Below are 288358 nucleotides of genomic sequence, written 5' to 3'. Positions count from 1 at the left end.
ATCCCGCCTCAGTCCAATTTATTCTGTCTGATAAAGCAGAGACGCAGTAAAAAATTTACATTTCTGAATAATGACTCCTCCAATCTAGGCCCCTCATATCTTTCCCATCTGTCTCTACTTTCCTTTGCCCATCTTCCCACAGTGGATTGGCTTGGGCGCTCTCCTCTGATCGCATCTTTTTCTCCCTCTTCCGACCTGATTCTCCCCGTTATGCAGCAGTCGCCCGCTGCCGCTTCCCCAAATCTTCTTTTTGAAAAGCTGTATTGTTGCCATCTGTCTCCGGCACTCAAATGCACATTCATGTACACACACACGCACACTCTGGCTTAACAGCAGATTCTGGTCTTATCTGGTCAAGTGTGTTTACCACCACAATACACCTTGAGCTTACGCGGCAGGTGGCCAATATTTTGCTGTGAGATTATTTGATGGATTTTGTGCCTCAGGTGTACTGTTTTCCCATTTGGAGGAGCACATTGGAGATAAGTGCCTTATGTGTTATCCATGATTGTCTACTCATTTTATTTTCATCATTTATTATTTATCAGTTAATCATTCAAACACGTAATCGATACAGCACAGCCTGATATAGGAGCAAAAAGATAATAATGTGAAATCAAGCTGTGACTGTATAGCCAGTGTAGGGAAAGTGCTGACCATCCCGTTAGACACCTTGGTGACTTTGTTGGTCCATTTGTCCTTTCATTTCCTTTTGTCTCATCTGATTTTAAAGTTAAAGTCAGTCTATAGTCTTGAAATGCATCATTGTCCAACTGAAATCAGCAAAACAATATTTAATCACTTTAATGCAGGAGCTGTAATTTACGTATAATCACTCAAACCACCCCAGATACTGTATATCGTAATGCAGGAGTATGAATAGTTTTAGAGGTGGAGGAGGTTATTATAGGAGCCCAACATGCCTGACAGCCTGATGAGAACTGGTGATTAAGGCCTACGCTGTATCTCACCACATGTTGATGTGTGCTCTTGTGCAGGACCTGCCAGCCGGGCTCAGACATGATGACTCTGCTGTGGTAAGGAGCTGTCAGTGCTATAGAGGCAATGCTATAAAAAGATCTATCACTGCCAGACCAACCAAAGATTGGCCGCTTCTCACAGAAGGTTCATCGACAAATAGGCTCAAGTCTGTGTGACACCTGTTAAGAAAATGAATGAATAATGAATGGAACTTAAAATAAGATATTTTCACTCATCATGTGTGCAAAAGAAATGTCTAAATCGTCTAAATAAGCATCTAAAATGTTTTCTACTTCCATTTTAAATTCTTCATACTGTCTATGTGTGAGTTTAGCTGCTCACAAAATATATAAAAATAACATTTCAACTATTTCAACTAAATGAAAAAGAAAATTGTTGATCCAATTAAAAGATTATTGAAGTTCAACCTCTCAAAATGTCTGTTTTGGCAAATGTGCACTGTGGAAAGTCAGGCTGCGTTAGCTATTAGCAGCTCCTGTTCGATACATTGGATTACCTTTGATAGAGACTAAAAGCGATGACGTCTAAAGTTTTAAGGAGTACCCTTTGTTAATGAACAGAAGGGTGGACAAATGTTACAGACTTGGACATTCTTCTCTATTTTGAGCTCTCTGTAACTTGAAAAGCTAAGAGATTTGTATTTGTGCAACAAGTGTCTACATCTATGTAAAAATAAATTATTTTTGTAGCTGAAAATTGTTTTAAAAAATGCACGGAAGGGACTTGAGGGGTCTCAGCTATATACATACACCATTAAAACAACTTTAAAAGGTAAATGTTCAAATCCACTAATACCATCAGCACTCAAAGAACTGAAAGAATTGCATCTTGACTCCTCCTTTGTGTCTAAAGACCTGAGATCTGACATTGCCGTGCCCTCAAGGACTCCTGTGATATAATGGCCAATGAACAGAGTGATACCCTTATTGGGGACACCTGAGCTTAATCAGGCCCACGTCTCATTTCATTACGAGTGATTGCACCTACACTTTGGTAAGATGCTGATGACAAAGGAAAGGAGGGGTGAGCCGCACACAGACACACTCATAACTCTGGTGCAATCTTTTTTTATCTTAAATTCTTTCAGCACATTGTCTGCTCCAGCCTTTCAGGACACTGATGATACACTGATGACTGCAGTGTCTTGCCTCAGCCTTTTGAATGTATATTTATATGCATTGTCAGCAGTGTGTGAATTGTATTACCGCTATAAAGTAGTACAATTGCAAACGTTTAATCATAAATGATAAATATACTTTAGACTAAAAAGCATTACAAAAGAGGGTCTTCTATCAGTTTCTCATCACTGCATGTTGCCTGTGACTGGGAGACAGAATAGAAAGTCTTTATTAGATACTTTGACAGACAGATATTTTTCTATCTGCTGATAGAGTTTTTAATAGCACTGCCATGGAAGAAAAAAAAAACAATTTGAGATGATGGATGAAACTTATTGCTCAGGAAATGAAGAAGAAATAAACTGAGCGTTTCATCAAGGTGTTTGTGTTTATGGACTACTTTGCAAATGAATCAGAGGGTGAAAGTGACAACTTTAGGATCAGGAGCTGTAACCAACATATGCCACAAAAGAAAAAAAATGATTAGAGCTCAAATGTTCTGTAGATGTCAGTGTGTGGGTGTGTGTGCTGGAACTGTTAATTGTTTTTGGGTTTTTTTTTACTGGCAATGGAGTATTTGTACATTCTGTTAATGCTACTTTTATTTAATTAGAAGCTTTCAATACTTCATCTACCACTTGTTGCACTGAATGCATTTTGAGACTGTGACCAGCCTATAATTCAGCATTTATGTGTGGGACAGTGGGTAGAGATATTTTTAAGTGATTTGGGTTAGGTTTAGCTTAAAATATATGTTGTAGCTGTGTCTGGGCCAGGTTAAGATCTGAATGAACCAGACAGGTTTGCACTGAAAGTTCAGGCATGTGCAGGACTCTGGGAAGTGGTCTCCTCTGTTTTCCACAAAGTGGAGGGAGGGGTGTTGATTGTTACTAACTTATTGTCACACATGCAATGTGTTTTTTCTGATTATTGGTCTGTAGTACTAGGACAGCACTCCTTTCCCTCAATGTATGACCTCATTCTAAATATAGCTTTACACACTGGAAGTGCAAGCACCCTGCCCAATAACCTGTTTTCCATTTATCTGTGCCATCCGTTTGAATGTGTGTTCAAGTTTTGGGAGTCTGCACATTTAAATAAGAGCAATCCCAACAAGAAATAACACTATATTTGCTTTCAATTGAGCTCCAGCAGAGATCTGCCCAGATGGCCCAATCAGAATAAAGTCTGGCAGTTGCATCTGGAGCCAGCAGGCCAGATGGAGAGTGGTGCAGATATGGGTTGAGTCATAAGAAGAAGAAGAAAAAAAACATCCAAGAGTGAAGGACAGACGCACCACCTTTTGTGATATGGTTGCTTATGTTTCCTCTTTGCCATATTGGTTGATGGTGAAACCGGGCCAGATGGGAGAGTCTTAGTATCTGTTCATCAAATAATAATGAGACCGAAATCTGGTCTATCTCAACATACAATGGAGGGTTATCCCTATGAGCCTGGACACTTTTACTTCAATTTCAGTTTTACTGTACTTTCAAGCAGTTATGTTGCAGTTTACAGTGCACAGATTACACCAGTAGCACACAACTCAGAGTTTGCATGAAAACCCTAGGGGAGAAATGTCACCACCCACACTACTAAAACTAAGCTGGGATTTGTCACAATAACTCAAAAAGTGTTCATATGTAAAGCAAGTTTCTCTACAATGAGTGAAGGTCGCAATCCTTGTTGTGATCATCGCACCGTGTTGTCAGCTTGAACGTACAGAAGCCAAGAGCTGTGGTAGGACTCAGAGTGGGAGGCTTGCTGAGGGCTGTATGCAGACTCGAACTTGAGAGCAATTCAGTTGGAAAGATTCTGAACTTTCTCGCTCAGCGCTGTTGGAATTTTAGTTCCTATCTTTCCAAAGTGCAGTGGCCAACAGCATTTAAAAGGTCCCAGATCTGAATGATGAACATGAGTTTAAGTCCCCAGCAAAGGGTTAAAGGCACAGCAAACATTTCTTCCATATCTATACATAGGTATACATGCTATATACTGTACTTGTATCTTCACTAGCTACAGTTTCATAATAGCTTCCCCAACTATATGAATGACTGCATGAAGTAAATCACTAGATACATTGTCTGCAACAGCTAATGCCAAAATTTACTCTTCTGCTAGTGCTGCAGTATAATGTAGTATGTAATTTCATCTCTGTAACACAGAGAAAAATGCTTCTTTCAACAACACTATTAGCTTTGCTAAAACCTAAAGACAAGTGAGGAGCAGTTAGCACATTAGAAATGCATGTAATAAAGAACTGCTGGAAACCCTTCAGTCAGGACATATTCTGCCACTTAAAAAACTGCACAGGTCCATGTTCTGTCAATCTCCATCCCCTCTGTATCCAACAGAGCAAAGATTACTATCAAACTCTCAGCATCACCCGGAGAGAATGCAACACAGCAAAACAGCTCATTTGTGTCGGTGCGGGGAGATAAGGGGTCACAACTCACCTGTCCCGACTTTCTGGCTGACTGTGACAACTGGCCAGGCCTGGACCTGAGGAGCATGTGAATTTAACAGAGGACATAAACTGGTACAGAGAGAAGACATTTGAATATGAAGACATTTGACAGCTTTTGTATTACTATAGAAAGATCATAAACATGACGGATCATATCAGGCTTTGTCTAAAAAAGCTGTGGACAGGAGACTTTACAACACCTTTGCTTCACTAATAAACTAATTTTTTTTACTATGCGTCTGGTCAAGACTTGACCACCTAATTCTGCAGCTATCAAAGACATAGTAGAAGTAGTTTAACTAAAATCTGAAGATCAGGAGAAGAGAATGCCCAAATTCAATACAGTTGACATTAATAATATGAATTACACCTGTGCTTTACCAGAATCGACATGTCACCTGCCATAAAAAGGTCTGTTGTAAACAAATCATGGTAACGTTGGATCACATCAACTTTTCTTTAACAGCATCGGCAGTTGATGAGAGTGTGTCTTCTTCTCTGAGCATTAACACTTTTTTTTAAACTACCACGAAGTGCCTTTGTATTCAGCAGTTATATAGAAATTCAAAGTGTCTGTAATCAATTTTTCTATAGTAACAATTGGAACCCGACCGATGCTGGATTTTTGGGGCCGATGCCGTACACATTATTAGGGAGTAAAAAAATATTTATATACAAAATATACACATAATTATATATTTGAGCTGGAACTAGTTTACATTGCATGTTCTATTCTATATTCTATTCTAAATGTTCTATATGTAGGTTTATCAAAAAAAAACAGTGAGTGAAATCACTGGCAAAACATGTGATGTCCTCTGAGATTCATACAGCTACAGCTTTGTTCTGAACCATTAATTCAGTGGATTGAACTCCAACCAGAAACGCCTTTTGCTCATCAAAACATGACATCTTTAGCAATATTTTGCTGTAAGTGTATAACGATTACAAACATTAGCTACATGGTTAGCTAGCTGGCTAATGTAGCAAACGAGTATGATAAGCATGACTGACATGACAGCTGTCACAGGAGAGTAAAATATGGGACGTTTGTTTATTTACTGTCCAGCATTGCATCTCACCAACTAGGTAACAACGTAGCATCAAGTCAACTCTAAACAGACTCAAACCACCACGCACCGTCGTCTGCTGAGCTGCAGAGTGAATGGGAAGAGATGATGTTTATCTTAATACAAATAAGTGTATTTCCCAAAACGTTGAACTATTCTTTTATAGGAATAGTTTTTACCAGCCAAATATGTCACGTGTCTATTTTCAGAGCTATTTTGTGTGTATAACCAGCATCCCTCTGATTCAGACTTGTGTTTTCTGTGGCTGTTTCTTTGGTAATATTTACATCTCATAACACAAGACATTATAGAACATAACAAGACAGCTCCCAATTCCCCTGAGAGAACCATTTTGAAAGGCGGACATGTATAGTGAAGCCCCCCCGCCCCCCCCCCCCGTGGGAACAAGTAGCGCGTTCTTATTCTGCAGGGATCTCTCCATGATAACTGATGTTTTTCTTTACCCAAGCCTAAAAAGGTCAGGACTCGATGCTTTACACGCCCACAGTAAGACTTCCTGGAGCGTGGCACAACACCAGCTAGCCCACAAGCTAATTAATCCAACCTGCCTTACAACCACCCGTCAAGCACTTCATCAGCTCCGGTCAGTAGCTGCGGTAAAGGGTCAGTGCTTCTCAAACGGCCAAGGTGCCGAAGCGTGAACGGAGCGCGGGGGAAACAATTCCAAGCAAAGACGGAGGTGTGCGTCATGGCAGGGCTTGTGCACACAGTCTTGTAGACACACTCCCCTAGTTACAGAGTAGATGGCACTTCTTTTTGATTTCAATGTATTTTACCTAGTTAAACATCTTTTTATTCCTCTATTCTTCACAAATATTTTCTGTCTTGTCTTGTCCAAATAAATATATACTTACACTGTAAATAATTTAGCTTTTTTCTTATGTGTCAAATGTCTTTACTTACTTACATTGTAAATTCCCAGGACACTGACTCTGACGCTGATTTACCGTGTTAAACAATGTGCTGCTCAGGGTCAATTTTACATTGAACCCTGAGCGGTCAAAACAATTGAATAGATTAGCGCTCTCATTTCTACAGGCTTAGTGGATACAGCCTTCAATGATCAGTCACGGATCATCCATATCCATCTGGATCACACGCTGTATCTTGGCTCATACTCGGCCAGAGGGGAATCAATTAAACACTTATAATTAATTGATTTGGTCTTAAATGTGGTGAAAAGTTCAAGCCCATGCTTAATTAAATATGTGAAGCTCACTGTAGTGTATCTCTTTATGAAACATTACAAATACCATGAAAGTGAAATTAAAAATGCGAGCTGAAAATATCAATAAATAATGAGACACAGCAGCAGCCATAATAGAACAGAATTAGTTAAAATCATCTCTGTTTAAATGTGAATGTAACATTCTTTTAAAGCCTGCTTCTGTAGCACAAGATACTAATAAATACAGGTGTGTTTGGTTGAAAGAGCTATTTAGGCTATAGCAGGGTGCGCTGATGCACCATGCTGAGGATAGACAACCCTGCTAAACAAACAAGTGGATTATTGCAGGTGGTACTTTTCTGTGTCTTGCTTTTTGCGGCCTCATCGATTGTTGTCTCATTCCAGCACTTGTGAGAGCTCTATCAGGTAATTTAGTAAGAGTTTACCAGAGTTACAATGGATTGTTACAATTGATTGTTGCGCTTTAAATTCTTTATTGAGCCCTCGAATCATTTAATGTGTGATTTTGCTTCATCTACTGAAGAGTCACATATGTATCCGATAGAAAAATACATTAAATGTCCATTTGGAATCTTTAATGTTTTCTTAAGTGTTTCTAAAGTTTTTAAGGATTGTTTGTTCAATTAAATGTTTTTAGCTGTCAGATGAATACTTGTCTTCCAAAAATATAACTTTTTTCAGTGTATTTCAGAAGGTAATTTGAAATGAACACTTTTTAAATATGTTAGATGTGACAAAATTTTATTCCTAAAATGTAAGACCTTTCAGATATTCAAAATGTATATTTTACAGATCATCTTGACCATAATAAATGTTGCTACAAATGTACAGATTTTGTCGTATTTCAGGTAATGTCGAATGTTTTGGAGCACAGGAGCCACAGTAACGCCTCGGAGGACTGTTTCATTCTGCTCTAGAGTAGTGAATCCAGTAATGACAAGACGCACGCATGCACGCTGACACGGCATTATGCAGCCCGGGGTACCTGGCCTTCTATGTGAAACCATTATGCAGGATTTCTGCCTCCTGCAGAATGCAGGTGGGATACGGGACCTACTTATTACAGCCCAGATGTGCCTGTAATCCATCACTGTCTCCCCTGCCCCTATCGTACTCTGGAGGATGTCTGGGGCACGGCCCCCAAGTGTGTGCGTGTCTGTGTATGTGTGTGCATGCTTGTATGTTCATCTGTCTGTATTTTCTTTTTGTTTTTTATTAATTGTCAGTCCTTTTTTTCTGCACATGTATTTATGCATGTCTGTGTTGTTTCATTATTCTTCAGTCTGTCTCTCTCTCTGTTCCTCATCTTCTTTTTTGCCTCCAAGCCGGTGGTTTATACAATATTAATTAACGTAATTAAGGGTCTCTCAGAAGTATTGTACATATTAATGATAGCCGTTCATATTGAGCATCTTCAGTCCACCTATTTTTGCCAGGCTCTCTAAAACTAGGTGAATCATTCATGTGTGAGTTGTAGATGCAAGTGTTACACCCCTGCCTCAGCTGTGGTACAGATGGTGTGGTTGTGGTGGCGCATTCATTATTCCTGCTGCTCATTATATACTCATTATATCTGTCACTCTTCTTCCCCTACAACAAAATTAATGATTTGTTGTGGTTCATGCGTTTGGATTCTTGTTGCCAAAACAAGCGATTTATCTGAACTGCTATGAATGCTGACCAACCAAATCCCTGTATAAATACTATAACAATTTAAGATGACCTTGTTAAGCTACACCCACAGAGATAAATTTGGTAGCATTTGAGACCCATTGCAGAGACAGTTTTGCATCAATATTATCAGGTTTCACTGTACATGAGAGGACTTACTTCCTGCTCTCTTATCGATTCAGTCTCTAAAAGCCATAATCCTTCAAATGCTGCTCATTCAGCTCAAGTGTTACTGAAGCACAACAGGCAATTAGAGCGTCGAGTTAAGAGTGCTTTTATACGCCGTTGCAGTCCCTTCACTGAAGGCCTCTGGAGAGTTGATAGTGAGGAAGGCAGTTGCGTGATGGTTGTCTGAGTGTTTGTGTGTCTGCTGCCCACACACGAGCGCCTCACTCTGACACACTGACAACACGGGCTGATTTAAGAGACCATTTACTGCAATCTTTGTCCCTAGCCGGTGACCAACTTGCCTCGGATCTTGTGTCACACAAGATAGGTAAAGGACCAGTCTGTTTTGATGGAGCTGGAGGTGCTCCGACATCAGTGAAACCACATGAATGCTGAACAGCTTGGCAGACTATTGAGCTTGGTGAGGCCAAACTATTTTCTCTGAACACAAAGCAATTAAGCCCTCAGTAGATTCCTCTCTTAAAAAGAGCTTTGCTTTTCTTTGTCAGTTTACATTGTCCTTTACTCTACTAAGCAAGGCTCTACATACTCCAGATCCAGATCAATACTTAGATGTACCAATAGATTGCCTACTGCTGCCACCCACACTAATGAACAAGTAGTTGAGGTGAGGAGAAGCAGGGATCAATTTCATCATGTTCCCAGTTAACCCTTTAGTTTTCTGATATTCCTGTGTTATCCTGGGGAGGGCGTGTGTTCCCCATCTGATTAAGCCTCTGTGCAAAAGGTGTAGCTGTGCTCCGTCGATACAAAATGATTTTTCGCGCTGCTATAACACCACATGTACACATGTTCTCCCTACTGCAACCCCTCTGACCCTAGCTGTCTCAAGTGTTGCAATAATTGCCCAATCAATACACCCTATGTCAATTGCATCATGCCAAGAAAGCAGGAAGCAGAAACAAGCAACAGACCCAATCTGCCCTTGCTTCTCCCCCTGGGGCCAATCTGTCTCCGAATCAATAGAAACGATGACACCAGATGACAACGGACCGGGTGATATCATCTTTCATCTAGAGCCACCAAAGGAGCCTCGGTCTGTGATATGTGGCGGCTATAGTGGACTACTGTTACTGTTTCTGCTACAATTCTTCAATGTGTCCAGCTAACGGTAGGGAGAGCAGAGTGCGAGACCTCTGAGGGATCTCTTGTTCATTCAGAAAGCGCTGTGAGCAGCACATTGGGTCTCCGGTGTGAAGGGTTAAACGAAACAGTGCTGATGTTGGACAAAATCCCAGCATCTCCAAAAAGACACTTTCTCACAAAGTATTAGAGGAAAACAAGCCAAGATGTGCTCATTGAAGGTATCATCAATATCAAACACAGATCCAGCAGCTTTAATGTCAAATAAAGGACAAGATCTCAATGCTTGCTTGATAAAAAGTAGCGTGTTTTGTGTAACACTTACACATGTGGGTGAGCAGGACAGATAATGTTAAACAACATTGGTGCTGCAGAGTCTATCTTCCTCACCCTCAGTTTTTGTTCACCTACCTGCCTGACAGCTCCTAAACTGACAGCACAGTTAATTGTGGCACCTAGTTAGTTTTTGACAGCAACATACTGTGAATTTTAGTAATTTAAGACATTTTACTCTTTTGGATCTGTTATCTGATTTAGATAAAAAAATGAAGAAAGAAGAAAATGTAGTCAATGAAAATCACAATTTATATATGATATAAGCTTTAGCGTTAGATTCTCTTCTAAGGAATTTCCAAAAATAGCCTCAACTTGATGATGCATTCAATAATACAGTAATATCCATGAAGGCTAAATAATTTACATGAAGGCTCATGAAGAAAATCATTCTTACTGAAACACATCCCTCAGATAATTTATGTCACTGTGGTTGGTTTGTAACACTGTGATGAAGAAAAGTACACATTTGGTTGTTTGACATAGTGGTAAAAACATGCCAAGACTACTACAGTTGCCATATGTGGGGTGTAACTGTTGCTTCTTGGCCATAAAACGATTCACAATGGGATGTACCTCGGTTTACCACTTCATTTGACTGTTCTGGTAATATGTGCAGTCAAGACTGCACTCAAGAATTTCCTTAAAGCTGTCAATCCTAAACTCAGGCTATATAAATGCAGCCATGCAGTCAATCAATGCTGTTCTTGGATCCTTGGTATTACAGCTGAATCCGATTCGCTTGTTAACTCAATGGTGTCTGAATGTTGCTTGAGGCAAGATAGAAGGCTGGTAATGCTGGTGAATGCTGCTAATATTTATGCTAAAATATGTATGTATGGAGAACATCTATGGAGGATTTTCAGTGTAATCAGAAAGTACTAGATCAGTCACTGCACTTTAAATTAAACAATTAACTGAGGTTAATGTGTTTACTTTTAGCTTGAGAGTTGTTCACGTCCATTCTGGGTGAACAGGACTCTTAGCCCTTTTTTATATGGTCCCCAGATTTTAAGATAATGAGGCAGGATAATGATCTTTATACCATGGCTTATTGGCTGGAAGTTGTGGACACTTATGAGGCAAGTGTGTGTTTGTCATTCTAAATGAATGTGCCTGTATTGTCTGTTCTTGAGATTGAGAGCAATCTCTTTCTCTCGATTTTAAAACTCCTTGACCAGCCTCGTGAACTCCTTCCTGTTTAACTAGACGTTGGTTAGCACAGCAAATGGCAGGAATACTGAGGAATAATACTGAGTAATGATATTTTATGATATTTAAAACAGAAAAGCGAAGCAAAATTAGTTACATGTATAAATGAACAACTGATATTTTTAATTTTGTAGGCAAGTGGCCATTGTATAAGCGGGATAATACTTGTTCATAACTGGGTGAGTCAGTCATGTGACACCGGTCCAACTAAGCATGTGGTGTCCGACCTGGCAGAAGGTCAGCAGGAAAGACACCAAGCGTATGCTGTTGTCTATGTTTCGGGGACTACAGACTCAGTCAGTTAGTTAAGGCCATGCAAGGTAAGACCTTACCTCTCAGGACATTATACCACCATAGATCAGATAGTGCAGAGGGAATCCTTTGCCCACCTTAATCTTCACTGTCTTGCACAGTCAGCACATGTAGCAGATCAGAGGGATCAGGGATATCACTGAAAAGGAGCAAATGCAAAGAGGAAAAAGGAGAAGAGTTAGAGTGACAGAGAAAGAGAGACTTTCCCTTTCATCATTCTCAAATTACCTTCTCATCCACTGATGCCTCATTTAGCTAAAACGCTACTTGTGTGCATACACTGTGAATGCAACACCAGCTGCAAATTGTTAAGTTATCTGGATGACAAAGGAAATCACATCAGCGACTCTGCTTTGCCTTTAGCACAGCCTTAGAGAGAGTGAGAAAGAGAGAAAGAAGTAAGGCTGAGCGGGCTCGATTATTCTTGAATGAGTTGAATGGATAATGGGTACAGAGAGACATTCAATTTGTCATACACTGGTTGGTCGACTGACTGGCTGCCTGACGGATTGATTGACTGACCGACTGGTTGGTTGGCTGGCTGGTTTACTTACAGTGTTGGAATGACTTATAACTTCTCGTATTTGACTGATATTCCCACAGTAAGGCTCCCAGCATTACAACAAGAGTGTCCTGAATAGCACGGCTTCATCTCTGCTCATCACAGTGCATCATGTCAGCCGCATTGTGTAACACTTACATTTAGTTTTCTGAAGTCAGCTTTACGCTTTATTTATTGAGTTGCTTTATGCATACATCGCTAGTGTCTTGAGACTATCTTTATTTTAATTTGTACGACTCGTAAAAAAATGTCAAAATCTCACTCCATCATTCTAATTTCAGATCTTTTCAGAAGTTACTTAAAATGCTTCTGCTGTCAAACTTTCATCATCTTGACCAGAGAAGATCACAATGGTAATCAAAACAATAGTGAGAGTAAATATCTGTGGTGAAAATCTGAAAGACAGAGAGATCCACTGCAGCTGCAGACATCTTATACTATAGCATTTTACAAGTTGGTATGAATTATTTTGGGTACTTTGGCAATGTGAACATTTCAGTTAAGAAGATGTGCACCAGCCTCAATCAGTAGCCGTGATTAAAGGGAAAATTTCAATCAACTATCTTATAATGTATCGAAGGTCATTCCAATCCATTAAATGCATCTGAGAGGAAATGAGGAGAGAGGAGGCTTATAGAGAAGCTTGGAGCGAGGACACACAGGTGCATGCTATGTTTTTGTCAAACGGGAACACCCGCTCAGTTTATCGATTGGTCGTTGTAGCTGGTGATACATTTTATCAGTATGTTCCTTTTTTCATTATAAAGTCACAATTATTGAATGTGTGTTCAGTATAATCTGAATAACGTATAAAACACCTTTTACCTTTCTTTTTTACTGTACACCATTAAGGCTATCTTCCATTTTCTGTTAACTCTTTTTTATTTTTCCAAATGCATCTTGGCTCAGTTGAAGAGTAGAATTACTATTATATTATTTTGACTGTTTTGGCTAGACTTCAAAAGAATAGACTTGGACTCTCTATAAACTACAGCCTATCACATATTAAATCTACACTTAATACTTAACGTTTACTGTAAGCTGTCCATCCTATTTCTGTCCCATGTCTTCATATTCTTTAAACAGATTTTAATTGTCCATCAGTGTAATTTCTAGTCAGTCAGTCATTCTGTGAAACTGGTGGTAGATTTATTGACTAATAGGTCTTAGAGCTGCACTCTTAATCAAAAACTGACATAAATGACACTGGACTGACAAGAATGTCCCATTTGACAAATACATGCTAGAAATTATGATCCCTCCATCCTGACATCTTCTCCTTGTACCTCTACCTTGTGTCCTGAATGGGGTGAGCCAACTGGAAAGAACACTAGTAATATAAATCTCATCATGAAGGAATTAATGTTTTGATAAAAAGTTAAAAATCGGGATGTGAGTGGGTGTTCAAAAATGTGATGCTATGTTGGTTGGATTTTCATGGAACATTGATATTTGTAAATTACAGAAAATAAAACTGTTATTGACATTTGCAGAATTTGTATATACTGTAGGCGTCTATTGTTGAATTACTAAAAAGGAAAAAACTTTTGAAGTACCCACTCGATTTGGCTAACTTAGACTGCTGAAGCCTCATAGTAGCTGAACTTTGCAATCAATTTTTACACAGATCAAGGACTGCAGATTTTACCCCCCATTGCTTACAGTGTGGCTTTTTCTCCTATCTTGCTTGAGCTTTGCCTCTTGTGTGTTTGTGTAATCTGTCCTCTTTAGAGGTTCCACATCTACTGTATTGCATGTCTGTCCGTCCTGGGAGAGGGAGCTCTCTGTTGCTTTTCCTGAAGTTTTTTCCCCTTCCTTCTTAAAGCTTTTTTGGGGGAAGTTTTTCCTTATCTAAATTGTGAGAGTACAGATTTTAAAACCCCTTGAGGCAAATTTGGGAGAGTTGTGAAATTGACTTGACTTGAATTGACTAGCTACTCTATAGAAATATCAAATCACGACTAGTAAAGAGAGGAGGAATGATTACAGTGGCCAGTAACATGAGTACTGTATTAAGAAAGACTTGAAAAAGTCTGAATGTATCCTTTGATAATTAAAAAATATATAGTTTGTTTTCAGTTACATAGTTATTTCTCAGGTACCCCTTTTTACAATGTGTTTGTGGCCAGATCACAACTAAATGTATTCTCCAGCAAATGAAAAATGCCACAGCTCCTGTTGTGTCTCTTGTCATGTTTCCAGCAGGTAGTCTACACAAAGATGTCCAATTTAAAATTGGGCTCCAGTTACAAGTTACACAGTTCTGTCCAAACAAAACCTACCACATTACCAAACATCTCAAACATCAACGCAAAAGTAATAATAAAAGCATAATAAAAATGCAGCATTAGTAAAATCAATGAAAACACCAAACATGTGTAACTTGCTGTCAAGGGGAGTACTAGTAAACTTGTTCAGCGTCCCGTCATTAATGCTCTGTGACATCTTCTCTCCTCGCCTCCCTACTGAAGGCGACTTGAAAGCACCGGCATATCAGGGGAAAATGGTGGCGTAATTACTAAGTAATAAAAAAGAAACGCCGTCATTAGAAGGGTGTCTTTCGTCTTCTGTTGTCTTCTCTCATCCAGTTCCTCCTGCTGCAGAAAACACTTTTCAAAGCTGTTACATACATTTTTGCCAACTCAGCTACTGAGCTCGAGACTGATTCCTACTAAACTCTCTGCTCTAAAGCTCCTTTAGTTCAGGTGGAGAACATAGATGGACATGTCTAAATGTGTGTTGTCATGGGATAAATAACATGTCCCAACCACACATACATACACATGCACACATACTGTACCGGTGTACACCATCTGATTACTTCTGGTTTTACAGTACTTCATTGCTCTTATTCCTTACTTGGAGAGTTGCTGTTTGATGTGTGTGTGTGTGTGTGTGTGTTACACTGGGCCCAAGCTTCCCAATAACAGTGTGGTTCATACAGAAGAGCACTGGCTGTTTGATCCCATTGATCTCCTCTTGCTGGGTCTGAGATGTGGCGCCAGCAAGACACTGGATGGGTAGCCTGCACACACACACACACGCAAGACTTTGCCGGATATATCAGTTTTCTCAAATACTAAGCTGATTTTATATAATCGATATAGGTCATTTAGTGTGTCATCCTAATAATAATTATGTCGACTCATCTGAAATAATTTAATTGGATGTCCTTCTTCCCAGCTGTGTCCTCCAGCTCCTCCTCTGGAATAACCTGAACGAGTTGGGATATGTAGTGCCTCAATTGTGTTCTGGATCGGCCCTAGGGTCTCCTCCTGGCAAAACGTGCCCAGAATACCTCCACAGGGAGGCGTCCAGAAGGCATCCTGATCAGATGCTTGAAGCATCTGAACTAGTTCCTTGCAATGTGAAAGAGCTGTGGGTCCCCTTCCAGCTCCCCGCCCTGCCCCTGAGGGTGAGCCCAGAGACACTGCCAAGAAGGCTAATTTTGGCCACTTGTATTTCTTATGTTAACGTTCTTTCAGTCTCTACCCAGAGCTCATGACCACAGGTGAGGGTCGAACACTACAACATAGACTAGCTGGTAAATTGAGAGTTTTGCCTTCAGGCTCACCTCCCTCTTCACCATGGCAGTCCTGAACGATACATGCATGACCACAGAAACCGCACTGACCCCCTCACATGTGACCAAGATCCTGATGCACTTGAACTAGACCACTTGCAGCAACAACTCACTCCCAACCCAAAAGGGGCAATCCACCGTCTTGCAGCAGAGTACAATAGCATACCTTTCATTTTCAGCCATTGCCTTATTATATATAGTCTATAAAAACTACTTTCAATGCAGAGTCACCTTATATTGAGCTGCAGTGATGGAATATATTGGTAAACTGGGCTCCATTAAAACGACTGTCAGGAACCCTGTCAGGAGTTAAAGAATTTCAGGAGCATTAATATGCAGCTCAATATTGATGATAAAGGTCAGCCAGCTCCTTGCTAGCAGGCTAATCCACAGATCTTCACAGGTCCAGATTCAATGTGATAAGGGTTAATCTGAGTTACAGTATGTTGCTGGCCAATTATGGACCCATCCCATTCTCGTAACTGGGCCCAAAGGGAGTAAGGCTTCAAAATCTAATCTATGTTTTAACAAGCAAAACTTTAAATCTGTGAAGTATTTAGTCATAATTGAGCAGCTCTTAACTAAAGTTGTTGACTAAAATTTAACTGACAACTGGCCAAGTCCTGTTTGTGGTATTGTCACATTTTCTCTCTCATATTGCTAGATCATAATGTGCACACACACCCATGCAAACGCAGCTACAGCAGCCACATTGCACACAGAAATGGCTCTCAGGGAAAGCAAACACAACTCGCTGAAGCCACGCAGTCTTGTTAGGCAAACACACACACGGCTAACAGTTGATACAACCACTTGTCCCGCTCTCCGTCTCTGTCAACACTCCGCGAAACTTAATCAAACTCAAACAGTGTTAAGCCCTTGTCACCCTTTCATGCTCAGACAGCGAAGATGACAGACATTAAATTCCAATTCATTTATCGTCCTGACTGCATAATAATAGAGAATAAATATCTTGTATTCTATCCTATCCTATTGTAGTGGCAGTGTAGAGGCCCCTTTTCAGTATTATTTTCACATTTTGGCGAAGCAGGTAAAATATAGGAATTAGAAACATGTGGAGGAAGACAGAAGCAAAATGAGGAAGGAGACACATTAGCCAAAGCTGATAATACAGTAAATGTCACACCTGAGGTGACGAAAAAGAGAGGAAAAGGTACGGAGAAAAGCCTAGCCTAAGAAGTGTGAAGAGAGAGAGAGTAAGTAGGGTTGAGAAGCAAAGAGTAAAAGAGGGAGAAGATTTAAGAAAGTGGGAGATGGGAAAAGGATGGGAGGGTGACAGTAGCTGAAATGATGGCCACCCATGCGCTCCTTTAATATGAGGCACAAATGGATCTGCCTTTTATCCCAGCAATCCACACACCATCCATAAAGCCCTGTCAAACCGAAGAGGGTAGCTCATTTATGCTGCAAACATACGCACCCAGACACAACCACACGCACACACACACACACACACACACACACACACGGGTGGCAAGCTCATTTATGCAGCTCTTTATTACCATTATCACCAGACGAGAGAAAGCAAGCAAGAGCCAGGCTGCATTTCGCCCCTTGATGCCCATCATCATCGTCTGAGTCTCAGGTGTTTATCGAGCTGTCACTTCGCAGGAGGCCCAGCAGGCGTCCCGACACTCCGTCCCTCATTGTCGCCCCTCTTTTGCTCACTCTATCTGTGGCACTCTTCTGTTGTTTCTCTTCTCTGTTGTCTAATGTTTCTCTTTTCCTTCATATCTTTTAGTGTCACTTTTATGGACCTCTCCTCGTACCCCTCGTGTTTTTAATTTCTTCATCTTCCCATTTGGTCACCTTGGTGATGTCTCACTTTGCTACTATTTTTTGTTTACAGATCTGTCTATTTTCTGGGCTTACTCGTGCGGTTTCAAAGGGGAAACTGTGTCATTTAAGCATTTAATGATCTCAGAAACTGTTTTTCCTGTGGTTCAATCACTCCCTGGTGCATTTTTCACTCAGGTAAAACATCATGGGTCTAATTTAGGTGTTGCGCTTATCAAAATTCAACTACTGGGCCATTGCGGTGCCCATTATTTTGAGAGGCAATTACTGCGTGTGGTAATTACGTTAATGGACAACTAACTTTATCATGGTATAATTGGGGATCAACTGAGCTTTCTGCATCGGCAGCTATTAGGGGAAAAGCTTGTGCTTGAGGCGATACACTGTGGCTTCACTTCATTTGAAACTCTGCTTCAAAGGGTTTGACTGTTTTAAATTACTGATATATCCACATAGACATATGAGGATTAAATATATAAAAAAAGTTTTTGTTTTTGTGTAACTTTCACAAGTCAGTTTAGGAAAAATCAGTACATCCAGTATACATAACTACTCGTAGCATAAATAATAATTAGAGCTTAAGATCATAAAAATCTGCAGAGAACTGCCAAGTCTATCTTCTCCATTTAAACTGGAGCTTCTCTTTAGTTTCCGTTTGGATTGTGGTGTAGGCCTTCAAAGGACTGTCAATTGGATCCTTCATTATTTTATTATACATCTGACAATATATATTGGATTGCTTTTAGGGGAAAATCAGACCCCATTTACATGTGTATCTGTATCTAGATATCTCATCTGGAAAAGGAAAATCACATGTTAAAGTCAGTGTAAATGCACGCTGTGGATTGTGATTGGAACATTTGGAGGTGGTCTTGCTGGCAATGTGATCTCCACTTGTAACTCTACTTCTTCCTGCTAGCTTGAGTGAGCCCGGAAACAGCTACAAGTAGTGGCATTAAAGAGCAAGCCAGGGACCTGCTATGTTTTTGACACATTTGAATAGGGGCAATCATACTTTTTGGTAGTTTCATGTAGTTTCATTAGATATTAAATTGACATAAAGTATTGCCAGGTTGATAGAAACAAGTCTTTTCCTCTTGGGCCTTGTTGTTTCTCCTGCTTTCTTATTGTTGCCTTCTGGTTATTTATGTTCATTAAATGTACCTGCTGGTCTATATTTCTTTGTTTCTGACTCCCCCTGACTCTCTCTCTTTACCTTAAAATCACCTTTCCTTCGATTGTGCCACCATTAAACTCCCTCTTCTCAAGCCATCAAATCGTCATCTCCACCTTTTTAATTTTAATGCCTCAACCTCTCCCTCCTCTTTCATTTTCATCCTCTCATCCTCACCTTTTGCTGGTCCTTCGTTGTTCTTTATTTCTCCTTCTCTTCCTTTGCTCTCTGTCTTGAGCTGCAGGGTTTCAGGTGAAGTTAAGTCTCTCCTCCTTCTTCCTTTCTTTCACCTGTTCCTTTCTCTCTTATCTTCTGTTTTACCCTTTCTACATCCTGCAATCCATCTCCCATCCTCTAATCCTCTTTCTTTACGTCTCCCTCTGTCTCCATCTGTTCTCTCTCCTTGTTTCCTGTCTCGCTTCCGTCTCTGTGGGTCCCAAGGAGCCCACGTGGGGAAGAAGTATTTGCTGCCTCTCTCTTTTGCGTATCCCTCAACTCTTCCCTTCACACTCTCCCAGTCCCCAAGGTTTCAGATTCTCGTCTCCCTCTTTCCTTCTCTGTCCCACTGTCTCTAGCCCTCCCCTAACCGTCCTCTCCCCCTCCTCTTCCCCTCTACTCTCCTTCCCCCTTCGTTCCCGTGCTCCCATGGGTGCAGGTGGTAGAGGATGACGCTTTGCTTTGATTGCTGCATGGCTGCAGGCATTCCCGGGGCAGAGTAGCTGTGGAGCTTCAGTCTGCTGGATGTAGTGGTAAATAATCCCGACTGGGGAGAGAGGAACAGAGAGACACTCTGGAGGGGAAGAAGGAAGGAAGGGAGTGGATGTGTGTGCATGGGTGGGAATTTTGTGTGTGTGTTTGTGTATGTGTGTGTGTGTGGATGGTTAGTTTGGCTTGGAAGGGTTTTTTGGATGGATGATAGAGCATCTTTGGCGACATGTTAAAAAAAGAAATATAGAGACACTCACACAAAACTTACTGTATACCCCTAATGAATATATTCACAATTACATTTTTTAGTTGACTACATTATGTAAGTGACAGCCTTGACTTTCATTTACTTTGACTGTAATGATAATGGTTGCCTAAAGCACATGTGTGAGTATCATTCTATATGACAGACTTCAAACCTTTAGTACGTACACAGTATATAGCCTATATACTGTGTATAGGCTGAGGAATATGGGCTCAGAAATGGTAATGAATTTTTCCTCAAACTGTGACATTGTTTCGCTCATTTACATTCACGCCGCTGCTGTTTGGGACCTGCAAACAAATGTTTTATTCATCACTGACTCGCAAGCAAAGTCATCTTAACACTAATCAAATGGCAGAGAAGAAAAGACGTTAAGGTGACAAAATATCTACTATTTTAATAGAATATTCTCTGGGTGGACTTTTGAGGTTTTTTAATGAGACACAATGTTTGGAGTTTAGAAGTATAAGTGAATGTCCTTTCATTTGTGGGGTTACCTTTATGGTCTAAATTAAGTGAGAATATGAGATGTTCAGAATATATCAGCATCAACACAACTCTCAGTCATTTCTTTGTTACAAATTTATGGATAAAGGTTGCCAAGCTATCACACTTTGCGGAGAGATACAGTAACACAGACTTTCAATTCCCTTTCAGATCCTATATTGGTACAACTTTAAATTACACTTTCTCACAAGTATGCTCTCATGCAGTCACAGTCCACGTGCATGCACACACACAAATATGCACACACTTGTCTCTGTCAAATTGATTTGACTTACATTCTTTCCAGGGAGACCAGTGTTGGCCATGTCACTTGAAAAATGGAATCAATTACTCACATTGAAAAAGTAACATTACAATACTGATTACTCAACAGCAAAAGTAATTAGTTACATTACTTATTACATGAAAGGCTCCTTTGCTATATCCAACTTCAGAGCCTTCACACTCACATGTCTCAGCTTCTGTATTTAACACTTGTCAAAATAGAAAATGAGACACTGTGGTATGACAGACAGTCACCCTGTGGATTGAGGTATTTACTAACCAACAGCAGCTAGCTTAACATAAACCCTGGTGACTGCACACAGCATCCAAAGGTCCCATCCTCATAGTGAAGGTGCAGGGTTCACACACCCTGCAATTCTGAGCTAAACCACATGGTTTCTGAATGTACTCAGCCTTATTGTAAAGGATAGGTTCAGATTTTTTGTCAAGTATATCTTAATGCTATTATGAGTAGCTAACTGTAATAAAACCCTCCTGCCCATACTGACTGTGAAGTGATACCTTCATAGATCAAATATACTGTAAGTAATTGGGGACAAAATACACAGTCCACATTCTGAGTAAAAAAAAGCATAGTATTCAGTATCCTCCAAAGTTACAGTCTTTTTAGTACAAAATTCCCTCTTTCAATAAACCCAGTGGCTAACTGATACTGCTGAAGCCTCATAACTCTCCGATAGCTCTCTCAACATACATATGGCATGTGAGTATTGTGTTGGGATAGACCGGGAAGAAAAAGCCTACTCTATCTTTTAACCAAAAACACTAGATGCCCAACCCCAAACCAGCTTTTTGTTCCCATAATATAACCGTGTGAACAGATTTTTGTCACCACATGATACAAGTAGACACACACACAAACACACACACACACACACACACACACACACACACACACACACACACACACACACTTTCCCTCTTCTCAAAATGAAATCCAAACACACACAAACAAATAACACAAAAGAGCTGAAGATTAAAAATAAATAATCCAGGCAGCATTCACAAGTATAAAACATATTAATATTTCAAATGTTATCTTTGTCTTTAGCTTTTCCATTCTTAAATACTTAATACTGTGATCCCCTTCATTTGGCAAGTAGCTTTCAGAGAGTAATATATTTTATTATGCATCATTTTAAACCCCAGAAGTGTAATACAAAAGTTGTTATGTGAGTACAATTAGGGATAATATGTGCAATTACATCTCAAACATTAAAAAGATGTTGTGAAAAATGGGAACATCTTGGTTGTGCTTTAGAGAAAGTATTCACTAAAATAGCCTTGACATTATATTATTGGCCAGTAATAACTGCAAAACTGAACCAAATCTCTTTTAAAGTCCACAGTCTTGAGGAGGTTGGATTTATTAGAATATAGACATATCCCAAAACTCTTGGCCAGGATCAGGCAACGTGACAGACTGAGACCAGGAGATATGAATTTAATTTTCATGGCTGGAAAAATATGACATCAAATCATAAAGTTCAATAACCCACACCAACCACACAGATGAGGCACTCTGCAGGGCACAAGCTCGCAAGGGGCAACAAAGTGCAAACCATACCGATGCCTTTATAAAGTACGGTATACCTGAGGTGTCATGGTGGCTGAGAAAGCTTAACTCTCAGAAAGCAGGAATGTACTTTTAGGAGAACAAAAGCCTGTGGTTCAAGCAGTATTCTTCCAAATACGTGAACACTAATGTACACTTTCTTTCAATTCAATTTTGGGTCGTGACCCACCAGTACTCAGTAGTCATTACTACATTGTTACATGAGTACTCAGTACTCAAAGGTTGGACTACACCCACATACTCAAGACTTGTGGGTCAGAGGCGTAACCTTCCTTACTTCATAACCCCTACTCTTGGCCCTCTTGCTCAGAGCAAATCCATCTTCGAACTCTGCCTTCATTTTGATCTCAACTACACACCTGTAAAGCTTTGTGATATCTGTCCAAAGACAGACATGTAAACACCTGGCAAAGTACTCAAAACCGTTTCTGTGGTAGTTCCCGCAACAGTAGGTGTCTCCAGGACCACATTTTTCCATGATCACACACACAGACTCACAAGGTGAAAACAATACCAGCCACAGGCTGTCGCAGCTGGCAAAGACAGAATCCATAATAACAGAAACGACTATCTTGATCATTATGTCTGTATCATGTATATCTGTTCATAGAAGTAGTAGTTCATAGTGGCTTAAATGTCAGAGTACAAGAAAGTCAATGTTATATTCCTGGTGAAATAAATGATACAGCTCACAGTTCAAATCAGCCAAGGGTTTTTCAAGAGGATTTTCAAGAGCAAAACAAACTGCCAACTCAATCTTCTTTGTAAGAATTTGTAGAAGCTGTTTAGGTGAAAAGGGAGTTCACTGGTCCCTCTCAATCTAAAAAATAAGAGATTACAATACTCAAAGAATTTGTCTTGTTGGTTTTTGTTGAATGAGAGTGAATTCTTCAGCTGTTGAATGGCAACTGGGAGCAGGGTCACTAAAAATTATAAAAATATCGCTTCAAGTGATGCCTTGACATTTTGAAGTATTGTCACAACATGGGAGAGAAGTGTCTGTTTAAGCACTTCTGGTCACTAGACTTCAAGTTTTTGAAGGTCAGTCTTATTAGGGCATCTGACTTTTCTTTCAGTCTGCAAACTGCAGGATTCTTGCATGCATGTTGATCTGAGGTTTTGGGGTAGTTTGTTAGCCAGTAGCAAGGTAGAGAGTGAGTTTTCACAGAGAATTTACGTCAGCACAAATACGAATCTATCCAAGCTAAAGGTTTCTATGTGAAGGTGGCACACTTGCACATGTTATCCTGGCACCAACTCTCCATTTGATCAAATCTCAGCACACCTGGGATCTATCCACTATAAAATCAAGCTGGATAAAATGCATCTAAATGCCAGTATAAACTACAGTAGGCTTCCTGGCACTAAGCTTAAGCACAAGTAAACAACCCATCGTCTTTGAAAGACTTATTTTGTATTTTTGAGGTGAAAACATCAATAATGCTTCCACTACATTGCATAGCATATATTAAAATGGTCAGGTGAATCATGCACAGGGTTGATTAATGAGAAGAACTACTCTGTAATCGCACATTAGCTGAGTGATGATGATGCAACCACTTTCTCTCTTTCCTCTCTCTTTTCTCTTTTTTGCTCAAAGTGGCCATTTAATTGAGCTTTTCTCCAGAAAGAAAATAATCTGCCTCCTCTTTGCTCCTTGAGAGCCCTGAACACAGTGATTCATACAGTATGTGGGCCAGTTGAGAGGAGTCCTGAAATAACCCATTTGTACTTCCAAACAAATACCATGTATAGGTTTTATAGGATAAACACACATCATTCTCTTTCCGCTCAGATGCAGCATTTTTGTAAGACTTGTAGGTAATGATTATTTTCTGTCAATTATCTATTTTTTCTCCACAAATCCCAAAGATATTCACTGTACTATTATAACAAGGAAAAGCATCAAATTATCACATTGAAGAAGCCATGTTAACTACTAATTATCAATTATCACATTGTTGCAGATTCATTCTCTGTTGTTTGTCTACTCAATTAATCGACTGATTGTTGCAGCTCTAGTAAGGGCAGTTTAGGTTTGTGGTCCTGAACCTGTTTTTGACTTTTGATTGATTGAAATGAAGCAATGCCTATTTGTGACCCGTCATTGCAGGTGAACCAATGAGGGCATAATGACAACATAATTTCATGCAATAGTGTTTTTCCATCCATTTCTCCTTACGGCTTAGCACTCAGAGATCAAGAGAAGTAATTTAGTGTTAATATGACCAAATAGATGCCCAAGAGTCTCTAAAACTTTCAATTGAAACTTCCCTGAAAACGATCAAAACAATAATCAAACACCGCTGTTCACTCCAGGAAAAACACAAACGTTCATTAAAGAGGCAAAGTGTCACTCTTACTTTTAGTTCATTACGACCATGATGCTTCAAATCTCTTGCCGTGGCAATGATTGGCACTACACAGCATCCTCATCTCCTCTGCACCACCAGCACTGCATCTCCACAGACTGAGATAGAAACCAGAGCCACAAATGGAAAGAAGGGTCATCATATGAGCCGCAGCTGCCATCTCATCAGCTCACACAAACATCAACTCTGCTTCGTCAGAGGCAGAAAAGGTCACTGCAAACAACACCACAGGCTTCTCTAGGTAACACTTTCCCTCCCATGTTTCTTCCACCGCTTTCTTTTGACTTTGACAGAGAAAGACCTCCATGGCTACCTTGTGACTCTTTGGAGCCATCTGCCTACTACAGACTCACCCAAGGATTTCCCCAGGCTGGTTTTTCCACCTCTTCCCCTCTCTACACTCAGTATTACAACTTTTCTCTTGTTCATAGTTTAGTGCTTCTCAGTACCCTATGAGTTTTTTTTTTTCATTATGGGTTTCTTCTTGATCTGCCCGTTGGCATGTATGAACAGTATGAATATGAACATATGAACATATGAATATGAGAGATGCAAGTGGTCGACAAATCGACAACAGGAATACTTACAAATAATTATATTTATGCATTAAGTTGAGGTGTGAAGGTTAGATATTAAATTGGTTACACACTTTGATTACAAATGATTATGTTTAGGTATTGATATGGTTAAGTTTAGGTTATTTCTCACTTAGGATATGTCTGTAACCCCCCCCCACGTCTTTCTGTAACTTTCCAGAAAAACTGAAAATCCAACATTCACAACCACTTCACGTCATGGTTGGCCAGCTGTGTGGAGCCAGGGTTCATCCCTCTCAAGCTCTTTATTTTCATTTCTTGGCACTTTTCGTGTGAACAACAAAGTGCAACACTATCAATGCCTCCCAGGAGAGACTGTCTGAAAATGTGTGCCATCTCCATATTAAAACAATATCATGTGTGCCCCTCACTCTGCCTTCAAGTGAGGCAAAAGTAATGATATATATATATATTTAGGGTTTCGGGTGTTGTAACACAGTAATGTCATTCGCTCTCCATGCAGAACTTCTACTCCTTGTTGACACTGTGTATAGGAAGCTTCATAAGTAAATCTCCAGTCCAACTTGATTCTGAGTGGTTCTGAGTCACTTGATAAATATGGACCAGGCTATGCATTCATTCTCATGGCATATGCATATTTCACTACATTACTGCATATTATCTGCATATTTTGGGTTATATTCTGCATGTATTTATCTTCCACCTCATGATTTGAACAGATCAAACTGCACTTGTGCACACATCTACACATACACCATGTTCTTCAATCTCGAAACCAACTCACATCTGTGAGGTAGTTCGTCCGCCTTACTGATAAAACGTTCCTTTGTTGTAAGTACTTGCTCTCTTAGTCCTTATTAGTGCTGTTCTGTATTCTGTACCTGCACTCTCTCCTCCACTGCTGTCACAAGCCATGTTCCCCATAGGAACTATTAATGTGTGAATGTTATTGTCCTGGCTTCTGTTCAGCTCATCCACTCACAGCTGTCTGTGCCACCTGATGATCAAGAAATCTGCAAACAGTGGTTTTACAGGTATCTGTAAAAGTAGTACATTTAGCATGCCTAAGGCAGTGCTAATCTAGGATAGATGTGATCGGTGCTGTATAAAGTCACTGCTGTGTAATCTGGTGTGGACTACTTGCATGCTCCTTCTTTCTTGATTGTAGTAGAGCTAAACATGACTTCCTTATATCTCACTACTACATAGCTCAATGTAATAGACAGCATGCAGAAAAGTAGCTTCTAAGGGACAACACAGTGTACAAATTGCTCATTCATGCTGTAAAATTTGTTTCCTATAGAGTAAGAGTAAAATTACTGTACAATTATTGTGCAAAAACTGAAGCGTGGGTCTTTTCTCAAGCCTTTTAATCAGGAGGCAGAGGAACGCGTATACATTAGGTGTAAAAACTGATTTCTCAAATCGGCTAATTATGTTAGCAGTGCCAACATTTTCAGAATATATCCAAATATATCAAATAAACCAGAGGATGCAAGAGGCCTAACTAAATTATATTCATTTCTCAAGAAAAAACAGAGAATGACCAATTATTATCATGTATGAGGACTTGTACCTGAATACATGTTCCTTCTAGTGCTCTTAAACTATGTGGTCAATGGCGACATTTACATTTACAATACATTTGCCATTCTAAACCACAAACTCAAGTTTCACCAAACAAAATGAGCAACTTCTTCATTTGCAATGTTTGACAAGTTCCACTTCACATGGTAAGATGAGGGCATTTCAGCTTAGTGGTGCAATTACACTAAAGAGCTATGCTATATTGTATCACACTATCATCCATGTTAATCAGCAATTAACCTTGTGCACTGTCGGCTGCAGGAATTCAGCCTAGAATTTCAGCCCTTTTTTTGGTCCATTATCATTCATAAATTGAATGAGAGAATGGGCTTCCTTAGCTATAATATTTATATAATTTAAATGATACATTTAATTTACAGAGTCTCCATGTTACTAAAAATATCTTTATTGTATGTTACAGAACACTACATAATTAATGATGAACCTCTTTTCAAGCAATTAGCAATGAAACTGAGGATGTCTGTTGTCTGTGTGAGGCCAGTATGGGTTATAACCGTATCGCTTGATCCATTAGCTTTACAACATAATACAAAAAGCACAGATACCCTTCAAGATAGGTTCATTCTTTGCATTTAATATCAGAATGTCATTTCAGGTCTTTTTAAAAAATGTTCTTGAATTAGTTTTTTGCAGGTTTTATCAGATGGGCAGCATCAGGACAAAATGGTTTAATAAAAGGAACTTTTTAGGACTTCTGTGCCATTGTCTAAGCTCTCAGGGTCTCAGTGTATTATCGAACTCCATTCATGTGGCCAACCTCATTCATCTGACACAATTACAGAAAAAATAAGAAAAGTATGTCAAAATCCTCAGACTACATATTGAAAATGTCCACTTTCTGTGCAGTAAAAGCTTTTCAAAAATAAACACACATACACAATTAAATTTGAATTGGATTGGATTAGAACATATGAGAATGCATACACACTCATACACACTCACTCTGCTGGCTGGTCTGCTCTTCTTCCTTGTAAAAATATCAAACAGTTTGTCTGAAACAAGCCACCGAGGAGAATGAAACGTGATGATATTCGATTTTTACTTTCTATAATGACCAGCTCAACGTCATAATAGCTGCTCAGATTCTGACCAGGACACAAACCCAAACATAAAATTACATAAAAACTGGGCCCTGAAGGTAATGTGAATCCAAAATGGAGTTTTTACGGTGTAATGCTGCTTCACTGTCGTGGGCTGCCATTAATTTTCATTGCCAACAACCATTTGAAGGCACTTTAGTTTTCGAATTTTACATGCCAGTGGCCTGGTTGGGCTTGGTGAGCAGGGTGTGTGCAACTCATGAGAGATTTGACCATTTTGAGCAGCTCAGTCATTAATTCAGTGGAGTGACTTGCTCTGGTGAATTGTGAACGAGAGATTTAACAAATCATATGAAGGAAATTGTCTTGTCATGCCAGAGCACTGTTACCGTGAGCATGCAATCAAATTAATGTGTAAACCTGGTGGTAACTCTGGAGGTACTCTGCATTTGTGCATTTTAAGAAACTCATACATTTAGACATTTAGAAGTTTTACAAAGCAAATTCAAGAGAGCCAAATCTGAAAAATTAGTCAAACTTTCAAACATGTATATCTTGTGCATAGTGAGACCAGTCGCTGTAAAGCCTACAGCAGGAGACAGAAGGATTTATGAGGCAGCAGCGAGCTGTAGAGTCGCTTTATTAGCTGGCAGCCGCCTTTTGTGGGCAGGTGCTCAGCCATGTTTTTACTGCCATTGCTCTCCTCCTCCTGCTCCTCCTGCTCCTCCTCCTCCTCCATCCCTCATCATTCTGGCAAACCCTTGAGTCCTCATCAAGGACAATGTTAAGTCCCTCTTATTTGTGTTTACACTTGCACATACACATGCAGGGATGTAAAAGATGCTTTCTGATACATGTTGACTGTCTTCAAAGCTTGATTCTGCAAAACTGTCAGTGACAATGTTCTTCAGTTGACTATTTCTGGCTGTGACAAACAAAGTATGGCAAAGGTATGATTCAATTTAAGTAACACGAGTTAGATGAAAAGTTTGATACCACCCTCAAGTCCATACTTGTGTAAATAAATATGTAGCTGGAGCAAGCAGCCGGTTGGCTTAGCTTAGCATAAAGACTGGAAACAAGGGGAAACCGCTAGCCTGGCTCTGTCAAAGGTAACAACACCTGCCACCTCCACTTCTAAAGTTCTTTAATTAAAACATGTCCCATTTGTTTGTGGTCAAGTGACCACTATGGTTGCCTGGAAACATCAGTCCATTTCCACCTTGTAGACTGGGTGATGTGATGCTGATTCACAATGGGGATGTAATAATACTGTCATAACTAAATCTTAAATGACTCATCATTGGCATTGTGTAATTCAAATCATGCATTTTATTAAATTATGAAAAAAAGGGTGTACATAAAGTTGTCTTTCAGCAATGTTCACTTAATTAAGGGGACATTTTAAAAAGGAAATTAACATGAGATAAACTGTAAATAGTAAATCATGGAGCTAAAACTTTATACCCGAGGAAGGAGTAAGGACACTCATCACCCTATTAGTTTATTGCCTTATCTGTAGGGTAATTTAAACCAATTGCTTCAGGTCCATCGTTGTCACCCTCTGTGAGAAGGTTGTGCTTGCCAAATGAGGTGGTAGGTGTTTCTGCGCACTCTCAATTGTCTGTGGACAAGCAGCAATATAAGAGTTATGGCTCCCCTCTGTGGGTCAGCTTCTCAGTCGAAGTTAGTTGAAATGTTTATGGTCCCGAAGAGGGTTTGCCTTGCACACTTAATGAGCGCATATAATAATGAACACAGCTCAATAATAAGTAGCAAGAAGAAAGAAACTCACCATTTTTAATGATGCTATGATCACAGTTGACATATTTTCATTGCTGTCTACTTAAACTAATTGATGCATGACATCGTATATCACTAGTGAGGAGTGAGAGAGAGGACGGGTGTGATAGACGTTGGTGTTTGATATTCTTTAATGAACAGCATCGCAAATGCACCACATACACTAACAGCATTACAGTGTTTACAGCGTTGGCAGACCTCTCAGGTGCATTCCATACTTAAATACTATATAGTCAAACCTTCTTCTCCCCCCCAGCCTGGCACACAAGGCAGTGAGCAATTATGATGACTCAAAGATGATTTCTATAAACAGTAGCCTCTGTTTGAGGTGCAACAAGAGGAGATATTTTTCAAAAAAAGGTCAGAATGATTGTGTAAACATAGCAATGTTTGTATTACCCAGCTAGTCCACTGGTGAAATGTGTGAAAGAGAAGATTCAAATCCAGCAAACTTCCCTCCTTTATCTACCTGAAAGTATCCTTCTGAGCCAGTATAAGAACCCAGTAAGACATGACAAGACACGACTTCTTGTGTTACCTTCCCCTGTCTGGTCCTTGTAAGCCATGCGAGTATGTGTTAGCCAAATGGGCCCCATCAGCCGTCTCTGGGGGGTCAGTTTGCTAAGTAGTAAACCTGTGTTCTGTCAGGTGTCATTAAGGTCCAGCGGGACTCTGAGGGGACCTGTCACGACTAGGAGTAATGGATGTCTTCTTCACTGATTGCTAGCAGGGATGGAGTCAGCACAACCAGCAAATTAGAAGTGACATCTTGATGGAGGCAAAGCAGGAGGCACAGCTGGTCACATAAGTTAGATGGAGGAAGGGGAAGCTCAGAAAGCAGGAGAAAATAAAAGGAGAAGAGAGATGGATCCAAACACGGGAAAAGTACACCAGAAACTCTTTCAAAAGGGTTGATAGTGTATATACCATGCCATTTTTAATATTTGCTCTTTGAAAGGAAATTACATCTTGAACATTGATACCAGAGGGCTGCTTAGTACAGTCTCCTACTGATTAGCTCTCCTTGAGCAGCTGGGGGCCGAGTGCTTTGCTCTGGGTTGCCTTGAAAGTAGTTTGTGAGGAAGAGAAGAGCATTACTCATTCACTTTTGCACAGATTTTTACAGATGATATTAAAATGGATGATCAGCAAACACAATGAAACTGTGACAGAATTTATATCATCCTTGAAATGTTTTTTGTGTGATGCTTTTGTGAGAACCTACAGACATGAGAAATAGCTTTATTCTCTCAGGTTCATTACACATCATCATCATCGTGTTGGAGGGCGTTAACAGTGCTGCAGTGGGCAAAGGACTACTGTACCGCATCAACAACAAAAACCAACCAAGTAACAATCCCCACTCACTTCAGGCTATGTAATAACACACAGAGCTACAAACATCAAGGGAATCACTGTGTGTCACTCAGCAGCCTCGGGGCGAGATGAGTACAGGAGCTGACATTATGAAATGGATTAGATTTGAGACCAATTAAAAATGAATTGCTCGAAATGAGCGCTGACCCTCACTGAATTGGATGCCAGTGAACTCATTAGGCCGGTCTCTCACTCAGTGCAAGCCAGCAGCTGGAGAACAGGCCTGCCTTACACACTGTCAGAGAGGGAGAAAACCCAAAGGGCTGCTGCCTGCAATGGGCCGAGAATTATGTCTTCTCAAGATATGTGGCACATGTGCTACACACTGTATGTGTTTGAGTGTGTGTACGTGTGGATGGACCTTGTGTGACTTTGCATGAGTGTGTGTATGAGTGTGTGTTAGTGTGCTATCTGCATTTTCTCTGTGTGTACAATATGGTACCACATGGATGCACATGCATCTGTGTGAATTTACATATTTGTGTCTGTGAACACATGTCTGGAAAATGGTAAAAACATAGGTAGAAAATCGTTTTTTTGATGATGATGATGATGATGATGATAATGATGGTGGTGTGTGTGTGTGTGTATATGTGTGTATTTCACAACAATATTGTTAGAAATGTGTTTGTGTTCTACTGTCATTTATACTCTTCATTTGCATATGTTTAGCTGTCCATAAAATATACATTTATATAAAATGAATAACATTTATCAATAAATGATAATGCATGATTTGCATTTGAATTAACCCTACCTAAAAAAATGAAAAAGTCAAAAGTGAATCTAAATAAAAGCTGTGTGACTGTTGGGAAATAGTCGGCCATATTGCATGATTTCTTTTTTAATTGGAGATTGTATTTAATGGGAGAAGGCTGAATGTATAGGCTAGTTGGTCTGAAGTGTCTATGATTAAAAATGGGCCAAATTGCACGTTTTTCTTTTTTTCTAATGTTGGTAGAGCCACCAATAGGAGATGGTTCAGATAAAAATAAAGTTGGGTTTGAAGTGTGAATGAAATAAAAAAGAAAAAACTATTGATAAAAATCTGAAAAGTTCTCTCTACCTTTTGGCATGAACTTCAGAGACGCTCCTTAAAATAAATACTACTTAACGTAAATATTCAGATGCTGTTCGTATCTGTTCAGAGTGCATTATGTACGCATATCGGAATTATGTATTAATATAATAATATAATAATATAGTATATTTGTTTACTTTCCTAGTGTGTATCTATGTGCATTGAATGCATATTGAAATATGTTTAAAAACAGATTTCAAAAACATTTCTAACTAACTGTATTTATATGCATTATCAATTTGCTCAACCTGAATACCATAAATAAAACAATAAAACACAAGCATTTCTAACAATAAAAGCATAGCCATTTACGTAATAGAGCACATTTTCCCAGTTCTGCTCAGTAAAGTCCATGTCCCTCATTTGTGTCATCATCTCCATCAGCCGATCCCTTCGCCATATCCTCGTCGTCCGAGTCGTGAGCAATTAGCTGCTTGCCATCTCGGCAGACTGTGTTTTGATTGGCCATTAAGCGTCTGAAGCCTTCATTAGTGACAGTGCCTTTATCACAGGAAGGAAATTAGCTGATGTACAGAGAGAAGAGAAGAAACAAAAAAGAGGCTCAGAGGATGAGGACAGTCTAGACTGTACAGATGGTAATGGATCTGTAACAAAAAAGTCAAATGAGTGATGGATGAATCATACAGTATGTCTGGTATTCAGCCAGCCTCTCTTCTTATGCTCTTATGACACTCTGTGATCTCCGGGTCTTGGGTGCACTGCATGGCTCCCTTCTTTATTGGTTCCCTCGCTTAGAGAGAAGACGCTGTGAAAGTTTGATTAGTCTCTGAACTGAGTGGCAGTATGTCTGTGAAAAATCCACCCAAAATCGAAAAGAAACTCAAATATTCACAAGCAATTTAATCAAAACTTGAGAGGAATGATGGAAAGGTTGTATGATTCATTCAGACAAAACACTGAATACCTTGAAGCGATATTCAATGCTTATAGTAAAAATGTAGTAACATTGAAACTGTACACTTGTTGTAGTAAAGGTTTCTCTGGACTGGCTACCTGCAATCATTACAGATAACAATATGCTAATTGTTTTTGGGTGGATTTTATCCCTAAAGATTTGTCTAGTAAAGACCATACAGGGGTCTCTGTGGATATTTCATGTGGGACCAGGGACTGATGGACATGTCCATGTCCCCTGGGAATGCTCTTAATGCACTTCCAAGGTCGTCTGCTCTCGCTCTAAGTAGCACAGAGTGGCAACAAGCCCTGACAGCATCACTGGCCCAATGGAACCTGCACAAGATGTCTCCTGCTCTGGGAAGCACGGGTCCATTAAAAATGTATAGATCAATATATAAGAATACACGCACCTCCGGCTGTCTATGTTAATTCAGAGAGCAAGGGGAGCAGCAAATGATAACTGAGAGGAGACGAGACGAAGGGACAAGGCAGTGACAGAGCAGTTGAAGAGTTTACAAGGGGAGACTTAAAGGAGGAGAAAGGAGCAGGGAAATCATGAAGAAAAGAAGAGGCAGCAATTGAGTTTAAAGAGGTAAACACATCTACAACTTCAGCTATGTACAAAGGTAGTCGAAAATCTTATTTTGTCATCCCACTCTTCTGCCTCCTTTGCAGGATCTCCCTTGGGAACACCGTCACTCTTTCTTTCAGGGACAGTAAGATAAAACGTTATTAATTCCCACAAAGAAAATGGGCTGTCTTTGATTTGCAACAGCAACTGATTTTATTTGAATTAATATTCAACAGAAGTGAACAAACAATTTTAGAGTGCTGAAGCATGAAACATCTAATCACTGAACTAAAGTCTGCTTCTTGTTGAGTTAATAGTGGGGTAAAGTTAGAGGTTAAACTTTGTAGAACCCCTTTAGTTTTGGATTTAGAATCAAATTCTGCAATTATGTTTTGTATATGATTGGACAGACAAAGCACCAGATTTGCTAAACTTCTTATGATGTTTAGCCTGCTAATGTCTAGGTCTTATGGGACATGGTGTCAGTGGTGTCATGGTGTTAAAGGCCACTAAAAAAAATGCTGCCACCGTAGAAATTTCCATGAAAACAGTATGAAAAATGTGCAGTAACTACAAGACCATTTGGTTACCAAGGCGCTCTGACTGTCACTTACAGAACACAGTAACATCAAACTATGCAGCTAAAACAAGACAGCCATATCAAGCAACATCTAGCTGTTGAGGAAGCCATAGCTAGCGTTACTTAAAGTTAAAGCTTAATTTACATACAGATTTCCCCTGTTATCTGTATTACAGTAGTATTTATTTTGGAATTCATTTTGTTATTTGAAATAATGAAGCAGTAGCCAAATTCAGTCATGAAAGGAAAAAAAACAGATAAACTATTGCGGTAGCTTAACAGGGTAGCTGTAAATGTCTGATTAGCTTTTGACTTTGATGTAGTTAAACTACCTAAATCAGATAAACACATAGCAAAACAGAGACACATTTAATCACTACAAATAAATGTGTTGAAATTGACAATAAAGATACAAGAAAACTTCTCTTACGCACATAGGCTCCATGGTAAAATAATTAGCCTATGAGACATGACAAGATGGGATTGTAAAATTTGTGTTGCACAGTTTTTCAGCCAAGCACATTTTCTCAACCTCACTGCTCTGTGCCTTTGTAAGTCGTTACAGTTTGCAGCTAATTAGTGAAACTGCAAGCAACATTTGTAGTATAAAGAACAGCTTAAAGAATGACTAAATATTTAAATGTTCTTTGTATACCCTAATGAAAACCACAATGTGTTAGTCTCACATTGGTCTTTATGCTACAAGTAATGCCTTACTTTCAACCCTTTAAGACTATTTCCCTTCTCCAGTTCTCCAACTTCTCCAAGTTGTGCCAGAAATCTGTACTGCAGTTTACAGGAAAACAGAATGATGATATTTTATCTGTAACCTTGGAAACATGACATGGTAAAGGTTAAAAATAGTTTAACACAATACTGTTATCAAGATGGCCCTATGTACAGCATCCTCACTTACTATTCCTCTAAGTTGGGAAAATGTTTTTGTCCTTCTGTAATTATATAATGTGTTTTAAACTCTAAACAAGCATATAAAATTAATAATTTCACTGTTATTTCTTTTGCTTTGGACTGATCCCAGTTCATTTCCTGAGGCTTTTGTGTGAATGACTTGTTGATGTTTTAACTTGTTTTTAACTTACAAAGATATTGTACACTTATGAGAGATGTTCATGATTTGAGTTACAAGGTTTAAAATGTTTAACAAAAGTGACCAGGAATGGGTGTAACAGCTCTGATAGTGATTACTTTACTGTGTGTGTTTAAAGAGTGATAAATAGTGAAAAGCAAAAGCCACAATTTGGATTCTGTGTGAGTGAGTGGTTGTATGCAGTGTGTGACCTCTGTCTTTTTCCTTGTCGTGAAAAAAGAGCAATTAGGCAGCCTAAAGCTTTCTTAAACCCTTGTTGCTGTTTTGTCAAACCTGACCATTAAACAGATCAATTTCCATTCATTGGCTTGTTCCATTGGGGTGTAACCTATAAACACACACACTCTCACAAAAGACACAAATAACTGGAGACCTTCCAGATCACACCAGCTACGACAGTCATCAACATGTTGACGTTCCGACCCATGAGTACTCAGTAGTCATTACTACATCATTACATGAGTACTTGAGGCCCAAAATCTGACCACAGACAGACATTCAAACACCTGGCAAAGTACTCAAAACCACCTCTGTGGTAGTTACCGGTACAGAAGGTTTCTCCAGGACTACATTTTGCCATGATGACACAAACACAGACTCACAAGATGAAAAACAAAGATGCTTTCCTATACACCTTAATTTGGCCCTGGGTGTGTGTGGTGTGTGTGTGAGTTTGTGTGTATTTATAGACAAAGGCATATAATATATATGTATGCTTACAAACAAAATGTAACTAAAAGAGCATTTGAATAACCAGTCATGACAGACCGGACTCAAAGCCCCACTAGCTGCTTGAAGAGGCTGCAAATTTCACAACGTAATAACAAAAGTGTTGGACAGAACAAACTGTACACTGGAAACACATCTGTTCTTAAAGTATCTGGGCTGCAACGATTGTGTTTTTTGGAGAAAGACATCAAAGGGCTATCCTCTTGGGAGCAGGAATGTGCAGGGTGAATTTGATGGAAATCAGATTATAACATATCTTGTGTGTCAAGTTGACATTTCAAGCCTGAAGACGGTGGTAAAGGAAAACTCAAGGTCAAGTTCAAAGCTGCAGCATGTGAAAGTGTCCAAAATGGAAAAGGGTTGATCCTCTGGGGAGTGTGTGCTCAGTAGATTTCATGGCAATCTGCCCATTAAATTGTATTTCTCTCCCATATCCACAGAGATATCCTCTTCTGAACCAAAGTGTTGAACCAGTCGGCATCGTTTTACTAAAGCTCTGCAGCTGACATGGTAAACGCATTAAACAAAGCAAAATAAAACAAAATGAACAGAGAACAAAGCAATCAAAAGCATACTGATGCTGTCACATATCCAGAACATGGAGAGACACACTGATAACATCAGATGAAGCTTCCTATTGTGGCACTTTCATCACAGAGATGTCAGCTGTATTCATTATATCTTTATTTTTTGTCTTCATAAATCTACATATTTTGACCCTGGCTTTAGAGATGCCGCTCCTCTGCTGACTCCTCTTTGTCTCATCAGGACTAAAGAAAACACTTCCACTTTTGTTAAACAATAAAGTTGTACTCTAATGTTACCCCATTAATTATTGGGGTTATTCATGTCTTTTTAAATGTTTGAAAAAATTAAGTAAGAAAAGCTCAATAGAACTAACCTATTATCATATGATTTGTAGCAAATATTGAGACTATGCAATCTGGAGGCTCCCAAACTAGTCATAGGAAGTGCAAAATAGTCATTTTACATTTTTATTGCCTCATAAATATTACTTTCACAGTTCATGAATAGCTTGCCCTGTATTAATAGTCAGTAAAAGATCAATTAACATATCAGTCAGAAGGCCCAGTGAGAATTTTGACCAGCAAGTGTGGCGGGCGAAAAAAAAATCTTCTTCTGCTCTTTTCCCTCAGTCATACTCTTCTCTTAATGATCTTGTCAAAATCTGTATTAGCTTGCCTGGTCTGAACTTTGACCGGTTGAGTCAATTTGCATGTGAATTATTAAATATATTCCAAAGTGATTATAATTCTGTGACAAAGGCCAAGTGGTATTAAGCTAAATCACGAACTGTCCTTATCAGGCACACATTTGGTTGGTTCATCAGACAGAAAGACAAAGATGGACACAAATAATACCTTGAAAATATACCCAAAGGACTCCATGTGACACTTCACAGCCTTAATTACAACCCACCGCTTGTTTTTTGGAGAAATCCAGACCTCCCAGTCCAGTTAAGTGTATGGTGAACAAATTGTGATTACTTGATAGTAGACACATTTAAGTCAGCCACATTAACCATCTCACTAATTGTTTAGTTGCGACAGAGAAACAACAATCTGCTCAAGGCAAAATCCAAGATTCAAGGCCAAGGTCAAGTTAGTCTGCGCAAAATCCATATTGGCACTGTACCTATCAACTAGAAGTCTTCAAAAGACAATTTCATTGTATTGCTTTTAGTTTACAACCAAAAGACCATAATGAAAAGGGTCTGCCGCTTCTTTAATGATACACTATTTATGATTTTGACAATAAATTGTCTTTTTTATACAGAGCTCAGGGTTCTGCACTGTGCCACAGAAGTTTTATGTTTACCTGCAATGCAAAAATTGTTACAAAAATACAGTCATCACTCAGGGACAGAGGGACAAAAGGACACAATTTACTATAGATACCAATAAGTCATCTTTTAAAGAGTTCAGTTGTAAAAACAGCGCAGTATAGTAGTGAAATAGTACATCCTTTAACCCCAGACAGAGATAGAGGAGATGGACAGGTAAGTGACATTAAGTCAGCCTAACACTCCTATAATGATTACATATGAAGACAACTTACACCAATCAATTTCAAACTGTGACAGGTGTCTTGCTGACATATCTGTTACCCCTGAGCATAGTAGCAGAAGCATCATGTTTCATCATGTTCTGCCTTTGACTGTATTCTGTTTGTTTTACAAGTCATCTGCCTCCCTGCAGAACAAGAATGAAGGCGTACATTGTCTAATCTAAATCCTCTGAGTAATAGAGTTATTGCTAAACTGCTGCAACCCTCTCATATAATATTGCCTGAGCCTGGAAAATCAATGGTATTGCAGCGAATAGTTTAGATTGATTTCGCCTGGTCAACAAGGGTGCATAAAACATTTTTAAAAGACATACAGTGACAGCAGAAAATACAGTAAAAGAAGAGCCATTATGTGAATGCATGGTGCCTAGTTTGAGCTGTGTTGTTCATGGCACTGTTTAAAAGTAGGACATATAGTAAGCGACATGACTTCACACCCACAGCTCTCTGGAGATGTTTCAAATAAAGTTGCTTGGTTAGCTTCAAATGCAGAGAGGGGATAAGGGAAAATGTGAATAATTAATAGTCAGTATGAGGGTTGTATTTTCTTTCTACATAAAAAAAATCTAGAATTAACAGGTTGAAGACACGGCATGAGGTTTTATGAAATTACCGAAGTGTACATACAGTAAGTCAGAAAAGCAAATAGTAGCACTGCATGTGGGAAACAGTAAAATATGTTTCTCACCAAGACAAAGATTGGATGGAGGAGGCACAGACTAAAGCAACTACTGTAATGACAGTAATAACACAGGGAAGTAACAATGCTACAGATGGGTCTGTCCATGTGCCTTCAGATCTCATAACCTTCAATATCTGAGACAAGAAAGTTTCTACTGCAGTAGAAGGTTTTAGTTTTCAATTCTTTTCGGCTTATGACCTCTTTTAAAAAAACATGCTTCATTGGGGCCTCTCGTCACCTTTCAGAGCTATGAAATTTCACAGTCTATGAACAGTTTCATCAAAGAGACAAAAAAAGCAAAGATTAGAGGAAAGGGTCCAAAAAAGAATACACATTTGTGTATATGTTCAATTAATTAACTTGTGGAGTATTTACACCATTGTACTGGTGCTTTTACTTAAGTAAAGTATCTGTACTTCTTCCTCCTGTTAGTTTCTCATATTTAACCATAATAAATAAATCCTAAACTTAAAGCATAGCTTAAACTTTAACCAAACCAAATTATTTAAGTTGCCTAACCTTAACCAAAACAGTTTTAAATGCATGTGACAACAAAGGAAATTGGAGTTGCGACAGTCATGTCCAATTCATGGCTGAGGACAAAAAGGTTTTTGTGATGTGTATGGACAAAGCGTAATCTACAATTAGAAATGAATGTCACAAGATGCCAGTGAGGATGTTCTCACCTGTACCTATTGCATCACAATCACACTCCCAGTAAAGAATTAAAGAAGATTGTGATATCCCTGCGGGTTGAAAAACTGGCTTTTGAAAAATCTCTTGCTTTCCACCTCACCTACTGTGTTTTTTACAAACAGTCAGTAATTCCCTTTGATGATGCCAACACAAAGGCCTTTCTGTCAAAGTACTTACTCTGATTTCTCTGCGGTTTAGAATAACTCATGTTTGACATCCTGTTGTTGCGTAAGGGTGATGATGATGGTGATTGTGGCTGTGACTGTATGATACACCACACACTAACAACCTTGGCAAGGGGAAAGCCACCATCACCATCATCCTGACCTTCGCAGGGCTAAAATGAGATACAATAGCCTTGATTCTGAGCACACGCGCGCTTTCAAAGCCCATGATCTACTTTGAGTGACATATCATTCATATGGGAGTGTCAATGTGCAGATTGTGGGTGATGCAAGCAGCCTGCAAGAAATGCTTCCAGTCTTCTGCTGCAGCTGAAGATGTATAAACAAGATAGTGCTCCATTGTGCTTCACTGTTTGTGTCCATGGTAAGATGTTCCCCAAAATTCAATGAGGCTTAAATGCATGTTTGGTGAGCGCCTTAGTGAAACCATTGAAGAAAATGCAAGCTAGTTTAGTCAGTTTATCAGCTCAGACACTGAGTTTAGAGTTGCGCTGTTGTAACATGATTTCTACTTTTATTGGCACCAGAGGGTTTTGGAAGTATAGCTGTTTTGATCACATCTTTTGGGATTAACTGTGCATCCAACATTTTGATTACAAAAATAATCTAACCACAATAAACATCATAATCTATTTGGTTACACTGACACATGAGTGAGGACTGTAGCATTCAAATACTGTTTTGGATTTATTTGGGGCTCATGAATATTAACTAAAGAAGATTATTTGAAATGCAAGTCTTGTTGGGGTTCTTTCTAAAGAACGTGCATCAATCACAATGCAGATTTTTGGGGAAAATATCTGCATGTGCTGATTTAATGACCTTCTCCCAAATGTTTTGTGTTATGACTGACTGATACGTAAAAACTGAGTCTGAATCAACTCTAGAGGACAGCAACATTAGCTGTTGTAATCAGCCATCACATCAAGCCACTTTTAACAATATGTGCTGTTTGCTAGACCATCCCAATGTCCCGGGGCAGTGCCTGGGGCAGAAACCTGAATGATTCAGAGGGCCCAGAACTCAAAAGAAGCTGTGGGAATATACATATTTATAGTGTCGGAGTGATTGAGCTGTTTTCAGGGCACCCAAACATTTCTAGCGGCTCACCTGCCAATGCTGGAAAGTATTATTCATGTGTCCCTCCTCCTGGGCCTTTTTCAGGGCATTAGTTTTCTCCTAATTAAAAAGTACCTGTTCCTTTGAGCTCATTTACATTTTCTACTTATGATTTAATGACAGTCAGCCTTTCCTGTTACTGTTTCAGGTTTTCTTTTGTTTTACTTCAACTTTCCTTTAATCAAACAAAAGGTTTTCATTGATTTAACTGGGATGCCATCTAAGTATCTTGTTCACCTTGTCTTTATTTTTGTGAATCATTGCCATGCACTGTGACTGACCTGCCCATGGAGTGGTGGTGGCTTGTACCACTCATCACATCTTTCTTCCATCGTGCCTGTGCTATAGCGCAAGTTCATTATGAATATTTTTGTGAAAATGTAACAGAAAACCTGGCTTGTTCTGCTGTACTTACACTTAATTACCAATAAGAACAGGTATGTATTTTCTATGTATTGATTCATACGATGAAATGACACCTTACATTGCGGGAAGTTACATCATAACTTGCGGGAAGTTACATCATAACTTGCGGGAAGTTACATCATAACTTGCGGGATGTTACACAGTAAATTGCAGGGTGTATTACAAAGTGTTACCAAAAAGCCATTATTCAAAATAGCTGTATTCTGCTCAAACTGGGCTGGGATTTTGCTCTCCATTCACAGAACCACAGTATGTACACAAACAACAAAGATGAACAAACAGAAAACTCAAAATTTAAGTAGGGTAAAATCCTCCAAACACATGATATTCAGTAACTACATTCAGAAGGTCTTTGCAGTACCCTACATCTGACTGCTTAGGAGATGCAGTACACGTGGAGCACAAAAGACGTTCTCATTTACAATAAGCAGTTCAGCGAAAACCATTGTGATTTATGGTCAGCCAAACTCCTGTTTATGCTAATGGTGCATGGTTAATGTGGCTGACTTAAATGTGTCTATTATCAAGTAATCACAATTTGTTCCCCCAACACTTAACTGGACTGGGAGGTCTGGATTTCTTCAAAAAACAGGCGGTGGGTTGTAATTAAGGCTGTGAAGTGTCACATGGAAGAGTGAACAGGCTAATGGCTGTTATGGCAGCACTCCATTTACAGATGAAGGAGTCTGAACGTCATCATCTTTTGCTGCTGTGGGCATTTACTGTAAAAGCAGAAACGTGCTTGATGAGGGGCTGAAAGAGAATGGCATCCTATTGTTTAGCTCAAATTAGACCATGCATTACCTGCACTTTAAGGAAAGATGAAACTGGATGCAAGCTTCAGCCACAGGTCATGCCACCACCACGACAGATCGGTGCTAATCATCATTCAAGCACAATCTATGAGTTAGGTGCTGAATGTGTGATGGCTAATTATTTATTTGAATAACACATGCTCACATAACAGCGGACAACAACAAAAAAAGTGAGGGGAAGTGAGGCTTGGCTTCAGCAATGTCATCATACCTGCCTTCATGTGCCCTTTTGTTCTTTGTGGTTTATTCTGTTCATTCTGGGATTTTAGTTAATTACATACTGACTGATGAGAATGAGGAAGATAGGTACATTAAAAAAGTAAGCTAAACTTACTGCACAATCTCCCAGGTGTTTTCAATTAAGATGGCTGATTAGAGCACTTTGTAGGTTGAAGCTGGGTGGAGTAATACTGGGAGGTTGCCCACACAATCAGCCACACTCCGCCATAAGAATCATAATGGCGCAAGTTTAGTTTTTCCATCCTAACAGGCGCAACAAAACTGACAAGAGTGAGTGTGGGGGCTTTAACTTTCTTTAATAACAAATATAGAGTTGCAAAGTGGGAAGAGCCGCCGGTTCGAGTGTGTTTTTCCCAATTCGTCATTCCCATTTCAAAATTTACTTTTTAACAATATCCTCAGTGTTACTTAATATAGAAACACAAAATTCTCCTGGATAATGTAAAGATTATATCAATTCATGTTACGATCAACACTAATTATTTCTTCGTTCCTGAGAAATTTTATGTTTTGTCCAACAGGTCTAAATACTACAATATCCATGAGTCTGGGCCTCCGTTGCTTTGGAGAAGAAGGCAGTCAGAGACGTGAGAGCGGTAGCGAATTCAAAACGCTTGTTGAATTTGTGAACAAAGCACTGAACCATAGTTGCTGAATTCATCCAAAACTGACATAGAATCCTATAAGTCAACCGATTTAAGCTGCAACTTTAGCTTTTACTCGCCATTAGCAGCATGTCACATAATTTTAAGCTCTATGATTGGATATTTCTTTCCGTAATGCACCTTGGGAGTCGTAGTTAACATCTAACTCCTCTATGCTACTATGGGAAAAAAGTGTTCATGCTGAATGGAAAAAAAATTATAATGCATATTTAATTTACCTGGATGAAACATCACAGAGTCTAAAAAGGTAAATTCCTTCTCTTCTTGCTGTCTGTCCTCTACTTTCCCTTCCTCTCATCCTCTTTCCTGTTGGGTTTTTCATGTGAAACAAGTTGCTCAACAGCTGTTCTTCTTTGTCTGCAGTCACTTGTGTGCAGCCTCAGTGGGATTCCTTAGTTCATCCCTTGATCTGTCATGTTATCCTCATCCCAACCCGCTTGATATTCCCACTATATCCCACTGTTAGACAAGCCCCACTTCACTTCTGTTCTCTTTTCCTTTCATTTCTCTTCTCCTTTTCTCTCATGTCTCCTTTCTTTTTCATTTTTCAACTTCTTGCCCCTCCTCTCCTCCTTCATCGTATTGCTTTTCACTCCTCATCTCTATCTCCTCTTCCTGACCCATGCCTTCATTTAAATCCCCCCTCCCAACCCTCACACTCTAATAACTCAGTAATGGTAGAGTTGGTCTGCAGAGCCCAAAGCTATCAGCTTTTATGGCTCTAATTGTTTCTTCTGTGCTGTTACTTGTAAGACTGCTGTCGAGTGAATACAATACAGCCACAGAAGGGAGCAACGTTGAGCACCGATCCATGGACTAATCTCAGACGTTCTCAGCGGACGCAGAGTAAAAAGAGAAAGCTAATAACATGATACTTGAGATGGTGTGGATGAGCTCAAGGAGAAAAAAGAGAACTGTGGAATAAATCATCATTCATTATTATCTCAGAATTCAGTCATATATTGTGAAATACTTCTTCTCATTCTCCAGCTTTTATTCTCCTCTTCTCCAGCCCCCCTTTCTCGTATTGTCACCATTTCTAATAGTGAGGGATTAACATTTAATATACTCTCCTGTCAAGGATTATAGAACAGGTGACACATTTTCATTTCAAGCTCACTCCATCAAACAGGAAGCATACAAACACAGCACGCATCAATATTTGATCTGGGATTACTGTAAAAATAAAAATCATAAATGATACAAACAATTGTGTTTGATGTAAGCTGCTTTTCTTTCTTTTTTGTGCCACAACTGGATTAAAGTGATAAACCATTTTCCCACTGATTCATCTGAACATGTTTAACTGTCAAAATGTAGCCTCACCCTCTCTTTCAAAATGCAGGCAGACAGTACATACTCGCCAGATGTGACAAAACATGTCAATCCATACTGCTTGAAAGATTTCCAGAGAGTGATTTAACAATTCTGTACGCTGTATACCATAAATCTGACTGACAGGAGGCCTAACTGAATGACAAAGCATATTATCATCCTGTTTGCTCTGTGTTTGTAATAATAACTCTGCCGCAGTCATAGCTCATCAGCAGTGTCACGCCATATAAAAGAACCAAACAGCCTCTTGACACCATAAGTGGGGGTTTCACTGCAAGCTATCATAGATAACCACACCACAACAAAACCAGCCCAAGCATTGCTTTCTGCAGGCCAAAGGCTAATTGGTTGGCCTTCAGCCTGTGTCAGTGAATGGCAGGGCGTGAGGATAATCACAGGCTATCAAAAAAAGCCTCCAGCCATAGAAACTGAGCTTGTAGCTGCCAGTGCAATCAGGCGGGATTAGGAATACTTATTTCTTTCCTTCCTTGATTTGTTTGTTTGTTTTTTCTTCTGTCTTTTGTTTGTTCTTATCACCCGACATTACTTGCCATAGCCATCAAAAAGTACTTGAACTGAATTGAGGAAGTCACACTTGTAACACCACAAATTAAAACGACCTGCTCAACAGCCTGGTGTACATTGCTTCATTGTGTTTGTATTGTTTTAGCGTATTGGACCGTAGAGGACCAGGATTTTTTTTTCTTTTTCCAACACCTGTTGTTGGAAAAGACTATTTGAAGATACTTGAAGAAAACTAGACCTGCTTGGAAAGTTTCCCTGATATTGACATCATGCGGCCCATCCATTTTAAGTCTTTTACCTTCTGGTCACTATTGCCGGCCATTGTAAACTCGAGTCAAAAGCCTTGGTTCACACAGCCCTCAATAAATTGCAGATTTCGGATTAAAAAAAACAAACTTTGGCACAAGGTTACCTACAACATTAAGTAGCTCAACTAGCTTATTATGTGTTGCAGCAGTACATTAGCCTGATGTTTCTATGGTGAAAAATTGCAAGAGCACTGATGCCACTAAACCTGCTGATTTGTTACACAATAATAATAGTGTAACTACCCAGATGAGGCTCCACTGTGACTGTGTTTTGGAGGAAGAACTATTGTATTAGCACCCGTTTTGAACGCCCACACTCAACAGACAACTTCTGTTGTTATATCATAATGTTCTTAAAATGATCCAGAACTGTGCAGGAGAACTTATCTAATTAGCGGCTCTTAGTGCTTGATGTTTGTCAGACTGCTGTTGAAGAACGTCTCTCATTTTCATCCAGCTGTGTCAGTCCGTCATGCTGTATGTTATATTATAAAATGGGGTAGATATTTGCTAAAATGTAGGTGCAAACCATTTTTTTCCCAAATTTCACTGTGGTTTTCGGAGGAGTCCTATTTTTCGAGGGTGGGATGATACTGTACACATGCATGCATGCACATGAATGCCTACATAAACTATCAATCTATTTCAAGCCTGGGACAACAAAGAAACAGAAACATAATTCATTGTCCCATTTTTTCTTTAATTGCTCTCCGCTTAGAAACAATAAAAATTCCTATGCACAGTGAACAGGCAATGGTTTGTGTTACTTTGTTAAACAAACCAGACCTCAGTTGCATCTTACGGAAAACATAGTTGAGTGTTCCCCCACACATGGATGGCCACAGCAGGAGTAGACAGGAATTGTGTTTATCAGACACAAATTATCTGTGTTATGCGCAAACATACAGGCACGTTGACAAGTGCTTACTATTAACGTATTATTCATTTCAGGATCCTAAATATTCAGGAAAGTATAAATTTATACAGAAAAAAACACCACAAATTACGATTTTAGAGCTCCCAGTAAATTTCAAATTCAAATGAGGCTTTAAGGGGTTCTCATGTCTCTTTCAGGGGAGCTGAGCTCCCCGTAGCTCCCCCGTTTTTCAAGCGCTCATCACAAGCAACAGATATCAATCTACGCAATGTGACACATTCCCTCATTCCCCTCAATACTATTAGCGCAATGATAAGATGGTCCTCATCCTTGAAGCCTTTTCTCTAAAAGTGAGCCATGAAATACCTCCATTAAATTAGATCATAAATCCTGTGTAAATAGTGTTATAAACCATTTATTAAATATTCATATAGTGCATATAAATCCTAAAAAGGGCTACTTAAAGTAAATTGTAACTCAAATGCCTAATTATGGAAGCATATTGCTGCCACACCAAAAAAAAAAAGTATCATGTTTTAACGTGATAAGTTTGTTATAACGATATTTTCACATTTTAACACGTTATTTCGACATGCAAACTTATCACGTTATAACGTGATAAGTTTATTGTTATACAATATGATATAATACAATTTAAGTTATAATGTGAAGCGTTTCACGTTATAACGTGATAAATGTCACGTTATGAGGTGATACTGATCTTTTTTTTTTCTGGAGTGGCAGCAATATGCTTCCGTACTTATTGGAGAATTCAACTACGACATAATTACAAGTCAGAAAGGAAACAAACAAACAAAAAATAGCACTCAGAAATGATTGTCTGTTCCTAGTTATACATTTTCCATCTATCAGGCAACGAGTTGCACAAAAAAGAAGGTATCACATAAAGCCTTCCTCACATCTCTTTTGACTTGATCTGAATGCGAGAGACCAATATGAAATGGGATAAAGGAAAAAATAATGTGCCAGCATTTCTCTAAAAGATAAAGGGCTAATGTGTCCTTCTAAGAGATGAGAGTGTTGGAACAAAGGCCTACAAAAACAGTTTTCCTCTAGTCAAAGAGCCCCTCTTTTCAATGAAAAAGCAATATAGAAGATGAGGTGTGGCAGCAGCTGAAATGCATTTCAATTAGGAGCCAACCTCCTTGGCCTCAAAATGTGTCTTCTGCTGCGCTTTTAGGCTTTTGTGTGCGCATGTGAGAGAGACAGAGAGAGAGAGAGAGAGAGAGAAGGAAAAAAAAGTTTATCTTTATATGTGAGATATGTGAGAAAGGACACAGATACACGGCGCTTGTGTTACCTCTTAGATGCTGTGCTGGTGTGTTTAATCCTAAAATCCACACTCAGGTTCATTTTTTGAACTCATTCCCCACCTGTAACACCCCCCCCCCCCCCCCCCGGATAACAGGATTTGCCTCCATCAGAGCTGTTTTATCATGACTCAAGCTGTATTACTGGGAGATTAGAGAAAGACTTGGGGATGGAGCCATGAACCTTCCTGCTGGGCGGACCGGTGAGTTGGCTTGCGTAGCTTTGGGTCAGCCTTTTCCAAAACAACAGAAGTGGGTGTCTGTGTAGATTCATCTCTGTGGGGGATTGAGTTTCTTGTTCCAAAAGAGAAAAAAAAAAACTTTTCTATCAAAATCCAAGTGTTGTGATGCCAATCAATTGCTCCTGATTCACAAAGTGCTGAATTGACCTCATTATCAGGGTTTACAAGCCCATAAGCTACATAAGTACATACTGTACATTTAGCTTGCTTATAATAAAGTACTGGGATAATAAGAGAGAAGAGAAAGAAAATCAGCCTCCTGTTACATTTCTAAAACGAGTACTTATATTGAAAACAAATACTATTATTTCTCTCTGAATCTTTAATCAGAAACTCCTATCTTGTTTTTGCAACATTTGGCACCCTCTTCTCAACACACACCTTTACTCTTTTATCACCTTCAACCTATTGAGGTAATAAATTAGTTAGATTAGTTAACCACAGTTTTTTTTCCACTATAGAGAAAAACTGCACACGACAGTGGAAAAAAAACGGAAAGTAAAAAACCCTCTGCTCCATGAAATCAGTTTTACTTTCATCTCCATTAAATCCTCATGTTTCGATGTCACATTCTGAGCTGCATGTCAACAAAGGACCAACCAGGAACCCGCTAAAGACTGAGTAGTCTGCCTTCAAGGGGCAGATGATGAGAAAATAAAAAATAGCTAAAATAATGAAAATAAGCTAAAACAGGAAGTACTTCCTGCTGGCTTCCATTATTTTTATGTTAGCTATGTTAACGTTACCTCATACCGCACTTTCACATCCACACTGTGGAGGTCTGACAGAGGCGTTACAGTGATGTGAGTTTTTCCTGTGTCATAACCATTTTCAGACTAGTGTTTTGAGACTGAATCGGTTACACATTCACACAGACTATTTTCATCTGTGAGAGACTGTGACCGTGATTAAGCCAAACACCTCTGCTTCCACTGTCAGTGTGTGTGTGTGTGTGTGTGTGTGTGTTTAGCTCTTTGTTTTGAAGAAACAGGTAGATTATAATAAATATGGGAGTGGTCTGAAAGGAGCTTTTCTGTGAAAACTTGTGAAATACACAAACATTTGTGTTTGTATTATTTGAGTAAACATGTGATTTGATGGAGTTTAATTGGAGATCTAAACCTTGTCAGGTCAGTGCAGTCTCTTTTATTATTTTATTTTGATAGTGCCTCCTTGTTGATGTTCTTCACTTAGTCACTGCATATGATTTACAGCAGAATTATTCAGTGTGGAATCACTTTACCAACCATGGACACTTATTGCTGCCGTCTTTAGGGATATAACCCTTCATCATTTTTACATTTCCACACCTTTGGGAAAACCCCAACAAGTGTTTGGCATACAGATGTCTGTGTCATTTTAACCTCACTGACTTCTATGTGATGAAAATAAAGCATCTAACTTTGTCTCCTTCATGATACTGTGAGTAAAGTGGATGATGGGCCATCTGTTGAGTCTAAGCTGATAATCCTTTTCAGTAACGTAATTATTAAAATGGTTATTCCTTAATTTAAACTGCCGAGCTTGCCTGCAAATTGTGTAAAATTTCACTCAAAACATCTCTTGAAACCTGATTGCTTTTCCCAAATCTGTGTCTCTGGGTATTTGGATATCTGCAACTTTTATGACAACAGTTAAGCAGTAATAAAAATAAATAGTCACGTTTGTTTGCCAAATATCAGCCAAACAAAAACTGAAATGAGTAAGAACCCATCCATCCAGCAAGGAGATGTAGGAAACAGAAAGGTGTAACTGACCTATCAATTACTCCCACCCAGTTGACTTTGTATTTTGGTTTGTTTAGTGATGGTTAGTTTATTTAGTCTATTTTCATGCATTAAGCATGAAAGGTGGGGAGGATGCACATTATGCCTTTGGTCTTTGAGACTCTGCATGTCCCTGACAAGAACAGTTTCCTTGTAGGAGTGGCCAGCCCGGGCCTCTTGTACCTCCTCTTACATCTCTTCATTGCTTTTTTTTCTCATCCAATGAAAGAGAGGGATTAAAGAGATTTGAGGATGGAGGAGTCAGGCCAACAAACAATGACCAGATAGAAGATTTGCACAGTGTCATTTTGAAGTACAGTCAATTTCTGTATCACCTCTGACTGACTGGACTGAAGATTTGGCCTGTTACAAGCCAAATCTTCTTCATAAATGAAACCAGGTTTTTGTTTCTTGCAGAACGCTAACATAACCAGGGACGCTTTCTTAGCTATTGAATCAGTGCAACCATGGGTTACAGTACTTTATACATTTACAGTTGAATGCAGATGAAGCACCACCTCTTGGCCTAATCAATATAAAAAAGAGAAAATGCTGCACTTTGTAAGTCAGTATTTATGAGAGCATCATCAGCATAAAAGCCTGAAATTTAAATGATGAGTAAAAAGGTCCCTTTTAACTTGATGGTCAAGACATGGAAATAATCAAACAAAATGGAAATAACACAAAAAATGCTACTGATAATAGTATCTGTCTCACTCAGGGAATAGTGAAGGAATATGATGCTCAGTCTCTCTATTCTCTCTCCCCATGTGTCCTGATGATCTGATAAAGGCAAAAAATGGAGAAAAAAAACATGCACACATGCAAGCATTGTATCATCTAGTAGCAAAACAAAACGATTTAATTTCACATCTGGGAGGTAAATTATAACTACACTCCTACACTTCTGTTTAGTTGGCCATGCAGCTCTCGGCTTCACCTTGCCCTCCGGAACAATCCTGAGAAAAGCTTAGAGTGGCTTATTTGAACACATTTGGCGCCATCTTTTATTTCCTATCCCCTTGTGTCCTGCATGTGAGGCAAAATAACACTCCTGGAAATCTTAATACCCAGGCAAATGCAATAGACTGTAGCCACAGGTACCGTGTGTGGTGTTAGTAAGTTGACTGTGAAATAGTGGTTCACCCTAAACCCGGTACATGAGTTCAAGATTTTACTCTCTCCCTGGGAAACAAAATCTTCTGCAACAAAGGAATAGACGGATTTTAAACAACAGCGGTTTGTTTTAAATAAATCTAACAGAACTGGGTGTTTTCCATTGTTTATTGCATTTGCAGGCTTGTATATTTATCAAAAGCTTCAGCAGCGGTGTGTTTAGGACCCTAGTTCTGTCCATAGAAGATATTAATATCTGGTACACACTTTTCCTCTGTCTCCTGTTCTCACCCCTTCAGTTCACCTGGGCCTTCCTACATCTGCCTTTTAATTGGCTGTGTTTCAATCCCCGCAGTGAAATTCAGCACCTCATTAAAGCCTTTCGGCGAAACCTGAATCATTCAGTGAAGAACAGGCAATTAAAGCGATGTTGGCATGGAGTTCCTGTTGGCTGATTTATTGATTGGCTGACTGTGGTTGGTTACTTGTCTGTCTCACATCCATCCTCTTTTTTTTTGGAGGCGTATTTACATGTGATGTCTCTCCATACTGTCATTTTTGGAAGCAAAGTGACATCTGGTCCGGTCATGTGGTTGTAAAATATTGTGGGTTGTTTTACAGAACACTGGTATATTCATTTAGCACACTAATAAACATTTAAACAAGAACACCAAACACCTCTCTGATGAAAATCGCATGAAAGTACATCTCTACGTAACCAATGAGCACAGTGGACATAAATAAGATTTCCTGGATTATGCAGAGTAATTTAAAGAGAAATGACTTTACAGATTGAGCTCTAGATACACATTAGAGAATGGACTATATTACCAGCTGCAAGGTGAAGCTTAACAGAATTTGTTCCAACTATACCACACTGTTTCCCCCCAGCATTTGGTTTCAAATCACTTCCTTCCCCTATTGGGACGTGTTTTCGTCACCATGGAGTCTGAAATAGTGACAGTCATGGGTTTTAATGTTTTCATTACATAGTTGAAACAAAAATTGTATGTTTGAGAATGAAAAACATGGGCACCTGCTGAAAGTGGAAAGTACTTTTTCCTAGTAGCTTGTTTGCTGTGCCTCTGAGAACAAGGCTCGATCTTTAATTTGAGCTGCACCCTGGCAAAGATGATTAATGGAATTCCTATGCACTTGGATCGGTTCTCACAGGTGATTTAAAGGTATAATAATCCTTTACAATATTGCTCTGTGGTTTCCAACCCATTAAAATAACACCAAATGTGTCAGAGGAACACAAGCAGTTCATTTAAAACAGATTGCTGGCCTAGCGCAGGACTGGGACCCAGACACTGGGGAGCTATTGCTAAGGTGTCGCTTCTCTGGCTGTTTGCATGGAAGAAAAATTGAAAACATTTAATGTGGTTCATATCTCAAATTTCCTGGATAACCCACACACTTAAGGATGAAATATTGCCCATCTAGTGTAGCTGACTGATCTGGCCCGTGTGTGCTTACCCGTGTGAGTTTTATAAAACACGTTGCTCTCTTTAACTGTTCAGTGTTTAACATAACAAATGATTATTTTTCTCATTTCATTGTTATGGAGCTAAAAAACTGACCTAGAATCTTGCCACGTGAAGAAAAATATCTTATACTACCAGATTTATCTCTTCGTAGGAAAACTCTTCAGCTCTGGCTGAACATAGTGAGCTGTCTCTGCCCCTTTTTGCTGTTGGCCATATTGGACTGGCTTAGCAACACAACACAGGGCTCTAATTCTGTGTCATGCATCATAAGTGATATCCTTGTATTAGTTTAAACACATAAAATCCTGTGTCTTCATTTATAAACATCGCCTATACATACTAAATGGGCATTGAAACATGCATGTACCACTTACCATACTTCAATTGGGATTTATGAAAAACATACAATAGCAAAAGGCTTTTGCCTTAAAAAGTAAAGTAAAAGTGTTTTTACTTGTCCTTCAAGCCTACCTGTAAAGTAGTTATGATATTTTAAAGTATTTATTGGATTTTACCTATTAGGGTATTGAGCACTAATGAATATTTAGTCTTGATTCGATTAGCTTCTTTTATTTAGCTCTGCTGGTGCCTCCTGATGCTGTAGCGATTGCAGTAATACACTCTCACACATCAGATCTGTGGACACTAGAAAAGAGTGAGCAAAGCGCCACCTCTGCCTTGTTGTCACCCAGTAAATCATAATGTTGCAATCAAGCGTGTATCCCTCCAGGTACCCTGCTCTTGCATGTCATGTGGCATTGAAGAGGAACATGTCTCACAGTTTGGATCCCCACTCAATTTAAGCAATCAAGATACTGTATATCCTAATTAAAGCACTTGCCACTGGTCACAAGATTTTTCCCAGTCATCATTCTTCTGCCATGCCTTCTTTTCCCTGCTGGGAATTATAGTGATGTTTAGCAGTAGATATCTGTATGTCTGTACATCTGTAATTCTTGTGTCAGACTGCTGAATTTCTTCCAGGCCTAGTTTCTGTTTGATCTATAAAAAGAGGATGGAAAGGTCAAGTTTCTTCCCCGAAGAGCTCGAGAGTGTCCCACTGAGCTTCATTTCAGCCACACATGATACTTTGCAGTAATTAGGCATCTTTGTTGGAGACAAAATACATTTTAGCTGAACATGCCACTCACATGTTCAGGAGTTCCATATACCTTTCTTCAGGATTAGCAGACCCAGGTGTGTAATGAACTTGGATCTAATGATAGTAACCAGGATAATCCAGTTCAACATAATACAATTGCCTCTGTGGCTGGACAGATAAATAAATGAAATATATAATATCTTATTTAGAGTGTTGTATAACAATTAACATTAACTTCATCCCTTCAGAAAGAAATTCTGACATCATGACATTTTCACTATATACAAAAAGCTTCACAAGACAATTCCGGCCCTCTTTGCTGTTGATGGAAGGTGCAGAAAATCACAGATTTCAGCTTTAACAACTTTCTCTCTGCAAAATATGATAACATTTTTGCCATCAATTTAACACAAATAAGTTTCTTTTTTGCAAATAATTGCTGTAATGTATGTTTACATTGTTTAACTTTTAGTGATTTCAGTCTCAGACTGGATGCAAGACATTCACATAACATATGACCCCCCCCACCACACTACAGAACTCAAAAAAAAACCCAAACCTAATTTCAGCCAAGGAAGCGCCACACGTTGATGTCAGTATTTACCAAGCGGCAAAAGCTGCAGCTAAAAGTCATTTCACAATTCGAGTGGACACCAAATCACAGCAAAAGTGGGGGACTGGTTGTGCTGCTTGCTCCAGTGGTTGCATGTTACTGGTTAAGCTTTACTGCTGCTTGCTAAATGCTGATCTATTTTGCCTGTGATATGTAACCTCTAATCATAGAGATCTAATCATAAATGAATAATCATTATCATCCCAATGTCCTCACTCAACAATACTTCCTCAATCCCAAGTAAAAGACATTAATATTTGAAACACAAATAAGGCAATATTTACCTCTGTCTGACCTTTACTCTATAGTACTATGTGGGAAAACTGCCAAAAAGCAAAGTAGTTAAAATCCCTCTGTAAAGCAGTGGTGTAGAGGGGAAAAGCCACAGGTAGTGTACTTCTGGCTGTCAGGCACTTAAAACACTAGACACAGCCCTTAGAGAGCAGGGAGAGACAAAGGGGCTAAGCCAAAACAAAGATGCTCTGCTAAGCCATTGTCAGACTGGAAATCCTGCTAGTAAACTCTCTCAAACACACACACACACACACACAGTTTTCGTTGGTTTACTTTTAAATTCTTGTAACTTGTAAATTCAGAGTTAGTCAATATAGGTATAAGGTATAATTAAATGTCACCATGACAGAACTCCCACCAATGCTTATCTTCTGAAGATATCTTCACTCATATCTGACCGTTAAATAGGAAGCTGCAATACAGCTACAACCTGTTAGGTTCGCTTGCCACAAAGACTGGAAACAGGGATACAGCTTGCCTCGTTCTGATTGTAAAGCTCACTAAGTAACATACAAAAAACGGTGGGCCATATGATGTACTATTTTTTTTCTTAATTAGTGAGCTTTAGAGGTACTGGTAGTTACTGATGGGGAGAGCTAGGCTAGCTGTTATCCCCCATTTCCAGTCTTTGTGCTAAGCTAAGCTAACAGACTTCTGGCTGTAGCTTTATATTTACCGTACAAATATGAGAGTGGTACCAATCTCCTCATCAAAACCTTCACCACAAAACAAATAAGCATCCTTTTTTGTTATGGTGATGTCAGGTAGGTGGATTTATGAAGCTTAGTTCAATCAAGAACACTGACTATCTCCACTGCATTCACCTGTGGTTTTCATCAGAACCAGTCTTCCCAGTTGGTCTTTCCAGTGAACTCATCAGAAGTCTTGTTCCATATCTCATCCATCCAGATCTTAAGTCGTGATAATGTAAATAAATGTTATTATTCATTAAGCATCTATTCAATTAAGTCTTTCCTGATTGAAATATTTGTTGGCTTTACCTGAGTTTTTTTGCAGCTGAATCATGATTTTCAGTCTCTCCTTCAAGTGTCTTTTGACGGTGAGACAGACAGACAGATAGACAGACAGACAGGTTAAACAGATGCAAGATGTTTTAAAGTGACTCAGGAGTGTCTTTGTGTGTGTGCATTTTTCAATTGGAAGCCCAATTCCAAAACTTGCAATGCAAGCAAGCATGTCCAAACTGAACAGAATATCAATAACCCACCTTTTAAAGAAGTAATGGCCACCTCTGCTCGCTCTGAAGGTGACTTTGTTTTAGTAATGGCTGTCACAAGGACCTATGTTGAAACTTGAATTGATTTGCAGTTATATTTTCTCCCTCTTGCGCTTAAAACCCATGCATCAGATATTGCTGTATATGCTGATACCAAGGTCATTTTGAACGTAAGAATGATAGAGGCTGACATTAGCCCCATTGCCTCTGAATGGGCAGATGCTTCGCTTCGGAAAGTAGGTTGCCAAGTGTCTGCTTTGATAACCCATTGGGGCTGGCTGAGAGGAGTTGGCAGGCTTCTGGAGGGAAACTCCCTGTGCGTTTACTCAATGTAGATAGACTCTGCTGCATTACCATTTAGAGCACAATGAACACACAACACCGTACGGCTGTATTTCACAAACACACACACACACACACACACACACACACACACAGGCACACATGAATGCTTGGAAGTGCAAACACAGACGCACAGAGCTCCTTGAACATTTAACCTTAATACAGCTACTTGGAGAATACAGTGGCCTATACATGTGAATGTGGACATATGTGTTGTTTTAACAACTTCTAAATGTAGTAAATTTAAGTGAATGTATTACTGAGGCCTGATCTCTGGGCTGAACCATTACGCTTGCTTTTTATATTGGACTCCCTCCTTCTTAGTAATCCACTCCAAGGCCATCAAAAAGTAAAAAAAAGAATCAAGCAATGAAAAATAATAATAATAAAAAAAGATTTTTGCCCAGCATTATGGCCAGTTGGGATTTTTCACTACCTTTTGTTCATTATGACCCTCTTGCTAATCCACTGTAGTTTTATTCCATCTGCCACCTCTAATAAAAGCTGAAAGGCCTTTCTCCGCTTCACCTTTGGAGGTCTCACAGTCAAGATGGTTCATATCGGCTCACTTGAACGGTATAAAAACCGAGGGTGTTTGGCATTTAAGGCATCCATCCTTTCCAGTAATCCTGATGCGCTCATTCAGAGTTGTTCATCATTCATTTCATACACTGCACAGTCTCTACTCATTCTTGGGAGTTGAATCCATTAACTGTTTACACTATAGGGCCAGATATTTATAATTTTACCCTTTTTTCCTCTTGCTTTAGCAGCTTCTTTTTGTCTGTGTCTCTTTAATTTTCTCTTCTACCATGTACCATTGCTCTACCCACTTTCCCCTCTCTTTACCTTCTTTACTCTCACATGATTTAAAATCTTCTTCCTGCCTCTTCCATCTCTGCTCTGTCCTCCTGTGTGTGCTGACCTCCTTTGTCTTAGTGGTGGCAGTAGGTAGCAGCATAGACAGGACGTAGACGCTGAGATAATGAGAGCTGACTGTTAGAGGGCAGGCCTGAGCCTCTATGTTGCCTGCCGGTCCTGCTGCAGCCTCTGTTATTAAACGCTTTCTATCCCTACAGTCAAATTCACAAATTATTATTACTAACACTCCCGGGGTCATCTAAGGTATAGTTTGCAAAAATATGAATTTCTTTAACCCAGGGCCCTAGTCGTCATCATATTTTGAAATCAGATAACTGCTATGACACGTGATCAATTTCAATACACATTAAGTATACTTCTGATCATGTGAAGGCAAATATGGTGTGTTCTGTGGTTATATTATTTTAGTATTCAATTGAGAAGATAATTGTCATCGTCAGTATTTTAGGGTGACTTTCTGTTTGGATGACTTTCACAGTTTTGACAGTGAGTTATGATATGACACAACAAGGACGGAAAAGTTGAACAACGAAGGAGGAATGCAAAATCCATCCCTCTAGAAATTATGTGCATAGTATGTTTCGAAATTAAGGTAATGCTGCCCCAAGTTCGTTAATTGTAAAGTGCCGAATATATCTGCTAAACACTTACTGACAATCTATTTCATTTCATGTTTTCCCAACAATATCCGCTCGAGCAACTCAAGCATGAGTAATGTTTAATGCTTTTAAGGCTTAGGGAACTCTAAGCAGGAGTCGGTGGCACAAGATAGGATCTACTTTCTCAATATAACCAACCACAACCACATGCAGGATACACGCCTCATTCTCTTTTGTCAAAATTTTGTGGTTTGTACTCCGACCATCCATCCTGACCCCCTCCACAAGAACAAAAGAAAAAAAAACATTCATGTCACCTCTCTACTATAAATTTTCAAATACAGGTAAAATGGCCCCCAAAAAATGTTTGTACATTAACAGTACTGACACGACATATTAAAGGAGATTTAAATATGTTACTGTCTCCTTTCAACATTATTCCTACCTAAACCTTTTTAAAACATCATTTCTGGGCTGGTTGAGTCTTGCAGGCTGTGACATTGAGATACAGATCTTTTGTTTTGTCAAATTAATTAGCTGGGCAGCCTGCCTGTTTCACTCAGTTTGACCCTGGCTGTGTGTGTGTGTGTGTGTGTGTGTGTGTGTGTGTGAGTGTGAGTGTGTGTACATGTGAGCAAAACCTTGTTTTAAAACGTTGAGGTCCTTATCTTTTGTGTTCTTTGAGTTTGTTTACATAGTATTCTCCATTTGATTGCACAATTTCTTCTTACGTTTCAGCTCTCATGGTCTGGCAGCTTTTACTGCTACATTCTGCCAATCAGTTTTCTCTTACTGGCCATTCCCGATCTGTGACCATCAAACAGCACGTCAGGCCTTAACCACTGCAACAACCTCTATTCCACTTTAACACTCACACATAAAGGTTCTCCATTTCAGACTTGACGTAATTTTTCCCAAACCAAAGAATGTACGATATGCTAATTTATAGGCACATCAGTATTCTCAGCAGATAATCAGTAAAAATGTTTTAACAATTTGTATTCAATTTTGGGAGCTAACAGAGATGTGTGTGAGGCTTGCGTATATTTGCTCTCCCCATAGACTTGCAAAGCACGAGTTTGTTTATTTTAATTCATTTGTATTTAAATTATTGCTAACAAAACACACAGTTCCTGTAATATCCTAGTGTAAATTAACCTTTACATTTCCAATCAAATCTAAAGTAATGTCACTGAGTTATTTTAACAAAGACTCTTGAGGTCAAAAATAAAAAAGGGGCCAGAAAAAAAGGTGAATTAAATTTCTATAAAGGTTGTCTTGTAAATGCCAGGCCACCATTATAAAAATGAGTTTGCTTAGGGCATTATTTTTATTCAAAGCTCTCCTTGTCTTTCATATTTCCTCCTCACCAGAGAGTCTTAAGTCTGTTTAACACATCTCCCATTTCCATTCTCTCTTCCAGATCTCTTACTTTGACAGGAACTGACTTGCAGGAAAAATGCTAAGATAACAGACAGGTAAGAGGGACCAGAGGTGTTGTAATTCTTGAGAACCTCGGAGATGCGAGTTGCAGAGCGTCAGGTGAACATGTTAACACAGGGTGCATGTTAACATACATGTGAGACTGGCTTCTCTGAGCAGGAGATATACAAATGACATCAAAATTGTTACAGCTTAGGCAGACAGCACAGACTGTCAGCACAGACTTGATATCCACATAATCAGTCAACTGCCAAGCTAATGGCTCTGTGAAGCTGCACAGCAATGCTTTTTAGCAGTTTAGTTTAGAAAGTATCATGTTTATGTTCACCATTTTAATGTTTGGTGTTATCATGCTAACATTTGCTAAGTAGCACTAAACACAAAGTACAGCTGAGGCTGATGGGAATGGCCTTGGTACTGGACAAATTAAAATCTTCACTTGATGGTGCCAAAGTGATTAAAATTCATCCTTAGGGGAATATGAATGTCTGAAGCAATCTATCCAAAAGTTGTTGGGATATTTCATTCAAAACCACAAATGAAAACCGAGAGGAAAAGTCCAGGGATCACCTCTGGGGACCATGAATGTCATAGTTATTAAAAAGGTTCAGTCTGGACCAAAGTGGACCACTAGGCTGATATTAAAACAACAAACTATTATTTTCAGAAGCATTGCACCAACTTCAGTAGGAGAGGATGTGGGCTTTAGCTATGGCTGGAACAGCAGCCTAACTTCAACTTCTGACTGGCCTGTGGTGCCCCATCCATATCCAGTTAATCCTTATGTGTGGCTCATTTTGTGGTGACCCTCCAGTGACTAGTAGTGAGCAATAACGATAAAGGCTATAGCAGAGAGGAATGAAAACAACGCCATAGATGAGGTGGAGGTTGTCTTTTATTTGCTGCAAAGACCCGAGTGCTCTCAATAAGGTTCAGGTAAGACCGACATTATTAGAAAAGCTCAAAAAGGAGGCAGGCTATTGTCACTTGGATTTAAAAGGGGCAAAGCCAATCATAACCAATTTCATCATTCTTGTGTGTGAATGCATGTGGTTGTTTAGTGTGCGTGGGAGATAGGTAGGTGTGTGTTTTCTCCCGTGTGTGCTTGTATGTTTCGTGCTTATGCATGCTTGCCTTTGTAATCGTATGCATGCTGAGTAATGCATCAATTCCTCCAGGACCAACATTTAAATCTTTGGTCTGACCCATCCATCTGTCTCTCGCTCTCTGAGCTGGCTGAGTGGGGTGCTGGCTCATAATTCATGCTGGATAATATAATACAAGAGAAGACAGAACTCCCTAGATTTACACCTGCTTTCTGAGGCTATGATATGGGCGCAAAACAATGCCAGACAAACAGCTGAGCATTCACACAAATAACTCCCGTTTCTGATGAAATGGTCATTATTTTAGAAACACATTTTAACAAACACATGGTGAAGTAGTTGCAAGTATATTTTTGGTCACACACACACATATACACACTCATTCACTAATATGCAGTCACGATGCTGATCAGTGACCTGTCCCACTGGAGCATTTGGGAGTTAAGTACAGTACATTGCACATCAGCACATTATCATTGCTAGGAAATGAAACCACTTTCTCATTCAAGGCCCCACTTAAATTTACAAAGAAGATCAGGGATTCCAACTGGCAACCTTACCACCCATGATTATAAATGTGTACAACACTAGGTCTTTGATTATTCCCCTTTTCTCTTCTCTCTCCTAACACTCTTTGTCTGATTGGACAATTAAATCTGCCCCCATATCCTGCTTATACCCCTGCTGTTGTCCATTTTTTTGTTTATCTTTTTCCTCCATCATGTTTGTTTTCTCTCACTCCCCCTCTGTTTCTCCCCCCTCATCTCTTCCCACAACATTTCTGCCAAAGGAATCTGGCATGGCTGCTAATTTCTGATTCAGCCCAGAACAACAGAATATCAAAGAGTCATTGTCACCAGGACGTCGGCACTACACGGAAACCATCTCACAGGGAGACACCAATGCTAGGATTTCTAAGAGATTGGTAAAAAAAGATTTTTGAAGGAGGAGTACATTTTTCAAAGATTCTTTCTCAAGGTGTGATTGTGATTGTGTGAAGAGCAGCAGTAGGGGATGTATCTGCCCCTGCCACTGATAAGAAATGACTTTTAGTGACACCTTGCATGCTGACCAGTAGAGTTGTTACTCAGACACACAAACATATGCACTCGTAGAAAAGCACACACATAGAAGCCGATTGGAGCCGTTCTGCTGTGAGATTACATCTCCCTCTGATCTGTGAGAAAAGTGCCGTCCCCTCCCACGGGCCAAACAGTAAACAAAAATCACAAAATGCTCTGCTGATGACACGTCTGAGAGACCAAACAAGCATCTACAAATTATTCATGCTCTCTGTTTTAGATCAGTGATTTTTTTTCTCTCTCATTATCAGTCATTGTTGAAGTGATTATAAAGCAGGGATGGATGGGAGAGAGGGATGAGGGCACAAAAATAAAAGATTGGAGGGCAGGACAGAGATTTGAGAGGAGAGAGAGATGATGATGATAAGAGAAAGAAAAAGAGAAAAAGATGACAGAGTTCAGTGAAAGTGTGTGCGTTGATAATGAATGTAATCTGCATTTAGATGATGTTAGGCTATGTGGTCATCCCTGATGTGAATTTACTAGCTCTGGTTACAGCTAGTATTGTTTGGAGAGGGGAGTTAGTTCTTTGAGTACTGATACAGTATAATTAAACAGTTAAAATTAGATTATAAAATCATTTAATCCTAATATTTAGCCATGAAGCATTTTAGATACTTAATGGATCACTGCCAGTTACGACACTTGCATTCATCTTATGGTCTCAGTGTCTTATGGACCTAATAAAATACCCCCTATTTGCCCAATCACTGCATCAGTTCGAAATCCCCATCATACAGCAGAGTAGCATCGACCTCAGTTATAGAGGTGTAAAGTGTCCCTATCAATAAATGCTGAAGGCTGCCAGCTATTTAATCAAAAGACGTTGCTTCATCAAAAAAATGGAGAGGCGGACAACCGAAAATGTGTCGGCTGTGCTGAAGGTAGCAACCTGAGGGGAACCACTTAAAATAATGAAAATACACTCTTCTGAGTTATAAGCTATTTATTCTAATGAAACCATCAGATGCATCATATTGACTATCAAGTCGTTCCATTCACACAGAGACAATTAGAGGTGGATCTCATTCTCTGCCTCCAACGCTCACTAGCTTACCGTTTAGAGTAATGCTTCGAAAAAGAAATCCATCTGGCTTCAGAAAAAAGGCACACAAATGATATACCAACTGTACTTTGGTGCAATATCTGTATTGTATTTTTCCCTTTTTCTACCTTGTAGATAATGTTTTTTCCTTTTATAATCTTAAAAAAAATCCTAAATCCCTTCTGAATAGCTCCCAACCCAGTATTGAGTGACAGTCCTCCGTACTAAAGCAACTGTAGCTTTGGGATGTGGACACTTCTTTTCTTTCTTATCTTCTTTCCTTTGGTAAAAAAGGGCAGGATGGCTTTATCAGGATCCATGCTACTGCGGTCTGATGCGACGCTTGATATTTAGGAAGTTCGCACATTTATGATACATATTCTGCCACAGCTAGATCGTCATCTTGAAGTATGATTGTTTTTAGATAGTGTGTATGGGAACCAGGTAATATTATTTTGCTACAAACAGAAGCAGAATAGTAGCATTGCACAATAGCTTAGCATGAAGGAAGTAATGGCCACATCTACAGGGAAATAGTAGTGCAAGAGTGTCTTTATGGCTCTTTTGTTTAAAATTCATGAATATGTCAATCAGCCAGTAATTTCTCCCCAAACAATGAATTCATCTGGTAAGTGGCTTAATTTGACTTTCTTAGTAACAAAGGACAAAAAAAATAAGCATTGATTCTGCTTTTCTTGTTTCATTAGTTATTGCAAATGACTGCCTAATTGGCTCTAATAATATTAAAACCACTTACAATGAATAATGTCAAATCCAGAGCGGAGGTATTATTTCCGTGCTTATAATTAGTAATTTACATTTGTGATACTCTAATTTGCTAAAATAATAATGATCATTTATTTAACAATAAAGGATAAATAAATGAAACAAGTTGTTTTTTTCTGCAGTGCCACGCCATAGTTGAATCGGCCTATGCTTGTGAAAAAAAGAAAGAAGAACTGGGCAAAAATTAGGACAAATATGTGGTGGTCCTAATTTTCAAAAAACAAACAAACAAAACTGCAAATGTAAGACAAAACATGCAGGAAAATCCAATGAAATTTCAGAGAATAAACTTCAGTTAATGAAAACAGAAAATATAGTCACAATTTGGAAACATTTAAGAACACACAACAATCTTTCAGAAGAACTAGAAAGGTATTTATTAATCTTTGGGTGTCATCTATGTTGCTCTCAGATAACTGGAGGAAGTACCACAAGGCACAATCTTTCACTGCACTTAGAATAAAACAGCATTATTTCTCTGAAAAAGCTATTCTATTATACTACTTTAGCCCTAAAGGTAGTTTCACACATTTCACATTAATGTAAACACAACGGCAGCCATACAGTAAGCATGATAGGCATGATAGGGCCTCACTATTTTGTAAAACCCCAGCCTCCTACATACATACAATAGTCATTTTCAGGTTTGTCAGACTTTTAACCCATAAGAACCCATGGTGACACCAGTGTAACACACACACCAGAATCTTCATTATACAGCTTTGTGCTTGATCTTAACTCATTAAGTCCTTAAGCGACATATACGAAACATCCTGGTGTGGTGGTCATGTCACAGTCATGTGACTGTGACAGGTCTGGACCTTTTCAAAATGGTGGTGTGACATGTAAACACAAGTGAAGGAAGCAACTAATTTCAAAAAGCCTGTATTTTGATACTAAAGGTAAGTTAAAACCCATTTAACGATTCTAATGCTTTAATAGTGTGTCCTGTATACAGTCAACCTGTTTTGACCATATTTCTTGAACAAATTAATATAAAACAATAAAACAAGTAAATTTACCATAAACATCCAATGTAACGTATATGTACCATCGCAGATCTTTGACATTAAGGGGTAGTATAAAAAAACCCATCAGAAATGTCTTCAATGTGGTCCACTTGGTCTGTGGTGTATTCCCCATAATTTTCCTTTGAGGGGAAATGGGTCTGGGTTCTTATGGGTTAATAATGTTAACCTAAATTTTGTTGTTCTTTTGTTCAAATGTTGGACATTTACAAGAACCAATTAAAAAGTATATTTTCCTTCCTGTATTAATTATTAGGGTCACAGTGATGTTTGATGAGGGGAGGAAGCAGCCAATCAAAACAGTCTGGAGATGATTCTGCCACTCTTAGAGTGCACCAGAAAAGTAAATTACATTTTTGTGACCAGAATCCACTAAACCTTGATTTGTATGTACTCAAATACTCTTCTTTTTTCATTTTTTATTTAGTTTTTAGCCAAGAAATGGTTTACATATTATAGTACATGCACTTCATGAGTTGAAGGAAATCAAGGTTGGATATCAGGATTGCAACAGTCATCCAACAGCAGCTTTTTTGGCTTTGGGACCTTTTTGACAAGTCTGCTCATGAACTGCTTCTCCCAGTCCAGAATCAGTCAACAACGTGGCATATAATCCAGTTATTATCAGATTCTTCTACAGTGATTTTTTTTAATGGGACTCTGTAGCACTGCGTCACAGCTGATGGTTCTTATTTTTCACCAGATGTCACCTCAAAATAAAGTCTCATCTCAGAAACACGTTTTGAGTGAAGGCGATGGTCTTGAACAACACTTTCACTTAGATTCCTGATTTGGTAGAGATCTACTTTAGTGCCTATTTCCAGCAAAGAAGGCCTTTATATTTCTTGAGGCTTCTTTGCAGTGGCATGTTTTACTCATTATTGCCCATACAGCTGATATAGGATATTTGATAAGATTTTTACTTTAGTTAATGAAATGCATGTCTTTGTCTCTTTTCTACTGCCCAGTGCTCTTGCTCAGTCTTTCTCCCTCATTCTTTAAAGACACACACTTTCTTTACCAGTGACTCAGTCTTTCTTACTGTCTCCACCTACCCTCTTTCTCATAGACATCCACAATCTCTCTCTCCCTCTTTTCTTCTCACTTTCTCACATTATCTCTCTCTCTCTGCGGTTGTCAATCAGTGAGAGGAGCAGGCCAGACACACAGCCGTCCTCAGAGGGTCACACAGAGCGGTCACTGCCAGCAGGGCCTGTTGACAGCTTGCCGCTCGTTATCCAGAGCTGATACTGGAGACAAATTATATCCCTGCAGTGGAGGGAGTTGGTCAGAGGCTCCAGGTGTGGCTGTGTAGACAGAGAGGGTGGTCATCAAATCTACAAAACCAGACACAACGTTGATGTTGGGCGATTCTGCAAAAACCAACAATCTTCACCATCCTCTGGTTGCCATGCACAGACATTGTAACGTTAAAAACATTTAAGCCAGAATATAAATGCTGTATTTTTTTCCTGCGTTTAGGGGCCCAAAGTGGTATTTCTCTCTACAGTGCCTTTATGTACATCTGTAGGTCCACGAGATGCTAGACCAGTGAGTGAGGTTAAGTAGGAAAATATGACTGTAATAAAACATTCTTCAAAATAACTACCGTCTAAAAAATACTGCCCTGTGCTTTCATATTGTGTTGTGTACTCCATGTAATGGACTTTACTTTAAGCTATTGACTATTCATTTGGTATAATTAATCATCAATCACAGGAATAGTCTAAAATGTGCATCCCCGACACCATTACTGATATAGTCTAATAAAAAAAATCAACTTGAGATTTCACAAAAACAAATTAAACTTGAAACAATCTTCTCCTACTAATTTGGGAATAAAAGCTTCACAGTTTTTAACTTTGTTGTCATTCAATCTTTCCTACTGGAAGACGAGATTAATCAAATGTCATCATCTCCTTATAAAATTGACATAAAACAACGCAATATGAATCCTAATTTATACACTTTGTTTTTAAAAGTGGTTTTATTGAGACAAACTAACACTTTCATCTTGTGTCCTTGTTTCATATATTAAAAACTAGATGATAAACTGGGCAGATTCCAGGTGATGCTGGATATGGATTCAACAGTAGCTCACAAAGTGAGACGATGGTCAAAATGTATTGAGTTGTTCCTTCGTAAGAAGATGTTTCCGTATGATTTAAACAAAAATGTGGCGAGTGATCCATTGGTGCTGCTGCCCATCAAAGTTGTTTGGATGTCATACTGTGAATCTCTGCCTTTGCCGTGATTTACCTTCCCTTCTTTCTTACAACCAAGCTTGTTTTGACAGCACTTAACATCCTTGTAGCTGCCTTGAAGTACCTGAGGAAAACATTTCTCTTCCCAGAAGGAGGACATGGTGCTATCCAATAAGGAATGGAGCGACTTGAAGAGAAAAAAACGGGACAGAAAGCAATGGGTGCACCATTAAGAAATAGCCCCTAAACTACATCTGACAATAGCCAAGATTGCACTTGAACCCAATTCATCGAGGTAAAGTGGCCATTTGAGTAGGTGTGGTGGGGAATTGGTGTTCCTGGATTGAGATAGAGGAATACAGAGAGTGTGAGTTGTTTTCTGTATCCATATTTCACTGCTGTTCACTGCTACACACTAACGCTGTAGCTTAGAAAGTGAAACACACTAACACTGTAAATCCATATATATGCACCTGCACATATAGTAAAAGAGGTATGCAGACTTGTGTGCACATACATGTACATAGGAGGATGCCATTGAAGGGATGTGAAGAGAGGTCAGATAACAGAGTATAGCAGTATACTTAATCTCATGTTTACTTCCTGAGATGCTTAGGCCCGCTGGCGAGTATGCCAATTCAGACTGGCTTTGCCTTCAACATTGATGCCCATCTCAAGTTGCTGACACTAACTTTACTAGTGGTGTACAGAGAAGTCATTACACAGATACACTGTATCTGTATCTGTTCAACCAACAAAATTATCTGTCTCTGTATCTGTAATCGGATAGAAGTGGTGGGCGTGGTTTATAATGGAAGGCAAGTTAAATTGGGCAAATCATGCATTTTCTAACCTAATATTCACTGGCAATACAATTGATGTGCTTTCAAAGCATCAAATGTATTTAATATTGGCGTATAATTAATTATGAAATATATTTCCACATCCTCATACCATACTGTACTCCATCTCTCTCTCTCTCTCTCTCTCTCTCTCTCTCTCTCTTTTCCTAATAATAACGAGCAAGTTCGGGTAGAAGCATTATTGGTGCTTTCCCAAATAATGTATTCAGATTCGGGTACATCCCTAAATTACACATTTCTCCGATACAAATTGAAGCTAAATGCATGTTTAGTAGGTTTAATGTTGACCACGTTAATCTTAGTGTAGCGTGTTAGCATGCAAATATTTGCTTACAACAGTTGTTTCAACTACAGTCAACTACATGAAAAATCAGAGGATCCCCAAAATCATTAGAATTCATCATATGGGAACCATGAATGTTTGTACAACATGATGTGCCAATCCATGTAGAAGATTTGTTTCTTTGTAAGCCCTGAAGAAGCGAAACATCTGCTCACAGAAGTCTACACTGCACACGCTCCATTCTCAAGTGCTCCTGCTTTCTTTGCTACTTGTCACTATGCTTGTTTTCTACCTAAAGTTGTTTAGATATTTCAGTCTGGATCAAAGTGGTGGAATAAACAACAGACAGGTCGACAAACATCTTGACATGGCCATCCCTTGAGCCACATAGCTTGCATGGTTAAATGATCACTTAATTACTCAAGTTTAAGTGATTACACATCAATTAATGAACTAATATTAAAATGGTTACGCAGATTTGTAGATGTGTGTGTGTGACTCTCTCTGACTAATTGGGGACTTCTGCTTCAAGTGTATATGCTCATGCATGCATTTACATTTGCCAGCACACAAATTGCTGCCATGACACGAGCGTCACTACTTCTTTTCTGTGTGAGTGCATTCCCTTTCATTTCACAGGCTCTGAGGCATAACAAAGACCACTGGTGCTAGTATATTGGCAATCACACAAATCTGCCTTCACCTCAATATTTAATGAGCTGAGCAAATTAGCCATACAAAGCAATCTATTGAGCCTTTCCTCCCCACTTTGCTGATACACACACGTACACACACACACACACACACACAGAAAAGCACCTCACAGAAAGCTTATTACAGCTGAGCCAACACTTCTAACACTGGATTTGTGAGAAGTATATGGTACACACAAATATAGAGAACCTCATGCACACACACACACACACACGCACACACACGCACACACACACACACACACACACACAGGCCAGCTTTTCAGAACAAAACATTGCATTTCACACATTGCATTACACCACGTCCTTGTCATCAAATGTCAGTCTACATTAAACTACCACAGAAACATTGACTTAATAACTATTGTAGCACTTCTTATTTTCAGCTGTGTGAAATGGAGTCATTTCAAGAGATAATGATTATGGCTCCTTCAGTCAATCAAACAACACAAACCCTGATCAGTGATCTGTGTGTGATGATGGAGCCGTGTGTTCCTTGACTGTTAATTAAAATGTAGCCTGAACCTTGACAAGCCTCTGACTCATAGAGTAAGTTAATTAGCTTGTTAAAAACCTGGTTAAGGAAACATTTAATGGTGCTCTACACAGCAAGAGGAAATGGGATTGTGTCGTGCTTGAGGTTTATTAGGCAGTTGGTGGCCATCACATATACATACTGAATCTAAAGTACCAAAGGTTTTTCAGATATCTTGCACAGAGTCTGTTGGGCTGACCGACCCATTCTTTGCCCCCCTTTTTTGGTTTATACAGCAAAACTGACTTGCATACTTAACAAAATGAGCACTGACAAAAGCTGTGCTCTTAATTTGATGACTGAGCTACCCACAATATTTAGCACAATGTAATCTACAGCAGTGGTCCCCAACCTTTTTATCACCGCGGACCGGTCAACGCTTGACAATTTTACTGCGGCCCGGGAGGGGGGGGGGGGGTGTACGTAGATTGTTTATATTGTAAATATAATAATAAACGTGAATCCGGGTTAAATTTTAGCGCTCAAGTGACCGAGATGTAACCGAGAGAATCCGGTCATTTTTCAAAATTAAAGATTGTTCAGACTCAGATAATAAATAAAACGGAAATAATTAATTATTTCTTGTGCGGCCCGGTAGCAATTGATCCACGGACCGGTACCGGTCCGCGGCCCGGGGGTTGGGGACCACTGATCTACAGTACCTATGAAATCAGGAAAATCCTTTATAATGATAACTAATTTTTAAAAAGAACACTGGATAGGAGAACTGAAATAAACCTTAATTGACAACTTTTTAAAGTTGTTCTGAAAAAGGTGACAGGAGAAAAATGTCAATGCCAATTCATGTACCATGGTGTTATCTCCATACTGTTCCTCCGTGTGCGCCTGTGTTTATGCAGAAATGTGAACGACTGTGTGCTTAAGTAAGACACGGAGGTCTGGCAGAGAAATCCCTCTGTTTAAATACTATATCCCTGTCTAAACAACTACTCCATTTCAGCCTGCAGCGTAATCCCTGCACTCACTCAGCTAAAGCTAATTCACGATGCCCAGGGGAGGTTTCTCTCACCCTCCACACCACCCATTCTCTTGCTTTCACTCACCTTTTATGTCATTATCATTGGATAGATAGATAGATAGATAGATAGATAGATAGATAGATAGATAGATAGATAAATACTGTAGAAAATCTCTTAAGCCAAAATATTACCAAAAATGTTCTTACTTTATCTGTTGTTCTGGTCTTAAATTAAACAACAAAATACGTTTTTAGTTCATGCCCTCTAGACACATAGAAGTGTCTTCTGATCTGACGGCCCCTATATGACCTTTGTTGTCATGGCTACAGTAATAAACTCTGTTGGTTGGAAACAGGAAACGAACAGCGGCCTCCGATGTTCTCTTGATAACTGGTGATTACAATCAAGAACGCTTTTTTTCACTGGAAACAAATATAATTATTTCACTCTTTGGAAAAAAAATAATGAAGTGCTGTGTTGCTTGTGGTTTGTCACCCTCTCCCTTTCCCCTCTCGTCCACCTGGGATTGATGGACCCCTCAGTAACATTTAACTCCAGGGCTGAAAATGACTGAATGTAGACATTCAATAGACAATGCCTCCCTTTGAGAAAATTACACATTCAACACATGGAAAATTGTATGTCAGTTTAAAACTTTGGCCTTGTCCCCGATTCTTTCTTTTCTCTCCACCCCTTCATCATTCTTCCCATTTTCCTCATCTCTATCTGGCATTCTCTTCTCTCCCTGGCACCCTGTTTCCCTCTGTGCCACCCCAGTTCTTGGCGGTAGCCCTGCTCGCTGTCTCATCCATCTGTTTCCATTCATTAGGACAGGATTCGCTTCTCTGCTCTTCTGACACCTTTTCACATCGGGCTGCACAATGTAATTAAACAGGGCTGGGGGGGAATGATTTCTGAGCTGCAGCTAGCTCCTTCCTCTTCCATCTACTTTAACTCTGCCTCCTTTGTTCTCATTGGGTGGAGACAGCCCAGTGCTACTTTGTTGAGGTACTATGAGATGTGGCACACTTTTTTGTGTCATCGGACACATGGACCCGTTCTCCAGCCACTGCTTTTTTAAGTGTATTTGCGCTAGTCACATAGAAGAAGACTCCCTATATTATTACTTGTGTACAGGTAAACACGAGTATGCTGTTGTGAATGGGGCAACTTACAGGTAGCAAGATTTATTTTTGAAAAGTTACAGGCTACAATAATTAACCCCAATACAATGGGGCAAATATTAACTGTTTTTTGTAAAACATTTCGTAACAGCTTGATATATCTTTTGCCATTGCATACATGATTGGACTGCTCTTAATTCCAAAGAAGTGTGGTGACAGCACTTCATCAATGCGTCATACTGATACAGTAAAATCAGCAGAATTCACACAAAAGTAAATAAAGAAATATGGGTTCATTGATTTTTGGCTCAGTAAATGAGTTGATCCATTGTATAGTTTGCCTCATATCTACTGTATTTAGATTGTGTTATTGTTGTTGTAAATTACAATGTGACTTACAAACCAATTAATGAATTGGTGTAGGGGGTAACTGGAGCAGCAATTAACTACTTTTGCAAAATGGAAACAACAGTTCATTATAACACCTACACATCCATGGTCCACCCACAAAGGTGTTTTCAGTTATTTTGCCTCATCAGAACTCTTCTCATTACTGAGTGGGCGGGAATAATCTCCCTCACTGTTTTGTTTTGTTGCAGGTGTTAGGGCATGACAACTTACACCTTGATTATTAGTATTTAGTAATTATTTGTACGAGGAGTTTGGTGACCACAGACAAATCCTAGTAAAACTTGACGCAACTTCAACCTGAGCAGAGGTTTAATCAACCAATAACTGAAAACACTGAAAACAGAGTGCAGGGCTGTTCTAATGTTCCTGTTTTCTTTCTGTTGTATTTTCATATCCATGTCTGTTTGTTTTACTTTGTATTGCAAATTGATGTGACCAAGGCTGGAATATCAACTGAGTGGACAAGGGCCCCAAGAGCCACAAGTTCACTGTGCTGCTCTTTTTTTGTGGTCATTTTATTAATTGGAGCTTTGTTTGAGAACATGGGAATATGCACTACATTATGTACATTATCAAGAGTCATGATATGGTGGTGGGTCCTACTTCATTACTGGATCTTGAGGCCTTGTCATGAAGAGGGGCCTTTTGTCAAAATCTAGTTTCAAGACTTTAATTATTTCAGCTGATGATGTGCTTATATGGTGCGTGTATCATGCAACTCTACATACATTTATAAAAAAATATAGTATTCTTCAATAACTTTAAGTGTGATGCTAAAACATTGGCTGGGCTTTGATGCCATCGTAGAAATTGGAAAGAGAGAAATGTAGTTTATGCTATTTGTTTTTGTACAGCATGCTGTGTTGGGAAAAAACAACAAACAAACAAAAATCACGATTGTGATTTTGGAGGGGAGTAAATGAAATTGTTTGTCTGACACATTATGAGACACCCAACCAACCCACACAACTATACACTAAACACTAACACCCTCACACCTTGTGGGAAAGACAAATGTATAGGAAAAACAGCAGAGCAAAGGAAACAGAGAAAGAGAGTGTGAGTGACACAGACAGACAAACACAGAGAGAAGCATATTTCTAATCAGACTGTGGGCACTGAGCGGTGACCACCAGCCAATATGACAGACTGGTGAGAACGACTCCTGGGGTAGAAGGGCAGCTTGTGACCGCGGGAGGACTCTGACTTGATTTCTTCATCAGCAGGTGCCAGAGTCCCCTGACACATGGACACATGCAGCCAGCATACACACATAATGACACATATGCATGCCTAGGCACATAAACACACACATTTAATCCCATCCAAGTGAGGGTCTGGGACCTCGTATCTAGGTTACACGCTGAGGCAACCCCTGACTGTCCATATGATCACTTGGATATACACCTGACCTCTTTAGTATTTTCTGCCCTTATTTTATATCAAAATCAAAATTGTCCCAAATGGTGACTGTAATTTAAAACACATCCTGTGTTGTGTATGTTTCTTGCCCTTGTACACTTTACATTTATGTCATAGATAAGAACAAAAATGAGTAATGTTTGTATTTGACTTGCTGCTTAATAATTCAGTAGCTCATGAGGAAGGCAATTCATCCATTGATATTCTACATATGAGGTCAAAGTTCATTCTTAAGAGGAAACTAATTTGCAATCAGAGCATGAACCCAAACATGAGGGAGATTCTTATATCTACCCCTGAAGTGTCTCTCTTTTCCTCTTGTGGTCTCACGGAGCTGTGTGTGTGTGTGTGTGTGTTTGTGTGTGTGTGTGCACTTATATGTATGCATAGAGTTATCCCAAGGACTGACCTGACACTTGGTTATCTCCTCTCTCCTTTGGCCTCCCTGTCACATACAGAATAGGGAGTGATGAGTGGCACAGGGAGTCCCTCAAGTAAACGATACAAAGCATGCATTATGGATCCTCACGTAAGTAAACAGGACCCAATGACCTTTTGGACCAATGGAGAGGGCAGCAGAGAAAAACTCCCACAGCAAAAAGAAAAAAAAAAAAAAAAAAGGAAACCAGCTTTTATTCTTTTATTACACCAGGAGGTGATAAGTGCACCAGCAGGAAGGATTGAGAGTACACATCTGGACCTGAAACTCTTCCCTCTAAAAGAAGTATTTTTTTTTCTCTCAAAGGCAAGTGAAGAGGTGCAATAGACATGTATTATGGATATGTGATTAAATGAAGTGACTGATATGTGATCCAGAAAAATTATCTTAGTTTTATACACAAGTATTTCAACTAAACTACAATATCCAAAGCAAGTTGTGACTGTAACTGTCACAAATTTGACTATTTTTGACTGACAGTTAACAGACTACTTATACCACATGTGATTGGTCCATTGGTGATTGAGTTTCTTTTTAAAACATATTCTGATGATGCATAGTTTCTAATAATTTAAGCCCAAGTGAATCTAAATGTGTATCAATAACCATTCAGTTTGACTTGTTTTAAAACTGGTCTGTGTACTGTATGTAGCAGTGATTGTATGAAGAGACCAAAGTCAGTCACGTTTCTGACCACTAAGGACAAACTTCTGCATATTCCAGCCAAACACCCGCCTCCGGGTGTGAAAATGAAGCCAATATGGAAGTGCTTTAAACCTGCATTCTTTCTAATGACCAGCAGGGTGGCGACTCCACCGGTTGCAAATAGAAGTCTGAATATATAGAAGTCTATGAGAAAATGTCCCTACTTTTCACTTGATGTATAACCTCAGTAAACATTTTCCCAATGAGTTTATGGTCTCGATCACTAGTTTCAAGTCTTTTTCAATATAGCATGATGTTCATTTTGTAAATTTTGGTCCCATTTAGAGTAAAATAGACAATAAAGCAGGGTTTGCTTTAGTGAGTGGCTACCTTGTGAATGACAAGTCACTACCATGGCGGCTTGTCAATCAGGATAGAGGAGTTTAGAGGAGATGAGGTTGTACTAAAAGACACTCTAAGGAGTTGGCTGTTTATTTTTTCTGGTAAGTACATTTACAAGCAAACCTTGTGTGACTTGTGACTTTGCACAGGGTATAGGTAGGCGTGTATAGTGTCCTCGGGTTCCCCAGCTACACCCTCCGTCCAAATATGGTCACTCGTGGTTCCAAAAAACCAAGATGGTGATGGCCAAAATGCCAAACTCGAGGCTTCAAAACAGTAGTCCCCAAACCAATGGGTGACATTACGGTGGCTACGTCCACTTCTTTTATACAGTCTTTGATTCCAGCTGAGAGAAAGGAGATAAAGTTGTACTACATACATATGAACAATAAAGCTAGGCTGACCATCAAATAATTTTAATTGTGTACTCTAGAGGCGAGCATCACAAATCATTTTGCTAATTCAAATAATTTTGCTCAGTTCAGTTCAAAGATTCGTAGTCACTGAGTAGTTCGATCACTTATTTTCCTAAGCTAAGCAGTCACATTAGTATGTACATTGGAAAGCCAACATAAGCTTAACAGCTCAGCCGCCGCACATGTACTGGACACCTACATTCCTTGTATGTGTGTACAAAATGAGAGTTTAGTCTCTCAGTCACTGTGTGATTGATCAGTCATATATATTTCTGTGAGTTTGTGTGTGTAATGATAAAGTACATGTATGTACTAAGTCAGAGTGACAGCATTTACAAATTCACTTTGCACTTAGAGTAATAGTATTTATTCTTCTTATACATTTATTCGGGAACAATGGAGTTGGATAATGAATGTGGTAACAGAAAAGTCATATACTCTGGTATCCAGAGATGTTCAGAGGGGGGAGGTGAGCTTTGGGGAAGCCAGACAAAGGATTGGTGTCAAACTTTAATGGGACCATGAGCACAGGAATGACATTTTGATTGGATTAGCGTTGAAGTTCATTTAATCAGGTTTTAAGTGCAATCAGTTTCTGTATGACTGATGTGAAATCGCAGATGGTGTGTGTTTCAGTTAGGTAAGTAAGTCAGTTCTTTTTAGTTGTTTTTTTGGTAATATATGATTAATATATGCATCCCTATCTATCATCCACAGCAACAGCTGGATGTCAGTTGTCAGTCTCTGAGCCCCCGCCAGATTACCACCCATTAACACTTGGGTGTTAATTAACACGTCAGTTGGACTTGTACTACTGAGATGGGTGAATGTTTCACCTCTATGGTAACATGATGCTCAGACCTTGAACTTAAAGCATTATTTCATATTAATGGGGTTTTTTTTCTCTTGCACACACACCATACCCTCCTGAGACCCGGCAATTCAAATTTGTCCTCTGTGAGGGACATGACACTGAGACCATGCGTGCAGTCTATTTGAGTCCTAATGTACTGTGAAAAGCACATCCTGGGCTTTCTAGTGATGTAACACACATGGGAGTGCAGCCAACAAAACAAATCATGTGTTTTATCAAAATGGCAGTTAAGGAGGTAAGTGATCAAATTTTTGAGATATATTGTTTCTGTTCTTCATAAGACTGCAGGGACATGACAAAAAATAATAAATAAAATATTTTTAAACGTTTTTGTGATATTTTTCTTACATCCCAATCGCTTAAATCGTGTAAAAATCGTGTCAAAATATTAAAACCTTTTTGTTCAGTTGTCAGTATTGCTATCTAGAGATGTCACTTAAACTCACATTCTCAGTTTTTTTGCTGTCTTGGTGTAAGTTTGAAAGTGTTATTATTTCTGAAATGTGACCCTGCCTGATTTATGAACCCATGTTGAGTTAAACAGAATGTCAGTTGTAAATACTGTTTAAAAACAGTTTGAGACACAAGGAGTGTGATGGTCACCTGCAGAATAATTAAATGCATTTAGAGCTGTTGCACAAAGGCTTTAAAAACTGCTGCATGAGAACTTGACAGCATATTAACAGCCAATGCCTCCTTTATAAATAAGGTGGTTTGGGAACACAGAGAAGCTGTTGATCCAACGAATAGCACAGCACCTGTTCACAAAGTTGATTTTCCTGGGATGCCAATAGAAACCATCCATAGACACATACTAAACACATTACCTCAGTGTGCCCCTTACAGTTGGCTTCACTGTGAACAACATTGCCCCTAGCAATGTCATGTTTGCTCAAAAATATAGACCCATTTCTTAACTTATTATTATCCAAATTATTCAAAACATATGTATATATAATGAGGGTGACAGCTCATAAATCACCTATAAACCTTTGTGTTGATAAGAGATTTCCAGGCTTACCAGCAGATATTTGATGGCCCTTTACTGAGACTGATTATTTTCAATGTTGTCTTTAAATGTAATAAACTGTAACATCAAATACAGGTGCAACTGATCTGAGGCTTTAAAATGGACCTGGGCAAAATATGGACAACTAACCTAGTTCTTGAAGACATACTAGTTTCTGAGGTAAATTTAGAACAATAGGCCCCAGATTAGACTTATGGAAGAAAAGAAAAAGAAACTAGTTGCAGGTATTTGTCATTGTCATATGTGAGGAAACCCCAGATCCTGGGGATTCATCATTGTTAGGACGGACTCCAGTGAATACATTTCCTGTACCTTTATCTAAAAGAAACAACCCACAGCAGCCTGATTTCACAAGACAAGTTCTCCTCACATTAACTATCACTCTAGGGTTTAGTGGAGGGTAAACCCACCTCTCAAATATAGAAATAGCATTTTTCTAAAGAGAGTTTACATTCGGGTAATGTTCTTTGTCTTTGGTAAATTCTGAAAACACATATATAGTCCTCCACTCCTCTGTGAGCATGAAGCAGCTACAATGCACCACCCACTCATGCTAGTTGGAGATACAGTGTATAAAGGCCAACCACCTAGCGATGTGGACGGCAATGTTGATCTGTCGGTCGGTCGATCTACCACTTTTGTCCATACTCTGGTTTATGACCAAACCCCTTCAAAACCTCAGCTTTTCTTTAAATATTTGCATGCTAACATGTTTAACTATGGTGCTAAACATCAGCAAGTCAACATCAAGATGGCACCACACTCATCAAGACGCACTAGTGGCAGCCTGTTGCAGGGTTAGGGAAATTGTGCTGGAGGCAAGCGCCGCGCTAGGAGGAGATGCTTTAAACCCGTCCTTCCATCGATCATCATGGGGAATGTGAGATCTCTCCCCAGTAAGATGGACGAGTTAGCGGCACTGACCCGGCACCAGAGGGAATACCGGGAGTGTAGCATCATGGTGTTTACGGAGACATGGCTAACACCGCTAACCCCGGATACCAACGGCATGCTGGACAGGTTCCAGCTGATGCGGGCGGACAGGACTAAGGAGAGTGGTAAGAGGAAAGGAAGAGGACTGGCAGAGTTAATGATAGATGGTGTAACTCTGGGCACATCACTATTAAAGAACAGGGAAGTACTTTGTGATCCTCATGGGGAAGACACAGACAGTCTGACATAACGGCATAACAGACTATATTAACTTCTGTGTGGAGAATACCGTACCCACCAGGACTGTACAGTGTTTTTCCAACAACAAACCCTGGATTACCCCGGACTTAAAGGCTCTCCTCAAGGAAAAGAAGAGGGCCTTTAAGTCAGGAAACAAGGAGGAGCTGAAGAATATGCAGAAGGAGATGAAGTGGAGGCTCAGGGACGGTAAAAACAGCTACAGGAGGAAGATGGAGGATCTGCTGCAGCAGAACAACAACAGTGGAGTCTGGAAGGACCTTAAAACCATCTCTGGTTATAGGGAACCCAACTCCCAGCCTGTGGGGGACAGAAAGTGGGTGAATGATCTGAACGTCTTCTTCAATAGATTTGATCAGGCATCTGCCCTCCCCCTGGCCCAGTTCACTCTGCTGCAACCCCCATCGTCTTCAGCCCCTGCATACTGCCCCCCCCCCCCCCCCCCCCTTCCCACAACAGTCAGCTCACAGCCACCCTTCACATCCACTGCACTTCCTGCCCGATGCCCCACCCCCCTGCTCCAATCTGTCCCTCACAACAAACCAGGTGAGGAATGAACTCAGGAGGATCAAGGCAAGGAAGGCTGCAGGTCCGGATGGCATCAGCTCAAGGCTCCTCAAGTCCTGTGCAGACCAACTGTGCGGGATAGTTGAGCACATTTTCAACCTGAGCCTGAGGCTGGAGAGAGTACCACAGCTTTGGAAAACATCCTGCGAGGTATCAGTGCCAAAGACTCAGTACTCCGAGGACTTCAACAGCTACACTTGATGACTACCTCATCAACCGACCACAGTACGTGAGGATACGGGACTGTGAGTCTGATATGGTTGTCTGCAGCACGGGGGGGGGGGGGCAGGGAATGGTACTAGCTCCCTTCCTCTTCACCCTCTACACTGTAGACTTCACACACAATTCAGCCAACTGCTACCTGCAAAAGTTCTCTGATGACTCTGCAATTGTCGGCCTCATCACAGATGGGGACGACGGGGAATACAGAGAACTCACCCAGGACTTTGTGGAGTGGTGCTGGTGGAACTGCCTACACATCTACGCAGGGAAAACCAAAGAGATGGTGGGGACTTCCGCCAGTGCAAACACACCCCTCCCACACCAGTGAACATCCAGGAAATGGACATTGAGATGGTGAAATCTTACAAGTACCTGGGTGTTCACCTGAACAATAAACTGGATTGACAACACAATTGCACAGTAGAAGAAGGGCCAGAGCAGACTCTACCTGCTCAGGAGATTCAGGTCTTTTGGAGTGCAGGGGGCACTCCTGAAGACCTTCTTTGACTCTGTGGTGGCATCAGCCCTCTTTTATGGAGTGGTCTGCTGGGGCAGCAGCATCTCAGCTGCTGACAGGAAGAAACTGGACAGACTGATTAGGAAGGCCAGCTCTGTTCTGGGATGCCCCCTAGACTCAGTGGAAGTGGTGGGAGAAAGGCAAATGATGGCTAAGCTATCATCCCTGAGAAAGAACATGTCCCACCCCATGCAGGACACTCTGGCAGCACTGGGTAGCTCCATCAGTGACAGACTGCTTCACCCGCGGTGTGTGAAGGAGAGATACCGCAGGTCTTTCCTCCCTGCTGCTGTCAGGCTCCACAATCAGCAGTGCTCCCAGTTGACCACACACACCGGAATGGACAATCCACTTTCATGCAATATGTCTGATTGTATAATAAATGGTGCATTATCTACATCTCTCTATGTGCAATACAGAATAACTCCTTTACCTCTTCTTTCTTTTGTTCTGTGAGTTTGTAAATTTGTAAATTATAGTTGTTTTTTAGTTTTAGTAGCTTTTCTATAATGGTCTTAATTGTTTTTCCAAGGTAGAGCATCAAAGAGGTAGAGCATCAATCAGCTAGCAATTAGCCGCTAACGTGGAGGAGTCTTGTTGTCCACTATTGGGCTAAAATACTCTCAGCAACACAGCCCATATGTACAGTATTATCAGTTTATAAAGTTCTAATGGTCAATATGTTAGGGACATTTTTACACATCCAGCATTCCATTGGAGGAATGTGTCATGCTACTTAACAAATATATTCACTTACTTTTTAGCTCTTATTTACTCTGCAACAGACTCTACTTTCTTCACTAGTGACTTAATATTGGCTCTGCTGTTTTCAGGCTGGACAGGTACAGGCTGCTGTACTTCCTTGTTAGGTGCAACTGAAGGTATGGAGGAATGTTAGTATAACAGATATTGCTATGCAAACATGCTACATTAGTCTTTTTCATTCCTGTACAGTACTGTATGTTCAAGACATGAAAATATAAAAAAATTTGACAACGAGTACATAATAGAGATTTAATATTTTTTTCTGATAGATGAACTCTCAGGTTTGACTCACGGGAATGGAGAGCAAAGTTTTGTTCTGACTTTAATAGAGAAGACAATGAAATCTGACAACTTGAACTCAACAAGCACTTTTGTCTTGCAAAGTATTCTGCCAGTTTCCTTCATCCCTCCTTCCTTCAGCTTTGCTTTTCATTCCAGAATGACCTTTATGAATAATGAGCTGCTCCAAAGGTAACCGTGACAACGGGTCTACCTTGGAGGCGGCAAATAGGCACTGAGATAAAGTAATTCAACACCTGACAAGGAAGTGCAGTGTGTTCGCTTCATCCTCTGAACAGAGGGACGGAAGTCTGCTGATTAACGCTGACAGTCTGAAGAGCACATTGTGCCAGCACATTAATAATAAACTCTTAAAATGCCTGTGTATGCTTTTAGAGAAGGTTATACAGCCATGAAAGGAAGGTAAGATGTAGGAATGACGGATGAGCGAGGGATGACAGCAGGGTTAAAAGATAACTTGGCTTGGTTTCACACACTTTATTTGCAGTGCTTGTCCTATTTAAAGGCCTTAAGAAGAAAAATTACTAATTTTTGGGGGGTACTAATTAGCCCGTTTTCTCAGAATAGGAGGATATTTTAGTATGTACAAAGTGCATAATTAATAAGCCGAGAAACTTAAATGGCTTCCGGGGTGTTCAGCATTAATTGCCTCTGCAAATTAACATATCCGCCCCATCATATTCTCCCACTGTGACTTTAACACTAACAGCATACTCAGTACTCATAGAAAGAGGCTTGCTCAGAGGAGTACCAGAGAGGTCATGAACCTGAACATTTTAAAACACGTGGTATATTTATGCAGTATATAATATAATATAATATATAATTTTATGCTTGTCCATCAAAAGTCAGTGTCATTTCCTATTTCCTGTTCAAAATGAAAAAAAATGTCTGCGTACATGTATGGATGTTTGCATGAAGGATTTGCATTCAGTTCACATATGAATACCTATGAAAAACAAATGGAAATAATGAGCCTAATGGCTATGGTTGCCCACTGCATATCTCAGGTGATGTGAGGCCATCCTTTTAACCAAGAAGCACTGAAATGGCTTGATGTGACTAAGGTATTTTATAACCACTAAACCATAGGTCACTAACAGGCGGACCGCGGTCCGAGTCCGGACCCAGACCTATATGAATTATTAAGGGATTTAAAATTTTGACGGGCGCTTCTATTTTAACCGGCGCAGCTTTTCTAGTCTTTGCGGCACTGGTTTAGCGGATCAGGAAACTCACAGACCAATTCCATACGAGTTAAACCAGCCCACGTGATGCTACTCGGCCAATCAAATCTGTGCATTCCAGGCGCTAAACATTGCAACTCTGAATACAGACAGACAAGAGAGGTGAGAGGCGAGTGACAGATGATAAGATGAGTGAACGATACAGGGAGAGAAGACAATTCAGTTCTCTCACTGAACAACAGAAAGTGGGACATAAGAGGGAAAGAAAGAGAAACTATAAAACTGTTCAATTGTTATGATGTGTTGAGATTTATTTATTGAGAAATTGGTTGAGACTGTGAAGTCAAGATGCAAAACAGTTAACAGAGAAAAAGGGAAACTCAAGCTGCTGGTACACTTTATTTTGTTTTTCTAAAATTAAGCACTTTATTTTAAGATGCACAATTTTTCAAAAGCTATTTTATTTATTTTCTCTATTTTATTTTTAAATGCAGCCCTTCTTTTACTTAATGAGAGAAGAACATTATACATATCTAAAGTATTATATATCTGTATAGTTCAATGTTAAGTGACAATAAATATTGTCAAAATGTTTTTGAATTGTACTTTCTTTATTTGATTTGACAGTCAGTTGTTGATTACATGCAGACGTTGATACAACTACTAGGCTACTTCAATATCACACTAAATCACAACGCAAGTTAGACATTATGATGTTCCGGACCTTTGCTTGAGGACATTTTCTCTAACTGGACCTCTTCGAATTTTAGTTGAATACCCCTGCACTAAACCATTGCTTACTCATATAGTACTTTGTACATATGTGCATTATAATACTTGCTTCTGCATGAGCCATTGTTTCTGAAACCAAATTGACAGAATAATTGACAATAATTTGCCTTAATAGTATCTGCAGGGGATTCTTTGCATGCTTCACAGTCTGATTTGTTTAAAGAAAGCAACATAATTATGACATGAGGGCAATATAAAAGCTATTCAAAGGGCTTTAAGAATATTTACAGAAATGACAGTTTGGGTTAAAACTTAGATGACTTGTACCCTGCATTGATGCAGTGATGTGTGCCCAATGTGCCAAGCCAATGTGCCAACTCAGTGGGTGCAACTCCCCCAGTGTCAGATGACCAGGTTGTGAATCATTGATCTGAGCAAATCAATAGTCAGCACGTCCATCTCTCGGCCACTCTCAGTGGGTCGCCATCTGTGTGTGTCCATATCCTGTTCGAAGCCATCGCAGGAACCCATCAGCACACACCAGGTGGCTGCCATCTGGGTCCCGCCGCTTAACACACAGCATGGTTCCTTGTGTAGGAGAGTGTTGGATGTATGCATGAGTTTGTGAGATAAAGAGTGACCATCAAATGTCACATTTGTGGGTGTGTATCCTCAGTGACCGTGCTGTGTATAAGTGTTGCTGAATTGAGTCAGTGTGTGCTTGTGAGAACATGAGGGTGTCTGTGTGGAAAGGTGAACCTCTCTGTAAAATGTGTGTAGATGGAGATTCAAAGTGACAGTGGAGCTGTTGGCCAGCACTGAAGACGGTGGGGCGATAATAAAGTGGTAACAAGGTGCTTGGTGTTTTGGCATGCCACTATCATGACGGTTGGCTGTGAAATATTTTGGAGGAAGGACTCAGCTTGTGTGCATGTTTCGCACTAAGTGTACAAACATGGAAGTGTGGTGCGTTGGTGTGAGTTTCTGACACTTCTTGACTAGCTCCTCTTCTCACTCTTCAGACTCACAGGGTTCTCTGTATGTGTGGGCTTTAGTCATGATACTCTTGACAATTACTGCACATGAGCTCATATTTTGCTGTTGAAATGGGGACAAACTAATCTCGAAGTTGGTCCTTCAGTGTTAATTTAATATTTTCATACCTTAACTAACTTGAGTTTGAAAAGGGACTGTGACTTGAAATTCACACACTGCAGTTCTGGACTTCTCAGTCTGTTTAGTGGCACATCTGAAAGATCCCCCACTTAAAGCATCATATGGTGCATATACAGTTTTTGGAAATTGTTGCGTTAAAAGTACGTTTTATATTTCACGTTGTTGTGGACTGCAGATAAGATCTGTGGAGGATTCTGTGATTTATTTCTCCCCAGTGCTTCTCCACATAAATCCTGCCTCCTTGGCTTGAACTGATAGACACAACCTACAGCCATAACTCCCAACTCTAACCTCAAAGAGTCTGGCAACCAAATTTTATATATAATAGTGGTCCGGCCATTAATGTAAGTGGAGTAGATTCTACGTACTATGAATATGCGCCCCACAGGTTCTTCTTTAATGATGCAGTCTTGGTGCATAGGTGCACTCAAAAGAACACTTCACCAACCTACAGCAAGAAGCAGACTTGAGGAACAAATGAGCCACAGCACTACTAAATCAAACAACACAAACTATATTTAAGTGCAATACATTTTGCCGTTTAGTTTAGTTTGGTTACATCTACACTGGTATAATGTGTGTGTGTGTGTGTGTGTGTGTGTGAGAGAGAGTGGTATGAACGTATGTAGTTACATGCACAAGGCCATATGTTGTGTTGTCAGTGAAAATCCAGCTCCTGGCTATAGTTTGATTTACGCACATGTTGTAGGCAACCGAAGAACCATCGTACACACCCTTTCTATATGATTTTCCTCTCTGCAGCATCTATCACTGCCACAAACAATAAGCACGATGCACCACACACACACACCCCTGCTCCCATGTGTGTATGTGTCTGTGACGATGTGAACATGTCTCTATGTGGGTTTGTGAGTATGTATGTGAGGGCATTAACATGCACGTACATTGAGCTTGCAGAGGTTTTGTCCCAAATCCCCCAACAGTACTACTTGCTATCAGAGTTACAGTTACACAGGCTGTGCTGTGGCGCAGAAAAGTAAACACACTGTGAAACACTCTGAGTCCCTTGGTGAAACAAGCAGTGGCCATACATCACAAGAGAAAAAGAAAAAAGACAGATTTGGGTTCATAGGCAAGGGTTGTTTCACCACTAAGTGAAAGGAGATGAACTGTGATTACAGTCAAAAAGTAAGCAATTTCTTCGGGTCACATTGGAATTAAAGACAAAGAAAACACACAATGTTGTGTCATGCAAGTCCAGTTATACACTGACAAGGGTTTTCCTACAAAATGAAAGGCTCTTACATCAAGACACAATAACATAATGACAATAACGCATGGCCTCCTCATGGTACCAAGCCTTTGTATTTTCACTCATTTAATGTTTGTTTAGAAGGAGTTTTTACCCGGGATAGCAGCATCACTCTAAAGTCTGCAATGCTGGTCGGTTGGTTGGTCTGTCAAAACTGGAATGTCTCAACAACTATTGGATTGATTGCCATGAAATTTGGTACAGACATTTATGTACCTCCTAGGATGAATTGTAATAACTTTCGGTGATCCCTTAACTTTTCATCTTGAGGATTGCACACTGCAAAATGAAAATAATTCCTCAAATAGTAGGTGGATGATTCACATGAATGTGTGCATTTGTGTGTGTGTCTGTGTATGTGCCTCTGTCAGTGGATACTTTGGTTCAATTCTCCCAGTTTCACAAAGCGTTCTACCCTATGAAGCTGAGATGACAGGGTCGTATGTCATCTCTCCTCTCTCCCTTCTTCAGGTGTCAAACTTGGACAGGAAGTCAGAGGATTTAAGCCCTGTGCTTCCTGCCATAGTATGACTCAGTTATCGTTCAAGCACAGCTGTTTCAGCTGAGAAGCGTTGTCATCCCCCTTGTTGCCAGGATCATTTCGATTTAGGTATCTGTCACACAAGCTGATGCATTTTTAAAATAAAGACAGCAGAGTTCAGAAAGGTGCTGTTGTTCTGACCTTCAAAGTACACCATACAGGTTTAACACTTAATCAAGCAATATTTTGACAATGCACACAAATCTTACACTATTTTTTTTAACTGGAAAGAGATTAATCCAATGTTTCATCATTGCTTGTGTTTGGTCTATTATAAAAATGATGTAGCATATAGGCATATTTATTTATTGTGCTTCTGAACATAGACAGTTGAAAAGGTACAACTGTCAGGTACAATCAACTTTCTTCATCCCAATATGTCCACACTCAATCTGAGGGTATCACACTCAATGGTGACCCATGGAAATGGTCCCACTCTAAAGTAAACACTATAGTGGCAAAATATTACACTACACGAACAAAAGAAGCACAGGGAGATATACAACAATAAAAGTTATACCAGAGACATTTCTGGAGGCTCAAACAGTCCTGAAAGGAAGCTTACATGCTAAAAGTATCAAGGAATAAAGGACAGTAACAACAAAGTAAAAGACTGTAACATACATTTTACCCATTTACAGGTTCAACTTGGAGAACATGTTTTGTTAACTTGCACATGGCCATATTGCAAAGTCAGGTTGCACAGCCAAACACTATTCATCTGCACACTTGGTTTTAAATGCTACTGTAGTTCGGAGCATGATGTTTCCATGGAAACAGAATACAGAATACAGAAACAGAAAAATAGAGTTTTTGATTATCAGGCATTTTGTAATTTTCGGTTAAAATGCTTGACCCTAAAGAAATAAACTGGAAATGAACTTACGTTCATACATGGTTTTTCAAAGTAAAAGTTTTCAGTGCCTTAAATTCAGTGGTATATCAACCCCCCCCCCCCCCCCCCCCCCCCCCCCCCCATAAGCATTCTTTTTCTGACTAAACTAATAATACAACTTTTGGCAGTTTTGTATTTTACGTGGTACCATCTAAATAGAGGCACACAGCTCATGCCTTGAATGGGGCATATGTAGCTAAATTGCAAGTGCCTTTGTCACCTCCGCCTCCAGCTAAGATCAAACAGTTTCTTCGGGTGTTGCCAGCAGCCCTCTTAAGGCACAGTTTGTTTCTTTGCTTTAAGTGAATGGGTTATCATTATCACTGTGTTCTTCTCAGGCAGGTCATTTAAAACCAGCACAAGGTTAATTAATTAATCAAGTTTAATGGAGGACCTTGAAGTAGCTCATGAAGAAATATGTGTTTTATAAAGGCCTTAATGAATGTGAATGCACTGTTTGCCAGGAGTTTATTGATCGGAAAACCTCATTCTTTTTAAAGGTCTTAGTAAGTCACGTATTTTTTGGGAAAATGTACTTGTCCTCAGTTTTACACCTCAGTCGATGACATTTAATTGTAGGAGTTGCATATTTTGAAAATGATGCGTTTGGAAATGAATCAGTGAATTTTATGAAAATAAATACATTTGTTCTGTGCATAGCTGTACAGTTAAAGCAATAAATCAGAACTAATCATTGTAACTGTTGTGACAGATCAACTACTATAGATCTGTATATCACATAATAGCCCATAATAAGGACTGTACTATCATTCTTTAACCAAAGCAAAGCTTTAACTCTATTTGGATTAGTTGTTATAGAACTTGGAAGAGTGCTCTGGGTTAAGTGGGGTAATTTAGTAGTCTTAATCAATTTAACAGCATCAATTAATCCTCAGACCTCAGGATGCTGTATTAGACAAACACCATTTCTACTGAATTTCTGTAGTTATATCAAGTAAAACATCAGTAAAGGTTGAAGCATTATTCTTTTCAAGAATTAATGATTTCAGGTGTCCTGCTTCTAGGTTTATGTCTCCCTCTTTATGCGCCAACATAAACAAGACAGACAAACAAGTTAATTCACACCTCTACACAGGCTTCAATCACTATTCTGCCACATACATTATGTACAAGACACTAGGAAGGAAGGAAGGAAGCTAAAGGGCCTGATGCGGCCTCTGTACTTCTTTTGGACATGCCCAGCATCTGTGGAAGAAATTTAAACCCACAAAGCCATGTCACATTGTAGATGAACAGTTCAGGACTGTGGCATTCTCAATGTCTCTTCTTATAAAGTCTTTGTGGAGGACTGTGGTAAAACAGAGGTTATGTCATTATTACACTGTGATCAGTTTGCTTATCAGCAGGGGAGAAGTACAGATGATGCATTACACAAACACAAAGCATCGCAAATACTCCTGCGTTAATTCCTGCATTTTTTAACACTCTGCAGGCTCATAGCTTCATTCAGTAACTGCAGAAGGTGTTTTTTTGCTTTAAAGGGGCTTACATCAATGTTTTTTCGAAACATTGGTATGCAGTATTAACAATTGTCTGTCATGATCAGTCAGTTTTAGATATATTGTTTACATTGTTTACCAATGACTGCGCCACTATCTACCCAAAAAACTGCTTCCTGTTATCAGATTCTCCGATGTCACTGACACTCACAAAAACAGTGGTCCCTCATATTATCTTCTTGAAATATGTTTCTGCAATAGTGTGAAGATAACAGTGTGATTCAAAACATCAAGAAGATGCAGAAGATGGTGTTTGATCCCAGAGCAGTGAGCGAATGCGGGCCAGTTATCATCTGCAGCCAATCTCTCACTCAGGTCAGCTCTTATAAACATCAAGAGAGGACATCATCTGCTGGAGAACATATTGTGACATTTTTTTGGTCAAAGCTGAATCAGCAGATGCATTGTTTTTACACAGACTTACATTTTTTGACATCAACCAGAAGCTCATGTAACTTTTTATCATGCAATCCTGCAAGCACAGACGTGGGATAGTTGCATAGCAGGGCTATCATTAAAACAAGGCACATCATAAGCCATTATATTATAAGGGATGCCTCAAGGTAAGCTAAATTATAGAAACATAATTTGTAAATTTGGCAATTAAACTACCGAACAGCACGAGGTCAGGAGCTGTGGATGAGTGGCTTAGATGAGATGTTTCAGGTGTCGTGTGGACACATGTGTTATTTATTGTGTGTAGAACATGTCACACACCTGATGACAGGATGCTCTATACTGTGTCTTGGTTTGATTTCATGGTTTAAGGTGGATCAGCCCTGCTGTGAGTCCAAGATACGTCTCCCCACAGGGACAATAAAGTATATTATATCTAATCATAACATGCAATTTAATTTTTACAGGCACAGTTTTTGTTTTCCAGTCACTTATACTGTGACTGTGTTTGCCACGACACTATAAATAGTCTGATTTAATACATTTTTACATCACAATCATTTATATATCTGAGGCAGAGCTTGAAGACAGTATGAATCTTGTTTTTACCACATGATCACGCATATGATGTCCAATGCCACTCTTTCTTTTAACAATATATGGTAACTATGATATCATTAAGGTTAAGGGGAAAAAAGGCAACATTAAATGCAGGTCTGTGATGGAACATAAGCTGTCGTCTCACTCTGCAGTTTTCATTCACCACCCCGACCTCCACACCATAGCTTTTTGCTATGTAAGGGCTGTGTTCTGCATTGGCAGATTCATCAAATATGAAAATTCCTGGAATTACTGCAACCTGTCCACTCAAAACTTTTAAAACGAGTAAAATAACTGTACAGTCCCAACATCATTATACTGTGCCAATCTTGTTTGAGTTAGACAAATTGGTTCTCACTTCTTCTGCAAAGGCATCATCAGTTAGCAGATATTTTGTAGATTTGGTAAATAGCTAATTAAGCTCGCATGGCAAGGAGACACACATCATCCTTGTTTAATGCACTGGCAGACACAGTCACTTGTTTCATAAACACAAGAGACCATCCCAGCGTGAAATGAAAAGGTGTCCCTACTGGTAAATGTTTGGTTTATATTCCACATTAGCATGCAAAGTGTAATTAAAAATGGAAGCAAACTACCTGCACGTGGGCTGTGAAATGGAGTGTGCTGATGAAGCTGCATTAAAGCATTGATTTTTAATTAACAATTCCCAGGTGTGACATGAGCTGAAACGTGAGACTGATTGAATATGGTTTCTGATTTCAACTTCTTTTTTATGTTCCATGCATTTTCTGTTTATATTTAAAACAATTATTATTTGTGTTAGTAAACATGCAGTTTATGTTAATATTACTGTTAATGTTACTTTAACTTTCTTCTTTATTTCAACAGCTCATCCAACATAAGCATAATGCATTCTTGCCGGCAGTTTATTAAATATGTAATAGTGACAGCGTAATACAGTACATTATTCTTCCTGCTTTCTTTATAGCTATTACCTTAATATGACTGTTGAACTGTTGTGATAAAAAGGGGATCTTGGTAATGAGAAAATCATACGATGCAGCAAATACCCATTGAGCAAATACTATACGTCACTCTAATCCACTTTCTGCATTATTCATACCCTTATAGCTTTGGCGACAGTGTAGTGCTACTGCTATTAACCTACAGTCATTTCAGAAGAATTGGCTCACTGGTTTGTTAAGCCAACATGTCGTTTCTCTTCCACATCACCCCCCCCCCAATCCCCCCAGTCTTTTTAACATCTTTGTCTGGTCCTGTCAAATGCTCAGCTGGCTTGTATTTTCAAAGTTGTTCGACGGCCATAAATTCATACTTCTCTCAGAATGAGCCGAGCTGTAACTCAAACAAATGCTTTAGATTATGGCTGACTATGAATTAACCGGTTCCACTTGATAGGTTTACTTGTAGAGGACAAGGAAAGGGTGCTATACTGTGATGTTTAGAACATAATAATACTTCATTTTTCTCTGTTTTAAAGGTGGTAAGATTTGTATCATCCATGTTATGAACTGTTATGAACAGGATGATTATAACATGGATGATTATTGCACGGACAAGAAGATGACTACTCGGTCTCAAGTCAACAATACGCATTATGATACAAAAAATTACTCCACATATTAGAGTAATATACAGTGTTACAGACTAATTTTCTCTGATACACCTGCACACACCTAGACTCACACACATACACACACATCCATTTTCTCCACACTACAGCTTTAGTTGGACAGGTTAGGGTACCAGGATGCTGATTGATTGAACAGCCTTATGTATTTAGTGCATTGTTTACCGGTGTCAAATAAATCATGCTAATCTGCGCTTTCCAGTCACAGTGCAACTGAGGCAGAGAGCAAAAGGTCTTTTCTCTGATCTCCACACAACACAACTCATGTCCATCACATACAAACACATGTGCACACATAAGCACATGCACATGAGCAGTCGGTTGGACAATTGTTTGGTGGTGATGTGCCCTGTGTGTGTGAGCAGAGACAGATTGGTAGAGAGACAGTGAGAGAAAGCAGGGGCTGCCTGTTGAAATGCTGACAAATCCCTGACACTTAGACAGTCTGTTATCTTTCCCCTCTCCCGTGCAGTTTGCTTTCACATATTATAATGTAATATTTTTTTGTGGACGGATTATGAAGGTGTGGGCTTGATTTGATTCACAGTGGTTTAACTATGCCAAATCAAATCTCCAAGAAGAACTATTTTTAAATGTGGTCTGCATCCTTTTGTTGAAGTCACAATGAAATGGAAGTTGGAGCATCTTTATCTCCTGTAGTGTGAAGTAGTTCTGCGAGAATGTGTGAGTGGGGTTTAATTACTACAGATATTTAAATCAAACCATTTACATGTGATTGGCGTTTCATGATGGGCAGGGTTAGCAAGGTCCCAAAGTCACATTTGATTGGATGCATTTATGTGACCGACCCTGAGGTCAAGATGAGTCATCATCACTAAATTTACTGTGTTTGTAATGACCAAAAAATCATCCCAATTGGTGGGTACAGTATAAATCCCAAAAACAGTCAAAACAAGGCTTTGATAGCGTCTCCCCTTTGTATGCTCTCTCAGAAATTTCCTGCTGGAGTTAGTGTTTCAGAAGGCATGAAGCTGAATGGTGATTTTGTGATTTTTAATTAAGGCCGTAGGTTATATCTTTGGTTTGATTATAACAGTGTGGCACAGCTCTGTTTGCAATGGAAGAAAGAAGCAGCTCCCTCACATCGCTTCTCATTAGAGACACTCCCGGGGCCTCATCAAAGATCTCCCTCCCTCCCCCCTTTCTGCCACTTCCCTCCCTCCCTTCTTCCATAATGCGCCGTTTTCCCAGTACACTGCTCCCTACAGCTCCAGGACATGCTTAACAAACACACCAGCAAAACACTCCTCCTGATGCTAACTTTTTGCCGTTTTGCTCCACCACGGAAAGAAAATCACAGCAACTCTCTGCGACTGCAAAGTTCACTCTTGCATCTTTACAAACAAATGAGGTTTTCAGTGACGGATGTTTGATCTGTACAGCATGAAGTGAAAGATCCAGAGTTCCCTATGCTTATGTTGTTCTAGAAAAATGGGCTCGGGGGAGAGACACATAAACTCCACGGGTGAAAAAGCATAAAACAAGCCACTTTCAGGCTGTATTACCTCAGTGTCACCAATGTGTGAAAGGTATTTTTTTCCCAGTGATGTACTGAAAAATGTCATAAAGCTATAGCATTTTATGATAGTGAAACAAATGATAATTCAGTGTAATTCACTGGCTTTATTACACAACATCCAATGATTCTTCCTGAGTCCTTCTCTCATTAGCTGTTCAATGAAGAGAATTGACAAAAGCTAGGAGATACTGAATGAGAGGAATTGATTTTTTTTTTTCTTGAATTGCTCACTTCTCTGGTTTCACTGAGACTTGAAAGTTCTGGGAGGCATCAAGTAATGCCTGGTCTATCTATTATTCACCACCTCAGTACCACTGTAGCATTACAACAGCTTCATGCAGGGTTAATTGGCCTTGAAAACAGTTAACCCATTTAGTGACTAAATCCAAATCTGGGATGGCATTTTATGAGTACAGCCAAGATGCAACATTGAGTGATCTACAAAAAATGTGTGATAAATAATCAGGTTTGTGTCTTTAAATTAAAGCAATGAGCTGTAGGACCAATTACATGTATTTTATGTTTGTGTTTTCTACACGCACACATACACAAACTCACACACAAACATAAACTCTTTCATTAACCAGCCACACAAACAGTGGATGGGGAACCAGCCCAGTTGCCAGCTCATGAATCATGAAATGACAGAAAGCCAGAAAGCTTGTGTTTTCACTGAAAGCTGTTTAAGAAAAATCAGAAATGGTGAAGCAGGTAGAAAAGAGCAGGGACAAAGAAATCGGAGTGGAATGGAGAAGAGAGCTTTTTAAATAATTGTTTAATAAATGCTTCTTTGAATGTCATGAAGGCGAGAAGGAGACATGTGAACCTGCATCACCAAGGCAAGTTTAGCACCATTTAACAACAAGGCAATTCAAAGTGCTGTACATGAGACATGAAAAAGGCATTAAAACAAGGTATACAACACACACAGAGCAATATAAAAAGACACATACAAATAAGACTTGCCAGAGTATAGACAGCTCACTTTTTTTTGAAGGAATTTTGATTTGTGAGGACGTATAAACTTGTTCTCATGGTGATATCTATTGGTTGAAAATCCCTGACCTAAATGTAAAAAAAAAAGAAAAAAACTGAATGAAAACAAAACAAACAGTAGCCCTACCACCAAAACAATCCCAAATGAATGAACAGGTACTGTAATGCACCTGACAATAACTAAGTCAAGAATTCAAGTTTTGAATATGTTATGACTCTGTAATTAGTTTGGTTGCACTTAATTATGATTTTCGTCCTGATATAATAATATAATCCACAAAATGAAGACTTAATATAATTATATGAATATATATAAATACTGTAAGCAATGTAACATTTATCATTTTTTCTTGATTGCTGGTATGAACATGAACTGTGCCGATTATTATATTATGATATATATTATATTGCCGTTATTGAAGGACTGACAAAGCTGTGAAAGCCAGAACCATTTCTTATTAAAGTGATAGTTTAATTATCCATTGTGCTAATTATTATGACAAATATAAGATGAAAATGGCTGTTTAAACCCAAGACATGCTATTACTGAGGTATCCGAGCCACAGTTCTTCAGTGGCCAGCAGTGGACTGAAACAGTTCAGTCAAAATCATTATTTATTTTTCAGCTACTGAAACTGACAAAGTGGGAACTCAGTTCTTTTCATTTTTTACATTACAGAGGGACAAACTAGGTACACTGTCATGATGGGAAAAGGTAGTTCAAGTAATATTATTTATTATTATTCATGACTTCAGAGAGGAACATTATTTACAGTGAAACATGGCTCATGGAGTAGCACCAAAGGGCTTAAGAACTGGTGGTGCTTCATACTTCATTCTGCTGGATATATGTTCCCTCCTCCACCAAAAAGCTGGAAAAGGGGAAAAATCGCAACCAGGACAGATTTTTTCTCTAGATCAATACATAATAATACAATTCTACATAAGTCTCCTCTGCCAAGGGCAAGCCCTTGTACCAATATATTTCTGTAGTGTGAAACACCTTGCTGCCACCCAGCGTTCAAATTTGATGTATTGTTTGGGTTCATGAATCTTGCAAAAAAAAACTGAAAACAACAAAACATAGCTAAAGGGGCAGCTGAGGGGGATTAAAACAGTGAAGCTAATAGGAGCACTATCGGTCAGTCCACCACTGTAGTACAGGCTGAAATATTTCAACAACTTTTAATGGATTGCCATGAAACGTACACGTGCATGGTCCTACAGCCTTTGGTGATCCCTTGACCTTTTTCTCTAGCCCCTCTAGCAGCTTGCCATTTTTTGCCAACTGTCAGATGGATTGGCTTGAAATTTAGTACAGATATTCATGGTACCCAGAGGATGAATCCTAATGACTTTGGTAATTCCCTGACTTTTCCTCTAATGCCATCAGCAGGTCAAATCTTTCACTTATTCTATGAATTATTACCTATAAACTTTGGTGATTCTCTGACTTTTTCTTCTAGCTCCACTGTGAGGTTGACACTTCTGAATGAAATGTCTTAACAACTGTTGGATGGATTGCCATGAAATTTGCTTCACACATTCAAGTCCCCCTCAGGATGAATCCTAATGACTTTGGTGATCCTTTGACTTTCAATCTTGCATGACCAAATACCTGCAAAAATAATGACACAGCCTCATTGTAGTGGTTTTCATAAAGCAATTAAACCAACAACCAATTTCACAGTACTTATCCATTCATTAAACCTTTGTTTGTCTAGGGTGGTTCAATGAGCAGTTCCTAAGACAATAAAAGCAAAAGCTAATTTAGACAATGATTAAAACTTAAGAAACTGCAAGAAAAGATAAAAAGGGCGTCAAATCAGTATTAAATTAATCATAGCAATGTATGTCACTTAACACTAATCCTGACCAGAACTAAGTGTATACCATCAAGTGTTTCTAGAGCATTTGTGTCAACTTTCCCCCATATCTAGACATACGAGGCAATTTACTGAGGACATTTAACAACTTATTCATGAGCAAGCATTTAAACCTCTGTGGGTCATTCACACAGTGATGACACATGGGAATTGTTGAGGTCACATGTGAGTTGTAAGGCCGAACTGTAGTCATGTGAAAGCAGTTTGAATCAGATGATTTAAGGTGTGAAGTGTTGTTCAACCACCTGGGAAGGGATGTTGAATGGCATTGTAAGCAGCCATGCTATTTCAGATTTAGACAAAAACAACACATCAAAACTCAAAGAACGAAAGAAAGGAAGAAAAGGGGAATGTCCAAGACTACACTGAGTTTGCAGTACTTGGTGTTCTGGGAATTGTCTCACACAATGTGCCCTAATTATCTGGTGCGATAGAACAGGAAAAATTATTTGAAGAAGTAGGGAAGTTGTGAGCAAATAGATGACAGAAAACATGGTAAGCCATTTCTCTCTCTCTCTCTCTCTCTCTCTCTCTCTCTCTCTCTCCCACTTTGTATTCCTCTCTCCATTCAGGGCAAATTGCTTTGAGACTTATAAAGCTCCTCCAGCAGAGCTCTCACCTGGGAACTGGCCCGGGTCTACGATCTATGCCTCATGCACTTCTAACTTTAAGTGCGTTGCCATCAGCTTGGCCAATTAAGTCTCTTGTTCGCCTGAAGCCCTGCCTTCCTCCTCTAACATTAGACATTGGAAATGAAAATAAGGTAGAAGGTTTCCCCCAGACAGCAGAGGGGGATCCTGCTGTTGGACAAATCAAGCTGATGTGTGCCTAATCTGGAGTTTAAAGAGTAAAAATAATCCAAACCCGCAGGAAAGTCAGTTTTTCATCATATGAGGTTAATAAATATCTTGTCAGCTAGGCTTGTCACCGAACTGTCTGCAGCTATCAGAATTCTAATTATGTACAATCCCAGGCTTTGCATGGAGATGGGAATATTACAGGATACTGGTGTTAACCCCTTGAATACTAAAACCTTTACTAGTAAATTGCAGTCAAGTGCTGAGGGAAGGATGAGGAGCAGCAAACGTATTAGGCTCTAGATTTTTAATGGACTCCTCTGAGACTAAATTTGAATTCCATTATTCCAGAATGGGCCATTGCTACTTCAGCTTTATTGTAAATATACATAAAGAAACATAAATACGTATGGCCAGATGTGTTGTATGGCTAAATAAAATATGTATCTTTTATTGAGCTCCAACGTGCCTCTATAGAACTGTTGACTCAGCTGAAGAAAAGTAAGTTAGAAATATGGAAAATAGACCCCTCTGAGGGCTAAACATGGTAGTCTCCTTCTTTCTCTGTCCACGGCTGTGAGTATGTTACCTATACTCTCCTGCTTATGTGAGTATGGAGAATTAAAGGTCCCTCTGATATAAAAATCTCATCTACACTCACGGTCAATGTTCTGTATGTCTATACATATACAGCCTTCAAATCAAAATGGTATTTGTCCTTATGCGCCCATTTCACCCCATATGATCACATGTGCACAGAAATATTTCATATGCTCATAAAATACAATGCAATCTTAATATAAAGTAGGTTGAAACTTGTTCTACCTGGATCAGAAACAAAATACTACTAATGCTTCTATGATTTAATACTCGGAAAGGATGCTGCTACTGCATGCTACTTTGAATATATTATAGTTATTATATAGTATTTAGTATTTTATAGTATTGTTGTACTGCTCCACTAAAGGGTCTTGATATTTCCTCCACTAATACTACAACCAACAAAACATTTCTTCTGTCCAACTAACCCTAAACACATATTTACCAAATGGGACATCCTTGCGCTTATCTGTGATATTGACAACTTTTCTGGACTGCTTTACTGTTATGACTTGCAACATATCCGCTGTTGTAAATCTGTTTTATTTCTCTGTAAAATTATTAATGCACTCGTATTATATTAATCTCTCCCTACATACCTGATGTTAAAAATATGTGAAATATTATGCACATTGTGAAATTTAACATACAATGTGAAATATGATACAAGATGAATATAATCATGTTGTATTATTAAAGTACAAGCACATGTCATTGACCATCATTACAGATGTGATGGTTTTGATCACAGCAGTTGTGCAGAGCTCAGTGATGCATAACATAAAGGCAAGTCATTCATTTCTCATACAAAATGCATGGACCTACATCAGAATTCCCAGGTAAAAAACATGGATTGTCTGGAGGTGAAAATATGAGCCATATTAGTTGAGACCAAGCGTGTGCCTTGCAGCTATATATTTGTGTCTACATTTATTTATTCTTTTCACTTTGGATGAAAAGTTGGCCAGCTCACTCTCATTTGTTACTCAGTTGAAGATTACCATAAGCATTACCTTTAGAGAGATACCTTTGTATCAATCTCGGAACCCATCGGCTATCTTCTGACGATGATTTGAATGCAGATGAATGTTAAAAAAGCGAATAAAAAGTTAATCTCTAGGACTCCGAGATTGATAAAAAGCTAAACCATTGTCAGACAATAGCCAATGGGTTCCGAGATTGCATTTGGCTTTTGCTCTCCTCACGGACTGTTTACCTGCATGCAACCACAGCCCGCTCAAATGTGATTGGTCAATGCTACTCAGACTACAGACGGAAAGCAGAATGCTTCCGATACAAAAATCTTGTCCCTATCTGTTGAGACTTCTGAAGATATAAAGATTACCTTTGTATAAACATCTTTGACTATTTAGTATTTCAGTTGTTGATAATATTACTTATATACATATTTACATCCAAGCTGCATTATGAAAAAATCACCTAAGGCCAAGGAAAAGTAAATTTGTGTAGAAAGTGCATCTAATATGGAAACAAGTCAAGCCCTTTATGTTTTCAAACCAAATTAGAAGATTATAGAAAACAATACATGGATTTATGGAAATAAACAAGCCTCTGCTTCCTTTGAGGTATCGGAGTTACAGGTGTGAAAAACAGTGTTATTCAGACACCTTCACTCTACTTCATGAGCAAAGACTGCATGTAACTATAAGTATAAAGAACTAACATCTCAGGTAAACATGTTCTTGTTTGATTGTTATGAGTCTTCAATCAATCAACTAGTACAACAGAAGCTCCCTGCACAAGAGGTTCAACTATCGCAGACCTCTGCAAAGTTATATATTTTCATTATATAGTATATTCTCAGTCATAACAAACCTTGACTACATTCATCATATCAGTACTTATCTTGAAAGAGGAGACTCAGCTAGCTCCCTCTGTATTTCATCCCTAATAGGACTGATAGGCAAGACAGTAATAACAAAGAAGCAAGAGCACAACATTCACCAAAAAGTCAAGTCTACAGTTAGTTTTTATCTTGCTCGTCTGCAGGAGGCCCTGATATGTGTATATGAAGTTCCATTACCATTTTTTTAAAATCAAAGTATTCACGTTTGAAATGGTATACCAGACATAGACATTTACCTTGATGATACAGAATGCAATTTAAACCATTTGGACTCATGTAAAATATATTTACATGGAAGTATTTGACCTGCTGATGACGAACACTTTCAACAAAATATACATTTTGAGTCTCAACATGGCCATGAACACAATACATTCAAAACTGAAGTTTTCCTTAAGTTTTAAGAGTAAAGAGGCTTTAGCACAGACTTGGGCCCTGTTTTAGCAAATTAAGGTGAAGCGTGCAAAGCACAGTCAAGTGATCGTGTGCAGAGGATGTGGTGGTTTGGTGTTTTTGTGGACAAATGTGCGCAATGCAGGTGTGACTCACATGATTTTAGACTACCTGATGTACCTGATGTATGCAAACTAACTGTTGACTTTATTCACTTGTTATTCACGACATCTGACTGTTGTCCGTTTTCTACCTTTGTGAACATTCAAAAGAGGGAACTGAAAGCTAAATTATATTGCCATTCAGTAAGTGTAGTAGAGTGTAGTGAAGTTATTGAAGCCTACATTCTCCTCCCAACCCACCTGGCCCTACAACACAGTCACAACAAAAGCTTAATGCCAAAATATATCTGACAAAGATTTACAAAAAAACATTGAAACTCTCTTTTAAGAATGCAATGGGTTGATGTTTGTGCAGCATTTGTGGGATAAATGATTTAGAAACCAAAGCAATTATAGATGTATCATTTATAAAACATGTGTTTATTAAAATGTTGGACTTTCATCTTTTGTTAGAATGAACACTGGTTCAACAAGAAAAATATAGAAAAGAAAACAGAAAATGGAATTTAACTTAAATTGATATTATGTGGATCTGTTGCTTATGGTGAACATTGGCCCAAATTATCCTTGATTTTGATAAAAGAAGACAAATTGGTTCCAATACTGGTATTATCTGGGGAAAACAACAACACAATATTATATTAGTTGGCAATGTGAGCTTTCAGAGCTTGTGTAACTCTACATGCAATATCCATTCATTCCGTCCCCTCTCCTCTTCCCTTTGCCGTGACGTTCATTTGCGCCCTGTAATTAACTCAGCATATCTCTGTCATGATGTGGAAATAAACCGCAATTTAGCTCAGAAGGCAAATTAAGCATGTGTGTGCGTGTGGAGGGGTAATGGTAAAACAAACGATAGCAAGAGGTTAATAGGAAGAGAACTAAGACTGAGATTAGACACTGATTAGCTTGTATAGAGCGGCTAGAGCCAGAAGAAGGGGAGAGAGAAGTAAAGGAAAGGAGAGCCTGGTAGAAGCATAGAAAGAAGGGAAGGATAGACATTTAACTGACGGAGGGACAGGAGATGAAAGGAGACGTGGAGCAAAGAGAAGAGTCTACATGAAAGCAAAGAGATTTGTAAATTGTGCAAAGGGAATAGTTGTAGGCAATAAAACCAAGTTCAGTTGTGTCACATTTGTCAGGCCAGCAGAAATGCTTGCTTTCAGGTAGTGGACAAGATAAGGAGCTTACACTTACAGCCAAATAAACATGCCATTAATGTGCAATGCAAACTGTAGGCATCTGTTCCCTGTCTGTATAAATGGCACACTTCCCATTTTTTGAAGTCAAAATTCAAACATGCACATCCATACAGATGTGGAAGTCATTTACACACATTTGTGCAAATGTTTTCATCTGCTTTGCAAAGAGTACACACACGCTTGCAAGCTTACAGTGCTCACACACAAACACACTTTTTTCAAACTGCCCCCCCCCATACCTCTGTGTGTGTGCTTACTGACAGAGCATGGTGCAAGTGTGAGTTCCCTTCATTTTCTGCTTCATCCTAATAGAGACCACTTTCTCCTCCTCATGTCCATCAGTGAGATGCAGAGTGAGATCAAATGAATCCCACAGAGCATTGGACTGGCTGAGGCTCTCTCAGGTTGACTTGAGTTCAGATTTGTCAGCATGAGCTCTAATGACGTATGTATTAGCTGTGGATGAGTAGCCAAGACTATTAGTGAGAGACTGGAGGTAACTGGCAAAATAAAGGTAATAAAACAGATAAGGGGCTCTTTTTTCATGCTTGCAAAAGAGCGGTAGAAGATTATCATTGGTTTGTTAGCCTGTGCCTATTTGGTAAGTTTGACGCTCTGAACAAACCTGTGGTGGAGATATGAATTTTGGTATAAATTTTGGTCTGCACTTCCACCTGTAAAGCCCATATCGAAAACGAAGGTGGTCTGTTCTATTTTCATGGTTTAGTTGTTTTCGTTATCAGTTGCTTTTATTTAAGCAACTGAGAACAAAAACAACTTTTACTTAAGGGGTGAACTGTGAAGTTACTGAACTCCACCTCCACACCTGCTAATACAACCCTTATATAGGGTTAGGGTTATATATATCTGCTAATTTTCAACAGCAAACATGTTTTGAAAGAAACATGATGCTTCCCTAAACATGTCTTACATGGGGAAACATGATGAATGTATCTGATAAGTCGCAGAAAGTTCAAGCTGAACGCGTCTGTAAAACATTCACTGACAACATATTTCATTAGTTTTCCCTCATATCTTGTATCTGCTGTTAAAATACAATATCAGCTCCTCAAATACAATATCTGCTCATAGCAACTAAAACATGAATAAACTTTTTTATGATTATACTGAGGCACTCAGAGAAAGGTTGTGGTCTTTATTTAATATTGAAAAAGTCAACATGACTTGAAGCAAGAGAGAGGACTTTTTAACTTTTAGCTGAAACCATGATATACGTTATATTAACGTACATCACCCCTGTCCCCACTGCGTTACATTAACGCACCCACCCCCTACTGGACACTTTATCTGGACACTTTACTTTACTTTATTCTGGTCACTGCACTGTTGTTATTTATCTTATCTTATTTTTATTTTTATTCTTATTGTTATTTTAGCTTTTATATTCTACTTATTTGTTATCAAAACAATAGCACCTTCAGACCACAGCAAATTCCTTGTAATGTATGTTACTTGGCAATAAACAGTTTCTGATTCTGATTCTGATTCTGATTCTGATCTTTCCTGCAGCTGCAGGAATATATTTTGAGTGACTGTAAGTCATCATATGACATTATGTCAGCCAAACAATATGACTCTATGAAAATGGTATTGTTAGGAAATGTACTTAAGTCATGGGGATGTAGTCAGCACTTACAGCAATGCCACAATTTCAGAATGCTGATGTTGGTTGAAAACTCAATTTGAACTTTAATATTTTGTTCATGTCGGAGAGGCTGTCTGACTCTGGGCCAAACCCTCCTGCTACAACAGTTCAATACAAAACAAAAAGGAGAAAACACTAAATATTATAGGAAACATCTGGAAAGTAAAAAGAAATGTATTTCTAATAATGTAGTGTTCTCCTACAGTTTTATGTGAATCCTGGCCACCCTGGGCCGGGATTGTGTTTGAGCCACTAGTCATCAAAACTGCAAAGGTTTGTTGACCACAACGATGTGCGCTGCAAACCTGCACTTGAATTTGTACTTGTGCCCATATTCATGATCACATAGGTCAAACTTGACCCAACCTGAAGGTGCTGCATAACCATAGAGTGTGACAAAGTTCAGTAGATTGTCTGAAGAATATATCTCTTTTTATTATACCCCTGTGCCAGCGATAGCCGTGGCCGGAGGTATTATGTTTTCGGGTAATCCATCCATCCATCTGTCCTGTTCTCGTGAACGCGATATCTCAGAAAGCCTTGAGGGAATTTCTTCAGATCTGGCTCAAATGTCTACTTGGACTCAAGAATGAACCAACTAGAATTTGGTGGTCAAAGGTCATTTTGAGGTCAAAATGACCGGTATCTCAAGAATTGATGCGGTAATTACAACAAAGTTTTTCCTTGTTTAATGGGATACAACAACAACAACAACATTTTTTTACCCAAAAGGTCAAAGGTCAACTTCACTGTGTCATCATAATGTCCTGGAAAAACACTTTTGTTGCCATTATTCAACACAATAACTCAGGGACAAAAGGGAAGATTGTGACCATATTTCACAGTTGATCGGACACTGAATGGGTGACACTATTGACTCAATGGTCAAAGGTCACTGTGACCTCAAAATAGGTAGCTATAATTTAAGAATTTAAGAATGAATTGGACGATTCCAGATTTCACACATATGGTGACTGGGACGGCACAATGAGTAAACAGTAACTAGCACAGCACAGGTTTGTCACATCTCGTCTATTCTGCCTTTCAGTTCCTGCCTCACTCTGAATCATGTGACTGCAGACAACGTATTGGAGTGCGCCTAGCTAATCGTGATCCTGTGAGTGAGTGAGTTATCTATAAGAATCCATCCAAACATAGTAATGACGTACATGTGTACCTGTTTAGCCAATACATCTATGATAATCCTTTATTAATCAGCTCAACAACGTATACTTACTGGAATCATACACATGTATCATCAATATGGTGATAACGTCCATTTAGCCAACAAATACACTTTATATTTTTTATTCAATTCCTTCCAATTACTTCCAAGTAAGTCTCAAAACCTGTTAGAGTTTTGATGATTGAGTTAGCAATGTCATACAGCTGAGACAAGCATTCATTTTGTGCCTTGTGAATAGGATAATTTTGGTAAAAAACTCCCTCCTACTTGCAAAGATTTGTTTTACAATAGGTAATGATTGCTGAGTGTGGTTTTTACTAATAAAGAATTGGACGCTAACCTGAGGAAAATGCACCAAATTACACCAAGCTACTGGTGCCTCGAACAAACTTTAAATCTTCAGTTTGTACTCTCTCTCTCTCTCTCTCTAACAACTTTATCTATATTTCCACCCTCGTGTTGAATGAACATGACAGCAAGTTGTAGAAAAAACATAACCATCTTGTATCAAACCTCTTTATTTACTAATTTTCAGCATGCAAAGTTGTTTTTTTATCAAGCACATCTGAACACAATCAGCCCCAAAGCAGGTTTGTTCGTCTTGTTTTGTGCATGCACCCCTCTTGTTTGTTTTGCTGTTATTTGTTGATGTGCTTTTGTATTACCAGAACAAATTTAATTAGAGCTGAAGGAATACAAATCAGTGTTCACCCACCAAATACTATTTGGTCGCCTAATAAAGGACTCGGAGAGAGGAAGGAAAGAATTACAAATGTGTTTTCAAGAGCTGCTAAGAGAATTGCTTGAGGAATGTGAGTCTTTTAACAAATGAATGTAATTTAACAAACTGGCCCTATAGGCTGAAGTGAATGGACCCACTGAAGAATAAAGGACAGTGTTGTCTCTTGTTATTCAGAAAACAGTTAAACTAAAATACATAGAGGCTACCGTTGATTTTTAGACAAATGTCAAGGCAAAGCATTATATGTGGTACTTTCAAAGTGTAGGTATAATGCATGAAACAGCAGTGCAGACAATGAAAGACAGACTGAACTTCCATCCCAGAATGAGCGATGAATTACACTTGTCAATTCTGAGTTTGAAAATTAAGACTTGCCATCACAGAACTCCCACAAAGTGTAAAACACACTCAAGCCACAGATGGTATTAATTGATTAACTAATGGTGACTGATTACTTCATCCATGTCAGTTTCTCTCCAGACATCCCTGGTTTACAGTGTAAAGTAACCAAATGCTTCTTCACTAGCTTCATCTCCTCTTCCTTCTTTCGTTTATTTCCTGTACCTCTTGTTCTCCTTCTAACTTGTTTCGCTTCATTTTCCTCCCTTCATCTTTCCTGGCTTCCTTTCTACTCCCTCGCTTTATTTTGTATTCACTCTTTTTACTGTGTCCCTCCACTTTGCCTTCTCGGCCTCTTACCTCTTTTATTATCCCTTCTCTCCTTTTGCTCTTCCTCCCCTCTCTCTTCCCCTCTTTTGCTGCACTTCCTTCCACCCACACAAACACACACCTTGACCCCCCACCCGCCCCATTCTCCCACGGGCCAGTTTTGTTTCTCAGTATTAATTGGCCCAGTCTTCCTTCTGCTTCATGGGTCCATTAATAAATTATTTCACAGTTGAGAGGTTAGAGGAGCTGCAGGTCTGGGCCATCAGGAAACTGCAGTACACAAACATGTAAGCAAGCATAACATCTCAAATCCAAATACACTGCACACACAAATGACCTGCAAAACAATCTGTTTAAAAGTAGAATGCTAAATGGGAAAGACCAGTTAATTTCAACCTTTAACTTTAATATACACCATTTCCGACTGAAAGTACAGAAATAAAGTAACTGTAGCTTTACTTATTTAAAGCTGCATTAAGCAATTTAACATCAAGGTAAACTGACAGAAACAAAACCCTGACATGCTCTTGGCCCATCCAGTTGTAACAGCTAAGCTGTTATAGTTACCTGGCAAAAAAAACGGCCTACTTCCAGCAGACACAGAGCAACATCAGGAATCTATTGGGGTCGTGCTTCTTGCCTCTTTACAAATGGAAATATTCACTTGCATTTTAGTTGTGGTTTGGGCCAAAAATCAACCAAACTGCTTCAGCAGTCACTAGTTTATTCTGTGCCATGCTCTGAAGGTAGTGTACAGCCTTTGGAGAGATTTCATGTAAGTGGCTGCTGTGGGTTTATATGGGGGGTTGATAAGAGCAGTGAGACTCAACCATACAGCACAGAACCAAAACAATGAACTAACACTGGACATTTTTCCACAGCTTTCAATGTTGACATCAAAAATATTACTTTAGTTTTCCTCACTGGCATCTGATAACCAGTCTGTCACTGTTGATCGCTGCATTACACTCTGCACCAACATCCTGTCCCAACAGGAAATACATTAAGGATGAAAGTCATGGTGCCTTTAACTCATCTACTCAGTGTGATTGCCCTGAAGGGACACAGCTCACTGTTCAAAGTATTAGTTAAGTTATTATTCAGTTCATGATGTTTAATTAATGTAAAAAGTTCATGTTGTCAATGATGTCATAACTTTACAGTATATTGTAGCAGTGCTACATCCTCATACATAAATATGTGTTGTGCTTGAATCCAGTCCTGATGAACAAGTGTTTATGAAATGTGAAGCTTTACTTCAAAACCAGCCTTTGACCGCTTCACATTATTCTATTTATCAAGACATGCCATCAGATAATATTTGTTTGTTTACAAAGTGTGGCAGAAATCACGGTTGAAGAAAGAAAGAGTAAAATGTGAAATTCTACATACAAAACAATGTAAATTTGCTGAATACTAGAATCTCATTGTGATTGAAAAATAACTGATCCAAGTGAAATCATTTAGATGCAGGGTGAGAGTTTTTTCCAAGAGGCTAAATTGACTTTGTATCAAGCTTTAGAGAAATTCTACACTATGTGCTGCTTTTCTCAGCAGACTCTTTGCACTACCTCAACCAACAGGTTTATTCTGCAGACCTGACCTATACTCTCCTCTGACTCTCTGAGATGGTAGGCAAGCCTTTGATACCAGACAAACATATTGATTGATTACAGCTGTCTTGGCATTTTGCCTGAAAAGACTGAATGAAACAATAAGTGTTGAGTAAATACAGAGCCACTGGGTATCGTTGCTGCTCAATTATTAGTCAAAATGGGGCTTGATGATGGCCAACGCCAGCAGGCAGTAGTATGATGATGGAAGGACTTTTTGATTATTTAGGTTAAAAAATGCTAAATAAGTCCTTTTGTACAGTACACCACTGTGAAAGACATGTTTTTAGTGTAAGAGAAAAAATTAAGATAGCATGTCATACCAAAACACCTACAAATCTCATGAAGCAAAGCAGACATGCAGCTACGCATACAGTACTCGAGTACTTTCTTAATGTTTCTCTCGTTTTTGTCTTGTTTTGAAAGATTTCAAATAATACAGATTCCACATCTCATTTGTTATTTCAGCACTGGCATGCTGGTCCAGGCTATGTTGTGCAGAGATGGCTTTGCTCCATGTGCTTACCTCAAGCCTCTGCTGTATTTGCGGCCATGTTCCTCTATGGATGATACCATTTCCAATTTATTAAGCCACGCTTTGTTTGAGGGGGCCTGCAAATTTAAGCGCCGGATGTTGTTTTCCCCCCCTCTTTCCACCCTCCATCTCTGTCTTTCTCTACTCTTACACAGCAGAGTGTTGCAGCGAGCATGACTTTGTCTCTGAACCTCTAATATACAGCCTGGGTCCTCTGTGCTCTCCACTGTGAGTGTGTGTTTGTGTGTGTGTCAGTGTTCTGTTGGAGTCCTCTCTAGTCTGCCAAAGAAACTCAGCCCAACTGAGTTCTTTCAATTCATTAGCTCCCCACCAACGTAGCCTGCTAAAACAAGCAGAAGCTGTGCTTGTTTACTGTGTGACAATACACAACAGACTTAATAAACAATCTGATTCTGCAAATAAGCATTCTATCTTTGCTATTCTGTTTATGCTCTTAGTCCACACCTTATGAATTGGTTGTTGAACCAATGGAGCCAATTAGGCAAATTTCTGCCTATTACTACTTCAGTACAGCTTCAGTACAGTTGTCTTGCTACTACTGTATAAAATTTGTACATTTAAAACATAGTATTTAGGATATTGGTTATTTGTGTGTGTTCAGACCAAATGCAAAGTGACTACATGGTATGTTTTAGAACGTCCTTTGGTTTTGCTCACTTCACTTTTTGATCTGTCTCTGTAAAGCGGCATTGGATCAAAGAGCTCTGGGTGCCCACTTTTTATTGATAACAGTGAAACTCAAACAAGGCAACAATAAGTTTGTCCTCCATTTTTGATTTACGGTGACGTCAGGAGAATCTCATCCAATGTGCATCTATTTGGTTTGAACACACCTTAAGAATCTCCAGCCATGCTAGTGGCTGTGGTGCTGTATGTAGGCACAGCAGTGCTTGGAGCGAAATGCTAAAATGTTCATGCTAACATGCTCACAAGTTCACCACGCTTGTTAACATGCTAGCATCAGGGTCTGATGGGAATATTATTTGGTTTTGCATGCATTTGGTAAACCAAAATTTTAGATATTCCAATCCATCTAGAGGTGTATGCCTGACAGACGTGCATTGCTTCCCTAGAGCCACACCACAAACATATTCTGGAGGTTGTGCTGTTCTAACAACAGAGGCTTACCTTAATTGACTAAACGCATTCATGTTGGTACCAAATATATTTTGACTAATGTGACTGGGAAGTCCAAAAGAAATAATCTTGTTTCCCCTTTTCAGGCAGAGATCTGGAGTACATTGAACGATTTATTGCTTTCTTCCACATATTATACAGCATGCCCCTGTGCTTCTGGTAAGAATAATCTTTTTAATATCACCTACAGCTCTCTTTCGCCTCCCCACCATTTCCCTCAATAAATTTGTACAAACCAACCAATTCAGTAACCCAAACAATCTGGTTCAAAGTTCCACAGAGAAAGGGTAGGCAATATATTGAGAACATTAACTCAGCTATGTTTTTTTTTCTTGCTCTTTGTCTACAAAACCTTCTTCGTCTCCATCCAAGAAGAGCCGCACAAAGCCTTGCTAAGCACTGTGTATGTAACAAACAGAGCATTTTAATCTTCGCATTTCCATCCTCTAACCCAAACTCTGGGGCCTTGTTAGATACTCAATGCCTTCGTCAGAGTGGGGCTTTCAGCATCTTAACCACAGGAGTCCCCCTCACCCTTTGGCACTGATGGAATTTTGTTGCTGCAGGTCAACAGCAGAGGCGGTAGCAGACAGGCATTTTAGTAAAGTGGACAGAGAGGAGAAGGAGGATGCTGGTGGTACCACAATGCCTCTCTATGAAATGCAAGTCAGGTCTAGTCAGCGCCATGCTCTGGCAGAGGACATCTCACCTAATAAAGTTCTGAGAAAAGAGGACACGAAAGACAGAGAGAGAGAGAGAGAAACAGAGAAAGCATGAGGCCAAGAGAGAGCCAACACTCTGGGAAAGAGACCGACAGACCAGAACATGCAAGGAGGCAGGGCTGAGACAGAAAGAGAAAGAGCCCACAGGGAAAGAGAGAGAGAGACAGAGAAAATAAAGAGTTCATGTTTAATCCAGCAAAGCTTTTCTGTATTTTGAATGATGCTGCTTTTATGAAATTTGATGATTTGTTGACAATCTAGCTTTTTACTGGATCAATGTTGTCTTTCCCCTGTGGTTGACTTTGTGGGAATCACAAATGCTATAGTTTAGCTGTCGAACTTTTCCAACAACTTTTCAATAACAGAGCTGAAAGATAAGCCAGTCACATTGGTGATTGTATTAAGTGTTATCTAGCTGTTAGCACCATAGGAGAGCAAACAGACTTAGTCCAATGTTCTCTATCTGGTCCATGCTGATGCGGACTAAACAGTTTATACTGATTGTGCCTGTTTGTGTGCGCGCATGTGTGTGTGTGTGTGTATGAGCACATTTATGCAGAGAGTGTGCAAACACAGGAACAGATAAGCAGGCGATTCAGTCAGAGTGGGACTATGACACTAATTGGCCGGTAATAAAACCACTGGCTTAATTACTCACACAGATATTTAGCTTGTCTGAAGCAGAAATCAGAATACTGGAAAAATCCACGCAAGGTCAACAAAATACTGTAGCAACTCTGCCGTTAGACCACAGTACATTACATATATGTGCATCGATCTATCCTGAGGACGTAATTGAGGACTGTTCGCACCTATTTATTTTGAAAGCAACCGCCAATAGGGAAACTCCAACACCGACCAGTGGTGTTACAAAGTAAAGTGTTACAGTTACTTTTGGCAGTAGTACTCAAACACATTATTTTTAAACTAAGTAACTAAATTACTAAATTTAGTAATTTATTGAATTGCAATTGAAATTTACTGAAAGGCTTGCTCGTTATTTTTTATGTAGCTAACAGTTCAATTGATTCATTTTGGAGAGATGCATAGTCTACACTTCCTGTTTACACAACATGCCTGCACAAAGCCAGTTGATCGAGACCCTGGCACATCTGAAGTCATTCAAGCCACTCTACCCAAGCAACCATAGAAAATATGGAGCCTCTCTGTACTGGCGAGTCACCCGCTTTAAGGCAGCTGGTTAGCAAGATTACTTTTTGGTGGAAATAATGAGTAAAGTAATTTAGTTACTTTTAAATGAGGTAACTAGTAACTGTAAGTAATTACTATTTTTCAGTAAGGGTAAACTGTATATAGATATGGAATATATATTCATCCTTCTCATAAATGCCAAGAGCACAGTGATGTTACATGTTGAATAAAATAAATCATATATATAGACATTCAAAAAGAAAGAATTAGTGTTGCTCAGAGTTCAGACATATAAGAAGGTTCCTATTTATTTTTAGACCCGTAGTCATCCATTACCAGAAGTATATTTCATTTTAAGTTTTTGCTAATTAAGATGACTACAGTGTAATGGAAGAATTATTCTTAGATAAATTAAGGCAGAGCCTAACACTATAGACCATTTTGTACTTGAATCTGGCCTCTGTCCCAGTTCCACTGGTATGACTACAACAGTCTACTTGGTGATTTATGTAAGAGCCTCTTGTACAGCACTGTCAGTGCATCTGCATGTGAACTTGGTGGTGGAAAATATTCTAAAAAGCATTTGGTATGAGTTTGATGTCTTCATGTTTTCAAAAAACAATTTCTGGCAGAGGATACTCCAGATGACAAATGTCTGACTATGTGTATCTGGGCACTGGGCTAAACACAACATAGAAGGAACAAATTAGAATTGTCTACAGGATTACATGCCCCTTTACTGAATTTGAAAAAATAAAAATACATAATTGCCTACACATCCATGTGGCTTGGTGAGAGTCTGTGAACTAGAAAACATTGCTATAGGATCAAAGTCCTGCCTTTTCTGCAACTTAAAATTAGCAATAGGCCAAGTAACTTTGTATCACTTATTTCTTCCTTCTAAGCATATCTGAAGAAAGGACCTAAAATGTAATAAATATGAGCCCAAATTACACACTGCATATTTTTAAAAAGCTGTAAGAGTAGTTATTTTTCAGAGTATTTGCTCCGTGACCACGGGTAAACCCCTCTGGTGTCACTTGGTAAGTCAAAAGCCTGTAAATGATCCTTCCTCCCACAGCATCATTTTCACTAATGCTAATGAAGAATGTATTTTTGGACAATTTGCCAAATTAACTAAAGGTTAAAAAGAAAAAAACATGTTGCTAATGTAGCCTCTGAGTAGTACTCCATTTTAAATAAAGCACTTCACAGTGAATTGACACAGCATGTAATCATGATCTTAGGATAGGAAATTCAGTGTCCTGCCTGCTGAGAGTACGTACTGATATCTAGAAACTTGCTCTTCTAGTGCATCCCAGAGAATCTGTACTAGTTTTTAGATCTCTTTTAAAAATTAATTTCTAATAGCTGATATTCTCTCATGTCTGAAGTTGCTACAGGCAACAGAACAAGTGACGAGTGGATAAAAGAGAATGCCCTGCCCTGGTTTTCTAAAGCTTTATTTAAGAAGGAAAATGTAGTTTTGTGAAAGGATGAGCCAATAAAGGCCCCTCTGGGAATGGATGCGCTCCACGTCCTCTCCTACTAACCTCTGGCTCTCTCTGTCTCACCCCATTCTCTTATACACACACACACACCGAAACACAACAGCTCCTACTGCTCTAGCTCAGTAAGTCCTGATCACAATGATTAATGGACCATTTAAAGATAATGTGTTATTAGAAAATGATAATTGTTAATTACAACAGTAACACACAGTGATGACTTAAAACAACTGGGTGATATCAAAGTAACGACATGAACAGAAATAATTTTCGACACATAAACATATGAATGAATATAATATAATAACATTTTAAAATGTATTTTATTATATTATTTATTATATTATAGCTATCTTGAACAATATAAGCGCTTAAGAATGGTGTGAATGCTGAATGCTGCAAAACTTTGAAAGATATTATTACCACCAGTAATTGATCTATCCCATTTAAACGTGTGGTGATTTCTGTGAGTTTTAGGATGATAATGTACACTGACTGCAGCACTCAGGGATGTATTTAAAATATCTATAACTTACTCATTCCGATTAAACTGGGATAACACTGAACTAAATGTAAAATTGATTTGCATTGTCTTGTAAATCCAAATGTGATTAAACCTGCTTCCTGTACGGCACCTGTTTTTGTCTCTGTTGTTCTTAGTCGGAGAGTTCCTGCTTGACCTTGCCTATGCGGCACAGACCAATCGATAGCTGTGATTATTACAGCAATGTGAGTCACTTTAATTCCAGCTAGATGCCAAGGAACATCAGTATTCATGAGGACAGGTCATACTCCTTGGTATTTTCCAATCAAAAATAAAATTGTGCTGATTATCGAACCCTCTCTCGTTCTTCCACCTACCTCCTTTCCCATGTCATTCAACAACAACTGGCGTACAGAACGGTGAACACACACAAGCAGTTATCACATAATAAGACTAAGAGTCTACAGCCATGCTAGCAGCAGAGCCTCACAGAGCTGGGCTGTTTAGCAGGTATAATATTTACCATGTTCACCATCTCAGTTCTGCATATTAGCATGCTTATATTTGCTAATTAACACTAAACAAAGTGCAGCAGAGGCTGATGGGAATGCCATTCGTTTTTAAAGCAACATTATGCAAAATTTGGTATTTTATGCAACTTGGTGCCGCCACAGTTTTCAGAGTGCAATTCACCTTCAAGGACAGCTGTACACGAGCATTTGTGGACAAGCTGAAGGATTTGGATTTGGTTGGCTGCCTTGGCTTATGATCAAAAACTACAGAATTGTCACACTGCCAAACATCAAGCAAGTGCAACAACACAAGACAGAGCAAGCCAGCTAATATTACTTACTAGTCCAAGAAGGCCAGCTCAGCGCTTGTCTTTTTTTTCGCAAAGCTCCCACCAACGACGATTTACTCTTGTCTGACCTCTATCTCAGTCACTCTCTCTATTTCTCTTCTTAGCTTCCTCCGTCAACGTCCTCTTCTGTCTTTTTGCCTCGGCCATGATGTCCTTCTGAGAATATCGAGCTTGACCCATGTGTGACGTAGAACTGTAAAGCGCTAGACGCATTTCTCGCAGGAGATAGTACCCCCTCAACCAAGTTACATACAAGAAAAGGCGTTTGGGGCACAGAGTGGGAATGAAACAAGTATTATCCTCCTTATTACAAGTCAGTGTGCCATGACTTATTTTAAGGTAAAATAGTTACATAATGTTGTTTTAAGATATCCGGCCATATTGGAAAATGTAAAAATTTTGATCTGATAATGGCACTAGATGAAAAATTTAGAGATCACTAAAGTTATTACAATTCATCCTGAGGGAGACATGAATGTCTATAGAATACAAGTGAGTCACCAAAACCATTAGCGTTCATTTGCTGGAAAGCAGGAATGTTTTTACGAAATTTCATAGCAATCCATCCAGTAGCATAAATATTTTAGACCAAAGTGGCTGACAACCCAATCATTCAATATAGACTGACATTGCCATCCCTAAAAACATGCACATCTGCCATTGAACAACCTAAAGACAGATGAGCATAAAGTTGCTCAAAACTTACCAGTAGGACTTCAATGAACATGACAAATCTTGGTGAGACATTTCTGTCTCTCAAAGTGAACTTTCCAAACTGAAGGTAGCTATGGCACAGCTCATGGACTCTGAGTGGATGAATGCCTACAGTGGATAACACACTCATTGACACAGTGCTCTGAAGGCTTATACTCTAGCAACAAGTCCAGGCTGCTGAACAAGCAGTTTCTGTCCTTGACCTCACAGCTCAAGAAGGCCTTTAACGGGTCAGGAAATTGCCGCTTAAACTGAGAATAGCCACTATCCTGGCAGATACCTGCTGCTGGATGCTGCAGACATCATCCCATCAGAACCTTTTGTCTTGTGTTCAGGGGTTTGTAGGATTCTAATCGTTCTCCTCCTAATTAAGATTCAGACACGTTGGACAACGAGATTATATCAGTTCTGTTTAATAGTTGAACTGATATTGGACCAATCTGACCATGACCCTCAATCTGTAATTTGAAATCAGAAATCAGTGGTTAAATGTGTGATTCTGGGACTTTCCAAGGTCATTTAGGAGTTTTTAGTCTGGTACATTGTTTCCAGATTTTAGATACATATAGTGTACAACCGTTGAGACACTCAGATGTTGTTGTAATCATTATCAATCCTGCCAATAAGCCATTTCACCCCCCTGACTCACCAATGGTGGAATGAACTTCCCAGTTTAGTTAGAATAGCACAGGCAGTCCTTTCAAGGACTACCTCACATCCCCTCTACACTGAATTACGTACCCTCTGTTTCACTGTAATTTCTCTCAGAAAATCCCAAACACAAAAAACTATCTCTCTCTTTAGCGATACAATCATTTGTCTCATAATCATTCTAAGGTCATACACTTGCACTATAATTCTACCTCCTCCAATCATTGATTAGACGCAAATAATAAATACATGCATGGGGATATTTATGAATGGGATATAAAGGAGATCTTACACATTATACATATATATTCTCATTATATATTATACTATATGCAAGCAAACACAGAAAACAGTTGTGTGAAAGGAAGAATAGGAAGATGTGACCTTTGTTGGATATTCAGGTAATTTGGAGTCCTTTATAGTAAATCGTTCTCATGAGACCCTGAAATATTTATCAGAACAATTCAACATTTTACCTTAGGATTTCTGCCACTGAGGAAGCATTTAAAGAAGCTGCAGAAGAGCAGCGTTTGATGAATAATGTAAAGAGGACAGTTGTAACGATGTAGAGTTTTTTCTCTCTCTATACTCAGAACGTGTGGAATAAAGCACAAAAGATCTCCAGTGGCTGAATATCAAACAAATGGGATTCACTCTTCAAGCATAACAGAAGGTTTTCTCAGTAAGTTTGTCACTCCTTTGAGAGCAGTGCACATGTTAAGGTGTGTGTTTAACACAAAGCTCTCATCTGTGAGATGCCTTGACTTTCTCTGCAGGAAAGAAATGATGGAGTTAGGAAAGAGAAAGAGGAAGGAAGTAAATACCTTAAATGTTGTGTATGTACACACCTTGACACATGAGCACATTTTATTATGATGACTTTTGTAATCACATTCTTCCCTGTGTTTTAAATCCCATATTGAACAGCTAAGACTTTTTTTAATATAGATTTCAACTGACCCCATAATTACAAAAATGTTCAAGCAGGACATTTTGGGACATCTATATGTTTCCATTTGATGTACTGTGCAGCTTCAAGAATATTTAATCTTTGGTTTGAATGTTTTACTTTCAACAAGCTTTAGTGAAGTGCTGGAAAAGAATAAATGTGAGATATTGTCATCAGTATGGAAAATATGTTTCTTTTATAGTTTAATTACCTTTAGGGCACGTTTGTTCAAATAGTTGTTGATTATAATAAAGCGTACGGTCTAGACCTGCTCTATATATAAAGTGTAATGAGATAACTTTTGTTGCGATTTGGCGCTATATAAATAAAATTGAGTTGAACTGAGTTGATTGCAGCTTAGCCCTCTTGAAATGGAAAGGTCCTAACAAGATATAACTTGTTAGGACTAGATTTAACTTAACCAAAACTATTTTGCATACAATACGTGTATATAATAATACAAAACCATAAGTACAAGGAGAGAAATCAATAGAATTTAATGGGAAATTCCAAGTTTTAGTAATTATTTTCTGATCAGGAAACTGGATTGTTCTATGTATAGGTCTGATATGACATGACGATATATATATACAACTCCTCCAAATGAAATGACAAAATAAATCTAGAACAACACAAGTGTTTTTTTGGTCCTCACAAAATGTTGAAAAACAACTTAGTTAAGGTAAGGTTAGGGAAACATTGTAATTTGTGTTTTAATGTCTTTGTGTCCTTTGTTGCCGTCATGTTGTTGTTGTATTGCAAGATCCGATAGTTTGGCAGAAAACAATGAATTACGCTGTCAATGAACATTCAGCATTATTATTTTGTGACTTGCCAGATATGTTGCACACAAATTAGTTGTATATAAACTTTACTTCTAGGAGACAGGGTTGATGTGAACATATGTTGTTTTGGGGCACTACTCATATAATTGGGTTATCCAAAGAAACAGGAACTCAACTCTAACTTGGCTAGTTAGAGTCAAACTAACTGGGGCATGGCTGGTTGTCCACATGAATGTACATTGATTCTGGGTAAGCATCCAAACGTCATACAGATTTCTCAGGAGCAAAGCTGGGACCTGTCAATAATTAACCCGAGGTCATCTTTAAATCAACAGGCGCAGCAGCAAAGCCCTTCACCCCTCTTCGTACAAGCGCCAGACAACTGGAGTCACAGGCTCAGTAAGGAATCTCACCTCCCCAGTGTCACACAACAAATGAAGAACAGTGCAGCTCTGCACCATTCAGCCCAAACCCCTCCACCCTGCACTCCACTAAGAGGCGGCTCAGAGTAGAAAGCACACGTTAATTAGACTTCTATCTGTACATCTCTGCTTTGCTCGATTGAGAGAGAGGAGGTAGAGAGGAGAGAGAGTGAAAAGAGAAGAGATGAGAAGGGTGAAACAGGAGAAGAGCTGTGTAACAGCGCATGTCTCTCATGTCTGATATTGGGCAGGTGAGCCGACAGCAGTTATTCCTTTTTCTTCATGTGGTTACGTTGTTTTTGCTTTAATTTAACTATACCTTATGACAAAGACCTGTGAGAAGAGAACATAAAGCATACAATTGAATATAAATGTGAGTGAGCAAATAAATTATACCAGAGCTTGTGTGTATCTGTGTTTGTGTGTGTGAGAGAGAGAGCAGCCATGTCTCAGCTGGACCTTGCAGTTTATTCTGAGAGGAGAAAGCTCTCTTGCCATGAGGTCAAAGGTCAAAACTTGCAGCAAACGACTTGGGCAAAAATAGCTGAAAACCTCAGCTATATGACACCTATCACTTTCCTCAGCTCTCCAGACTCTACAGCCGGTTACAAGAAGGTCGAAACCAGACACATTCTTTATACCTGCTGTATATTTTTGGTCTGTGTCTATTTTAGTTGTCTTAAAACAGAAATGGGAGACAGTGAGAGAAGAAGAAGGACAAAAGGCAGAGGAAAAAGGCAAAAACAAAATTGGGAGAAATGGAAAGCAACTGCAAAACACATTTACAGACAGTGATAATGTCAGTGCAAGTGAGAAGATAATCACGCACCCTCGGAGTGTAAATGAGAGCTGATGACTGCATTCGTTGTGATGGTATGACTTTGTGGTGACATACTATGCTGAAGTGGTGAAAGATGGGTGAAAGCCACGTGTGTGAGTTCATTACACTTTTACACATATCTCACAAATTAGGCATGCATGAGATGGCAGCCTTGGCAGTAAAGTCATTAGTGAGAAAGTGCTTAAATTTGTTAAGCAATTTATTAATTCCTGAGAATTCTCATTAATTGCTGCATATGTTGCAATCTCTCATGTCCACTCAGAACGCAAAACATGAGGGTCATATGGAGACAAAATACATGAAAACAAAGCTATTAAAGAAAACCCTTCATTCAAAAATGTAATTCTATTATTAATTATATAATATATTATTATTATCTAAGTCAAAACACCGGTGAGGTTTGTACGTCTGCTTTGATGGAGCAGATTTGATGGAAAATACATGGTTCTGTGCTCTGTAGTAGTCCAAATATGTTGGTCTATTAATCACACTTAATGAGTGATACAGTGTGTATAGTAATTAGTACCTTTAGGCACCTATAACACTTGTGTAATTACCCCCCCTCCCAGCATCTCAAGCAGTCTGCCTGAGCATGAGTGCGGATTTGAAACACTTTGCCAGCAGTGCAGTAAGTCACACACGTCCTACAGCTATTTAATCTCTCTATTTGTGATTCAACCTTAATGAATGTGTTGTTTTATCACATTAAGTTTATGGTCTTTCTGGCTAAAAGACTACTTGAACTCCATTTCAAAGCCAATACTTGAACTCACCATGGAACCTTGTGACTCAATTGGATGACATTAAGATGTGGTAATAGGATCACAGGTTTTAGTTTTTGAACTTGAGGATAGCTGGACATATCGGCAAATGTTGATTGTACATCATTTACAGTCATTCTTAAAACAACAAAAAACAAAATGCATTAGATGAGAAGACTGATAATATTGTCATAGCTGCCTGGTAAACATATGGCTTCAGCCAATAGCCAGTTACCTTAGTTTAGCCTACAAACAGAGGGATACCCTTGCCTTGCAGTTAATTTCAGTTTTACTGGGATTAATGTGACTATTTCTTGGCTGGGAGAAGTAACTTTCTGAAGTCTCCGCTGGCTGCCTGGCAACCTCTCCGTGACAATAAGGTTACAGGAAGTTATTGTGCCCAGCCAAGAAATAGTATGGCACATAACCCTCTGCAAAAATGCAACTTAATTTTTACAGTTTGGTTTTTGAACAGATTCATTAAAAATAACATGTTTTTTAGGGAGCTTTAGAGGTGGGCAGATTTTAGTGCCTGTTTCCAATTGTCTCTAGCCTCTTATCAGAAAAATTAACAATTTAACAAACATCAGTGTGATGAGAACTACATAAAATGATGTTAAAAAATTATTTGACGTGTATGGATTTTTTGGTGTGGCCCATGTCCCATCCGCTAACATGGAGGGGGTGAGGTTTATTACCTATGCTGCAGCCAGTCACCAGGGAGGTAATCGAGATGTTTTGGCTTCAGTTTTGGGAAGCTGTCATGTTGTCCATCTTTACATACAGTCTATGGCCTCTAGCACTTATGCTAATTTAAGCTAAATGGCTGCTGGCTGTAGATTCATATTTAGCGTACAGACATCGTGGTATTGATCTTCTCATTTAACTCTCTGCCAGAAAGGGAATACATGTATTTCCCAAAAGTATATTGCCTTTTCATACAAGAGCAACTGCAGCAACAAACAATAATAACTAAACCTTTTTGTTTCATGAATGTTTATTTATACCTTTCAGAGTCATATTTCAAATATAATTTCCTCTAAAATACTTCAGTACATGACAGAGATATACAACACCCAGCACTGTTTGACACCCATCTCTCTTTTCTTCCCATTAAAGGTGCATTTCATGTCCTTTGTTCCAAAATGGATTAATACCATAAAACCTGACAGTCCGCATATGTACTATTGCTGTGACCGATGCACTGTTTCCCCAAAACGTACTTAATGCGAAGACAATGCTTGTCACAGTGAGTTACAATAGTCAGGTGAGTCCTAAAAAAGTAATTTATAAGGTTTTAAGGCTTATCACTTTGAAGCTGCTTGATGAAACATTTGATGCCGCACAAAACTGCACAGAGACATTGTTATGTGTGTTGGTCAACACTGGGATTCAGTTACTTGTGGTCTTGCAAGGTGTGTGGGTCAGCCAGACATTTTTTGGAGGGGGGGGGGGGGGGGGGGGGGGATTTGAAGACAATATACTGAATCAAACATCATATTCAAACAATATTTTCCCAAAAAACAAAATAAATGTATGTTTTAAACCTGTTTTGGGGAAACCAGGGCAAGGGTCACAGCGTTTCGTCGTCATTCCAGTCTGTAAACCAAGGCAGTAATACCCTAATAATGTTATGCAACATTACTGGGAAGCATTACCCAGGACTGTTACCAGCACTCAGACACTGATTGTTTCACATTATCTTATGTCTTAAAAAAAAAAGAAAATAACTTTTGAACATGTACCTCACTTTATTACTGTTGCCGGGAGGAATACTCAATCTATTGCCACGCAGTTGCTCAGTGTATTGGCAGCTTTTACAGTTAGGGAAGGGGCAGAGGCTGCGTAATTCCAGACAGTCTCTGGCAGTTCAATTCCAGTCAATTCAAGACAGTACAGACAGTATACAGAAGATGACAGATTAACAGTCAGTTTGTCATTCCAGTTATTTACCTGCATGATGGCAGAAATCTATTTGTAGGTATGTGTGTGTGTGCAGCTCTACAGGGGCTCAGTAAACAGATGAATGAGCATGTTGCTAGCAGGAAGTGGAAATGGCTAGGTTGCTCCCATTTAATGGACACCAACGAGATCCTAAAATTATGTCTTTTTTGGGGAACACTACACTGAGCACTGATGTTTAATTGACTTAACCTACATTAGAGGACTGCAGCTGAAATAAATATACCTTTTAAAGGTAACATGTTGGATTAGACTGGTCTTGCTAAGTAGACACTAATACTAAGTAGATTTACTCTGTCATCTAACTGCAAATCAAACTATTTAGGTCATTTTCATCATTAAAATATTCAAATAGTTGTCTTGTCTTTGGTTTGTCTTTATCAAAATAATTAAAAACAGGATTTAAAATCATCTAAGTTAAATCTGGAGGTGCCTTCCGTCACCCAATGTCCAGTAAGTGTTTTTTACTTTTGGAGAATTCATCACATTCTATCAAAGCATCCATTTCTCAAAACCACAAGAGTCAACTAATAAGGCCATTATGTTTGCTGGTTAAAAAACAAGGGACTGTACAGGTAATGACTTAATTGAAGTTTAGTTTGGTTCTATTGGTGTTGTTTAAAATGTTAAGCTCTAATATGTTTTGATGGACCTTCAACCGTCTCTTACACTCAAAAATATCAGTCAGATTCATTATGTTTCTTGCGCTTGAAGTGAAATGACTCACATTTCTGAACTATTGTATGCTAACTGACAGTTGTGCTACACATTCTCACTGTGCTTAGATGCAGCACTGCATGACGAGCCATATGTTTAAGATGTTTGTTTGTTTGCTACCAAAGAATGACTTTTAAGAAAGAATCATTTTATTGGCTGATGTTATTTTGACAAAGCACATGATTTTGTTAGTTTCTACTGAAATAATTAATATCACTTGATTTACAAGTGATGCTTTTAGCATGTGATTTTATTGTGGAAGATATATGCAACCCCAACTTTGTATCTGTCCTAGATATGACATGACCAACATGAAATTTGCTAGAGGTGTGGTTACACTCTGAATATTGTGAAATGGCAATTATGAAACCATAATTAAAATTGTTTGTATTAAAACCAGTGACAGTTGCTTGATTTACATTCTGTTGAAAACCATGTTTTTCATTTGGATGGTCATCTAATGGGAATTAAGAAATGCTTATGATGACTGAAAGTTGAGCTTAGTGCGCATTAGTGTTTTTGGAAAAAAACAAAAACAAGTAGCTCTATTATACAGGAGTAGATGGATACAGTTAAGTACAGTTACCTTGCCATATTGCCACATATTTTAATACTCACTGTTAAAGTGACAATTTGCTGCTTTGTCAGTCAACACAATGATAATTGTAAAGCTTAGCAATGGCTTGGATTATTTGCACATGTGTATGTTATGCTTTGATATTCTGTTCTCAGGTGGGTGAGATAACGCAAAGCCTTCACCTTTCAGCTTGAGCAATGTATAGCTCACAAACACAACCAGTGTGTGTGTGCGTCAGTTCGGAAAATATAACAAAGGTTACAACAACACATCTTAAAAGTTCCACAGCATTCTGTCTGTTCGCATGTCCCGATGCACTGATAACAATGACATTTCCCCTGTCACTACTGGCAATATGAGGCAGTATGAGGGATGATTTGAAAGTTAACATGATGAAATGCCATGCACATCCTTTCTAAAATGTATTTAGTACTATATGGCTAATGTATTGACCCACAGTGTGCCACTTTAGTGCTGAATAATGCTCATGATACTGTACAACTCAAGCTGTTATAAATACCACACGTAACCAGTTCCCTTAGCGATATGCAATGTTTCCCAAAAAACAAACTTTTTGCTATGTTGTGTTTTGCAAAACTGACAGGGGCATTTTGAGAAGATTATAAAACGTTGAAAGTATTTTAAGCTTAGCCTCAGAGTATATGATTGCAAGATGAACAAGCTACATGTACAGGAAAGCATGTCACTCAAATTCACTTCTAAAATATTTTGTATCATTTAGGTACAACCTGCCGTCACGTGCGATCCAGAATCAATTTGTGATGATAAAGCTAAGATACAGAAACATTTTTGCAGTATTGAGAATTTGCTTACAGTAGGTGTCAAAGGGTTTCTATGCTCTTATAACATACCACTGCCTGTTTCACAGATTTGTCCAACATGCACACAAAGTTTAGTTCACCTTTGTGTGAACTAAAAGCTGGCAATGACACAGTATCAAGTTTCACACATACAGTAACCACCATTGCCAGCTTAACATGGACATTGCCACTCATGCCAGACTTTGGAAAGCCAAACAGGCACATCATGTCTGTATGTTATGTACTATTTATGACTGAAAAAAATCAATAATACAATTTGTACTGACCACAATAAAGAAAACGAAAACAAAAAAACAAAACAAGTGCAATGATCAAATTAATGTGACATGACACAGACAAAAGTACATAAAATGTTGAAACGACTGACTCACATGTAATGCACATGGTAATGAAGCAGATCAGCATATTACTGGAGCAGGGCTACTGGTGAATGTGGAGTTTTCTCGAGATACGTCGAAGCATGATGCAGCAAAATGTATTAATCATGGAACTTTAACAATGGTGAATACACGGTTCATTATAAATCAGAGCTGACTAATGAGGAGATGTATCTTGGACAAAATTGTTTCTCTGCTATCTCAAATGCAATCTTAAGCTATTGCTTATAGATCTATAGATATGAGTATTGCTTAATTTTAACAATCATATCTATGTGATTATGAAAATTGTTTACACTACAGACATTCAACGTTAATTAAACAATGACAGAGAATCCGATATGCAATCTACACTGCACACCCGCCAGATACTGACATCCTCTCCATCTTTCACTCCTACTGTAAGGAGTAAGTGTATGGGGAAATCATGACATTCAATAACCTGTGAGGAAAGAAGTGCTCTCTGACCATTTATTCAACTGAACTCACTCCAAGCTCTTGTCTGCTTTTGTCTTCATTAGAGACATGTCCAGCGATTCTGTTGTGGTTGATCATGTGGTCCATTGATGGGGAGTTCATGGTAAGGGAGCAGAAATGTGAAAGTTGCAATCTACCATCTATGGTTTTCCTTCTGTGTCATTCACAGATGAGACATGTATTTGAGGCAGAGGTTGAGCTGAGAGCCTGCCTGTGATGTCAGTAAGGAAAACTTGAGTGTGTGTGCGTGTGTGTGAGTGTGTGTGTGTGTGGGTGTGTGTGTGTGTGTGTGTGTGTGTGTGTGTGTGTGTGTGTGTGTTCAGGATGTGTGAAGAAAAGTTGAGGTTCCTATCCAGGCGGCTTGGGTCATCCTTGCATTTCTCTCCTCGTGCTCAATTCAGGTTTCTGGATCAAAAATCATCTTCTCCTCCTCTCATAAATATTAATATAATACTTTATTACCCATTGCCCTTGACCCTCATAACGCCATAAACAAAACAAAACAAAAAAAAGCAAAATATCAAAAACATTGAATAGGTCTGACAAATTGCAACATCACATAATAAGTAGAATAAAACCCAAAGGAACAGCAGAGGTTGTATAAACGTTGTGCTTCTTTAATTTCACTTTGTAAGTCCTCCACTGTCCTAGTTGTGTTTTAGTTTAAACTTTGTTATATTTAATATATATAGAGATAAATGTACACGTATAATCCGCACTGAGGTCTCTTGTGGCAAGCAGAGGGCAAGCAGAGAGGCTACCAGGAGCACCCTTCTTTTTTCCTCTGTTTCTGGGTCGTCCTTTCCTCACCATTCGTTTGTTTATTCGGTCATTCATTCATCAGTTTTTTTTCTGTCTCTTTGTCATTCAGTAGCTCCCATGGTCCCAAAGGTTGGGATGGAAGGGAGACAGGCTTCATGAAAAAAAAGAAGGATTTTTCCCACTTTCTCTCTCTCTTTCACTTTCTTCCTGGAATCCCTGTTTCCTCGTTTTATTCCCTCAGGTCCTTTGTCATCTTTGGTAGTGTGTCCGACACTTTGGTGTGTCTGGGGAACAGGGTGGAGGGGACGGCGAGGATTGTGGTTCGAGGGAGTGGAGATACATGAGAGGGGTGCACGTATGGATGAGGAAAGTTGGTGAAGGAGAGGAAAAGATGACAAACTGACACGTTGACATAGATAAAGTGAATCTAATCAGATTAATAGAGTGACAAAGGAGAGAATATGAAGTTCGACTGTCAAAGATCATTAAGTATGTTCACGTTAAATACAGTATGAGCATCAGTTGGTTATACTGGGGGAAATCTTCAAAGAAAGCAGAGAAGGGGTAACTAGACAAAGACTTTTATCTTCATTTATCTAAGCAAGAAGGATGAAATGGATGCATGGAGGGTAGAAAGACAACGAGTGGAGAAGAGCAGACGCTTAGGGAGACAGGTAAGTGGAGAACAGGACTGGGAGAAGGGTGGAGAGAGAAGTAAAAGAGCGTGAGTCAGGGCAGTGTCTGCCACTACAGACAGGCGGTGTTGTGGGAAGTGCTCATCATCTGTAGAGCAGCAACAGGAAGCAGGAGAGGCCAAAGGTCAGCCAGCTGGCCAATGGGAGCGAGTGTGATCCACCGATCAGAACTGTGGACACAGATGAAAAGAACAAACAAACAGAGTTGTCTTATTAGTTCATACATGAAAAGAAAATACTTACAGACACCCTGTTGCCAGCTCCTGCTATTTTATTTAATGGTATGACTCATGACTTCATAGGGTTTTAGAACAAAGTTCCCACAGACACAAGTCTATAATTAGATGCATGTTGAGCGATCATGAGGGATTTTTACACTCTAGCCATCACTTCAATTATTTCTTACTCATAATATATTCTTTCAAGAAAATACTTTAAAAGAGATAGCTTTTTATCACTGGCTGACATTACATTTACATGTCACGTGCTGTGTGAGCGCCACGTTTCAAAAGTTAATTCAGGGATGAATAAACAGCTCAGAGTAAGACATGTAGTCTGGTGTCGGATTGTAATTCATTCAAATGGGTTAAAATCCATGTGGACACTTCATGTAATTATCCATTTCATTGTTTAACATTCACCAATGGTCTCACAATAAAAAAAAAACATAGATCTGAATCAAATAAAAATGAGTTTTTCTTCTTAAATGCACTATATATACATGAGATAAAAGTAAATTGTACCTCTTTTTTTCTTTTGTGCCTTTTTACATGTAATTGTTCTCTTTGTACCTTGTAAGCTGCATTTATACTTTTAACTGGCTAACCCTATTGACCACAGGGTAAGTAGGTAACTGTAGATGTATATATTTATCTCCTTGGCCTAAGGCTGTCTTTAAGCCTGAGGCTGAGTGCAGCGGCATGTGCAATGAAAAAGCCCTGGTGTGGCAGAGCGTTTAGAGTTTCCTTCTGTGTAACAAAAAAGCATAATTTGAACAATACCAATCCATGTTACCAATGTTGGAAGCAGGAGGAGGGATGCAGTGAAAAAGCAAGAGACTGTCAGGGAAGAAGGAAAGAGCTGAGTGGTGGTTGAACCATGAATGATGGGGTGGACGAGTAAACAAGTAAGAGAAACAGCATTGAGATTATACTCTTTGTCATGACAGCTTTGAGATTTTAATGAGGAAAGTAAGTTACAATTGATGTCATCATCACCAATATGTGATTGTTTTCCTTGTTTTTTATTTTTTCCTCTAGGTTGTTATTGTTTATGCACAGATAGAAGATGCAGTTCACACATCTTGGTGTAACCCTTTCACCAATAAGAATAACCGCCAGTTGCATACATGAGGTCATCTAAAGTTTCCTATTTATTTTCTTTTATTGTCAAAAATCTTAGTTGGAAGCAATGTACAAAAACACACATTCTCTTCTTTTACATACATACAATATACTCTATTTTATACACAGCATTACACAAATGCAGCAAAAAATTACACATGCAAGCTGCTCAAAGTTTCATAAATAAAAAGTAGGTATCGTATTAAAAATACGATTTAATATCAAGGGTACATCTAACGGGCAGAAAATCAATATTTATAATAAAGCTTTTATCTCCACGCAGCGGACTCACACACACACAAACATTCCTTAACTATAGTTTGCAGGCAACATATTGAAGTGGAACATGATGTTTTACATCACTTTGTCTATCTGTCTCTCATTTTTTCCTTTAACCCATCACACCCCCTGCTCTCTCTCTCTCTCTCTCTCTCTCTCTCTCTCTCTCTCTCTCTGTCTCTATTTCAGTAATTATGTGTAAGTGATTCAGGTCTATACATCATACATCTATCTGTTCTGTCATGGAATTAAAATTGAGTTAAAAAAAGATAATGGATTACTATGAGCATATGCAGTACAATGTATTTGTGTGTGTTGGTGTGTGTGGGTGGTTCCATGTATGTCATAGTGCAGTCAGTGCACAGGCATTTTAATCCACTCACATTAATCTGAGCCTCTGTACCTGCTTATTCGTGCTACACTGGTGCGGCAACCAACAAAGTCACTGCCTGTTTAGCAAGCAATATCCAAATGATCACACGTAAAATTAAATCAAAACAGTCCTGTAACCTGCCTTCATCTGCCTCTGTTACACTCCCTGTAGCTAAATGACAACATCTTACTTCCATTACATTTTAATCACAGGCTAAACAGCATGAGAGAATAAAAAATTTATATAACTCCCCTCTTAAAACATATTATCCAAACCACTTACCTGGAATTGAAAACAAAGCTGAGCATTAACTCAGACTTTATAAAAAGTAAAACAACTTCACCATTAGCTTTTTTTTGAGAATCTCCCTATTCTGCAACAACTTTTACTCTGTGTGTAACTGTTTAAACCTTCAAAAAACCGGGTAAGTCTCAGTTTATGTGATAGTATTGTTAAACATTTAAAATGGCAAACCAGACTGTCCATATGAATGCCCATTAGATTTTGTTGAGGTACTTCCTGGTTGTGTTAAATTATATTAACCAATTTCAGAGTTAATTTTGTTTTACTCCTGGACTGTTCAATGAGATGGAAGAGCAAGAAAGAGACTCTCTCAACAGAGAACAGGGAATACAGAAAAAAAAAAAACAGTAAGAGACAAGCTCACCTTCCACCACTCACACAACGGGGCCAGGTGGAGCCTGTGATTTATGCATGTGGAATTGCACCAAACATGTCAGAGGCAATCATACTTCATTTGTGGAGGACCGTAGGACAACAGTCCCCTGTGCGTGCTCATAGTTAACCTAAAGTGAATGTGTGTGAGTGTGTCAAATGTGTGCATTTGTGAGCGTGTATATGTGCTTCCATATACAGTAAGTCTCCACTGAAAACACATGCGGGTGGATGCACATATATGCGCCTGTGAGTGTGTATGCAGTGTGTGTGTGTGACACAGGTGTGATGTATCAGCGGGGTGACGCTGCCAGGCTCACCTACTCTCCCTCCACATCCTATGGGTTGCAGGGAGCAGCAGCAAAGTCTCAAAGGAGAAGTGCCTTCTGGCTCAGAAACATGCCGATTCTCTCTCTCTCTCTCTCTCTCTCTCTCTCTCTCTCTCACACACCCACACACACACATGCACATAGCCATATGACAGTTTACTGTTCAAAGTTGCTATTGATGTTATGTTCTGCTTTGTACTTGTGCATTCAAAGGCTGTTTTAACCTATTTGTCTCTCTATCCATCCATCTATTTATCCATCTAAACATGTGGTGACATTGTTTGCGAGCATCGTGGTAAACACCTGGGGCCAGATGTATCAATGATATGTACACACAGACACCTACACCATATCCCACACATGAACTGGTATTAATAAAAGAAGAATGTGTGCACACTTCATCAGACCACAGTACACAGCTTTCTAGATATAGCTGCGGGTGATAAGATAAAGAGGAGATGAAATCTAAGGTGGGAGTAAATGATTGTTTGTTTAGGTTGTTTGGCAATTTCACTAATTATGTTATTATTTTTGCAGTCGACACAGTGTTCTACAAAATGTCCAACAAAGTCCCCTTTATAAACTTAATTTTAAATGATTTATGTGTAATGAATAAATCATTTTAATTATTACTAATTATATTAATCATAATAATTTTTTTCATTTGAGCCACCCTCTGCGTTAATCATCATTTAATTGTATCCCTAATTGTGAAGCACTTTGTAAAGTCTGTTTCGATATGAGTTTATATAAATTCATCATTGATCATCCTTCTGATGTTTAATAATGATGACTGAAATATCACCGCGATGATGGTATGGGTGCTATAAATAGCCACAGTTGTGCGTAATGGTCACCAGTAGTGACAGTTGCTCTTGTTCTGCTGGAGAATGTTGCTGATTGCAGCACAGTGTGTGAAACTGCTCTTCTTCTTTGTCATCCTTCTAATTGAGAGGTCTAATGAGTAAAAGTATCGATATGCAAATGCTGACTGAGATCGTTTGTACATCCTTTTATGGTGAACTGTGGGAGTGGAAGTGAGGCTGGCGCATGTGCACCCAGTTCCACAACAATTGAGAGTTAGAAGCAGCAGCTTTATACATCTGATGAAAAGAATGTGACTGCATATTTCCATCTCTGTGCGTTCCCAGAGTTTTATTGTGAATCTACACAGAGCTCCCAATGAACCCAGTACATAAATGGCCTTATAAGACTCTTTCCTGACCCTGTGCATCTTGCATTAAGCATAATTTGACTGATGTTATAAATGATTTTGCATTTTCCTAGTCACATTCCTTTTGATTTCATCATACCTGGCAAGTGTGAGTTGAGTTTAATCCTTCTCTAATCCTCATTTTACCTCGCCAACTCCATGGTGGCAAAATCTGTACTCAAGACAGACGCATTTGTGTTTCTTACTGTGGCAAAGACTCGCCTGCCTGATAATTACCCATCTGTCTGCACTGTATGTCTCTGCCTGCACAAAACCTGCAGGACACACACGCACGTACGCGCAGAGCTCCAGAGCTTTCCTCTTCCTGTTTACACCCTCATCTATTATTCACTCTATCCGCCAGTGTCTTAACATGCAATATGTGCGAGATCGCACACATACACAGACGTCTCACACTGGGGGTTTGAGGAGGTAAAAGCAGGATGTTAATAATTCACTCTCTCATTTCTGCAGTTTTGTGTTGTTTCCATGGCTCTAATGTTTTCTTTGTAGTAGGTTCTAGCAACGAAAAAGTGAACAAGACCATGTTCTTTCTCACCACATGTTGCTGCATAAAATTTAGCTTATCACACTAGAATTCTGTTCAGAGTATGATGTCCTTCCTGGAGGAGGGTCCCTCCCTTATTGCTCTTCCCAAGATTTTTCCGTTTTCCCCCAATTAAAAGGTGTTTTTTTTCCCCTACCCAAATTGAGGGTCTAAGGATAGATTGTGTTCTGTTCTGTACAGATGGTAAAGCCATTTGAGGCGAATTTGTGATGTTGGCTATATGGACAAAATTGACTAAAACTAATCACTCAAATTGCAAAACATTAGACAAATGAGTTACAAATACTGAAATAACATGAAGTCAAACTAATTGGCTGAACAACAGTTAAAAGATCAGTTGTGTATTCTTCCACAGTAATGACTCACATGTTCGATTCTTATTTAGTTTCACAGTAACAGCAATGGCAATGTGCAAGACAGAGAGAATGCAATGAAGGCTATTGAGTTTGTTGAGTGTGTTTGTATGCATGTCTTGGTTGGCAGAGGGAAGCTCTTACTGTAGCTAAACTGCTGGCAGGTTTTACTTTCATATTCTCTTTCTTCTTTTGGTTCTTGGACCTGTTTCTCTCTGCATCTCTTTCTGTCTCTTTCACACACACACACACACACACACACACACACACACACACACACACACACACCCTCACTCACTCACTCACTCACACACTCACACACTCACACACACATACATACTTTCGGTCACTCTCTGTCTTTGACCTTTTCTCTGTCTCTGTCTCTTCTCCACACCCCGACCCTTTAGGCTATTTGAGTCTCTCCCCACACGCTTACATGGACATGCACTCATTCCTTGTAACTCACTTGTTTTTCTCTCTGGTTCACCCTTAAGGCATAGCGGACCGTCACAAACAGTATTTATGAGTAGCAAAACAGTATTCTAGTATTCTATTTATGGGCAGGTAGCTTAGTTTGACTTGTCCAGAATGACGGCATGAGTGGTGTGGAGAAATTGTGGTCAATTGATGGAGTAAAAACAACTGTCCTGGTGGACTGATGCCTCACCACAGTGTGTTTCTCTTTCTCCTCTTCTACTTCTCCAGTCATGCTCTTTCTCTCTCAATCCTTATCATTACACACTTTCTCTCTGTGCTCTCTCTCTTTCTCTCTAAAGGGTAAATAACAGAAGCTTTTAAAGATGAAGAACAGTGTGCAGAGGTATACAGATAATAAAGGGTAGATGGCTATTAGAGAACAGAAGGTAAGAGGAAAAGAGACAGGATATAATGAAGGTGGGTGTGGAGGAGGCAGCGGGGATATGGTGTGGGAACTTGTGGTGTGGAGGATGAAAGGATAGAGGGGAATGTGACGTAAATAAAACAAATGAGACCGCAAATGAAGAGGCTTCCAAAAGCACCTCCATGTCAGTGTCCTGTGGTGTCCACTTGTCTCCATGCAGCCCCCACACTGACAATATTTTCTCTCTGCGCCATATTCCCACACCTCCCAAAGACCAAAGAAGATGTTTAATTATTTTGTTCTTTGGAAAATCCTGTCTCTATAGTAACTCCCTTTTCTGCTGCCCCTCAATTTATTTCTTTTCAGTTCAAATCAATTCAGTTTCAGCTTCTTAGCAAGTGCTTTATTGGCATGTCTGCTGAAAACAAAAACAGCTATCAACAGAATAAAAATATATACATATTCATATTGGCTTCCTTATATCACTTCTCCTGAAATAACATAAATGGATAGTGAGGGGGAAACAGTTAGTCAGAGGTGCTTCTTTGTGTTTCTCTGTTTGTTTATGTCTCTCCACTCAAAAGAAAGTCTATCTTACCTGTCTTACCTGCGCTGGCAACAGTGTTCTCCTGCTTGCACTTCCCTATGGTGATGGACACGTCGTCAATGGCAATATCCCCCTCGAAACTTGGGCCTCGAATTCCTTCAAACACAATCTGTTTAGGGAACAAAGAGACAAAGAGACGAGTGGATGCTGGGTGAGTAATTCTGATACAGTATGTGGGAGTCAAAAACACAGCCAGTGCCCTGCCTGAACACACTTGACTTAAATGAATAACCATTGAGGATTTTTGTCTGAATAAAATTCTATATATATATATATATATTTGCTGTTTACGCAGGTAGTAGTATATTAAGTATTTAGAAGTTGCATTCTTATCTCATAATCATTTGTGGACCCACAATAACAAAACTAAAGAGGAGATTCATCTGAAAACTTTCCAGGCACCTTCCCCATTTTAGCCGCCAGCCATCTGGTTTTGACTGACAGCCTAATTACTGTGGTGTACCAAGGCACCCAGCTAATCAAAAAACCAAGTGTACTCTGTCTGGAATATGAGGAGGGAAAAGGCAAATAGACATGGAAACTTTGTTGCTCTAAAATAACAACAAAAGCAACTCTCACAACTGTATTTATTGGCTTTAACTGCAGACATTGGCACCTTGAAATCTTACATTTTAAATACGATAGCCAAAGTGTAACCATGTCAAGGGGAGTTACAACCCTACAGTAATGATGGCTTATTTGATCTGTTAAGTGGTTTCTACAGAAATGGGCATTATGCACAAATTGGTGCGTGGTCTCATACATATAGCAATATTTTAAACTACATCTGCCAACTAGTCCTTGAGCAAGGCACATAACCCTCAAGTTATTCCAATAAAACAGAGAGAGGAGCAAGTATTAATGTGTATATGAATTTGATGCTGATGGAGAAACTGCCTGTATACCATGCCTGTATGCATACATAACAAGAGAGCAAGCAGGTGCATGCATGGAAGGGTGGCAATTATGCATGAATGGCCTCACTCTAAACACACCATCTGTTAACACCAATCTGCTGTATCTGAGTATGAGTATTTAACCCAGTAAACAGGTAGAACAGACCTGTCGTCATGTTGTGTGTAAATATATCAAGCTATGTCAAGGGTGGGTTCAATTAACCCAGCTCTGACCCGCCATGGAGAAAAGCCTGACCCGACCCCATATACGTTGGCGGAGCAAACACCAGGGTAACCATCTCTCACTGCTGGGGCACTCCATTATCTGTGTTTTAATCTGCGAGTGTCAGCGCCTAAAAGCAAGGTCAGTCTGAAATATCAAACAGAAATTCATGGGGCAGATACCAATAACCTATGCATTGCCATAGACAGGAGCAGCATGGCTATGTGCATGTGAAGTCATTTCTCAGCAGTGTAATCATGAACAGCCAAGTTAAACGTGAATGAACAAAGATGGTGGAAACTGTTAATTCTGGAAATGTCCCTCACGCAGTGTGATCGACCTCTGGCTCAGTTACAGTAGCTCTTACTCGAGAATTGCTGAAAAGCTCTACCACACTGACCAGTGTTAGAGCACACACTGCAGGGCATGCATGCTACAAACATGCACAAGCATATATACAGGTGGCCTAAATCATTTTCTCTCTGTTGCTCTCTCTGTGCCTCACGATGTCCTCCTCTACAGATAGAGAGCCCATTCACTTACATTCATAAAGGGGAGGGGAACATAAGAGCGGTACCACCTCTTTCCCACTTGCTGCCTAATTTAGTCCCAGAACGAGAGATCTTCTTTGAATGAATAAATAAAATAATTAGGAGAACCTTGAAACTGATTGGGCAAGAGAAAAGAAGTGCAGCAGCACAGGCTCCATGGGTTTAGCTGGTCAGCTCATTTGTGGAAAAGGATTATTTGATTTACAAGGCAGAGGGCAGCTGTGAGGGAAATTCAGGGCTAGTAGAGGGAAGAGGCTAATTGGTCAAAAGGCCATGGCCACCTAATTTATAAAATGCTACGACGCTGTTTCCTCAATGCGTGGCTGTGGTTAACATTATTTATTTACTTTATTCTTGTGGTCCTACTTTTTGTGTAAATTTGCCTTTCTAATAGAACACTACAGGATCCCTATAGCCAACAACATGCATGCATGCATACAAACGCACCTACACTGACACCCGAGCTGCGCATGCCTGCCTCTGTACACCTGCAAGCACGTCTGAATTTAACAAGTCGAAGCAAAGACACCAGATTGTTGTATAATTAGAGACGATAAAATAATTGGGGGAAAGAAGCCCAGAGACTAACACTGGCCTTGACACACTGCAGATAGAACCACAGCACAAATAACCGTCTCCTTTAAGCTAGATAACAACACAATCACACCGTGCATAATCATTTCCTCAAAGATTTCAAACAGAATGGCACGGCACAAAGCAATGCAATATCCTGCTTTGCAACACACAGGTTGGTAAAAATAACGATTTTATGTTTATTTTTCTGGAAAGGCTCAGTGCCCTTTCACTTAATGTTCACTGCTGACAGATCAAGCTGAAGTGTGAGTCACCAGTGCCAACTGTGCCTCACACTTAAACGTCACTTCTGGGCACTTTGCTGAGGTGAGGAATATTTCAGAATTTCTCAACGTAGCGACGGGCAAGGCTGCTTGATATATGGCCATGGAACATTTTTGGGATGGATATATTGACTATTGATATTTGTCAGATATGTTTTTTATTAAAAACATCAATTATATATGAGCAATATTATTATTTCTGCATAACCTGTCTGTGCACTTAAAGGTAAATTAACAAAGGATGCTTAAAAAAGGCTGTGTCTGATATTCAACTAAGACATTTACAAAATACTCAAGAAACATCACACTGTTTTGGAAAGGTCTTATGAGCAGAATTCTCTTAATTCCCACTTCTTGTCATAACAGTGCGCAGTGTGTGACACAGAGAGTATGTGTGAGGAAGCCTGAGTGAGATAGGCAGCTCGAGTGTGTGTGTGTGTACCGGATCAAAGAGTGTACAATAAAGTGTCAGGTTGGAGTTGTGAATGTGTCGTTTTGTCGAGCCTTGTAACCTTTAATGTTCCCATTGATGTGCTGTCCACATACCAGAGGGGACACAGCCGTGTGAGAGAGAGAGAGAGAGAGCGAGAGAGAGAGCGAGAGAGAGAGAGAGATGTACAGAGACAGCTTTGAAATACCAGCGCAGAAGAGAGTTGGTGCAGTGTGAGGCAGACAAATGTGGGTTGGCCTGGTTTCCAACAAGCCCCCCAGGTACCAAACACTGCGAGGAACACAGATGGCCTCTGGGTAATCCACAGAGGAGCGAGTGGGGACACAAATAATCTACTACAACATGTTATCTCTTTTTTTCCAACTTCATTGATTTTAAATGTACATGTAATTTCTGCTTTATAGGTTGGTCTCAATGAACAGCCAGCTTCAAGGCCAATTCACTATTTATTATTTTAGATTTTAGACAGGAATGTGATTGGCAAGATTACAGAAGTGAGACAGATGGTGGTTTCATGGAACAATAACAACATTAAGCAAGGGTAATAACTACAGATATACTGATAGACAATGTAATAGTGGTAGTTTTCAGAGAAGCTCACACAGTTCATATTTCATGAATTTACAACTTGAATATACACAGACAGTATGCAGTAATCCTGGCCAGCAGGCAGTAAACTATTCAAATTCCAATGCTTCCTTATCGGTTGGCTCTACCACTGTTTACAATAAAAGCCTTGTATTAATGCAAGCCATCGGCTGGGCTACAGCTCCTTTAGAGAGGCAGGAAGGGAAGCTGTTCTCAAAGACATCATTACTTTTGTTGGACGGAGCACAAAGAAAGGGGAAATGCAGAGACGAGTGGCAGCACCTCAAAGGCCTTCGGTGTATGCAGTCAGTGAGCTGTGCACAGAACTAGAAAGTTTGTGTTCTCTATGGACATGCTCTCAACATAAGGCTGAAATGAAACAAGCATCAATACGCAGTCACTCCTGCACTCTGTGGAACAGAATAGCATTTGCCTCACAAAGCAATCCTCTGGGAATTCAGCTGAATTAGAAAATCATATGAATGTTGTTCAAAGGGGGAATCTGAGATAATGGATAATGGACATGAAAAGGCGATAGCCTTTTTAATTTAATCTTCCTGGGGATTTTGGTTAATGGTTTCTTCAATTGTAGAGAAAAAGAATCAACATGGAACTGCAAAACAACCGCCACAGACACAGCCACCACCGTACTCAACAATATCTGGAGTGCTGGAGTTCCAGGCGAGTAAATAGTGGCTGATACTGCAAACTGCTGTTTACACATACGAAAGGAACATCATAACATTGCTGTCGAACCCCATTCACAGTAATGCCGGTTGAAACCATACGAGGAGTCAATCTGAAAAGGTCAACATGTGTCATACATACTCAGCCTGTGGAAGCAGTTGTGTTATGTCTTCTGTGGTTCTGAAGGAGTCAAGTCTGAAAATAACCCTGATAATGTCGTGAGGATTATGTTGGGCTATATGCATTTTTAAGAGAAAGCCTGCGGTTCAGACTGGATATGTAGAATCCTAAAGACACAGGCGTTTAGCAGGCAGGGGGTTGCATGGTAGGAAGTGAGGATCCAACGTTTTCTGGAGATTGCCCCACACTAGGCTCAGGATATCTCTGCTGATAGTGTCTGCTACATTGATTTTGGCCAATTTTGTATCTATCTCTCACCAGTCTCCAGAACTTTATGTAATTGTGATACTGAATCAAAGAGAACTGGCTTAACTTTTTTTGATATATAATTCTGCGTAATTTGATGATTTATAAGTGCAGCAACAGACTCTCAGTGAACAGAGACTAAGGATACCCTGTGGAGTTTTTGACGGCGTGAAGCATCATGGAACAGTGATTTACCAGTCTCCCATTTTGTTTGTATCCTGAACGCGCACAAGGACAAACATGCATGCCCAATGAGCACGCGGGTGGCGTGATTCACATCCTGCCATTGGTTTCATGCTATTCCGCTGATTGTCAGTTGATGGCGGTAACGTGGCAACAAATGGAGCAAAGCGCAAACAAAAAAACAAGAAAGAAGAAGAGTATTAGCAAGCAAACATGGATTTAAACAACACACCCTTTGACATGTTCTTAAAATCGGCTTTGCAAACACTGAATATAAACATTCATTAATTTATAAGAAAACGTCACAGGGCTCCTTTAACCTGTGACAGCAGTCTCATATGAATGGGTTCAATGAATGTTGAATGTGAATGCAGTACACCAATATCACACAAACTTTTCTGTTTCACAGAGGTATAGCTAATTTATGTTTAATGGAGGCCCAACAATTTAGACAAAACACTCCCCATGCAACATTCTGTCTCTACTGTATCAGAATTTATGTAAATAAGCAATGAAAATGGACAATGTTTGGATACTGTTCAGTTGCCAAAGGCTGCCAAGCCTTGCATCATTTACTTGTGAAAACACAGCAATGCCTAACCCACTCCTTTGCCTCCCAGCAGCCCAAACACAATCCCTGCTCATCTTTAACAGTCATCTCCTCCTTCATAAACATCACTACCAAGAGCTCTAGATGCAGTGAGCCATACCAATTGGCAAAATGAACTTAATAGAGCCATTCTTTACAATTTCAGCTTGTAGAAAAGAAGCTAAACAGCAGAACACAACAACAGCAATTGTGTCAGGTAATTCCCATTGTCAACAGCAGACAGCTCAATCATTATTATTGATTGTAAGGAAACCAGCACTCCCCAGAGACAAAGAGAGACGGGAAGGGAGAATGAGAGACAGATAGAGAATGGGTGAAGACAGGGCAGCTGGAAGAACAACAGCAACAGAGGGTGGCGGTAGGGGAGGCAGCCATGAGAGCTGAAAGAGAGTAGGGTGGACAGGCCTAGGGAGAAAACTCAAGAGAGACAGACAGGTATGGAGAAGACAGAGAAATGGGGTTCACCCTTCTTATCTCATTTCATCAGGCCCTTGGGAGTTTGATACATAACAGAAAGAAGTAAGAAAGGAGGAAATGTGAGAAAAGGGGGGAGAGAGTAACAGAGTGTGTTTATCAGCTCGCCTTCTCTGGCTGCATGCTCTTTACATTATTTAACAACTCTATTTGTTACACGGCAGCGGTTTGTGTATGTGTGTGAGAGAGTGTTAAACAGAAAGAGCAAACTGAAGAACTGAAATAGCTAAAGTTAGTGTAAAGGTTTAAAAAAAATACAGTTTTCGATTGAATAACAGCACAAGAAATGTTTACATAAATCATGCAGCCTGAATTTAAATGATTTAATGAATTTTTTTCTCCGTCTTTAACTCTTCAGCTCTCTATAACTGTGACAACTTGGTAAGATTAGCTTTACATATATATATACTATTTTACATTTATTTTACATTTATTGCCATTATATCATAAAGGTTAAGATTTTAAGGTGTGTATATTGACAGAAGAAAGAGGGTAAACGTATGTTATGACAGAAATCATAAACCAAATCTGAACAAATGATGTTCTGGGTACATGGCATTTCTTTTGGCCTGCTGGGCCTCCAGTTTACAGGACAATACAAATTGTCCCTTCAACCAGACTACAGCGGCAGATCCTGTATTAAACTGCACACTGGAGACGTCTTTCATAGCAGGAAAAGCATGATGATACACATTTTGTTAATGATGGCTCAGTTCCATTAAGTGTCCCAGTAAGCCATGCCAGTGAGACAGCATGCACAATACCAGGGCAATGGAACTAGCCCACCTAAATGGAATCATATAGAATGTTTTACATAAATTACACCTGTGCTTTTCCTGCTATGCAAGCCAAAATGTCTGCTGTGAAAAAGGCCTACTGGACCTCAATGGAACATGATGGAGAACCACTGCATTAATGTAGTGGACACATTTCCAGGACATACTTGCTCAAGGACACACACAACCATGTGATGGAGTGGACAAACATGCATACACATATGAGAAAAGGCCACACGAGGAGACAAGGAGAGAGAGACAAGAGAAAAATAATCATATATGAGGCAACCTTCAGTTGCCAAGGAGACGACCCCTCTCTTGCATGCATTCTTCCTCATTTATCCATCCTGCCTCACCTCCCTTTGCCTGAGTCACGATTCAGATGGGGAGGGATGAATATTTAAAATGCATTAAGTACTTTATTGATGATACAAACACACATTCACATGTCTCTTGTTCACACACCCTCGCTGTGCGTCTCTAAAACACCTCCTACTTTGCCACGCAATACACACGGTTCTCCTTGCTGTCGTCTTCTTGACTGTATAAATTAAAGCTGTTACCAGCAGGTTATGGTGTCCAGACCAATCAAGCTGCCTGCTTTAACACTGCATAGACACAGTGTGGAAAGGACAAGTCTCTCCCTGTTGTCTGTCTCTCCTAGCACAGTGTGTGTATGTTGTGTGTTTGTGGTGTCTGTCATGTTTTCCTCTCATGTGTCTCTGTGCTGTGTTGAGTGGGCAGGTTCTGTTCTGTTTCTGTTTCTAGCTCTGAGAGGTGATACCTTCAGACCTTTGATGGTTTATCCACATTTTGCCCATTTGGCCCTTAACGTGCATTTTACCCTTTCACTGTCCTTGGTTCTCGCTATTGATGCAGTCTCCCGTTTCCCATCCTACCATTCCTCACAAACACACACACCCTAACACTTATAGACACATACTAAAACACATACACCTCAGGCTGCCTTAGTGTGGGGATATATATAAATACTGTAAACACACTGGAGTTACACTTAAGTGTAAGCATTTTGACAGGATGAATTCTACCTGATAAAATGCTGCAATAGTGATTTATGTATCTTGATTTTAATCTCTTCAGAATTAGCTGGAATCTTTTCATACTAAATTCATATGAACACATACAGTATGTAAGTAGTTCAATATAATAATGTTGTTTGACTCACACCCCTCTTTAAACATCAGTATGGTGGCTAATAAAGCAAAAAATAATCAGAAAAAAACTGTTTCGGGGAAGATGTTGGTAGGATGTAACTTTGTATGCAGTTTTTGTAATAGTTACTGAATGTTCCTTTAACCAACTTATACACTGTTGGGTGTTCATCATGTTGTACTAATGGCCATTCTCTTATTTTATAGCAAACACATCATATGCTGAACAACGCTTGTTATTGGTGAGTATTACACAACTGGAAAATGTGACAGAATTGACCTGAACTTTGTGTCGTTGTCTCTCTCTGATCATGGAAAAAAAAATTATATGAGATCTAACAAAAAGGTGCCACATAACCAACTTTCTTTGCCACAAGGTGTACTGAACAAACAATAATGGGCCAGGAAGTGTTACTGGTTAAGAGATGGCACCACGTTAGCCACATATGGATTATACTGTATACTAAATGTGTGTGTGTGTGTGTGTGTGTGTGTGTGTGTAGCGGTTTAAAACTTTTTAAAAGAGACTCGTTAACATGCAAATTCGATAAAATCCACACTGTCCAACATCACAGAGGAGCCCTAAAACATACAGTATACCCACTGTTTCAGACTTAATTTTCCCTTTAATGGTGAAAGAAACATGGTGTTGCAGAGGCATAGTTAATGAAGAGCAAATGCAGCCCCCAGCTAAGGCCTTCAGCCCACATTCATCATGGATTCAATTTCCCCCATGCACGTACAGAGAGTATCTGGAATCATTACAACACAACTAGCAGGCACCCCCTGCTCATAAATAAGCCTGTTAATTGACCTGTCATAGCTAATTGCTGCGGGGGATAGGAGACTGGTGTGTGTGTGTGTTTAGAAAAAGAGTTTGTCTGTTTTTGTGCACGAGTCTGAATCTAACACAGTGTTTACACATGTAAATGTGTTTGTGTGTAAAGATAACACAGCTATATGGAGAGAGTGTGTGGGGGTGAGAGTATGAACAGTTGGATAGTTGAAGACTCTCTTTCCTGTGTGGGTTTATTTTAGAGCCATTAGTCATCAACCTTAAGATGTGCGGGTGTGGAGCGGACCAGGGCAACAATCGACCCAACTGGTCCACCTGTCCCAGCACAGGGCCAGAGAGAGAGAAAGATAAGCAGAGAGAAAGAGAGAAAAAAACAGAAACAGAAAGAGATCGAGAAACACACACAGGAGGACAGAGGCACGCAAAACAAAAAACATCATCCTTTTTTGCCCTCCTTTTTTTTCTCTCTCTGCTTCCTGAGGTACACACACATGCACACACGCACACACACAAATAGACATAGTGAATGAAAAAAGAGAGAGAGGAAGCATCATGTCCAGTCAGAAAGCAGGGCTGAGTCATAAAGTTTACTCGGCCACATCCCAACAGGGAAGAGCTAACTGCAAACGCAGCTGCCAAAGAGCCGCTGGGGCCTCAATGATGTGCCAACAGACAGTCCTCAAACACAGGCGCTGCCTCTGTTATGTCTCCCAGACCACTTTCTTCCACTATTGACTGAATGTGTGCAGTAAACTTAAAGTTCTGGTGAACTTAAACAAGGAAAAAAATATCGTACAGCAATTTGAGCTTGGGTTTAGACATGAGAAATAGTTCACATCAGTTCCTAATCAAGTCAAACATAATTTTGAAGGAAGTGACATATAAAAAGCTGGGAACTGGCCCAGGTGTAAGACTCAAGGTTACTTCTGTGAGTGGAAATGTTTGCGATGAGTCTTTGTCAGGTGATGCAGTAATAACACATCACTTCATAAAGGGCAACTTAACACCCTATTTTTGCTTGGAGACAAATGATTGTAGAAAGTAAAAAAAAGGGATTAAAAAACATTTGGATTGGCCACATTTGGCTTTCGTAAAGTCAGTATTGGCGTTGATACCACTCGTATCGCTGCATTGCTTCACATGTTATTATATTTTCTTTATCATGACAGTGGGTAGCTACATATGCATGCTATTTGGACCTTTCAAATCGGTGTGAAACCTTACTCTCCACCCTGAGATCAGCACATTCTTGATGAAGCGAATAATCCTCTGGTTACTGTGTGGATAGGCTTGCTGCTGACATTCAGCAGAAAATGAGCTGAATGTTCACTCAAAGGCCCTCATTTATCAATACTCCCCTCAGTGCTAAAATGCCAAAATGCTCCACTCACATTTATTTAATGCATGAAAAATGCACCCAAGTCTCTCATATGAAGAGCTTGGGCTTAATTTTTATTTATCATATTTTTCATTGCCTTCATTAGTACTACATTTTTTTTTTTAATGTGATACTGTATTGATTCCAGTGGGCAAACTCATTTATTACATTCTGAGACTGTGATCAGCTGCAGTGGCTCAGGTCCTGGCAGGGGCACTGACAGAGCAGACACTTGCCAACAGAGAGCTCGAGATCTTTTTCTAACCATGCCGCCACCCTGCTGTTAAAAACTTTCATTTATTTCTGATACCTGTCGACATTTTGTCTCCACTAAGGAACAGAAGAGAGATTTTGGATGTGTGTTAACTCTGACTTTCTCTGGTTATTTGGCACTTTAAATGTCACTATAGAGAATTTCCTGTGAAAAATTCATCGAATTCCAAGCAGAGTTGCAAGCCCAGTTTTTTTGTGGAATTCCCTCGATTCCCAACAGCCACCAGAGTGCAAAATCCCTCTGTTCTATCTAGGCTGCAGTGGATGCTGTCCTCTTGGGGAAAGACACAGTAGAGAGGAAATGGTGGCAGTAGAGGAAATGTCAAAGGGGTGAGAGAGATGACAGGGGGAAAAAAGTAATACAGTGAACATAAAAGCATATAATTCCATTCTTCTTCTTAGAGCAAGCCAGAGCAGATCTGAAATGAACCCTCAACATTAAGCAAACATTACAGAGCACACTACATGTTTGGCTCTCAACAGATGACTGGGTCATACCTGTCAAGTTAAGTCTCACACACATGACTCATTGCAGGTGCTTTGTGTGGCTGCAGGGGCGGGGGGAGAGTTAGTACTGTCTTTAAAAAACACAAGCTCTCTGTTGTTGCAAGTTTTTCTATAATGACAGACATATTCTGAAACATCACACTGCTCGTTTAAGAGCACAAGTTGTGCACTTTCGTCACCGCTGTATTGTTGTTGTTTTTGTCTTTGTTGGGAAGAAAAGCAATCACCAAGCCATTACCTGGAAGGGTCCACTGGGGCTGATGTCAAAGAATGCTTTCCTCCAGTCCGGGCCCTGATGGCCAGACTTCGTCCACACCACCGAGTCCACAGAGGCGATGCTTCTCACTCTCAGGAGCACATTGAGAGTGCCTGTGAAAGGTATGCACACATGCATTCATACAGGCGCACACACAGCCACACACACACACAGACAGTATAGATCATTAGGACCTGTCAGTGAACTGTCAATGAGCAAAGACTGAATACTGAGTTGATGTTAAACTGGGAGCAGACCATTAGATTATTGAAAAGGTGAAACATTTTAAACATAACGACCCACACATAATGACTTATTTCTGCCAACACTGACATACGTTTCAGTCTTGACAGTCAAACGGGAGCCCATATTGAATGACTGAACAAATCGGCTATGATCCGAGTCGCATCTAATCCGTTGCCTCAATCCTTTACTGTAACTGGCCTAACAATCATGTGTGCACCTATTTAGATTCCAAAGTACTTACAAAAATGTAATTGATTGTTTACAGTCACAAGAGAAACAGGAGGTAATTGATTATAACCACTGCCTTCATCGCAGTGAAACTACTCCTGGTGTTTTACAGCCCAGCAACAATTTACTATACATCTCTGTTTTGACTGATTGTCATTGGCATATATTCAGTCACCCAATATCGTCACCAAATATCTAGCTTCTGTCAGGTTGTCAACATTAAACACCATTTAGAAAATTGAGGATTTTTTCCCCCACAAAATCTAGGGGACTGAACTCTAAACAACAGAACACACTGCCAGCCCTGTGTTTGAGCACCACATACTACAAATTGTCTCTTCTATAGGCAAAAACATGGCTGTGCTATGGCCTCATCTAGTTTATATAGGAAGTGGAAACACATGCATTTCACACTGTATATACTAGGGTGAGGCTCTAAGGTCAGATGCTGTATGTAGATGACATTTTGGTGAATATTAAATGTGTGAAGCCACTGTCTTGAACTCTACGCTGACAGTCCAGTGGATAGTTTCATTTTACACTGACATTAATGGAGCCAAAGGACAGCAGCGGGGAGGAAGGAAGAGAGAAAGTCAGACAGAGGTAATGTGAGAAAAGAGATGGAGAGCAGTTCATTTTGTTTCCAGTACACACTTCACTGCCACACGATGTTTAGTTTAAATGCTGAAGAAACATTTGTAACTACTGTGGAAACATGACATAAAAATCAATTGTCCTGAATCCTGAAAAACAAGCTAGAGAGAATGACACCACTCGAGCCATAAGGAAATGATCCAAATAGTCTCCCTCCCCCTCCCCCTTCGGTCTCTAAGGTGTGAGAGAATCATTCATCTTCTTAACGATCCCCAGCCAGCTCCTAATTGGAACATTAACCAACCACCAGTCTCTTAAACAAATACACAGGCAGGGGGTACGGTATCCATGTGTTATACTGTAAGTATGTGTGAGTATGTGTGCACATGAAGTATGAGTTTGCATGTATGTATTACATATGTGCACAAATGCTTGTCCTTCTGGTGTGTGTGTATGTGAATCTTTGAGCTAATGTTCTTCAAATCTTGAAATAAGCAGCAGGCTGGCAGTAATTAACTTCCTAGTCTGTCACAAGAGAGGTGTGACTAGGGAAAGCGTACTGTTTGTTGGCAAACAGGGAAGTTAAATGAAATGTTGAGGATGTGTGCACGTGGTGCAGAGAGAGAAGCAGTGGGAAGCAAACTGTCCAACTAATTATCACTCTGAACTCTGATAATACAATTTTTAGCCTTTGACCATCTATACATTTTCGAGTAGTAGTGGTGAGACATTTCCAGTTTCCAGTCCATGCACACTGGTTTAATGAAACATGACTGAAAGTAAATGCATCTATTCAAAGATGGGACATACATTTTTCAGATTTGTCAACCAATGGATTTCAGTTTAGTTTCACATTTTGGGAAACAGATAAATGATAAGATCCATACCATGTCTGTCCGTTCATTATGAAGCTGGAGCAAGCAGCCCATTAGCTTAGCTTAGCATAAAGACCTGAAGACCTCTTGTCATCACTATGAAGTTGCCAGGCAATGGACAGAGCCCCCAGGAAGTCACTCTGCCTGAGATAGTCCTGCATATATCTCCTCGTAAAACCACAACTTGTTGTTTTTACACAGATTAAACAAACGAGATATGACGTGATATTAGTGTTGATTAGAGGTGCTGGTAGTCAGATTTTGTTACTTTCAGACAAACCCATGCTGGCTAGCTGTTTTTCCACTGTTTCCAGTCTTTATGCTATGCTAAGCGGAGTGGTTTCTGGCTTCATATTCATCTTCTCATCTTACTCTTGGCAAGAAAGCAAATGTCAAACTATTGCTTTCATGGCAGGATCATTTTGTATGGTTGTCTCCATACAGCAGAATGCTTGTGGTAAAAACGATGTACTCATATTGCAGCTGGAATAACTACAGTAGACAGTCATATGCAACTGTTCATCACATTAAATTTGAAAGGAAATGGGCGGCAATGTGGTTATATAATGGAGAGAAACATTGGCTAATTCTGGTGTAGCCCACATTCACCTGCTCAGCCCACTCTCTCATTCTACCTCCACATATCTGAGCCTCATTGTCTCCCCACCTATTTTCTCTCTCTCTCTCCTCCTTATCTCTGTTGCACCCTCACCATCACCACCTACACACACACACACACACACACACATACACACACTCACAACAGAGGGAAGAGGAAAGGGAACTCTGATAAGCAGTCTATTGATTGGACTGAGGTAAAGGAGAGTGTGTTGGTAAGAGTGTCAGAGAGGCAGAGGAGAAGGCACAGCTCTATCAGGGCTACTTGTCCGTAGAATCATGAGTGAGGAGGACAGCAGAGATACACAGCCACACACACAGACAGAAGTACACACACGCTGCTACACTTGAACTCTATATATTACTATTATCTTTTCATAATTAAAAGTGGGCCCCCATTGAATCACATCTGCCTCTGTCCCTCATCTGCACCTAAATAGGATTTGCGTCCTGTTTCTAGAGCTAGTTAGCCTCGGAGCCAAAGCTTTGCTAAACTGTGCACACAAAACTGAGAACTACAACAACACACCAACCACAACACCAAGCCAAAGCATGTTATTTTAAGTTCTGAGTAAATAACCAATTCAGGAGCATGAGAAAAGGGACAAATCTAGGCTTAGCTGAATCCTTTTTTTTAATCAAACCTTGCTAGACAACAAGGTGATCAAAATGTTTTTCCTGAAAATGAAAGTCTAAACCTAAAAAGTTAGAGAAAAACACTTTTTATACAGTAAGTAGTGTCTGGAAAAAGTCACAGAAAAGAAAGACAAAATAACATCACCCCATTCGTCTTCCACACAGACCTGTAAACATTTATACAGCAAACTAATTAAAAGTCTTACTTTTACACTACAAGTGTAATCCAAAACAACATACAAGAGGTACAACATTTAAATAACCTCAAACTTTTTCCCCATCACTCTGAATTGAAAAGAATCCAGTGATTACAAGTAAGCTTGCCAGTGGCACTCTGCAAACCTGAGCCAGTCTAAAATACTACCCAATGCCAAACAAAACTAATTAAATGTTGTTTATAGTTGCTGCCAGCAAGCCAGAGAAACACATTAAGGTGAACAGCAACACACATCACATGGGGAGGTCTTTATTTGCAGCGCCGGCCTATTTCACACCTAAAATCAAAAGTAGTCAGAGGCCATTATGCTTTCTTTCCACATTTTGCAAAATCCTCAAAAGATGCTTTTACTTGTTTTATATTCACATAACCTTATGATTATAAAACTGCTAGCATATATGTGGGTTGGAAAAGAGCAACATTTCAACAGTATTTCTAAAAAATGCTTAGTGTCAAAGTACCTGAAAGGCTTTCAACATATACAGCCCTTTTAACACTTTACAGTACTTTACCACTATACAGTGGAGTACATTAAATCTGGTTAGAGTACTTCAGAATAAAGCACTACCTCCGAACATTAACAAGTTAATGACCTCTCCTGCAGCTCTCTGTTCCAGCCTATTCTACCTCCCTTCTATGCCTCTTCATACTTGTTTGCTCGCGTTTCCTTTCTTGTTCTTCATTTTCCTGTCTGTCTCTTTTTCCTGTCATCCTCTTTGCTCTCTCGCTCTCTTCATTAACCCTCCTTTCTTCTTTCCAAGGCTGGCCTGACCCCCATCCTCCCCTCACTCCTCTCGTCTCATCTCTCCCCTCGCTGACCCCCTCTGTCTTGTCCTCATCTTGTCTCTTTTCGTCATTAAGAGTCACACTGTGTCTCCCTGGCAGGAGTGTGAGCTCTGCCAAGGTAAGGCAATTAAAGTGACAACAGATTGGAACAGACTGAGAGAACAACAGAGTAAATTGAGGGAGGGCTTGTAGCAGAGCTGGGCGTAACTGCTAACAGAATGTACTAATCGTGAGCAAGCACTGTGTGACTGATTGTCTTGTCTCATTGCTTTGCTGTGAAACACCAACAAGCTCTTTGAGCTAAATGCACAATGCAGATGTTCAAGTAAGTGCTGTAGTATCCACTACATTACTCATATAGCGCTTTAAATTGTTACATGCAGAAATCTGACAAGAGAGAAGAGTAAGAAGGAGCAAGGAAAGTAAACTCACTGCGCTGCTAGTATACCAAAGGTTAGAAAATCATACATTTAACCAAATCATTTGAAAAGTAACCAGAGGTTTGAGGGGGGAGAAGAACTCACATCAGACTAGCACTAGTAAAGTATTTGTTCATCAAGTGCTTGTTGCTAGCATGTTAGCAAACACTTGCCCATTTACACATTCAGCCGTAACACAGCAGAATGAATATTCTATTAGAGACATATTTCTGGCTGTCTGATGAAAGTCCAATATTCACTCAACTTTGAGCTCTACTTTGGTCCACCACCTCTTTGATTTTTTAGGGGATTACTTTGGTATTCTGTTGTGTTTTCTTTGGCAGGCAGTGTCCTGCATTCCCCTCCATTTCAGCCCTCCGTCCAGACAAAATTGGCATTTTTCTCACCCAAAAACTTTCCCAAAACGGCTTCCAGAATGTATAAATGTTATATATATATATATAAATAATTCAGTATGTATGGGGAAAACTGAGCTTTTTGCAAAACGATGACGTAAGCCAGCCCAATGAGGGTTGGGACTATGTGGCAGTAAAGTTAAGAGGGCAAAAAGCAAATCTTCTCTGTGATCGTTCATTTTAAATGTCAGTGTAGCCAAATACACAGCAGCATGTCAGACAATGCCGCAATTATAAAATAATGATTTATTACCACAGTGCAGCAGCTTCAGAATGACTGCTGGGTAACAGGTAGTATTTATGAGATGTGATTAAATCACTTAGTGACTTGTTCAGTTGTCTGACAACAGAAAGAGAAGAATTTGTAAATGAGAACAGTTATATCATGAATTTGGCTGTATTGAAACACAGTGTAGGTGATCACAAAGAGAAGCACTGAACAGAGCGCTGTCATTCAGGCAGAGTAATCGACTGTGTGTGTAGTCCAGTCATTAGACGAAAGGTCTGGGAATTGTTGAGATAATTCAATCAAGATGTTTCAGTTCACCAACAGGGTGGACCGAGCAACATTCCCATCCTTAGAGCCATACCACAAACAGGACTAAGAACTTGGTGAACTTGAAGTGAATGAGAGAGCTTCTCCATATCATATATATTAAAACCTCCAACATGTCTTAAACAAAACATCTTTTCTCTCATTCATACAGTTAAATATAGATAATCATTACATAATAATATCATTTGACATGCACACACAAACACTGTGCCCTTCTTTACACTATAACATCCTTAGGAGACAGGGCAGGACAGTATGTAACAAATGTTGTAGCTTGTGTGCTTGGGCTATGGACACATAAATCAACACTGTGTATGTGTGTGCGCGTGTGTGAACAAATGTGGGTGTGCCTTCATGTATTTGCAACTTTTATTGTGTGTGTGTATACAATATGCATGTGTGTGTACGTAGGGGTGTGTGCAAGTGTGTAGGCTACAAGATGTATGCATTCTAGCGGTGTGACAGAGCATATTATGATGAACAGCTCCCCCAAATGACTGATTGTGACTTGCCACTGCCATAAATCACACACCCACTGCCCCCTTCAGCCACCTCCAAACACACACACACAGTCACAAGCAAAAACATAAAACTGAACTTTGGTAACACCCGCTCCCTCCTTCTCTCTCTCTCTCTCACACACCTATGATGTTGTGTCTGACAAGCTCTACAAGCGAGGGTCAAACACAGAGTTCAGAGCTTTTGACAGAAGCCCAGCGATATGAGAACCCCGATAGTATCGAGTGTCAGCATACTCTCTACTGTTTATCCATGCGTGTCATTGTGCTTCTATGGACGCTCATGTGGTAGCAGACAATGTGTGTGCATGTTCATGAGTGTTATACTCCGCTGTACTACTCACCAATGTGTTTGCCCTTCATGTGGTAGAAGAAGGAGACACAGTATGGGACTCTGCCGGAGCCCTTGGGGCCCCTGACTGAGGTTACATTAAAAAGTGGAGAGAGCAGACGAGCCTTGTCCCCCTGAATACGCGGCCGCGATGCCTCAATGTACATGTAGTACCCTGAAAACAAACAAGAAAACACTCTACTGTCCAGAGGCTGGAATGCAGCACAAAATGAAACATGATTATGAGTGAAACATGATTTCTACTTATCTCTGTTTTCTTGAATTTCTAACTACTTTCATTTTGTGCAACATACAGTTCTGTTGCTGCTATGACTAGGCTACTATACACACACTGAACCTGCACATAAAATGACCCCAGTTTCCTCACCCTCCTTGGTTCCACTGCGGTCAGTCTCGGGGCCGGTATTGGCAGACCGCTTGGGATTCTGTGTCAGGTGGTTCTGTCTCGTCCAGTCAAAGACATCACTCCGATCTTGAGAGAAACCACAGATCCGCTCATCCTCAAAACCACACACATGGTCTGGGGGGTGTGTGTGTGGAAAAAAAACAAGATAGGAAAACACATAAGATCAGTGACATGTCAATCATCTGACATCACAAACTACAGGTGACTTAACTTACTGTTTTTTTCTCCACCCACTTTTACCATAACGATGTAGCTGTATTATAACCTCTGCGATATGCACTTCAAGTGTGAAGATCAGACAGCCAGGCAATTACTGACAAAGTGATAGGCACAATGTAGGAAGCAGGGTATATAATGTGAAACTTAAAGTGGATTCCACATATTATGAATATTCTGATTTATGACTCCCACATGCAGAGCATTTAGGTAACTATGATTAGGGTCAGGCTATTTCAGATGTAATTAAAGAAAAATACAATGTTAAAAACACCTTCATCAAAACATTTTACTGTTTGAAGACACGAGATTTTCCGACAAAACATAATGAAGGGCAACTAGCAGAGGAAGAACAGTTGACCTACTGATCCCTGGTTTACACATTGTTTCTTAGTTTTTATTCAATGGACGTTTCAAATATTTAAATAATGCAACAATCAATGAGCTAATGATGCTGCAGCTGGCCACCTGATATAAATCATCAGGGAGGGGGTTTAATGTTTGTTGTACATGCAATACATTTTGATTTTGTCTACCGTTTCCCATCTGACTGTCTCAACTGGTTGGTGATGCTTTTTGAATATTTGAATTTTGCATCATTCTCACAAGCTTGGGAGAAGATATGATCAGATGCATCCTCACATGACACATAACACACTTCTAAGACATTTGGGATTCTTTTTTATGTCCTCCCATTTATATGCTTTGGATTTTTGATATTGCCACACACATCAGGACGGATGAAAAAACCCCAACATATTTTGAGAAAGACAAGGGAATTGTCAGTATCCTTGATGCTGACGTCTCTTGTTAAGCCAGATAGAGGGGCTTCTCTCTCTGGTGTTGTCACCTTCATTAGCCCATCTGGAGGGTATTATCAGGGCATTATCAGACACAAATGAAAATTGAAGCAAGCAAGTACAACACTGAATCTGTCAGCATCCAGGCTTCCCGGACACTCACACAGTCCGCTGCAGATGCATACGGCTCGTGCGCCCCATGTGGATGGCTCATGTGCGCTTCTTTTTTTCAGGAAGCTAATCTATTACTATTCACACTCTGCTCCACTACATGCGCTCCTTTCAATTTGCACTGTTGTTCTCGCAGTCTGTTCCAATCTGCTGTTGTTTTAATTGCCTCATCCTGGCGGAGCCAACTGCCAATCCTGCCAGAAAAATGCTGCGTATCTCTTAATGAAGAAAATAGACAAGATGCAATTGACTGAGAAAGAGAGAGGGATGGCAAGAGACAGGATGAGAGGCAGGGAGAGAGCAGGAGTTGTGTGTGAGTGTGAGTGAGACGGCGAGAGAGGAAGAGGTGGCTAACAGAGAGAAAAAGGAGGCACACATTTAAGGTAATATGTAACATCATTTTAATATAGTATCACCAAGTGACTTCCAAATATTTAGCCCATATACAAGATAACCAATCATACTGCATTAACCAGTCTCATGTCCTCCAATCATTGCCACTCTTTGATGACATTTTAAATGTCATGGACCTGCTTCCAGCCATCACTTGTTACCCCACTCTCCTCCCTAGGAACAAGATTTAATAAAGGCCAAGGCTGGGTCATGGCAAACTTTGCCTTGACAAACTTGTGCTGACATCGCTTGCGGCATACAAGCTAAATTAGCTTGCACCAAAATTCAACGTGCCGTCCTAACTTCGCCACCCTGTCATCAATCAGGTCACAACAGCAAGACTGTGAAATGTCGAAATGTGGACGGGCAGAGGATGGTAGTTAAGAGAGAAGTCTCACCTGAAGGTCTTGGGTAGGTGTAGGCTGTAAGAAAATAATACTGATTAACGCTCAATACACAAATCTATGTTTATCTAAGTACTTTAATGAATATGAAAGATAATGACTTTAGATGTTTGATAAAAATGGTTTTAAATAAAGACTCACGTTCTGAGTACTGTATGATGCGACTGACGTAGTCGCCAGTGCTGTAGGTGGTGATGGGGGCCAGTCGGACCTCGTAGGACAGAGGGATTCTCAGGTCTGAGATGGTGTGGGACACGAGCACACCCTTCTCTGGCTCCTTACCCTTGAGGTCTATCTGCTTCGACAGCAGGTTTTGCTTGTTCTGGATTTGTACAGACGAACACACACAAAAGCAGGGAAGATGCAAACATGTTAAGATGTATACTCACAAATATGCACAAGTTTGCAAAAAGACAAATACACTGTACACAAAAAAGATGATCATCCGAAAATGCAGCAAGTCTGACTGAGAGGCAGAGAAAGGGGCACATATGGAGGTGTTGATAATGTCAGGCATACCTCCCATCTTTTCTCTTCTCCTCCTCTACTTTCATTATATCATCCTCACCCTCATCTCTACCACTTTATGTTGATATGCTCAGATATCCAGATTTTTACCAACTGGAAGACAACCAAGTGATGGGAATGTCACCCTCGTTGACAACACAAAGCTCCAGCTCATCTCCCATCTGGAGGATTTTTACTGCAATATTAACTGCTCCTGAAGTACAACACTGGTAATACACTCGCCAATTTTATGTAAACAGGCAAACAAAGTCAAACTCTGGGTTAGAGATCTGCTCATATTTTTCCTGGCAACAAGCATGTCCACAACATGGACTCAATAACTATTACTGTAATAGTGGAGATTAAAGACAAAATTCTTTCCCTATTCAGTCATTTACGATAAAGCATTGTATAACCTACCGGCATTAAATCCCAAACAGTCTTAAATAAATTGAATTGGCGGTGCATTTCAGGATTCAAAATAAAAATGGTAAAATGTTAATCCAGTCCAAATATTCTCTTCTCATTTTTTTCAAGTTAAACCAGGGATGTTTTTTTTTTTTTCAGCACCACTTTTAAAAGAGCTATTGTTGTGTTATTCCACCCACGGAGAGAAGGATCCATTAGCTGTGTATCTGCCTCTGATCCCAGCTACTTAAAGACCTGACAGTAAGCTCAATCTAATGCATTAGGTCAGCCACTCCACCATAACACCTTAGTACACCCACAGCATGCCATTATCAGGTAATGCATGCAGCAGAAGTGGGTGTATATGTGTGTGCGTGATTTGTGTGTGTGTGTGTGTGTGTGCATGGTTGTGTGTGTATGGTAAATGTCTACAGAACAGAGCCCTTACACTGTGAGCAATCAGAGTATAACACGTTAGAGCACATAATATGCACCATGAATTTAGAACAACTTATAGGATCAACGTATATGACTTAATTTGTTGATTGATTTATTGCACTGGAAACCTTTTAAAAAACTCTTTTAATTTCAGTCATCACAAATTACAAATGTTAATAGACAAAAATACTGGCCAAAAAATAAGCAACATAAAAAAAGGTTATCATAACAATGTGTCCATCCCAATTTTGGGGGATATACATTATATTATAAATATAAGATGTACCTTAAGGACAACTGGCTACAACTATATATAGAAGAAGAAAAGCAATGTGCATGCTTGCTGCTCATCCAATCCAAACAGTTTCATAAGTCATGGAAGCACTGATACATCCCATAACTTTCCCTATAATTGCTACAGTACTGTATGCTCTGACATCCCCACAGCGAAATCTGCTTTCCCTTCTGTCCTCTGACACTCAAGTTGAGGTGTGCTATTCCCATTGGATGTCTACTCGCCACCACAAATTCAAACTCAGCTAGACTGAGCTGATCATTTCTATTGACAAGACCATGGTGACTCCTGCTCAGGCTGCTAAAGGATTTGGTATGACTCCAATTATTGTGTGAGTCCCACATGGCAGCCACAGCCCGATCCCTGCAAGTTTGTGCTCGGCAACATACTTGGAATCACATCCTTCCTCCCTCACCAGGCCCCACGCCACTAATGGCTGTTAAATCTCCTTTTCTCAGTGCCAGTCTGGCTGTTTCCATTTCAGTTGCTCCAACTTTTTACCCTCTCTTGCCAGTGATGGAACATCCTTGTACAACAGGAAAAATTATATTTTTTCTAAACATAAACCACGTTTCCTCCCAACAAATAATATGTCCTCTTCTCTAATTCACGTTAATAGTTCCAAAAAATGCTCCCATCTGCTCTTCAACAACCATTTTCTTTTTCCCAGCAAACTCCTCTGTTATCATTCTGACTGAGCAGAAATATTAGAAGGCACTAAGGTTCTGACCTTTACACAAATAACTCCTGTTTGCTTGTACTATAGTTGGAGTACTCAAGAAATTTTCATCTAATCTACTGTTGCAACCACTGGATTATCACTCTGGTTAGCGACATCAGACAAGGGCCTAAATATCACTGTAATTGGAAGGAATTCAGAAAGAAGCGACTTAACAAAGGACTTAGTAGCAGGATGTTGTGTAACAGCACACTGCCTCTTTTAATGAAAAGGCAGCAAAGCGACCTTTTGGTTTAAGAGGCCGTCAAATCAAGGAAAGGTCACAGGTTTCGATTTCTCAAACAGTGACGTGTCTTGTTGAAGTTTTCATGAGTAACGTCCTGGACCCCTTTCTGCTAAATTGCTAAAGTGCTGGTAGTGTTATCAGGTAAAGGTGAAGTATTAGTGTCAAATGGTGCTTCTGAGCAATTTGGGTGAATAGTGTTTGCAGATCACTGTGAATATGTTCTGTGTGTGTCTGTGATTGAGAGGGGAAAAAAGGAATTATCTATTTTTGAGAAGAAATAAAGCAAGCAGTAAGTAAAATGCAGGCTTTTCATCTATTTCTGTGAGCCTATGCTTTTTCTTACTGTAAATATGATGACTACCATGTAAAATTTTATATCCAGTGGTGGAGGAAGTACTCAGATCCTTTCCTTCAGTAAAAGCACCAAAGCAGCATTGTAAAAATACTCCATGAAAAGTAAGTAAAGTCCTGCATTCAAAATACTCAGCCCTGTACTAAAAGTACTAAAGGTACAGAGGTACTATGAGCAAAACATACTTAAAGTATCAAAAGTTAAAGTACTTGCAGCAAAATGTCCCATTTGACTGAAATTATTAAAAATGACATTATTAGATTGTTAATGATGATTTATCACTGTGTAAGTAGCAAGTTTTGTGGAGTGGTTCCAACCTAGGGGTCGGACGGCCCCAAAAGGGTCGTTATAGAGAGAGATGATTAATGTGAAAGGAAAGAAGAAAAAACAAAGTTTGGATACACAAGTCAGTTTTTATTTTTTGGACTTTTCTTTTTCCTTCTTTTTTGGAATCTTTGCTCTTTTGGATACTTTTACCTCTAAAAACATAAAATGGATATACTCAAGTAAAGTACAAGTACCTCAAAACTTTACTTAAGTATAGCTCTCGAGTAAATCTAAGCAGTTACTTTCCACCACTGGATATACCACCTCACTAGATGTGCTAGAATTGACCTTGCATCAACCACGTAACAAAAAAAGAAATAAATAATGAATAGCAAAGAGCTCATGGAAGGAAGCAGAGTGGAACATAGTGGATGACGTAATCCCCAGTGCTGTAGGTGGTGGTATTAATTCCAATGTTGGATTAATACAGAACTACTGCCACTGCTTTTAATTTTCTATCTGAAGCTGCCAATTAGACATTTTTTATTTTGAGGTTCTGAGTCACTCTTTCATTGATAGTGCATTACTCAGCACTTTTTTTCACTGTTGACACATACAGTAATACTTGTAAGAGATCTGCTCAGTTGCCACCATAAGTGACTACATAACTTCATATATTACCATACAGTGTATAATAATTTAAATGGTAGCAGTCACATAGTAAAATGTACTGTGCCCCTTTAACACCCACTTACGCTCACATTCATCCATATAAACATTTACACACTGCTCATACAGCATATGCATAATTATGTGAAATATAGCAGGAAAGAAAAGCTGTGCTCATGTAATATGCATAGAGTGTGTGTTTGCAGGGAGAAATGAGTTAATAGTGCTGAGGAGTCAGAGCTTTTGAAGTAAGTGCAATGTGCTTTCTTCATGAGTGGACAGGGTTTTCGCACACTCACAGACTTGTTTTGGCCCTTTTTAAAGTGTGTCGGAGATAGACGATAGAAAAAATGAACTACACTAAAAGCATGCACAAACACGTACACATACACCGTGTGGACCTGGGAAAACACACACTGGATCAATGAGGTGCTGAAGTGTGACTCAGTGTGAATTCAGCTGCACCCACTGCAGGTAAAAATCCCTGTCTCCCTGCCTCTGTCTCTGTCTGCCTCCCTCACTAGGTCAGTGGAAATAGTGTGTGTGTGTGTGTGTGTGTGTGTGTGTGTGTGTGTGTGTGTGTGGGGGTGGGTGGCCTTGTATTACTCATGTTGTGGGGACATAAATATGTTAACACAGTCCACACAATGTCCCCACAACGTAAATCATTAAATTTAAGGGTGAAGACTTGGTTTAAGGTTCGGGTAAGGTTAGGTTTAGGGGTAAGAGTTAGGGTTAGGCAAGTACTGGTTGTGGTTATGGTGAGGGTAAGTCTCCAGGAAATTAATGCAAGTCAATGTAATGTCCTCTGAAGTGAGGGAAACATGACTGTATGTGTGTGTTTGTGGGCCCATGTGTGTGTCTGTGCCACATGCTTTCAGGAATTTCAGCCAGACAGTGTTTTCAGCCGTGTCTCCATCAGACTGTCAACAAAGAGACAACAAGACAAAGAATGTGTGACAGCGGGTGAGATAGCCATGTGATAGAAACACAGACACAGAGTGACGTGTGTGTGAGACTTGTGTGTGAGAGAAATCTGGATTGACAGCGTGAGAGGAAGCGGCCTCTTCAAACACTAAGGAGTGTGAGGTAAATTTTTCTATTATACTCTAATTAATGGATCTCTTTCATTACTGATACTGGTGCATGTGTGCACTGTGTCTGGGCATATGCATTTCTATGCTTGCATAGGCCTATGTGCTCTCTTTTTGGCCTTGTGTAAGTATATCTGCATAGTGGGGTTGGTAATGCAAATAAATTATTCATACATTTGATTTAATGTATAACTCTAATTCATCATGAATATTTCTAATTTCTCATATATATGATAATAAGGATGTGTGTTTGCACAGGTTGTGTTTGTGTGACTGTGTCTCAGTGCAGAAAGAACCTGCGCATAGTTACGATCTGAAGCCAGGTCAGCTGCTAGCTGCACAACTTCAGTGATGCACAAGATACACAACTTCATAGCTGCAGGCAGAAGAGTGGTCGATATCGAGGTGAGGTGGAAAGATTGAGAGATGGGAGGTGTGAAGAGGAAGAAAAAAGCAATAAGGAGAGGTGAAGAATACAAACCAAAGAGGCAGTGAGAAATTTGGGATTAAAAGAAAAACAAATGCATATGTATGTTCTGGCATGGTAGTTCTCTGATTGTGATGTCTCTGCTGTATATGTGTACAGAGCGTGTAAATTTTGCTATGATACAAGTTGGTGGGTGGTGTGGATGTAAGGTGTATATGTCTGCATCGTGGTATTCATCATTTCAAAGGCTATAACACACTAAACACACATAGAACATACTCCTTGTTGTAAACACCAGATTTACAGGGACGAAATCTTCAAAAATGAGCAGTTTAAGATCATCAAGCTCTGATAATGAAATTACTAAAAGTACCAAAACATTTACCAAAGCCACAATTTCGGTATCAATAACATTGTTAGACAAATGCTGTAGGGGTCATTTAACAAACTCCTGACTGTAAATTCAGACAGAACACAAGGCGAATTTTAAAGGCACCAAGATTGCACACAAAGCCAAAGGAAAGGCACGATTAGACGCAAATTCACCCAGTGAGGCAGAGAGACGTAGGCACAAAAAAAACGGGACTGAATGAATCTGAGATGAATCTGCTTCATAAACGTACACAGAGGAGAAGGAAAAGGAGAGACATGGTAAGGAAATAACAGAAAGAACTGGAGTCTCTGTTGAGTTCGGAGTGTGGCCATTACCACCTAGCTATCATTTATACAGTTGGTACATTGGCTGTTTGGAGTGAATCACTCGGGACGGCACAAACAGTCCAGTGGTCAAATTCACCCGCTTTCTGTTTGAATACACCATGAGAAGAGATAAAGGGTGCATCACTGAGTGCATTAGCAGCTTGGTGAACATCAAGTTCAATGACCCTTCCCTTCTTTGTTGGTTAAATTATCAGATATCAAATGTATTATTGGCTACTGCACACTTTTTCTTTTTGTTTTTAAACTGATACATTGAAGCTAACTGGCCCACTGTTTTGTGTTTGTCTGAGGTTAATATGATTTCTATAGGGGACAGGTTACTTACATTTCCTCTTCCCTATACACAACCGTCCATAATATATGTGAACAAATCTGCAGCTGCTTTTAGAACAGGCTTTTGCACACAAATTTGAATGAATTAAGTAAATGTGAATCCAGCATGATACTCCCTTAAATGAATATGCATGAGAAAAGAGCACTGCATTAATTGCGACTCTGACGACAGACAACCTGAGCTCCCTATGCGAGTACGGCTAAATAAAACAAAGTGTTTGAAATGAGCCACAAAAGGCTTAGTAAATATGTCTCTCTTGCTGCAAAAAGGTAAAATTATTACATATTAATCAACTCTCGCGAATCAAAGTAGTAATTTAAGAAACCGTAGGGGTGGAGGTTGTGGTGTAGAAAAGGGGTGTAAGGACAGCTTGATGAAACAAGGAGGGCCTGTCAACTCTGTTAATTCCTACACAGGGAAACCCCCTGCAGGCAGAACAAAACTAAATTAAGAAGTGTAAACGGGGATTTCACAGCCTGGCAATGAGTCATGGAGCAAACCATGCCTGCTACACACACATGCATGAACACACAGGTAAATGCAAGGCATTAGAGGCCATTCAGATATACTACATATACATATACACAAACTCACACTAGAAACACACCCACTTACGCTACAATAAAATGCAAAGGTTGAAGCAAATGGACACACTTAATGCATATGAGCAGAGTTATAGCCGTGTGTTCAGACCTACAGTGAAGAGCACTGCTGTACATGAACTGATCCACGTCCTCTTTTATTCCCCTCTGTGTCTGCATGTTTCCCCAGAGACCCCCTACATCATTTTGAATGTGCTAAAAAGATAGAGTGTCGAGGCGTTAAGAGGATGAGCTGGAGAACGTGTTGCAGAAATAGATGGGTTGTGAAATTGAGATGGTATTACATTTGAATGTTCTCGTACCGCTATTTAATAGTCGAGAGGACCAGTGAGATTTGCTGCTTTTCTTTAATTTGCATCTTATTTCTCTCTTGCACCCTTTCATTCACGCCCTTGCTCATCCTCACCCTCTGCTTTCCTTTTTTTCCCTCTCTTTTTTTTTTTCTCGTTCTCTAATTCACACGTAAAAACATGCAGGTAAAAACCATGAAATTGAAATGAAGTTTAACAACATTTAAGAAGTCCTAAGCTGCCACTTAATGCAACTCATTATTTTAACACTGTCAGCAGAACAACTCGCAGCGACTATTTATCAGCGCTATTCCAGTTGCCACGGTTCACCCAACATTAAATGCCATTAAGTCTGTACTTATAACACAGAAGCTCAGAGCCGGGAAAACAGAAAGCGCGCGAGAGGCAAGAGAGAGAGAGAGAGAGAGAGAGAGAGAGAGAGAGAGAGAGAGGAGCACAAGTGGATGCAAGAAGGACTGAGAGACGGCAAATAAAGAGGAAGAAACGGTAAAAAACGGAAGAGATGCTGTGTGTGTGTGTGAATATTGGTAGAAGGACAGAGGACAAAAGGGGATGGAACAAGAGAGGTAGAGTGAGAGAGTTTTTAGAGAGCTGAGGCATGCAATCAAATGTGCATCTTAGGAAGGCCAGTGCTCATTTTCTGTCTCCCTGTAGAGTCTTACTTAATGAGGTAAGCTGCCAAATCTTAAAGTAGGAGGGGAATTAGCTATTCATCCGCACAAAAGCAAGCTGGCAGACCATGCATTCCCTCTGTTTCAGTGTCTCTCACACAAACACACACACACACACACACACACACACACACACACACTAACCCCCAGCCAGTTGTGTATAATTCACTATTATCCTTCCTGTCTTCTGACTCAAGGCCAGTAATCTATGAATAGATGTTTGAAACAAAACAAGAAGGTGGCCTGAGGTTGCTCTCCTATTGTGAACAGAGGTTCTCAACCTCAGATCAGGGGCCCGCTCAGAGGGCTCCAAAACTGTTAGGAGGAGTCAGAAGCAGTAAAGCCTGTGAGTTTCTGGAATATAGAAATATAAATATCAGACATGATATTGAGCAGTACTGATAACAGGAGTCTGTAGGCTTTTAGACACTGCATTTATTTGTAAAGGAATAGTTATGTGTGCATGTTACACATGTGATATAAAAATGTATAAATAATATCTCCCTGAGCTACTTGAGGGGAGTGTAAGTGTTAAGGTTTAATATGTTATGCCAGTATGTGTTTATTCTAAATTCAAGTTTGTGACTGTGAGACTAATTTAACACCTCTCACAGGATTGTGAAAATGAAGACACGTCAATGCAAAGTCAATCGTTTGAAGACATGATAAAACATGAAAATACCATTAAAAAAATGTACACTCCTAACTGTCTCTGGAATGAATTCTGGCTCAAATGAGAGAGACTCTGGCTGTGGTGGCCCGGTCTTGTTAAGTTGTCTTACAACATAAGAAATAAACTTGTCTGTCTGGCACAAAAAAGCTAAAATCTTGCTGTGACAGCAAAGTAATTGTATGTGGAAAATTTGAAATGATGGTTAGGCATTGTACCCATAGTTCTGTGAACACAGGCGCAACCCTCTAATGGAGGTTTTTAGAGCTGTCCACTAATCACTGGAAAGTGGAAGATTAAGCCTGTGTTTGACAAAACTGAGTGATGTAGGCTGACTATTGAAGGAGATGCGATGGCTATTCATGAAAAGTGGGTAACATGTCGACAGGAGACAATATAAGAGAATAAGGAAACACTGAAGACTGGAGGTCCCTAGGGTGGATTTTAATGTAATCTAATCTACCTGTATTTATTTTTGATATTGAGAAACAGGAGACAGTTGGATAAATTGAAAATTAGATGAAAATGAGAAATGAAATGTGAGCAAAGACCTTTTTTCCTTTACTTACTTTGGTGCATAATAAGAGTTTTGTTTGTGTTTGCTCTCTTTTCTAGTCATGCTGTTTTATTGAAATAATTTTGAGATGTGCTCACTGCAAGAGAACCTTGTTTACTGTGAACAGCCTCTGAACATCTTGGAAACAACAACTTGTCCATGCATGAGAACATGAAAACTGGGTTATTTTTCAGTAAAAATGTGTAAAAACTATGCGCCTTACACATGGAGGAGAGGAGAGGAGAAGTGGCTGTGGCTGTGGCATTGTTGTAATTCAGTGCAGGTCTCCATTGATTGACTCCACACGCCTGACACCTCCCCAAGCTCATAAAGCCCCATGTTTACTTAACATGCACACTTCACTTCATCATGTGCGTCTGTGTGTTCTTGTCTACACAAGTTATACGCAGGTGACCAAAGTTTGCTTTGGTTCAAGACCGGACTGATGTTTGTCGAGTCACGTACCCGCCTGTTCTCCAGATCACATGCATATACCAGAGCTTGAGTCAAGTATGTCAAAGTGTGTATACATACATGTGTGCAATACAGCATATGTGCATGTGTATTGGCTTTGAGCTGTGCATGACTACCCGTGCTTTCACAGGTCTGTGTGTGGAATGTAAACTTTTAAGCATTTGTGTAGGAGTACTTTACCTTCCGGACATTAACCCAGTAGCCGATGATACGGTCTGTGGCCTCAGGATCTTTTTGTGTCCACTGCAGGTTGTAGGAATAGTTGTTTCCTTTCAGAATTCGGACTGGGTTGGGCGTGTCGAAGTAGAACTCAGCGCTGTAGGGTTGTGCTGTGAGACAAGGGGGAAGAGAGAGAACACAAAATGTTACTGATAAATGATGCTGAAGAAGATATAAGATGGATGGATGAATAATAGATGGATAGATTATTTTCCCCAAATGGATAACAAAGCATTATCTCATGTCCGTTCACTTACCAGAGACATTAAATGTGCATGTTGATGTTCCAGCGCTATTGCTGACTCTGCACTCGTAAGAGCCGTTGTTGGTGGGTTCCAGTTTAAACTTCAGCTCCGGCGTCTCCTTCAGGTCTGGCATGGGCATGCGGATGAAGTCGCCATTACGGAACCAGCGGATGTCTGTCAGGCGTGGCGGGTTCGACCGCAGGACCGAACACCTCAGGGTCACCATCTGATAGTTCCTAGAGCGCACGTCCTGGAAGACTGGGTCCAGTATGGGAGAATCTGCGAAGACAACAGAACTGTGAGCTTAGTCCATTTAAAACATTTGTTAATTAAGGTTTTTTGTTTAACCTGCCATGTCAGTTGGCATAAGGGTATGAGGTGCAGGTGCAAATTCATGTCATTTGTAACTTTTGTTTATGAATCACATTAAAAAAGAAACTTAATTCTTTGTATTCTTTACTGCAACCAATAACTTGATGGCAGAGCTTATGTTTGTTTTGATTTGAGAAGTTTTTCAGTTGCATACAAACTGATTTCATGTCATTCCTCCCTCTGAATTGACTTGACATATAAAATTCACATCAGTCAATAGCCATAAGGATTTACATTATTACTGACAAAACAGATATTATAATGAATACCTAATTTTATAATCTACATCAATAATCTAATCATCTGAATTAATTAAACTCTCATTTTCATGTTGATTTTGTGTTTATTATGTGTTTATTATGTTATAACTTTTACAATATTAATCGGAAGGTTTTGGTATGAAACAATAGTCAAAACAATAATAATAATCAATGATTTTCAAGGCAAATCACATAATTTATCAACAATGAAGATGTCCTCTGTACTTCTCCAGTACTGAACAGATCAGAGCCATTTCTAAATCTTTGGTTTCTTGGTTTCAGCACAATATCCACTTTTGTGCTTCAAAATGACTCTACCTTTCCTCACATGCTCATACACACTGACTGCCCAAAATACTACAATCTCCCTTTGTGATTTGGCATTGCGATGAGGTGAATCCATGTTAAAAAAAATCCATTACCCCTAATCATTTTTCCATTTTAAAATATATTTCCATCATAAAGGGGGAGATGGAGATAGACCGAAGCACAGAAGTTTGAGAGGGCTTAGAGATGTGGACTGCAGCACTGTACATACATCACGGTCGTCCATGTCTCATTTTTTCTGCCTAGTCATCTTTTTGTTCTCTGCAGCGAAAGTGTCCTCACAGCATCAGAAAACATTAGTTTTGACAAATCATCCGACACAGAGCAACTGTTATTGCCACAGGGGATCAGGCGTTTCTACGAGGCACGATCCCATCTTTGCTGCTAACCTATCCTAACCAGCTGTAATTAACCTGTCAGCAGCGATGTGTGGCTCTGCAGTTAATGACTGACTAGCTGCTGTTGCCCTGGGGTCAGGCAAGACACAATACAGCCAAATGACTCTGTCACAAATCACCAGCCAGCTAGTTCACCCCTGGCTAATCATGTAGATAATAGACAAGATGCTAATGGTGGTATTGTCGTACTAACGGTGATGAGATCTGGTGTTAAGGCCTCCAGAGGTGAGGCAGCATGACTAGAGCCCCGTATGAATCAAGTTTATCAGACACAGATGTGTAATTACAGTCTAATCTGTGTTATGCCTGTAATTTAGACAGATAGGGCCACGAATGAGTTACACTAAGTCGGAGGGGAGGAGACAGAGACGGACAGAAAGATAACAGAAGAAGAAGAAGACGCTCTTATTGTGCGTGATACAGTGTGGAAATCTCCAGGCAGAATTAAACATCTCAGGAGTCATGAAAATAATAATAGAAGAACTTCCATAATCCCAGTGATCTGACCGACAAATTATTTTAATGTTTAAACAACTGATAGGGGAGGTGTCTATGAAATCATGGCCATTGAACAAAGACGAAACAGTGTTGATATGCTTAAAAATAAACTTAAAACTTCCTCTTCAGCTTGGCTTTGTATTAGAATGTTTTATGGCCATGAAGGATTGATTTAAGGATTTACAGGATTTGACTTGATTGTTTTTAATGATTTATTTTATTGTAATCTTGTTTTAAAATGTTTTTTTCTATTCTATTTTGTATTGTCTCTTTATTAATTCACTATTTTATTTCACATTAGTCTCAAATTGTTTTACCGTTTATGTTATATGTGTTGTATTGTTTATTATCTGCTTTTCAGACATCGGAACTTTGAATTGCACTAACCTGTATGAAAGATTCTATACAAATAAAGGGAAATAGCTCATTGTCATTTTAATTTTTGGGAGCTAACCACAATGCTGCATGGCTTCAATATATTTACATAGTTAAAGTTAATAAAAACCCAACGACTGTAACCTGTAATATACTACCTAGTTTACACTGCTGAGATTTAATCTTCTTTTGAAATTCAAAAGTTATTATGAAAATCTATTCTCTTTATGAGTAAAGCTTTTACTTTTTATTTTTTGCTATAGGTACAGGTATACAGAGCCAAACCAAATCCTTGTTTGGAATCACAGTTTACCATTCTGTGCATGCACTCCAGTCAGGGGAACATGAGTAAGCACCTGCATGCTAAAAAGACTGGAAACCACCATAACATTTAACTTCACTGCTTCTGTGTTGCCTGTTTGTTTTTAGTCTAGATTCCCAGCCTGTGGATGCAACATATATACAGCTTTCCACTTTCATATTTGTGGAATCTAAACTGTCATTTACTGCTGGGTGTCTTTTGACCTCTTGAAATGTTATCTACACTTCCTGCAGGCACAACAGTACCATGTGATAGAGCTGAGGGATGGGGGAGCGGTCAAAGGTCACACTGTGGTCCTATGGACTGATTAGTGTATGGTCACATCCCCTGCTCCTGCTTATAGACACACATATGCATAGTGATGGCTATCTGACTTTGGAAACAGGTGGCAAGGGTAAAGAAAAAGCAGGCAAACTGTGGAGCAATGGTGATAGAAGTGGGGAGGAGGGAGTGAAAGATGAGGAGGTGTGTTGTGAGCTGGTTTGTGAGCAGTTTATAAATCATTCAATCCCCACCAGAATTTGATAGAAAAGTTATCACAATCCAAGTATTCATTTCAACAATTACGTGAGTTTCGTAGCAGCAGGTTTCACTTTTTTCACATAAGTTGTGTGGTTACTTCAATTTCCAGCCAAACGTTTCATATTCTCTGGAGCATTGTTTCTGCATTTGTTTGCTACTCATTCGGGACTCAATGTACCACACCGCAATGCTTCATAGTCAGAAGACCATAATCCATGTAAACACACCATCGCTATCTGTCTTATTGGATGCAAAATAGATTCCATCCGGGAATGCAACACTGACCAAGCCAAACATTTACAGTGCACAAAGAGAAAATCAATTTACATGAGACTGAGAGAGGGAGGAGGTGAGCGGGCGAGTGAGGTGGGATGGAAGGAGACAGAAGCAACTCTTAGAGAAGAAGACAATGAAGAAGACAAACGACAGGGAAAGTGTGGTGTGAAAGTGAGAGAAGTCGATGATTGAGTACGGGAGGTGGGTAGAGAATGAGAGAATGCAGGATGCAGAAAGGGAATGACAAGACAGAGAGAGGTCCTCTCTCATGGCCAGCAGTTAGCTGATTGATGATGATGAGAATGGCAATGAGGAAGAACAGCCACCTCTCTCGGAGGGAAAGTGGGCAAGCAAAGAAGGTATACTAGGCGAAAAGAGGAAGTGGGAGAGGCAGAGTGGCAAGAATCTGTGTATCCACTTAATTATATCTGCCATGAGAAATGATGGCATCCTTCCCTCACATCAATCAACAGTGCTGAATGCAAAGAGGCAAACATGATAAAATAAACAAATGACGTAAGATGGGAGTGGACCATAAAGGGAAAAGAAGAGATGAAAGATCTGTTTTTCCACACTTCTGTAGTTAAACAGTAATATCTCCTCTTTTATGTTGTTTCTCTCTTTTTCTCTTGTCCATCTTTCTAACCTCCCAATCACACAATTTTTTTTTCTTGACACCTGACAATGCCCCTTGGCACCCCTCACCCTGCTTCCCTGTTTCAAGCTCTCTCTCTCTTGCTCTCTCTCATGTATCTGTGCCATCTCTCTGTTTCTGTCTCTGTCCAGAGTGGGGTGGCCACCTGGTCCATTAATCAGACTTGGCCAGCGTGGACAGCAGAGCTCACAGAGAGTTGCCCTTCCGCCCCGCCTGCATTAGCAGGCCCCGTAAATCCTTCTTGAACAGAGGTGGAGACGACAGGAGAGAAGAGGGATTTGGGTGTGTTTTTATCAAGTATGTCAAAGTGGGAAATTGGTCTTAACGGGACGAATATTCTCAGACAAACACATAGTTGGTTCTTCTTCAAGCTTTTTCTTTTAATTCAATAAAGACTTATAGTGGCTGGTGTTGTCCAGATGAACTTCCAATTGCTCTATCAACTGATAGTACAGCAATGATTTTGACCCCTTACAAATGTGAGCATATCTAAATATAAGTATAAGGAATATAAGTCCAGGGTAAATTCAATAAAATGCGTTTGTCCTATGGCTAAAAGTAGGACCAAAATGTAAGTCAGAATTTTGGTTGTAGAAGGACACATTTCCTTCTGTAAGTTGCTTGATAAATACAGGCCTAGGCCTTTCATTTCTCCTCTCTTTTTGAGTGATTAGTGAATGTGTAATGTTTTATGCATTTTACACATACTGTTCTTGTATTCTCTATCCTCATGTTTTTTTTCTAATATCTTGTACACTTCAATTAGCTTAGTAGCTTTCTAACTTGACCTTGTACACATGGCACAATGGGAGTGTGCTGAAAGGGGTGAATTGAGTACTGAATTGCTGTTACCATAAATGTACTGAATTAAACAAAGCACTTACCAATGTAATGATACACTGCTGTGCAAACAGGCTTCTACCAATACAGCACATATAATAACATTCTGAACTAATGAATGTTTTAAGCTTTTAGTTAACAGTGGGCTTCTGAATAAACAAAGCTACATTTATTTATTTCTTGAATCTATTAAAAACTAAGGATTTGATTTGATTTAAATTTCTTAGTTCAGAACTGATGAAGTTTCTTGGATGATGGATTATTCTCTGTAAATTATTATGTTTGATTTTACCCCTTGGTTACAATATGCTACATGAATGACAACACTGTCAATCAGCAGGGGACCTTGTGTCCCTGCTGCTGATGACAGTTTCTGTATGGTGCGCTGATTTTGCCCACCTGGGTTGCCAATACAAACGGAGCACATCCAGTGTTAGTTTATAGAAGGGGCAGATATTTTCATGCATTTGTGATGGCATTATTGGATGTATTGGAGTATTTATTTGTAACCCTGGCATATTTGCAGTGATGTAGATCAATGTGCATTGTCCCTGTGAATAAAATAAAGTTGATACCCTGTGTTCCTGGAAGCAAAAGCAATGTGATTTTGTTATAAAATACAAGGGAAAGTAAGTTGGAAAATGCTCAAAACCAGCAAATGCAGCTTTGGGTGACAAGTTATTCTGTATTGTTTGATTAGATAAATGAGGATGCATAAAGCATGTTTATATTAGTTGACAGTTTCCAGAAAGAATCAGGTTTGTATTTCACGTTACACTCTCTCAACCTGTTCAGCTTCGACTGTGTGCAGGCAGATGAACAACAGTCAGAAGTGCCATTGCTTTGTACCGTGAGTACTGGCACAATTCAAGCATTGCAGAAGTAAGTAAAAGTAGGTAACCTTATGGGAAGGGAAAAGGTGTTGAAATTATGTGTTACTTTAGCAAGACAGATCCTATTCCTTTCTCAAAGCCCATCCTCCGGGAGTTTTATAATGATAAACCCCACTGGAGTGCTCACAAAGGGGAAGGGGTAGGTTTAGAGAAAACTGCCTTTAAGCTGCAGAGGTGTGTCCTCATTTCCTTTTACTCTCCCTTTTTACACTCTTTACATTACCATATATTTCCTTATCTGACTTTAGGGTACAGAGTTTTGAGCAAAGTGGGAAGATTATGCTATTATTCAGGGTGGGGCAAAAAGAAAAGTGCAGTGTTTTCATATATCTCTGATATCACCATAGCAACAAAGGAAGAAAGACAGAAATGTAAGCAAAAACTGCACTCCTGTCACACAGAGCTTTTATACTTTCATTGAACATGATGCCTACCAAACATTTTCTGTGTATGACTAATCCTCTACCTGCTATAATCTTTACACTTTACTACTTAATTTTATACATTGCTGCTGCATATGATCTACTTTTGTTTTGTGTATTTTTATGTTTCATTTGTTTTATTTTCATTAATAATGCATTTTTCTTTCTACAACTACTACTACTTTTTGCTTCTACCGTTTCCCAGGGATCATGAAAGTTTCATATTATCCCATCTCCTGTTAGCAGTAGACAAGATGCAGCAATAATAGTATTTGAAAGCAGTCGTAACCAATCTGGACAAACTGCACTGCAAGAGATGACACAAGTGCTCTCAACAGGTAACCTCCACCTTCTGCTGCTTGATCTAAACAATGGTGTTTTATGTTGTTATAGGTTGAGCACTTGGGTGAACAAAATCTGATCTGCACTTACACTGCACATTGAGTTGAACCTGTGCCTCTCTGCGTTTGATGTTAAGCCCGTTGTATGGAGCAGACTGGCACCGGTACAGCCCCATCATGTCCCGGCTGACGTTCTTCAGCCTCAAGCGTCCATCAGGTGTCTCCACCATGGTCTTCCCCGATGGCATTAGCAGGTCCTTTTCTGTCCGTGACCACAGTATAGGTGGACGTGGTTTGCCATCCGCCACCAAGCACACCAACTCAGTGTTACCTCCCTCACGCACATTGACCACCTGACCTCCTGGAGGAACCGACAGCACTGGAGGAGAGACTGGAGGGAGTATAATAACATTTCAGAATAAAAAAGTATAAAGAATATAAAATAAAAGTATATTGTTATATGTAAGTTAGGTGGTGGACATGACTGAATAAAAATTACAGATGTTGCTTGTGAACAGAGAAGATGAATAAAAGAGACAGACGGAGAATAAAAAGGTATGAAAGAAACTGTCATTTACAAGTCTAATTTTATTGGACAATTACACCGTTTCAATGCAGCATGGGAACATTAAGAAAGATTATTGCTTAGTGCTAAGATTATGGTTATCCGCATGTGAGAATACACACACAAACACACAGAGACACAGTTATACATCAATATAATTCTCTAATTCTCTGTGTAGTACCAACAAGGCATGCAGAGAAAGAGGAGAAGGGATAGATACTGTTTGAAGAAAATACTCCATTAAGGTTGTCACTTTCAAACTACCATGTGGATGGGAACAAAAAATCATATTCAATCTGTAATGATCTGTTCAAATTCAAAATGCGTGTGTGTGTGTGTCCTTCTGACAGTGTGATTTAGCTATTTCACTACAGCTCATAGACACTTAGAAAGTCATGGAAATGTGTCTCAGTCTGACGGAGATTAGAAAAAAAAGAAAAGGAAAACCTCACCGCTGTTCTGAGAGATGTTGACATCCACACGCAGCTCCGGCACCCTGCTGCCTGGGAAGTTCGCCACACAGCTGTAGGTAGCCAAGTCTCTGAACTTCATGTCCACAATCTCCAAGCTACTGGTGCCGGATGCCATGTCTGGGTCACTGCGTAGCAAGATCAGGCTATCCGAGTTGAAGACAGGTGCACCGTTCTTGTACCAGGTGTAGTTGACCTTGTCCTGTGGGGTGGCATCAACGTGGCACGAGAGCTTGAGGTCTCGACCCATTTGGATGGTCTCACTGTCCTTGTTGGAGTCTGGCGTAATCTGGAAGGTCAGGTTGCTCATCGCTGTGTGTGGTGGTAGCGGGGTGAAGAAGAAGAGAGAAGAAACAGGTTAAAGAGGTGGTACAGTGCGAGAGGTCGGCTGTGGAGAAGTCTTAGAAACAAGGAACGGGGGAGAGACGTCACCAGCAAAGTATTTCAAATGCTCACTAAGAAATTACTTGGAAAAGACTAAAATGAATTGAAGAATTAATAAAGAAAAAAAGTATTTTGTTGCGATATTTTCTTAACGTACTTACACATAATCTCTATAATCTTTCACTCTGTATGATACTTTCGGATGGGAATCACCTCATGGAACTATCTTGTAAATCACTCACTCACAAATTCACATTTAGCAGGTTCTTCAAGGGGACATTGTTAGCTGTTGAGTAGCTATTGTTTGTATATACTGAGGACATTATTATGAATAAATAGCACAAATATATAAGCAAAATGTGTGTACAAGTATACAGAAAGGGCAATCTCCTGTCTGTTTTGTATGTATGACTGGTGGTCAATATTGATGAAAATGTATGTCCTTCTACTGTATGATTATTATTTGTTTATTAATCTCTTACCTACTATATAACCTTTGTTTTATTCTGAAATTATACTTTGGGAGCACATACTGTATTTATGTATGTCATGCCATTAAAGTTTGTAGAAGTTTGTTAAATAGAAATTAAATTTAAATTTGACAAAAGAGATAAAGTAAAGTACAATATAAGTTTTGGGAATTACATCAAAAAGAAGGAATTGATACAGTAGTGTGGGCGAGGGAGAAGGAGAGAGTAACAAAAAGCAATTAAAAGGAAAAAAAAGTGGATGGAGGAGGGGGGAGATGGCTAATGCAGCACGGTAGATGAATGTGTGACATAGTGTGTGAGGCATAAGGAGGGGGCAGCATGACAGAAAGAAACCAAAGGAAAAAGGAAATTGAGGAAGAAAGAGAGAGAGTGAGAGAGGAAGAAGCAAACTGTGAAGGAGGGAGAGACAAAAGGAGCCAGATACAGAATAAAATAACAGGGGGATAAGGAGGAGGGGGGGAAACAAAATCAAGGACAAAGAGTAACTCTCACATTGTCACATTTAATTTTCAGTTTCAAAGGCTGCGTTTCCCCAACAGATTTCCATGTTGAATACAAAACAGCTCTCAGTTTCCCCACTTCGGGGAGAGACAGGCTGTGAGGAGGAGAGGAGAGCTTGATTTAAACTCCTTTTCGAGCTTGTTAACGAGATGCTTGGGTGGAGCCAGGGATGTGGAGCAGTGACCATATGGTTAACAATGATCCTGCAACTTCACCTGGTTGGTGTGGAGGCAATATTGTGTGTGCCTGTGTATGCATCCATGTGCATGTGCAACTGTGTCGCCTGCCTATCTGAAGACTTCTATCTCCATGCACTTACTGATTGTGCACACCTGTGTGTGTGTGTGTGTGTGTGTGTGTGTGTGTGTGTGTGTGTGTGTGTGTCTGTGTGTGTGTCTGTGTGTGCGTGTCTCATTTACCGTCTTGCCACCTGTGCTGGTGTGACGATGCGTTCAGGCCCATTAAGCTAACAGGAGAAACCCATCCAGCATACGTTCTCTACAGTGTTAACTAACTGAAGAGACTGTCGCTAATTGCTTCCACTCCAGTCTAACTAATTGGAGTGAATAAAGATGATTAAAGGGACTAAAAATAGCCGGAGGGGAGGGAGAATGGAAGGCTTCTGTTTTAACGGCAGGGGAATTACAAAAAGAGTGATACTTAACCCGCCTATTCTGACAAGATTCACATCAGCTCTCTGTAATAATGGATCAACTGCTTGCGTGCCACACACCACACAGACATGAATACATTTGCACACATTCACAATCACACATTACAGCCGATGAATCTAGCTAGCAAGGACTGGACAGATGGCACTTTTCATTATCAGTAAGGGAAATTATTTCAGCTTTAAACATTTTATTTAAAAAGGGATGGACTGAAGTGATGAAAATGCAGTATGTTTAATCAATATTTTCAAGAATACTAATATATGTATATGTGTGTGTCTGTTTGCTTTGTCAAAAATAATTCTATAAAATCTGAATGTGCTTTTATAATCTGTTGTTTACTGTCAACCTATCAACCTCAAAACACCCCTGTTAACCAAGAAATTTCCCACCACCTGTACCTCCATCCTCTGGGAAACAAACACCCACATGCGTTACTTACTCCTGACAACGAGATTGACGTTCTTGCGAGCAGGGTTGCCCACGTTGTTGACAGCCGTGCAGTTGTAGAAGCCTGCGTCAGCCGGTGTGACGGCCCGCAAAATCAGCGTCGCCCCTCGAACTTGGGCACTGAGGGGAAGGGGGCCGGGGTAACGCGACCACATCACAGTGGGGAGGGGGAAACCTGCGGTCACCTCGCAGGTTAGGAGCACATCCTGGCCAGGATCCACCACCACCGTGTCGTTCACTGATAGCCGGATCATTGGGGGTGCTTGGGGGGGTGGGACACAGGGGAGGAAGAGAGAAGTTATGATTAAAAGTGTAAATCACTTTCTCTGTAGTTACATGGAGAAGAACTAAGTAGTTTTTTTTCTTGTGTCTTCCAACTATTGTACAAAATTAGTGGTTCACAGATGGTGACACCTACAGATGTTGAAGGTGCTGTTAACTGTCCCTCTGTAATGGTAATATATAGACTCAAATACTGGTTTCCCAGTGGGAATGCAGGATGTTTGGAAGATTTTGCATGTACAGTAAGTGATGACATTATTTCAGTAACAATGCGAGTATGTTATGTTAATGTGTGCGTGTGTATGTGTGTGCATGTAATATAATGTATGTAACATAATCTTACAGAGGAAACGATTTACCCACTAACTCATGGAATATGAGGTTCTGCACTCCACAAGAGAATGTATAAATTAGTGGTTTGACATCCTGGTCTTTAAATATCAGGAAATGCATTTACTTGGTGTCCAACTCAATCCTTGCTTTATTGGCCAATGTCAATTCAGTCAAACTGTGGTACTTGAGGCATGCACTGGTATAAATGCATCTTGTGCAGCAATGTACTCCCAAATGCTCAGAAGCACTTATGGATATTTCAAGTGAGGGAGTTACAACTGTCTTTGGAGGATCACCACTGTGTAAATCTCAAGACACACAGGCAACACCTAACCTCCAACCAAATCAGCACACAGCAGCTGTTTGTAACTTTTTTCTGACTGCAAATTTGATGTATTGTAAATATATGCCTGAGTGTAATTTGTTTCTCAGAGTGTGTGTGTGAGAGAGAGCCATTGTGCATTCATGTGTATTTCCAGCCTTTTCTCCGCACACACTAATCAGTAAACCAAAGGTAATTCATGCCCCTGCTCCTCATGCTCTCATATCGCCCGTATCTTCCCCAAGCCACTGCGTCATTTTCCTATGACTGACCTAACAGGAAAAGAACAGGATGACCCAAAATGCAACTGCAGAGGGGGAAAAAAATCATGTTGCCAGACAGAGATCGATTGGACCCCAGCAGTTTCAAAATACAAAAAAAGGGCAGTGGGAGCGAGGGGCACACACACACACACACACACACACACACACACACACACTACACTGTACAGTACTAAAGAACTGACGAAGAATGAGAGAATAAAAGACTGAAGCGGGAGATGGCCAAAAGAGGAGGTTTGAAGAGAGGGAGGAAAGAAAAACATCCACAGTAACAGTCATACCAGCATGTACACACACGCCCTGATAACTACTAGAGATTATTTTGATACTTGGATACTCATAAGACCGCTTTCTCACACTGTCTGTAAACCAGGAAATGCTCTAATATACAGTAAAATGCAAATACATGTAAAAGTAGGGTTACTTAAAGAAAGGACAGAGGCATTTTTGCATGTTTACAGCTTCAGCTTTTAAACCATCACTAGGAGCAGATAGAGTTGTCAGGAAACAACAGCTAATAAAAAGCAGATGTGCCAGCTGACGGCTCAGTTGCATCAATTAGGCTAATGATGTCACAGGTCTTTACTGTCTGTACAAGTGGTTTTTCATTTTGTTAATGAAATACAGTGCCGATACTGTGCCGAAGCATATTATCTGTCCAGCGTAAAAGACTCTGTGTAGGGTTCGATTCCCCTTGCCATAAATCCAGTAGTGTAAGCCTCATTTCCACTGCATGGTACGGATCGACTCAAATAAACACGCTTTTGCTACTGGGTACTTTTCTCGATTTCATTTTACCACTACAAATACTACCCCCTCAATCTAGGCGAGTTTCTTAGGTGATCGTCGTAGCCACACAGATTGTAACTGCCGTGATATCAACACAAGAACGATGGAGGATAACGAAGGGATGGTGGTCTTGATCCTCGGTATGTGGGTGTTTGTCACTGCAAGGAGACAAACTTTTTTCAGAAAAGGTGCCTTTCTGCAGGATATCCCGTGTGGTGCAAGTGATGATTCTAATAACGATCGGTGGACTGCAGTGTTTTAACTAACACTCTTTCAAAGTTCCAGTTACTATCCACAACTTTTGGAATGGAAAACCAAAAAAGAGCGGCTAAGTGAGTGTGAAGTCGAGTCGAGCCGTGCCATGCTGTACCATGCAGTGGAACAGAGACATTCCTGACTCACTGGCTCCCTTCCGCAGTAAGTAAATATCACTGATGGCTCTGTGTAACTCTTCCAGCTGATGAAAGATGTGGCTGTCCAGCTCACAGTTCTGTCTGTCTGTCTGTCTGTCTGAGTTCAGTTACATCAAGTTGCACCAGCACCTGGCAAGAATATTTCAAGACAGGTGGACATTTTTTTATTGACAGTTTGGTGGTCCAAAAAACTTTATTTTTATAGTGAGACAGAATTAAATGAATGTGTAATGTGTAAAACCGATTACTTTTTAAAGCATTCAGAAATGCTCCACATCACGTAGGTGGAAATCCTATCTGCAACATCTTGTAATAGGTTTTTGCATACTTGCCACAGGGCGTAAATGGGTGACGGGAGGGTACCGTTGAGAGAAATGAGCTCGTGACCAAAATGTCACCTTTTTAAATCCCTGGAGTGGCTACAAAAATCTTTTTGGTGGAGTAATATAGAAAGGTTTCCTCCTCCCTCATCAAAAAAAAAAAAAAAGCCCAGGGGCAAAGCAGTCCCAGTTTCTCTACTGGAGCTGCTTCATTGACCACGAGTTACTAATCTGTGGTTGTACTGTTGAGCTCTCTGGTGAACATTTGTGTATGTGTAGGTAACTCTACCTCTCTTTGTAAGTATTTGGTCAAGTTATAGCAGCATAAAAATAAGAAAAACAAGGTCATTGTATTCTGTTTAAAATGTGCTCAGTCAACCTGCCTCTTTGAATGATGTATACATTCCTTATTAAGTTGCCATGTCACATGGGATGACAATGTTTGTTTTTATACTGCAGCCCTGTAAGACCGCATGCAGCTGATGATGACTCTATATTGTTTAGCAGACTGAGGCATAATAACACATTACTCTGCGAAGAACATTTTTCCAGGGTCATTTTGGAGATACAATAAAAAAAACAATAAACTTAGCTACTGAGCTTTTTGCACATTTTTCTCCCAGTTATTCAGTATATTAATTCATTTGCTTGATATATGCTGCTTGTATGGAAAATGAATCTCCTCTGGCACAAAAACTAAAAGAAACACACACACACACACACACACACACACACACACACACACACACACACACAAAATAAAGAGCTGGAGCTACAGTGGTAAACACCTATTTTATTTGCCAATGTGAATTCATTCCAATTCAATGGATGATGAAAGATGAAAGAGGCTTACATTCTCTAATAGGTTTAGATGCTTGTAGAAAATAAACAAATCCAACCTCAGAGTCAGAACCAGGTGAGTCTACAGCAACCTGAGGAAAGAATAGTTTGAGGCAATATGTGTCCTCTGTCATCTGGACCAGTCACCTCTTTCTACCATTAGCTGAAATGGTGTCTGGGATAATACAATGGCCTATTATCAGTCAATCACTGTGATACAGTATTAATTTGGGTGTTGCTTTTTTTTTTTTTCCATCACAGCAGTCACACATTGTGTGTCAGTGTGGGTCCTGGCAGATTTTAAGTCTTGGGTCTTGTTTGAGTACCTCTGTAGGGAGGCAGTGGAAAAGGTCAGTTACTGATCCTTGCCGAAAACGGAGACGTTTATCCATCTCCACATCTTCTTCTAAATCCAACTGCCACTTTCAGTTTGATCATCAAAAACACTGTTATTAACACTGTTATAGCTATCAAGCTAATGTAAAGTCCAAAAATGTTAATAATATTGTATTTTTATCATTGAGGTTCCCTTGCGTTTGGCATTTAAGCCCCATACTGGAGCTCTGAGTTTCTCAGAACTCAGATGAGAACAGATCAGACGAGTGAGTCTACCTCAGATTATTAAAAGATTAAAAAACCATGTTATGTCATGCATTAATTATGCATCATTTAAGCATGGATGTGTGTACCCTTATTAGAAAGTGTTATCAATTTATGTTCATTTTTTAAACATTTATTTACCATGAAACATATTGAGTTGTTGAATACTCCGAGAATGCATGTCTAAGGCTTTAAATATTAATATTTGAGCATTTTGAAGGAGTACACTCCAGACGGGGTCTTTTAAATGGGCTCGAGAGGACAAGAAAGAGGAGAATCCAGGCTTTTATCGACCTGAGAGAGTTAATCCTCAGCGAGAGACCAACCCCACAGAGTACAGGAAGCAATTCATTCCTCTAATAGACTTTATGCAGTACATCCTCTCATCTAATCTCTTTTTTAACAGATTGCAATCGCCGTAATGAAAGAGGTGCACAGAAGCTCAACAAACTAGTTTACAGATGCATGTTTCTACTAATACAAGAGCGTGCACAACGCTGTGCACACACGCAGACAGGCTTGTACTCTCTTAAATGGGACAAAACATGTGCGCGGAGAAAACACACACTAATGGGATATCTCTTTAGCTAACCTCACTGGTGATGGCTCTCAAGCTGACAAGAAATTTCACTGGTGTAACAACTGCAATCAGTGCATAAATAGCACTGTCCACTTCCATTGTATCAAATCACAATGCTAGGAAAGTAAACCCCTGGAGGCCTGAAGAGCCCTGAAGTATTAAATGAACCTCCACGGACACTGTTTTGCTGTTATTTGTCCGTTTGTTAAATACCGTTACAGAAAAATAAAGCATATGGGCAAATGGGGATATATTAAAGCAGAGCCCTGTATGTTGTCATAATTGATTATACTGGCATTTTAAGGTCCAATAATCAAAGAGAGAATGAGTGCTGCTCATGTGGGTGCACTGGTGTCCTACAGGAATTCAAAAGATGTGCACGTCAGGTTAATTGGAGATTCTAAATTAGCTATAGATGAATGTCAGTGTTAACAGTATAAATAACACATACAAAAACAACTAAGCAAATTAAACATGTAATCCCAAGAAAATGCCAACAGTACAGTGGAAGGAAAGTCTGGGAAGAAGATGAAAAAAATACGCGAGAAGACTATATGTGAAGCGAAGGGGGAAGGAACTGAGGATTTGAGAATTATAGCATCAATTTCCTGGGGATGCGTGGGTGACGGTAACGGTGGGATCAGCCAGCGCTCTTCCCAAAGTAATGGGATTTATGTGCAGCACAGCGGTTTACAACCAGGTAACAAATGCTTCTCCCTTCCACGCTCACACTTTCTCACTCCCTCTCTCCCTTTTCTCTCTGTCAGTTTGTCACCGCTGTATCTTCAATATGTGTGTTTATACCTTCCCTTGTCTCTTTCTCTATACCTGGTACTCATTCTTTCTTCTTTCCGCACTTTTTTTGTTCAATGCATTCTCTCTATCACTTGCTTTCTCTCTCACTACCATGCTGTACGGCCTGTTTCAGATTTGCAAGACTTAATTCATCTATGAGGTAAAGGCAGAGGGGTCATTGGGGGGAAATCAGCTGGAAATAAAGCTTAAAGGTTTAGATAGAGGTGTATGCTGTCAGGAACCCGGGAACAGTGGTTGTCACCTGTACAGTCAGAAATGCGGTGAGGCCTAGGGACCAATAGGGATTTGCTAGCAACCAAAAAGTTGCTGTTGATCCTTGGTGCCAACAGGAGGAAATGTTCCAGGTGTGATTTGGAAAATGGAGGATTGGTTGTTACTACCTCTGTACACATACACATAATACCCTGAAGGAAGGTGAGAGTATTTTAAGTGCACTGCACTGTGGCCAGCCCAATATTGTGACATGGAGGAATTTTATTTATTTAGGAATAATATGTACTTTGTGTTCAATGGAAAATGGAAAATTGCGGCAATAAAGCCATAACAAAAAACAAAACAACAATAAAAATCACAGAAAAAGTAACAGAGAGTTGTAAAAGGGAAACAACCATTCTCACATAAAATAATTTGACATGTCACAGTAAAAGCACAGGTGTAATTAATCATCGTTAAAGTTATTAGTAACACCTGCGATTATACTGCTGTGGCAGGACAAGGTGTCTACTGTGAAAAGGTCGAAGGAGGGAAGAAAGGGTGCGCGCATGTACGTGTGTGTGTGTGTGTGTGTGTGTGCGTGCATTCTTTGCTCTTTACACACGTAAATACTGAGCCATCAACACGAGCGTGTCTGTGTGTGCGTCCATAGTGGATGTGTGCCTTTGTGTGTATGCACTTATGTTTGTTTATCTGGATGTACATATGTGCGTATCAGCTATCCTTAAAGGACTTGCAAGCAATTACTGTTGCTGAAACTTTACACCACAGCAGGATGAAAGCCTGCTTGATTCCCAGGTACACAAAAGAAATAAGACTTAAAAGTCTGATTAGTACACTGAATACAATGTAAACGTGACAGTATCTTTAGGTTGATATATTGTATTGGAGAGTTTAAAGATGCAGATTGTGACTAGAATGTGGCCAATGTAAATCCAAAAACATGTTCACTTTATGTTCACAATATGTTTTAAAACTGGAAAGGCCGAATGCAGAGGGCAAAGAACTGACATTCTTAAAGTCCCTTCCAGTGACTTCTCAAAAAATGATCAAAGCAGCCTTACAAGCAAATTGATTCCTGCCAGTGGTGTGGCTGTATATCCCCACCCTGATCCCCTGACTGGACTGGATCTGAGACTGGTGGAGAAATGTCATATCCCAGCCCAGGCACACATGATCTTTTGGTATAATAACTAAACGTATACATTTGTATGGGAAAAAAACAAATAAACATAAACAAACAGGGTGTATTGTAATGGATGAACATAAAGCATTCTCTCGTTCTCTCTCTCAGACATGGATTATAGCCTTCCATAAAACTGACTGCACAGATGCAGTACAACGTCCCACCACAGAGGTTTCCCAGTACTAAGGGTTATTGCAGATTGCCCATTGATCGTCAACTTTTCAAGGGGGAATTCATACACAATAGGCTTTGCCACCTATTGATCTCATCATATATATATTATACTCTTCATATTATTGTGAAGGTATATTGTAGTAAGAATTACAGTAATCAATAAAAGACTGAATCAACTCTCCCATCGTTCAGATTTACTGGCTGACTCAGTTCCCTCAAATGTTGTCAACAGCTTTAAATCACGGTGTGTGCGTGTGTGTGTGTGTGTGTGTGTGTGTGTTTGTCTCTTTCGTCCAATATCCCTTCTACTAACATTATTCAGGGATGAAAAAAAGCATTTTTAGCGTTTTCAAATTATCACCTATATTGACACAAAGCTGCATAATGAAGAGTTTTACAAGTCCATCTGAGGCACAGCACTTTGGGACTGCCAGAAATGTTTATATTATATTATTAATGTAAATCGTTATCTAAACCTGACAAATACTTACAACGTGATAGTTATAAAAGGCCAAAGTCGCATTTCTCCTGCTTTCTTTTTTTATATGGAGCAGCTCTCTCTGCACTATTTCACTCCAGTGATTATACATACCCATTTAGTGTCCAGACACCTTGCTGTTTTATGATTTCATTATAATACCTAGACCTCTGCAGGAGCCCGCTACTAGAGAACATTTTGGACCAGATTAATTATTTACATTATGGTACAAGTTTTTAGCTTCAAATGAACTTGGTAAAATAAAATATGGCCCTGTCTTCTCACCTATGTGTTCTGCAGTAAAACTTGCAAGTGTCATATTAGCTACTTATAAAATTAGCAGGCCATTATGTGCGGTGGTGGTATTCAGGCTTTTGCTCAAGGTGAAAGGGGAAAAATGACTCATGTGTTGATGGCTGATGTGAAGATATGAAGAAAAAAAAAACAACCCTGACTTTCAGAACTTTGAAATATACAGCAGTATTTTTGTGAGGCACGACATTTAATTTAATTGAATATTTATTTCCTCATGCTTATTTTCCTACTCATTTTAAACAAACAATATGTGACAAAATCCTAGTATACAGTCTACATTCAGTTATGGAGGAAATCAATCTTATGCAATCTACTGTTTTGCCCCATCCCTCCACACGCCCAGGGCTTGTTCCATTACCCCCTCCACCCCTGTACTGCACCGCTTTAAATAACATGACAAGCTCGGGAGCATTGCCCCTGTGTTCATTTTATGAGAGGCAGGGGAAGAGGATTTGGCCGCTGTCAGCAGTTACTGGATGGCAGCAGCCCCGTACTCAAATCCCAGGTTGGGATTATGATATAAAAATCAATCAATCCCCTTGTCCCAGCGCGGTGAATCAGCGGTGATGGCGTGACCTAGTTGGATGAATCTAATCTAACCAGTGACTGACGCCACAAGGACAAAAGGGAGCTCAGCGGGGAAAAACAAAAATACGCTCATTAGATAAATATTATGGAGGATAAAAAACAAAGCAGCAACTCACTGTTTGTTTTCCTCTTTGACAATCTCTCTATCTCTGTCTCGATGTCCATCTGTCGACTTCCCTCCACTCTCTCTGCCCTCTGTGTATCGGTTTCATTTTTTCCTGTCTCTATCTCTTTTGTTATTTTCTTTCTTTTCGGTGTTTCCCCATCTGTCACTCGTGTCTTGTTATTTTGGAGATTTGAGTCTTTTTTTCTGAGATAACATCCTTGTGTTTACACTTGTCTGAAAAGCGCTGTTATTTGTCTCCTGTAGCTGGATTTATTTAAAACCCTGTATTACTTTATTCCCACTCTGCCTCTTTATCTCTTTACTTTATCTCTGAGTGTTGTGGCTAAAATGTGTTTAGTTACCTAACTAGCTAACCCTGAACATATTGTTAATAAAACATATTTTTTAAATAAGCATTTATGAGCATTACAGAGTAAAGTTAGGATAAAAAAGTTTTTCATAGGCAGCAATCGACTCTTAGAAATCTTAATCTTAATCACATTTCTCGACTTTATTAGACACAGCTGCATGGTCTGCAGGTATCTAGGCAGTTAGGTAACTTTGTATTTATTTTAAGAAATGTGTGTAAGCAAAGGAGCAAAGCTCTAAAAAGCTGTCATTCTGTGAAGCTGTGAGGTCCAGACAGATTGGCTGTTCTGGCAAGTCTCTGAGCCCGTATGCCAGCACCAGGCACATATGTATTGTTATGGTGGCTGTGTTTTTCTGTGTGTGTGTGTGTGTGTGTGTGTGTGTGTGTTTACTGAGCCTTGGAGATACAATTGATCTCAGCCACAGGAGTCCAAGAGGGGAGGCCGAAGACAGAGGGAATGAGAGTGAAGAACAGCCATCACATACAGCTAGAAGATTAGGACCTGTTTGTTTTCCTCTCCTACCTGTTGATTTTGAACAACACTGTTTGTGACTGTTTTATAAAAGAGTTTGTAAAATTTAAGTTTCAGCTAATGCATTTATCTGAGGGCCAATGAGCCAAACATGAGTTCACTTGCACGCAAGATCGCACTACTGAGTGTCTTACACCTCGTAAGTATTATTTAAAACATTCAAAAGCCATTGTTCAGTTCAATCAGAACCATGACACAGTTAGTCAGCCTCAATCTGCATTAGGACTTCTCTTGTTTTTTTGTTCCATTTTGGTCACATCAAAAGCATTTCTCTATTATCATAATCCATCATTTATCATCGTCCAATGTGTTGTCTGCTCTAATTAATAGCATGTCTGTGAGCTATAGTACATTCACCTGGAGCTGATTCATTAGCGTCACTCTGTTTTCCAGAGCATTTCAGCAAGCCGTCTCTCATTTTCTGTCTGATTCACTCTCAGTCTTTCATTTCATCTTCTTTCCTGTCCTCTTAACTTTATCACAGATGTACTTCTCTGAGGGTTTTTTTTATCTTCTCCACCTTCAGCTCACTTTAGAAGACTCCTGGGAAGCTTTATCTCTTATCTGAAAGAGGCCTTATTGCTCAATTGATAACCTTCAGTTCAAAGTCTGTAAATAAAAAGTAAAAAGTCAGGGAAAGTTATGGCCATCATAAAAACATAGCAAAAAAAAAAAAAAAAACTTTTTCTCTCTGATCGTGTGACTAAGATGTTATGCAGAGGAAACATTAATGCAGTTAAAGAGTATTGTATTCTATTGCATAACGTATTTTTCTTTTCTATCTTGTTTTCTTACAACTACATTTGCTAATGCATTTATATATGATCTTTTTGATACAAATGAGAGACCAAACTTTCAAATTACTTACTGAGTAACTCTGTGATGGTACAGTAGTATGGACCAACCTCTAAGCTGGTTCTGATTTCTTTTAACCTTTGTGTAGCCATGTAATTGCCTGTAATTGCCTGTATTGTGGCTAGTTGATTCCCCTTGTTTCCAGTCTGTGTGCTAAGCTAAGCTAACAAGATGCTGGCTGTAGCTTGAACCCAGAGATATGAGAGTATTGATCCTCTCATCTAACTCATGGCGAGAAAACTAAAAAGTGTACTTCCCAAAATGTCGAACTATTGCTCTAAAGGAGTATTACTTCTTCACTTTCACAGCATTTTGTTGTGATTGGACATTTAGTGCAGAATAAACTATGTTTTGGCTGCTTTTCTAACCTAAAGCCTATTTTCAGTTAAAGCAATCATTACAACTTTGCTGTGTCCACATTTTCAAGAATGGATTAAGACCAGAAGCCCTGAACAGTCATCATATCTTGAGCATTTAGAAAAACAAGCATGTTTCATTAAATTTGACAGTAAGTACGTTCCAAATGAATACATGCACACTACTGAAAGGAAATATAACTGAAAATGGGTTTGAAAAACATTTATATAAAACGCTAGAAAGCACTTAATTGTCTAGCAAGATTCACCAACATAAATTTGGGCTGGCTGGCATTTAGAAAATGAGGCAAGAAGAAAGGGAGAGAACAAGAGAAAATAAACACGATAGAAGAAAGAAGAAAGAAATACTGCACAAACATGGGGCTTTCCCTCGTGGTGCACCAGTCTGGCCGTAACAAACCTGACATGGTTGTCAACGACAACAATGTTGTCATAAGTAAGAGCGTTGCTGGGCTTTGGCGTCCAGATGGACAGAGGGGTATAGGGTGAATTGGAGATAACAGGGAGTGTGACAACTGAATTATAGCTGACGGTCCTGACATGAGTTCTCAGCAACAGAAAAACAAGACAGATAGACAATATGGCACACTGGGAGGCAGGCGAGGAGATAGAGAGACTGACAAATTTGGGTGGAAATTCAGAGGGCAGAGGAAAAACCCATGGGAAAAAAGGAAAGGAAGACAGAGAGAGAAGTGAGAAAATGAGAGGATGAAAGGAGAATGTGTTTTCCTGCAAAAGTAAAGATGGGAGACATTATAACAGTGAGACAGTGAGAGAGATTTCTTAGCCAAGATACAACAAGCATGCAGAGAAAAGTCAGATGACAAGGGAGAATCAAAGAAAGTGAAAGAGAGTGAAAAAGCCAAAGCAAGAAATTGACAGCGGAGGAAAATCATCTTGGCTTTGTGAAGAAGGCATCGACATGTCATTATACACACTTGTTTGTCTTCTGTGTGTTTTAAAAAAACAATCAAAGAACTTACTTGTGGCATTTGTGAGCCTGAAGGTGACAGACTTATCCTCGATGTTGCACACATTGCGGACAGACACCTGGCACGTGTAATCAGCAAAGTCCTTGGGTCTTAGGTTTTTCAGCTTCAGCACCTTGGTCTCACCCTAGATGGGACAAACACACACACACACACACACACACACACACACACACATGCCATCAATGCTAAAATATTACTTTCTTCAAAAAACATTATACCACTTAATCTTTTATGTGGTTAATATGAAAGCCACATATAAACAGAAATCTAATATGCCCACATTTCCATTGTGTAACATGTAACATTACATCAATGAGAACGCTCAGAGCTTTTTATTCTAGTCTTTTCTAAACTGGGTTGTAATCTTGTGTAAAAGTCACTTAAATTTTTGATGAGCAGCAGTGTGATAAACAGGGTCAAAGACACACTGAGATGAACACACACAGAGGCACACACACACACAAACACATACTGTGTTTGTATGTCTGACATGCCCTGATTATCAACTGAAGCATCTCAGATCTACATTTGGAGTAATATGAATGATGAATTTCAAATGGCTTTCACATGAGACCATTAGGAAAATGAAACGATCTGATTGTCAGTGGAAAAACAATAAAAGCTAAATCTCTCTTTTTTAGCTCCTACATCAGAGTAGATACTCTCCCAACACCACAGGAACCTTCAGTGATGTAAGTGTACAGTGATTGGTTCAGACTAAGTGTACGTTGATCAGTCGAACACATGAGCCATTGCAGCACTGGCAACCGCCATTTTTAAAAAGCAGTGTAAACAGCAGCTCGTAGCACAGTAGCCTTAAACAATGGAATGAAACACGGTCAAATGGACTGACAGTTGTAGCTGTTATTGTTGTTGTTGTTGTATGTCGTGCAGAAGTTGCTATACCAACTTCCAGCTGGTTTACGTCACTTCACGCATTCAGCTATTGGCGGTGCGAACGCAAACAGAAAAACAGTCCTTGAAGGAATGTAGTTCTTGGGGGAGTCCCCAGAACTGTTTGGTTCAAAAACTCCAATTGCCTCTTACTACTCCAGTAGCTTTCTCTGGGCTTCTCATGTAGACATACACACTCTCATACAGACATACAGAAGCAGTCACACGTTTCTTTGAACATCACTGGTGATTTTTCAGATCAAGACTTTGTGTCTGATACTGTATAACTGTCTGTCTGCTACAGTAACAGTCACAGTGTCTTAGGCAGTCCTGGGAAGAGCTCTGCTGACTGGCTAATTGAACTCAAGGGGCTCTGTTTTGTGGCTGAGTGATGCTTTGATAAATGGAGAAAAAGGGAGCAGTTGTGCACTTAGACTGGGGATTCAGGCTTGGGGACTGTTTATTTTTTGTTGTTTGGTTAATTTACGGGCTATTGCTTTCTAATAGACCAAGTAACTGACCTACAGTCAACAGTCCCTAACTTCTGCTCTTCAGTTTACCTCCTTTACCTTCTTCTGTCAAGTCATGCACAGTGCCAGTTAAAATGACACCTGTGTAACATCAGTTAAGATTCATTCTGCACTGCACAACTAATCTGGTGAAAACTGAAGAGAAAACTTATCAAGGATGAGCTGATTGACTATTTTGTTTACATTTCGGCATATATTTTCGAGGTATAGCATGCGAAGTCCTCTGCTCTGGCTACTCACATTCCCTGTTCACAGAGAGAAAAGATTTTTAGGATGAGGACTACTGTGTTTGGCAAACTTGACGTAATCTCAAATAACGTTTGGCTGGGGTTGATAAACCAGCTTCCACACAGTGGTGAAATACTACACAGACAGCGAATGTATCCTGAATGGGGCTTTATGTAACGTAACCTGTAACCTCGCAAAATACTGTAGTATTAAATGCCCCTTGCCATTGGAGGTAACGCCAGATTACTAATGTAGATTCAGCTGAACATGCTTAAGACTGCATTTTACGTGAGAGCAGAAAAACACACGGTTTAATCCATTCCTTACACTTTTGAAAGGCTAGTAAAAAATGACGTGTTCGACAGAAATTGTAGGAAAAAATTAAATACAGGCAAGAGACAGATTTAGAGTGAGATGTTTTTCTTGAGACAAACCTGAGTAGACAAGGATACAATTCTGTGGGGAGGATTTTGTGAGGCAAGCGGGGAGTGACTGCACAGCTGGCAGTGTGTCTATGCTGTGTATGTGTTCATGTGTACCTGAGTGTAAAGCGGTTCATAGATGTCCACTCCGTTGTCCTTGCTCTGTTCGATGAGCATGTTCCCACGTTTCCAGATGAACCGTGCAGGAGGGTTGGAGTTGACGGTGCAGCGCAGGAACACCGTCTTCTCCTGGTAGTAACTGCCACGCACATCGCTGATGGTCTGGTGCACCGTCAGAACTGGTGTGTCAAGGTCTGCAAAACACAGTGAAGCAACAAAAAACAAATAAAAACATGAAGACTCAGATATTGCTTCAGGGGGAGGATGTTGGTTATTACACCCCAGAAGTTTGTTCATTAAGGCCTTATTGTGCCACACACAAAAATGAACAGCAAGGAAACCACAAACCGTACTGGTTTTATAAAAGCACAAATTCTTCAGAGTTTGTGGAGTTAAAGTAAGGTTCATTTTGTGTGATGTCGCCCTTTCTCTGCAAAACATTGGCAATATTATGTGTGGCAGGCATGGGATTTGGTAACTGGGACACAACTGTAAATAAGGGCAAACAAGTGCTGTTTGTTTGGCTGAATTGCCCACCCACATTGACCAAAACTGTCCAAACAGTTGCCTATTGATCACAGCTTCTGACGTGCACAAACGTCCAAACAATCTTTGTGTTTTGCCATTTCCCTCTCTAGCTGTGACTCCCATACACGCTAGATTTATATACTTTTTCTGTCATTTTTATCTCTCCCCCCCTTTGCCTAGTTTCCCTGCGCATTTCCTTCATGGGAGTGTCATCTCCCTTTTCCTCCAGTGGATAGGATTTCAGCTGCTGTCACGAGCGCAGAGGCTGCTCTCCCCTGGTTTCTGCCATCTCTCCAAAACTCACTGCCACATTCACTCCTCATCACTCCCCCCGCCCCCCTATCCCCTCCTCCTCGCTCCTTGCCTCTATCTCTTACAGGGCAGAGTTGTGTGTGTGTGAGTGTGTGTGCATGTAATCCCAATTCTTTGCAGCCTAATTGGACTGTTGCGGACTTCAAACATCATGGAAACAATTTCTGCCAATGCCAGGGTAGCCTTTTCCTCGCTGTTCCTCCCTCTCCATTTTACCTCTCTCCTCCTCTTTTCTCTTCTCTGCCCCTGTCCCTCACTCCCTGCAAGCTATAGAAAAGAGGTGAGATGGGAGTGTAGCTACTACTGTATGTTCTTTGACACCATGAGCTGTGAGCATAGCAGGGTCCCCATGTGATGCAGGTTAAGTGTGCAGCTGTCACATGAGGGCTGTGTCACACATGCGCACACACTCACATCTGGACCTACATCTAAGTGTGTACAGCCTCAGCAAAGCATCGGAGCACTTTTTTGTTGTTTGAAGGTCGGGGCTTTGGGAAAAGACCGGCACATAAACACAAAGAGGCAACTTGAACTCTTTCAGGTGATTTTTGTGACTCAAAAAAAAAGAAAGAAAAAAGGTGTTGCATCAGACTACAGCTTTCTTTTTCAAATGGAAGGTGAGTCACAGGGTCATGGAAAGATTTGATATAACAATATTGCATGCTTTGAAGCTAGGTACAGTGTGCAGAGGTTTTGTCTGAATGCCATGAGAAAGAAGGGTGAGTCAGAATGAGTACGACACTGAAACTATCATGTGAACACTTGTGACTACAGATGTTCCATCAGATCTTCTTCACAATAGACTAACAGCAAAATATTCAAAGCAGACTTTTGCAGAAGGGCTTTTTCTATGTATTCTATGCAATTGAGTATTCCGACTGTGTTCGTTGTGAACACTACGAACAATATGAACATGAATATGCAATAGCAAAACAGATCAGACCTCGCAATGACCTGCATAAATGCTTTGAAATCCACAGAATTAAAGGAGCTTCTTCATTCACTGCTACTTAATGTTAATTAAGAAAATGATGCTTTTGGAAAATGAGCTTTCACTGTAAAATACATATATGTATTTTTTGATTTCATAAGAACTTCATTTAAATGTTCAGACATTAACTGTAGTTAAAGAAAATGCAGCGAAGTACATTTGTCTCTCTGTTATTTGAGATTTTCTCAGTGATTCAGTTCTGTGCTCTGTGAAGTGCTCACCTGTTTCCGTTCCTTTCATCTAACCGTCAACACCCTCATTTATAAAACGACTACCCACAGATTGGTACAAAAGGCCCAGCAGGAAACTAGACAGTGAGGTACCACCAGCCTCTCTAAAAGCATCTGCCAGCAAGAGGCCATCAAACCTGGGCAGCTATCAAAGATATCTGCCTCTTGGTTCTGCCACATGTGCATGTGTGTGTGAAAGAGATCTGGCAAAAGAGCAAGCACCTTTGTATACTTCAATTTGTGAATATGTGTATGCATATGTGTGTGTGTGTGTATGTGTGTGTGTGTGTGTGTGTGTGTGTGTGTGTGTGTCTGTGTGTGTGTGTGTGTGTGTTTGTTTGTTTGTCCAAGACTGGCACAGGATTTCTGTATGATTTTCACAGATCATTTGCAGCGCAGGGGGAATCCTAGCTGACTAGTGTAGGTAATATATACCTGTGTGTGTCAGAGAGTGAGTGAGTGAGTGTGACTATCTGCTGTCATTCTGTCTGTTTCATGACACTATGAATGTGGTGAATGTGGAGAAAGTGGTAAGTGACAGATTGACACAGATACAGACACATTGTATGTTCTTATGCAGCCAAGAGGATTCTGACAGTATAAATAGCATATTATTAACAACAAACATTGGAAAACATAATTCACTCATGCTGCCAATATCAACACAATCCAGTATTTGAGCAAAATACTGGGACCACTGGAACACAAAAAACTAATAGTTCAAAATGCCTTTACTGATGTCATGGATAAAACCATGACAATACTTTTACACCCTTTTTTGACATGACATCAGTGTTGTTAAAGCTTTTATAATCCAAGCTCCCAGGGTGAGTCTAACTTTGCTCAGTTTGGGCCCTTAAGTAAATAGAGACACAAGATGAAACTGCAAGTGTACAGAAATACAATATGAAACTTTAATGAAGCTTCTGATTTCCCCAAAGTCCTGCCTTTGCACACAACTTAAATCAATTGCACTGCGCTGCTTTGTTAGCCACAGCTTTTAATGTACATCCACGCTTCCAATTTTCAAGCTGCACTGGGGGTCTGGCATTGTTTTTGCTTCTTTTTTTTTTTTTTTTTGCTTAGACACCACACAGTGATGCTGATACAAAGACAGTTCAGTTCTCCCTTAGAGTATGGTCCTTAGCTTGGACAAAAACATGTGGATAAAGCACAAGATCACATATCTTTTACAAAGTTAACACTATGTGATAAAAAGAGTCACCTGCCCTCTCCGGCCAAAGATTGCTTGTCATATTAACTGGCCAGTAGTCTTTTCTCTTATAACTGATTTTGACCCAAACCTCTGCAGTGTTTGTACAGATTTTCTTTTTGAGCATTTGTGCTTTTTTACCGTAACAATATGAAAGACAGAACGCACACAATGAAAGTCCCACACTGGATTCAAATCTACAAGGTCTACAGTTTTGGAGTTCGCCTTCGTCACGTAGGCTACCTGGATCCTTGGATATTATTTTTAACATAAACTCAGACAGCAGAAACAGACAGAAACTACTGGAAACTGGAAATCTGTAATGTCTATAAAAACTGCCACTTCATCTGCTGTTGTTTTAGCTCTTTAACATTTACATAATGGAAAACACCTCTATTAAAATCACACTTCATGAATAAATTTGGCCTCACTTCATTTAAAACATTTTTGATAAAGAAAAGAAGAACAAAGGCACATCTCTAGCACACTGTCTTATCTGGTTGACACAAATTAATTCAAGAGGGGCAATACAACACAGTCTTGATCAGGCAACCAGATCCTGTTAGACCAGCTGCCTGCTAATGAAATTCCTTTATCATTGGGAAAAAAGTATTTTACTTCTATTTGTTCAGACTATCCTCAGGTCCCAGTTCATCTCAATTATATTAAATACGGATGCAGGAAACCTTCTTATACACCAGCATGTGCTTCAAAATTACCAACTTGTTTAAGCCATTCCCTAAAGCTTTAGACAGAATGCAACTTTGGTCAGGTATTCCAATTATGTTTGCTCTTGAAAATGTTGTTTGTTGTTTTAATATCAATTTCACAGCAAACTCACTAACAGAAAGAAGCACTCCTGTGCAGACTTTGTTGGCTTGTTATCTGAGGAATCAGACTATCAGAATTACAAACTCTGGACACCTAATGACTTATGCTGCTGGCAAATGCAATATACCCAGTGGAGAAAATGCAGCCTTTTTTCTGTATTGACCACCAGACCTTTTTAAGAGTTCATCTGATGTATTTTAAAATGGCTTCATACCCTGTTCCAAACCTCTTAGCCCTGCACAGAATTAAATCTTGAGTGACAATGAAGAAGAAATAAAAAGGGCAATGATTTAATTTCACAGCCATAACAGTTGTATGTACAGTATTTACAGTATCTTTTATAGACTCCCAGTGAAATGTCTGCATGCCACCAGTTCTTCACCTCAAAAATGTCTCCAGAGTAGCCATGGCAATGACGGAAACAGAGATTTACTCAGAAGCAATCCATCTGAGCGGTCAGGTTTGACCGAGTGTGTTTTTGTAACAAGTTGACCTCTGCTGGGTGCTTTCCCCTGCAGGAGGACGCCCTGGACTCCAAATCCTCTTTGATTTCCAATAACATGTCCTGTACTCTAATAGCTCTCTAGGAGTAGACGGCCATTAGGGGACCAAAGAGAAGATGACAGGTTCAATTGAGTGTGAGCGTGCAATGGAGGAGAATAAGGTGTGGGGTGAGGTGAGGTGGGGTAATGCGCGTGTGGTGTGTGTGGACGGTTTGGTGAGAGGATGTGTATGTGTGCAAAAGGACAGCTATGTTTACTATCTATTATACAACACAGAACGGCAACTGCATTATCCCCAATAAATAGGACCGTAATCATTGTAATTCACTGAAGGTCACGGCAGAATCCATTATCAATTTGCTGAATAGTGAGTGGGAAAGAAACTGTTTGCAAGAAAGAGAAAAAGAGAGGGAGGGACAGCGTGGCACACTAAACAGAAAGGAAACAAAGAGCATTTTCTATTCAACACAGAGCAAGCATGTGAATAGATGCTGCTGCATCGCTTTAGTACTGACCCTGAACACAGGGCTGATCAAGCTGATACATTTTGAATGTTGAGTTTCTTTTTTGCAAAACCATAAAAGGTTTTGACACTTAATTGCTGCTTGCTCCATTTCTGTGGCTGCCCCTGCAGTCCTCACTGATGTTCTCTAGCAAGTCCAGAAATTGGCCCCCAAGAAATAACAAGACTACCAATTCCCTGATTTGACTATTCCTTGCCCCTCGCTTTACATCCCTAAATCGTTCCGGTCCATCATCATGAAGGCCTTTCTAATGCTCTTATCTCTGCTGGAGGAGCGAGGAGGGATCACTGAGGAGACATCAACAAGGATACACGAAACCGGCCTTCACAGAAGTCTTCTATCAGGCCGACACACCTGTTTGTTGGAAATCTGATTGGACATTGCAGCTGATCGGACTGATCTGATACTACATAACAACATACTGCAGTTTTATATCGAAGTGGAGACAAATAATAGAACCAACACAAGAATCCAAGAAACAAGAAGTTTTAGATGGTATTTGTTTTCAGATTCAGAGGATCTGTAGGTCTGATTGACAAAATAAACAAAAAACATTTTCTTCATTCATTAGAAAGATTAGAGATTATGTTTTTCCCCTTTTAATCTGTGTCACGGACAATATTATAATCTGTAAGGAGAATCGTCCTTCAGCAATAAACAAACATCCAGACATTGACATACATACAAATAATCAGAAGAAAACATTGAAAATTAGTGAATTGGATTCTAGTAAATCAAATTTCAATTAAAATCAAGAAGATTCATCATCCATTGTCAGTGACTGGCTTCAAAGCACCTATTTTCTTCACTGCTACAGTATATAGGCTAACATATGGACTATCTCCTTTGAGGATATATGCAGCTACAATATTCTTATTATATAAGTTTGAGCAGTGACGGTCAAAAACAAGAGCTTACCAATGTTAAATAAATTCATGAAAATCGATGAAGACAAATCCAGTTTTTGTGACAAGGGAATGGGGAATTCTGTGATGGATATTTGGATGTAACTAAAACTGGTGCATAACAGCTGAAAAGCCCCCAAAAATGTTAAGTTTCTCAGGTAGAAAACAGCAAGAAAATCTGTTTCTATAGACAACAAAGTCCAAACATATTTCAGTCTGCAGTAATAAGTGATCATCACACTAACTACAGAAAAAAAAAAAAACTCTGTCTGTCTGTCTCTTTTTTTTCTCTTGCACACACACGTAGACACACAACACTTTGAAAACACATTATTATACGCTGTCGACCACACACACATGCGTGCACGCAGCCACACGCACAGAGAGAAAAGCCTGTGCATACAGAGAGGCACAAACAGAGGCAGACTTGCCGTTTGATCCAGCTTCGCGTCTCGTCAATTATTCAGCATTCTGCTCATAGACATCGCCTTAAAGAGGGCATAAAACATGCACGAGGCCCACATTTGGAAATAACGAGAACATTGTGTTTAAAATGCAGTGTTGAGAAGTAAAGATTGATTTAGGCTCATTTTCTCTGCTCAGTTTGTTTAAGTATACCAACAAAAATCACCACTAGCCTTTTGCTTTTTTAATCCCCCAAATCATGGGTCTGTGTGTCTCTCTCTCTCTCTCTCTCTCTTCATTGATGCCTTAGACATTAGCCAAAAACAAATGATGGAAGAGAGGAGAAGAAATGAAACAAGACTGGCGAGACTTTTCCAGTAATCTTTTTAACTTTGTATACAATCAAAGGAAAGGAATCTACAATATATTCTAGGAGAAATGAACAACAGCAATGTGATGTTATGCAATGGACCTTTCACAAAGGAAACAACTATGGGTGAACAGTCTCCTTTTATTGTAAAAAGAGTATTAAATAAAAGCAGAACGATGAGAGAAGAAGATGGAGAAATCATGAACACATGATAACAGAAACAACAGATACATAGAGAATAATAAAAAGGAGGAAAAAGGAAGAAAGTGGACAGAAAAATATAGTCATAAATAAGATACAAATTAAATACAGCAGCTCAAAAGCACCTTCCAATAGCCCCATATCAACACAATACCACAGCATACATAGACCATATTAGCCAGAGAGATGAGAGATGTCCTAATCCAATGTTACCAGAAAGGTAAAAAATAATGATAATAATAATAGCTGCTTCATTGCAGAGCTACTGTAAAACTCTCCTGAGCACATGACACTTCTGGCTGCAGTCATCCTTTAAACTGTCCTGACAATTACAAAGAATGCAGTCTACCTATGAATACACAGTAGTGTTAGGTTTAACAGCAAGGCACAGGAGCCTGTGTTAAGAAGAATTACACAATGAGTCTTCTCCCAAACTAACACTCGTGAATCTGCTGAAAATGGCGCATTTTCGTCGAGCCAGCGCGTTCTGTACAAGCCTTAATTATGCTTTTGTCAGCAAAGAGCCTGGGAAATGGTATTAAACATTCATGATGGTGTGACTCTATTATTTTGGGCCATAAAATGACTAATTTGGGCATGGTTATTTACCCTGAGTGTGACAGTGTAGCTACACAGCGGTGGTGACAGCAAAGAGGGTGTTAAGGGACAAAGAGGCATAGTTCACTCAGCCTCCAGGCTAAAATAACACACAAACACACACACACACACACAAATGCAAATACACACACGAAAAGGCACACACAGTTATGCAATAACATGGGCACACACATCCAGGCATGCCTATGCCTACGCACAAGATGCGCACCCCAACAAACACACACACACACACACACACACACACACACACAAACTCCTTAAGGCCAAAATAACACAAGAATCTTGTCCCTCACTGCCCCCGAGGGCAAAAACAAGAAAGTCCTTCTGTGTCCCTGTAAGTGCCTTCTGAAGTTATCTATGGGGAGCAGAGTGGATAAAGGATGTCCTTCTCACTCCTGCTGTGGTCACATGGACGCCTGGGTCATGGTGTAACAGCTGAGATCCATACATTATTGTGGGAACACTGTCTTGATGCCAGGGTTAAGAAAAAAAGAGCATGGTGACATCAAGAGTCATGCGTAGCTGCTCCTTAAAGGTGGCAAAAGAAAAGTGAAGTTTCTTTTAGACCTGTGTCAGTGCACATCTATACACACTCAGACAATTCTTTCTCTCTCTCTCTCACACACACACACACACACCAATGTGGGCAGAACCAGGTGAAAGAGGTGTAGTGCCCAACCCCTTGGCTTTGGCTTGCTGTATATTTAATTAGCTTTGTGGCATGCAGGGCACTGTGGACCACAGCAATAGAGCGAATGGAAAACACAGATAGATACACACCCAGTAATATAGACTGTTGCTACTCTTTAAATTATCAAATTACTTGTGTTTTATTGTGTTGTGTTGTGGGACGAACACTAGGCTCAGGGGCAATCTGCACGGTGCCTTTATTAAAACAGCTCTAGACCACTTCTGTGAACTCCTGCTCAGATACTAAAGTGGTAGTCTGGCACAACCTCGCACAAATAAATACATAAGAGCCAGGAAACTCCCAAGATAACAACAACACAGAATGCACCAGTCTCATCACCAGTCTCAGTGAGAAGGTGGGATAGTTTTTGTCACTTTCAGTACTTAGTTTTAAGCACACTATAGAAGATGGAAAGTTTTACAAACTTTAAACCTAAATAAAACATTACATACAGGCTAAAGTATCTATGTGGACAGGCATACAATGGTAAAACATCACATTGCTGTAAAAAAGAAACCACATCACAGCGGACAAAAGTTTCATCAAAATAAACACAACAGACATCTAAACAACACTAGCCATCACATTCCTCCATCTCCTCTTTTAAAAGGTATTGACCAGATATCACAGGAAGTGCAGACAACAGACGTCTAAACAACACTAGCTATCACATTTCCTCCTTCTTCTTTAAAAGGTATTGAACTGATATAACAGGAAGTGCTGACCACCTTCAAAAAGCATTTATTATCTTTACTCCAAGAGAGTCAATGTGGACTTTACAAGCAGAGTTCCTGGTGGTATTTCCTTGACTTGGATTGTGTTTTTGTTCTTGCTAGTTTCACCAGAGCCATAAGCTGACCTTACAAAGTTGTGGAGGTCACTATAAAGTAGAGGACAAGGATACTTTGCTGCTGTTAACAAGCCAGTTGGGCTTGTGGTTTGTCAAGAGACCACATCCTTTGCTTCTCTTTGGCTAAATGAAACCATCCATTTTCAAATCCTCCATCTGTTGTGTGCATTATCTCATGCTTCACTTGGTGAGTTAGTGTCCCACACACATTTACAATGTACTGTTTATGGTTTTAGTTGCAGTACATTATGCATGTGTTTACAATTTCCCAGACCTCATGTCAAGTCTGTGTAGATCTGTTTCTTGGAGGAATATTTAAGACGTTAAAGTCAAATTTGTGTAAAAACAATCAGATCTGGAAGCGCCACTCTGAGGAAGATTTGACCAAAATTATATAATTTGAGCTGTGTATCAGTCTTAAATTCCAGCCAATCCGGTACTGTGACCCAAAGATTGGAAAATATGACAGGTCACAGGTTAGCAACTATTCAACTTGTGGTTACAAGTTGTGCTGATAAATAGAGACGTACAAATGTGGTATTGGCGGGCCACAAGCTTTGCTATAAATATAACTCCATGTCCAATACTGTCATCCCCTCACAATTAGTGCTTCAAGACCTAGAGCAAGGGTATTACCTGATATCTTTACCATCTCATAACTGGCAGGTCAAAGGTTCAGCGCTTCTCAGCAGCAGCTAATAACAAACCTTACCATAATACCCTCGAGCAAGACACTGAAGACCCACCTGCTTACTCAATTAATATTTAACAGCATCAGCACTTGAAATGTCCACTTGAATTTTGGGACAACATGAGTCTGTCTTTCATGTTACTCCAAACAACAAAAACAGTAGAACCGTTTTCAGGAGAAGTCTGAGGTTACATGATACAATAAGTGTGAGTTGTCCCCTCATAGACCAATAGGTAGTGAGTAGGAATTGGTACAGATGTCTTTTGCCTATACTGCAGTCACATTAACCATTTATTTACTACGGACATAAGGGAATTTAACACATGGTATTTATGACCTTTGCGAGCCTTTATAGGGTCAAAGGTCACAGGGAAGTCTTCGTTTTTCACAGTAATACAATATTATGAGCTCAGCGGTGGATGCTTGTGTCAGAACACAATTCAATTTACTTGACAAATACCTGTGAAATGATATATATAAATTGGTGCAATATACGAGGGCAATCGTAGCTGGCAGAGTAAATAAATATGATTAAATTTAATGAAATGATGAAATGACTTAACTACTAAAACTCCAATCACAACTCATCACACACACACACACACACACACACACACACCACACACACACACACACACACACACACACACACACACACACACACACACACACACACACATCTTTTTGGGATGGAAACTTCCCCAGTTTGGCAATTGCTTGTTATATATCGGTCAATAACTTAGTTTGTGCAAGCCAGTAAGACCACAAGAACAAATGAGAGAGTTTGGGACGATCTAAGTGTGTGTGATCTTACGGAAAGGAATAACCTGAGTCCCTCTCTTGCAAAAGTCAAACTCAACCACGGAGGATCTACTCTAAACCAAAATATAACTTTGCAGACCAACAGAGGGCCGAAAGTCCTCTAAGTGTTGTTATGGAATCTGCCCACAGCTTCACTCTTCACAGAGCTTATTAGGCAACACTTTGAAGGAGAATAAGCCCACCTGCCTGTGGCTGTGATGGTTATTGCCTACTTTCAAGACTGATTTGTGTGGCACTCACCACCACCAGCTCTGGACTCAGAAAGTGCTGAGCTAGCCCACTCTTTACAAAATTTAACACCTTGGGTTTGTGGTAGTCCACCGACCAGATTTGCTGGGTTTATTTTCTGGTTTAGTCCCTGCTTTCTTCACATTTTTTATCTGTTTGCGTCTCTTCCAGTATTTTCTGTCCTCCCCTACTTTTTCTACAGAGACAGAGATTATTTCCCCAGGCTTGAACACTTGCTAAAGTTTTACAGACCTGTTTTGAACAGATTTTGGGTTAGGGAGTAAAAGTGTTGTATTATTCACATGCTATGATCCACTTTGGACTGAGGTTAAAAGCTTTATATTATTCCGTTTCTGTGTTTGCACAAAAAAAAAACCAATTCTCCAGTACAAGGAGAATATGCTTATGCTTTTTTTACAACTAAATGTGAAATTGTGTTTTCAGTGGTTTAAAGGAATGGATTCTCACATTAAGTACAATAAAATGACTCAATTAATAGATTCTGCTAAAATATTAATGTCTGTAATATTTACTAAATAGTATGTAATTTATGTATGTGTGTAGGTACAGTATACAATGTATCATAAAATACTCAAGTGAAGTGCTTTACACTTCAATAAGAAAATACCAGTCAGTAGCCCTTTCACAGCCTGCCTCCCTTCCATCACTACATTTTTCTCTGTATCTCATTTCTCTTTATTTCTCAGTCTCTGCTTACTCTGAATCCCATCACTATTTCAAGTCCTTTCTTCCCAATCTGGATCTTTCCTCAGACTGAAAGAGACCACTCCTGCTTGCAACTGACAAAAAACAGATCTGAGCGGAAAAAAATGCCTCCTCAATTGATGTTGATATTGGTTCATTATCTCCATTGATTAGGTATTTATCTGTCATATCTGTCAGCTCTTTTGCTCTTTTTCTCCTCTTCACTTAGGTCTGTAATAGATTTTACACAAAGAATGTACAGAGTCACATAAGGAAACACGTTCATATACCTGCTATGTCTTTCATTGTTCTTGTAATATTTTTCTATATTTTCCTAATCTTGGATCTTTTCTATGTTTCATGGCCATCTAATCCTCTAGGCTCTGCCCCTCCATCTCCATTCTCATCCTATTGCAATTTTTCTATCTGTCGATACACAGGCTGTGAGCCTGCGGGGAGGCACCTCCCATACTTTATAACGCTGCCTTCATTACCCGGCCCGCTGCAGCTGGCCATAAATGAAAAACTGAAGATATTGGAGGAGGGAAGGGAGGAGAAAAGTAAAGGAGGAAGTATAGGAAAAGAGAGGAACGGTTCAAAAATCGTAGGAGTCAATTGTGAAAGAGATAGTAGGGTTAGAGATGGAGCAAGAGAGGCTGAGAGTGAGTGAGCACAAGAGTGAGCAGGAGGTAAAGTGTACAGAGACAGACAGAAAAGGGGAAAAGGCAAGGAAGAGCAAACCCATAAAATCTAAGTTGGAAGTTATTGGAAACTGGCTGGATGAAAAATGCCATCGCCATAAAATAATATTAGAATTGGTCTGGCCTTATGACGTTGATGAATACAGATGCCGCCCAGCGGGGTCTTTGGCTGGGGGGTGGTGGCTAATTTGAACAGCCATCCTACCTGTGAGGGCGGTAAAAAATATTAAAGGAAATGAAATGAAAGGTTCACTGTCAGTTCTTTAGTTTATAGCCCCACATCTCCATCTCATAGCAGGTTAGGTGTCAGACAGCCCTTCTTGCTAAGAATAGCTGCCAATGGGGTAGTTAACTATGTGTGCTGGATTTATCATTAATATCCCTAAGATGAACAACAAACATGAGCACAAATGGGCCTGCTGCAGCTTTAAACAAATATAATGTATGACAAGAATCAAACATTCTCTCAACCTTGCACACTGAAGTTAGAGCCTAATTTACCCTCATCCAGCTCCAACACATCGTCAATAATTGACCCACGGGGGGCCATGAGCACAAGCAAATTGATGACGGCTGAGTGAAAAGAGACCAGCTGAAATCTGATTAGCTATATTGACTGGAGGATATTGAAAAGACAGCTGGACGTCTTAATTACCGCAACATCATGGTAATGCCATTTTATCGCATTTGAATTGGGTTTAAAGAAAGCCATCAACAAACCATAAGGTCATTTTGATCACAGGGGACATGAATGAAATGATTTGAAAACAATTCTCCTTAATGCTTCTCAATAAAGATCAATCGCACAATTTCTGCCAAGACTGATAGGACAGTATGTAATCTAACCTAATGTATGTATGTAATCCTAATGAATCTGTGCCTTTGATGTTATAGGCCTATACAGGAAATCCATATGTGAAACACTGTGTCACACTGTTGGCAGCACTTTACACTCTACAATTGATGCTGGAAAACAATTACATTACACATACTTAGTAGTGTTTCAGTTCCTTTCTTTTATTATTGCCTGTCTTTCTCTTAACGTTTATAGCACCACAGGAAACCCACCATGAGCCACTTGATTTATGCTTCATTCCAGTGTAATGGTTACTTTCCCGGAGAAAAATATCAGTGTGTGCTTCAAGAGCCGGTGTTAAGGTCAAGATAATTTCAAGCCTACACTGCATTGTATAACCTTCATAGAGAAGAGAGAGTCAATAAATAAGGGATGGAAAAAACAAAGGGGAAGAAAAACCCCCCAACACATTTTAGATTAAGCCGGCCACACGATGGGGGACAAGTGGAGTGGTCTTATCTCCTGCAGGACAGCTTATAACCAAACCATACTTCACCCTATTATATGTCCGTTTATGTGTGCACTGTGTGCCTATGTGGTGGTCTTACTACTAAATGTTTCAATCCTTTTCAGGTGACTCCTTTCAATACAGATATAATACTGTATTATGTCAAATAAAAGGAAATATTGGTTTTAAAAAATGAAAAAATCAATAAATGAAACAAAAAGATTCAGATTATGTTCTTAATCCAACGCAATGGATTTTATATATTAAAACATGGCTATTTCTGTCCGTCAGCATATCCCCCCCTCACATATTCTTTTATATCTCCCTGTCTCCCTATCAGTGTCTGACAGTCAGCCTTTTTGATCAGTAAAACTGTTTTCTTATCTTGTCTCCACCCAGTAAAATGATATAAAAGCCTTACCTTACTTGACTATGTATGAGACATTGGCAAACTGCCATAAAAAAAAATCCACACTCCTCCTGGCTATTTTTAATGTCTAAAGCTATGGTGTGATGCTTGCAACATCACAATGGCTTGGGCAGTTTTTACAATTTTGCTGCCGTTTTTTTGTGTGTGTGTGTGTGTTGGTTTTACCTAGCTGCAGCTGTGCTCTACATTACAGTATGTTGCTGGGGCTTCCTTCCTTTTCTCCGTACCTCTTTACTCCTATAGCCTCTCTTCCTTCTCTTCTTCTCTCCATACACACCTGCCTTCTTCCCTCCACTTCCAACTCCCTCTTTCAACCTTCCCTCCTCGCTGTTTTACCTCTCTCCTTCCTTCGCCCTCCCTTCCACCCTGCACCTTTTTCTTTGTCAAACATAATTCATGCTAAACAAAGCCTTCAAACAGCTCTGCTTTTTGAGTTAACCATGATGTAGTACCTCAGTGTGGAGGGGTGGGGACATATACGACCCCAAACTGTCATGGAAACCCGTGTCACATGTTATCAGTGACTCAACCACAGGGAACCTGAGGTAAGGAAACTGTAGGGAGTGTGTTGCCTGTGCATGCATGCATACATACAGTCACTTAAACTCATTCTATCAAATCCTCATAATCTTCACACATTCATGTAGGGTTGCAAACACGCACACACGCACACACCACACACAAAGACACCCTCATAATGTACTGTACAAATCAACCATCATTCCTCTGTGCTAACTCCAAGGTTGCAGTCCCTTGTTGTCTTTATGATATGGACAGGTACATTTTGACATGAATTTCCAAGATATTTCAGAAAAAAAAAATGCCTTGTGTGGTGATCCACTTGTGAGCATGCTCCACAAAGGAGGCTCTAAGACTGCACCAAGATGATGGGTGAAATACAGCCACCACACATTAGCACTTGGACAAAAGGGAAACTTCTACAGGAATGGCTTCTTTCAGAATATGAAATATAGCTTTGTGCCCCATTGAGGTGCTCACATATAATAACTGTAAGAAAGAACATAAAGCATTTAAAATACTGTGTCCAATAAGATATGTGACTCTGGTTCAATGAAAATTGAGACATGCTTTTGTGATCATGGATCGTTCAGGCAGATATGTGTGGTGTTTGTCGAATCGTAAAGCAATAAAATCCTTGAGATTTCACTGACTGTGATTACAATTTCTTAAGTGCTATTAAGAGGGGCTGTTAGAGCATATATCTAAAATTTGGATCAGTCAGAAACTCGCTGCAACGAAGCAATCTGACACAACTAGATGATGCCTGAAATTTGGATAAATGAGGCTGCATTGTGACAGTGTAATTGTAACATGTCATATTAAGCATATGTCTGGGAAGTAATGGCAGGCTGATTGTGGTTTGTGCTCATCACCTCCATCTGCTCATCCATCTGTCTTGACAAATACAGCTGATTTGCAAGCAAACTATGAAACTTCTCAAGTCGCACTAATTGGGGACCTTTGATAAGGCTGTGTTAAAATGATCTAATTAATACTGTGATATACTGCTGATGGTGTTCACAATATAGGCTAAATTCAAATCTAAATTAGCCATTGTAGCAGTCCTTCTTTATGAATCCTTACATCATTGATACTGCACTGCTTATTTGGAAAACAGTATTAACATCACATAGATTCAGAATGATGGACTTCTAAAACAGCTACTGGGCCAACGTAATGCTGACACACCTGAAGAGCTGCAGGAAAACAATAGCATTTTAGCTGTTTGAGTTAGAACTTTGTTATTGATATTGATATATTGATAAAGATGTTTCCTATTTGCCAAATTTGCTTAAATCTGCTTACAGAACAAAGATGGGAAGGGATTTGAACCACAGCGACAAACCGCTCGATTGATTTTGAAAAGCAATCACTGCTGTGAAACAAAAAGAACCATTTCATCAGTGACACTTTCACCCGGGAGCTGACACAAACTGTTCACCTTAATATTCTTAATAGGATCTAGGGTTACTGTTAACACTTTATGTCACACAGTTTATTGAGGAAGTGGCACCAAGCTAATTACAACAGTGTCTGCATGACTGTCACAGGCTGTTTTTTAAGCCGCTCACGCTCAGAGGTGAATCAATACAGTTCAATATACACAAGAGCGATGTAACCTCGGCTGTAGTTACAATAAAAAGTATCTTAGAGGAGTGCCTGTCAGTATTAAAATCTCTGAAACTATGAAAGATTAGTATTTTGTTATTTGGCATTTTAGGATACCACCGTACAGCCACTTGCTGCTTTCAAAATACAACCAACACAATCATAAACATTCCAGCATGCAAACCATCCACAGCTCTCTTAACAGCCAGCAAAGTGTCTGCCATTTGTAGTTGCCACACCCTTGGTACTTCCCATCCTGCCTATCCCTCTCCCTGTGTGACTTACTGCTGTATAATTGTCCCAGCTGAATGGTCCTCCAGGGGAACCAAATGACCTCTCACGATAGAGAGGCTACGGCTAGAGCAGGATAGAGGATATAATTCTTGCATAATGAACTAAGTAATGGGTCCAAAGCAACATCACTGTGACAGCATGATGTTTAAGGAACGGAGCCAGTGATACAGTAAGATGTTCTGGGTCAACACAAGGACATTTTTCTGGAGGCTTCTAGATGTGAAGAGTATTTTAGGCTGTTGATGAAATGATGATGATAGTTTTAGCTACTAACTGTACCTTGGACACTTTATGTCCAAATGGTGGTACTGCCTCCTAGTATTTATAGTTTGTTCAGAAAGTGAGGTACAAATCCTCAGTTTATGTGCTTAATGGACTGAGTCCAAAGTATGCAGTGCTATTGAGGATTTGTGACAAAAAAGTAACAAACAAGAGAGTTTGTTGCAGTTGTAGTGAATGGAGCCCATTTTGAGAGATGAGCATAGCCTCCATGGAAATGAGGTTGAAAATCTACGTGCCTTTAAAGGTTTGACCTATAGTAGCCCCATTATGCAAATTCGTGTCATTTTTAAGCATAGCTTTATGTGAGTAGCAGGTTTTTATGTTAACCACATTTACGCTGTAAGAATTAGTGCCTTTAAAAGATTAAAATTCTGACCTGCAATTATATCACACCTATCAGACAAATTAGTGTAGTTTTTAATACCGTAACATGAAATAAAAATGCATCATTTCATAAAAAGCAATGTCTGGGATAACGTCTGAGCCATCCCATTTGGCACACAGTAAAACCCGCTACCCCTGATGTGGGAATAGTACTGATGAATAATTAAAAAAAATTAAAAGCATGTGAATGAATTGCTAATAGAAGGTGCAGTATGTGCAGGATGATAGCTGAGAAATTCTCACATTGGCTACCTCTGTATAAATGTTTCTAAAGGATGGTATTATCTGAGTCAAAGCTTCCTCTTTCACAGATCTTCACTATTGAATATCTAACTTCACAAGCATTTAGCTAAACGTTGCTCTCTTCAGGAATTTACAACACAATAGCTTCACCCTTTTACGTGCATATTGCTATCTTTAACATGACAGAAATCCCAGTACTAATGTGATAGGCCTACAAGGAGCAAGGAAATATCTCTCACTCAAGATCAACATTTTGAGGTTAGAAAAGCAGAGAGGAGTTTTTACATTCTGTTCTCTTTGCTAATCAAAAGATTTATGGGATATATTTAAGTGCTTTTCCCTGTTTGGTTTGATCCATATTCACTTGGACACAGAGAAGCCATTATCTGCAGTTGTGGCTTCCATGATGTCTCACTACGTTCCTCTGTCAAGGTGACACCAGCCGACTTGTCAGGGAATGCACATGTCAGATGGTAAAAGATGCTTTTTGCTTGAAGGCAAAGGTTCTGCTAAAGACTCAATCAAACCCTCGAACTCCCAGTGTCTCTCCCTCGCACGCTCGCACACACAGCATCTGGCAGCAAGAGAAAATAATTAGGCCAGGGTGGCTGTCTGAAGCATAAAGATCCATTAGTAACAGATCTTACACATTACAGGCCATCTTCACAAAGGTACCTGGGGACTGATGAGAAGGGCAAAGATAAACCACAGATCTCAAAAGGAACACACCCCTCTTTCCCCTACACTGTATTTCCAGTTGGCTAACATAGAGGGCCGTATCTATTTCTCTTTTGGGTGACAAATACCTGAAATGCACATTTGGCCAAATGCATCTTTTACTGTCCGCATTCAACAAATGGGAGTATTCAGGTAATTTTCAAGAAAAGAATGGTTTCCCTTTTTAGGACTCACCAGTTTCTACTTTTGGATCCTCCACACCTGCAAACAATTACCAAGAAGGACTGAATCAGGGTGCATTTTTGAGGGTGCCAGGCTGAAATTCTGTTCGCTAGCAATTTATTTTTAACTTAATTTAAACCACTTGTTTACACTGGCAATTTCAACATAGTACATTGACAATGAAACACAAAAAACTGCAAAATGATGGTGAACCTGATGTTTTCTGTGCTTATTTCCACAATCTTATAGCGTTACACGCCACTAAGGAATTTGTACTAATTAGTTGTTTTTTTTACAGATGTTAACTGAAGAAAATCTATAAAAAACAGAATAACATCCCGACATTTGATTAAGTATGGTATGATAAAGCAAAAAGGGTATAATAAAGTCAAACACATTAAACACATGTTGCAATTACAGAGCAAATTAACTGATGGGCACCAATTAAAACAAAGCCGACACCACAACACATATTCACAGAATTGTAACCCAATGACAAAGCCAATGATTTCATATTAAGTCACACATTACACATGACACACTGTTGTTGTGAAATGTGAAGTGCAAACATTGTAATTACCATTAAAGACAGTATAAAGCTACTTAAAGTAAAGTCAAACAATCACCCGTGCCAAATTATTCACAATGTTTAAATTCACAATTTGTCATTTGAATATAATGCCAGTAGTGTGATTACATATTGTGTGTGTAATCAATCTTTTCTGTTAGCCTCCACTCATCGTTTAACACCTTGCAAAATCAATCTACCCACACAGTGCTAATGCGTGACTGCATGCACACACAAACACACACACACACAGACATAACAGTATAAAACAACATGGAAAAGATATTTTTTATTATAAACACACCCAGAGAGGGCTGCCTTTGCCTCCTGAGCACTGAAAATAACTCCAAGGTCAACGAGCTTCCATTAGGGATTTCTACCATAGCAAAGTGCTAATTAATTAGGCCTAATGTGAGACAATGTTCGGATTGTCGGCTCCTTCCCTTGTAAGAGATACAATGCAATGCACTGCTGGACTTTTGGAGGCTATTTCAGGTCAAATGAAAGCCTATTTTTCTTTTTTTGGCTTAATTTAGCCAGCTAGCTTTACTGACTATGCATGCTTTTTCAGCAATGTCTTAATACACATGGCCAGCAAAGCCACATTACCACCTTCTTTGAAGCATTTCAGGGTTAAGTGTCTTACATAGATGACTGATAAGAAAGGTGAAACTAACATTTTGCTTTAGTCACTGTCATATTCTCAGGAGAGGAATGGAATCTCTCTGCTTTGTGAAATGATGGAATCTCTTTATTAACACGACATCAGCAGACGCAAAATAAAATGTCTCGTATGCAAACAGAACAAAAATTGGAATCTAGCTGGTGAAGAGTAGCTGTAGCAATGTTTTAAGTGTCATAAGTGCTACATATAACTGCCAACCATTTTCAAATTATGTTAGTCTTTAAGATTTTTGAATGCGTTTCATCGACTTTCCATTTGTTTCCATACAATATGGACTCAGGATCTTGGGCTTTTTATGCCCAGCACCACCTCAGAAAAAAACATTTGTCACCACAACATAATTGGCAAAACAAATAAAAAGAATTTCTAGGAGACAGAATTAATATGTCTGTGCACATATATCAAATAATCCCATAGAACACAGGCAATGAGTGGCCAATACAAGTGGTGTGTTTTTTTTTTCCCTTTTATTTCAAGAAAGTAAATTTCAACTTTCAAAAAAGTGAAATAAACAATAAACCAAACCGGCATTAATATAGAATTCTCTTATCCATAGTTGTGTTTTTCATACCATTTGTTCATTGGACCATGCTGGCTTGAAAGATGTTCAAATAAACAGGGAGCTAAATAATTAGCTTTCTCATAAAGCAGATATGAGAGACCATGAAGCTGAATGTTGAGGGGGAACAAAATCTCTCTCCTTCACTTTTATCCAAAGGACTTTAAATATCAGAGAGATGAACTTAATCAAAAATATGTATTCATGAGGAACAGGACAATAGCTCCCTCACCTTTTCATACCTCCCTGCCTTTCCCATATCTATGGGACATCTTTTGCCAGTTCAGTCATAAAAATAGGATGCACTGTGGGACAAAATTAGATTTTATAGAAAGAGAGATGTATTATTTTTCTGTGACAATAGTCATCCTGTTGCTGCTTAGCATACACACTGTCACACACATGCACTTAGACACAATCACTTACTGGTAGACACATACTGTACAAATTCATTTCCCTCTGAAACACACCGTCTCCTTTGCTGCTCACAAACATAGACCTATGAACACACAAACATACACACATTCAGTATCTTCTTATTAAGCCCATTCATCTGAAAGAGACTGTGCGAATATATGTGATTGGTAATGAAATCCACTTTAGTATTCCATCATATTAGTTCTGAAGTGGATCTGACAACGATATGATGATAATCTGGTAGCGGTGGAGGTGATAATAATCATATTCTCTTCGTTACAAAGATCGAATGAGAACTCTGAGTGACTAGGCTGGGTCCTTATGGTGCAGGTGTATTTTCACTTCATATCGTGATTCAAATTATTTCATTTACATATTTGACTGGAGGTGAGATAGTGGTAATGAGAATCTTTTAGATGCACAGAGAGCAGAGAACATGACCAACGGCCTGTCTATTACGGCACCTATTCCACCTGTTAATATTGAATATAAGCTGCACAGCTCTCCCTTGGACGCTGCTGTTTAATCAATTGCTATCTGGGGTCATGTTAAGTTCATGTACCACTATAACATGAGTTTCTTTTTTAGATGACATTACTATGGAGAAATGAGCAAACTGGATTTAGACAAATTTGAGTCCAGTGACATTCAGTATTCAGTTTACTGAGCTGCTGCAGGAGTATATAGTAAAACACACACCACGTGTTTGCCTTTGTCATTCTTGCTACTGTATGGTAAAATTAGATACAACCAACAAAATCCTGAAAGCACATTTTATTCTACTAAAAAACGCAGATTTTAATATCTCTAGATATTACATGCGACATACAAAATGGGTCATCATTTGGCCCGGACACAACGTGTGACTCTGTACCTCCTGCCAAAAATACAACAATGTCCTGTTGAGACAACCCTGAGACTGTTTGCATATCATCAACACCACAACACTCAATGTAGCATCAAGACAATCTTTTCTGAGCATGTTGCTTCAAATCTATGCTGAGCCATGAACCTCAAAGTTCAAGTGAAACAGTTTGACTCCCTTTTCAGTTTCCAATGAAGTCACAGTGTTCTATGTTGCAGGCAACTGGTGTGCTAATTATTGTGTGGTTGTTTTTCATCGCTCTGAACTTATACCTTGGACTTGTAGGAATAACTTATAATTTTTTATAAGCAGCGCCACTGTGTAAATTATTACTTTTAGGTTCAAGTACATTTCTGTTGCTGCATACAGTTGCTACAGAGGCAGTCTGATTTACAATGGATGTATTAAAAAAGATCAGCTAACATTTTCAAAAACCATACAATATGTGCTTCAAAAATATTTCAATGTCAACCAGCGCCTCCCCTCGCACTCAATGCCACGTACTTGATTTTTTTTGTCATGTGAAGACCCCTTAAATGGTTTTAACTCTCTACTTTCAAACTTTCACTACTTTCAAACTTTCACTGCATGTTAGTGAGGTTTGCACTTTTACAGTGGACAAAGCAAAACAAAGATTTTAGATTTTTAGTTTATTTCTAATTCATTAGACATAATTGATACAAATCTTGCAACTGTTCTGCAGGTGCTCCACTGCTGTGCTAATCATATCCGAGTGTGTTAGTGCTGAGAATTTATTTCAGCTATTATGCCATTTTTTTCTACTCATATAACTCAAATCAACATCTTAACTTTAATCCTATATTAATTATGTACCTTGTACACATGGGATGAGGAAGTATTGGGAGGATGACTACATGCTGTATCTTCTTCTTTAAATTAAAGCAATAAAATTATGAGCTTCAACAACATACTCAAACTACAATCACTACACTATAGGCAATTTGGTAGAAAGTTTAATCCAAAGTCCCTTGCTGCTATATGAGTGCGTACATTTTTGGCAGATTTTCCCAGTGGGACCTAGACCCCTGACACTGACAGTGTTAGCACCATATTAAACTCACTGAGCTGCTGTTCAGCAGCACCATATATCACTTAAGTGGAACATTTTTACTTTTAAGCATGTAGCCTTTGGTACTGACTGCCCCAGATAGCTACTGACAGCTCACAATGTGCAAATCACAATGAGGATGTTCAGTCTAGGTATTCAAGAGAACACTCTGTACTGATTTAACCTGGAAATAGATTTTAAAAATAAACCAGAATAAACCATACATACTACTGAAGACAACGAGATCATGTCCTTGGTATTTTTTATAGAGCAGTGCACTTCAATCACAGCCAAATCTGTGGGCATGCAGGCTGAAATGCATCTTGGCTTTAATAACCAAGTAAAGGGAAAACAAAACAATAAATCCCACCAAATCCACTTCACGCTACTCCCATCAAATTTCTTGACTTTGGCTGTGTTTATTGGGAAAGTGAACAGACTAAGGCAGAGCTCGATGTCTAAAAACCTGTGTCTTGCACTGTAAGCCTTCTTAAGGGCTTGGAGCTTTTACAGTATTATCTTCTTCTGACAACTTTCTTGAGTTTAAGCTTTTAAGAGTGAAACCTGTAGAAATTGTTTTTGAGATACATTTTGGGAAAAACTTGACAAACTACAAGAAAATATATCCAAACATGCATTTGAAGATTTTTTAATCTTCCTGGATCTTGAACTGATCTTTTTTAATTAAAAAAAGCACTTGGAAATAAAAAATATCTGAGAGCAACCTTCATGGACCGTTTTAAAATATTTTGATACATCTGAATGGACTTCTGAAAGCGTTTTGTAGTCTGAAGAGGTCACCCTGAGACTACGTGAGACAACCTTGAGTGTAGTGACAAATAATTGGTTATTCATGCCAACAAAGATGTACCCACTCATCTGAAGGCCATTCTTTCTAACTCTGTTCCTCCACTCTGTCCTCTCTTTTCTCTTTCATTTCCATTTCATCTGTGACAGCTCCATTAAATGACTATCTTATGTAAAAAAAAAAAATGTATTACAAAAGACAATGTGAAGAGTTTCCATTTTATCTGCCTGTATGTGGACTGCCAGTGGGAGGAAATCCACGTGACCATGGAAGAACATGAGAACTCCAGCAGGGTTCAAATCTAGCCTTCTTGCTGTGAGGTGACAGTGCTAACCACTGAGCCAATGTGCCATCTTTATTTATCATACAATGTTATAAAATTATTATGGTTGACTAAAGTATTCCCTTCTGTCACAGCCAACAAGATTATCAGGCTGCAAGGAGGGAGGAGGAAACTTGGCAGTGTGAGTAAAAGATGGATGCTCTGCATGCAAGCTGAAGCACAGGGTTTTTGTGTGCAAGTCTACCTTCTTGTACATGAGTGTGAGTGCCTGCTCTGTGCATGCAAAATATACAAATGTATGTCAACCCATGTCAGGAGGTAAATACGAGCAGTATGTTCTTAGTCTGAGAAATAAGCGGCTTTAACCACCTATTGTATCTGTACTGTGCAATCTCTTGACTGGTAAATTGATGCATAGGAACCGTGTTTTGGCTGGACCCCAGCAAAGTCTGTCCGTGATTTACTGAGTGATGAAGTGATACCATTGGCCGGTCGAGTGTTGGAGTTTTCCCGGTAAGTAACTAGCATTCTGTTTCGTATAGGCTTCAGCCTCTAAGACTATCGCTAGTGAGATAAGAGGCAGGATGTGGTTCATGCCCCACTGGGTCCGTCCAGAACCCACAAGCACAAACACACACCCACTTTAACAAGAAATCAATAACCAGTCCATACCTCACCAATTCGTCACAGCGCAATGGCACCTCACAGTATATCATATGTGCACAGATGGCACAGAGACAGTACATTACCTGATATTCACCATGAGGGAATGAAACAGGAAAACAACATAAAACCTAGTGCTGGGGGACGTAGAGACGATGGTTATGCAGTCGAGAATAGAGCAGAGTAGAAGCACCACAAATAACAATCACTCTTACAAAACACTCAAGACAGAGTGAGCTGAGGGAGTTAATAGATAATTAGAATAGTTGTAATTATAACTATAATGAGTTTTCTTTCAAATCAAACATCTTAAGATAGGAGTGGAAAGTTTTGTTCTTGAAGTTGCATTTATAACATTTTTTGACTTAAATGTAGCTCAGTCATGTCATGTGATATGCTACTTCAGTACACTTTGCAGATGAACATTTATTATCCAGGAATTCACATTATAAACACCCCGCCTGACTTTTACGTAAAGCGCATTGTCTAGCCATACACTAGGTTTCGACCTGGTCTTGTTGTTGTGAAGTTGACGGAGTAGATTGACCAAGAGGGTGTTGGTGCAGAAATCTTTAACAACCATTTTCCAGCTATGTTTCCAGAGCTTGAGGATCCTGTTTGTGGCCCAGCAGTGTGAATCTGCCACAACATGACCTCTTTTTTTCATGAAAGAGAAAACAAAAAACGAACGTAGGACTGCCTTCCATCTAATGTAATAGATGAATCATTCCTTCATGATGAGCAAGACGTTGCCTCCTGAGTGAGTGAATTCAGAGCTTTATTGTATTCAAAACAGTAGTGTAATATTCTTTTTGTTGTTATTTTGTGGCTGTTTTTGAAGGAAATAAATGTTTCCAAATTTGATTAGAAAACAGCAGCTCTTTCTTACTCATTGTGTGTAGCAGAATGTGTGTCCACGCTGGGTTTCAGGGTTACGGAGACTTGAGGGTGACAAGATGTTGGACAGAAATGCAAAAGTGATCTCTCGCTCTCTGTTCCAAGCCCACTTGTCAAATGCAATAATCATTTTAAAAACTCTCAGCGGGAAGATGGATGCCTGAAGCTTAACAAAGCAAGCGTTCTGGAGACAAGGCAAGGATGTTTTTTTTTTTTTCACTAATTGAAAACATGACGTCAAACACCAGGCCACAGGATGCTGATGTTCAGTAGATCAATACATCAGATCACCACCAAAGGCATCATCTGAAAGCTGATAGTAATGAGTTTGTTCTAGGCTGGTTTTTAGTTGCTATATGATGACTGAACTAAGAGGAACTCATATGTCCATTTTACAATATATGGTCATTAGACTACAGACTTAAGCAAATACCGTAATGTTGCTCAAGAAATGTTATTAATAATTATTTTTCAATTGTATTTACCGAGGACTGTATCCATACATACTGCATGTACACACATAATCACACTCACAGAGCAGATACAAGAGTTAGTCTGGGAGTGGCATAAAAGAACATGGTGTAATGGCAGAGTAGCCCGATAAAACAGGAGACACCGCTCAAGGCAAGCGTCACAGCACTTTATCTTACATATCAAAGTGAAGAAATGCTGAGTTATCTCCTCCATGATGGGAATTGTTTGCCTTAATACTTAATATTAATTTAATTTACTCACACAACACATACCACGTCAAGTGAGTCAAGCATGTCAAGTCAGATTTGGTCTGAAAAAAAAACATCTAACACAGGACTAAAACTGTACAGTCCACAACTCTTTTAGATAAATCTGCTCCACTCTATCAACTCTCATATAACAGTGATTCAATTAATGCCCAGTTCATGAAAGGTTCACCACTGATGGCAACAACATTCCCTGAAAAATACAACTGTAGTTTTCTGCTTTTCCTTGAGCAAAAGTAGAAGTTTGTTTCTAGTGAACAATAAGTGGGTGAGTCAGTATCAAAGATGGCCATCATGATTGAACAGACAAAAATGAAGTTCTCACAGAACCACAGACCACAAAATCCACACATAAACCAAAGATCTTAATGCTTTAAGGCAAGCAAGCAACTGTAAAAAAATAAAATAAAAAGGGACTATAAGGAGAGATCAAATGCTGTATGGTTATCTCTTTTGAATGGCACTGTATTTCACATTGAGAATTTCACACATCAAACCTCCAGTTTCATTTTTAAATGCTTTACAGTTTCATTGTGCATTATAATAGACCTTTCTCACAGAAGACATTTTTATATGTCAAACTAATAACGGCTGCATTCAGTTATAGCTGTTCTGGTCAGACAAGACACAATGTCTACCGTGATAAAGATAAAGTTTTTTACCCCTCAGTGGTCGCTTTCATTTTTGTATATTGGGCAATGAGAGGAACTCATGGCCATTAACAAAAGACCATGAAAGGCTGTCTAAAAATGACTCTGGGAAACTAGTAAAGGTTCTTTCAAAAGCATTAGTTAAAAGAGACTATTTGATCTGTTGAGAAAGTTGACAGTACAATACTGAGTTAACACACACAATACCCACAGTCACATAAAAAAATCCTTTTGACCGTGTGTGAAAATCAACAGAACATATTGCATTTTCTCCAGGCCGGAGAGTTTCCAGATGACCAGGGATTTGATTTGATCCAGCACATTTCTAATGTACTTGTTCTAACTATGTGCTGCAGACCAAATCAGATCATGGAACTGTGAAGCAAGAATATGAAATGAACAACCATATGAACTATATATCAAAATACACCTCTTCAATAACAGCCCGGCATGGGAACAATGACAATTCCTTCATTGACAGAGCCAGAGTAAGAAAATTGGACAGGGGATGAAACTAACAAAAGAAAGTGCCACAGAAAAATCCTACGGAGACGAGGCTGAGTGACACAAGACCAAAGAAATCACGAAGAAGCATGCACAAACAGAAATATATATTGAAAGAGCGACAGAGAGCAATAACAAGCAACACAGAGAGAGAGAGAGAGAGAGAGAGAGAGAGAGAGAGAGAGGGGAGCACTGAGTGCCACATAAGATAAACAGAGGACGTTAGGATGGGAGAAACACGTGGAATGAGATGTGAAAGAGATGATGAGCAAAGGGAAGAAAGTTTGTGTGAGTTTTTTCTGCCACACTGTGTGACTCAGACAGCAGTGTGGTGGCCCAATGATTCATCCTGTGGCTTCAGCCTCGACCCCACTGAAAGGTCAGAGCTACCTGTTACCACTTCCCTCTTTCTCTCCCTGTCTATACCACTGTTTACTTGATTTCTGTTTTTTTCAAAGTTGATTTCAACGTGTGCGTGTGTGTGTGTGTGTGTGTGTGTGTGTGTGTGTGTGAGAGAGTGTGTGCGTGTACCAAATGTGTGTTTACATGTGTGTGTGTGTACATGTGTGTGTGTGTGTGTGTGTGTGTGTGTGTGCATAGGTTACTGTGTTTCCACTCAGCCCAGCAGTGGCAGTGCCCCTTCTTCCTGTGTCACCCTGAAGCACAGACCCTGTGTGCTGACAGAAGACTCTGGCCAACACGGACAGACTAAATGCCACCTAGCCTGCTGTTTATAGGTGTGAAAGTGTGTGTGTGTGTGTGTGTGTGTGTGTGTGTGTGTGTGTGTGTTTGTTTGTGTGCGTGCGTGCGTGCCACTGTCAAAAATGCCGGACTCTAGAGCACTTGTATTACTGCACTGAGACCATTTCTAAAACCACAGTGCTGGAATAATAGATTACACATTCCTCTATTGACTCCCATAGCCAGTGACAGTTAGGGTGATAACTGCCAAAGCTGTGAAAGGGCTTGTGTACATTCAGAGATTCATGGTATACTCTATTGACTTATATTGTCGTTACTGAAAATGCCACAAGAGGATAGAGCCGTTTTATCTGAAAAAGTCAGTTTGGCTGGAAAATCAGCTGAACAGGAGGTTTATTTATTTTTTCAACTGGGTTTGCTTCTAAACCACCTTAACCTTCTTGTTATATAAAAAATGTACACTAGATATTTGTATGCACTTGTGCATGTATTTGTATATGTATGAGCTTAGTATGGTGTTATCCATAGTCATTATAGAAACCCTATATCATTACCTACATAGTGTAGTGAGCTATTACTCCACCTCATGCGTGGTAGGCCAATGTTCTAAAGACAACGTGAAGTTACTTATTGTAGTTTGGCCTGCTGATTCGGGCCGTTCACCAATACGGTCAGCAGTTGGAGCTGCAGCAGTGGTTGTGACACATAGCTCATGGAGGCAATTGAGATACTCTTAGTGCCTGATGGTCACAATTTGCATCAAAAATTGTACTATCATGAATATCATTATCTTCATCCCCACTTTCACAGAATTCCCATCAACGTTAACATAATCAGCATCACTATCATCATCATCATCATTACCCCCCCCAACACTTTTCCACTTACCTGGTTGTGTCCTGAAGAGAGTAATGAATCCACAGAGAGAACCTGATATGAACTAAACTGGGCTAACCACTACAGTTTTTCTTTTTTTTAAACAATCTACGCTTAAGTAGCATTGGTTGGGTTTCTGAACCAAGTCCATCCCATCAGTAGAGGCTACTCAAAGTTAAACCCAGCCTGCTCACTGTCCCACTGCCTCAGTGGTTAGAGTGCCAGGTCATTGGTCAGCTGATTGATACAAGTGACCCCCAGAGTGATGGAGGTCAGGGAGGGAGAGAAGGTTGTTTGCAGAAACAGGTGACGGGTGGATGTGGTGTTGAGTGGAAAGCATCAGTGAAGCCAGTCTACGTGGCTGTACATTAATGGAAAGGTCGCTCTATGTGTGAAAAGGGAAGGGTTTGCAGCGGGAAGGAGTAGCTTCACATGTATTTACTCATTAAGTACATAGACTTTATAATTTGTTGACTGAAGTTCCTGCAAGTAGATTCATATGGAAAACAAGCTGGCTGGCATCACTTATTCTATGAATGATTTATTAAAATACCCCTATGGTTAATAAGTGGATACATGCTAAATTAATAACGGATCTTCAGGCTTTATTCAGGGTATAGAAAGAGTAAAGAATGAGAAATGGAGGGAGGAAGAGTCTCTGTGTGTGAGTTGTGGAACAAAAAAAGGAAGGGAAGGAATGACTGAGTGAAATACAGAGTCGGCTGCAGAAACACACAAGTGACTTTTGCTGTATGTTCCTTCTATTTAAGCCAGGATATTGAATATGCGCCTTTGCTCTAATTAATCCTGAAACCCTTCACTCATTTTCGCTGCTGTTTTTTTCAAGTTTCAATCTGTCTGTATCCCTCTTCATTCTTCCCTACTGTCCCTCTTGCTCTCACACACTGCACTGTGAAGTGTAAGTGTGTGTGTTTTGGTGTGTGAGTGTGCTGTTGGATATATTTCAGTATACGTGCATACTTGAAAGCCATATTACTGTATGCATCAGTGTGCATGCGCATGTATGCAAATGCAAAAGGTGCGTGCGTGCCACATATAAATGAAACAGGCACTTTTGTTTGTATGTGCGTGTGCATGCTTTCTTGCATCCATGCGATTGTATGAAAGCAAAGTAAAAGCCGCATGCAGGGCAGATGACCGAGAGCCAGATACTGCTGTGTTTGGTTGAGCCTCACAGCTGAGAAGGGAGAGACCCCAGCTGACTCACTTCAGACGCAGACACACACACACACACACACACACACACACACAACCACACTGTTTCATCACGCACTGGGGTGTGAGAGGAAGGCAGGAAGGAAGAAAAAATGGAAGATGAGAGGACAACATGAAAGGAGGAGGAATGAGGGAAGGAGAAGGGGAAAATAAAGGGTGAATATAAAATGCAGTGCTTGGTCATTTCACATAAAAAAAAAGCTGAGGCATGGAAAAAAAATGGTGTGATTGAGAGAAACAGACAGAGAGAGCTAACGCTCCGGTTTGTACTCTGTGCAGGTAACAACATGTTCTGCCCTCTAGTGCAATACCTGGTCTGTTGGATGCATCCAAATTGAAAAGCATATGAGTGCATCTACCTTATTATGTGCATCTCTCTTTCCCTCTCTCTTTTCCCTAAATTCCATTTCTCCTTCTCGCTTTTTCTTTTTGCCCTCCATCTATCTTATTCTTCCTTTCTTTTTTCTGTTCTCCTCTCCTTTCTTCACCCTTCTTTTTGAGTGGAAATTACGACTCAATTCTAGAATCTATTCATCTTCAATCAATCACCATTCTTTTCTATTTCATCTTTTTCTTGTACTCGCTGTTCAGTTTTTCCTGGAAAGGTCAAGTTCTCTTTAGGTAACTACAGTCTGACCTGCATGTCCAATAGACAGGATAAGGGTCAGCATTCACATACTGTATATGCAATTATTTCCCTCACACATTGTCTTTTCTTTTCTTCCCTTGCTTCCCTACACATTCCTGCTTATACTACACACATTCTTTGTTTCTCTGTAGAGAAACGTGGACATATCATTTCCCGTCTCCCATTGGTATTTGACAGGGCTTTTTAGAGCCTGGAGTTTGTGTTTACCACTAGCTGCCATCTTGTCAGTTGATTTTGGCAACACGATGGAGCCTAGATGGAGGAGATTAGATCAGACCTGAAAGATACCTGTCAATCAAGCAAACCAAGTCCAAATCAATCAAGTCACTAACGGATCATTGTCTTTTTTTAGAATTGCCACCAAGATACATATTAGAAGTAAAATGAACTATTATGACGGTCCCTTGTGAAAAAAAGGATCAGATTTAAAGCTATATAGCTGTATATACAAGTGACAAATAAAACGCAGATTTCTCCATCATAGCCTACATTAATCCTAATCATATAACATGAAAAAATTAATGAAAAACCAAGATGTATACTAAGCAGCACATTTTACAGTTACAGTTACAGCCTGGCTGATTTCAGCTGATTTCAGAGACTTCTATGAATCTATGCATAGAAGCTGTTCTGGCGGCTCATGGCTCAACACTACACTACTAAGAAACCATGTAGTTTAATTTGTCACCCATCTGTACGTTAACATACATAAAGTACATTTACTTCTTTTCTGTACTTCTAGAGAGAATTTGGTGGTCTTTCCAGTTGTCCTACTGTTGAAACCGCATCTTCAGGGACACTGAGCCGCGGTGGTTGCTGCTTGTTCCCTTCCTGCTTTTCCCATTTCCTCCCTCACTGCTTACGACCCCTCTTTCCTCACTCTCCCATCTATCTTCCCCTTCACTTTCACCTATCTCTCTCCATCTTTCTCTCTCTCTTTTTGCCTGGTAGCTGGGGCTAATTGTTACATCGTTCTAGCACTAAAGTCGCCCTGTGTAGGAAGCGTAGCTGATCGCCGCTGGGTCTAACGCGGCATGGGGGATGGGGAATTGAACAAGCATTGGCCGCCAGAGCTGGTTAGCTTCACAGAGCTCCTGTCACAACTACACACACAATACAACCTGTTTACTACCCAGGCCCCCTGCAATTACCAGCTCCCCAGCAGGGGCCAAGCTAGCGCCTGGGGAGAACTAACACTAACAGCAGAAAGGGAGGAGGAAGAAGGAGGGAGGGAGAGCCCCATTAAGAGGCTGAGGCAGGATGGTGTGTAAGTGACAAATCCTAGAGGGACACGCATGGGGCGAGCATTTGTGTGTGCGTGAGTGTTTGTGTGTGTGCGCGTGTGTGTGTATACATGTGTACGCTCATGACTGCATAGTTTGGTGTAAGATATTTCATGCTAAAGGAGGGGTGGCAGACCATGGCGTTGTACTGCACGCAAAGCAGAGCAGAAGAAGAGATTAATTTAGCAAATGAAAGGCAGGTAATGGATGTTTAGTGTTATAGGGCCCTTGGAAAATCAGCCTTTTTCTATTAGTCTATAAACCCACCATTAAAATGATTGAATCAATGAAGGAAGGAACTATCTATGCAATAAACTGATGTAACAGACGGACAAAGATTTTAGGGTGCTGGGAATGTAAAAAAAAAAAAAACTATAAAAAGTATTGATGTGTTGGGTATACAGCTGCATGTGCATCAACCTGTCACCATGACCTGGCCCCTGACACACAGGGACAGTGGGGCAGTGAAACAAGCAGCAGCACGGGGCCCCTACAACACAACACTGATTCTCAACTGTGTGTCTGTTGTATTACAAACAATGACAAAGGACACTTTATAGAGCCCCAGACTACAGGGACTGTTGAAAAGGAGAGGTGATCTCATAATTATCAGCAGATAAGCAATTGTGGCAAGCACTGTCAAATCAGAGGATGTGACAGAGCTAAGCAGCAAACAATCATTGAGGATGTCTCAGTATGAACAGCTCAACCCTTTTTTTAGAGTAGTAGGGACATGGGTTAGTTGAGAAACAGTGGGTTAGGGAGCCCGTACCACCTGGACTAACTGTTATAAAACTCTTGATATGTCCCACAGACTTCACTCGCCCAAGAGTATCTGACAAAACAGGGTTTTTTTTTTCTCTAATTACCCTCATTGGAGGAGTACACACACCTGCATCACCCATAGTGTAAACCAATGGCACATCATTGAAGTTTTTATGTGTTGCACTCTCCTTCCAAATACTGCACTTCTATTTGATCTATTCTCTTCCCCCTAATCCTCCTACCATGCTTTTCGTCCTTTCCACCCATAAGTCATCAGATACTCCTGGAAGCCATTCCCACCTGAAATCTCATCATCCATCCTATCTGTCTTTCATCTTTCCATCTCTGTCTTCTCTAACAGTGGGAATAGCTGCAGTGATAGCTGTGGTCTAGAAGTGGAAGGGGTTGTTTTTTTTCCCTCTTTATCCTTGCCCACTTACACTGCACATCTACGCGGATGGACTTGATGGCAGCCACCCCCACCCCGTTGTCGGCCTTGCAGTAGTAGCGACCCCCTTGCACCCTCTGTATGCCCTCGATGCGCAGCGTCTCGTTGTAGATGGATGTTTCCTGGAACTTGTCTGATGCACTGCCTGCCGTCTTCGTCCACCGTACCTGAAGAGAGCAGGGAAGAGGAGACAATGTTGAATTGACAAAGATGCTGTCGATGAAAGCGAGGTGTACTGAAGGACAGAATCAGTCAAAGTATAATGGAAGAAAGTTGAGACGGCAATAGAGAGAAAGACAAGCTTTGACATTTAAGCACCCACTCTAACATCTCTCTGCCCAAACAAATCATGTTTATGAACTCTACTCATAATTACGCCAATAAATGTAAAGTTTAATAATAACATTCTGTTCTTATATCTTAACAAAGAAAAATGAGTGACACGTAGTTCTTCAATAGCCAATTTATAAACTTGATTGAAGTGGAAAAGCAATGTGTGCACCGCCCTATCTGGTGTAAAGTTTTGAGTCTCTTTCTCTTTTGCACCTGTGACCCGCCCAACAGTGATGTCACAGTGTACTGACACATCTTGGAGTACACTGAATGTACACTTCTACATTGCTGCAGCAAGGTGAGAAGTTAAACCTGACTGTCATCCCAAGCAAAACGACAGCATCAGTCATTTTAGCAATGTTTACGTTCAAGTAACACAGCCTCCTTGTGGCTGTAGGAGGTACGACTCTTATCCATTGGGAGCGAAGGAGAACGTTTTGTGTGACGGTGTTAAAGAGGGAGGAGGATGTGGTGTGTGGCTGGTTAGGCCAACTTTGGCATGGGAGCCAACTGTTTCTTTCCTGTTACCTCCTGACAGTCAATGTTGGTTTCTTCCATAACCTTAACCACACGTCTATTATTGCAACCATGAAAACAAAGGTCTCCTAATCTTAATAAAGTTGTCATTTTAACCCAAACCTCGATGTTTCCCTAACATTAACCAAGTAGTCAACCTATGATCTTTCCCTAAACCTAACATACAGACTAATGACTTCGTCCTGATGATTGGAGCGTCAGATCAGACAAAGCTCCTATGTGCTTTTCTGAAGGGTAGTTACAAACAATGCATTTCATTTAGAGAACTTGTTGGTTAAACCACGTCTCCAACCTTGATAGCCTAAAAAGTTAAAGCTCAGTATTGGTGTACGTGCCTCCATATAGCTTTTCATCTCAGTTAATAATGAGAAGTTCTCTTCTTGTGAAAATGTGTGTTCCCTGACAAAACCCTCAGTTAGTAGCATATGAGAACTCAAAAACAGTAGTCAGTGCTGAACAAAGACAGCCACTGAATACACTTTCTTTCACATACATCATGTATGAAAACTCTGTCCACTTTCTCAGAGTGGCTGTGAGCTGTTGAAATGCATGTCTACATAAAACAAATTAGGTTATAAAACTATAAAGAGAGAGTCCGTGAGTAAGACAGACAGGCAGAGTCTTGATTTCACTGGGCAGGTCATTAAATTGTCTGATGAACTGATCAAAATTACAAATGCAGTTATGTCTTTTTTCTCAGTGATAAAATCTCTTTCTGCTCTATGGAGTGGAAGTTAATGACACTAAGCGCTGTACTCATGGTGTCCATGATGCTAAACTCAGACCATTAAGAGTTTTGACAAACTCTATATGGCTTTTTCACGCTTCAATTATCCCATCAAGCCGTGGGAATGCAGTGCGGCCGACAGCTACATGATGCTTTCACTCGACTAATCAAATGCACAAACATGGACACACACACACACACACACACTTCACAGATACATGAAAGCCTGTAAATTCATCAGCACTGGGATGTTATTCTCGCTCTTGTATGTGTGTGCGTGTGTGTGTGTGTGTGTGTGTGTGTGTACAATCCATTAATCCCTATTAACCCTTCTCTCTGTTATCAACATCGACGAGACTATCAACCATGTCCTGTTGAGGAGGTCAGAGAGGATAATGGGCAAACGTCACTGATACGGTGTGTGTGTGTGTGTGTGTGTGTGTGTGTGTGTGTGTGTGTGTGTGTGTGTGTGTGTGCGTGCATGCAAATGTCTGTGTGTAGAAGTGTGTGTTTCCAGCTTTCATGCACAGTTGTCTGCTTGTGTTCCTGGATATGTACACAGTATCGGCATACATATTCACTCTTGCGTGCGTGCGTGTGAGTGTGTGTGTTGGTTAGAAAGCAGGTTATATGGATTAGCAGATTATCAGGGCCTGTGTAAACGCTCCCTGTCTGTTTATTCAGCTCTGTTTGTGGGAGGGATTTGGAGAAGGCAGACTGCCATTGATCAAACCAGCCAAGGTGAGCAATGAACCGAACCCCGTCTCTCCATGGTTTAGTGACTCCAGTTTGTGTGCCCGTGTGTGTGTGTGTGTGTGTGGACCTTTGTGAGAGACAGAAAAGTAGAGAGAGTGAAAGTGAGCATGAAGTGTGCATCCGTGTCCTCCTGCTTTTATCCTTTCTATTCAAGGATTAAAAGATGAGTGGAAATCTTACAAATGACGGACATTTTTGTTTGCTTTAGCTTTGAGAGGGAGCATTTTGGGGTTATTCATAGGATTAGAGTTAAGGAACATTAAGATTAGGTTCAAGTTAGGCAGAATTTTAATGGTAAGATTATGGGATAGGGGCTTTGGAACAAGGGAAGTAAAATAATAATATATTTCAGTTAAAATCAGTTACTGTGTGCTTACCTTTTCTGTGTGTATATGATGAAAAAACATCAGGATGATATATTGCACTCAAAAGATTACAGTGGGGATGGAAGTAGCATATGAGCTTACAATAATACTGCTGAGAGTATTGTTATATAAGGACATCCTGGGATAAAAGGTACGAGGAAAGTATGCAAGGAGACAGAGAGACAAAGGTTGTGAAGAAAGAAAAACAGCGTGAGTCGGTGAGAAATACAGTAGATAAGGAGAGGGTATGTGTGTGAGAGAGAAAAAAGACTGCATTTGTAAGTGGGATATAGTTTTTTTTCAGCCAGAGCAAGAATGAGAGGGAATGATATATACAGTATCGCTGGCAGCTGTGTGATGGGGAGAGAAAAAGTGCATCACACTTGGAGTCGCTACACCAGGGAGGCAGATGAAGCGAAATAGAGAGAGGTGATATTGCGAATAAAGGGGATATTGTGTGAGATGCAGATGACAGCCAGGCGGCAGAGGAGCCTATATCTGCCTGTGACACCAGCAGCTTAAAACCATCACCTGCGGTCTCTTTTCTCTGACCTCTTTCGCTCCCCCTCCACACCTCTTTCTTCTCGCCTCCTTCAATAGACGTGTGACGCTGCTCTATTTCTTCCACTCAGGTCCCGGCAGATTGGTCTGGATATCTCTCTCAGTCTCTTTTTCTCATCTTATCCCTGTCTGGGTGCTTTTCTCTTCCCATCCTTTATTTCTTTACAAAGAACAGGAAAGCCAAACACACACTTGTCATCAGATCTTGTGTCTAAATCCATTTACACACATACAAAACACATACATTTCCCCCAGACTTTCTCCCCCACGCAGACACACACACAAACACACACACACACACACATGCTGGGAGATGAAGATGCATTTGTTGAGTCAGAGCCCTTTTGTAATAATAGCTCTTTCATTTGGTAAGAAGTGTAATGTGAAGGGAAGGTTTGGGATCCCCTGGGATCGAGTTCGACATGAAATGCAGCAGGTTTTATTCGCTGCTTCTGTATTCAGCTGGGGAGCTGTATGCTGTCTAGGACACAGATGTTTCAACATGAGAACAGTAACAGTGCAGAGAAAAGAAGAACAGCCTTGTCAGAGTGTTGTGGGAGGAAGTTAGAGAGCACTTTTGAGTTTGTGTTTTTATGGGTGGTTGGTGGATGGCGCTATTAGGCCCTATTCAAGCTGTGGTTACTGAAGAACGCACTAAAATACTGACCAGAGCCAAGTGGGCTGGTTTCTTCCATTTTCCGCTTTTCCATTAGTGGTCACATTTTGTGTGATCATCATTTGCAAACAATTCCCTTTTACACAACAAGTGTTTCCAACCAATTTCTGCACTGATAGAACCACAAACAATAATAATTTGTCTTTGAATCGTATCACACTGCCTTGTTTACACTGATATGGAATCAGCTAAGTAAAGATATTTGAGTCTTGATACAAATAGAGTCTAAAGTTTAGTACCCCCCTATCGTCCGGTGTTGCATTCATTTTCAAATAAATTTTGAGATTTCACCAGGTGTTATTCGGTTGCCGTGTCTTTGAAGTTTCAATGTTCAAACCCAGAGTGGAGTCAATGTTGTTCTGTGAAACACAGCTATTTCCATTTAAGTGTTGAAGCCGAAATCACTCACTTTTGGCACGTTCAGCAGCAGCCCTCTCCAGCAGCGTTCACACTGCAGCAGAGATGTTTTTGATGATTTGTTGTGGAATGTATTGTGGACCCCTGCTGTTTATGTGAATCAGATAAACAGACTCTATTGGCATTGTCATCCATGCTGCGACCTGACAAGCTAGTCAACATTTTTCTCAGCAGCAGCTCACAGCATCCCCAGCCACAGTACAGATGGATATTTTAACAATACACCCAGGTGCCAGTTTATTTGGTACACACACCTTGCTAAATCCACCGCAATCCAATACAACAGTCCTGCAATAAAACCTAACTTTATGAAGCTTATAATGTTCAGTGGACAAAATATTAGATACAACTTTCAATGCTCGGCCGCCAAAACCAGTTGAATCAACACCTCTCTGACACATTGTCAACAAAAAGAGAACATTATGAGCTTCATAAAGGTGGGATTTATTGCAGAGCTCTTGTATTGGATTGCATTGGATGTAGCTGTGTGTACCTAACAAACTGGCAACAGATTCCAGCTTCAAAGCAGTAAATCTGTGTTAACTTGTAGGGAAAGAGAGGACAGTTAACTATGCATGATGAATATGGATCACAAACATTGAAGGGATGCTTGGGAAGAAATTAGGTACAGCGTGGACAAAGTGACAGGAGAGAAGAGAAGAGAAGAGACAGAGTGAAAGGTGTGCACTTCTTTAGGTGGAGAGGGAGAAGACGGCTAATGTGTGTCAACCATACTGACAGGTCAGAGGCCTGCAGCTGTCTGTCTAAACGTCTCTCTCCCTCCTATCGCTCTCTTATCTGTGTGTGTGTGTGTGTGTGTGTGTGTGTGTGTGTGCGTGTGTGTGTGTGTGTGTGGTCTCAGTCTCTTACCTTTCTTCTCATCTCTCTCTTTCTGGCTGTCTCTCTATTTGTTTGTCCCTTCCCACAAGTCTAAAGTTGTTCTTCTTTAACATCTATCTTGCATCCCGCTTCACAAACACACACACACACACACAAACATGCACACATACTCTCTCCCTCCCTCTCCTGATCTGTCTCTGAGCCTCTCACTTCTGTCCTCAGAGTGACACATCACAACAGGATCCAGCAGACATGGTCCAATGGCCGTCGGACCCTTTTTGCCCTGCTGTCTAAACTGGAAACTGTCAACACTACACAACAGTACATGAGAGACCTTAATACTGAATTAGCATTTAGCCTAGAATAACGAGGTCAAGTTTAAATCTTGCACTTTATGTTAATGTGTTATCAATATTCAGCACTGCTGAATTCGAGCTTCATTTCAGCCTTCAATGTCACTGAACATGGAAATTATGATGATGTTGCTTCCATTCCCCACTCGTAAAACCAATAAACAATGATAAGTGATGTGATATTGATAGCGACAAATGCTGCTTTAAGCTATTCTCCTCTGCTTTGTCTAATCTTCCACCCAAATCTGTCTGTGCCTCAGCCTCCACAAGATACCAGCATGTTTGTCAAAAATAACCCATTACACAGCGTTGAAACTGCAGGCTTAAAATTGCATTCCAATTCAGTTAAATTCAATTTTATTCATATAGCGCCAAATCACAATCAAATTCATCTCATGACACTTTACAAATAGAGCAGGTCTAGACCTCTTCATATTATTACAGAGACCCAACAGTTCCCACCATGAGCAAGCACTATGGTGACAGTGCCAAGGAAAAACTTCCTTTTAAGAGGCAGAAACCTCGAGCAGAACCAGACTCTAGGTGGGCGGTCATCTGCTTTGACCGGTTGGGTTTGACCATTTGACCTTAAATTCATGATGAAATAAAAAAAAAAAAGAGGCTGTCAAAGTCATAGAAAAAGGAAATCTGTGATGCTTTTCTAGAGGTAGTCAGCTATAAACATTTTTAGATTGCTTAACTAATGTTAATGTAGGCTCACTGTAGGTCAAGAGTGGGTGCACTGTGCAGTTGTATTATTAACAATAACAAAAAATATACATGCTGCATTATGTCAATATTTTATGCAACTGATGGCCTTCTTTGGAGCTGCCCTGATTAGTTGATCAGTGCAGTAGAATAAGTGTAAGTGGCAGACTAGACATATGTGTCTTGTTCTAAATTACGATTTTATGATTATAATCTTTAATGGCAGAGACTGAAAAAACTGTTTCAGGATTTTCAAGCCAAACTTATGATGTATATATTTTTTTAAAACATGTTCTCACTTGGTATTTTAGGATTGGGTGATGGTTAGGATGAACTAATGATGGTAACCAGTGCAACAATTTAAATAAATAACTAAATATAATCTAATAATACATTGTCTCTAATATTACTACACAGACCCCCTCAGTGCATCAGCCTCCACGACACCAATAAAAGAAATCTGCAAGGGCCAAGTTGGCTTCAAAGTGTATGTCTGTTTTATTATTATTTATTGCAAGGTTCATTTTATTGTTCGCAGTATATTGTCATATATTCAAGCCTGTGATGCCACAACCTTTCCTCTTGGGAAGTCGTTGGTAAAGACATTTGGTAAATTATATTTGGGTGTATTTTGTATTTTACTACATTTAGTAAAATATTTAAAAATTGAATTTATATTTCAGCAACAGCTTAAAGGTGTGGTGTTATGCTACTTAAAATCCATGTAACTGTATTTCATTATCATACCTTTGGTTCAGAGGACTGTAAAGACAGCTCTGCAGGAGACAAACCACTGAAAGCCAAAAGGCTGAGATTGCTGCTTTAAAATAATGGGTTGATATGATTATTGAGGAGCAAAATTTCCTCCAGGAGAGATTTACAGATGGCAAAGATGATTTGAGGAGATTATAAATTCATTAATTTACACATATGTTGATTGTGATGACCCAATTGCTGTTACTGTAAATAATTCCTTTGTTGTTTGTTTTGTGCAGCTCTTGCACTCAAACATTACAAGTTCAGACACCAACCTGTAATGCAGGCATCTGGACTTTTCCTCATCTACTGATTAATCTGATTCTGAAGCAGATACAGAATCATCTGAGGACAAGAAGTACAAAAAGAAGTTCCACTCCATGTCCAAGCCCAAAAAATGTCACACAAGAAAACAGGGATGTGAGGAAGTGTTGTCAGTCTTTCTTTGGACTGCAGTCCAAAATGAGGTTGCCTGAGCACTATGCTAGCAGAGACATGTTGGACCTTCCCCAGACAAATTCCAGTCATTTAAAAGTATCATAAAAGTCACATAACTGCAGAGGGCACTACCTAACATCTTCAAAACAATTGGAAAATTCATTTGTGATCACATGTTGTGACATCTCTCATGTTTTCTGGACCCAGTCGGCAGTGTTCATATCCAGTGTAATTTACCATCAAACCACTGAGTCAAATGCTACTGTGAAAAGTTAAATCTTTCCTTGTTTCACTGTAAGCGATGCTTAGCTTGCAAGGCTTTCCCCCCTCTACCGCTGCTGCTTCCTGGGGTGTTACAGTTTGAATCCTTTATATTCCCTCACAGTCAGTAACTCACCAAGAGCTTGCTAGGCCTGCCTTCTACAATTTTTCTAACTCTTTTCTTGATGTTACGCCAGCGGAGTCTACGATACAGTGCTTTATCCATCCAACTGGCTCACTTACCGTGAATAGGCTTAAGATGGTAATCCTGTTATCGGGGAATACTACTTGGCACAGACTCAGACCCCCACACACACACACAGGCACTCAGACACACAAAAACACTCGCGTAAGCACACAGGATGCAGCGTCTGAGGAGAGTGTGGGAGAGGAAGAGGGAAAACATGCAGAAATGACAAAGTGACAGAGAGAAAAAATAGAGTAGTGCGGGTTGATAATAGCAGCTTGAACCGATGAACAGAAACTGAGAGGTAATTGTTCCCAGTTTGCTTTACAAACAATGGCTACATTGAATGACTTAAAGTGACAAGATGTGGATGACATACTGTATAAGATAAACTTGCGCATGGAAATATCTATTTTAATTATCTGTCACCGGGAGGAGAGATGGAGGGACAGAACAAAGCAGTTGAGAGGAGAGGAAGAATAAACGGATGGTTAAAAGGGTAAGAGACTAGAGTGTGTAATAAATATCATTTCAAGCATCACTGCCTCAATGGACGTTACTTTGCTGATTCATGGCGTCAGGTGTTGGGAAGCTCAGGGAGTAAAGAGATGTGTGGGAACAGGTGCGTACAAGAGAGAGGGAAGAGAGTTGTTTTCTTCTTTCATCTGGAAATGAATGAAGAACATGTGGGTGAATAACGGGTAGGAGACAAGAAATCAGCTGAAAGAAGAGATGAGAATAGAGGAAAGGCACAAAAGAAGAAAGGGTGAAGCAGGGAAGGGAGAAAAGGGACACAAGAAAAGGTTAACAAGGGATGTAGACAAATTTGGGAGAAAATAACAACATGATTGATAAGAGAGAAAAGAAAAACAAAACAAAGATCGGACCAGGAAACATGAGAACATTTGAAAAAGCAAAAAATGACTGAGAAAACTGAGAGGGAGTGCAGAGCAGGCATTTAACAGAGCCAAGTGAGAGGAAAAATATGAGATGAATGTTTATTCATAATGTCAATCGAATGGCATTTTCATTATGTTAACTCCATTTATTAACGGCTGCCTGTTTAAATGTGTAATCAATAGCCTAGGAAATTGACAGGCCTACTTTAAGCAAGTAGCTGGACTCAATTATTGTCAATATGAGCATGATTGATTTTACATCAGTGAGCTCTTACACACGTTACTTAATGTAGCCGCCTGTATCTGAATAAAACCAAGCAACAGATGCCATCAGTCTCTCTTTTTATATATATATATATATATATATGTATGTATGTATGTATATATCAGTGTGAAACACCTTCCACCCCGCGGTGCAGAGATCACACGACACAAAGTTCAATAAAACTGACTCATTGATATTGAACACGCCATCCCTCTCTCTAACCTTGTCATACAATATGGATTCCTTCATCGCTCTTTCTGCCTCTGTAATATGAGACCAAGGCTGTGATGAGATTACAGGAAGCAGCGGAATCATCAGCATTTACGATAATGTCATGATCTTTGAAAAAAATATATGCTGTGTGCTCATGAAGTCATTGACACCTATGATGGTGCACTGTGTTTGTAAGCATAGATAGGATAATAACAGGTAATATGACTCTGAAGCTCAGCATGTTTTCCATTGCTTGTGCTTGAAAGATGCCTGATTTTTAAGCATATTCAGAAACTACTACTACTTACTTGCCTTCTCCCATGTGGAAAAAAAACAAAAACTTACATAATTCACATTTTTGGAGACATTTCAAGAGTTTGCTCAACATTTCCTTGACCATCAGATGGCCTGAGTCTGAGCGGAACAAACAGGGGCCGACAGAAACAGCAGACATCAGCAGCTCTCTCCAAACGGCCTGTGTGTCGACAGCCGCCAGCAGCAGTGTCAACCGCTACCTTACACGCTACACCCATGTTGGATGTGTTAGCTGTAATGAGCAGTGGCTAATTAGCACAAGCATGGCATGGGATAGCGGAATTTGAGCACTCACTTTTGTGTGTGTGTGTGTGTGTGTGTGTGTGTGTAGAGCAGATGATGTCATTGCTGAGTGGCCTGATGATGCCAGGATGCTGAGAAATGAAAAATGGAGGGAGGGAAGTGAAGACAGAGGCTGACAGATATCTATCTACCTTCAGGTGTACCGATACGTATCAGAAAACCAAGAGCCAGAGATTCAGCTACATTGATACACAACCACTGATGGTTCTGCATGTCAAAAAATTATCTTTCCAAGTCACTGTACTAGTTACTTTCTCTCTGCATTTATTTGCCTGCTTGTGTAAGTGTGTAAGTGTGTACAACCCAGCCAGCTCACTACTTTGGCACCACAAACCTCACTTGAAGAAGGCGACATGTGCGTGAACCATGAGAACCATTTTGCATTGAAAGTGTCCTAAAATTGCTGAATGATCTATAATAATTATCCAATAAAACAGGCTCCTTGGTGTTAGTGTTGCAAATCTCCTTTCAGTGTAAACTGCTGCAAATGGCTGCTTAAGATGACTTTAAGTAGCCACTTTATGAGCTCACTGTGAGTGCAGGGCCACCTTGTGAGAGCGAGCTAGCCACGTTACATTCCAATATAAACTATTCTGACACTGCAAGTTGTGTTCCCAAGGCAGATCATGTAAACTTTCTAAATTGCAGATAAAAACGTTTAATTCCAGGCTTCTCCATGTCTATCTATCTGTTGTCTGTCTATCTCTGTCTATTCAATTCAATATAGAGTCCACTTTTTTCCACCATTTCATTTAACTTTGTGAGCACAGACACACAGACATTTAGACATCATCTTTATTATTTTTAGCCTCAGAGAGGGGTCTGTCTGCAAAGTACAGTGCGTTACCACGGCAGCAGACACTCCAGAGACACTCAAACATACAGACAAGGTATAGAGGAGTCCAGTACAGAGTCGTACCCCTCGACTCATCACCAGCAATATTAGGTTTTTTTTTTGTTTGTTTTTGCCTTGAGATCTAATTTGTTCTCCTCTCTTTCAATGTCTCAAGTAGTCAAGGACGCAGATGGGAAGGCTCACTCACACACTCTCACAGACACTTCTGAAGTAGTTTGGTCCTGTTGTGTTTCTAGTTTCTATTCGAAACTAAAGTGTCAGGCAAAGAGATATGCACACACGGCACAAAAGCTACATTTTAAAATTGACTTCATCGAGTGTTGGATAAGTGATTGCAGTGGAAAGGTTGATTAGCCTGCTGAATTTATACCAACATTGCTTCATGAAGGCGCAGCAGCGATTCCACCTACTTTAAGCCAACAGTTTTATCTCGCCATATTTTGCTCTATCTACATATATAAAAAAATGCCTGTACAGCTTAAAGAGATAACCTTACAAAGCACTGAATACCAAATAATGTTTTTGAGTGCAGCACAACGGGTACACAACATATGTACTGTATAGCAGATGTTCTCTCTCTCCGTCTATTGGAAGCACACATTTATTTCCATCCGTCCTTGAGTTTGAACACTCTGTTGGTCAGTTATATAACAGTGAACACAATGAACACAATTCGCCAGCTCTTGACCCTGTCTGTTTTCTTTTACTCGTGGTCAGCATGTACTTTGCACAGTGCAAACCATCACCGGTGTTCCCCCAGTCTCTTTCTATTCTGTGTTCTCACTTTTTCTCTTTCTTCGTCTTTCACTTTCAACGTTCTACGTCTCCGGTTCTTATTTACATTCATATTCTCAAACACACATTTCGAGCATATGGCTGTGGGTGTAACGTATTGTGGTTTTATTTAAGGTGGGTTGAAGCTTGAGGTTTGAAAGGGAGTTGTATCATCAAAGAGATTCAGAGGTTGCCTCTCTCTCTCCCTGCTGTCTCTCTCTCTTTCTGAAATATGTCTTACTATAAATGTTACAGATTTTCATGTCTACAGATGCTTCATGTTCTTCTCGGTTTACTCCATCACCATATATCCCTGCCTCATCTCCTTTATCATGTCTCCCTTCTATTTTTATCCTCCCCACTGTTCCTTCTTCATTTTGCTGCCATGTTCGATATCAATCAGAGAAAACCTGGGCGATGAAAAATAGTTCAGCTGTAACCCTCTGCTTCCCACATGACCCCCCTCCTCTGCCCTGATCTTCGTTTTCTACTCGCCTTTTGCATCTTCTTTCTGCCCCTCCATCCAGTTAGGGGTCAGGCAGTGACCTTGTTTGCATCTAGGTCGTGTTCCCACTGAGTGCTTGTGCAGCCTCGTGCTGCCACCCGATCAGCCTTGCTTTCAGCCTCACTATCGATCGCCTTCCACTCACCCCTCAAGGACGGAAATCCAAACCCATATTCCAGACCGCAGCCCTCGTCTCCCTCCATCCATCCCTCCCTCCTCCCCAACGTCTTTCTTTTCTCTGCCTTTCCACTTTTCTCTTCTATGGCTCTCTCCACCTTTTCCTCTCTTATAGAATTCATCACACACACACACACACACACACACACGCACGCACGCGTGCCGGTCTCAAGGTTGCAATGACCAGCAGACCCATGAATAAATAATAAGGAGGTAGGAATCACTTTCAGAAAAACCATTTACTCTTCTATTGTGTTCTTGAAGAAGCCATGTGAGTGTATGTGTGTGTGTGTGTGTGTGTGTGTGTGTGTGTGTGTGTCTGCGTGTGTGAGTGAGTGTGTGTGTGTGTGTGTGTGTGTGAGTAACAAGAAAAGCTTTGTGAGTGAGGCTACAGTGCTTTGTTAACTAAAAGCCCGGCTGTCCCTGGAGTTAACTTGAGCGATGCTACAAGCACCTTCTCCGTGACCTCTAACACTAAGGTTTGTTCTTGTGTGTTACTGTACTTAATTGTCTTCCTTTAGTTCTTTGATGAGTCTTTAAATATTCAGAGAAGTAATCACTGTGCTCGACAGGAGGACAGTATAGGAGGAAATCATTGCATATCATTGCCTCACCCTGTTGCTTACAATCTTGAAACTCTATACTGTAATGCTTTAAATTCCTTCAAATGCTCTAATTTGTCATGACAAAGAGCAAAAAATACCTCAATTTGAACCAGCTGTTTTCTTTCTCTTTGCAAAAATATGCACACTATTTGGACTTTTCCCAAACCAGGCTGCTCCTTCAGGTGAACTAACTGTTTCTGACATGATGCATGGCTTGTTGCTGTTGGTCTGAAGTGTAGAAAAGATAGAGGAGAGAGAAAGCCTAAAAGAAATAGAGAAAGAGGCAAGAGATGAGAAAAAAAATAAAAGAGCTAGACAGGGAAAGGAATGAAAACAAAAAGATCAGTTTGGTGGAGAGAAATAAGACAACGACCAAAGAAGCACAGAGAGAACAAAGACATGTGAAGAGATCTGCGGTGAAGGATAGGAAGAGTGAGAAAGACAAAGCGATGGAGGCAGAGAAAGAGACACTATGAGGGGAAAAAAGACTGCAACAAAAAGAGGAAGAAAGAAAGACAGACAAAGACAGACAGACAGAGAGAGAAATGATTAGATTCCTCTCTCCTCTGTATGGATCAGGACGAGAGCTCCCTTTTCAATCCAATCAAGCTCAGGCAAAGGTAAACAATCAGTCTTGATATAGGATTGGATAAATCCTCAATCAGACTCATTCTCCGTAAAGCAGCTATTTATTGGGCTGGCCTCACATCGCTAAATTGGATCCTCCTTCTGAGGGAGGTGAAGAGAGAGAGAAAGAGTGAGAAAGTGGATGGGAAAGTCTGCATCAACTCAGGCCCTTGCGTTAAAAAATAATACTCACTTTAAAAGTCTTTCCCGGTAATACATCTAGAGTGAAAATGCAACAAAAAATCCACTGCCAATCAGAACTCATACATCATATTCCTATGATCTTAAATAGACCCATCAAAATGTGGGACACGAGCGGCTCTCTCCCAAAGCTAGAAACCAGATAAAAGATTCTGAACTGCTATGAAACGGCTTATCTGATTAATAAAAGATAAAGCTCTAATGTTCTTTAAAGACTCAGTGTGGTCTGCTCTGCAGTGGGTGTGTTTATCAGCAAATGTATTAAAAATGTTGTCGGCACAAATTTGTAAGTGTATTGTTTCTCTGAAGGGTGAATGCAGAGAGTGTTATGAGGACATTCAAGCTAAACTGGATACATCCATAAATGATAACAAAGCAGCCAGAAGACTTGAACATCTTGTCTGTCTGCCGAAACCTAGAGGCCAACACAAGCTTCTCAGTGAGGATGGAAAAAAAAGAAAAAAACATGCTTCACTTTGGTAGCTGTTCATCTGTTGTCTTTCTTTTTCGTCTTCGGGGGGTGAATCCACGAATTCTCCAAAGAATGAAGTCTTGTTCCAAACTAAGATGAAAACTACTCTTACACCATCATTGCTTGTATGAAAGTAAAACACCACAGCATCTTTTTTGAAAATGTTATGGCTGCAGTTTATTTAAATATTCCTCTACTTTGAAAATACTGACCAGTTTGCTTTGGGTAATAATCTTTTCACACCATTGCCGTGGGTATGCTGCATAGTGTTTTGGAATGATGGCTTCCATGCACAGGACATATTTGTCTGAGATTGCAGCTAATTGGCAAACAATTAAAAAAATGTCTCGAGCCTTTGAAACACTGCAGATTGAATACACTTGTACAGATGTAAATCAAATGCACAAGGCAGCCAATTACCACATACAAAGCATTCGGTCAGCAGCAAGGAACGCAAACTAACCACCTCATTTTGAATTATGAATATATGCTTTTCAGGCATGAATTGCTGTAAGCTCCTCTAGGTCAATGTCACGGATTACTTTTATCCCAAGGCCTCCTGAGCTTCATGGTTTGGGTATTTTGTTCGGAATGTGTAGCAAATAGCAGTAAAACACACACTGACATAAGAAAAAAAGGCTTTACGAGCTTTAATTTTTGCTCTAAAAGACAAAAACACACACACAATAAATCCGAAACACACAACTTTGTGCAACGACAGAATAGTCCATGTGTGTAAAGAAGAGGAGGTATGGAAAGCTGTTAGGATGGATGAAGGAGAGCTGGGGTGACAGGGATCAGATTATCAATACAGCCGACGGAGCGCAGTGGAAACTCTGTAAGCCCAATGGGACCAACTGCAGAATGCTGCAGTGTGCTACTCCAGCAGAACGCACTGGGACAGAGGTCAGCACGCTCACTTTACTTCTATTCTACTCTACTCTATTCTATTCTATGCTCACAGGCTGGGAAGACGGATGCTTATCTGACTTCTCTGGTTATTGTAGATGATTTTTCTTTTCTAATTTTTGACAGATTTGGACAATTTGTGTCCTTTTAGACAAGGGAGGACATGTGACAAAGGTCGGGCAGTCAAACTCTCATTGTGAGCATGCAACAGCTTCTAAAACCTACAATTTATAAAAATGAAAGCTCTACTTTTCTCCTCTATAATGTTAATGCATGCATGTGTTGTGCATGCGTGTACAACGTGCACATAGCAGTAATGCATACACTGCAAGTTGAGATAAACATACTAACACACACACACACACACACACACTAACACAGACATGATTATCTTGACTTTGAATCGTTCTTTCCTCTTTATCACAATAAGCATCACCATTTTTTCTCTTATCTCTTATCACTGTAATCTTTCTTCATTTCTCCGGTGTCTAATCTTCCATCACTCAATTTCTCTTTTATTGTCCTTACACTGTTTCATCCTGTTGTTATAATCTAATCTCTGCCTCTCCCCCGCTCTCTCCCCCTGCATGTGTATATGTATGCCACCTTCTACATGACCGCCCTCTAATACGTTTGTTTCTCATTGACTACACTGACACATGTTGTCGTCAATATGTGCTGCATTCAAGAATAACATTAAGAATTACAGCTTGTTGTTTGTTTGAGTCTATATTTACACATGTGATGACACAGTTCAGTTGTTGTTGTTTCATTGGCAGGTATAATTTCCAGGATGCTTAACTTACTAGGTTTCATATTTGATGCATTGTGGATGTAAGGAACAAGACTGTGGGCTATTTAACAGTTGAGAATTCACACAATGTCTAAATTTAGGAAGTGAAATGGGAATTAACAGAAATAATAATAATCTTTTTAAGGCTAGTTAGTATTGTTGGTTGCGTTCCTTACAGAAGTCAAAGTAATAAAATAATCTTGGTCGGCTTATTAGTTTTCTTTGGGGCTTTCTACAGCACCTACTGTAATTGTCTTCATCAACTGTCATGAAATCACATAATGACATCACATCACGTGAGACCTGAGCCAGTTTCATTCGCTTACCTTGAGATGTCATTGAAAGCTCAGAAAACAACAAGTAAGTGGACCTTGAGTTGAGATTATTTTGTCAATTATACAGAGGCCAGGGTCAAGAATGAATTTCTGTGTGCAAAATATATCCAGGTCATAATTTCAAAAATGTTCTTGCACACCATAAAGTCTAAGCAACAAGGACAATCTTGTTGTGGGCTTTTATGTAAAACCAAAGAATCCTGCACACTGTCCAGCACTTGAGCTCACTTTATTAAGATGGCGTTTCAGTCCTCAGACCTTCAACTGGCAAAATTCATACAGACAGAGGTTGTATGAATTTTGCCTGACAAAGGTCTGCCTGACGGAGGTCTGTATGAATTTTGCCTGATGGAGGTCTGAGGACTGAAACGTGTTGTTAAAAACCTGCAATGAGATTGTCATGTTGAACATGGATGATCCCTTCATCCGATCTGCCTTGAACCCTTTTACTAAGATATAATTCAGTTGATCTTTTTTCAAAATTGATCAAATTAGATGGATATATCCTCAAAGGCTATTTTAGACTTGTATTGGAAATCTTTCTTAAATTGTGAAACAATTTTGAGCTGACCCTAACATACATCAAGATGATAAGTTGATGATTTGAAGTCTCAACCTCAGTTTTCCTGTTCGAGGGTATAAAGCTAATGAAATGTTTTCACTACTGAAACTCTTTGTCTTGGTCTGTTATCTGTTTCTTTGTGCCTTTGTTTGTTAGTGTGTGTCTCCATACATTTCCTCACATACACACGAATGCAGGCACACACACACACTCACTCACCCAGTGTCTCTTTGCCAGAGGCAGTGTAAGTCTTCCTTGTGCACACACTATATACATTTTACATTCTGACAATGTGACCAATGTGATCATTATTCAAAATACACTGCCACCTCCGACCCAGAGAACAAGCAATCACTGACGCAATTTCCTACATCTTTGAACTGCTCCAGGGAAATGAACCTGTGTTTTTCAGAGTGCGTTTTTATAATGATTATTGTTCCAGTACCAGTGAAAATAAAAGTTTTATTACAAGTCGTCTCTGTTTGTTTTAGGGCACACAGCCTGTAAATGTGGTGTGCATCTGTGTTTGTGTGTGTGTGTGTGTGTGTGTGTGTGAATGAGAGCCAGGGAAAGATGGATGGATCAAATAAGAGAGAAATGACAGTTAGTATAGACAGGTCAGGTCAACAGTTCCATGTGTAATTAGATATTGCAGCTACGCACAAATGATTAGTTTGCATCTACATAGTCACACACACACACACACACACACACAGAGTCGGTACACACATAAACACAAACAGAAAAAAACGAGGCCTAGACACAGGCACTGTTTTATTCATGTTGATGTGATGCCAGTGGACATGCACCCGTGAGGAACACTGCTTTTCTCACCTCACACACTCCCACACAAATACACACAAAACACACAATCCCTCCGCAGTCACCTCAGTTCATTTTACATCTAGCTCTGTAAGCTCATACACACACGCACACACAGACCCTGGTCCAAAATGTTCTGCTGGAGTTCAACCCAGGAAACCAGATGTGTCCAGTGTTGGCTGCATCTACTGTTCTGTGTGTGTGTGTGTGTGTGCTTGTTTGAACATATGTCTGGCTGCTTGTTCATTTATGAGCGTGTGTTTGTGTGCACATGAACATATAGTATGTAAATATGTTTGTGTTTGTGCTTAAATGCTCTCATACATACAATATGTATTTATGAAAGAATAAAGGCCATGCTATTTTTTAACCCACTAATCGGCTGCACTCCAAACGCAGCATGTGCAGCTCAGTCTGAGCTGTTGTATAATAGCATTTGTTCTTCTTCACTTCTTTCCAATGTAGCTAAAAAAGGACAGAAGGAAATTCAGTTGTGCAGTGAAGTGGACAGCAAATAATTTCGTACTGTGATTTATCATATATTGTATTTACCTTAACACATATGACACTTCTTGTGCTATATTATTATAAATCATATGCTGAAGATTCAGTGATGCAGCTGCACAGTTAGCCTTGCTGAAAGGCAAACTGTGAGTAAATTGTAAGTAACTGTTTACAGCAGGCAGAGCACATTTAGCCTACCAGCTGTTCTGGGGAATTAAACCCATGACCTTTAAATTACAAGCATATTCTCTAAAGCCTGAGCTACTGCTGCAGTTATTCATTAAAACTATTTGTATAATGTTAAACCACATATACTGAATGCGTCACTAACAAACACAGAGGACTCAGGTAAGAACCAACTGATATTAATGTCCACTTGAGGACACTTAGTTAGTGCCACTATAAGGCAAATAAAAGGAGGAGATTGTGTGACTCAGCACAAACAGAAGCAGAGTGACACTATAAACAAGACTAATGGCTCATGGATATATCATATGATTTATGCCAGCCAGGGCAGGGTGTGTGTTGTAACTGATGCTAATCATAGGATATGTTCATGTCGCCTGCAGTCTTTTCAGTCACCAGCATGTTTTGCCCCCACATGCTTGCTTGCAAAATAGGCACACCATGCCAGTTTTCCAGATTTAGGGAGGTGTTCATGCATTATAACAACATCAACAGCTTGAGAAGACCTTGGGCTTTGCTATATTTGTGTCAGGAAAAATGGGACTCTTATGAAGATGAAGCTTGAGATATGCATTAATAATCCAGCAAAATTTAAGGTGGAGAGGTCTGCAAATTTGGAATTTATTAAAGCCAAAAGCAGCCACAAGTACTGATGGCTCATTGATTACACCATTGTCAGGGAGAGTACTCAACTGTGATTGGCTGGAGGATGGACGGGTTTTCTTTACTGACAGATACACTGCTCTGATGTAGCAGATTGATCACCTATATTAATATCCATCTAGAAAAAATTAACCAGCCATCTTGCTGTTGATTATATTCTATTTAGCAATTATACAATTTATTTGTGAAACCCCACCAAAGTTTTACTTGTATATTACAAATTATTATTAGAGGGCTTTATGACACAAGACTGAATAAAACATTTCATTAAATAATTTTAAAGTATATTAATATCTGTGTGTGTAATTTGACCGAACACTGGAAAAGCTTCATTCATCCATCCAACCATCAGTTGCCATGTTCATCTACTGTATAGAGATCACACATAGTGTAGGATGTTGGATTGCTGACAGTTTGTGTTCAGAGCCACTAGAAACACTATTGTACAAGTGTCCTTGAGCAAAACCCACCTGCTCACTCAGTGAAAGTCACTCTAGATAAAAGGCTTCAACATATATGTAAAACAGTCCATCAGCAGGTGGTTTGGGAGCTTACCTGTGGTCGTGGGTGTCCTTTAACAATACACTGAAGCACTAGTGTGTCTCCTTCTTTGATGGTGTAGATTCTCTCACTGATGTTATCATCCTTGACGTTACATGCTGCGCCTGAGTGCACGATCTGGGCGTTGGCTGGAGCTGTGAGTGAACGCATGGACACACACACATGCAGAGACAGGCATGTATCCATGCGGACATACACATAGACACACACACACACACACACACACACACACACACAGAGGGAGAGAAACCACATTACATATTTAGTAACATCTCTGCAGCATAAAAAAGGTCATTTCTTTTGTGGATGTATGTGTAATACTAGTGCTAGTATCGATGACTCAGATAAAGAAATATATCACATTACTCCTGCATCTGCATGAACAAGCCTTTTAGGAAAATGCTGGAGTGTTACATGTGTCGGTGTTTGATGAGAGGAGCAGACATTTATTGTAAAATTGACTATTTAAGAAGGTCAGAAGGCTGATTCTTCACTCTGGGACAGTGCTTTTGTCTTATACAGTATAGAGTGTGCGATAACAACAATCTTGCAAGTGCACGTCACACAGCACAAGATGGGTTTAATGAAGTCTTGGTTGAAATTGGTGTCAGACTGTGCGATATCAGTTTTGAGGCATGGCAGATGGTGCAATGAATGCCTTGTGAATCCTGGCACTAAGATGGAAAAAAAAACAGATGCAAGAAGAGATATGTCATCAACTGGCATCATCTATCATCATACATCAAAAGAACGTGCCAGGGAAGAAAGGGCAACATGAACGGTCAATTTTGCAAAGTGAGTTTGAGGTAAATGTGTTTTTAGTAGTTGCATTATGCTAACTAGTTGCTTATTAAACTTGGGTTGTAGCAACAGTCACATTGTGGTATTTTGTTCCGTTTGACGCAGCTCTCTGAAGCTCTGAATACGTCTGTGGACTTGTCTGTGTGATATGACGGCTTGATTCCACCGGCCGCAGCTGCGACACATTCCAGACGCCGGAGCTGATTGGGTTAGGGATGATTATTTTTTCATGATGGAACCTGCATCAAGCTACACGGAGTAGATCAAGCCCGACAGGAAGTCAGACACAGTAACAGCATAGAGCATTCTGTCAATTTTCAAAATAAAACACCCTGTGCAGACTCCCGATCGTACATCACATCACTACATCAACATTACATCATACCGGTGGCAGCAGGCCAGAAGTCAACCGGTCAGAGGACTTTTGACAACATGAACGATGAGAGATTCATCTTGGAAATGTAAGAACACAAGATCATATATGACACCATATGATATATATGATCCTTTTTATAAGGACAACACCAGAAAGGACAAGGCATGCAATTCAATTGCAAGAGTTTTTGGAGTGGACGGTGAGTATAACCTACTATTTAGCTAACGTACAAATATGTGATTTTTCCCAACTTAATGAATGTGACTTGTACATTCAAGCACTTGTAAGAGCCATTCAGTTGTTATCCATCTTGAAAAAATGACCAAATCAACAGAATCTGAGCAAGTTTACGAAACTGGGCAGGCAAAATGCTCTGCTTCTGCAATGCTCTCAGTGGGGTACGCAGCCGTGCAGAGGTTCTGAGCCACACCAGGTGGACCAGAAGGGTGAGACCACCTTTTTGGTTGACAAAAAATTGCACCACATTTCTCTCACGACACATCAACTTTCGCCAATGGGCAGTATTTACAAGATTTACACAGAGAAAATACCTGAGAACCAATCATTGGGTAGTAAAATGTAGTATTCATTTGGCTTAGGTAGAACAATATTTAGGTTCTACCAAAATCCTCATCAAAATCATCATATTGAAATTAAATAAACATATTGCCCATAGCTCCATACTCAGGTCTGACACTGAAGAAACAACAGGCTGTGAAGGCAACTGCAGAAATAACGGATGATAGATGCATGATGGGAGATCTACCATGTCTGCACAGCACTGACCCATAAGTAGGGCTGGCTTGCGTGCAAGTAGCCTCAGATGGCTTCACCTCCCCTATGATGAGGGGAGACAGGAGGGAGGAGGGGAGAGACAGACAGAGCGAGAGAAACAGCGGGTGAGGAGGAAAAGGCCAGAGAGGAGTGTGAAACCCCAGAGAGAGGCGTAGGGGACGGGGGAGTACAATGATGTGATTAGCATCGATTCACAGGGAGAACAAATTTTCACTGTGCTCTACAACTGTTATCATTGAACAGACAGGAAGGAAGTGGGCGGCCTGTTCACCTTAAACTTCAACTCGATCAGACATAACAACGCAGAGCGCGATCTTCTCCAGAAATCAAGTTCAAAATAAAGGAAGGCTCTGAATCTGTCGCTGCATGTTCTCCTATATGGAACAAGCTGGAGCTGTTAGTAGCTTAAGGTATTGGGACACAGCGAGTGTGCCTGTCCACTTACATTTGTTCATTTGAATGACATTTCCACTTTACTAGATAAGGATTTTTTTCTCTCTCGTGAAAGAAAAAAAAGACTGTAGGTCAGATTCAGGCTTGCAAATACTCACGTCGTTGCACACACTTAGCGACACACATAAACAGCTCTTGAAGCAGCTCTCTACATTTAAGAGGCTGCTTGTTAAGTTGTGTGTTTCCTGCTCTGTTGTCCCTCTCTATCCTTCGTCTTGACCTCAGTATCTCTCTCTGTCTCTGCAGCACATGGTGTCTGACTTACAGGGGAAGAAAAAAAAACGTGGAAAGAGTTCAAGTGCTCAAACCTAAAAACACATTCAGAAGTTGTAAATATGAGTTAGATTTCAAATGCTTCTCTCCAAGACATAAAAGATGGGATATTTCAACTGATTTAGTTCAGGCATTGAACAAAATAACCATAATTTCACTCATTTCCTGAGCATACCTGTTCCTTTACAGCAAACACTGACGCTTCAGATTTATACTTTCACACATGGGAGCTGCCCAGTATAATTGCAGTCTTTATCTACTGGACACTGAGCAGATCCAGTGGAGCAGTTGTGGGTTAAGTGCCTTGCTGAAGGGCACGTTGATAGCAGTTTGCCGTGGGATGGGAGGTCATGTCTTATTTGTATTCCCTGAGCTTTCTTTTGACCAGGCTAGACCTAGGCTTCCCTAGTACAAATCTCTACCAATCAACCAATTAAAACTTAACCCATGAAAGGATAAAAGTATTAAAAACATGTGGTAACAGAGCCGCGTTTCAGAGGTGTGCTGCGCTAACTCAGAAAGACGGAGACATGATATAAATGGTGAATAATTGTCTCTTTACAGCTTATTGGCGTGTCGGCACTAGTTTGACTCTCCGGAGAGGGAGGGAGGTCGGACAGAGCAGCTCCTCTCTCTGCTCTCGCCTCCGGCAGCTTGGCTGCTTCAACTGTCTGATCGACTAGAGAAAGGGAGGCTGAGAGAGAGGAGGAGGAAATAAAGGCAAGAGAGAGAGAGGAAGAAGAGAGAGAGGCAGGAGAGGGTGAGAAAAAAAATAGCAGAAAAGTACAGAGAGAGGGAAAAAACTATACAAAAAGAGAGAAGGCAAAAAACAAAGAGGGAGCAAAAAAAGCAAAGTTGAAGAAGAAACAAACTGTAGAGGCAAGGAGAGTCAGACAGAATGAAACTGAGAACAGGAAGTCCGGATGTTGAGACAAATTAATGTAACCAGAGATTTGATAAAGCAATTGAAAAGATATCAATTAGAAGGGGTACTTAATGTGAAAAAAAAAGGTAATAATCATAAGACTGAGAAAGAAGTAGGCAAATGTAGTCGGCCAAAGAAGAGAGACTGACAGGTAGGCCAGAGGGAGCATAGGCGAGGCTGCTCAACAGCGCGATGCATTCAAAAGCAAAACAAAGGAATGATGCAAACAAAGCAAGAGGGCTCAACCTGTTACTCTACAGAGACATCTCATACACAATATTCAGTGACGCAACATAGTATTTGACAATTTCTTTGGGTTCAATAGAGGTGTTGCATCCCACCGCCCCACGTGTTTATGATTGCTAAGATATACCCAGCATCCACTACTTTGTTGCTCGCAACGCAAAAGCAGCATCACAGATTAGATTACACATGTTACACATTGATTTAGCGATGAGTACTTTCATCAAAACTGCCATTTTTATCAACACTAGACGGATCTGTTTGAGCTGTGTAAAAATCTAACTCAGATGAGAGACATAAAATAGCTTACACTGAAAAATATTTTCATATGTGCATGTAATTTAACTTCTGGTAGGCTCCTGTGAAAGGGTCTATCAGGGTTCAGAATACACAACATTAAAATACATTTATGTCATGAAGAAATGAATGATCTATAGTTTTACCATCATTTTAAGGAAATCTGTTGATACTGCAACAACTGAGATTTGGGTTGTGATCCATTGTTGTATCATAAGTAGTACTTCAACAGCAAAAACACAAGATCCTGAAAAGGCAACACAATAGTACAGGAATCAATTGTCTTAACCAGGCCATAGGCTGTAGCAGAGAGAAAAAAAGTTATTAACACAAAAACTGGCATGGTGTTGTGTCCCGCTCAGAGGGACATCAATTCAGTTAGCGTGGAAGACGATCATCAGTCATAGAAAGCGGCTGTTTTGACAGCGATCTATCTGACTCCGACGATTCATCGATCAAAACTGTTCCGGGGGATGCTGATTGAAATTGTTGTCCATGCATTATTGGAAACTTTCGGAGACATTCAATGCGCATTAGTTGTAAGTGAAACATAACTATCGGCAAATGCCTCGTCTGATTAATTGATTCGTCACCGCCTGCCATGTTTGTTTTTGTTGAGGGGACAGGACATCTCTCACTGAAACTAATGATGAGACAGGAGAGCTGGTGTCAAACTGCAGTGACAGCTTGACAGAGTGCTGAGCAGTATGTGTACGGTAAGGAGTGAATGTGTGTGTGTGTGTGTGTGTGTGTGTGTGTGTGTGTGTGCTGTTGAAATGTGAGCGCACATACATGCATGTGTCGATGTCTGTGTGTTTCTATGTACACTATACTGTATCTTACCGGGGGAATTCCACAGAAGGTCACGAATCTTGTCGAACACGAAGTCACGCAGAGAATGATTGATATGCGTAGTTACGTTATGGGAGCTGCTCATGCATCCCGATGAGTTCTGTCTCAATTCACTTCATTCACAAGAGACCATTTAGATGCTTTGGCCCTTCCCCCCCAGTAGAAAGGAAAGGAAAGGAAAGTGGGAGGAGATAAGAGTAGTGGAGAGTGGGTACCCGAGAAAAAAGTCGCAGACTTTATTGATTAACTGCAATAGAGGGAAGTGTTCATCTGACCCAAAGAAACACTAATCACACACGCACGCAAGCACGCACACACACACACACACACACACACAGCATTATGACAAAAAAGTCTGGGTGACTCACATCGCCTCAGCATTTTATCAGGATTCTTCTCTGCAGACAGGGTGGAGAGAGATCAAATGGTTGATGTCGTGACCCCATCCTTTTCATTTTGGCTCGATTGGAGCTCTAGATATCAAAACACGTCTGAGACATTGATTTAACTTTTGACCTAACCGCTAAATGGCCACTAAAAGTGAAAGGACTAACCTTTAGTAACCTCTTTGGTGCTTTCAATCAACTGTAAATTGCTGATTCCCTGCTTAGACACTGATATAAACACATGCACACAATGAAAGAATAAATAGATATATATATATTTTTACTTCTTTTTTTCTGCACATCCTTCGTTGTTTTTCGGTGAATGTTAATAAAATCACCTAAATGTTTCCCTGTACCACTAAAGAGATACAGCTTTAAACCAGAGTTGTGTCTTCCAAAAAAAAATTTCATTGATGCTGAATTCAGTGGCAGGCTCCCAAACCCAGACTGTTCCGGGATAAACACTGCCTTGTGTCTTCTAATTTGATTCTGGTTTTGGAGCCATCTACATCTGAATATAATTTCCCTTTTGCCCTTTTTCCTTCAGGCAGATTCAAAGGTTAAAAAAGAAACAGGAGGAAATTACTGTTCTCCATTTGCATGGAAATTCTAATACTGAAGTCCGGTCACTTAACTTTACAATACATGGAGACAGATATTCAAACACAAGAACATTTTGTTTCCAATTACAAAGTGTCAAAAGCTATAATTCTGTGTTAGCTAACAGAGTTTGACAAATATGGAAACTCAAAAAATCTAATCAAAAAACATCTAAATATTGAATGTGTTTATTGTCCAAAACTGGTCTTGAGATCTGAAACAGAATTTAGGACGTGATCAATTTGACAACAAACTGCATGTTCACTTACGCTTACTGTACTTACTAATTTCTGTTTTTACCAAACAAATTTACTTTACTGATAAACCTACTGCAACATTGACATTTTTGTCAGACTTTGGACAACCTTTGTTTTAAAGGAATAGTTTGGCATTGGTCCGTATAAAAAATGACTTCTTGGAGTCCTGTCATCGCTGTGAGGTTGACAGGCAATCAGCGCAGATTCCAAGTAGTCACATAACTCCCCGTAAAAAACTACATCAGTCTTTTTTACACTTTGGTTTTTGTATGTATTAAACAAACAAGATATGACATTTGAGAGCTTTAGAGGTGCTTGTAGGCAGATTTTGTTCCCTAGTGCTCCGAAGGCCGATTTTGAAAATCTCCCTTCCTATCAAAATACAGAATGTTTCGGAACAATGAGCCGTCAGAAGAGTGGCATGGTACTGGACAGAGCCAGGCTAGCTGGTTCCCCCTGTTTCCAGTCTTTATGCTAAGCTAACCTAAAAGGATGCAGACCGTAGCTATTGTGTAAAAAACAGTAAAATGTTGTGGCTCTTTTGTCTGTCGAAAAGTGATACTAGTAAGAGGAAGGAAGCCGCCTGTGTGAAAAACACAGATATCACCTGATCACACACCATGCTGAGAGGTATTGATTAAATGACCACGGTGGAGGATGAGACAATAAACCAACGGTAGCATGTGAATTAATTACACACTCATACACACCAATCATCACCTCCCTGAGGGGAGCTTAATGCAAACAGAAGAAACATAGTGGCAGAGAAACAGTGATAAAACAGAAAGATGAGGAAAAAGAAAAGCAGAAGAGGAAAATCTTCTTTCCATGAGAAACATATTCAGTATGAGGAAACTCTATACGTCCAGTAATTCAGTATGTGTTCATTCTCTCCGCACATTTTTGTTATATTTTGTCTGCTTGTGCGAGTTTGTCAGTGTTTGTTGCATGAAAGTATCTACTTTGATGTGTGTGTTTGTGTGTATTTGCTTCATGTTCAAATTGGTCACAGTTTCCAATGCGGATGGGACAGTGTATCAGGCAGCCAACAGTACTGACTACACCCAGCCATACCCAACAACAAGGTACTTTATTTTATCCACACCAACAGAGGGCTTTTCAAGGATCATGAAATCGGCATGTCAGGGTATGTCTGATGGTGTGTGATACATACTGTGATACCCAGCGTACACCGTGTGTGTACCTGTGTTTGTCAGTGAGTGACCGTGTGTTTTCCACCACAATTACCGTAAGAGGGGAAAGAGATTGTGCGATCAACAAAAGTGTCAGATGACAGCAGAAGCTAATAAAGGGGGATCATTGGAGAGCAGAGGGTAGATTGGAAGGGCAGGGAGGTGGAGAAACAAAAAAAAACTGTAATGGAAAAGAGCAGCAGTTTCCTTGCAGCACTGCAGGCTTTATATCCAAGGACAGTGAATCTTCTCTTTGAAATATTGTTCAATATAGATTATTGGCAGGCACAGGGCAGACAATCCTTGAGAAAAGGGAGGAAAGGTGAAAATTAAAAAGATCTCCACTTTGTCCAGCCAGTTTCTCTAGAAATAACTGAGCTTCTTTTAACATCAATGTGAGATTTTGTCTATGTGCTAATACTTTTTCGGCATACTTTTCCGGAGAAGGACCTCACCATGACACTAACGTAAAAATATGTTTTCCGTTTTTTCCTTTTGGTTTTTGCTCTAAAAAGGTCCCAAATCAAATCCAGAAATATTATTTGATAATTTAGCTAAAACAGTGAAGATGAAGGTAGTTCTAATTAGGTTTGCAAATCCCCGAGTTATTATGTCAAACATACACGGGTCTGAGGTCATACCAAGGTACCAATGTACCAAGGCCACATAAGCAGGTACATTTAAGATGTGAATAAAATGATAGCAGCTTTGTGCAATGTAGACAGAAAGAGGTGAAAAATAACAGAGAGGGAGAGAAAAGAAAACAAGTCAGAGGTGGGGGATTAGGGGTTCCATCTGTTGTGAGGACTGGAGTGATGTGAAGTGATCTGGGGTTTGTAGAGCGCGGTCAAACATGACTCGTACTCCTCCAAAAGAGTGTGTTTGCCGCACTTGAGCTTTCCCAGGATGAAAAGATAAAGAGGAGACAGAGGAGAGAGGGAGAGTTCTGACAAAGAGATGAAAACCGCTTAGATCTTTGGCACAGACGGACAGAGGGGGAGACGAGAGGAGACCAAGGAGTGGGAGGGGGGAGGGAAGGAGGGAAGGATGGAGAAGAGGAGGAAATAAAGAGAAACATGTGACTGGCATTCTCTTGGTTAGAGCTCCATTCACAAAGCCTGTCGTACCCGATTTTCAGTGTTGAAATTGACAGGCCGAGAAACAGGAGAGAAGAGAAAACGTAGACAGATGCTTCTGCATGCAAAATCATTTTTTTGGTAACTACTAATCATCACCTGACCAAGTAGGGCTTAGTAGGCCTTAGAAGATAAAAAGCATCAGATACAAGTGTACTCTGAATTTGTTGATGAATAAGGACCTGGTATTAATAAGATTTTGGTTTAGCTGGTAGATTTCCATTTTTTCCCTGTCAATTCAGAGCAGATACATTTCCAGGACCGAATTAAAGTAGACTAATAGTTATTACAGGACCTCTGTAACACTAACGGCCAGTTGCAGTTGTTAGAGAGATGCTAACATCAGCAACATTATTCACCTTGTTACATCCAAGTGATTCAAGCAGCAAAATAACATAACTGACAATAACATATAGGCTACACATGGCCGTGAGCTGTGTGTAGTCTGGGGCTGCAACTAACAAGTATTTAAACTCAGTCCATGTGACTTTGTTGTTTTTTTCAATTATTTGATTGGCAGGTAGGTGTATAAAATATCCCACAATTGTGAAAAATTACTACTTTCCACTTTTCAGTCGGTTGGTTGATCGGTTGATCCGCCAGTTTGATCCAGAAAACTGAAATATCGCAACAACTATTGGATGGATTACCATGAAATTTAAACATTCATGGTCCCCAGAAGATGAATCCTGCTGACTTTGGAGATCCTCTTTCTCTCAAGTTTGCCCATTGCCTCTTGCTCACATTCCTAAACATATCATTAGAATTTGAGCGTACCTTTTTGTTCACATTTAATGGCCGTTTTGTCATCCTTTTTCTTTTTTCTACTTGTACCTTGATATACCTCATTCATTACACAAAATAAGCACAGGGATTATAAGTATACATGTTTTTAAAACATATATTAAAATCATCTTGAAGAGTGAAATTATGTTGCTGATATGTATCAGATTCGTTGGTGTTACTCAGCCTAAAGTAAAGGAAACAAGATCCTCAATTACCTCCATTTTGAAACTGAACAATACATCAGTGTGCAGTTAGAGTTACAACAGCACATATTGGTATCTTGATTAGAGTTTAAAGTGTTCAGACAAAGTCGTACACACAGACAAATCCACACTCCTACACACACACACACACACACACACACACACACACATCGAGTGCTGCTTAGTGCTGCTAAAAACAACAGTAGCTTTGTGCTCGAGGTGGGTAAACACATCATGGCTTCTTGAAGATTCCTTGAAGTAATTAAATTATTACAAAGACACATCGTCACAAGAATGATGTTTTACATTTGAGTGTATTGACATAAAAAAAGTCTTAGCTGGACAAAATCCTGTTTTTTTCTTCTACTATTGAACCAACAATGGGACCTTAATGTCTCAAATCATATCAGGCCTACCTTACGGACAACACATACATTTCTCACCTTAAAGCACAAGCCCTCCCCTCCTGGGGATTTTCAGAAGTTATCCTCACTCAAATATTTTAATAGTCTGAGACTGAACTTAATGGGGCACCCTGGTGGGCAAGCTATGAACCCCTGCTATCTAATGTTTAAGCTCATCTCTTGACTGTTGTCACAGGTTATCTACCCCGCTACGCCTACTGTCCTGTTACAATCCTTTCACTCCACATTGAGTTTAGTGTCATTAAGAAAGAAATTAATCTTAGAGGACAGGATGGGGAACAAGGGAGGAGATGGAGGCACTGCCCATTCACAAGTCACGCTTTCTTGTCGAAAAAGTGTAAGGGATGTTTGAGATTTGTGCTCGACACTTCCTACATCATCATTCCCACCAACATCTGGGTCTCTCAAAGCAACACAAGCATCTGTTAAGGCAAGAAAAAACAATGAGAGTAACGAAAAGAGAGAGAAAGAGAGAAACAGGCAGAGGACAGTAACAGCTGGTGAGGATTAGACATTACAGCAAAGGTTTCTTTCTGCATACATTGTGTGTGTGTGTGTGTGTGTGTGTGTGTTGTTTCTTTCTGTGTTTGTGCAGCATATGCCACACAAACCACCTTAGGTGTAACATATGGTTATTCTAGTCATTGTAGCTTTCTGGAGTAGGATGGGCATGATAAGGAGAGACAAGGAAAAGTCTCTCTCTTTACTTCCTGGTTTCCTGTGTGAGGTGAAGTGGTGGGAAGGAAGGAGGCACTAAGAAAGGATGTCGATAAAGAAGAGAGCGAGAAGAAACGCTTGAATAAAAGGTCAGAGAAAGACCTGGAGGTAAGGAGAGAGGCAGGTGTGTGTGTGTGTGTGTGGAAGGGAGGAGGGGGTGGTGGAGGGAAAGATCGTCACAAGTAGAGTGGAGACAAGATGTGGGAAAGAGGAAAGATATTATGTACTCTATCCGTTTTAACGGTCATGCCAATAAAGTGACTGAAATTGGAATATTGAAGCCGACAAAGAAAGAGTCACAGACACAGAAATGCTGAGGCAGACAGAGGAAGAAAGGCACAAGTGGAAATGTAACAAGCGAGATGTGTAAATCATGTAGAGAGGGAGACTAAGAAAAGGTGAAGAGGATAAAGCATTAACAGCAGGTAGAGACACAGACACCACAGAGAGAGACGGACAGAATAAAAGCATGAAAGGCAGCAATTAACTTCACAAATTAGATGGAACTCCCTGTCAAAACAGCCAGGCTTTGGATATTGATATTACCCTCACACAGAACCACTGGATCCATTTTACCAGCTGATAGATAATACTTCATTAATGTGCCACACTTCATTTCACGCAGGCCTTTTTCAGGCTGTTATCAGGATTTAATGAAGTGCTGGTTCACAATGAAGGCGGGTCTCAACAACAGTGTGGCGAGAATGGCTGGGATCATTTTGTCATGTTCATCAAGACGGATGGAGAGATCTGTGAGTGGATGGAGGAGACAGATGGAGTTATTGTTGTTTTTATGTCATTTAAAGGTACTGCATGGAGTTTTCAGAAAGTCGCTGTTTTAATGACACCGGTGGCTGTGAAGTGAATGGCAGTCAGCATCCTGCTGCTCGTGCCTGCAGTCTGTAGGCGAGCGAGCCAAAACAGTGAAGTGACATACAACAGACTGATTTATTGTGATTTACAATCATATTTAGAATAACGTTACTATCTGCAATGTTGGCTCTGCTATACAAATTGGCTTGCCGTTTGCAAGTTACTTCATCAGCTAACTTTATGATGCAACCAACACCAGATCCATGCCCCATAGCTAAGTTACAGCTAGCTGGCTAAACCTAATGTTACCTTAGCTCAGGTTACAGTTGTACACCACTGCCTTGCATCGCTCTTGGCTAGTAGAAAGCAATCGTTGGTTATACCCTAGGGTTGGGCGATATGTTAAGTTTTTCCAGCCGGCCACAGTCAGCCCAACAGCCGGTGATTTGCGATATTCGAGCAGGTGTGTTTGTGCACCGGCAACCCCCATATTTTCAGCTGGGAGATGGGCCGGGCTTTGTGTTTTGACGGGTCTTTTGGTGTCAGTAGCGGACTGAGCTGAACATGGAGCTGAACAGAGGCTAAGCACTCGGGAGAGGCATAATGTCACCTCCTTTGGAAAACCGTCCCGAGTCCCTCACATAGAAATCAGTCCACAGGCTGTTATAGGCAACCGAGAAAGTCAGGGAGGGTCTTATTTTTAAGTGACGTTACACTTCGTTCACACATTGGCAATAAATAGAGATTAATACATGTAAATTGTTGCATATTGTTACATAGGGCACCTGTAATTAATAGAAAAGGATATTGGTGGCTGGCCCAGTTAACTGCTGTGAAAATCAAAAAATCAAGTAAAAGCTTCATTGTCACTCCACGCTAATACTTGAGCATAATAATGGTCAACTCTCAGAGGTAAGACAATAATAGAAATAGATAGAAATAATCTTAAATGACAGGGAGACAAGTGCCACTTCTGAGATTTTTGTTGCACAATATGTAATTACGTTGTGTTTTTCATCTTTCTGAAAAGATAATGATATTGGGCAACTGCTTTATTTATTGCTTAAGTCATGACTCCAAAGAGCTTTATTGCCATATGAGCGAGAAACGAAGAGTGCGGATTGATGACATTTTTAGTTCGCTGCCACCGAAAAATGCAAGTATGGTACAATAAATACGATCAAAGTAGAACAGGATACAAAACAGTAAAAGACAGAATAGCATTACATCACCAGTGTTGATTGGTAAGATGTGCTTCAGCTTCAGTCCTTTTTGCCGTGGATTCTCCAAGTCTCCCTACTAAGCGATGAATGCCATTCTCTTAAAAGACATTCTGTCCATAGCATATGATTCACATCATTTTCACACTCACCAAACCACTGACTGACTCCTCTAGACCAGTATTACTTATGTCTCCCCACTCATTTATCATGTTTCTCCTTTAATTTGTCACCAGCCTGTCGATACAACTGCTTTAAGATGTTAGCGTTCACTTTAAATTATCTTGTGTGCGAAAGAGTAGAGTAAATACATCTGGTGATCGAATTAAAAAAAACAATACAATGAAAAAAGCTAAAAACATTTGGCATGCACATGTGGCTAGTGTTCTCTAAATACTGGTGTGAATGTTTCCCCAAACGAAAAGGTTTGCAGTTCCAAAGGATGAAGAAATGCACAAACAATGGAACAATGCACTGAAGAGGGAGATATAAGTATTTACAGAACTCACTCACTCAGCAGAGAAACCAAAATGTGAAGCATTGACTGACTGTCCTTTAAAATAATTTAATATCTGACCTGGATATGGGTTTGCCTGATCAATAACTTAAATAGATCAAACAGTAAACCTATCTGATGATGAGATTTCATTTTTGTTAAATTCATGAGCACACAGGCTATCTAAGAGCATGCCCTTCATACCAGAGCTAGCAGTCTGATTTTTGTATCTGGTGTTTACGATACTTAAAAGGTTCTGTCTTTTAAGGGGAGTATATACATTTTTAGACATAGGAGTGTAATGTAACGCTGTTTCCCTCTCCCCGCCAAACTGCAAACTTTTTAACATTCATAGTGAGAGAACTGTGGAAGACCATTAAGGTGTTAGGGGGCTAACATCTGCCGCTTTTGGCAGAGACAAGCCGTGATAATTACAGTTACTGAAGGTGTGTGTGGAGGAGAGGAGAAGGGAAGAAAAAACAACAACGCATGTTAACAAATGTTTTGTGAAAACTGTAAATCTGTCTCATCTGAAAACAATTAGCTTGATAATACACTTACACAAACTCTCCCTTTCATGCAAGCTGCAGTGTTTGCTAAGCACAACTGTTATGGAAATCGCCACATGGTCAAGTGGTTTATAATTAACAACAAACATAACCCTTCTGAGAAACAGTCATCCCACTTCTTTTGCACGATGTCCGGTGTGAACAATGTCCAGAGTTTGTGAAGGGAGGTAATTGGAGAACTGTAGAGGGAGGGCAAGGTTTAAAGGATAACTGCAAGTGAGCGACTTCTTTCTGATGAGAAAGAGAGAGTTTTTATTCTTACATACTTACTGAGTATGTAAGTATGTAAAAAGAACACTCACACACACTATCCACTATCAGGTTTCAGTGAAAAAACTGAATTACTAAAAAGTGAAACTCAAAATGTGTGTGTGTGTTTGTGTATGACACCCAGTACCATCAGCCATGATGGATTATCAGCTACAGGCCTGCCCTGGATGAGCCCTTAGATGAAATTGGAGCAGCGAGCTGCGCACTCAAACCTGACAGGGACAGCTGGCCGAGGATAACCTTCGTGCGGCTGTTTGGCTTCAAAGCCAAAGATGGGTCAATGGAGAAAACAAAGTGCAGTTCGCGGGTTAATTTTACTTGAAATGTTATGTTTGTTGAGAGAAAAAGATATGAAATATTCTACTACAGAGGCAATGTTGAAATACATCCTTCTGTTTTCTGAACCGCTTATCGTGTTTAGAGTAAGTGTGGGCCGGAGTCTGTCCCAGCATGCATTGGGCAAGAGGCAGGGTTGATCCTAGTTGGGGAAACTGGATTGTCACATGAGCAAAGGTTAGACAAAGTATAAGCAATGTTAGACTACAGTGAGTGACAGGCATCCTAATGACTGCAAATATCTTCCCATGTAGAATTCCTACTGCATCTCTGTAATTACCACTCTGCCTTATTTACCTTTTAATACTAACCTGTAACCTAGCAACCTATGATCGGCCACCTTCTGGGTTAGACAAGCTAACCAGCATCACATGTTTTACTGGGAGGAAAATTATTCTACCAACTTCTTCAAATCTATTGGTTCTGAATATCTGAAAGAGGCTTTCATTAGCTGTAGATGGGGTTTAATAGAGGAAAACGGACATAATGTAGGGCCACTCATCAGGCAAACTCAACCTATCAATCATGTCGGAAGCCAGCAATACATCCATGCTTACAGTCAAATAATATTCTGAACTTTTCTTATGCTGCAACAGAAATCATGGCTGTAAAGTTACACAGTATATCCATTAAAGTATAAAACTTAAAACATGAGAGTGGAATCTAAATAAATAAATCCCTTGTGTACATGATAAAAAAAATAAAAAAAATAAAAAAACAATGTATATTTAAGATCTGCAATAAAAATAGTGAAAGACAAGACCAGAAGGCAAAATTAGAATGAAAATGATTACAGAGTTCTACATCACCTGCACTATACATATAGTCTCTATACTCTTTCTACTTGTGATAATCATAATAATCATAATTATACTTCAAACTTGAGATTCAACTTTTACCAAATTAGCAAGTGAACATTTTTTAAATCTTTTTAGATTGATCATTTCAATGTATCTCATTAGCTCGTGTGTTGCTGGGGGAACTGTTTAACTAAGAGCAGGTAAATAAAACAGCCCCCCCCCCCCCACACACACACACACACATAATTTTTTTAAAAAGAGATTCCTTAAAAATGACTTCAGTGAGAGTAAAGATTGTGCAACAGAGAAAAGAACCTGAACAGAATAAAGACGTGTAGTGAAAGTCTCACTCTCTTGGAAGCATGTCAGTTTGTCTGTCTGCTGTTGGTATATTAGATATCTCTCTCTGTCTCATGACATATTTGATGTAATATATATCAGCCAAACTGCAATCTCACACAGACAGAAGAACACTAAGGGCGGATAAAGATCCCAGTGGATTATTTTCCAACTGAGGATGCATCAGATACTGGCTTAGCTAACAAGAATGAACGGTGAGCCCAAAAATCACTGCAAGAACAAGGCATCGAATCCAAATGGGGCTTATAGTCAAGATATGCAGCCAGTTGAAACACAAAGTAAAAATGGACATCTGTGCTTCTTAACTGACCGCATGATGTTGACGGTCTGTCTCTATATGTGACAACATGTTGGTGCATCTTCTCTCTCCAAGGTAACACACAGACAAAAGTATGTATTTCAATGCAACAATCATATTTTTTCTTTTTCTTTTTGTCTGTCTCTTTTGTTGTTACAACATATCCTTCTGAAGAACATTGTGTCCATTATGAACAAAGTAAGAGAAGCAAAGCACCGAATATGCAGCAGTACTAGTGTTCTACTGTCTTTTTTAAAACTCTGGTTCATGAGCCCAGCCAGGGTGGGGAAACTGTGCCTGGAGGGTCCCGGTGGCTTGAAAAGGCTGCTGACATGTTTTTCCGAGGCATTATTTACAGGATGAGAGACAACGTTTCCCAGATTTGCAATGTAAGCCACAAAAAAAACAAATACTCCCTGTGACTGAATGCATTTGAAAGACAGACAGTGACTCATCAACAATGTGTTATTTAACAGTAGATTAAATATTAACTAGCAGCTGAGAACAGTCAGACTCAAAGCCCCTGAGGACGGTGGATAGTAAGACAATAACAGATTGACGAAGAGAGAAACAAAGAGGGAGTGATAACGAGAGAGGCAGAGAAAGCCACTGAAAGGACAAATGGTAAGTAAAAAGAAAGAAGACAGAAGAATAACAAGACAAAGACAGAAAAAGTACAAGAGTGTCTGAATTCACACAGCAAAAGCAATATGGACCTGCTTTCCTGCACTGACCACCACCTGACGTTTGCCGGAGCATTGTGGCTAAATTCCACTGTCACAACACCCAACATTACGTACCTCAAGTCAAATTGATAATTTATTGTATGATTAAAATTTTCATTAGCTAAAACCACGCCATCATGAAAGATTCATAAAGGCAATCATGACATTGAGTTCTTAATATCTCTTCAAATATGAAGTGAGGAACCGAGAATGCTTCTCTGAAGGGAAAAATCACACAATAAGCGCCACTCGAGATACTTATAGAGGCTAGTAATGAATTTAAAAATGGTGTGAAATTGGTCATGGGAGAGTAATTTTGTGCTTCCAACACAAAACGATTTCATCAAAACATTTAACAGAACAAATTTCAGTATGTGGGGTTAACAAACGTGAGAAATTATGAGTGTAAATCAGCATATATAGAGTGTCTTATACATGAATGTCACAGGGGGGTATACATGTCTCTCACATACATTTACATACAGATAATGAACATACAAACACCATTAACCATCCCTCCAGTTAATTTTTTTTTGCACACACACACACACACACACACACACACACACACACACACACAATGCATCAGGCCCTTTGAGCTCTCTGTGTTGTCATCCCAGTACCTCTGTAGTTTCACTCGGGGCTTCAGAAAGAGAGAATGGGGAAAAAACAAGACAACAGAACTCTTTTGAAGTCTCCTCTCCCCTGTTTTGTCAAAGAACTTTGACAAGAGTGGAGGAGGAGCGTTGATGAGAGCAAAAGGAGATGGCTCCTAATTGGCTGCATGATGATACTCAGAGCTGTGAGTGACAGCATGTGTGACACACACACGGGATAGCACTCCACAATTTACACACCTGTAACCCCCTCGACATACAATCTCACTGAAAGGCCTGCACACCAGCATACAAAACCGCCAAATGTCATAGAGAAATCATGAAGTAAATCACAGGGATTGGTGTATCTGCAAATCTGCACAAAATGTTCGCATTGAGTTCAACTTTGCTGAACTTTGAACAGCAAATTTGCACGCTGACCAATAGCAAGCCATCTTGACAGTGCTGAGGGCACAGATATTTTATTATTTATTTAACCTCCTCTGAGTGTAAACTGCTACAGAAAAAAAAGCAATGGTTTGCAGGCAGTTATGAGACAGAATTCAATGGGTGAAATACATCTTTTGAATAAACTGTGTGAACGTATTGTGCCATTAGCAACTGTGTGAATGAGCTTGCTAGCTGACAGGTAGCAAGTTGAGTAGGTCAGAGTTCTTTTATTGTTTTCATGCTGTCTTCAGTGGACCTTCTTGTACAAATACTGTACATCTTTATCAATTCTATAACTTTTGACAATGAGCAGGCAGCTGTAATGCGACATTTCATTGAACTAATAATACAGTACTTCTCTGCAGTAGTACTGAGGGACAGATTGAGGATAGAAGTGGGATGGGGGATTTCTAATGGCCATTACTACACATATTGTTCAAATGCATGCAAGCATACAGCAAGATCTAGCTCAAGGTCACGGCTATACAGTGAGAGATACAAAAGCCATAAAGCTTTTCTCATTTACTGTATGTACAGCAATGCAGGGGATTAAAGATTCTGGACATTCTGTCAAACTGAGTATTATGTCACATCTTAACAACTGAAGCACAATATGGGTCATTGTGGAAGGAGCTGGGAAATATATGTCACAATAAAAAGACAAGACACTCTATAATGTGTACACATGCACACACACACACACACACACAACAACTGGTTGAGAAAATCCCCAGATGCTGTTTGAGTCTCGCAAACCAACTTTTCAACACAACCATTAGAAGCCTGGAAGAGTGTAGGAGGCGGAAGAGATTGAGATAAAGCGACAGAGAGGAAAAAAAAGAGGAGGCTGAAAGAGCAAAATGAGAAGTGAAGAGAAAGAAAAGTACAGAAAGCCAAAAGCAGAAAGAGGAAAGAAAGAAAATGAAACAGAGTAGCAGAAGAAAATCTTCAAAAAAAAAGACACCAAAGAGAACGTGAGAAAGACAGAGCAGAAAAAAAGACGATGACAAAGACAAGGGGAGAGTAGAGAAAGCGAAAGTAGAGAACGAGGGATGTGCTGTCACTGAGTGAAATGCCACCCGGCCTGTCACATATCTCTACAATATTAATTACACTGTGCCACGCTTCTGAATAATGGAACAGCCCTATTTAACCAGACTGAATAATTTAGCAGCTGCTTGGCCTAGTGTATATAACAGGATCGATAAGCACCGAGTACAGGTAATGAAATTCCAAAGGGAACCTCAATGAGGAAAGTTGAGTTCACCTGCACTCAAGAGTTAAAGCCAATCCGGACGACCTGTGAGTGTGTGAGTGTGTGTGTGTGTGTGTGTGTGTGTGTGTGCACATTCTTTTGTGTGCACTGTTGCATTATATGTACTTAAGAATAGTCCCTTGAGAAGCCTTTGTGTGTGTTTGTGTGTGTGTGTTAGCTTGCACTCACACTAGATGTATTTATGCATACGTAATAGAGCCCCAACTTCAAGTCCTTTCTGTGTGTAACTCTTACTTAGGATGTAAAAAAATAACAAAACAAGACAGATACAATGAGTTTCCTTTATTCATTTTGTCTCTCTTGTGACCAAACCTGGTGTTAGCTTTGATGCTGGACTGTCAAGTTCCTGGATGGCTTCTTAGCAACGGTGTCAGGTTTACAGTGATGATGTGCAGAAGATATATTTTTCTTAACCTTTATTTATTAAGGGCAATTATGGTAAGTTCTACAGAAACTCCCAGTACACACACTCACACAGTTTATACACATGCACACCTGGAAGTTGCCCAGCACAACCGCAGTCAGATCTACTGGTCACTGAGGACCTACGAGACTGACATGTTTATGTTTGAGTGACAAAGCCCTCTAGTGCCCGTAGAAATGTTTTCCTGTTTCCAACTGATTGCTGGTGTTTCTTTAAACCATGACCACAATCATTCCTTAAAGTACAAACCATGATCTTTCTAACCAAGTCATTTTTGTGCCTCAACCTAACCAAACCTTTGCGATGTGATAGTGATGTCACATCATAAAATCAGATTTATTTTTCAGCTGTGATTTGTGACGATCTCTTCTTGCCAATAGGAGCGTCAGATCAGAAAAGGCTTCTATGTGTTGCTCTAGACGGCTTGGACAAACAACGTATTTTGTCGTTTAACTTTGAGGACTTGTTGGGCTCTTCCTCAAAAGACAAGTTAAGGATTGCGGTTGAGGGTCACTTTCCCACGTGCGTAAGATGCATGGATGTATTGAAAACTGGATATGGTATAGCAAAATTGGTGCCCATTCTTTCAAACAGGACTTGCTCACTCATGACATGCAGCCCTTGATGAATGAACAAGGGTGTCGTTCCCCTGGCTCCCCCTGGCCTGCATCAACAAGGTTTAGCCCACTGGGATATGCATGCTGAGATGATGTAGTTGCTTTTCTGGGCTGTAAGTAAGTTTTAACACAGTGACATGAAGTATGGTGATATTTATCAGGGCTAACATCATTAGTGCATATTAACATACATCAATATTCAACACATTTTGCTTCACAGATCCACAGATACAGTACAGAGATATGTAGATACAAATATTCCTATAAAACACAACCTTCGTACATACAGTACATACTGTAAATGTAAACATAAATAGACATACAGACACCAAATGGTCTCAGTAGAGGAGTGACTTGCATGTAAGCTAATATGAAACATTCAGATATGCCAGTCCCTGTGAGGGAAGCCTCCTGCAAAAAGGTTGAAGCAATAGTGGCATTGTCCTTCCAGTGAGTGAATGTGTTTTTGTGTTCACATTGCATGTTTCTGTGTGTGTCCCTCAGGTTATATAGCCATGTGCATGCATACACGTGTGAGTGAGCGACTATGCAAATGTCTCGAAGGAGCCTGTGTGTGTGTGTGTGTGTGTGTGTGTAGAACGGTGCCTCGGCTGGGCACGGCAACCCACAATTAATCAGCTCTGCCATCCTCCCCTCCCTGGGAAATGGATGTAAGCAAAAAGTTAAAAGACTTAATTCATAAATAAATCACACAGTAAATAATAGGTGTTTGTGTTGCCCACGACAGCAGACAAGGCTGTGCGTAAGCCAAGGCAGGGAGAGGATTTACTCTCACACACTGCACATGCTGGATGAGGCAGGAAGACAATAAATATGCATTACTGGCAGCTGGTAGTGAATACAACAGGTATAAAAAGGTAAGAATGAGGAAAGAATGGAGGAGATTGAGCAAAAGGGGATGGGAAGGAGGAGGGATGGGATGCTGTAAGAGAAGGAGACGTGAGGTAATCATGAAAGAGACAAAAAGGACTCGGAGAGAATGAGAAGGTGTGTGGATGCAGAAGGAGAGAAAGATAGCAGAGATGATGAGATAAGGCGGAGTTGGAGAAAAGAGAGGTAGATGAGGAGAGAAAGGCGAGGGAGGAGAAAGAGGAGTGAGGGTGGAGTAAGACAGAGGGAGGTTAGATATAGCAGATTTTGAAACGGTTGCAGACGAAAGTACTCGTGCTCTTCTGGTTTCAACTTGTCGTAAATCGTCCCGGAGACGACTAAAAAGCAAATGCAATTTTACTCAGCTGCTGTGTTTACATGCTGAAAAAACTGAGATATCCATTACTAATTAAAATGGCACAAAAATACATTTCAAAGAATAGTTGATCATTTACAAAATTGATGGATAACTTTCATTTTGGACATGGGACAGGGCTGTGTTTTTTGTCAAAAGTGATTGCCCTTTTAAACATCAACAAGTAGTGGTTAGTAGATGAGAGGTGTCGAACTGAAGGCACGAAGCACAGGCACCATTGTCGCTGCTTTACTTTTTAAACACACTTACTCACAACACATGCTTAACACGCCATGAACTGATTAAATATTCACTCGCAAAGAGAGATAATCGCATGCACACACACAATCTTACTTACTCAAGCATATATTTTCTAGTTTGCCGTGAACCCTTACAGGCACTGAGCCACAGCCTATAAAGTTATTACACTTCCACATTCTCTCACTCACTTTCTCTGTCTCAGTTTCTCTGGGTCTCTCTTGCTCGCGCTCCCATAATCAGTTCATTCTCCGGCTCGGTTTCTCTCCCAACTCAAAACGCAGCCATCACTGAGATCATTGTCCCTCGACGAATGGTCATTACTTTTGGGATAAAACGCACTTCTGAGTACTGCTTGGAGCTACAACAACCTTGTCCATTAGCTGCCTGCCTTTTGTAGCCATTTCAATTGGTCAAGGTAGAACTCAAACGCAAAGTGATGACACCTCCTGCCTCAATAGCTAAAAACCCATCTATCAGAATTTAGTACCAAATTTTGTATGATCATGTCCTTTTGATACTCATTTGGATTTTTTGTATCAGTACGCAATAAGTAGATTGTGATATGAATACGATTTTGCACAAAAAAGCACAACAACCTGTGATATCTTTTGAAATCCTCCGATGCATTTTAAAGTTTAAATACAAAATAGCATCTCATCTAAAAATTCCAATTTTCTTTTAAATTTCCGACTGTTCACTCTGTGCAGGCGAGCATCAACTCAATCAATGTACTGACAAGCAGAGATCATCTGGCTTTAACTACACTGTGTGGCTCTCTACAGATACACCAGTGTCTCCATCATTTCATGAAGGCCAGACAGATGTTCTATACCTTAGCTGAGAAAATTGAATTTTGGCTTCAATCCTGTTCACACACACACACAAATGCACATGCATAGACACATGCACGTGTGTCTTCAGAAACGCCTCCCTATCCCCCTGCGGAGCCTGCCTTTTTCCTATTGACTTTCATTTTTATTAGTACACTTGGCATCAGATTAAGTCCCTTTTGGAGTGTTAATTAGCTGAGCTGCTATGCTCCAAATGTCTACACACCGAATAAGGTCAGGAAAAACAATGACAAAAACATCAGGTTTCTTCGAGAGCAACTCACAAGTTCACTGACTGTTACAATACAAGCCATTTTTTTTCATGGGGCAAGTCAATTTCTTTTGATTTGAACATGAATAGTAGCAGAGAAAAAAAAAGGAAACCGGCACAAAATTGAATTCTGCCAGTAGTCTGAGTACTGCTCTAACAAGACTGTCCTCACCAGAGCAACAACTGTATTGAACATTTGTTCAAACTCTTGAAGGACCTCTTCATGTTTCCAGATAAGCAACCTTAACCTCTTGCTATGTGGCGAATGACTGTCTTCTCTCAGCTGCAAGTATCTTCATAGTGCTACAATCTTAGGCTGTGTTTAGATAGATAACAACACTGTATGAAAAAATTGTTTAACCTCATTCATTTGAATGGGACCATAAGGTGGTAAACCTGTCTCAACTTTTGCTGCAACCCAGTGCCCAAAAGGCAGTTTTTCTCAGTTCATGAAAAGCTGACATTCTGGAGATACATGGTTTTCACGGGATAACGACAGGAGATGACATTGCCTTGTGTCAAGATGTTTCCAGTGCAGTTAAAAGGGAGTTTTAAAAGGGAGCTTTTTTTCAGTGACGCAAATCACAAATGTCTTGTTTTGATGTCATCCCTTCAGAATAAAAGGGCCATGTCTGCTTTGTAGACAGCATTTTGTACAGATGTTCAACAACTACTGGGAAAAAATGTTAGTAGAGGAGGCAAAGACACCAGTTTCTCCCCTGACAGTAGCTAAAGAGAGACTACCATGCAACACAGCTCTGAAATACCCACTTTTTTTGACTGGAAAAGCTCTCTGCTGTGTTAATTCAGTATTGGTCTCTCCACCTGCACATACTGAATTCAACAGTTCCAGGTGTTTTCTGTCAAAAGGTATTCTGGAAATCACTGTTTAAACAAGGCCAACTGGAGGAAAGTTGTTCCACCAGAAGAGTAAATTACAGCATTCATCACAACAAACTTAAATTGATTATACACATCAGTATAAGAGCATCCAAGGGTTCAAATTTTAGTTTGTATGAGTCAACAAAATCTCGACATCCACTTTACTTTCTTGCCACATCTGTTTCAGCCTAAATTCTCTTCCAGCCGTACCACCAACACTCACTGTAACAGCAGCCTGCGTTGCCATGGCAATTAACAAGACTTGTGAATATCAAAGTCACAGAGACAAGAGGCTTCTGACTTTCACACAGAGAGATCACTCAACTGACAAATGGATTAATTAAAGCTTGAGCTTACTTTTACCCTGAAAGGCATGATTGTGTTATTTCCCCTGATCACAGGCAAATAAAGACTTCTCGCCAACGGTCCACATTTTATACAGTTCTATATATAGTAGTATTCCCAAAAAGCTTATATGATATCTGTGGGAACACGATGGGTGTGTGTGCATGGTCCTGTAATTCTATCTTTATGAGAGCTAATTTGAGTTTAACAATACACTGACGTTCACATTTTGAACACTGCAGTCGAACAACGCTTCAACTGTCAGTGATGACGCAGAATGACGGTGATTAATAAGTTCCAAAATTAATAAATTAAAGTAAACTGAGTGTCTCTTATATGGGGAGTAGTGAAAACATTAAGAGTGATTTCTGACACAGACTATTTCTTGGTAAGATGACCTTGGAATAGTCCAGAACATAGCAGCAAATTGTCATTTTACAGTTCAGCTTTTGTACGGATTAAAGATATTAGAGGTGCTGGGAGGTGGATTTTGTTACCTTTGACAAGAGTCAGGTTAGCTGTTCTCCCTGTTTGTCATCTTTATGCTAAGCTAAGCTAACTGACTGGCTGTAGCTTCATATTTATACCGACATGTAAAATATGGTATCAATCACCTCTTCTAAGTCTCAGTATTTCCTAAAAATGTTGTACTATTTCTTCAAGTGGAGCATTTAGCAGCTAAAGAGCCACATATTTCCATCATGAGTTGGTAGAGAATCAGAGCTAACAGAGAGTGAACATGGGCCTTATACTCTCTCCATGACTCCAAATTAATAATAATGTTATCCATAACAGCTTGATGGGTAAATATGCAACAGTTTGCCAACACGTTTGTCTTGTCGACCTAAAAAGTGATGATATGTCAATGTTGTGCTCACATCTTGTTTCTGCGGCCCCCAAGTTGTAAAAAAAACATTTATTGCATGTTTAAGGTTGATTTTGGACAATGTGTGGGATGTATGGAGGGTGCTGAAGGATTTGTACAAAAACATGTGTGTATGAGTTTGTGCTGTATGTGTGCTTGTGCATGTGGGCATAATAGGTTCTGGTTTTACTCCTATATGCCTTGCTGAGTGTATAAGTAGAGCACACCGATGAATAATGAGGCTATTACAACCACAGCAGACCACAGAGCGCCGCCTGCTCTCACTCAATACCCCTGGACCCTTGCTCTATATTTTCTTTCTATGAAACACTCTCTGTCGGAGCATCACGGGTAATTCAATATTCACTTTATGGAATGAGTCCTGTGGAGAATTAGGAAACTTGTGTGTGTGTCTGATATTTAAAAATGAAATGCACATAAGCTGCATGTATGAGAGCATTTTATTGACCTTCCTTCATTCTGAAAGCCTTTTACTGAAAATTAACTCACAGATACATCCCTCAGCCTTGCCTTTACCTTACCTGAATCATATTCGTAACCTCATCACATAATTTAAAATATCTCCTCCCCTCTGGAGGACCAGCAGCAACAATACCCCGGTTAAGTCATTTTCTGTGAGGATGTTCAGATCTGTAGTGATCAAAGTAAGGTATAGAAATGGTCCTACTTCTGGCATGTACTCACTTAATATACACACACACACACACACTATCATCCTTCAGAGTCAAAGAGTATCAGGCGTTGCCCTTTGTAGTCCTTCATCAGGATCATTGAGAAAGCTGCAGGGTCACAGTGCCATCCACTCCCCACCCTTTTGATAACATTTCTGCCAAATGCCACATACGCCAATAAGGGAAAGAACAGATCATTTGTCTTTGTGTATGTGTGACAGGCAGAAAGAGAAATAGAATAAAAAAATACAATACAATAGAGCTCTTGATTTGGTGCATACTTCATAACGTCCTTTCGTCAATGCTTCAGGGTCAACCGTGATTTTTCTTTTAATATGTCCAAAAGAAACAGGTCCCGAGTAAAACCTTCCACGAAGTGTGCTTAGCTGTATTTAAGACAGCCAGCCAGGAAGGCAGCACATCTCTCCCTGACCTTGTCACCTCCTGCAGCTTCTGATAATGGCTGCTCTGTGATCAGTCCCCCTGTGTAAAGACATATTTGAACCTCCCCAGTGGTTGACTTTACATCTGTCCCAGTTCAGCTCTGAGCAGCATGAGAAAGCAGTGAAAAGAAAATCTACCCTCAAAGACAATTTACTGTGACCGACAGTTGGAGTTTCACGGGTGGGCTGCTGGACTTTTCTTTGTCTCTTCAGCCGCAGTGTTTTTTTTATCAGCACTCATATTCTCTTCTTTATTTCAAACTGCTGTTACTGAAGTGAGGAATGCAAAGTGAGCTGTGTGAGCTCTATCATTAAATTCGGATGGTAAAGCCACAGACCATGACCACAGCCACGCAAGTGGAGAATGGAGTTTGGAGTAATGGAGTCAAATTTTGTTCAATGGCTTTTTATTCCTCCCTCTCTGCCCTACGACACGACATCAGCTGCAACATAAAGTCTGTTCTCATTTACAACTAAGATCAAAGAAACAATGAAATGTATCACTTCCGACAGGTCAGGAGAGATGATTCACCCACCCTGAGAGACGCAGGGAAAAACATATATTCATGTGTGTTTTTTGTTTGTGCACAGAGCAGCTGTGAGAACGCCTCATCAGGGCTAAATGCAAATGCACGAAGAAGAAATACACATACTGTACGAAACTAAAGGGGTGAGCAAGTTACATTTTTAATATGGACACGGTTCATTAATACAAGATCAGATATTAATCAAGGATGGAAGGCGTCGGCACATTCGTTATAACTCAGAGGAGGTGATTACAGGCAGAAACAGGGAGATAAGAACAGCAGAAGGACGGTGAAAAAGAGGGAGGAAGAGGTGTAAAACACTTGCATGTGAGCGCACACACACACACACACACACACACACACACAAGAATGTGCTTGCTTTGTCTTTCTCAATTGACTTCACTTACAGATGTCCACCCACACACATATATCTCAAGGAGTGTGATAAAGATGGAAACACAGCTACAAACAGACAAGAGTCCCTGACTTCTCTATGATTGACATGGTAATAATAATCTGATAACATCATGTAATATTGATCAGAAATCATGTTTAGTTACAGCACTGGTTCAAATAACAGGATGTCTGTGTCTTCCTTAAGGACATGTTGAACTAAAAGTTCTACATTTAATGAGTATCTAAGACAGATATGTGAGAAGAGAATTTACTAATGACATGGAAAAAAAAATTACCAATAAAATAGATTGATTGAATACACACATTCTACCCCCCTCCATACCTTAAAATAATTTCCCTACCTTTACTAGCTTTAATAAAAGACTTCTAAAATCGCTTGTGAAGCTCAAGGACAACAGCTAAAACTAAAAATTGACCCGGGATGCTCGCAAACATCTGAAGGGGTAGTATCTGCTCTAAAGCCGAGCCAAAGTACATTCATCAACGCTCTGGCAGGCAGCCGATACCGTGGTGAAGCACATTTATATTGCATCAACAATTTTCAATTCAATTTGGCACTAATAAAAAACATATTTTCCCGGGCACGGATTCAAAGCCTCCTCTGCCAAACAAAAAGCAGCAATTAGAGAAGTGGGAATCTTAAAGGAAGATGAAAAGTGCGTGAAATCCTCCGGTTACCAATTACAACATTCATGTCTCTCATTGGTGAAGTATTCTCAGTCTGGTCAGGCTTTTCAATAACCCAAACATAAAGCATCCAACAACAACAAAAAAGGCTTTTTTATGCAAACCGTCTGAACGTCTTCAATTCCAATCACATTATTTTCTGTTGTTCTTTAAACACATAATATTTAGGGTATAGGGTATATCTTAGTCAAGCTTTTTTTTATTATTTGTTAGATTCTTTTTGTTGCCCTGATTCATGATTCATTTATGTTTTCCCACATAAAACAGTTGCACAGTGTTTTGTATTAATTAGTGTCTTTTAGTGCCTGTGAATCTGTTGTGTCAGGAAGCTTTGGACAGCCTCTCTTCATCTCCAGTATGTTCATGGAAGTTCAGATGCAGTACCATCCAATTATGTGGTCAAAGTAAAAGTATATTTGGTGTGCCTTTGGTGGAAACAAAAAATGAGAAAATAAAAGTGCATCAGATACAGGACAAAATCACACAAAATGCTAATACATACACTATCTGTAGCCTAGATCTGATTAGTAGATTAAGGTATGGTTATTAAAATAGCTATACAGTGTTAAGGTGTGTATACAATGTTTACCCACAGCAAGTTATTGCAGTAAACTATACACCAGACCTCTATAGTATTGTAATGATGCCAGGAAGACTGTATTTTCTATCCAGGCCCTTAACGCTTTGTCGTGGAGAGAAGCATGACGACTCGCATTTTCATTTGAATGACAACTTTGCAACATGGGTCAGTACTTGTTCCAGAGGTCGGTGTTAATAATAAATACTGTACCTGAATAGAAAAGAGTAAAATGGGAAGTGCAGCTGGATTTCTGTGGAAGTCACAGCTGGGATGTTGAGCCCAAAAGTCTGAATCAACATAGTGTCATAGCTGCTTTGTCTGAATGAAATGCTCCGCACAAAGGAGCAATGTGTTGTGAAATCAGGCTGTAATGTGCTCCATCAGCTGAAGCAGCAACCTGATCTATTTCAATGTAAAAATAATAATGTTATATTTACTCCAATACAAAATGGTTACCTTTATGTTATCCATTCTCTCCATAGATCTCACCTATCGACAGTTTCGTTCATTTGTTCAGTCATTTTCAGCAGGTTGTTTCATTATAACTGGATTCACCCCAAACCCATTGTTCATGTTGGTACCTCCCTGATGACGTGGGTGCTGTAGCAAAGACGGGGATACACTGGTTGTACACATCCATTCTGTGCCTTGTAGGAATAGCCTCATATTATCAAGTATCTGGACAGGTCTCAGTGAGCCAGACAAGAAACAAGCACCAGCTTCATTCGTTCTGGCCTACTGGAATGTGAGAAAGATTTCCAGGTAATGAAGTGCACTGACAACCAATACAGTGTTCTCAGATTGTTTTATGTGCAAAGGCATTGCACACAGGTGCTTTCATCAAAGGCATACTTTCTACTGGGGATGGGGAGGACATGTCCCCCTCACTTTTATTGTTTCAGGTTGATATTCTGACTAAAGTCCCTCCTAGTGTCATTTTACCGTCCAGCCACCATAATCCAGATGAGAGAAATTGATAAAAAAATGTTGATACACTCATTGTCTTCAATTTTAAATGTACTCAAAGCAATAAACTTAACGAACAGGAGGATTAGTGCAGTGAGTGCTTTATGAACTTTGTTTTGCCCTGGGCTTTGCCTCTCAGGCTACATACAGGCTGCCCTACCTGGTTGGTGGAGGTTGTTGAATGGAGCCTGTATGAATACCTGTAGACACTAGGAGGGAGTGAAATACAGTTAGTTAAGAAAGTTCTGGGGAATAGAAAACCTCTCTTAGAGGTGGTGACTCACTGCTCCACAGAGAGGCATATTAGATTCACACTCTTAACACAGTTGAGCATTTTGGCCTAAAAACTTCATAAATGAATTTGTCATGTTTTCATTTATTACACTTGATGGATGCAGTACTTGTACTTTTTGTACTTCTATCTTTGTAAGTTTAAGATATAGCTGTGTTCTTTTGTTTCTGATGTGATTATAATGCATGGGGTGTGGCACTTGGACACTGACTACAGAAACTTCCACCCTTAGATCCATTATCCAATACTGTCCTCTTCAACCAATTACCCAATGTCAGTTGTATACATGCTCTAGGTTGACTGACTATATTTAATGCACATCCAATCCAGTTTGCAAGATGCCTTCAACAAGAACCTTCTGTTTGATACACTGAAGAAAAATGTACGTATTGGCATGAATTTAAGAAGGGAAAGAAACCAAGACAAAGAGAGTGCGCACTACAGAGAGAGGGCACAGACACAGAAGCAACAGAGTCAGAAAGCAAGACCGACAGAAACAGTTGAATCTGTAATGACGTCTCGTCCATGACCCTGCTTATTCAAGTAAAGTTTCAAGAAATGTATATTTGGGCCTATATGATGAACAGCTTTAAGTTTCCCCAAAGCATAATTTGCTTATGTTTGATATCTAAAATATTTCCATATGAACATGATTCACCCACCCACAGTTTCATACTACACTACTGTGCCCCACTGTAAACACTGTTCCACATACTGTAGAGACATGTAAACAAAACTATATTTCTCTTATTCTTTCCTGCCTTTCTCCTTACAAATCTATCATCTCCATTTCTTTCATCCACCCTCATTCCTCCATCCTTTCCCTCCGTCCTTCCTCTGCAGCCTACTTCTTGCACAGAGGGAATGGCAGCACCCGCTTCAATAATTCACTTCCCCTCAGAACAGGTTGTGTTTGCATTGCAGGGTGCTGCAGGCGAGAATAGAGAGGGCGAGGAAGAAAGATTAAAAACAAGGAAGAATGAAGAATGAAGTCGAAATGGATGAAGACTTTGAATAGAAAGATAGAATGAAAGTAAAACAAAAAATACGGCCAAGGAGAAAGCCTGTTGTGAGTAATCATGATGTGGAAAAACAAAAAGAGAAAAAAAGAGGGGAAGAGAGGGAAATTGTTTCAGGGGGACAATGTCGCCCTGTCAGAGAACATATTGAGAAAGGCTCCCCATGCAGATAGGGAACAGGGAGGAGATGAGGATGGTTAGAGTCTGATAAAAGCCAAAGCAGCACCTATCACCAAAACATGTTCTCTCTGCTACCTGTAAATACCTCATAACTATGAACCAAGTCTCAGAAGTCTCTGCATCCAACTCTGTCAGCTCTTTTAGATCCATAGTGGTGTGTTTGCAAAGTTTGAAGCTGTGTATTTGAACATTTAATCCTTTAGCTTGGCTTGTTTGAGCAGACGAGGTTAATGCCATTCACAATCTGAATCACAATCTCACAAGCTGAAAACTACTTCATAAAAACTACTACTACTAACTCAAAAGTGTAGTTTAACTGTTGACATCTAATAAACCAACGCTGGCCTGGACATGCTTGAAAAAACATGACCAAAAGATAACTATACAAATATTTACAGTAATTGATGACTGTGGGGGAAATTAAGCGCTGAAACAATTAGTCGATCAGCCAATAGACAGAAAATTAATCTTAACCATTTTTGATTAATCGCTTAAGTCATTTTTAAATCATGAAATGCCAAAACTTCACTGGTTCCAGCTTCTCAAATGTGAATGTTTTATTTTCGCTGTTTTTTCTTACTTTCCCATGTTATTAAACTTAATATGTATGACATTTGAAGACATCACCTATTTTCAAAAGTAGATTAAACAGATTTGTTTCATTGCCAACATTTCAAAGATGGCAACAAGCTTCTTGTGATTTTGACTGGAGTTCTCTTGTACCTGAACATTGTGATTCACAAAGGAAATGTAAAAAAAATGCCCTAAAGCAAACTTTTTCAAACATGGTTCGGGCTAAAGCAAATAAAGTTTAGGTCGCACCCTCATTCCCACTTTCTCTCGCTCGCACACGCTGACTCGTTCTCTGTGTTTCTTTCATTTTCTGAGCCCCTTGTCGGTCTAGCACTCTGTCTCTAGGGAAGCCTTTCTTCTTTTAGCTGCTCTGTATCTGGCCCTGCCCTTTTCAATGTCACTCTCGCTGTGTCTCTCTCTGTTTTTTAATATGAGCCTTTCACTCTGCCATGTGTCCTTTTTCTCTTCTTTCGTAAGCCAGATCCAAGTCATTTCATTGAATGTCAAAATTCAATTAGATTTCATCAGCTTCGCCTGGACGTGTTAATGCCTGAAGAGGAAAGGTGTTGTTGTTGATAAATAAATGAGGGGATGAATTTCAGACACAGTTATTATGTCAATTCAGTTTCACGTACATAACATGATGTAACTCCCATTTCTTTCTACATCACTTCAAATCCTCCAATGCTGTCTTAAAATATGTACATCACAGCTGCTCAGAAAACCTACTGTTGCTTCTGTCTCTGTTATGGCTGTACAGCCATGAGAACAGCTGACAAGTCAGAATATTGCAGAGTGCATCTCTGGTTTCTTTGTGTGAAATTTATCTGATACATTAACTTGCTTAACAGCACCTCCTCATCAAATGAAGGATGTCTGCAAAATGATTTCTTATGTGGGATAACGTGTCCTTACTGAGCCACAGACGTCATAGTGATTGAGTTTGAAATAATATTCTCATACATGCACTTGGAAATAGCATTGCAGCTCTCATTTGTTTTTTTCTGTCCACACGCTTGCTACAATGAGAGCTCCTTTTTACATTCTCCATCTCAAAAGATTTTGATGAGAAAAGAAGATCTCTTCTTCATCCCAATTTATTAGAATGATAATGTGGCTGATATTTCCAAGCCTGAGAGACTTCCATCAACTACAGTAGTGATTCCCAACCAGGGGTACTTCTGCAAATATAACCCCACAAATATGATTACCAACTACCAGCAGCAATAGGCCGCCTGCACAGGAAACTGATTCAGTGGTAACTCCTTAACAGAGTACTCCACACATTTAGCATTGTACTTCCCATAACACTGTAGATGCAGCAGAACCAGAGATATCGTCTTTTTCATTTCAAGCATTCTTCTTCCTTGTAAAAACCTGCCACCTCCATTACCCACAATGCAACTTCACCACCAACAGTCAAAGATCCAGATGTTATGCTGCAACCCGCTAACCTCGAGCAGAGATGAGGAGCGAGCAACAGAGGTCACATCCACAGATTTTTCAAGATTTTCAAACTTGTAGTCTTCAGACCCAACTGACGCTGACTCAAGTGACATCACTTGGGGCAATTTATCAGACTTCCCTCTGGAGCCACAAAAGGATTTATACAACTTTTGTCACATAGGCAGTAGGACCTGTAAACAGACTTTGAAGTGTAAGTTCCATGTGCACAAAGGGTTAGCAAGTGGGGAGTCGAAATATAAAAAAAAGTAAAGGGTTGAAAGTCCAGCTTTGTCACTTCAATAGGTGGTAGAAGGAATACACACTTAACCAAACCTACTGAAAAAAAGAAACCAAATCTAAACATCAACAATCAAAGGATCACTATGTATGAAAAAAAAATATTGAAACAATATCCAGTCTTAGATATCTAATAGCATTAAATAACATTTGGTTTAAAATCCACTCAAATGAACTCATTTGGAACATGATGGGTGGTGTGGATGAAGGGGTATTTGAACATATTTGGTATGACTGTGGGGATGCAGCAATCAAAAAAAGCTGCCATCCACACTCAGCTAAGCTCTATGTGAACTGGGCGGGATGGTTTGCATAAAAATACAGACAATTTATTCTCATTTTTCTCAAATTCCTGCCATGATTAAAACTGCACTTTTATTCATCAAATTGAACAAGAATTTAATTTCATTTACTATGAAAACATTTTTTTTTTACAATTCAAATCAAACCACCTTTCCTCGCAATGCACCTTTCCCTCTGCCCTCATTTCCTGAGGTTGCTGCTAGCCCGGGCTGTCTGCATGCTCCCCAGTGTCAGACCTCCACCCTGCTTCCCAAAGCCTGTCTGCAGCTTTCAATGACAGTGTGCGCTATGTCCTATATATGCAGTAAGTGGAGAGGTGGGTGGATGCTTGCCACCGAATCGGCGGATGATAGCGAGAAGATGACAGGGCTTTGGAGGAGAGAGGTGCTGGGTGTAAAGAAAGGGAAGGATAGTGAGGAGAGAGGAGGAGGGAGAGGGGAAGGAGGCGAGGAAGAAAAGTGATGAGGAGAGTTAAAGGGATGTATCTGTTGAAAGGGTTTGGATGACGGGAGAGAATTAGGATGGAATGAGGATGTAAAGTAGAGAATGGGTACATTTTGCCCCATTTTGACATGTTAAGGGTGGCTATATGGATGGCTGGGAAGGAAAAGAGGATCAGACAGAGGAGAGAAGAAGAGAAGAGAGGAAGATGACAGGAACATCTTCCTTGACAGGTACAAGTTTAGTCGATGGGTAAAGACAGAATGGGGGAAGAGGAGGAGGAGAGGGATCAGGATGTATAGCTGGTGGCAGGTAAATTGCTACACTGACAACATGGGGACTTTTTAATATATCCGACAGATTATACCCCATCTCCTCTGAGCCAGCAGAGATGCATGGAGAAAGACGGTAAAGTGTGAGAGCAGCAAGCTAAAATTTGTGCCAAAGTGCCAGAGAATGTTTTACAGAAACCGTCATGAGCAAGGGGAGGAGGGGGGGAAAGTAGTTTGCTGCTGAGGGAGAGCGAGTTTGAGAGAGTGACAGTGAGAACTAGAGAGGAAGAGGGCGAGATCTCTAAGCATGCATCGCTGAATTATTGAGGCCAGACGTGTGTAGAAGCAGAAGATAGATTTCCAGTGTTGATCCCTTCCTGCTGTCAGAAAGTTTAGTTGGACACGACCAACTCCAGCAGTTGTGGTTGTTTTGTTGTTGTTCGGGGGGGGGGGGGGGGGTTCACCACGCACCACAGGGAAAGGTAGAACATGTGTGGGAGGAGCAACCTCGAAAAGTGTGGCTTCAGCAGAGGGTGTGCTTCCTGCCACTCTTTAAGTCAGAGAATATCTGTATGATAAGGAATATCATGACTGGCAGTCAGTAGCTATATGCAGGTTTTTCTATGAAATGACAGATCAATGTATAGGTAGGGAAATGGATTTGTCCACAACATATTAAAGATAACCAAATATAATCACAATAACCCTTATCTAGTATATTATAACCAACTTTTATGGAAATCAGGTTTGTTTTGTATTTAGAACATATGTTTGCAAGATTGATGGAAAAAACTGAAACTGAAACTTTAGACAATAATAAGGGATGAAGACAAAGGACGGGAGGGTGAAAGAGAAGGAAATGAAGAAGAAAGAGAGTGACAGTGTGAGAGAAGTGCAGAAGGAGGCAGACGGTCTCTGATGTAAGCCATGTTCTCGCCGCTGTTCACAACCGTCCTGTCGCCTTCATGAATAAGTTAGATGCCAAATGTTCCCTCCCTCTCAGAAGAATCAGAATCAGAAATACTGATTCTTGCCCTGCGTTCCCAAAATTGTGCACAAAGACACAAACACAGACACGCGTACGTAGATATTCCCTCCTGAAGCTGAGCCGGTAAGAGGTGCTTGATATTGTCTGACAGAGTGACAGGAGTACAGAGGAGCAAAGTGAAACCTCCCTGACAGTTTTTCCTACTCACAGGGCACCCACGTCGTCCTGTTACGCTCTGGACCACTCTCATCCGAAGAGGTGTGTGTGTGTGTGTGGGCCCGTGCGTTATTGCTGTGTGTGTGTGACACTGACTAACATCCCGGTACAGAGAGATGAGAGTGGGTGAGAGTGAGGTAATGATCTATGAGTTCAGCAAAAGGTAAATGCAGCGAGAGATGTTTGTGCAGGTGCACGTCTGTAATGTGCATGTGAAAAATTGTGCGTGGGCTCTCGTGTGTGTATGTGTGTGTGTGTGTGTGTGTGTGTGTGTGTGTGTGTGTGTGTGACATTGTGCGTGGATGTGATCTGCATGAACAAGAACATCATCATCATCATCATCATCATCATCCGAGAGAGTGAAAAACAAAGACAGGGAAAAAAATGAAATGAAAATGAACAGATAGAAAAGGAGGGTTACAGGATGATGTGTGAGCAGAAAATTATAATAATTCTGTCGGCACTTCACTATAGACACACGCTGCTGGAGCCTGAAGAGATTCTCAACATTTCACTCCTCCTCATCAAACTCTTTGATTTCTTCAAGCCTAACTTGAAAAAAATTCGAAATATTTCCAGGGAATATAGACGCTAAAATTCAATCAGTCTGTCATAATGTCATCCAATGGGCTTAAGTGCATAGTTTTATGTAGCTCTTAAGGGGATAATTTGCCATTTTGGGAATTACGCTTATTTGCTTACCTGCCTCCAGCTACATGTTTACTGTACAGACGTGAGAGTGACTCTCTGCAAGAAAGCAAAAAAAGCATATCTCAAAGTGTCAAACTATTCCTTTAAACTGCAAGTTGTAGTCCTCATCTTGTTCTAAACTTGAGTATAGCCTTTTCTCTTTGCTTGTATCTGCCCCTTTACTCTCTTTGAGCACAGAAGTGAAATAAACTGAAAAAAAAACATCTCCAGTATCATGTCTGGTGGGAGGAGCCTCCCACTGCCCACTATCAATAAGAAGAACCTCAGCTTCAACGGATACATGCCTTTAACTTGCGGTGCAGACAGCTTACACTTCGGTGTGAACATATCCAGACTCTGCTTTCTAAGGAGATATATTACTATCTCAGCCTCACTCTGGGCCCCAGTGTGCCAGACTGCCCACCTCTACCTGCTGTCTTGTGCCCACCCCGGGCTCCAAGTGTAACTGGTGGGAGGCAGGGTGATAAATCGGACCTCCCAAGACATTGTCTTGGCGCTCTTATCCTTTAGCCCCCAGGTAGCAAGGCTAGTGTAAACCACAGTCAACATATCACTTTGGCCATAGGCCTATGGCTCTGCTGCTGACCCGTGGGTTAATAGAAATGTTGTCAGGCTTTAATATCCAGTCAGCCATACAGAAAACGAGGAAAATGGAGAGGAGAGAAGAAGAGATGAGGAAAGGAGAGGATCAAAAGAGGATCAAGGGCAAAAAGTGGCAAAGAATGAGCTGAGTAAGCATCAAAACAAGGTTGCGCACTGTATTGTGTATGTGAATGTTCTCAAGGTATGACCCTTTTAATATCAAGGCAGCAAGGGCTTCACTGCCACACAATGGACCTAGTTAACGCGAGAGAATAAATGGGAGCAAGAAGATAATTAAAGCACCCTGTGCACTAAAATTTTTAACAGAGGGGATGGGATCAGAGATAGTGACAGTGATGAGTGGAGACAAGACACAAAAAGAGGGAGGGGACAGGAGACAAAGAGGGGGGAGCAGGCAGATACTACCACTCACGTCTAATAGGTAAAGTAGTTTACATCTAAATGTTCAATTTTTAATCGTGGTGAACAATGGAGAATCTGATATACATTACAAACAATAAAGAGACACTTGCCAACATTCATCAGCCCCCCAACTCTGCCAACCCATTATCTCCTGTCTGTTCTGTGCAAAGAATAGCTCTCCTAATCGTCTGGCACTCTGCACCACAATCAAGCTTCCTTAGCAGACAAAGCACTGAATTTTTCTGTCTAAATATTGACCTGCTTCTCATGTCTCCTTTCAGTCTATTTATCTGTCTATCTAGTTTTCATGTGGACAATTGGAAAAACAGTGTGAGCACCACTAACTAAATTCCAAGGACTTTAATTAAATGTAATATGAGAGGGAAAGGTCATTCAGAAATCGCTGACATTACTGATCACATGCAAGTGAAGAGGATACAATGTGTGAGGCAAAAAGAGCTGTGTGTGTGTGTGTGTGTGTGTGTGTGTGTGAGTACAGTGAGCAGAAAAATAAAGCAAAGAGGTAAGGAGTAGGAGGAGGATAGTAGGTGTCAGATTGTGGGAGGTAAAAGATTATCATCAACTCTAGCTTAATGCTTCAGTCTCTTCCTATCACCGTCTCCCGTCCCCTCCTCCGTTGCCTCCGAGCCACCAATAAATTATGGATGCTTATTAGAAAAGGGCAATATCCAGCGTCCAAAATAAACTCAGCAGCAAGAGACATAAAAGAGACACAAACAAAAAGTGCTGACGTGGGGAAGAGGAAGAGTTAAAGTCACATGGGAGCCAGTGGCCAGGCCAGTTAAACCTGGAATGATCTCTTTTCTAGGTCATCGGCTTTCAACCTGGGTGCCATGGCAGGCTAATGTACTGCAGTGAGTACAGCTCCACATTAAGACGATTCTCAAATGTTGGGTGCTCCTCTACACACACACACACACACACACACACACAAAGACTGCAAATAAAAAACTAGCAATGTATTCCAAGCCTTTCATTCTTCCTTGGGCAACATCTTCAAAGTGATGTTAAATGTGTGCGCAATGTAGGCATATTAAACTTTTTCACTCTCTGCATCTCTTGTAGTGCTTTGTTCTATGGCCAGTGGCAAGGCCCCAGCTCTCCTGCTGCTGCAAGGGCCTTGCTCAAATCGGGAAAAAAAAACACTGTAGAGCAAAATCATTGATTTAAGTTCATTAAATTTCCTGTTAACAAGCACATAATAAAGCATCGTATTGCAGGCTAATGCAGTTTGGATTCCATCTCCAGCATCAGTTAATGGTTTCGTGTGACTTTGTCAAGCAATCAATAATTTGGTGTCCCTGTGAACTATGTTGCTTCACACAGTGTGATGTGATGCAGCACCACAAAGACGGAGAGAGACGCTTTTCTGGTAGGTTTTGTCTGTATCGATGTCATAACTGTTGAGTCACATCCTGCGAGGCCGTCTTGAGATTTTTTGAACCTCCCCTAATCCTTAAGTATGTTGAGAGTTGGCGCTTGTGAATGACACATCATGCCTCTAATGCCTGGGATTACAGTATATCCAGATTGAATGAGACTTGAAAAGCACTCTATATGTATGCAGGGGTGTTTGTGACCAGTGTGTGGAGACGCATATAAAATGCTTATCCCAAAGACAACAGTAGTAAAGAGGAGAGGACTAAAGGACCTTAATAAACATGCATAACAAAGCATGTTGAATATGAAAAACACTAGCTTTTCCTTTTTTCTTTGAAATACAGCTTCACATTCTTTTTGGCGCACTGGTCCGTCCAATTGCTATTTGATGGACAGGTGTTACAAGCTTTTCGACAGCCTATCAAAATTCACAGAAGCACAATCAATACTACACTGCTGCAAGAGACACAGCGACTGATCCACAAGTCCCTGCTGAGCCAGCAAACTGTTGCAGTGGGAAGAAAAGTGTGTCTACCGCACAAACATGCATGTCACACATGCACACACACACACACACTTCACATTCGTGCAAGCATTTGGCACATGAACTCACACACACACACACAAGCGTAAACACCTGCACGCACACTCTCACAGGCATGAGCTGAGAAAAAAAAACACACGCATCCAAACACCCCAGAGAAGGCTACAGTAAATGAACCTCACAGCCGTCCAAAGCGCTGACATCAATCAGGCACGCTTACACTGTTCTGTTCCCGACGGACACTGAGTCGCATCTGTCTGCGAGAGCAAGTGCTAAACAATTCCAAAGTGAAGGAAACCATTTTATGCATATCTGCATACACCGCGAGCGAGCGAGTCAAGCTCGTTGGCTCTCCTCCCAATCTTCCCTATAGCCTCCTCGTGTTGTTTATTGCAATTGTACAAATTGTGAAACGATTTGTTCTTATTGAATGTCTCTTTTCAGCGACGGTGATTTACATGAAACAGTTGTCGCACAGGTACACACAGCTGAGCACCACCACCACACAAGCCACCTGGGAATCTGTGGCCTGTGAATGCTGGCCAGTATGATTCCCACAAAGCTTTAGGACTTCTACTCCCTCAGACTGACAGGCTGCTGTTGCACACAGGACAAATAACCTATAACACTGTGAAGAAAGCATTAAAAAAACAACATATTATTGCAGCCTCCACCACTGGCACTGACTGACTGCGTACCTTTCTGCTTCGACCCACTGCATATTTGTGACAGAGCCCATGAGGCACGGATGCACAAATTCTTCATGACAATCAGTGTATCACCCTGTAGAGAAACCCAAAACTGTTTCATACAGTTATTATGGGAAAAAAAATAAACGAGGACAAGTATGCACAAGGGCAAACTGGAAATGTGAGCCTTCTGCAGGACAGCGTAACTAGATCAGAAAAGTCACTGCATGAGGAGACAACTGATTGAAAAAATGAACACACACTCCTAAAAAATGACTGCCGGCATCCAGAACTCGAAAGTTCAGTATATCATATATCAGTAAACTGTTACGTTCCACAATATCTAGTATATGTGGTACAGATTTATGGTAAATCCTGGCTTTATCTAAGCGGGTGAGGCCTACACCCGCAGGTAAAAAAATGATTACAGATAAGTATATGTGATGCTACTAAAAACTCAGGTACATTCTTTCTCATTGTATGGCCATGTTTGACATTTCCTATAAATACAGATAGTGGAAAAATATAAACTTCTTGAGATCTCATCCAGCACTGTCACAGTACACAAACAATGCTCTGTCTGCGGCAGTGGGTCACAAAGATACAACAGACTTAAATGCTTTAGTATTGTTCATTAAGGCATCAGTATAATAGAGTAAGTGCCAACTACAGAACATATTACAGGCTAGGAAAAGATCTGAGAATTGCCCAAGTAAATTGGTTATAATCTATATTAATACTGAAACGTCACCTGCAGTATGAAGTATTTAGAGTGGTATAAGCCTGATTAGTTAGCAAGAACTTCTACATGGGCCTGTATGCTTCAGCGAATGACAGATTGTCATTGTGTGACGGCAGGCTGCGGGATTGCTTGTGACAACAGCACTCCATGCTACTATGACTAAACAGGCCGTGTTTTGAAATGGCTGCCACATGCCTTCAAACATCAAAATCAAAAGTATCAAAGCTGACAGATCAGTTGGTGCGTTCGCCTCGCCCGGAGGGACAGGAGGGACGCATATCTGGCCTGTAGCTGAAGAAACTGAGCCTCTGTAGTGCAGCGAGGCAGTCTTAAGAGGGGACAAATCTCCGCTTCATCCTCAAAAGCACAGTGTGACTGTCCTGTTTAACCTGACAAAGACGAGCCTCGTCTCAGAGAGCTCTGCCAGGCTGATCCTCCTCCTCTTCAAACCTGTTGTCTGAGAGTGTGAATGTGTGTGTGTGTGTGTGTGTGTGTGTGTGTGTGTGTGTGTGTGTGGGACATATTAAGTCAAATAGTGGCCAAACTGTAACCTCCTTTCACTAATAACCATAAACCTTAAACAATCACTCAAAGTTTGCTCATACTTTGTGTCATAAAGCACTAATCTTCAAGCCTAATGTGAGTTTTTAGCCATAAAGATTTATATCAGCCTAAAAAATGGAATTAGAGTGGATTTACAGTAGGTGGGTTTCCCCTCCACTACCATTGCTGGATGTTTTCCCAGCCTCCTGTGACTTCTAAGAAGTAATACCTCCCTCTCAAGTTAATTTGCTGTCGCTCTCCCTGCAGCTATTCTCGCTGTGGTTTAAATGTCAGTTATTACACCGCCTCCCATTAGCGCGTCGCACTGAAACGCGGACAATATGTGGCGCAGAGAAGCCCTTAATTAAGGTTATGGGCTAATAATTGAACAAATTAACATCAGCCGCTGTAATGGAGCCCAGTCAGCCAGCACTAATAAAGTAAGCATTGATGTAGTAACAACAGGAATGCGTTTGTAGCCTAAACATCGCGTTCTTACCGTAAACTCCTTGGCCCCAGGCGAGAGGACAGACACTAGAAAATAACAAAATCCAGAAAAGCTCCATGTTCAACTCAGCTCCGTCATAACCTAAGAAAGAGTGAGAGACACAGAGAGAGAGAGAGAGAGAGAGAGAGGTGAAAACAGAGAACAGCCTGGACATGTATGTGACAAAGAAGAGGTTCTTTCAATTGTTGTTGCTTTTTTGTTCATGTTCAACTAGCCTATATGTCCCCTTCAACCCCTTTAACCGTGAAAATAATATTACAGAGCACAGCCTACACTGTTCCACTCAATCTAAAGGGATAACTCGATCACAAACACTGGATTATAGGACGTTTACAAGCAGGGCTGCGTGGTGCGTGCGTGTGTGTGTGTGTGTGTGTTAGAGAGTTGGAGACTGACAGGATTGTCTACTGTTTAGCGTGACTAAACTTCCTCCCCTCGCTGAAGCGGGGGGGGGGGGGGGGGGGGGGGGGGGGGGGGGGGCAGGTGTAGTCAGGACAGGAGAACACTCAGGATTAGACTGCAGTATTCATACGGGATTAGCTTCAACAAGTGGGGTCATGCACTTTACACCCCCAAACACTCACACATACATACACACACTCACTCACACACACACACACACACACACACACACAGCCTTTGCTTCAGATCAATATTCCTACAATGTGTCTGCAGTGGCAGGAGGGCGATACTCCTATTAAAAAAAACAGCACCACTGTTGATCATTGCTCTTCACATCTTGGTGTTATTTAAAGAAGAAGAAGATGAAGAAGAAGGAGGATGAAAAGCAGCTGGAGTCAGGGGCTAATGGACCCTCTTGTGTGACTCGTCAGACCGAACACGAGGATTTCCTCCGACGTCTGGCCCTCCTCACATTTGTATAACGGCTCTGGGTCGGCTGCATTGACAAGTTGCATCACACAGCGCGCCGTGATCAAAGTTAGATTATACGATGCATGGGAGTCAGGATGCGCTGCACGAGACCTGCTTATACTGACATGTAATCTGTGGTAGATCGTTATATTGCCTGCATTAAAAAAGAGATTATGCTAATTAAAAAAGGGCGGGTACCCACAATTTGAATGTGACCGGTGAGGCATATTAACTGTAATTAGAGGAAGGATGATCAGCTTTAATGCTAATTAAATAGCTTACAGTTTTCTTTAAGATGTTCACAAATAGCCTATATGCCCAGTTCGTGATTTAAAATGCACACAGACAAGATACAAAGTCAATGAATAGGAAGCTACATAACCCTGACAACATTTTCAAATGTAGTCTCTGAGCAGGCATGTAGTCCCTGCCGCGTCACTACCTTGTCTCCGAGGTGCCGTCCTTTGGGTCCGTCTGCTACCCAGCGCAGCGCGCACTCCTCCCGGCTCCGCGAAGAGGATTCCTCCGCTCTCCGTTAGAAACAACCCGCCTCCGTGTCTCTCCACAAAATGTGTTGAAAAGTTATATATCCTCTTCCAGTGGGCGTCCCGTGTGAGCGTTACAATTCCCGGGGGTATAACGGAGAGTTTGCTGAGCCCCAAGACCTCTTAAATGATCTCCTTGGTGTGTTAAACTTTTGATTTTTACGCACAGAAGCGGGCAGCGGAATCGGACCGCTGCTCGGCTCCACAGGAGAGTCCCTCTTCACACAGATAAAAGATAAAAGCACTTTCCCTGTGAAAAACTCAAGCAAGGCTACTTTGGCAAAAAAAAAAATGCTGTTCACCCCGTCTCCTCTTTTGTGGATTATCTACTTTTTAAGGCGTGGTTGGAATGGCTGTGCTGTCTGTCTCTGGGCGGTGACAGTCTAGTGAAGCCCCTCTAACACAATCATGCGCTCTGAAAATGAGCTCCCCTCCGCTCGCTCAATCAGTGCTGTGTCTGTGGACTCCAAGTCATGCTGGCCAAGTGGAATATGTGCGCTGACTGAGAACGACCGCCCCTGTCTGTGAAGGGAGAGAGAGGGATGGAGAGAGGGGAGGGGAGGGAGGACAGAGGCTTACACATTGATGCGCTCGAGCCTCGCAGCTCCACACTGAACAGGTTGTCAAAAGAACAGCATTGCCCCCTCCCCCCATCCCCCCATCCCTATCCCGGTTTCCCATTCACTCTGAAATAGGGTTTCAAACCTTTAGGATGCCACAGGATGTCTTTAAGAGCCCAGGGGGCAGCGGTGTTCGTCTGTTTCTCTGTTGCCGACTCTTTGGTGGAGTTCGCCAGCTGCGGTGCCACCAATCGTCGGTGCCAATTAGAACTGAAAGGCGCTCCGAAAGTTTTTGGCCTAATGGAGGAGCCTTTAACACCACCACCCCTCCCCGCGGACCAATTATTTATGACAGCAAATATAGACTGAATGCTGAACAACCCCCCCTTACACAGTATTACAAGACTACACACACTACTCCTCTCTCTCTCTCTCTCTCTGTCTCTCTCTCAGGCATCCGCGTTGTTCCGGCCGGGCTTTACTTCCCAGTGTGGCCACAAGGGGGCGTGCTTCAGCTCATTACCACTATTGGGATGCACGTGTGCGTGTAGGTAGCGCGTGTACGTGTACTGTGTGTGTGGTGTCTCTGTGTGCCTCTGAACAGAAGGAGACAGGAACTTAAAGACAAGTATACATATATACAGTATATATACGAGATAGATGGACAGATGGATTGTGAGTGGTAAGATAAGATAGAAGAAAAAGTACAGTAAACAATCAAAACAATGACACAGCAGCCGGTGTAATCATCAGGCGTAGAAGCAGTTGCATGTAAGTCTGTACATGCATCATATGAGACCTTGCAGACAGAGAGATATTAGACTGTCCAGTTATTATGTGACTGGCTCTCCTTCAAATAATTCTGTGTGACGAAGCAATAAATCCACATTTTAACCTTGACGATCGACTGCCGACGAACATCTGTTTGATTAATGTTTAGAGTGGGTGGATTTTGCAGTTTCAGGATAATGGGTGTGTTTGGAAGTTCATGTTGCGTATTACTAAATATCATCAGTGGTTGTAATCCATTTTACAGCATAATCTTAGAAAACGATGAAACATTAACATCCCACAGACCATTTACCTCTGCTGGTATAGCATTGCGCAGCTTGTATATTTGCATTTTGTTTTTATCAAATAGAAGAATTGTATGTCCTGTGATTTATGTTTTGTTTCTAATTTGAGGACTTAAGTTCTGCATTAATTAATCATAATCTCCTACAGTCAGCGTCTGTTTGGTCTTATCTGCAACTGATTTATTTTCTGGAACTTCATTTGTAACACACACACACACACACACACACACGCAGCTGTTGACCAGCTCCACAGGTGCAGCTGCAGGTTGAGTGTTTTTGCTGAAGGGCACCTCAGTAGTGGAGGCAGTGGAGAGCATTTCTAATTGTGTTTAGCTGCCAACGTTTCCCCTGAATTGTCTAGGATTAGAACTAGCAACCCTCCAGTCAAATGTCCATATCGTCTGTTCTGCAGGCTGTCGAAGCCTCTGATGTTAAACTTCAAAGTGTTCTGTGCTTCTACACAGAGTATTAACACAGACACAGACAATGTTAATTAATCCCACATGACAGTTTGAAACTCGATTACGAGAATTAAACTTTTCTAAATAATGTCTATTGCATCAGTGCACCAATCCTGGAAAAAAGTTTACATGTATGATGGTATCATCCTGAAAACTGAGTAAACTTCTTTGCAAAATGGGCCTCTAACATAAGGTATATAAACCTGTTTAAGGTTAAAAAGGTATTGAAGCTGGGAGACTTAGATGTGGCAAGAAATGAAATGATAAGTTAATTTATTCCTCATTCTTGTCATTATAACCAGAAATAATTAAAGCATTGCACCCAAATTGTTTTGTTATTCAACTGATTCAAAATCATGATCACCGGGAACAAAGTTTTTAGGAGAACAAACTTTTAACACCTAACATAGCGCTAACATTTGTACACTTCACTCATTTCTGGGCAACAGTGAGCAGTAAACATTTGGGGGTTTCCATCTGACCTAAACAGAATCAAGGCACTCAGCAATTACTTAGCTCTCTCCATCCAAATGAATCTTTTATTCAGAGTAAACAAAATCATGGGATCTGGCTCAAGAATCTGTCTCTTTCCTTCCTTCCTTCCTTCCTTTCCCTTTTTGCCCCTCATCTTGGGCTGCAGCCAGCAGTCTTGGCATGTCTTGCTGAGAGCACATCATTGCTGCTTAAGGCAATGAATCTCAAAAGACAACATGTTGTAGGAACAACCTTGGGTGGCAGCCACACACAAACACACACACACACACATTCATCCCACAACATGAAACTATTGGAGACGGCTTCTGGGAGAAGCAATAATTGCAGAGGGTGCAGTTAGCCAACAAAGAAGTGAACACAGACAACAACAAAATACTACACTTTCCAAAAAATACCCTATTTCGACTCACTCACACTGACGCACTTCGCACCTTGCAGTAACTCGGTGGATCTGCACGGTCACTGTGACGAGGACGTCATTTCTACATGTGTTGCAGGTGTAGATACCACAGTTTCCAGTAAGTACTCGGTTGTCCTGTGTATAGCTTAAACTGGTAGGGACCACAGCTTTCTCTTGTAGTGAGTTTATATGTAAGCCTTATAGAAATACAGCAGTCCTTATCAGAATGCATTTATTCTAAACCGTAGTGTTTTATTTGTTGTTATTTTATACCTCTTTTTTGTTGTGTACATTTAAGAAAAAAAAATATTATTTCTGCTTTTCTGTCTTGGGTATTGGCTATTTCAGATTAAAGGTAGGTTTACATTGCGTGTTAATGACCAAAAAGCAATGTGTAGTGCTTGAGCTGTAAACAATGTGTTGAATTCTTTTCCATCCTCACAAAGGCCAAGTATTTCAAATCCTGCATTATTTGAAACCATGGCTGTATTCAAAACCGCCTACACTACCAGTACGTACTGATTTGCCCAAAATGTAGCATGTAGTATTCAGTACGACACCCAGATGAAAAAATCTCCAGTATGCATCGGACCAGTCTACCTCGCCTACTGTGTCCCACGATGCAAAGCGCTGGCGGTGGATTGCCATTAACGTTACATAAACTTTCACTTATTTCACCTTAGCAGTCCACCAAAATCTGTTTCTGAACAAATTTGAGGCGAGAAATAAGCAACCCAGTTACTGAGTCTTCACTCACATTAGATCTACGAGGCCCAATTTAAAAGTGTGGTCCGACTTTCATCAGGAAGGGACATAATACCTGCATGATTATTACTTCCGCTTTCCAAACTGGAAACCAGCTAAGCCTAGCCTGGCATACTGCAAAATAAATCGATTCGACTGTTTCATGTACTGCATACTGCATTTGTCAGTAGTATGTAGTAGGCAGTCTGCTTCGTCACTGACTTCACTTGGGCACTTCTTGGCATATTACTGCCACCTGTTGATCACTACTAGAAGCACTACTAGAGTTCAAAAACTCCACAGGGAACCTTTATAATAGCAAAAAAATTGATAATCACACAAAGAATTCATTGATTAAAATTCAAGAGGCAAGAGCGTTGTTATGAGCAACTTCTCAAATCAGTGCCCCTGGATACAACTAATATATTCTTCAATATACACTACTCACAAAAAGTTAGGGATATTCGACTTTCGGGTGAAATTTATGGAAAATGTAAAAAGTTCATGCTACAGTGATATTATATCATGAAAGTAGGGCATTTAAGTAGAAGCATGCAATGGTAATTTCTTCATCTCATTCCTCATTTCTGCTCAATGTGAATCGACTTGTGAAAGCTGAATATCCCTAACTTTTTGTGAGTAGTGTATATGGCACTGAATCATAACGTTAGACATTATGATGTTCTGGAATGAATACCCCTGCTATATACTATATAATGTAAATTAATGGTTCTGTGTTTTTATTTCTAATGCATAGAATTATATATATAATTAATATATATAAATATATTTCTTAGGTTGCACTTCCAAATATTTGTGTGTGTGTGTGTGTGGGGGGGGGCACCACAAAGCAATTATACTTAGGGCACCCGAATGCCCAGCAGCAGCCCTGTCTTAAATATTTTTTTTTCCATTCTGACATTGAGTTTATTATGAAAAAAAAATCCTACAATTAATATGTCTTTAAACGTACCATGTCTCCAGCTCAGACTCATCTTTGCAGCCCATCAAAGCACTGCAAACTTGCAGACTGTAATGTGATCTGAGGTGCTTAGTTAAAAAAAAATCTGGTACCATGCTCTGTAATTGATGTTCCCATCAGTGTAATTCAATCAGACCTCAAAGTGCTGTATATCAGCACCAAGCACTTCCCCACATAGAAACAGCTAAATGGACAGAAAAGATACACTTGAGACTGGCAATAATTTCATTGTCTGTGTGTGTGTGTGTGTGTGTGTGTTTGTGTGTGTGGGAGATACTCTGGGCAATATAACTCTATTAAGATACAATAACAGGCATCTCAACTTGACAACTCAACACATCAATACACAGATGGGGGAGGAAAGTGGACAATGCAAAAGGCTGAGAGGAATCTGAATCCCTGAGAGAGATTAAAGACTGACATCCGACTATAGAAAGACAAAGGGAGTCCACTAGCTGAGGGAGTGTTTTTCATAAATACACAGAGCAAAGATTATGCATTGTTATCCTGGTTCTATGAGCACAGGTGGAGCAACTCTAACTGTCTCTAAAGGAAAATGAATCCTTAATAACAATCAGGAAAACTCCCCCAACCCTACCCAGTACAAGCTGTATAAATGTTCACAATACTCTACCCAGACGTTGTCAAGTCAGCAACTAGTGTAGTAGGGTGATATGGGTTAGAGGGTACTACCTGTGCTCAACTTGGGTGATCTTCCAAGACACAAGGGACACAAAGTTAAAATCATGCCAACCAAGACTGATTGACCTACATAGTATACCACAACCCACAAGGTCTCAAGGGTAAAAAAAAGCCCACCATACATGCATGTCCACGAGATAGAGACAAGGATGGTGTTCCCCTAAGCATTTAGAGGTCACAACTGTACTCCAGAACAGGTAGCAGCCACCATAGCAGAGAGGTGAGACTTGCTATGATAACACATCAGTGAGACTGGGGCAGGAGGGGCAACAGAGCGAGGCCATTCTGACCGCAGGTCATCATCTCATTTATTGTGTTGCTCTCTCAGTCACTGAGAGAAAATGGATGCCAGGTTACGATATAATGGATGGTTTTGTATATTTGTTTTCTTTCCTTTCATTATTGACTTAATGGATGCATTTGCTTACACTATTTTGCACTATCTGGTTTCATAGAACAAGGGTTACAACGCATATTCTTCATTTTGTGTGCAGACTGACAACTTACATGCAAAACATTGAAAGTTTCTGCAAACCCCAGATTACATTCACCGATATGTAATTTTTCAACCTGATAACGTGATTTATTTATTGTTTCAACAACATCTAAACACAATAACTAAAGAATGGTTACAGAAAGTTAGGGACTCACTCACTACTTCACTGAGCTAAATCAATAGCACACTACTTCCTTCACTGGCACTGAGTGCTGGCATTTAACATAAATCACGACTGCGTAATTGTCAATTGTAAACATAATTTGAAGGAGACTGATATTGTGTGCTTTTGACATGTTGCTCAATTTCCTCATCCAATACATTATCTTCCTTAGGGCAATTTGACAAACTGGCAGCCCTATTTGGCAGTTTTTAAAATTTTGAAGATATAAATATCTTTCTTTTGACTGAGAGAACAAAACTGCAAAGGGTGGCGAAATGGGCAGAAATGGATAACAGACTGGTTACAGTATCATAGAAAAGAGAAAAGAAAAAAAGAAAGAAAAAAATTATCATCATCAGTCTCAATGTACAGCCACAGTTAAGTGTGTGCTTGTGTGTGTTTTTGTATAGGACGGAGAGACAGACAGATAGAAGAGGTGTCCACGAGTGTGTGACACCAGCTGGTTCGTGTCAACCTCTCCACCCACCCTACACACACCCTATACACACCCGCATCCGCACGATAACACACAGACTTGCGTCCAAGAAAGGGTCATTTTTCACTGGGTAATTGGCGGCGAGGCACATTGCCCTTGGGATTCGATAATTCATAACCTCCTCCCATCCGATATCGGATAGCGGGTAGAAATGGACTGAGACAAGGGGTGGTGTGCGCGGAGAGGAGAGGAGGGGGTGGCTGCATCATTAGAGAGGCGAGGTAATGGCTCTTATTGATTCTGCCCCACCGGGCCCCCTCACCATTTCATGTTTAAAACAACACTGATCCTCATTACCCAGGCAGCCTCCACTGCCCTGATAAGGAAGAGAGGAAAGAGACAGGGAGATCAGGTGAGGAAGAGAGTGAGGGGAGGAAGGGGAAGGGAAATGACGGTGTTAGGGGAAAAGGAAGAAGGGAAGGAGAGAGAGAGGTGGGTAAGGAGGAGATAGAGTAAGGAGGAAAGACAGACGGTGAAAAGGAGAGGGTGTGCACAGCTTGTGTTTTGCTGTCTTAATGCCTCAGTTTGAGTGGTATAAGTAATTACCGTCACCCTTTAATGCGTGTAATGCAGTATTACTTGTTTAAATCTCTCTCCCTCCTTCCCCCTCCACCCCCCACCCCCCGCAGTGTGTAATAAGGCAAAAGAATTGACTCAAACACAGACTGCAAGGATCTGTCTAATAATTTTCTGTGCTATTATCCTCTCTTTGCTGCTAACACACAGCTCTCTCTCTCTCTCTCTGTTTGGCCACAGGCAAACACTATCATTACTGCAACAGTGGTATAAGCCCAGCTCTAATGTGTCTCTCTCTCCCTCGCTCGCTCGCTCTCTCCTTACTCTCTCCTTGACTCTTTCCAAATTAGAGGGTTTTTTTTAGAAGGAGGTAATTTGCCAGCTCAAATTGCTCCAAATTCACAACCGGGGGGGATCGAATATTTTATTCCAAACCTGTATTTACTGGTATTCAAGGAGTCCTTTTTTTTGTTTGTTTTGTTTTTTCCTCTTCTGTTATTAGTCAGTTGTGTGTCCAGTTGGCCCATGAATCCAACTGGACACACGACTGACTGGTAAGATGTCTTGGATGGAACTTGTGTGTTTATGTATGTGTCTGTGCTTGTTTAGTGGGACGGGGGTCTTTATTGCACACAGAGTCTTTGCATTCAATGATTAAAAAGAATAGGCTACCACCCAAGTTGAAGTCCTCATCAAATTTTAAGACCAAGTCATTTCCTTTCTTTGATATGAAACCTGTTCAAAAAGGCTCCTGGGCCAAGAATTAACATAGATATAAAGTTTCTCAAGCTACCTGAGTCTGAAATCTGAAAACAGATGTGTTAGCCGCTTTCTGCCAACATAGCAGTCCTACTGTGTGTGAGATGGATATAACATAACACTAGAACACTATGTGTACTGTAACTGTAACGCAGCCACACATGGTAATATGATCCCAATTCACAATCTCTCCCCTCATTAGTTTTGATACCTACACAGGTTAATTTAATTTGCAATCATCCACACTTAAGCAATTAACACCACAGTTTGTTTTATTTGTAATCCGTTATATTAATAATTTGTTTCTTTGTCTTTGAGTTACTGTGGTTGTTGGGGAGGTCCCTTCCTGGTGGAGCAAAAGGCGTGCCTGAGGGCTGAGGACTCTTAAATCCTGGAGCCAGCTCATCGGGCCAAACCATGTGCTGCCATCTCATGGGGGGGATTTGGGTTTTGATGGTGTCCATCTTGTTTATCTAATTATCTACTGCTTGGTTTATAATGTTTTTGCGTTGTTTTGGGTAAATAAAAACCCAGGTTTTCATCTCAAACTCCTGTTTCCTAGTTGCCTCACTGCTTGGTCGCTAAAAATTGGTGGCAGTGGTGGGACCATCCAGTGGAGGACACATGATTTTTTTTTCTCTTCAGTATTTTTGATTTTTCTCTCTTTGCTGCAACCCTCAACATAAAAAAAAGGAGAAAAAAAACAAAGAGGGCCTGCTAGCCTAACGCTTGGAGAGGCAAGCTGGTGGTGAAGAGGAAGAAAGTGGAGCTTTTTGAGTGGTAGAAAGCACTGAGGACTTGGTTTCCATTCTTATATGGGGCAGCAGGAGGCCAGAGAGCCAAAACAGAACAAGGTACCTGTAAGACAGGAACAGCGTTTTAAAGCACTTCAACATCAGTTTCAGCTTTTGCAGTTCGAAGTTCAGGCCCGAACATCTCCACTACCAGGTTCTCTGTCAGCAGACTCTGATCAATCAGAAGCTGTGTCCATTACATGACTGCCAATCCAACCATGGCCTCGGCAGGTCTGTTTCACTCACATCATGAACTGATAATGACGACATTAAGCGTTTTCTCATTTCATTTGAATGCATTGCTGTAGCATGCCGGCAGCAGAAATCAGGTTGGGTTCTTCACTTAATACCATTGCTAATTGGCAAAGCTAGGGGTGCTTATGTGCATTATGGACATTGATGACTCCTTTGACTATGACCAGGTAAAATCTACCATTCTTTCTAGCACCAGCAACCGGTGTGGGTAAGCCTTCCATGTGGGAGAACCAGCCAGCTAGCAGACTGTTAAAACTCTAAAAAGCCAATTTGTTATCTCCCATAACCCATGTGCCCTAGAAATTCAGCTAAGATGACACAAATGTGCTTTGTGCAACTCCCTCATGTTGAACTTGAGCTTGAGAATAACCAGTCTATTAAAATTACACACATTGAAGTTAATGGAACAACTCTCAAGGCCCCACTTGATTCTGGGAGTGGACTCTTGTGCACAGGAAGATGGTACCATCCAACATTATCAGCACCAGAGACACCACCCCTATCTGTTGTGCACATGTAGATAAGAAAAGCTATTCAACAGCTGACATGAACGTAAAAGTAGAGGGGCAAACTTACCTCTTGAACATTGGGGTTGCTGATAAATTGCCTTATTCTGCTGTGCTAGGATGAGACCTTCCAGTAATCTTTGATATTCTGGAGTCAGACCAAAGCCAAAAATGTAATGCTCCTGTTGAGAAATCCAAAGAAATCCAACAAGCACTCTCAGTGCCCTTCCCTTTTTCAATGGTGAGTTAGATACAACAAGTCTTGGAAAAGCCGCAGACAAAGGAGGCAGGAGAAATTCCAACCACCAACCAACACTGAGCCAATACCTTTAGGGTTTCAAGTGCCAGCCAATATCATTGAGATGCAGAAAAGTAATCCATCTTTAGCGTCTCTTTTTCAGAGAGCAAAGAAGGAGCCAGGAGCTGAGATGGACTTCAACAGAGGCGAGTATATTCTAAAAAAGTATGTGTATTTATATCTTTTTGTATACAGTTTTTAAGATGAATGCATTCTTTGAGATCTGTATCAGAATCATGAGTATTCTTCAGGATGTTTCCTTACATTTCAACTCATAACAGCTATAATGCATTGGCCATGTGTTGCCATGGCGAAGAGAAAGCACACCAAAAAAACTCACATCTCTCAGCAGCTGGTTGCTGTAACTTCTATTGTGATTCCTAATGGCAGATGAAAAGAGTAAATTGAAGCTGTCCAATTAGATCATCGTTGCAGTCGGGGAGTAGTGCAACACTGAGTACAGAAAGGGGGCATTCTACAAGAGCTACTGTCACATCTG

At 40.0% G+C, this 288358-nt stretch overlaps 1 protein-coding gene across 1 annotated transcript; it reads right to left on the bottom strand.

The window, feature by feature from the left end:
* Positions 1–122508: 122508 nt before the first annotated feature.
* LOC139284278 (MAM domain-containing glycosylphosphatidylinositol anchor protein 1) lies at positions 122509–276796 on the bottom strand. The gene is made up of 17 exons (XM_070904497.1): positions 276730–276796; positions 235583–235722; positions 216119–216293; positions 183171–183367; positions 180971–181103; positions 169210–169479; positions 166703–167032; positions 165777–166076; positions 159197–159463; positions 158901–159049; positions 149102–149282; positions 148955–148978; positions 146938–147090; positions 146563–146724; positions 140092–140222; positions 128997–129114; positions 122509–122594 (listed from the first exon to the last, which is right to left on the bottom strand). The coding sequence occupies exons 1-17, from the start codon at positions 276794–276796 to the stop codon at positions 122509–122511; spliced, it is 2883 nt and encodes a 960-aa protein (XP_070760598.1).
* Positions 276797–288358: the final 11562 nt, after the last annotated feature.

This window comes from Enoplosus armatus, chromosome 1, assembly GCF_043641665.1.
Source record: "Enoplosus armatus isolate fEnoArm2 chromosome 1, fEnoArm2.hap1, whole genome shotgun sequence".
Lineage (NCBI taxonomy): Eukaryota > Metazoa > Chordata > Actinopteri > Centrarchiformes > Enoplosidae > Enoplosus > Enoplosus armatus.
This window is presented reverse-complemented; position numbering and strand designations above follow the sequence as displayed.

What these genes read in the sequence shown, in the direction of transcription:
- LOC139284278 (XM_070904497.1), bottom strand. Translation starts at nt 276,796, where the DNA reads ATGGAGCTTTTCTGGATTTTGTTATTTTCTAGTGTCTGTCCTCTCGCC. An exon ending in ATGAACCGCTTTACACTCAG is followed by an intron (nt 181,104 to 183,170) that starts GTACACATGAAC and finishes TGTCCCATCTAG; the next exon opens with GGTGAGACCAAGGTGCTGAA. An exon ending in CAACATCTCTCAGAACAGCG is followed by an intron (nt 166,077 to 166,702) that starts GTGAGGTTTTCC and finishes TACTCCCTCCAG; the next exon opens with TCTCTCCTCCAGTGCTGTCG.